The sequence below is a fragment of the Hyla sarda genome, chromosome 4, assembly GCF_029499605.1.
Source record: "Hyla sarda isolate aHylSar1 chromosome 4, aHylSar1.hap1, whole genome shotgun sequence".
Lineage (NCBI taxonomy): Eukaryota > Metazoa > Chordata > Amphibia > Anura > Hylidae > Hyla > Hyla sarda.
In genome coordinates, this window is record NC_079192.1 from 395,033,808 (window position 1) to 395,322,165 (window position 288,358).

Sequence of the window (288,358 nt, forward strand, 5' to 3'; positions counted from 1 at the left end):
TCGATTGCTCAAGTCTGAATCTCAGGCTTGGAGCAATCAGTCGCCGAGGGGACACGCCGGAGGAAGGTAAGAGGACCTCCGCTCGTGTCCCAGCTGATCGGAACACCGCATTCTCACTGCAGTGGTCCCGATCAGCCCCGCTGAGCAGCCGGGAAGGTTTTACTTTCGGTTTAGACGGGCGTTCAACTTTCAACGCCGCGTCTAAAGGGTTAATAGTGCGCGGCACCGCGATCGCTGCCGCGCGCTATTAGCCCCGGGTCCCGGCATCAGATACAAGCCGGGACTGACCCGATATGACGCGGGGTCACCGCGTGACCCCGCGTTATATCGCGGGAGCCGACCAAGGACGTAAATATACGTCCTTGGTCGTTAAGGGGTACTCCGGAGGAAAACTTTATTTTTTAATGAACTGGTGCCAGAAAGTTTTACAAACGGATTTGTAAATTACTTCTATTAAAAAATCTTAATCCTTCCTGTACTTATTAGTAGTGTTGAGCACGAATATTCGTAATGCAAATTTTTATCTCGAATATCGTCACTTTGCGATTTCGTGAATATGTAGAATATATTCCTATATATATTCCTAATGCCAAGTATTTTTTTTGTTTGTTTTTCACATGCCTTCTTTTATGCGAATTTGTATGCAAATTTTATTTGTATTTGCATGGAAAAAAAGTGAATGAACATAGCGAATATGCGAATTTCGCGAACATAGGATGAATAATCACCAATATATTCGCATAATATCGCAAATTTGAATATGGCCCTTGCTGCTCATCACTATTTAAAAGGGTATTCCAGGAAAAAACTTTTTTTTATATATCAACTGGCTCCAGAAAGTTAAACAGATTTGTAAATTACTTCTATTCAAAAATCTTGATCCTTTCAGTACTTATGAGCTTCTGAAGTTAAGGTTGTTCTTTTCTGTCTAAGTCCTCTCTGATGACACCAGGTCTCAGGAAACACCCAGTTTAGAAGCAAATCCCCATAGCAAACCTCTTCTAAACTGGGCGATTCCCGAGACAGGTGTCATCAGAGAGGATTTAGACAGAAAAGAACAACCTTAACTTCAGAAGCTCATAAGTACTGAAAGGATTAAGATTTTTTAATAGAAGTAATTTACAAATCTGTTTAACTTTCTGGAGCCAGTTGATATATAAAAAAGTTTTTTCCTGGAATACCCCCTTTAATAGCAGCTGTATGCTACAGAGGAAATTCTTTTCTTTTTGAATTTCTTTTTTGTCTTGTCCACAGTGCTCTCTGCTGACACCTCTGCCCGTGTCCGGAGCAGCATATGTTTGCAATGGGGATGTTCTCCTGCTCTGGACAGTTCCTGACACGGACAGAGGTGTCAGCAGAGAGCATTGTGGACAAGACAAAAAAAAAGAAATTCAAAAAGAAAAGAATTTCCTCTGTAGCATACAGCTGCTAAAAAGTACTGGAAGGGTAAAGATTTTTTTTAATAGAAGTAATTTACAAATCTGTTTTACTTTCTGGCACAGGTTCATTTAAAAAAAATAAAAAGTTTTCCACCGGAGTACCCCTTTAAAGCTTGTTAGTGAAACCGAAAAAACTATTTTCAATGGGCTTTCAGCCTCTACTTCCCCCCGTTCACCGTGCCTCACCCCATAGGCGATCGTTTCAGAGACGCTTTTAACACAGTGTGTAGTCTCTGAGCAGTATCTCTGTGTCCTGTCACATGAATAATTCAACAAAACAGAATACCTGCAGTGGCACAAGGCCGGATACTTTTGCCCTTTCCAATTAGGCTTCCCACTGACACGCGTTTCGAGTTAATCTTTTATAATCCTCCGGTTCGTCCTTTGTGTTCCCAGTGTTCAGCTTCGGTTTGGTTGGGTTTTTTATACATTTTTTTATTTTTTCTTTGGTTGTGTGTTTTCTGATGACTGTTGTCAAAAATGGAGGTGAAGAAAGGATCCGACCCCCTCGTAAGGTGCAGATGGTCGCACGGTTCTGTCACTCTCTTCTTCTTGTCGGCTTATTTTATTCCAGAAATTTGATCGTAAACAATGGAGTAGGGATTTCCTGTGTCCCGGTGCTGTCCTCATAGTGAACTTACGATATTGCAATGCAGTATTTATAATAAGATGCTGGTGATGGCAAGTTTATCCAGTGCATTGCATTACAATTGAAATTACTTTGCTGTACTCTTGCTGTATCAGTGACCTAAAAGGGGTACTCCGGAGAAAAAAAAAATTCAAATTAAAGGGGTACTCCAGTAGAAAACATTTTTTTTTTTTATCAACTGGTGCCAGAAAGTTAAACAGATTTGTAAATGACTTCTATTTAAAAATCTTAATCCTTCCAGTACTTTTTAGGGGCTGTATACTAAAGAGAAATCCAAAAAAAGAAATGCATTTCCTCTGATGTCATGACCACAGTGCTCTCTGCTGACCTCTGCTGTCCATTTTAGGAACTGTCCAGAGCTGGAGAAAATCCCCATAGCAAACATATGCTTAATCCTTCCAGTACTTATCAGCTGCTGTATGCTCCCCAGGAAGTTATTTTCTTTTTACATTTCTTTTGTGTCTTACCATAGTGCTCTCTGCTGACACCTCTGTCCATGTCAGGAACTGTCCAGAGCGGGAGAGGTTTGCTATGGGGATTTTCTCTTGCTCTGGAGAGTTCCTGGCATGGACAGAGGTGTCAGCAGAGAGCACTGTGGTCAGACAGAAAAGAAATTTAAAAAGAAAAGAACTTCCCGTGGAACATACAGAAGCTGATAAGTACTGGAAGGATAAATATTTTTACATAGAAGTCATTTACAAACCTGTTTAACTTTCTTGCACCAGTTGGTTAAAAAAAAATAGTTTTCCACCAGAGTACCCCTTTAACTGGTGCTGATTTGTAGTATGTGGTCATGTTGGGATGGTATTATTTGGCCATATTGTTGGTGTCAGTACAGCAGGTTTTGTAACAGTATGATGGTAATATACATGGGGGTATTTGCTCCTTGTGTAGCGGTATAATTTGGGAACTGTATGACTAGATTTTCTGCACACCATGATTTCTTATGAGCAAGGGGCTGGAGGGGGGCACCATTAAAATTGTCACCAGAAATTGGCCCTAACTTGACCATAAACTCAGGTAAAATTAATACCTGTACCTGTTTTTTTCAGAACACTTACATTATTTGGTAAAATTAACCCTTGAGAGGGGTGACCAGGTGATTTAGTGCTCTCACTGCTGTTATTTAGTTCCCTAGAGTCCCCTCAACCATGCACATTTCAGGGAGGGGGACCAAAGATGAACTGTTATCCAATAGTACTCCTATAATTCCCTTTCCTTACTTCTCTGGCCAATCACAGCATAGCACTTACTATTCTCTGCTTGCAATGACATAGGGGGAGATTTATCAAAACCTGTCCAGAGGAAAAGTTGCCCATAGCAACCAATCAGATTGCTTCTTTCATATTTAACAGGGCCTCTGCAAAATGAAAGAAGCGACCTGATTGGTTGCTATGGGCAACTGGGCGACTTTTCCTTTGCACAGGTTTTTATAAATCTCCCCCATAGTGCTGGTGAAAATGCACCAAACTGAACAGGCTTGAAGGGGTTACATCATGCACTTAATTGCTGCTGCTGTTAAGAATCTGGGGGGGTCACACTGTAGCACTGTGCACTGGTATTTACACATCATGCAGACTGGCTAGGCTTGCAGGTGCACAGCCCAGGCTCTTTCTTTCTTCCATATGACACTTTACATGCCTTGACTCAGCTTCCTTGTTCTGTCCTGATCTAGCTGTTATTAGAGACAGAATTCCCCTAACAACAGGTAGTGGACTGCAGATTGCAGGAAAGATTGACAGTTGGTGCCCAAGATTTTAGGGCTGGTTTTCTGGGGAAAGGACTCTTTTTTTATTTTTGGCATACTAAATTATATCCAAATATGATAGGAGTCACATAAGCCATTACATGGAGGGACGCTTTTTGAATTGCCCATTTAAAGGAACCTACCTAGAGACAGATTCTCTTTAAGGAGGCATTTATGTTTTTTAGGCGTATTGACCAATTTTGTCCCTGTAACAAGTGCAGTGATAAAAAAAAACTATGGTACTGTATGTGATTATTCAGATTCCCTTTTCCCTAATATTTGAGAAACCATTAAATATGAAATATGTAGGGATGTTGAATACTTTTGCAGTGCATGAAAGCTGCCTATTTGCTTTTTTTGTCTATCATTCTCCTACATTTCAACATTTGCTAATAAATGATAATTTGCCTTCCCCGTAGGTCACTTACAACACAATCTGCATTACAAACACAGAGCAGTGAGAGGCAAGATACTCCGTCACATAATGTAAAGGTGCCAAATCACCAACCGGCACCATCTGTCCAGGCCTTCACATGCCTGGTTGGTCATTTCTACTCAAAAATAGAGAATTTTCTAGACTAAACGACCCCTCCATGCTTCCCCCCCACAGTTTCCTTATCTACCTATCTCTTAAATGTACCTACCTATGTACCCCCTTCTTGCAGCCAAAACAGAGAAAATCCCATGGAACCATCTGTTCTTGGCCTAAGAACAGGCATCTGAGTACTCAAACCGATTCCTGATAATGTAGGTAATTGGTCCCAACCCAGTCCTTAAAGGGGTACTCCGCCCCTAGACATCTTATCCCCTATCCAAAGGATAAGGGTTAAAGGGGTACTCCGGTGGAAAACTTTTTTATTTTTTAAATCAACTGGTGCCAGAAAGCTAAACAGATTTGTAAATTACTTCTATTAAAAAATCTTAATCCTTCCAGTACTTATTAGCGGCTGTAGACTACAGAGGAAATGCTTTTCTTTTTGGATTTCTCTTCTGTCATGCCCACAGTGCTCTCTGCTGACCTCTGCTGTCCATTTTAGGAACTGTCCAGAGCAGCATATGTTTGCTATGGGGATTTTCTCCTGCTCTGGACAGTTCCTAAAATGGACAGCAGAGGTCAGCAGAGAGCACTGTGGTCGTGACATCAGAGAAATCCAAAAAGAAAAGCATTTCCTCTGTAGTATACAGCCGCTAATAAGTACTGGAGGGATTTAGATTTTTTTTAATAGAAGTGATTTACAAATCTGTTTAGCTTTCTTGCACCAGTTGATTTAAAAATAAAAAAAATAAAAAAAATAAAGTTTTCCACCAGAGTACCCCTTTAACCTCTTAAGGACCAAGGTGTTTTCTGTTTTTGCACTTTCGTTTTTTTCCTCCTTACCTTTAAAAAATCATAACCCTTTAAATTTTGCACCTAAAAATCCATATGATGGCTTATTTTTTGCGCCACCAATTCTGCTTTGTAATGACATCAGTTTTTAGCGGTACCATTTTTGCATTGATAGGACTTATTGATATTCATATATAAAGAATATTTTGGACTTTGGGATTTTTTTGCACGTACGCCATTGACTGTGCGGTTTAATTAACGATATATTTTTATAATTCGGACATTTCTGCACGCGGCGATACCACATATGTTTATTTTTATTTACAGTTTTTTTTAAATGGGAAAAGGGGGGTGATACATACTTTTAATAGGGGAGGTGTTAAATGATCTTTATTCACTTTTTTTTTCCACTTTTTTTTGCAGTGTTATAGGTCCCATAGGGACCTATAACACTGCACACACTGATCATTGTTATCCCATAGGGACCTATAACACTGCACACACTGATTTTTTACATTGATCAGTGGTTTCTCATAGGAAACCAGTGATCAATGATTCTGCCGCTTGACTGCTCATGCCTGGATCTCAGGCACTGAGCAGTCATTCGTCGATCGGACACCAGGAGGCAGGTAGGAGACCCTCCTCGTGTCCCACAGCTGTTCGGGATGCCGCGATTTAGCCGCGGACATACCGAACAGCCCCCTGAGCTAACCGGCAATGTTTTACTTTCACTTTAAAAGTTGAACGCCACGTCTAAAGGGTTAATAGCGCGCGGCACCGTGATCATTGCCGCGCGCTATTAGCCACGGGTCCCGGCCATTGTTAGAGGCTGGGCCCGACCCACGTGGCCCCGCGTTATAGAAAGGGAAAGGACTCAGGACGTACTTGGTCCTTAACAGGTTAACCCCTCTCCTTTGGATAGGGGATAAGATGTTTAGTGCATAAAATGTCTGATTGCAGGGGTGCCGCGACTTGGGACCCCCGTGATGTTGTCTGCAGCACCCAAGACATCCGGTGACTGGTGATGCCGGATGACTGGCCATGCCGGATGACTGGCGATGCGGGACGGAGGCTCATGACGTCACGGTTACGTCCCCGCTCTTGACATCATGGTCACGCCCCTCAATGCAAGTCAATGGGAGGGGGCGTGACTGCCGTCACGCCCCCTCCCATAGACTTGCATTGAGGGAGCGTGGCGGTGAAGTCACAAGCCTCCGCCGCTGCACCCAACGCTCTAAACGACCGCTGGGTGCAGCAGGGAGATCACGATCCTTTGGATAGGGGATAAGATGTCTAGGGGCGGAGTACCCCTTTAAGGCCCACCAACATTCTGGGTTTTTTCAGTTACTCCATTGGAATAGAAAAGGGAACAACAGTTCAATTCCTGGACTGTTGGTGGCCTGGAGGACTGAGTTGGGGACCTCTGCTATAGGAGATCTGCCAAAACAAGATATAAATATAACAATATAGATGTTGAGAAGTAAATAATAACATGGCACAGAACAGGCATTATTGGGATTTCTCTATGTACTTAGTGCAGTAATGGGCACCTAATATTACCAGTGCTTACTTCTCAGTGTCTGGACAGATTAGAGGAATTCCATTCAAGTGAATCCAATTGAAGTGGGATCCTCTTTGCCTGTTAAAACTCCCGTTTTGCTCTGTTACAATAATGGACGTTAATGGCAACCAAGGTAGGAAAAAAAAAAAAAAAGAGCCATTAAAGGGGTACTCTGGTGATAACCTTTTTTTTTTATTTATTTTTTTTTAAATCAACTGGTGCCAGAAAGTTAAACAGTTTTGTAAATTACTTCTATTAAAAAATTTTTTTATCCTTCCAGTACTTATTAGCTACTGAATACTAAGAAATTATTTTCTTTTTTGAACACGAAGCTCTCTGCTGACATCATGAGCACAGTGCTCTCTGCTGACATCTCTGTCCATTTTAGGAACTGTCAGAAGCAGCATATGTTTGCTAAGGGGATTTTCTCCTACTCGGGACAGTTCTTAAAATGGATTTTTTTAATAGAAGTAATTTACAAATCTGTTTAACTTTCTGGCACCAGTTGATTTAAAAAAAAAAAAAAAAGTTTTCCACCGGAGTACCCCTTTAAGTCCATTTGTAACAGAGCAACAGTGTAGTGTGAAAGGAGCCTAAGCTGATTTATGACCAGATCTATGTTGCCCCTTGCTCTGGATACCATTCAGGAAAGGGGAGATAAAAGCTGCAGACTAAGGCTCCCAATGATTTCACTGTGAATGGAACCCAACAGACTGCACTATAAGGAACAGAAGGAGGCTGTAGAAAAGAAACTAAACTAATTTTATATAAAGGGTCCATTGGGAAGAAATTGTGCCATACTAAGCACAAAAAATAAATTTGAAGGTATTCATAGCCTTTAAAGGGAATATGTCAGCTCTATGTGCTGCTAAGAGCTACAGACACCATTGGATAGCTGTTAGGAAATAAATGCAAACTGTATATTTCCTTGAGCAGATGGAGGTTGCCAAACTTCCAAAATCTTCTTTTAATTTCTCAGACAAGTGTCAAGGAGGCCGAGCCCCAATGTACACAGCCAATGTATGCCAATCAAGGAAAGGCTGGGAGTTGAGGGTAAGCCTTAAAGGGGTACTACAGTGGAAAACTTATTTTTTAAATCAACTGGTGCCAGAAAGTTAAACAGATTTGCAAATTACTTTTATTAAAAATTTTTTACCCTTCCAGTACTTTTTAGCAGCTGTATGCTACAGAGGAAATTCTTTTCTTTTTGAATTTCTTTTTTGTCTTGTCCACAGTGCTCTCTGCTGACACCTCTGTCCGTGTCAGGAACTGTCCAGAGCAGCATAGGTTTGCTATGGGGATTTTCTCCTGCTCTGGACAGTTCCTGATACGGGCATCTGGTGTCAGCAGAGAGCACTGTGGTCAAGACAAAAAAGAAATTTAAAAAGAAAAGAATTTCCTCTGTAGCATACAGCTGGTAAAAAGTACTGGAAGGGTAAAGATTTTTTAATAGAAGTAATTTACAAATCTGTTTAAGGCTGGGTTCACACTACGTTTTCTCCCATACGGGAGCGCATACGGCAGGGGGGAGCTAAAACCTCGCGCTCCCGTATGCGCTCCCGTATGTCATTCATTTCAATGAGCCGGCCGGAGTGAAACGGTCGGTCCGGTCGGCTCATTTTTGCGCCGTATGCGCTTTTCCCCCAGACCTAAAACTGTGGTCAAACACGGTTTGAGGTCCGGTCGTAAAAGCGCATACGGCGCAAAAATGAGCCGACCGGACCGAACGTTTCACTCCGGCCGGCTCATTGAAATGAATTACATACGGGAGCGCATATGAAGGCATACGGGAGCGCGAGGTTTTAGCTCCCCCCTGCCGTATGCGCTCCCGTATGGGAGAAAACGTAGTGTGAACCCACCCTAACTTTCTGGCACCAGTTGACTTAAAAAAATATGTTTTTGACCGGAGTACCCCTTTAACCCCTTAAGGACTCATGACGTACTGGAACGTCATGAGTCCGCTCCCGATCTATAACCCCCGTCATAGCGGGTCGGGCCCGGCCTCTAACAACGGCCGGGACCCGTGGCTAATAGCGTGCGGCATGATCGCAGTGCCGTGCACTACTAACTCTTTAGACGCGGCGTTCAAAGTTGAACGCTGCATCTAAAGTGAAAGTGAAAGTATGCCGGTTAGCTCAGGGAGCTGTTCGGGATAGCCACGGTGAAATCGCGACATCCCGAACAGCTTACAGGACAGCAGGAGGGTCCCTACCTGCCTCCTCGCTGTCCGATCGCCGAATGACTGCTCAGTGCCTGAGATCCAGGCATGAGCAGTCAAGCGGCAGAATCATTGATCACTGGTTTCCTATGAGAAACCACTGATCAATGTGAAAGATCAGTGTGTGCAGTGTTATAGGTCCCTATGGGATAACAATGATCAGTGTGTGCAGTGTTATATGTCCCTATAGGATAACAATGATCAGTGTGTGCAGTGTTATAGGTCCCTATGGGGTCTATAACACTGCAAAAAAAAAGTGGAAAAAAAAGTGAATAAAGATCATTTAACCCCTTCCCTATTAAAAGTTTGAATCACCCCCCTTTTCCCATAAAAAAAACAACTGTGTAAATAAACATAAAAATAAACATATGTGGTATTGCCGCGTGCGGAAATGTCTGAATTATAAAAATATATAATTAATTAAACGGCACAATCAATGGCGTGCGCGCAAAAAAAATTCTAAAGTCCAAAATAGTGCATTTCTGGTCACTCTTTATATCAAGAAAAAATGAATTAAAAGCGATTAATAAGTCCTATCAATGCAAAAATGGTACCGCTAAAAATTTTAGATCACGGCGCAATAATTGAGCCCTCATACCGCCCCATACACGGAAAAATAAAAAAAGTTATAGGGGTCAGAAGATGACAATTTTAAACGTATACATTTTCCTGCATGTAGTTATGATTTTTTCCAGAAGCACAACAAAATCAAACCTATAAAAGAAGGGTATCATTTTAATCGTATGGACCTACAGAATAAAGATAAGGTGTCATTTTTACCGAAAAATGTACTGTGTAGAAACGTAAGCCCCCAAAAGTTACAAAATGGCTTTATTTTTTTCAATTTTGTCTCACAATGATTTTTTTTTCGTTTCGCCGTACATTTTTGGATAAAATGACTGATGTAATTACAAACTGGAATTGGTGGCGCAAAAAATAAGCAATCATATGGATTTTTAGGTGCAAAATTGAAAGAGTTATGATTTTTTAAAGGTAAGGAGGAAAAAACGAAAACGCAAAAACGGAAAAATGCTGAGTCCTTAAGGGGTTAACGGGACCAGGCTTTGTAACTTGAACTTCCCTTTAATGTGTCCTGACTCTTGGACAACCCATTTTAATGGTACTCTGTTGTGGACCATACCTTTTTGTTAGAAAGGTATCCCAAAAATAAGCAGTTCTCAAAGTGTTCTCTAGCTGGGACCCAGTGTAATCTGTAGAGAAGCCTAGAGGTAATTGTTGAATTCCCCTGCAGTGCCACCAGAGGGGAAACTAAGCATTACAGTGCATCCATTTAAAGGGGTTCTCCACTGGTCAGCATTTGGAACTAAATGTCCAAATGCTGTTTTCGTGCTGTGGGGGTCAGCCACACCCCTCGGCATGTCACTGCCACGCCCCCTCAATGCAAGTCTATGGGAGAGGGCGTGACGACTGTCACGCCCCCTCCCATTGACTTGCATTGTGGGGGCGTGGCAGTGACATGCCGAGGGGCGTGGCTGACCCCCGCAGCGCAAAAACAGCGTTTGGAACATTTAGTTAGTGGAGTACCCCTTTAAATCAGTGGGTTGTCTTTGGAACGCAAGACGGTGCAGGTCCTCCAAAGCAAGAGACGGTTCTTATAACCACTTTTCATTCTGGCCAGAATATGAGGCCCTATCTATTAACTCTGAATTTCTTAATAGGGTATAAGAAACAGGTTTCCTAAATTGGACAATTCCTTTAATAAGGCACTCTAACTCTGTTCCTACGTTACCGTATATTTGGTGAGTAAAAATATAAATAGTTCGTCATAAATTAGGATTGTTGGTGCAGGTACTAGGCCCAAAAAGAAGGGTCCATTGTCAGGTCTCCATGATGGCTGTATATTCTCCTTCTGCATGCATCTTCTTGTTGGCCCATGCCTTTCTGCATCAGTCCTAAATTTGGTGACTAGGGCAGTACCATATTACTAATGTTTTTGGCCTTCATGGTATGGTGCTGGGGTGGAAGGATGCAATGGGGGTGTTGCGGAGTGTGCTACTGAATTTAGGATAATTGAGTTGCAGTAGTCACACAGGATTTTAGTAGTTTTGAGCTGGATAACTCACGGTTTAGCGGCTGCGGTAGATAAGGCTTCAGGCCTAGCTTGAATTGATGCTTAGATATGAGATGTGCTTTCTTGCATGTACAGGTCTCAAGAGAGAGAATTTAGTGGCAGCAGCCCCTTATATATTAAAGGGAACCAATCATCAGATTTTACCCTATATAATGCTTGGCAAAGCGTTATATAGGGTAAAAATGTTGTCCTCACCATTCCCGGGGATGCTCCTGCCCCCAGGGATGGTGAAGATATGAAGTTATAAACTAGTCACCGCCGCCGCCGTAAGTAGTCACCTGGGCGGGGAGCTTTTCTCATCTGCTCCCGTTCTTCGGCTGGGAGCAATGCCCCCTCCACTTGATTGATGGGCCGCGTCATCGCTCTGCTCCGTCTGTTCAGTGAGCGGAACAATGACGCTGCCCATCAAGCGGAGGGGGCGTCGCTCCCGTCCGAAGAACGGGAGTAGGTGAGTGGAGCTCCCCGCCCAGGTGACTACTTACGGCGGCGGCGGTGACTAGTTTATAACTTCATATCTTCACCATCCCTGGGGGCAGGATCGTCCCCCGGGGATGGTGAGGACAACAATTTTACCCTATATAACGCTTTGCCAAGCAATATATAGGGTCAAATCTAATGACTGGTTCCCTTTAAAGGGGTGGGACAAAGCTCATCGGATAGCCAAACCTGTCAGTCCTGACCCATGGAACTCTGGGTATATCACATGACCCAAAGGTCCTTAAACCATAGCAGAACATAAATTAAAATCACATGACTTTTAAGGTCCTATACAGAGGTATCCTAGATTAATTAAATATATAAATATATACATTAAATATTACCATATTAAGAGGCGACTAGGGGTCAGCCCTTCAGGAGAGCCCATTAGCATGGAGGGACTCTGGCTGAGGGGGCTCCAGACAAAGGGACAGGACCAAGTCCTGTACCGGGATACCACAATGGTGACTGTCAACAACATATGGATGTATAACGTATCTCATTGTAAGATGTTCTTCCATTAGACTTAAAGGGGTACTTCACTGGAAAAAAAATTTTTTTTATCAACTGGTGCCAGAAAGTTAAACTGTAAATTACTTCTATTAAAAAAATAAATGAATCCTTCCAGTACTTACCAGCTGCTATATGCTCAACAGGAAGTTCTTTTCTTTTTAAATTTCCTTTCTGTCTGACCACAGTGCTCTCTGCTGACACCTCTGTCCATTTTAGGAACTGTCCAGAGCAGGATAGGTTTGCTATAGGGATTTGCTCCTACTCTGGACTTTTCCTGTGGTCAGACAGAAAAGAAATCCAAAAAGAAAAGAACTTCCTCTAGAACATACAGCAGCTGATAAGTACTGGAAGGGTTAAGATTTTTAAATAGAAGTCATTTACAAATCTGTTTAACTTTCTGGCACCAGTTGATTAAAAAAAAAAAAGTTTTCCAGTGGAGTACCCCTTTAATGCTTATGCAGAAATATAATCACATCCCTTCCCCTTCATCCCACTTTCCCTTCAACTCCTTGGTTGGACTTGATGGGCGTTTGTCTTTTTTCGACCATACTATGTAACTATGTAACCCAGTCTTAAGTGTTCCTTTAAACGCTATAAAAAGTTCCCTATGACATGAGGCTATTGTCAGGCGTAAGTAAAGGAATGGAGTGGCGCCCTCTTGGAAACATGATCCTCGGCAGTGTTGGTGAGGGATGTAAACCCTTTACATTCATTCCTGGTCTGATTCAGCTCCTTAGGTTACCCACATGTAGTCAATGACAGGTTGAGGCACCTTGGCAGATCTAGTTACAGAACATGGCATGCTTGAATATTCATTTATGGAGGCTTTAACAATGGTGCACTTAACAGAAGTAATGATGTAACATTGTCCATGACGCCCACATACGAAGTAGCATTCATGGGTTGCATTGTGTTCTCCCACCATTTAGAGAGCAGCTTCCATTCATATGGGATCCATTATGTTGGCCATTATGGATCTTTGGTTCATTTCATTTAATGTAATGCAATAGATAACGTGTCTTACGTTTCGTTCCTTATCTTTCTTCAGCTTCAGGCCTAACACTATTGCAAAGTAAATCCTGCTTGTCCAACTCTACACAGAAACCTTCGTTATCTATACAGGTGCCTTACTACCAGCCACCCAGAAAAACAGTCATCAACAATGTGTTACTTACACTAGGAATGCATCCTCTTTAAAGCTGCACACTTCAGGACTCCAACTCTTATCAGAGGTTACTCACAGCCTCACTTGCAGACTGGCTCTCCCCAAACTGTTCCGAACACATAGCCCCGCCCCTTCATGACATCACTCCCCGCCCACTCAATGCCAGTCTATGGGAGGAGGCGTGATGGCAGTCACGCCCCCTCCCAAAGACTTGGATTGAGGGGGCGGGGCTATTACTTCACAAGCTCCCGGCGTAGGCTCCAGCATTCAGAACAGTTTGTTCCAAATGCTGAGCAGCGGAGTACCTCTTTAAAGCCCAGTGACAAGTTGTCTTCAGCACCTGTGCTGATCTGGATTAGTCTGAAATTCTGGCGTGGTCTAGCAAAGGGATGAAAGACCCCACAACCAAACTTGCCTTTCATTCCATAAAAATCCAGGCCTGATAACAGGACTTACCAATGTCCCCAGCAAGCTAAGGCTCTCCAAGGATTTGTAACTTTTTTTTATTGGACTTCCCATATTTCAACTTTCTTTTTATGTAACCTGAGATTTAGAAACAAGGGAGGAGAGATTAGTCTTCTCAGAGTTGAATGGGGTTGATTGGGGGGGGGGAGAAGTAGCAGAAACTGCCCCCAGTCAACCCTACGAAGATAGACCGCTCACATCACAGAGACATCACACTAGACAGAGCCACACAGCACTCGGAGCCATTCAGACACACAGATTATGGCTGCACTTGCAACACTTCTAAGGCTAAAATACGTCTATAGTTGCCAACTGTCTCGTTTTTGTCAGGATAGTCCCAGAATTTGGGACCCTGTCCTGGGCAATTCAAATGTTCTGGCAAAAACAGAACAGTTGTGCAACGGCACTTATGTGGTAGCCACGGGGGTGCTAGGAAATACCTTATGCTGTTTGCGACGCCAAAAGTTGTAATAGCCACGGGGGGTGATAGGAAATACCTTATCCTGTTTGTGATGCCAAAAGTTGTAATAGCCACGGGGGAGCTAGGAAATACCTTATCCTGTTTGTGATGCCAAAAGTTGTAATAGCCACGGGGGAGCTAGGAAATACCTTATCCTGTTTGTGACGCCAAAAGTTGTAATAGCCACGGGGGAGCTAGGAAATACCTTATCCTGTTTGTGATGCCAAAAGTTGTAATAGCCACGGGGGGTGATAGGAAATACCTTATCCTGTTTGTGATGCCAAAAGTTGTAATAGCCACGGGGGTGCTAGGAAATACCTTATCCTGTTTGTGATGCCAGGGCAATGTTAGCCTATACACGGTCCGAGGTTGGAGACAGCTTCTCCTGGGCGAGTAAAGGGAGTAAAGAAACACACCGACATCGGGTTACGGATAACTGTCTTTACTGAGCAGGGTGCAGATGGTATTACACTGCCAGTATGGTGCAGAGTGGAGAGGATGCAGTGTAACCCCTTGGGAGCCCTGTTCCCTTGCTTGGACTTATGGTGCTTTTCACCCAATAGAATTAATACTGACTTGAAAGGAGACTGAAGATTGTTCCAGGTAGCTAGGGTTCTGTCAAGGTCCTGTAGCTTTCTTCGCCAGGCTTGAATTTACTATGTGCAGGGGATCCTTGCATAATGACTGGATAAGACTCGAGAGGATAGATTTGATCTGGGCCTTCCGATAAAGCTTCTCCACACACCTCACACCCTTACCAGACTTGTGCTCTTCTTTCAACAGTGGCTAGCACTAAACTGGACAATTCCTCCCCCCCACTACTCTATATGGCCAAGAATTTAGGGGTTCCCATTGGGCATACAGGGTCACATGGGCCTGCACTGCTCCTCAGTCTTAAAGGTACAAAACATATATAAATAACATATATAGAAATAACATATAACAGGATATTTATAAAAATATATTAAAGCTCTGGTAAAGTGCTTGAACATATTAGGAACAATAACCAGTCTCTCAGTGGGACACCACACTTACACTACACTCTGCCTGTCTGCGGCTCCGTTCTTCCATGCACTGACTGGATGGCTCCATTGTCTGTAACATTGTGTCTTATGAAGAAGCATGTGACAATACACCTCACTCCTCATTCCTCCATAGCGTTGCACTGTGTTCAAGCAAGAGGCTCGGGTGCAGTGGGTGGAGGACACCATGCTACAGGCGGGGGAGCCATCCAGTCAGCACATGAAATGAAATGACTGAAGGTCCACAAGGAAGTCGAACTTGAACTTGTATAACTTTACTTAAATGCTTGCGGTAAATCCAATGCACACTGACAGTCTTATATAAACAGTCTCTATATTGCTCAGTGACTGACAGTTGTTGCGGACCTTGAGTATTATTACAAGTCTCTGAATTTAGGATAAGTATTGCAGATCTGTCCGGATTTAGGGGATAGATAAGGTCCGGTGATCTTGCAGAGTGCTTGGGATTGATACACTCACGATTCTGAATAGGTTCAACCGTTGCCGCAAGGCTCAGGCCTAACTCACTGCGATAATAGCTGCGCAGATCCTTCTCGTTTGCCAGCCCAGGAACAAGAGAGAGAACAATGGCCGCCGCTCCCCTATATGGGCAGGGGGCGGGATGAATCCGATTGGTCCGAATACCCGTCATTCACTGTTACACGGTATGATGGGATTGCATACGTCACAAGGACCTCCAAAGGTCCCAAAGCAGAAACACCACAGAGTTCACCCAGTCACGTGACCCGCAGGTCCTTGCACGCTACGTGCAGGTAATTAATCATTTATTTACATGTATATCACTATATTTACATAAACCTTGAGTAAACTACTGATTTAGTATCTGGAATAGAGGTGACAAGGGCAGGCTATACAACGTGGACCCCTACGTCCTAGGGACTCTGGCCATGGGGACCCACAGACATATAGGTACCGTATAGGATGCGGTACCGGGACACCACACACATACAGGGGGCAAATTATCTACAGGGGGTCCTATTTAAAGGGGGCAATCTACCTACACGGTGGTCCTAGCTACAGGGGGCAAGCTATCTACAAGGGTATCCTATCTACAGGGGGCAAGCTATCTACAAGGGGATCCTACCTACAGAGGGCAAGCTATCTACAAGGGGATCCTACCTACAGGGGGTAAGCTATCTACAAGGGAATCCTACCTACAGGGTTGCAGGAGAACAAGTCAGCTGCCGTCAAGTCAGGCTGGGTTCCCACTACGTTTTCTCCCATACGGGAGCGCATACAGCAGGGGGGGAGCTAAAACCTTGCGCTCCCACATACCTTCGTAAGCGCTCCCGTATGTCAATCATTTTAATGAGCCGACCACAGTGAAACGTTTGGTCCGGACGGCTCATTTTTGCGCTGTATGCGCTTTTACAACCGGACCTAAAACTGTGGTTGACCACAGTTTTAGGTCCGGGCTCATTGAAATGAACGACATACAGGAGCGCTTATGAAGGCATATGAGAGTGCAAGGTTTTAGCTCCTCCCTGCCGTATGTGCTCCCGTAGGGCTGGGCGATATACCGGTTCATACCGAATACCAGTTTTTATCCCCTCACGATATGAATTTTGCCCATACCGCAATACCGGTTGGGCCCCTCCCCCCCTCGAATGAGTGAATTATCCGCCGCAGCGCGCTGTCCCCACTAATCATATTTGACCCGCGAGCGCTATTCTGCTTACCCGCCCTCCCCCTCAATTATCAGCGCAGATAATCTGTTCCCACATCATGTCACCCGCGTGTACTCCTCTGCTCATCCTCATACGATTTGTGGGCCGTTGGCGCAAGAAATCTGTACTAAAAATAACGCTGCAAAGATAAACAAAACAAACTTTAACTTACCTTCCGACGTGGTCCCTCCTCATGGTCCCTCCGCTGCGGTCCTGAGGATGGGAACGTCACAGAGCCTTTAGCCTATCACCGGCCGCAGCGATGTCCCGCCTCGGCCGCTGATAGGCTGAGCGCACTGTCATGTAAGGAGCATACATGACAGCGCGCTCAGCCTATCACCGGCCGCAGCGATGTCCCGCCCCGGCCGATGATAGGCTGGCTCTGTGACTTTCCCGTCCCAAGGTAACTGCAAGAGGACCACAGGCCAGGACAGTGAAGACGGTAGCAGAGCAACGGGGGAAAGTAGGCAGGTTAGTTATAGTTTATTTTGTTTATTTTTGCAGCCCGGGAAACGTTATTTGTAGTACAGTTTTCTAGCGCTGGTGGCCCGCAACTCATAGAAGGATGAGCAGAGGAGCGCACGCGGGTGACATGATGTGGGGACAGATGTGGGGACAGCGCAGCTGATAATTAATTGTGATGAGCCACACCCCTAAAATCCCAAACTCACAATACACCACACCCATAATAAGCCACACCCTTTGTTGTCAAAGCCAAAGAGTCCCAGACAACTTTCTTTAAATGTTGGTGATATTGTTTTAAGGAATGGCTACTTCTGTAAATGTGTGTAGGATGCCTGTATATGAGTCCTGCTCTGAACCTGTTCAGTGATATCAAGAGTCAGAATATAGAGAAAACATTGCTAGTAAATTGGATGTCACAGGTAAAGGATATAAATAGATTTGTGATTAATGACACTATATTAAAAGTCTACGTTAGACATTTATGTGCTGAGCGTTGCCCTTTGCTTTTCCCGTTTTTTGCCTAGTATACAGAAACCGTCCGGAGCATGTTTCACTCTACCGAGACAATTTATTATAACCGCTGAGACGCGAACAGATAAAAAAATATATATTCATACCCTTACACAATAAAGGGTTAACTGAAAAACAAACAAAAAAAACAACAACAACAACAACAATTTTAACCCCTTAACGACCAAGCCTTAAGTCTTAAAGGGAATGTATCACAAACATATGTTTTAGAGCTCCTTTCACTGTAATCCCGCCTGTGATGATAAGGAGGAGAGGCTGCTGAACCATTTTCCCTATCGAGTATTTCCCGCTGCGCAAAATCTTCTGGGAAGTGGGACAGTGAAATTGGAGGCGGAGCCGCGCGCCGGCGTGACTGTGATGTGCGGCTCTCCCTCCAAACATCACTGAACACACAGGGCTGCCGCGTATTACCATCTCTGGAGACGATTTTGCGCAGTGTGAAATATGTTGCGTAAGCCGTAGGGGGGAATGTTACCCTAGAACAGGAAGCGTCAGCTTGTTGTTAGGCTTAGTGGCCAATATGATAACTGACTGTTTATAGGTATATTATAAAATATAGATAGGAAAATGGTAAATTAAAAACAACATCACCAAAAAATCTTAATAAATACATACAACTTGGTTTAAACAATGGGTCATTTTCTGGGGCCACATTCCCTTTATTTATTTATAAAAAAAATTTTTTTATCCTTGCATTCAGGGTGCTCTAACACGCAGCTGTGAAAATTGCAGATGGGACCTGGATTTGCCATCTTAAACAGGCCACCTGCAATTCAGAATTGTAAACTCTAGCTGCTGGGGTTAGCCCTGCACTCCTAAACAGGTATTCTGGCACTGTATTAAAAAATAATAGAGTGCCGGGGCTCTATTATTATAATAAAAAAAAAATACTTACTTTCTCCTGGCCCCCTGCCGGTCCTGCAGCAGCTTCGGTTCTTCTTCTTCCGATCCCCTGCCGCTCGTCTCCATAATCTACTTCCAAGATGAGCGCTCAGAGCAGGACATTCCTGCTCAGCTAATCACTCGCTGCAGTGGTGTCTGAATTGGCAAGTGATTGGTGGAGTGTGAAGCAGGTTGAAGAGACAGGGGATTGGAAGAAAAAGAACCGGAACTGCAGCAGGATCGATGGGAAACCAGGGGTGGGTAAGTATCTATTATTCTTATGTATAGGACCAGAATTCCCCTTTAAAGACCCATAACCTTTATGTTGTTTTATTGCCCTCTACGTAGTTATTTGAGGGCTTTTTTTTGGGGGGGGGGGGGGGGGTAAAAGAATAGTATTTTTTAGTTTTATTGTTTTGGGATATATATAAAAAAAAAAAATATATATATATATATATATATATATATATATATACCGGTATATATATATATATATATATATTTATATATATATATATATATATATATATATATATATATATATATATAGTATTATTGTAAAAAAAAATCTTTCAGTACTTTTGCATAATACAAACATGTTCTAAGAAGTTTTATGTTTTTTTTTTGCATGTTTTCTCTTACATTTTTGTTTGCTTCTGTAGATGTTGTGCATAAGGGCTTGTAGTTGTACTTTTTACCAAAAACGCAATTTATTGACTAATTTTATACATTTTTAGGGGGGGGGACACAACAAATCTACCTTGTTTTTTCCAACAAGGATCCAAGAATTGATCGGCTATTTTGGGAGCTATGAACTATTTTGGGAACTTGAAGGATCTTTTGATATTTGATAGTACGGAAATGGTTCGATCATAACCCCCCCCCCCCCCACCCCCCACACACACACACATATTAACCAGCGCTTAGGTTTGGTGGAGAGGATTAAAAGTTGTGAAAGATTTAGAATAGGGAAATCAAAGAAGAAACAAAGGGAATTTGAAAAGGGGGTTGTTTGGGGATGAAGGCAATTAATTTGTGCTGTAATTTCACTGTATGTATAGAATTTTTTTTTTTTCTTAAATAAAACAATAAAAAAAAAAAAAACCTTGTTTGTTCCATATGCAATGTACTGTGCAGAATAAATAATAAATTATATAATATGACTGTTATTATGAATAAAAATAATAACAACAATAATAATAACATGCTTATTAATATTAATAATAATAACTATTATTATTATTATAAAAATTATAACAACAATAATAATAACATTCTTATTATTAATAATAATAATTATAAAAATAACAACAATAATAATAACATGCTTATTATTAATAATAATTATTATTACTATTATAAAAAATAATAACAACAATAATAATAACATGCTTATTAATAAGAATAAGAATAATTATTATTATTGTAAAAATAATAACAACAATAATAATAACATGCTTATTAATAAGAATAAGAATTATTATTGTAAAAATAATAACAACAATAATAATAACATGCTTATTAATATTAATAATAATAAATATTATTATTATAAAAATTATAACAACAATAATAATAAAATTCTTCTTATTATTAATAATAATAATTATAAAAATAACAACAATAATAATAACATGCTTATTAATAATAATAATTATTATTATTATAAAAATAATAACAACAATAATAATAACATGCTTATTAATAATAATAAGAATAATAATTATTATTGTAAAAATAATAACAACAATAATAATAACATGCTTATTAATAATAATAAGAATAATTATTATTATTGTAAAAATAATAACAACAATAATAATAGCATGATTATTAATAATAATTATTAATATTATTATATTTGTTATTGTTATAATTTTTAGGCCTTCACAATTGTGGCAGTTTCAAATATGTGTAATTTTTTAAAGATAAAGGAGACTTTTTTTTTTTAAATTAATTAATTAATTTTTTAATTGGAGGAGGGGGTTGGGAGGGCGAGATCGGGGTAATCATAGGTGAGGCTATAGTTTCACAAAGTGTTGACCGGTCTGAACAACCACTAAGCCACCCATAGCCACCTGCATTGAGTTATGTCATAGATATCTGACAGGTGGGGGCAGTGCCTCGTGAACCGCCATCTTTTTGGGAAAAGATTTTACAAAGTGTGCCAGTGGCAACCGAATTTAGGCTGAGACTTGATTGAAAGATGGCCCTGCATCGAACACTGTGGGGGACATTTATCAAAACCTGTCTAGAGGAAAAGTTGCCCAGTTGCCCATAGCAACCAATCAGATCGCTTCTTTCACTTTGCAGAGGCCTTGTTAAAAATGAAAGAAGCGATCTGATTGGTTGCTATGGGCAACTCAGCAGCTTTTCCTCTGGACAAGTTCTGATAAATCTCCCCCTGTACCTATTGGAGTCTACCAAGTGAGGTAAACATGGATAAATGTCACATACTCATTGCCCCGTCATACCTTGTGCCAGAACTGATGCTCCCCGCTATCCATCTTCTACTAAGTAGTAGTGTTGAGCGGCATAGGCCATATTCGAATTTGCGATATTTCACGAATATATGGACGAATATTCATTATATATTCGCTAAATTTGCATATTCGTAATATTTCCGTTTTATTTTCGCATCTGTGGAAAATTCGCGGGTGCGAAAATTATCATATGCGAAAATTAGCATATACAAAAATTAGCATAAGCGAACATTAGCATATGTAAATTTTCGCATATGCGAAACTTCGCACGCCACACAGTAGTATTAGAGCCTTCTTTACACCACACAAGCTGGAAGCAGAGAGGGATGATCACTGTGATGTGTACTGTCAAGAAAATACAAAAAAAAGAATTTGTAATTACGAATATATAGTGCTATATTCGCGAATATTCGCGAATATGCGATATTCGCGAATAAAATTCGCATTGCGAATATTCTCGAGCAACACTACTAAGTAGGTCAGTGTTTCCCAACCAGGGTGCCTCCAGCTGTTGCAAAACTACAACTCCCAGCAGGCCAGGACAGCCTTCGGCTGTCCTGGCCTGCTGGGAGTTGTAGTTTTGCAACAGCTGGAGGCACCCTGGTTGGGAAACACCGACGTAGGTCTTCAGTTTGAGATCAGGAGCCGTGATGGTCAGCCATTGGATTACATTGATCAACTACTCTCTACCAAAGGGCCAAAAACCCCCAAAAATCGTTTCCCTGCCAAACGTAGACTTCGGCTTGTTTGAGCTCAGTGTCAGGAATTGTAGACTATCAGATTCCTGGTTAATGGCTCCTTCCATTTCTCTTCCTGTTAGATGTCTCTGCTGTGGGGTAAGTTGCATGCATTAGCAGAGCGGGCTGTTGTTTCGCTATATACTGATCACTTTTTCATAATTTCCTTTTAAAAACCTCAACATCAATACCTGTACGTTCTGATTTTGCTATAAGTCAATGACAAGACACTTGAGCCATCAATGGCAGAACAGGAAATGAAACCTCTAAAGAGCAACTCCAGGAAGATATGTCAATTCACGTTTAGGTCCAGATTTTTATCCATAGGGGCAACAATAGATTAAAGATAATAATAACTCAGTTTTTGTCGATCTAGCCCTCATATCTATCTATCTCACATCTATCTTTGAAAGAGTTGGGTGTAGGGAGTGTAGATGTGCGGTTACTAAAGGGTGTCTGGTTAACCCTTTCTACTCGTGATGCCAGGGTGAGGGCTCCTCTGTAATGCTTGTCCTACCGCCACCCTTCCCAAGAGCGATAGGGAGGTGTAGAATAATTTAATGTCCACAACCGGAGAGTTTGCTGAAAACAGTTGGAACTTTTACTGAAGATTTTATGCAAGCTTCATAACAGGAACAGTCTCTATACATGCAAATTCTCTTGGAGATTGACAAAGGTTGGGACCTTAAGCAATTTTGAGTCCTTAGACTGATATGCGCTGTTCCACTGGATTTAGGGGATTTAGTTGCGGTCCAGTAGTCGCGCTAGCTTTTGCGGGGATTAGTTTAGAACTCACGGTTTGGTTTAGGCTGAGGCCGGTAGGTTATCAGGCCTAGCTTGTCTTTGAAAGTTGCGCAGATCCGTCCTGCTAGTCCCCGAGAGCAGCAACCCAAGAGAGCGGTAATTGGACACAGCTCCCTTATATGGGCAGGGGCTGCACTAGAGCTAATTGGTCCAATACTTCTGTCAATCACCTTTACATAGGATTATGGGTAGCATGTGACCCAAGGACCTCCAAAGGTCCTCTAACATACCATAGAGGAATTAACATAGTCACATGACCGAAGGTCCTGCGACGCTAACAAGGTAAGTATACTATACATTATATTAAATATACACATTATTATTAAATATGTACATGTAAACATCACAGAATTAGAGTAGAGGAGAGGCGACTAGGGGTTGTCCAACCTGGGGGACCCTACCTGAGCGTAGTTACTCTGAATATGGGGACCACCATACAAGGTACGGTATGCAATACGGTACCGGGACACCACATATCTATCTATCTATCTATCTATCTCATATCTATCTATCCATCTTATATCTATCTATCTATCTATCTATCTATCTCATATCTATCTATCTCATATCTATCTATCTATCTATCTCATATCTATCTATCTATCTCATATCTATCTATCTATCTCATATCTATCTATCTATCTATCTCATATCTATCTATCTATCTATCTATCTCATGTCTATCTATCTATCTATCTATCTATCTATCATCTATCTCATTATCTATCTATCTATCTGTCTTCTATCCATCTATCTATCTGTCTTCTATCTATCTATCTCCAACACTCCGGGCTTCACTAAAGAGACTAGAACAGTGGTCTCAAACTGTGGCCCTCCAGAGGTTGCAAAACTTTAAGGCTAGGTTCAGACTGCGGAATTTCCGCCTGCAATTTCAAAGCGGAAATTCCGCTTGCTAAAATGTATAGTGTAGTGAATGGGTTTCCGTTCATAAATTCACACTTCGGAATTTGTGAAGCGGAATTTGTGAACTAAAAATCCGCTTGGAAATTTCCGCCTGAAGAATGGCGTTGCTCATTCTTCAGGCGGAAATATTCGCGGAACACATTGCAGTCTATTGGCCACACTCGGAATCTCCAGGCGGAAATTTTCTGCCCGGAGATTCCGTAGTGTGAACCTAGCCTAACTCCCAGCATACTGGGAGTTAAAGTTTTGCAACCTCTGGAGGGCCACAGTTTGAGACCACTGCACTAGAGGTTATGGTCCCCCCCAAGTCCCAGGGCACAACCTGTATAACATGGAGACAATGGTGTTAGGGGTGCCTGCGGTGGTGTAGTAAAGAAAGAAGGCCAGATACTTGGATAATGGGAAGAAGCCATAACTTTTATTATAGGCAACATTCTTTCACGAGTGAAGGGACAATCTCTTTCCCAGTTCTATGGGTTCTAGGATTTGGCTGGAACTAGAGTTACCTATAAACTGAAGTGTGATGGGGTGTCTGGAACTTAGACAGTGTTGTGTTACTAGTCTCTTGTCTCCTGTTTCCTGAGGTGAATGCGAATTGGTTGGCTCTGATCTTTTCCCAAAAGTCTCTACTGTAGCTGCAATTCCCAACCCCAAGATGCAGGTCTCTGAAGTTTTATAACTTAGGAGTCACTTGGTCCTAGGCCCAGCCTGAAGCCCAGTAAGGTCCTATCGAGAAGCTATGGGGCTCTTGTACACCTTCTGTGCACAGGGGATGTAACTTTTTCCTCCTTTTTCTTAAATTTTTTAAATTACTTCTATTAAAAAATATTTACCCTTCCAGTATTTTTTTATTCCTTCCTCTTAATCCTTCCCGTAATTTTTTTTTCTGTCTGACCACATTGCTCTCTGCTGACACCTCTGTCCATTTTAGGAACTGTCCAGAGTAGGAGAAAATCCCCATAGAAAACCTATCCTGCTCTGGACAGTTCCTGACATGGACAGAGGTGTCAGCAAAGAGCACTGTGGTAAGACAGAAAAGAACTTCCTGTGGAGCAAACAGCAGCTGATAAGTACTGGAAGGATTAAGATTTTTAAATAGAAGTTAAATATCTCTTTAATTTTCTGGCACCAGTTGATTAAAAAAAAAAATTCTACCGGAGTACCCCTGTAAGACTAACTCTGCGCACCTTTTCCTGGGGAAAGGCTGCACGCCACATCCTTTTACATCGAGAGGTTGAAGTCCGCTAATTTTGTTTTCCTTCTCTGTAGAGAGGCTAGGCCTAGAGCACACTTCTCCCCTCTCTAGAAGGTTCTCTAACTAGTGTGCATCTAGGCATGTAAGTGCTCGCAACCAGTGGAAGGGACAACCGGACAATGCTGCAATACCGTACGCTAAGTATATAGCAATGGACTCCAAACGGGGATCCCGCCAGTTGTTGCTAAACTACAACTCCCAGTATGCCCGGACATGCAGCTGGAGAGCCACAGTTTGGCGACCACTGCCTGTGTGAGTTGAGATATCCCAGACTGAGTTTTTTTGTCCAAAAAACACTAAAACCAATGTTCTAAGATAACAATCCATCAGACGTATGGCACCTGATGGAGCAGGCACAACATAAACGTTGTCTTCATATTCTATCGCCACGTATACATATTTATACTTCTATCTTCATTGTCTCTTACGAAACGGATCCCAAACACAGTGCACAAGTAGTACCACTTCCGGCCAGCAGATGAGGGTAGGGAGTCCTAGCAAAAATCATCTAGCTGAAAAAGTGATGATTTAAGCAGAATAACTAAACTCTTCCACAATTCTGTTTAAATCCACCATGATGATAGACAGATTGTATATTCAGGTGAATAAAGGGGTTAAATTCTCAACTGTAAAGCATGCATACACACATATACACACATATGGCATCTGTAAATGCATTTTTTTATTATCTCCATGTTACAAACCATGATGCGTTTCAGTAAAGTTTCTGCTTACTGCAAGGGCCATACCAACTCGATTCCCCTATTCTCGATCTTTTAAAGTATTTTAAGAAGCAACCACTACATTAAGATTAAAATGGCATCTACGGTCAGTTCTTTTTAAACTCCCCCCAAACCTCTTAAAATACATTGTGGTTAGTAACTGCATTCACCTGCATTGTGCATGCAGATAAAATAGTAATGAAACAGAAACCTAGCTGATTTAAAACATTATAACCACCTCAACATGTTTCACCACGCTACAGGTGGCATCCTCAGTGGTCATTACCCTTGAAAACACCACTTGTATCGTGGAGAAACATGTTGGGGGGATCCTTGTACTATGTTTTAGGTTAGTATGTGGTACAAGTGGGTAATTATGCTGTTTATAAGATAATTGTTATACCGCCACTGCGCTGTAAGCAATGAGGAGGAGTTTAAAGAGTGAATGAGGACGGGAGGAGTTTAAAGCTATTGAAAGAGTGACCATATTAATAGTCCTGAGAAGGTGACTGCTCTCTATGATATCAATACGCTCTAACAGGATACATGGTCCTAATAAGACAAGCCCTGTATTGTTGTTGATTTTAACATCGGGTCCAGGACTCTGATATTTCAGCATCTCTATGTTTGGAGCTTTGTGTCCGAGATTCGGCCATTTCCAAACATTTTTGAAGGTTTTGGGTGCTTTATAGAGTACTGCGGTCACCTGAATGTAGTGGTCTATGGGGGTCTCAGCTTGCAGGAGATGTACGTAGAGTGTCATGCAAGTCTATGGGACTTCCAGTACATCTCCTGATCACGTAATTCTGAACTGCAGAGATTGCCCGGGAGTTTTAAACATCCTGACCATCATGGTAAAGTATGATTTAACTGTCTGGCAGGCAGGTGCAGAAAATCGTTTATTTGGAGGCAGGGAGAGGGGACAGGACATTCGGGGGAGAGAAGATTTATTGTAGTCTGAGAGAAGAGTGAGGGGGAGAGAAGATATCAGTGTAAGGGCAGGGAGAGGGTATGGCAGTGCTGATGCAGTGAGGAGTGAAGGGAGAACCAGCAGCCTATCACTGCTGGGGCTTCAGGAGACTATGGAAGCTGGGTGGCATGCAGTATTCATACCACCCAGCTTCCCCAGTCTCCTAAAAAGCTTTAATATGACTTCTTTACCAGACAGATTTTCTCTTCAGCAGACTGGAAAAGCTGAGTGGCAGGCAGTACACAGTACAAGGTTCACTGTACTCCCCCAGCTTTCCCAGTCTACTGAAGAATCAAATAAAAGATATTTGTTTTTGATTTTTTTCCCCAAAAAATGTTTGTTTTATTTATATATTATTGTTGCTTTTGCAATGCCAGGTACACAGCTACTACATGATAAACAATGTTATCTTTGGTCTAAAATTTGACAGGATCGCTAGCAAGATGTAAGACCTCTGGCAGCCTATGGGTTAACCGAGTACTGCAATCTTTCAGCGAGCTCGTGACTTGCAGCCACAACAAATATTCTAATGTGCAGGTTACGTTCTTGCGGCAAACGGGAGGTCGTACCATTGCTGAGATTGCAGCAAGGGGGGATGGGATATCCTGGTACTATATACTGTATATATGAACCATACCCAATGGGTAAATTTGATGTTTAAATGCCATGGTATTGGGAAAAGAAGCAAAAAAGATCACATCTAGAGGTGGCAACAAAAGCAGGGAAATCCTCATTGTTCTCTATGTGCCATCCCCCCTTTGTCGCGTATGATTTGTCGTAGTCTGACCCTCCGTAAGGTCTTTTTAAAAATAGCTCATGGAGACCCAAGGGAGAAGACGCAGCCTATAAATAGCAGCAAGGTTGTGGGATCATTTGCTCTCAGTAATGACATCATTCATTTTCTCTGAAGAGCTGTGGGGTTTCCTTGTCAGATCGGATGCCCTTTCAAATCGCATCTTATTCTGCAATGCTGCATTTAACCCTTGACACCTGCTCTCAGCATTTCCGAAAAGCCTAGTAATACAAATAACACATCAATGTCAATAGTATATACTAGTGTTTCCCAACAAGGGTACCTTCGGCAGTCCGGGCATACTGGGAGTTGTAGATTTGCAACAACTGGAGGAGCCCTGGTTGGAAAGCATTGGTTAAGAGGTTAAAAAATGATCAAATTACCCCTCCCCCACTGCGATGGCCGATGGCACAAGGATAGAGGCATTTGACTTTCATCGCTTGTTTGGATTTGGTGCATTATTCATGCAGAGTCCTATACTATGTTTTATCCCTAAATAGGTGCTTCATCATGGGTGTGAGAGTGGAGACAGTATTTACGCAATTTGGGTGGCCTTGTTTGTCCTTACGCTCTGCACCTGCTCTACTGGGATTATAAGATGCATTCATTATGTATACAAATAGTCTGTTCCTTTACAGGAATTATTTAAAGGGAACCCATAACTTTGAAACTGCATCACGTTGAAACTGATTTGTGGGCGCCAAGTTATAGAGCATGAGGAGCTGAGCAGATTGATATATAGCTCTGTAGACATGTTATAGAGCATGAGGAGCTGAGCAGATCGATATATAGTTCTGCAGACATGTTATAAAGCAGGAGGAGCTGAGCAGATCGATATATAGTTCTGTAGACATGTTATAGAGCAGGAGGAGCTGAACAGATTGATATATAGTTCTGTAGACATGTTAGAGAGCAGGAGGAGCTGAACATATTGATCTATAGTTCTGTAGACTTGTTATAGAGCAAGGGGAGCTGAACAGATTGATATATAGTTCTGTAGACATGTTATAGAGCAGGAGGAGCTGAACAGATTGAAATATAGTTCTGTAGACATGTTATAGAGCAGGAGGAGCTGAACAGACTGATATATAGTTCTGTAGACTTGTTATAGAGCAGGAGGAGATGAACAAATTGATATATAGTTCTGTAGACATGTTATAGAGCAGGAGGAGCTGAACAGATTGATATATAGTTCTGTAGACATGTTATAGAGTAGGAGGAGCTGAACAGATTGATATATAGTTCTGCAGACATGTTATAGAGCAGGAGGAGCTGAACAGATTGATATATAGTTCTGTAGACATGTTATAGAGTAGGAGGAGCTGAACAGATTGATATATAGTTCTGCAGACATGTTACAGAGCAGGAGGAGATGAACATATTGATATATAGTTCTGTAGACTTGTTATAGAGCAGGGGAAGCTGAACAGATTGAAATGTAGTTCTGTAGACATGTTATAGAGCAGGAGGAGCTGAACAGACTGATATATAGTTCTGTAGACATGTTATAGAGCAGGAAGAGCTGAGCAGATTGATATATAGTTCTGTAGACATATTATAGAGCAGGAGGAGATGAACATATTGATATATAGTTCTGTAGACTTGTTATAGAGCAGGGAGAGCTGAACAGATTGAAATGTAGTTCTGCAGACATGTTTTAGAGCAGGAGGAGCTGAACAGATTGATATATAGTTCTGTAGACATGTTATAGAGCAGGAAGAGTTGAGCAGATTGATGTATAGTTCTGTAGACATGTTATAGAGAAGGAAGAGCTATACAGATAAATATATAGTTTTGTAGACATGTTATAGAGTAGGAGGATCTGAACAGATCGATATATAGTTCTGTAGACATGTTAAAAAGCAGGAGGAGCTGAACAGATCGATTTATAGTTCAGTAGACATGTTATAGAGCAGGAGGATTTGAACAGATTGAAATACAGCTCTGTAGACATGTTATAGAGCAGGAGGAGCTGAGCAGATTGATATATAGTTCTGTAGACATGTTATAGAGCAGGAGGAGATGAACATATTGATATATATAGTTCTGTAGACTTGTTATAGAGCAGGGGGAGCTGAACAGATTGAAATGTAGATCTGTAGATATGTTATAGAGCAGGAGGAGCTGAGCAGATTGATATATAGTTTTGTAGACATGTTTTAGAGCAGGAGGAGCTGAACAGATTGATATATAGTTCTGTAGACATGTTATAGAGCAGGAGGAGCTGAACAGATTGATATATAGTTCAGTAGACATGTTATAGAGCAGGAGGAGCTGAACAGATTGATATATAGTTCTGTAGACATGTTATAGAGTAGGAGGAGCTGAACAGATTGATATATAGTTCTGCAGACATGTTATAGAGTAGGAGGAGCTGAACAGATTCATATATAGTTCTGCAGACATGTTATAGAGCAGGAGGAGCTGAACAGATTGATATATAGTTCTGTAGACATGTTATAGAGCAGGAGGAGCTGAACAGATTGATATATAGTTCTGTAAACATGTTATAGGGCAGAAGGAGCTGAACAGATTGATATATAGTTCTGTAGACATGTTATGGAGCAGGAGGAGCTGAACAGATTGATATATAGTTCTGCAGACATGTTATAGAGCAGGAGGAGATGAACATATTGATATATAGTTCAGATATGAATGCATTTTCTATGTTTTAGCTATATATGGTTATTTATTTGTTTGTTTTTTTCAAAATCTAATGGGACCCAAGAAATAATAATGATAAGTGGCCTGTGACCCACCTGGATTGGGGTAAAAATGCTTCACAGTAGAGCACTAACAAGGCTTATCCTGTGTTAGGTTTTGGCCTTAATGGTGTACTCCGCCCCTAGACATCTTATCCTCTATCCAAAGGATAGGGGATAAGATGTCAGATCGCCGCAGTCCTGCTGCTGGGGACGCCTGGGATCCCCGCTACGGCACCCCGCTATCATTACAGCACAGAGCGAGTTCGCTCTGCACGTAATAACGAGCAATACAGGGGCCGGAGCATCGTTACGTCACGGCTCCGCCCCCTCAATACGAGTCTATGAGAGGGGGCGTGGCAGTGGTCACGCCCATGCCATAGACTTGCATTAAGTGGGCGGGTCGTGATGTCACGAGGGGCGGAGCAATGATGTCACACAGCTCCATCCCATGTATCGCCCATCAGTACGTACAGAGTGAACTCGCTCTGTGCAGTAATGACAGCGGGGTGCCGCAGCGGCGATCCCGGGCGTCCCCAGCAGTGGGCCCGCGTGATCTGACATCTTATCCCCTATCCTTTGGATAGGGGATAAGATGCTAGGAGCGGAGTACCCCTTTAAAGGGATACGCCGCTGCTAAACATCTTCTCACATATCCAAAGGAGAGGGGATAGGATGTCTGATCACGTGGATAGGGGATAAGATGGCTTTCTAAACAAATGCAGTGGTCTTGACATCACGGCTATGCCCCTCGTGACGTCACGTCCCCTCCATTCATGTCTATGGGAGGGGGCGTGATGGTGGACATGCCCCCTCCCATAGACATGAATGGAGAGGCATGGTGTGAGGGCATGGCGGCGTGACCGTGACGCCACAATCATGGCTGCCGGCTCCAAGCATTGGAGCACGTGAGTACCCCTTTAAGGGCTTGTCTCATATGGATAACCTCACTTCGTCACTGTGGGCTCAGACGCTTTTCAATCATCAGTAGTGTATAAGGTTGGTGGAGGAGATTTATCAAAACCTGTCCAGATGAAAATTTGCCCAGTTGCCCATAGCAACCAATAAGCTTCAATTTCTTTGATCTATAAAGCCAGAAACGTTCAAGGTTGGTCATTTCTACGTTCAGTAAGATCTCAGGTTGGTGGCAGTGGCGTATGTACATAGAAGAAAGGAGGCACCAAAGAAAAGATCGAAATGGGCCTCCAATTATGGAGTCTGATTTGGGTGTTTATTTCCCTTTGCTTTCCATCACCCATTGGTCAATACTCTCCTCCAATAATTTGCTGACAATGTAGTTCTCTATAGAAGACACAGTAAAACAAAATGGGACCAATCAGGAGAGGAGGCTTCCTGTCTCCAAGGGACCTATAGCACCCGCACGATCTGCCACTATATCCTTGGTTGGTGACCTCCTAGGTCAATGATCTCCTCAGTCAATGGCCTCCAAGGTCATTGTCCTCAGTGACCTCAGTGACACCAATAGCCTAAATATATACCGAGAGTGAGCAATGTGCACCTTCAGACAAGACAAATCCTCAGCACGTAAACACTACTAAATAATTCTCTCAGTAATGTTGCTGGTCCCCGTCATGCTGTGATATCACAGTATCTATGGTAACAGGAGATATAACTAGTTTAGCAGCCAGATGTGTTTGGGAACATTTATGCACATTTATTTAAGTAGCACCTAAATTCACTGAATGAGTTGACTGTCTACTTGTAGTCTGTAGTAGGTTCATTTGTGGAACATTTATTTCCCTTACAATCTGTTCTTAATTCATTTTGGGAAAAAATCACTTTTTATAGTTTACACCAAAATATACAAAATATGTTGATTTCTTATGCTGAGATATATATATATGTATATCTGCACTGACTCCAGCCAAAGGGCCATTAAGAGTTCAATGGAAGTAGAAAAGTACTTGTTCAGCCTTCTCTCTTCTGTCCAAAATAAATCTCCCTCTCAAAGTGGAAAAAGTTTTTTTAGTAGATACCCTTGGGAAGTATAGATTTTTTTTGTTTTAATTATATTTGCTACTGGGAGGGATTACTTTTTTACTATTCCAAATGTGGGTGAACTCTGCTACCTATTCCTAATGTGGGGGAACTCTGTTGCCTATTCCTAATGTGGGGGAACTATACTGCCTATACCCAATGTGGGGAAACTCTGCTTCCTATACCCAATGTTGAGGACTCTGCTGCCTACGCCCAATGTGGGGGGGACTCTGCTGCCTATACCCAATGTGGTGGGATGCTGCTGCCTATAACCAATGTGGGGGACTCTGCTCCCTATACCCAATGTGGGGGGGACTCTGCTGCCTACACTTAATGTGGCGGGACTCTGCTGCCTACACCTAATGTGGGGCAACTCTGCTGCCTACATCTGATTTGGGGGGGGACTCTGCTCCATACACCTGCTGTAGGGGGACTCTGCTGCCTACACCTAATGTGGGGGAACTCTGCTGCCTACACAAAATGTGGATGGACTCTGCTGCCTACACCTAATGTGGGAGGACTCTACTTCCTACATCTGATGTGAAGGGACTCTGCTGCCTACACCTAATGTGGGGAGACTCTGCTGCCTACAACTAATGTAGGGGACTTCTGCTGCCTAGCTAATGTGAGGGACTATTTACTATGCTCCTGCCTAGCTAATATGGGGACAAACTACCAAACTAATAGGAGGTATGCCTACTACCTACATTTGGAGGTTTTCATAGAGGGGCAGCTATCTGGGGAATTTACCTACAGGGGGCATGACTACCAACCTGGGGGACACTACCTACCTGGGGGAATACCTACCTGTAACTTCCATAAGCAACACCTTATTTTCTGTCTGCTAACACAAAATACTTTGATAGTGCCCTCCCGAGAATAGACTCTGGATCCGTCACTGGGTGGAGGGGGGTGCTGGCTACCTACTTGACTAGTTACCTGGCTACCTAACTTTATACCTGGATGCTTAACTACTTACCTACATACCTGGATACCTAACTACCTAACTATGTACATATCCAGCCTTCATACATGGCTGCCTAACTACCTAGCTAGCCACCTACCTACATGCCTGGCTACCTACCCTCCTGGCTAGTCACCTACCTACATATCTAGCTTCCTGATCTACCTACCTAGTTACATATTTATCTGGCTACTACCTACCCTTTTACAATGCAGAACACCAAGGAGGGATTTTTTACAGTTTGTGGGCCTATAGATGGGTAGATTGTGTAGAGGAAGGGAGGGCACTGGAAACATGCAGAGTCTAACATGTCTTGTCCTGCAGATGGTAAAAGATCAACATGGCGGTCTGATCCGGAGGGAGAATAAAGGGAAAGAGGATGCCACCGATCAGAAAAAGACATAATTGTGAGTCCCTAGATGTAACTGTAATCAGTTACATGATATATAGATCCTGTGTACATCTGATATCTACCGCCATATGGTCCCGTATATAATCACTTATACTGTATACAGATCTCTATACAGCTGGTATCTACCGCTATATGGGCACTGTATACAATCACTTATATAGTATATAGATCCCGTGTAGTATACTGGTCTGTGTATAGTGGTTTTATTCAGTATGGTATGTCGGTATTATCCAGTTATTGTGTGGTGGTATATATTTACTCCATGTATACTGGTATTATTGGTCATGGAAAATAATTTTACTTATGTTAAAATGTTTCTTAAATATTTATATAGATCAGTAAAAAATGTTATTTATTTTAAGTGTAGGAGTGTTGGAGGGATTTGAGTGGAATAGGGGTGTGGCAGAAGTGTGACCAGCGGCGGAGCCTTGCTGGGGGCCATTTCTTTTTTTGGTTGGGGGGGCCTGAGTGTTGTCAGTCTGTCTCTGCAACCAAGACCCCCATATCATAACATTCTATTGTAAAATCCCATCTGATTTCCCCTTAAAGGGGAACAAACTCTGAACGCTGGAGCCAGCATCGGGAGCTTGTGATGTCATAGCCCCGCCCCCTCACAATGTCCCACCATGCCCCCTCAATGCAAGTCTATGGGAGGGGGCGAGGCAGCCATTACGCCTCCTCCCATAGACTTGCATTGAGGGGGCAGGCATGATGTCGTGAGGGGGCGGGGCTATGACATCACAAGCTCCCGCTGCCGGCTCCAGCTTTCGGAACAGTTTGTTCCAAACGCTGAGCAGCAGAGTACCCCTTTAAATCCTGGTAAGACCATATTCCTAACTATGATTTCTTTACCATGACAGTAAACCCTAATCCAAAGAAATTAAAAGAACTATGACTTGGGAATTCCATTGGCATCAATGTACATGCCTCCTTACCTGAATGCTGTGACAGGAGCACCTCATTCACTTTGGCCTATCGGTGGCAGTCCTGAGGATGACCGCACAACACCATTTATGATCTATGCAAAAAGTTAGTCTATCACTTTAAAATCCAGAAAAACTACTTTAACCCCTTAACGACCACGGACATAAATGTACGTCCTGGCTTGGCAGCACTTTGCACACCAGGACGTACATTTACATCCTGTGTATGACCACAAGCGGGGCTTATGTCATACACGGCAAGTTCCGGCTGCTATCAGCAGCTGGGGCCCCGCGGTTAATGGCCGACATCCGCGATTGCACGGATGTCCGCCATTAACCCCCAAGATGCCGTGATCAGTACAGATCACAGCATCTGCGGCAATGTGCACGTTAAAATTGATGATCGGACCGCCCACAGGGCTGCCGCGGCAATCCGATCATCTGTAATGGCGGACGGAGGTCCACTCACCTGCCTCCATCTGTCTCCCGGCGTCTCCTGCTCTGGTCTGAGATCGAGCAGACCAGAGCAGAAGATCACCGATAATACTGATCAGTGCTATGTCCTATACATAGCAATGAACAGTATTAGCAATCAATCAATTGATAGATAGTCCCCTATGGGGACATAAAAAATTGTAAAAAATTTAAAAAAAGTTGTAAAATGTAACAATAAAAAGTTTAAAAAAGTTAAAATCCCCTCCCCCAATAAAAATGAAAATTGTCAGTTTTTCCCATTTTACTCCCAAAAAGCTAATTTTTTTAAATAAACATATTTGGTATCGCCGCATGCATAAATGTCCGATCTATCAAAATATAATTATATAGTTAATGATCCCATATAGTTAATGATCCCATACGGTGAACGGCGTAAACCTAAAATATGACAAAAAATTTAGCTTTTTTGTCATATTTTATTCCAAAAATAAATTTATAAAAAATGATCTAAAAGTTTTATATATGCAAATGTGGTATCAATAAAAATGAAAGATGACGGCGCAAAAAATGAGCCCTCATACCGCCCTATATACAGAAAAATGAAAAAGTTATAGGTGGTCAAAATAGGGCTATTTTAGATTACTGATTTTGTTTTTAAGCGGTGCAAAAATATAAAAGTATCTAGCCATGGGTATCATTTTAATCGTATCGACCCACAGAATAAAGAACACATGTCACATTTCTACCATAAAGTGTACAGTGTGAAAAAGAAACCCTCCAAAATGTGCAAAATTGTGGTTTTCTTTTAAATTTCCTTCCTAAAAAAATATTTTTTCGGTTCGCCTAACATTTTATGGTAAAATGAAAGGTTTCCTTACAAAGTAAAATTGGTCACGCAAAAAACAAGCCCTTATATGGGTCTGTAGATGGAAATATAACAGAGTTATGGATTTTAGAAGGCGAGGAGGAAAAAACGAAAACGCTAAAATAAAGTTGGCCTGGTCCTTAAGGTGAAAATGGGCTTGGTCCTTAAGGGGTTAAATACATAATGATGAGAAGACACAAAAATAAGGATGAATGAATGATAAATTCCTGGACAAGGCAGCACAACACGCTATAGTCATAAAACATTAAAAATTCTCTGACTTAATCGTTTGTAAAATGGCGTACATCAAACAAAGTAATAAATAAAGCTGTAAAGACATAAACTAGTGTTATATTCATGTACCGTAGATCCCGCTCACTTTTGTCACACTGACATTTCCCAGATCGTGTTTAATGTTTCCTTGGTGATAGACTCTCTGCACAACAGACCTCTACGACAGACGTTCCCAAGATGGGAGACATCAAGAGCGGTCTGGAAAAACAGTTTCCCAGAGATCCCTGACTAAACAGAAGTAGGAATCAGGGGCTAAATTTACGCAATACCCAAAAAAAATAGGTCAACATCATCATGGTAGAATGTGAGCACTGACATGCTACTTGTAGACAGATGCGGGAGGGTGTGTAGACATGTGAAAGTTGGAGGATATTTTTATCTCATGACGTAATGAACCATCGACAGATTGGGTATAAAAAGCTGATCTTGGGGTTCTGACTGATGTGACCTCCAACATTCGTGTGATCCGTGGGGGTCTGACTGGTGGATAGGGGAAAACTTCACGAGATGGGAATACCAATATAAATTAAAAACCACATTAAGAAATCGTTGTCTGTCATGGAAATCTAGAAGACAACCAGTGTTGTCCAGTTTACACTCTTTGGTTGTCATCAAGTTATACAAGAAAGCTATGTAAGAGTCTTGAGGAGCATTCCTCTATTGTGGAGCAATACGTCCACGTCATGTCTTGCTATGCGAAAGTCTAGAGAAGTAGGGAGGTCATTTGTTTGAAAGACCTCCCTATATCGATACTCACCCAACTGATGTGCCAGCCATAGTTACATCAATAGACTTTTTAGCAGGACACAGAAAAAATTTGGGATCCAGGGTACTGGTTGATTTTTTGGATGCAGGTGAAAAGCTATTTAAAAGCGTTGGCTCTATTACTACCAAATTTCCTCCTCTATCTAATATTCTTACTCTTTCACCTACACCTTCTCATACTTATTTTTCTTACAAAATATGTTCTGTGTTCAGCTGTGCCAGTGGCATCTCTTTGGCCAGCCAAGGGATTGTATTGTTCTGTACTGACAAGCAAGAACCCCCAAACACCTGTATAATGGGGGATACCTGGCTAATGAGGGGGGGTTATCTTATTTCAGGGACTGTTTGCCTACTGGGAGGAGGGGCTACTTGGCTAATGGGAGAATGCCTACCTACTGGGAGGACTACCTGCCTACTGAGGCTACCTACCTACTGAAGGGACTGTATACTGGGGGACTTACTGCCTACTGGGGATACTACCTGCCTACTGGGGATAGCTAACTGCCTCTTGAGGAGAATACATGCCTACTAGGGGGACTATCTACCTATTAAGGGGACTGCCTACTATGGGGCTACCTGCCTACTGGCGGAACTACCTACCTACTGGGGTAGCTACCTGCCTTTTGAGGTGAATACCTGCCAACTAGGAGGACTACTGGAACTACCTTCCTATGGACATACCTTTCGAATGAGGGAACTACCTTACTGCCATGGGAGACATCCTTAAAGGGGTACTCTGCTGCTCAGTGTTTGGAACAAACTGTTCTGAACGTTGGTGCCGGGAGCTCGGGACGTCACGTCCCCGCGCCCTCAATGCAAGTCTATGGGAGGGGGTGTGACGGCTGCCACGCCCCCTCCCATAGACTTGCATTGAGGGTGGTGGGGCAATGACATTGTGAGCTCCCAGTGCCGGCTCCAGCGTTCAGAACAGTTTGTTCCAAAAGTTGAGCAGCGGAATACCCCTTTAATGGGGAACCTGTCTACCTAATCTACCTTCTTACTTACCCACTTTTACTGCGGGGGGGGGGGGGGGGGGCACCAAGTGGGGCATAATTACCATTTGGAAGACTCTAGATGGGGAGATTATATAGAGATGAGATAGAATCTGTGTTTATCTGGCACATTCTGCAGAAAAGAGTCATGGCTTGAAGAAAAAGGAAAGAGAACAACTCCAAGAAGACGTCCCCTGTGAGTCACTGCTGGAATTTACTGCTATATGGTCACTTTATGGGGAATATTAGTTTGTGTATAATGTATTTTATTCAGTTACTGGAGGGCAGTGTTATTCAGGGGGGGAAGAGGTGTCAGGTCCAAAATTTGCTTCAGATTAAGAAAGGTAAGAGAAGACTCAAGAAGTAGCAGCCTATGATTTGGTAGAGCTCTGTGTTGTGGTAACATCTCCGGCCCCTGGTAATGCGCTTTGTATTTGTGATGAAATTACTTCTGGATCTAATGCAGTTACAATCAATAAAAGACTCTTTGAAAATATGTGGAGAAATTACTCATCAAACAAATCATGCTCAGCCAGCACCTTCTTCCATTTTCCTAAAAGGTCTTGAGCAGGATGACAGACCGGGGGGATTACATCACCTCCTCCTTGCTTGCGCATGATGGTAATCTTCCTCAGAACGAGGGACTCTTTAAGACCTCCGTAGTAAATGTTTACATCCATGGCCAAGCATGAATTAAGAGATATGGTATCTGTAGAAATGAATAAAATGGATTGGTAGAGGGCTCATAAATCCAGTTCTGGACAAACCCATATTACTTGTATAAGTTGTTTAAAGTTTTAAAAAAAATCTAATTTTCAGTAAAAACTGATATATACATCTCTCTAGCACACCCTCAGAAGCAGGATACTAGCCTATTTGAAAATCTCCTACTCTGCACTGCACGCACAGGAGGGATGCTGCTCTGCTATATCTCTATAGCACAACTACAGAAGCAGCAGCATGGAGGACATTATAGAGCAACACTGAGCAATATAAGCTGTGGATGAAAGACTTGGAGTGAGGTATAAAATGCATATTAGATGATCTCCTTGTATTTCTGTCTTCTTCCATCTTACTACAGCCACTCCTCCTCCTTGCATCCCCTCTCCATTTACTTCTATGGGCAGCTGTAACCTGATCCTTCAGTGACCAGATGTTTTTTCAAGATGGTCTTGAACAGCTCTGGAGGGAGAGAGGCACAATGTATGTGTGTATATGTATGTCCCAGCATAACTTCCAAACAGCTAGATATATTTTGATTATATTTAGTACACATCTTTCCTATATGTCAAATAAAAAGTAAAACAGCAGAGCCCAGACAGTTAAATCATACTTTACCATGATGTTGGTCCAGTGGCTGGATGATTAAAACTCCTGGGTAATCTCCACATCCAGAGAGAAACAAGATCAGGAGATGCACCGGAAGTTCTATGCAAGTCTAAGGGACTTCAGGTATATTTCCTGATCTCGGGAATCTCAGGCTGCAGAGATTGGCCAGGAATTTTAAACATCCTACTGCTGGACCAACATGATGGTATATTATGATTAACCTGTTTAGGTGAATAGAATAGTTAGTGCAGGGGCAGGGAGAGGGTGGGGGAAAGAAAATGTATTGTGGTCTGAGAGAAGAGTAAGAGGGAAGAGAAAATGTATTGCAGGCTTAAAGAATGAGTGAATGAGGGAGAGAACAGATCAGTGCAGGGGCAAAGAGAGGGCATTGCAGTTCTGCTGCAGTGGTGAGTGCAGGGCAGATGCCAATCTCTGCTGGGCTTCAGGAGACTTGAAAATCTGGGTGGCATTATATATACCGTATATATATTATAAGGGAATGTATTAGAAAAAAACTATGTTTCACATCTAGGTGACACATTCCTTTCAAGATGGGACTTACGGGATGTGGACATGGGTCATCAGGCAATGCCCCGATCACCACCCTGAAGCAATTGCCAATGGCAGTATAGGCAGACTGAATGGCACTGCTGTATGAAAGCAAAATAAAGCCCCCCCCCCCCCGCCATATATAAAAAATAAAAAAATAAAATTATATATATATATATATATATATATATATATATATATAGATGCAAAATTGTAGCGGAGCAGCACTCCTGAAATAATGAAAAAGCCAGAGGGTGCAGGCAGACAAAACCCGGTCCCAAATACTGTATACAATAATGATTCTGCAGCACTCCAAAGCATGCGGTGGAAAAATTGTGGTTTATTCCATCAGGCAAGTGCAACGTTTCGGTCGCCAGTTGCGGCCATTTTCAAATGGCTGCAACTGGCGACCGAAACGTTGCACTTGCCTGATGGGATAAACCACATTTTTTCCACCGCATGCTTTGGAGTGCTGCAGAGTCATTCTCCATAATATATATATATATATATATATATATATATATATATATATATATATATATAAAAGCAAGGATAAGTTGGCCAGCACATACTGATACCAAACTACTGCATGGACCGGCATACAGGTGCACGCTGCTGGGCTGAATATACATAAACAGGAGAATACAGCAGCACACTGCTAGCACAAAGATACAGATAAAACATGAAATGCTATTCTCCTGTATATATATATATATATATATATATATATATATATATATATATCCTTTTTTTTTTTTTTGCTGTAGACCTTTTGTCGAGTGTTAATAGAGGCTTAATGCATTTAGCGTTTCTTGACATGATTGTATTTACTGAATAACGATTATTATCTTAAGAGTTCTCCCCTCGGAGACTGATTGTAATAGGGTCCTAATGGTCACTGGCCTTTTGTCCTAAATGAGTGGTTGTAGAGCTTGTCCTTAATAAGTGCTCGGCTCTGGTACATTTACTGTTTCGCTCATCCTTCTCCCCCTGGACTCCGACATTGATTCCACAATGAGACTAATAATTCATCCAAAACTTGCACTTGTGCATAAATTAACTATTTAATAAGCATCCCTTACCTCAGAATCCATTACTCCTGCATTAAAATGATGAGAGTTGCATAATTTCTGCTTGGTTGTAGTTGACATGCATATTGTTACTGTAATGGTGCAGGCAAGTTGCTTCTAAAGTTTTAAAGGGGAAGCCCACAGGATAATTGGCAATGGGGAGATTATGTAGGGACAACTAAATGGGCCAGCATTTATATGGCTCTCCTTTCTAGTCTATGGGACTTCATTTATGTTGTGGAAGTCGACGTTTTTCCTGAGACATATGTTGTAAATGTTGTTTTAATTGTAACCCAGGACTTGCTCCCTTACAGATCATTCGTTGAGCTGTGGAAATGGGCCACGGGCTTCCATCAGGGCAGTACATGGGATACTACTATTAGTGGGCCGGGCCTATACAGGTGCCAAACCCAGGTGGTGGTTTGTCATTTGCCCCTAAGATTTTACTATTAGAGGAAATGGCCCTATTTGAGGAGCAAACCTACTTTCCAATAAGGTGCCGTTCACTGTAATTCTATAAAATACATATAGACTATAGGCATAAAGAGTGCAGGAGCCATATAGGGCCAAGATATTTATGATGGGGAGCCCTTAATTGCCATACACATTACAGGACTTGTCGATCATATAATGTGCATGGAAATCTTCTGACTCTCCCCGAGGCAGATATTAAAGGGGTACTCTTCTGCCCAGCGTTTGGAATAAACTGTTCCAAATGCTGGAGCCAGCGCCGGGAGCTTGTGACGTCATAGCCCTGCCCCCTCAATGCAAGTCTATGGGAGGGGGCGTGACAGCCGTCACGCCCCCTCCCATAGACTTGCATTGAGGGGGCGGGGCTATGACATCAAGAGCTCCCGGCGCCAGCTCCAGCGTTCGGAACAGTTTGTTCCAAACGCAGAGCAGCGGAGTACCCCTTTAAACCATTCTTGAGGTGGTGCAGGAGATAGAGATAGCTATCGGCCAACAGCGGAAAGGCCTTAATTTACATTTAAAGGAGTAGTCCAGTCCTGAAAAACTAAGGATAGGGTATAAGTTTCAGATTGCGGGGGATCCGACCACTGGGGCCCCCCTGCGATCTCCTGTATGGGGCCCCAGCAGCCCATGGGAAGGAGGCGCGTTGACCACCGCACAAAGCAGAGGCTGACATACCCCGCTATGGCAGAGTAGGAGATTGCCGAAGGCAGCGCTCCGGCTCTGCCATAGAGTTGTATTGAGGGGGCAAGACAGCCGCCGCTTCGTGCGGTGGTCAACACGCCCCCTTCCCGCAGCTGTTGGGGCCACGTACAGGAGATCGCAGGGGGCCCCAGTGGTCGGATCCCCCGCGATCTGAAAATTATCCACTATCCTTAGGATAGGGGATACGTTTTTCAGGACTGGACTGCTCCTTTAAGAAGCACTTCACATTTAGTTTTTTGCCCATATCATGCACACTCGCCGTCACTAGTTGTACAGCACCATCTGTTTTACTTCAGTACAGCTGCATCCATACATGTTCTTATAGTAACTGTGTCATGTGATCACCAGTCTGACCCACAGAAAATCAAAGTGTTTAATGTGTCAGAAGAGGCGGTCAATCCTGGGTCAGCTGACTTCCTGTGAACTACAGGATTACATCATCACCTTTCAGATCCCTCCTGCTAGCTCCTGGACCCCTCCACTCCCAGAACTATCTGTATACTGCTGTATCTATCTCTATGGTATCAGTATGTTTGGTAGTTATACACCTCCTCTCCCAGCTCTATCTGTATACTATTGCTTCTGTCTATATGGGATCAGAATATATATTAGTTATACCCCTCCCTTCCCAGCTTCATCTGTATACTGCTGTAATCTCTATGGGATCAGGACATATAGGCCCTGATTTACTAAGAGTGTTGTGTAGGTTTCTTTGTGAGTTTTAATTCCCTACAATTTTTTTCACAGTATTTACTGAGATTTCCCTACATTTTCCACTTTTTCCTACATTTTGCTTTTTTTTACACACGCTCTGATCTGTGGGGTTTTTCTCAGCTGAAATCCACCACATTTTCTGTGGAAACCTTAGTAAATATGTTGGGTTTTTGTGAAAATGTTGGGAACACGCCCCTTTTTGGTGACCATGCCCCCGTTTCCAGATGGCCACGCCCATTTTTAGGCTTTTCTCGAGTTAGTCGGGTTTTTTCAATTCTGGAGCAGACAGAATTTCTGAAGCAATGCTCCAGAATCTGGCACACAACCCAACAAAACATGTCAGGTTTGCAATAGTAAATGAAGGCCATAGTAGTTATAAATCTCTCCTTTAGCTCTATTTGTATACTGCTGCCATCTTTATAGGATCAGTATATATAGCATTTATACACCTCCCCACTCAGCTCTATCTGTATACTGCTGCTATCTCTATGTCATCAGGATATATAGCAGTTATATACCTCGACTCCAGCTCTATCTGTATACTGCAGCTACTATCTCTATGGGATCGGGATATATAGTAGTTATACACCTTCCATTCTAAGTGAATCTGTATACTGCTGCTATCTCTAAGGGATCAGGCTATATGGTATTTATATATCTCCCCTCCAGCTCTATCTTTATACTACTGCTGCTATCTCTATGGAATCAGGATACTTAGTAGTTATACACCTCCCCTCTACCTCTATCTGTATAATGATGCTACTATCGCTATGGCAGTGTTTCCCAACCAGTGTGCCTCCAACTGTTGCAAAACTACAACTCCCAGCATGCCCGGACAGCCAAAGGCTGTCCGGGCATGTTGGGAGTTGCAGTTTTGCAACAGCTGGAGGCACACTGGTTGGGAAACACTGCTCTATGGGATCAGGATATTAATTAGTTATACACATCCCATTCCAGGTCTATCTGTATACTGCACTGAATCAGTTCGGCTGAAAACAAATGCCTGCCACATCAGCTAAAACAGGTAAGCACAAGGCCTCTACATTATTCTCTAATTATAGCCTATGCTGCACTATATAAGCAAAAAAAGTAATAAAATTATAATTCCCGGAGTGCTTTTTTTTTTTAAAGATTTGTTGGCCAAACCCACCAATGTCAGAAGAACCAGCAAACCACCCAATGTGTACAAGGGCCTCCTGACACTCTCCCATAGCAGATGTTGTGGGAGAATAGGTTCAGGCCTGATTTTTTTATATAGCTAGAAGAGTCAGGGAGCAGCTTACTCCTTCCTGGACATTCTGAATTCATAAAAGCTTGGGAAACATTAATATGTTTAATATGTATTGCCAGCTTAAGATGGCATGTACCCAACACCATCACAGTGGTCTACACAGTTGTCTATGTGATGCACTGTAGGCCACTACCTTAACCCAACGACCCTGACCGGCGAACAATAAAAGGTTTAAAGGCCATAAGGGAATGTTATTGTATACGATAAGCACAGGGTTAAAATATTTAGCAGGAAAGCCAGGAACAGATTTTAAAATGCATGCATTATATAGCCGGAAACATACTGTCTTACGCAGGCATCTTAATTATCCCATGTGAGTTCCTTAGCGAACAGGACAGGTGCATTAGGTTTACCATGCTCAGCAGTAAAAGCTCTTTAGCATGCACTGAGGCATTTGGGTGTCAGACTTTTCAGCTGATTTTTAGATCTTAGGAAATAGATGAGAGGCTGGCAAATATCTAACAAGTCTTCATATTTTTATTTTTAACCTTGAAGTCTTAATAAGAAAAATAAGAAGTCAAGAAACTAATTAAACTAAAAAAAAAAAAACAAGCATAAGAAAAACATTGAAGCAAAAGCCAAATTAACAGCAAGAAGAAGATAAATGGGAGGCTGTCATGACCGACTGATGGACAGGGAAAGTGAGCCCTAAGCTGTCCCTAGTAACACTCTCCCTGCCTACTTGCCCATACACCCTAAGCGGTGTATCGACAACTTGGAGCCGGTCCCTCCCTGCACTAAAGTACAGTGGCATAAAAGCAAATAATATGTAATGTCCCAGTATGGGATGTTGCCGTACTGTACTTCTGCCCTGTCAGGCAGAGTCCCTGCATGTCCTTGGGGCTCTCCTGCAGCAAACCCCATAGTATTTACAGGTTATATGTAGTTATGTTTTATAAGTGTAATGTGCCTTTAAATCCATACCACATGATTGTATTGTTACCCAAAGAACCCCAGTGACCAGGTGACCTCCCAAGTGACCTATGGGCTCCTTGCACAGCCCCTCTATATAACAAGGGGAGGGGCTGCAATCTCTCTCTTAGCTCATTGTTAGTTCCTGCTGAGGTCCAGTGCAGGCAAGTGTTCCAGTGCCGGTGTCCAGCCATTGGAGGCCTCAAGTCTGAATTACTTAAGCCACCAGTCGGTCCTGAGTAAAGCTATAGCGGAGCTAAAACAAAACAAATCTCCGGGATTACAAAATACATAAATCACTTCTAAGCCCATACTTAACAAGGCCGTACAATGAGGTACTGAGGCATGGCACATTTCCACGTGAAATGCTGGAAGCCCTGATGGTTACACTACCCAAGCAAGGGAAATGGCTTGACGAGCCAGTGCACTATAGACCGATAGCACTACCATACTTGATAAATAAGTGTTGTGCCCGGCTCCTAGCCGATATACTCTAAAAGTGAACTTTGTAGTGTATCTGGACTATTGATCGATACATGGACACCTGAGTACATATTGTCAGAGTAATATATTTTTGCTCACTGGTTTGAACAAGTGAATTTGTGCTCATGTACTATAATTGTTATAGTATAACAAAGTGTATATAATTTGTTGTACACGACATTCAAAGTGTACAGTGTTTTTTTGGTGTCTGACAATTTCTCTAGGAGGTATCCTGATCTATTCAGGAGAGACAAGACACTACATCACCGCCAGCATAACATACGGTCAAAATACTAATTAAAGTTAGTACCACAAATAGACCTTAAGTACAGATAGTCATGTACACGTATCAATCATGTCATTAGTACTGTAACATTACCACACACCAGTCCATATAAATGTCTTTAAATTGTCAAATGTCTAATGTGATTTTCTTGTGTCCACGTGCTCAGGATACTTTGCTAGCCAGAAGGTATTCCTGTACCCGCAACGCACGTAACTAGCAGAGGTAACAAGTGTCAATTGTTGTCTAGAATCTATATATCTAGTGTTCTGGGGAGAAGTGTGTCATGCCAAGGGACCCCAGTAGCCAAGGCATTGGGCAGAAAGCCTCAGGCAACCCAATCCTCAATCATTCCGTCTCTAAAGTAAATATTCAGTTGTAGTCATATGTTTAGTTGTCACATATGCATACTCATAGTCTCATAAATCATGTTTATAACATAGTCATAAATATGTTGTTGGTGATATATGGTCCTTATTCTCCGATAGTCCTGGAAGTTTATCAGTTGTCAGAGCATGTATGGACATTTGTACAGAGACTCTTAATCATCATCCATTCTCTTCAAGCACAGCCTGGGTATGGACGTTAAGTGCAATGACCCAGGACTGCATGCAGCCCCGTGGCCACTTCACTCTTCCGTCCTCCAGGACTGGCGTCGAGGGCGACTAAGTAAGGGGGTTTGTAAAGTCCCAGTACGGGTTGTTGCCATACTGTACCTCTGGGCTGTTAGGCAGAATTCCTGCTTGTCCTTGGGGCTCTCCTGCAGCAAACCCTATAGTATTTACAGGTTATGTGTAGTTATGTTTTATAAGTGTAATATACCTTTAAGTCTTTGTACCACATGATTGTATTGTTACCCAGAGAACCCCAGTGACCAGATGACCTCCCAAGTGACCTATGGGCTCCTTGCACAGCCCCCCTATATAATATGGGGAGGGGCTGTAATTTATCTTTTTTCCATGCTCTTTCCTGCCGAGGTGAAGTCCAGTCAAGTGTTCCAGTGCTTGTGTCCGGCCATTGAAGGCCTCAAGTCTAAATTACTGCAGCCACCAGTCGGTCCTGAGTAAGTCAAGTCATCTCAATTGTCTGTCACCATCTCAAGTCATCTATAGTCACCATGGCCTGCAGTATAGTCTGTCAAGTCACTGCAAGTCCCAGCAAGCCTGCCAGGTCTCCCTGTGTCACTGGCCACCTCTCTGGGATATTGGCTGAACTGTATAGACTTTACCATCTGTCTTACCTCAGTAAAGCTACCGTTACCCTTAACCTGACCTTGGACTCTTTATTGAGCCTGCCTAACCTTGGATTAGCGGTACTACCTTCCAGTGGTTATAAGGCTAAACCACACCCTGGCGTCATGACAAGAAGAGGTTAATACAGGGGTCCTCAAACTATGGCCCGTGGGCCACATGTGGCCCGCTGAGGACATTTATCTGGCCCGCCGCTGCCTGGGCCGTTCTCGGAGACCCCGCGTTTACTTTAAAAATGCAGGGGCCGCCGGAAAGGTGGCGCACGCAGGGACGTCACTGACGTCGTGCGTGTGCCCATAGCAACAGAGCGCGGAGGAGCGGGGCAGCGTTGAGGACGTGCGCTGGCCAGCTAGGTAAGTGTTACCAGCGGCACGTCAGCTTCAGTGCTCCGACCACCGCTCCTTCGGTCCCGGGACTTACTGCTATGTCCGGACCGGAGGAGCGGTGGTCGGAGCATTGAAGTGGGGCAGAACACAGGCATACAGCCTCCAGCCATACACTGTATGGCTGGAGGCTGTATGTCTGTGGGGGAACATACTGCACCTTATGTGGGGAAGTATACTGCACCTAATGTGGGGAACTATACTTCACCTAATGTGGGGAACTATACTGCACCTAATGTGGGGAACTGTACTGCACCTAATGTGGGGAACTATACTGCACCTAATGTGGGGAGCTATACTGCACCTAATTTGGGGGACCTATACTGCACCTAATGTGGGGGAACATGCTGCACCTAATATGGGGAGCTATACTGCACCTAATGTGGGGGAACATGCTGCACCTAATGTGGGGGAACATTATGCTGCTCCTAATTTGGGGGAACATTATACTGCACCTAATGTGGGGGGAACATTATACTGCACCTAATGTGGGGAAACATTATACTGCACCTAATGTGGGGAAACATTATACTGCACCTAATGTGGGGGAACATTATACTGCACCTAATGTGGGGGAACATTATACTGCACCTAATGTGGGGGAACATTATACTGCACCTAATGTGGGGGAACATTATACTGCACCTAATGTGGGGGAACTGTGCTGCACCTAATGTGGGGGAACTGTACTGCACCTAATGTGGGGGAACTGTACTGCATCTAATGTGGGGGAACTGTTCTGCACCTAATGTGGGGGAACTGTACCGCACCTAATGTGGGGGAACTGTACTGCACTTAATGTGGGGGAACTGTACTGCACCTAATGTGGGGGAACTGTACTTCACCTAATGTGGGGGAACTGTACTGCACCTAATGTGGGGGAACTGTACTGCATCTAATGTGGGGGAACTGTACTGCACCTAATGTGGGGGAACTGTACCGCACCTAATGTGGGGGAACTGTACTGCACCTAATGTGGGGGAACTGTACTGCACCTACTATGGGGGAACTGTACTGCACCTAATGTGGGGGAATTGTACTGCACCTAATGTGGGGGAATTGTACTGCACACCCTAATGTGGGGGAACTGTACTGCCAACCCTAATGTGTGGGAACTACAACCTAATGTGGGGGATCTATACTGCCAACCTAATGTGGGGGGGAACTGTGCTGCTTACTTAAAGTGGTAGTCCACTAATAAGATATATCTGGTGGTCTGAAGAAACGCCTTACAGGCGTGAAATGGCTATAACCTCCTGCTGGCTGACGGGCTTTTAACCTGCACGTTGTGACACTTTGCTCCGAATAAAGGATTATCGTTTCACCGCCACCTGCTGTGTGCCGTCCTCTTCTTCCCGGTCATAAGACATATAAGTGTTCATAGGAATTTGTTCCTGTTTTGTTATCTATAGTCCGGCCCTCCAACGGTCTGAGGGACCGTGAACTGGCCCCCCGTTTAACAAGTTTGAGGACCCCTGGATTAATACCATCTACCCCTGGGGCCATAACATATGCCCCCCTTACTTCTCACATCGCACCCCAGCTACAGGTGTAGTTACAGCCATTTCCCTTCACTCTGGATGCTTCTTCTGACTGCATAACAATTCACAAGCAGTGGATGCTGGACATGCAGCTACAGGTGTAGTTACAGCCGTTTCACATCAGAAGAAGTGTCCAGAGACCACCGTTTGTGAATTGTTTATGCAACAGAAATAAAAGAAATATCCATGAATTGGTCTACAGAACAGTTAGTGCTTCCCATTTATCTTTTTCTTATTGCTGTTGAAAAGTGCTGCATTTTCCGGGATAAGAGCACCACTGGGATCCACGTGGTTGATCCACGTCTGAATAGCAAATGTTGAAACCCGAGTTGCTATAAAACGATCCCTTAGGTTAGATTAGGGTCAGTGCTGACCTCTTGCTCTCTAAGACTGTGTAAAATTCAGATTAACCAAGGACCTCATAGACTCTCCCAATCGGAATGATCACAAACATCTCATTGATGGGAGTCCGCTCATTGGACAACAAATATGTGCAGAACAAGCCAACCAATGACTTCTCTTCTAGTGGTTTGGTGTTCATGCTTGTGTGGTCATCTCAGTAGAGAAAGGAAGAGTGTGTGTACTCTGATGATATAGACATTAATTCTGTCTACTTCGTAAACCAGAAATCAATACAATGTTTGGTTATTTCCAAGGCTGTACGCACCATAGTGGCAGACCATGCGGCTGATTTTAGGCCCTTGGAGAGAAAAGGCCTCCTATTGGTCGGTCCCATTCCTTTTTCTATTGGTAAGAAACTGTGAAGAACTCTTCTCTCCAGGGAACTGCTGTCATGGATATGTGTCATGTAGGACAGGGAAGAGTGAGCCCTAAGCTGACCCTGAACCTCTTTCCCTTCCTACTTGCATAGCCACCCTAAAATGGTGGGTCTACAACTGGGCGACAGTCCACACACTAACTAAAGTGCAGGGGCGTCGTGGTCAAAACAATAAACAGGAGCAGTAAAAAGTCTGGGGGGGGGGACACAAGTCAGGAATCCAAAACACTGACTATGTCCAAGGGCATACATAACAAAGTGGGGACCATACGGCTGCAATGATGCTCTTGGAGAAAGGAGGCCCCGTACTGGTCGGTCCAATTCCTTTCTCTATTGGAAAAGAAAATTGCGCAGACCTTCTCTCTCTAGAGAACTGCATTGTCAGCAAATTAATGGAGGGTGGTATTATCCAATGGGTCATGGGAGGTAAAGCTAAAATAACACCAGTCTGTACACTAACTCTATTTACTGACTTGAATGTTGCTTTGGATGTGACTAGAGAAGACTGAACATAAATGCCAATGTTCTTCTATACCTCGTATTATTTCCATCACATGTGTAAATCAGTTAATTATAGTACATCCCCGCGAATTAGCCAGGATGGTCGCGGAGATGCGCTCATATTTGCAGATATTTTCAGAAATACAGAAAACATTGAGGCATCAGCGGATAATCATGAAATTAGACACCTGCTGTTCCCTTGTCTGATGAACAACAACATAACCACAGATGAAATGATGACAAAGCCGTGGAGGATCCGCCATCTCTGGGGAGACGAGAGTCATAGTATGTATGATAGATAGGAGTCCATGCATGCAAATCAGTGGGGCATCTATAGTTTACAGGGCTTACAAGTTCGAAATTTTCTATTTCCGGATTTTAATGCCAAATATTTTGTCATCTCTCTTTATATCAGTCAGAACTCAATTTTTTGCTTACAGCTTTCCTTTGTCTTCTCCATCAAGCCAAGACCACCATGACAATTTCTTCGAGCCATAACTTATCTCTGCAGAATCTGCCAGAGAAATATCTTAGTCTACAAACTTTTCCAGCACCCTCCATTCCTTTCCCCCCACCTGTACTGTCTCAAACAGTAGCAATTCCGTCATTTGATGTAATGTACAGTAAAGTGGGTAGATAAGTGGGTTGGTGGGGAGGGCTAGGTTGGTTGGGGAGAAGTAGGTAGCTAGGTGTTCCCTTGTATGCTGAACAAGTATGTTTTTTTCCCTTAGTAACATGGAACCCCCAGTAGGTAGTTTTTCCCAGTATGTTGAAGTCTCTTGTAGGTAGGTTCCCCAACATGTAGTTTCCTCCAGTATGTGGTTTGCCCTTTTTAGGTAGGACTTCTTGTAGGTAATTTGCCTATCTTGCAGGTAGTGTTTCCACTGTAGGTAGTTTGCCCCTCTTGTAGGTAGGTTGCCCCCTGAAGATAGTTTGCCTCCCATGTAGGTAAGACCCAAGGAAAAATAAATAACAATAATAACAAATACTCCACTTCTAGGCTCCCCTGCAGTCACTGCCGTCTTCTCCTCCTGATTCTAGGCTGCAGGCAGCTAATGATGACATCACTCATTGTGCAGATGCCTGAGGAAGAGACAATACTGCCTTCTAGTGGCCACAGGCAGTGTCATGGCCTAGAGGAGGCCAAAGCTTAGTTGCTAAGCCACAGTTGTTCAAGCGTGTAGAGTCGCCATTCTGCCTACTGGACTGCCACGGCACCCCTGGCGTGTGCATTGTACAGCAAGCTCCCCCTAGTGGTACTAATAAAGAGTTGTCATGTAGGTGTATGAGGCTGATCCTGCTTAGGTGCTGGCTGTGTATTATGGCTGTCACCTGCCAGCTGGGATCAGAAGGTCTAGACCAGTGTTTCCCAACCAGATTGCCTCTAGAAATTTCAAAACTGCAACTCCCAGACAGCTTTAGATCTTCTAGATACTGTTGTCAATGGGCAGTGGGGGTGGTTCATAATCCTAATTGTTTAGGATTAAGACGGTCGACAGTCCATATGGTGGTGCATAAACTAAGGTAGGCATATACAAATATACAACAGCCTCCACACAATTCTTTTGTAATAGCTTAGGCTGCATTCTATAGCCAAGTGTTATTTTGTTTATTTTTTTTATTTTTTTGGAGTGCTTCTTTCATTCTCTCCATTCCCGGGGATTGGACCAGAGCTGAGCTGATTGCTAGTAGTATACACACACAGGTATTTACTCTCTTAGTCACCTAACCAATCACAGCACAGCAAAACAGTCAGTCCTTACTTCTATGCAATGACATAGTACTGGGGAAATTGCACTTAACAAGCTAACTCTGTGCTGGGGATGATTTACACAGTAAAGTACTATAGATGGCATGTGGAGGGAGAAAGGGTTACTCATGTGTTGGGTTACAAGGAGCAGAAATTCTCAAAACAGCAGCAACAATGTAGGGGTTACACTATCTGCTGCTGCTAAAATGCAAACGGAGAAGAAAGGGCAAGTTACACTACAGCACTGTGGACATACAGCTGAAGATACACTGGTATATACACAAGGGACAGAGGCCCTGATCTAAATATGGGCAGTCAGAGAGGAAAGGGAAGCCTTGATTCACCTTTTTGTATAATTTTCATCAGTCACACTGACTAAGCTTGCAGGTACACAGCCCAGACTTTGGTCTCTCTGTTACTAGAGACAAAAATCCCCTGACAACAAGCAGTCGACAGCAGATTGCAAAAAAATAAAAAATAAATAAAAGAAAAAAGACACACATCTAGTGGCTTAAACTTTAGAGATGTTTTTCTGGGGTAAAGAGTCTTTTTTGGTACATAAAGTGATTGACTAATATGTTGCAGCTTATTTCCTTTTGAAGTTAATGGAGCTGTGTTGTAATACCACAACCTGAGGACAAGTGTGACACTGCTTGCTTTCTTCCAGAAACAGTGCCACTTTTGGCCTCAGGTTGTATGGGGTATTGCAGCTCAGTTAATTTTGAAGATAATCGAGCTGCGTTGTAATACCATATACAACCTGAAGATAAGTGTGGCACTGCTTGCTTTCTTCCAGAAACAGCACCACTCTTGGCCACAGGTTGTATGTGGAATTGCAGCTCATTTCCTTTTAAAGTTAATAGAGTTGTGTTGTAATACCGTATTTAACCTGAGGACAAGTGTGGTACTGCTTGCTTTCTTCCAGAAACAGCGCCACGCTTGGCCTCAGGTTGTATGTGGTATTGCAGCTAAGTTCCTTTTGAAGTTAATATACAATCTGAGGACAAGTGTGGCGCTGTTTTGTGGAAATAAAATAATCAACTATGTTTTTCTCATCTTGTATAACCCTTTTAATTACAATTATTTAATGGTAGACATTGCATTTCGGCCTCCCTGTGTCCAATAAAAGGGCTGCAATGAGATGAAATCTGCAAATTTGGTGCCAAAACTTGGATTGGTTTTCATCAGACAGAAGTGAGAACATAGCCTTAGCCATAATGTATGTGCATTGAGCCTGTAGGGAAGAGACATAAGTAAAGGAGTTTCCAGGATGGCAGGTTGATGGCCTGTGTCTGTACCTGTGTTTCATTGTGGTCTTGCAATTCTTCTGTGATTTTTTCCCCACTTTTATTTTTGTCCCTACATTGATAACAGCATACAAAATGAGTGTCGTCTCAGGTTTTCCCAGGTTGCAGTGCAGCGTGAGACATAACATCACTAGTCAGGTGTTCAGAGGGAGCCTGTCCTGCTTCAATGGGTGGAGCGAACCGCTGGGTGGGAGATCATTCTGCAATTTGCAACACCCTGGTCAGAAAATACTGGTCTATTGCATTGAAGGCAGCACAGGTGTGATTTGATGGGTGGGGTGTCTGATGTGTGGGAGAAAAAAAATGACCTCACACTTACAAACAAGGAACTATGGGACTTGTAGTTTGAAAGAACAAACTCCAACAGGAAACACCCAGTTCACAAAAAGCCAGCCACAGCGTTATGGTAATCTTACAACATAGCCATTTAGCCCGAAAACAAGCGCATATCCTTCCTAACCATGTCCATTACTGTCTGGCAGGTACATATTAAACTCACGCTAGAAATGTTGACCCCAAGGTTTTTTTTGCTATCACCCAACACATCGGTATTGGGAGGGAGTCCCAGCAATCTAACATGCTGTATATCTCCTATCCCGCAGTTTGTACAGTGTTTCTCAACCAGTGTGCCTCCAGCTGTTGTACAACTTGGCACCAGGTGATCGCGTCGCCGGGCTGTTGATGGTAAAGAAAGCCCAACTGTGTGGTGGCCTAGCCAAAAGCCTCTTGGGTTAACTGCATTGTAGGTATGCTTTACAGCAAGCTCCATGGACATAGGCAACAATAGATAGGACCTGTCCCATTGACATGAATAGGAAAAGTGTCTGGGTGTGCTCTGTGACCTTTAAAGAGATCACTCCACAAGGAGGGGGAGGGTGATATGTGAGCTTCACCTGTCATCTTCTCTATCTACTGCTGTCACTGTTCGCTGTAAGGCCACTTTCGCATGACAGAATTTCCGTGTGGAATTCTGCAGAAGAATTCCACACGGAAATTTTGCAGCAGCAGAGTCCATTGTTTTCAATGGGATTCAGCTGCACTGTGCAGACGGCAGAATTTTCGCGCCTGATTTCTGGCACTGAAATCCTGATTCTGGCATCCGCAAAAACATTGAACTTGTTCAATGGTTCTGCAGAGTCCGCAGGGAAATGCATTGCCCTCTATGAGGCGGCGCATTTCCGAATGGTCCTAGCGCCACCATATCATGTTGGTGCCCGCAGTCTGCAGAATGCCTACATTCTGCTGTGTGAACATGGTCTTATGTTGTACAGATCACTTTCCAGAAGCCTTCTCCTTATCATCACCTACAGCCCCCTTGTGCTGCTCACTTCCCCTACATTCCTCTCTCTAGTAGGGGGCGTGTCCCTAAGCAAGAAGTTTCAGCTTTCAATTCCTGACTCTGTGTCTCCCAGCTGACCAGCAGTGAGAACCTAGATGACTCAGCCAGAAACAGAATATCAAATAATCCTGTATGGGGACATCTAGTGGCTGAAATTATAACTGCCAAATATGAGGTCAAAACCACAATATTTTTAATAGACATATATTCATTTTTTTGCCTTATCATTGGGCATGTTTATGTGCATACTCCCATCCTTTGGTATTGCATTTTTGGGAGGTCACAGACTTAAGGGTCTATTCACATGGTGGAATTTCCTGATCAGAGCTTTATGGGTAGTGATAAATGAGTGGGAGGCATTGATTTACCTGTAGGTGATGCTGTAGATCATCTTCAGCAGGCAGACGGGCTCAGACTTTACACAGCCCAGGCTTTCTCAGACTCTCTCCCATTCTCTCCTGCACACAGCACAGGGTGAGCCCCTACTTCCATATACTTGTCTTACTTACTAGAGACAAAGAGGGGAATTCATCAATAATTGTCTACTTTTTTTTTTACTATTTTAGTCATGAAAAGTCGCCTTGTTTTTTAACTCCCTGCGCCAAATTCATGAAAAGTTACACGCCCCTTGATGAATTTGGCGCTTGGGGACATTACTGAGAAATGACCTCACAGATCTCCTACATTTCCCACCTGTTCAGGCACGGTGAGAAATTCTATAATCATCTGTCCCTGTCTGGGGGGGGGGGTTGAACCCCAAACCTTATGGGATCAGTTAGCCAAAAATACTGTAAAACTTAGAAGCAGTGGCTCAGAACAAGTGAATTGTCTTTTGTGAAGCGGATCCCATAAGGTTCTGGGTTCAATCCTCAGATAATTACAGAATTAGATATTTTGTTTTTTAGGGGTTGGGCGGCATGCGGGGAGAGGCCGGTGGCGTTGCGCTGGGGTCCCCGGCTGGCCTAATGCGCTAATTCAATATTTTTCACACATAGTGCAGCGGGGGCATTTATATTTATAAGTACTGTGGGGGCCATATAAATATATATATATATATATATATATATATATATATATATATATATATATATGTCTTATAGTAGAGAAAGTCCGGTAATCCGACACTGTAACCCGAATCTCTTAGACAGTGGTAAATCCCTATGAAGGAGCTAGTGGGGTGCTAAATCCATGAATGCACATGATGCAAATCCAATACATACAGGTAGAAGAAAGGATAGCACTCACCACCTCAGGTTACTGTGGATGTATTTTCTTTATTGCATATGAATCCAAAAGTGGCAGCGTGCAGTGAAAGGCGAAGATGCAGCGGGCGCGGACGCCGGGACGCTCCCGGTAATGATGACAGCCGTTTCATGGGATACTCCCACTTCTTCAGATCATGTCTCCTGTCGACGTCAGTACCGGTTTTAAAGGGGTATTCCAGGAAAAAAAACATATTTTTTTTAGATCAACAGGCTCCAGATTTGTAAATTACTTCTATTAAAAAATCTTAATCCTTCCAAAAATTATTAGCTGCTAAATACTACAGAGGAAATTCTTTTCTTTTTGGAACACAGAGCTCTCTGCTGACACCACTTTCACAGTGCTCTCTGCTGACATCTCTGTCCATTTTAAGAACTGTCCAGAATAGGAGAAAATCCCCATAGCAAACATATGCTGCTCTGGACAGTTCCTAAAATGGACGAGATGTCAGCAGAGAGCACTCTGTTCCAAAAAGAAAAGAACAGAAACCTCCCAAAAATGGCTCTTAAAGGGGTACTCTGCTGCTCAACATTTGGAACAAACTGTTCTGAGCACTGGAGCCGGCGCCGAGAGCTCGTGACATCATAGCCCCGCCTCCTCATGACATCACACCCCGTCCCCCTATATGCAAGACTATGGGAGGGGGTGTGATGGCTGTCACGCCCCCTCCCATAGACTTGCATTGAGGGGGCGGGGCGTGACATCATGAGGGGGCAGGGATATGACGTCATGAGCTCCCGGCGCCGGCTCCAGCATTCAGAACAGTTGGAGTACCCCTAGCGTACCTGTCATATCACAGAAATAAATAATCTGTTCTGCTGCTCCCTTAATCTGACAGCCACTGCTCAGGAAGGGGTGTGTCTGAGGCAAGCACAGAGCCCCGCCCTCACTCACAATGCATTCACTTCCTCCCTGAGTCTGCTGTGCTGTGTTGGGCCTCTTCACCCAATCACTGCAGACTACTCTGTAACCCCCTCCTCTCTGTTTTCATGCTGCAGTCTGATAGACAGAACAGGAGTGAGCACAGAGGAGTGCTAATCTCACCCTCCCTCACCATACATTCACTTCCTCCCTGAGTCTGCTGTGCTGGGTCTCTTCATCCAATCACTGCATGCTGCTCTGTAACGCCCCCCTTTTTGTTTTCATGCTGCAGTCTGATAGGACAGGAGTGAGCACAGAGTAGTGCTAGTCCACCCTCACTTACCGCACTTTCTTCCTGCCTGTACTTCAGCTGGGACAAAGATAATGCTGCAGCCGGACATGATTATGTTCTGAATAGTATGGGGACCCCTAGTGGTCTTTTTTTTATAAAAAGGAGATACATTTATTTTTTTTATAAAGTATATTAGAAAGGTTAATGTTTTGCCAAGATGTACAACATAAAAAAATGTCACATTAAAAAACAATTTCTATTTTTTTTTTTTTTTTAGCATTGAACTTATACGAAGAACAACACAATGGGCACATAGAAGTTTATTAACAAGTAACGGTACACTATAGAAACACACACATTGTGGACACTCAATATCCCTCCCCCCATTTTCGTGTCTTTCCATCGCTGCAGCTGTCCAAGCTTTATCCAGGGACAAATTTTTTCGGAAGGAGAACGTCTTCACCCTAAGGATGAAAAAAAAAATGTCATAAATAGCTATCTCCTTCTATAGGACCCAAATGCTGCATTTAACTGCATAGTGTAGAACTCCACCCCCTAAATATCCCAACAGCCTGTAACCAAATCCCATCCGAGATCCTGACACAGCACACTGCATCGCTATAGAGCAGCTCAGCGTCCAACGTACCAAGGGGCTCGCCTGGTAGGTGCCATCATAACCATAGCAGGGTGTCCTCTAATAATGCATGTATACGGCTGCAGCCCGAGGGGTATATACACTGGCGCTGGGACGGGAGCACACGGGGGTGTGTGTGTGTTTTATAGCTGGACGACCTGGCAACTTTGAATAAAAGGCTCTTCATTGGTCACATGACCCTCTGCTGCAGAAGGCATGTGCTGTTATATAATATCATATCATATATATGTATATATATATATTTTTTTTTTCATTCATTTATTTATATATATATTTGTTTTTTTATATTATATTTAAATATATATATATATATATAGAGAGAGAGAGAGAGAGAGAGAAATAAATAAGTGAATATATATATATATATATATATATATATATATATATGATATCAAATTATATAACAGCACATGCCTTTACATGCCTATATTTGTATATATTTAAATATAATATTTTAAAATATATATATATATATAAATATATGTAAACATATATACATATATTTAAACATATATATATATATATATATATATATATAAAATATTATATTTAAATATATATATAAATATATATGTTTAAATATATGTATATATTTTTACATATATTTATTTTTATATATATATATATATATATATGTATATAGATATATGTATTTTTAAATATTATATTTAAATATATATATAAATATATATATATATGTTCAAATATATGTATATATTTTTACATATATTTATATCTATATATTTAAATATATTTATATATATTTATGTATATATATATATTTTTTTAAATATTATATTTAAATATATATATATATATATATATATATATATGTTTAAATATATGCATATATTTTTACATATATTTATATATATATATTTAAATATATTTATATATTTATTTTATTTATATATATATATATATATATATATATATAAATATATATGTGTAAGTTATCAGTCATCTATTGCAAAACCACAACTCCCAGCATGCCCGGACAGCCAACGGCTGTCCGGGCATGCTGGGAGTTGTAGTTTTACAACATCTGGAGGTCTACACTATGAAGAACTATGATAGAACTGGATATTAGGTATGTATGTAACTATAGCATTATATGGTCCTTTTCCTGCTACAAATGTAAAGTTTAGCTGCTGCAGAACTTTCTAAGGAACAAGAAGCAAATTCCTATGCAGCAGCTGAAGTGTGTGTTATGATGTTCTACTGCAGCTGAGGTGTGCATTGATGTTCTGCAGCAGCTGAGTGTATTATGGTGTTCTGCAGCAGCTGAAGGCTGTGCTATGATGTTCTGCAGCAGTTGAGTGTATTATGGTGTTCTGCAGAAGCTGAGGTGTGCATTGTGATATTCTGAAGCAGCTGAGGTATGTATTATGAGGTTCTGCAGCAGTGGAGATGTCTATTGTGATGTTCAATAGCTGAGGTGTGCATAATGATGTTCTGAATCAGCTGGTCTGTATGGTGATGTTCTACAGCAGTTCAGGTGCGAATTATGATATTCTGAAGCAGCTAGGTCTGTATTGTGACGTTCTGCAGCAGAGGAGATCCACCTTGGATTGATAAGAGGAATAGAATCGTTGTCTATTATGTCTATTATGATATCCAATAGCTGAGGTGTGTATATAATGATGTTCTGCAGCAGCTGAGATGTCTAGTATGATGTTCAATAGCTGAGGTGTGTGTAAGGATGTGCTGCATCAGCTGGCATGTATTATGATGTTATGCAGCAGCTGAGGTGTGTATTACGATTTTCTGCAACAACTGAAGGGTTTTATGATGTCTTCTTGAGTTGAGTTGTGCAGCAGCTGAGGTGTGCATTATGAGGTTCTGCAGCAGCGGAGGTGTATATTATGATGTTCTCCAGCAGCTAAAGTGTATATTATGAGGTTCTGCAGCAGCGGAGGTATATATTATGAGGTTCTGCAGCAGCTGATGTGTATATTATGAGGTTCTGCAGCAGCGTAGGTGTATATTATGATGTCCTCCAGCAGCAGAAGTGTATATGATGAGGTTCTGCAGCAGCTGAGGTGTATATTATGAGGTTCTGCAGCAGCTGAGGTGGATATTATGAGGTTCTGCAGCAGTTGAGAGGTTAATTATAATGTTGATTAGCTGAGATGTATATGAAGATGTTCTGCAGCAGCTGAGGTGTATATTATGAGGTTCCACAGCAGCATAGGTGTATATTATGATGTTCTCCAGCAGCTGAAGTGTATATTATGAGGTTTTGCAGCAGCTGAGGTGTATATTATGAGGTTCTGCAGCAGCTGCGGTGGATATTATGAGGTTCTGCAGCAGTTGAGAGGTTAATTATAATGTTGATTAGCTGAGATGTATATGAAGATGTTCTGCAGCAGCTGAGATGTGTATTTTGATGCTCTTCAGCACCCACCTTGTGCATTAGAAGGTTCTGCAGCAGCTGGGGCACAGTACATTATATACCATACACACTTCAGATACTAATCAGTAGTTGTCACTGGAAAAGGATCAAACTGCAAATCTGGGAGAGATGTCTGCAGGAGGAGATAAGTGGCGCCTGTTTAGTGCTGCTCATCTCTGTATAGTGATCAGATTGTGATGTGTAAGCAGATATTATCAGCAGGTCAGGGGGGAATCGCCTTTGATAAGTATCAGATCATCTTCTAATTCCTTTTCTTTCACTTAATACATCTTATATAGGGGACCTCAGCCTTAGCTGTAGTGTAGGATTTTGGATAGGACTGTATTATTTTTAGTAGTAATAGTAGAAATAGAAGAAGTACTAATAGAATAGTAATAAAAGTAGTAATAGAAGAAGTACTAATAGAATAGTAATAAAAGTAGTAATAGAAGAAGTACTAATAGAATAGTAATAAAAGTAGTAATAGAAGAAGTACTAATAGAATAGTAATAAAAGTAGTAATAGAAGAAGTACTAGTAGTATTGTAATTGTAATAGTAGAAGCAGAAATAAAAGTAGTGCTAATAGAATAGCAGTAGTGATAGAAGTAGTAATAGTATTAGTGGTCGTAGTAGTAGTAGCACTAGCAGTTGTAGTGGTAGTAGTAGCACTAGCAGTTGTTGTAGTAGTAGTAGCACTAGCAGTTGTAGTAGTAGTAGCACTAGCAGTTGTAGTAGTAGTAGCACTAGCAGTTGTAGTAGTAGTAGCACTAGCAGTTGTAGTAGTAGAAGTAGTGATAATGGTGGAAGCAGTAGTAACAGAAGTAGTACTACTTGAATAGTAGTGTTGCTTGCGAATATTCGCAATGCGAATTTTCGTAAATATAGCACTATATATTCGCAATTACGAATATTCTTTTTTTTTCACAGTACACATCACAGTGATCATCCCTCTCTGCTTCCAGCTTGTGTGGTCTAAAGAAGGCTCTAATACTACTGTGTGAGGCTGGCGTACGAATTTTCGCATATGCGAATTTTCGTTTAAGCAAATTTTCGCATATGCAAATTTTCGCATGTGCAAATTTTCATTTGTTTTTTTTTTTGCATATATTGTCGCATTTGCGAAAATATAGCGTGAATATTACGAATAGGCAAATTTAGCAAATATATGATGAATATTCGTCCATATATTCGCAAAATATGGCGAATTCGAATATGGCCTATGCTGCTCAACACTATTGAATAGTAATAGTAGTGATAGTGGTGGTAGTAGTAGTAATAGAATTAGTACTAGTAGAATAGTAATAGTAGAAGTAGAAACAGAAGTAGTACTAATATAATAGTTATAGTGGTCGTAGTAGTAGAAGCAGTATAACTAGTAGAATAGTAATAGTAGTACTCATAATTGTGGACGTAGTAGCAATAGAAGTAGTGCTAGTTAAATAGTAATAGTAGCAATAATGGTAGTAGTAGTAGTAATAGAAGTTGTACTAGTTAAATTGTAATAGTAGCAATAATGATAGTAGTAGTAGTAGTAGTAATAGAAGTAGTACTAGTTAAATAGTAATAGTAGCAATAATGATAGTAGTAGTAATAGAAGTTGTACTAGTTAAATAGTAATAGTAGCAATAATGGTAGTAGTAGTAGTAGTAATAGAAGTAGTACTAGTTAAATAGTAAAAGTAGCAATAATGATAGTAGTAGTAGTAGTAATAGAAGTTGTACTAGTTAAATAGTAATAGTAGCAATAATGGTAGTAGTAGTAGTAGTAATAGAAGTAGTACTAGTTAAATAGTAAAAGTAGCAATAATGATAGTAGTAGTAGTAGTAATAGAAGTTGTATTAGTAGAATAGTAATAGTAGCAGCAAAACTAGAAGTAGTACTAGTAAAATAGTAATAGTGGTTGTAGTAGTAGTAACAGTTGTAGAAGTAAAAGAGTATAACTAGTAGAATATAAGTAGTAATATTGATAGTAGTAGTAATAGAAATAGTACTAGTTGAATAGTGGTAGTAACATTGATAGCAGTAGTAGAAATACCATTATGGCAGTATGAGTATTATTAGTACATTTATTATGTGCGGTCATGTTGGTTGGTTGGGGGGGGGGTTAATGTGTCATTTGCAGCTTTGTTACCCCTTTCCTACTGCACAATAGTTATGATATTGTTCTGCAATATATGATGATTAATGAATTTGCGCATTTATTTTCAGGCACTTTTTTTGTTGTGAATTTTTTTTTGGGGGGGGGGGGGTGTTGATAGGCGTGTCTAAAAAGTCAAAGACAGAAAGACACAAGAAGAAAATTCTCCCCAACAGCTGATCTAATCTGGGTGGAGATTGTTATATTTTAGTCTCTTATATATACAGTCACCTGCTCATAATATTTACAATTAAATGATCAATTAAAATATGTTTCCAGATAAACTAATAAATAAGATTTTTTATTGAACATGCAGCAGAATCCAGCCATAAGGGGCGTGACAAAATTAAAAGGGTGTGGCTTCAATAAAAGAGGTGTGGCTTAATGTGACACTGCACTCCGAAATAGATGCTGAGGCTGAGGCACATAGTTGGTCCAAACAGAGACTGTTCTGTGATGTTTACACTTCATTTGATGCTGAACCTCGTAATACACACCTCAGCTGCTGCAAAACATCATAACACACATCTCAGCTGCTGCAAAACATCATAACACACCTCAGCTGCTTCGGAACATCATAACACACACCTCAGCTGCTTCAGAACCTCATAATACACACCTCAGCTGCCGCAAAACATCATAACACACACCTCAGCTGCTGCAAAACATCATTACACACATCTCAGCTGCTGCAAAACATCATAACACACCTCAGCTGCTTCGGAACATCATAACACACACCTCAGCTGCTTCAGAACCTCATAATACACACCTCAGCTGCCGCAAAACATCATAACACACACCTCAGCTGCTTCAGAACATCATAACACACACCTCAGCTGCTTCAGAACATCATAACACACACCTCAGCTGCTTCAGAACCTCATAACACACACCTCAGCTGCTTCAGAACCTCGTAACACACACCTCAGCTGCTTCAGAACCTCATAACACACACCTCAGCTGCTGCAAAACATCATAACACACCTCAGCTGTTTCAGAACCTCATAACACACACCTCAGCTGCTTCAGAACCTCATAATACACACCTCAGCTGCTGCATAACATCATAACACACACCTCAGCTGCTTCAGAACATCATAACACACACCTCAGCTGCTTCAGAACCTCATAACACACACCTCAGCTGCTTCAGAACCTCATAATACACACCTCAGCTGCTGCAAAACATCATAACACACCTCAGCTGCTTCAGAACATAATAACACATACCTCAGCTGCTTCAGAACCTCATAATACACACCTCAGCTGCTGCAAAACATCATAACACACACCTCAGCTGCTTCAGAACCTCATAATACACACCTCTGCTGCTGAAAAACATCATAATACACACCTCGGCTGCTTCAGAACATCCTGTTACACACCTCAGCTGCTTCAGTACATCATAATACACACCTCAACTGCTGCAAAACATCATAACACAAACCTCAGCTGCTTCAGAACATCCTTTTACACACCTCAGCTGCTTCAGAACATCATGACACACCTCATCTGCTGCAGTAATCATAATATACACCACAGTTGCTACAGAACATGATAATACACACCCATCTGCTGTAGAACATCATAATACACTGCTCAGCTGCTGCAGAACATCATAATATAAACCCTTGTTGCAGCACACCTTGATAATACACATCCCTTCTGCTGCAGAGCATCGTATAACACACCTCAGCTGCTTTAGCATCTCATAATATAGACCCCAGTTGCTGCAGAACATCATAATGCACACCTCAGCTGCCGCAGAACCTCATAATACACACCTCAGCTCCTGCTGAAGTTCAAAATACATACCACGGCTGCTGTCTGATTGCGGGGGTCCTGCCGCACCCCCTCCATTCATGTCTGTCAGGCCCAAGGCCTGATTATGGAAACATACATGTGTTTTTATTGTATCTGTGTATAACCTAAGACCTGGGGGGTGAGAGGCCATTCAGACTGTGGGTTTGTGTATTGCATTTTATTGGGGGTCTGGCTGTTTGTTTGTATCTCCTTTGAAGTCAGAGGCTCTTTTGAAGCGGCAAGATGTAAGGGCACTCTGGTCCCATCATATAATCAACCAGATAAGAGGGCCAGGAACAGAGATGCCCCCCCCCCCCCCCCCCTGGTGGGATCAGAGGGGAGGGGGGAATGGAGTGTCCCTCCAAAAAGGCAGATATATAATATTTTAACAATGCTAGACTCAGGGTGTTCGATGCTGGGCAACAAGCTGACAAGACCATCCTAAGAACAGCTGGAACTCACTCTCATGGACTGCTATACCATCATGCTGTAAGAACTTCATCTTTTGTTTTCTGAACTTGCCTTGCTAAACTCTTTCATATTTTTGTAACTGTATGTCATTTGTTTATTTTTATATAGTCAGCACTGTGATACCTTTTATCAGATGAAATGTTTAATTAATCAGCTCTGGTCTTTGATCTCTAAATATAGGAGCTCACCTTTCTGAAGGCAGCTCTAGTGGAAACACGTTTATCGAAGGGTTAATTTGGTGACTTGCTGGGACTGGTAGTGGATACCCAGAGGTCTGGCGGCCTTAACCCTTACACCATCACACTCTCTCTAGCGTCTTGGCTGGACCGATAGGTTGTGATCGTGACAATGTCTATGGGAGGGGGCGTGACGGCCGTGAATGGAGGGGGCATGATGTCACGTCATGAACATCGAAGCCTTAAGGTGCGTTCACACGGCCGTTTGTCTCCGTTTTTTATCCCCGTTTCGGTTCCGTTCTTGCAGGCTGTAAACGGAATAAAAAAGTTTCTTTAAAAATCCCATTCGTGTTAATGGGATTTTTTTTACAATCCGTTTACATCCGTTTGTACCCGTCTGAGCTCATCTCCATTTTTTGGACGGCAGAAAAAACGGCACATGCAGTATTTTTTCTTCCGTCAAAAAAAAAAAAAAAAAAAAAAAAAACAGAAGAAAAAACGGATACAGTAAATTTAACATTGAAGTCTATGGGAAACGGATGAGCCTTTAATGTCATCCGTTTGCATCCGTTTTTTTCAATACATTTTTTGATCTGTTTTTACTTCTGAGCATGCTCAGAACAAAAAAATATATATTTTTCAGTTTATTAACTAAACAATAACATCCGTTTGCATCTTATATTGTCCGTTTTTTTCTAAAGTCCGTTTTTATTTTTGACGGGAGACGAACGGGACGGGTCTAAACGGCCATGTGAATGCAACCTTAATCCGGCATTCTGAACATAAATGTTGCCGACTCGGAGATCGCGGGGGGCCCAGTGGCCAGACCCCCCCCCCCCCACGTCGATAAGGAAAAAGATGTCTAGGGGCGGAGTACCCCTTTAAGTGAGTGGTGGCCCTTTGTTTTTGTTTGAATTTAGAGAGATCCAAGTTCTGGATTGCTCAATTTCTTAATGCATCCTTATGAGGATTGGAAATCCATTAACCAGATTTGGCCCACAGCCATCGCTAATGGAAGCTGAATGCATCCTATGTATACTACACTATATTAAGATCAATAAGAAATCAGTATGCTGTAAGCCTCATTGGCTCCCTCTAGTGGTGGCTGTTGGCAGCCTAAATTTTATGGCATCTCATTAGCCAATACTTGTATTACCCCTGAAATAGCAATTCTGGGACATCTTTTCTTATATCTATGTGTTGTGTGCTTCCTCTTTAATTCTTACATGAAATTTATGTTATTCTTACATGAAATGGGCGTTACCAGTTGGGAGGCGTGTCCCTACATTGTCTGTCCAATCAAAGCAAGGACACACCCCTCAACTGGTAATGCTACATTCACACTACAGAATTTCTAAGCGGAATTCCGTTCAACATGGAGATGGTGCATGTCGGGGTTTTTTTTTTTTATCCAGAAAGAGCGCCACCCTTGAGGATGGGTTTGGTATTGCAGCTCAGTGAAATGGAAGTGAATTGGACAGAGATGCAATACCCAGGCATAGCTAATAGAGGCGAAATTTTAGTTAAAAAAAAAAAAACCCTCTTTCATAATCTCAAATAAATCCTTTGCATGCTCTACTGCAGTGTTTCCCAGCCAGGGTGCCCCCAGCTGTTGCAAAACTACAACTCCCAGCATGCCCGGACAGCCATCGGCTGTTCAGGCATGCTGGGAGTTGTAGTTTTGTAAAAGCTGGAGGCACCCTGGTTGGAAAACAGTAATACAGGTAATAAAATTTTTTTTTTTTTTTTTTTTAAAGTGGGAAAAGGGGTGATTTGATTTTTCAAAAACATTTTTATTTTATTTTTTCACTTTTTAAGTCCCTTTAGGGGACTTTTATAAGCAATAATTAGATTGCTTATACTGATCAATGCTATGCTGTTGCATAGCATTGATCAGTTAGATCAGTACTCCATTAATAGAGCCTACCTGAGGCCCACTCTATAAGCAGATCGCTGAGTGGCAGGCATGCTGGCAGTTGTAGTTCTTCCACAGCTTAAGGTTGGGAAACACTGTCTTAAATGCTGGGATCACTGTAGATCATGGCACTTAAAGGGGTACTCCCCTGGAAAACATTATTATTTTTTTTTTTTAAATCAACTGGTGCCAGAAAATTAAACAGATTTGTAAATGACTTCTATTTTAACCCTTAAAATCTTAACCCTTCCAGTACTTATCAGCTGCTGTATACTCCACAGGACATTCTTTTCTTTTTGAATTTCATTTCTGTCTGATAGTGTTGCTCGCGAATATTCAGAATTCAAATTTTAATCGTGAATATCGCATATTCGCGAATTCACGAATATTCGCGAATATAGCACTATATATTCGAAATTACGAATATTCACTTTTTTTTTTCACAGTACACATCACAGTGATCATCCCTCTCTGCTTCCAGCTTGTGTGGTGTAAAGAAGGCTCTAATACTACTGTGTGAGACCTCCGGGCGAATATTCGCATATGCGAATATTCGCGAATAATGATCCCTCCCTTCTTTTAGCTTGTGGGCCAATGAGAATGATGCAAATACAATTGTCGGAGATTAGCAACATATATATAAAGTTCATACATTTTCACATATGCGAATTTTCGCCTATGTGAAAAAACGCAAATATTACGAATATGCGAATATATGACGAATATTCGTCCATATATTCGCGAAATATCGCGAATTTCAATATGGCCTATGCCGCTCAACACTACTGTCTGACCACAGTGCTCTCTGCTGACACCTCTGTCCATTTTAGGAACTGGAGCAGGATAGGTTTGCTATGGGGATTCGCTCCTACTTTGGACGGTTCCTAAAATGGACAGAGGTGTCAGCAGAGAGCACTGTGGTCAGACAGAAAGGAAATTAAAAAAAGAAAAGAACTTCCTGTAGAGCATACAGCAGCTGATAAGTTATAGAAGTGTTAAGATTTTTAAATTAAAGTAATTTACAAATCTGTTAAACTTTCTGGCACCAGTTGATTTAAAACATTTTTTTCCAGTGGAGTACCCCTTTAAGAGGTTATATGACTGACATCAGTTTGGTCGGTCATTGATGCTGATAGCACAGCGTGCTGTGGCGGCCATGCTTTACATGTACATCGTGTGTCATACAGCTCTAGGGGGTAGTGGTTTGCATTGAAGAGATACAGATATACAATAGAAATGCATTGTAAATGTGCCACAACACCACCTAGTGGTCATAAGAAGTATGGCACATTGCTTCTATATTTAACTGTTACATCACAGATAAACCAATTTAGATGGGAAGAAGATGGTTTTATTGGTTCTTTGATGTCTATATATATATATATATATATATATATATATATATATATATATATATATATATAGGCCAGTGTTTCCCAACCAGTGTGCCTCAGGCTGTTGCAAAACTACAACTCCCAGCATGCCTGGAGATCCTGATCCCTCTACCTCTATAGCTTTCCTTTGGAATTAACAGAATGGAGAACATTATAGGGCAGTGCTGGTCAGTGTAAGCCAATGTTTGCCCACCAGTGTGCCTCCAGCTGTGCCAAAGGCTGTCCGGGCATGCTAGGAGTTACAGTTTTGCCTCCGCTGGAGGCACCCTGGTTGGGGAACACCGACCTAGGCTTCTAACGCTTACACCCAGGCAGAGGAAAAGAACCATCACATTGCACTCACTGCCAGATAAAGCCATAAGAAAACAATCCATTTTCCTAGTTAAGACACCGGGATTGCGCAGTGTTAATAATTCATGGCGACTATTCATCCTTTATTTAAGGATTTTTTTATTTTTTTTGCTGCGTCGTCAAGAAGATCGGAGTGCTTACTAAATTAATAATGTTGATATTGATTCTGCTCAAGGAAATGTTACTGTATCTCACTCTGCTCCTTGCTGCATAAGTGGGAACCCTGCCCGGTACTGAGGATGATGGGGATGATGATTTATTGGAAGGCCATGACTAAAGATGTCGAGGAGAAGATATAGGGGGAGATTTATCATAACCTGTGCCGGGGAAGAGTGGTGCAGTTGCCCATAGCAACCAATCAGATTGCTTCTTTCATTTTTCACAGGCCTCTTTGAAAATGAAAGTAGTCATCTGGTTGCTATGGGCAACTGCACCACTATTCCCATGAGATTTATCAAAAACCTGTCCAGAGGAAACGTTGCCGAGTTGCCCATAGCAACCAATCAGATCGCTTCTTTCATTTTTCAGAGGCCTTTTCAAAAATGAAAGCAAAGATCTGATTGGTTGCTATGGGCAACTGCTTCACAAAAAGGTTTTTAGATGTAGGTTTTTTTCAGGGTAAAAAGATGGGACCCTATGCCAAAAACCATGGTATCAAAAACTGTATAGAGGAAAAGTTGCTGAGTTGCCCATAGCAACCAATCAGATCGCTTCTTTCATTTTTCAGAGGCTTTTTTAAAATGAAAGAAGCGATCTGATTGGTTGCTATGGGCAACACAGCAACTTTTCCTCTGGACAGGTTTTTGATAAATCTCCGCCATTGACTTTTGCTTGTAGAGACCTCAACCGCAACCAGACTTTATTGCTTACAAGTGACTGTGACTGGGCTGTGATCAAACGGTGACACTTCCAAAGATTTATACAGGTGCTATTAGGATTACAGGGGTACTCCTACTCCTAATTTCTGGTGCCAGAAATTTAAATAGATTTGTTAATTACTTCTATTTAAAGATCTTAATCCTTCCAGTACTTATCAGCAGCTGCATGCTCCAGAGGAAGCTGTGTAGTTCTTTCCAGTCTGACCACAGTGCTCTCTGCTGCCACCTCTGTCTGCGTCAGGAACTGTCAAATCCCCATAACAAACCTCTCCTTCTGTGCACAGTTCCTGATGCAGACAGAGGTGGCAGCAGAGAGAACTGTGATCAAACTGGATATAATTACACAACTTCCTCTGGAGCATACTGCAGCTGATAAGTAATGGAAGGATTAAGATTTTTTTAAATAGAAGTAATTTAAAAATCATATAGAAAAAAGGGGGGAACACTTTCCTCAAATCTGGTCTGTTATAAGCCCCCTCCCATAGACTTGCATTGAGGGGGCAGGGTGTGACATCATGAGGGGGGGGCTATGGCGTCAGAAACTCCCGGTGACGGCTCCAGCATTCGGACCTATATCACTGCAAAAAAAGTTACAAAAAAAAAAGTTAATAAAGATCATTTAACCCCTTCCCTAATAATAGTTTGAATCACCCCCCTTTTCCCATAAAAAAAAAAAAACCTGTGTAAATAAAAATAAAGATAAACATATGTGGTATCGCTGCGTGCGTAAATGTCCAAACTATAAAAATATATTGTTAATTAAACTGCACGGTCAATGGCGTACACGCAAAAAAATCCAAAATCCAAAATAGCGTATTTTTGGCCACTTTTTATACCATAAAGAATGAATAAAAAGCGATCAAAAAGTCAGATCAAAACAAAAATGATACCGATAAAAACTTCAGATCACGGCGCAAAAAATGAGTCCTCATACTGGCCCTTACGCAAAAAAATAAAAAAAAGTTATAGGGGTCAGAAGATAACAATTTTAAACGTATAAATTTTCCTGCATGTAGTTATGATTTTTTTCAGAAGTGCGACAAAATCAAACCTATATAAGTAGGGTATCATTTTAACCGTATGGACCTAAAGAATAAAAATCAGGTTTCATTTTTACCCAAATATGCACTGCGTAGAAACGGAAACCCCCAAAATTTACAAAATTGCATTTTTTTTCTTCCATTTTGTTGCACAATGATTTTTTTTCCGGTTCACCGTAGATTTTGGGGTAAAAAGACTGATGTCATTGCAAAGTAGAATTGGCGGCGCAAAAAATAAGCCATCATATGAATTTTTAGGTGCAAAATTGAAAGCGTTATTATTTTTAGAAGGTGATGAGGAAAAAACGAAAATTCAAAAACTGAACAACCCTGCGTCCTTAAAGGGTTAATAGAGTAAGTGGGGTAAATTGAAGTTTACCTCTTATCCCATAGTCCGCAGTGATGCTGCAGGGATTTCCTTCTATATACAGCTACAAGTGGTGAGCGATAGTACTTAGCTCTTACTACCCGTTACATATTGACCCTCTCTACGTTAAAGAGTCGGCTTAAAGTCTAGTGTTAGGGATAAGGAACTCCAAAGCTAAAAGCTGGGACAGGTTCCAAGGCTTCTGCTTCATTCTCGGCCACTTCTTTCTAATGGAGCAGTATGGAAGTAGTAGCAGTAAGTCTCAGTTTTTATTGGTACCATTTTATCATTTTAATAGGACTTTTTGATCGCTTTAAATTATTTTTTTCTTTCTGCTATATGAAGTGACCATAAATCAGCAATTCTGGACTTAGTTTTTTTAGTTTTTTAACGTTTACACCATTGACCGCGTGGTTTCACTCATGTTATATTTTAATAATTCGGACATTGATGCACACGGCTATAGCACATGTGTTTATGTTTATCTTTGTATACATTATTTTATTTAACCCTTTAGGGACTTAGGGTTTTCAATTTTTGCACTTTCGTTTATTCCTCCTCACCTTCTGAAAAATCATAACGCTTTGAGTTTTCCACCTACGGGGCTATTTGAGGGCTAATTTTTTTACTGTGATCTGCAGTTTTTATGGTACCATTTTTATTTTGATTGGACTTTTGATCACTTTTTATAATTTTTTTTAGTGTATACAAAATGACCAAAAATGCGCAATTTGGGGCTTGGAATTTTGTTTACGTAAACACCATTGATCGTGCAGTTTAATTAACTTTATGTTTTTATAGTTCGGACACCTATGTTTATTTTTGTTATGTTTACATATATTTTTTATATGGAATTTGGGAAAAGGGGGTGATTTTAACTTTAAGTATGGAAGGGGTTAGTTCACATTGACTAACTTTTTTTTTTTTTTTATTAGTTTTTTTTTAACACAATTTTTTTAGTCCCCATAGGACTAAATGCAATCTTCTGATTGCACACACTGTTCAATGCTATGCCATAGCATCGCATTGATCAGTGTTATCTACGCTCGATTGCTCCAGCCTGTTGAGCCTGGCTGGAGCATCGCAGAAGAGATCAGACAGTGGGGAGGCAGGTAAGGGTCCTCCCGCCATCCTCTAAGCTGATCGGGACGCCGCGGTTTCACGGCGGTGATCCCGATTCGCCCAAATAAGCTGCCAGGAATGCTTTTTTTTTTCTTCAATTTAGACTAAGTGGTCAATGCCGAGCATTAGACATGGGTCCCGTCTGTTGATAGCCGCCGGGACCACCTTACTATGATGCGGGGTCAGCTCGTGACCCCTGCATCATAGCAGGGGAGCCGGCGTAGGGCGTACAGGAACGCCCTGTGTCCTTATGAGGTTAACAAATGGAAAAAGAGGGGTGATTCAAACTCTTATTAGGGAAGGGGTTTCTTCACATTACTTAACTTTTTTTTTTAACATTTTATACCTTATTTTTTGTCTCCATAGGAGACTATTACATGGAATCTTTTGTTTGCATACACTGAACAATCCTATGTTATAGAACAGCATTGATCAGTGTTATCTGTCCTCCATTACTACAGGCTGCTAAGGCATCCTGCACTGACAGAGCACCAATCGGGCAAGTCGGAGGCAGGTAGGGGCCCTCTATGCGTCATCTTAGCTTATCGGGACCCCAGGATTTAATTGCAGGAATGCCGATCAGCTCCCCTGGACTAACCGACAACTTTTTTTTTTACACATTTAGATGCCATAGTCAACTTTTACCTGATAGCAGTTGGGACCAACCAGCTGTGAAGCACACTCAGCTCCTGAGCGCACTTCATACACCGGGAGTGGGCGCAGTGCGTACATTTGCACCCTGGAAATTTTTTTATTTATTATTACATCAACTGGTGCCAGAAAGTTAAACAGATTTGTAAATTACTTTTATTAAAAAATCTTAATCCTTCCAGTACTTTTTAGGGGCTGTATACTACAGAGGAAATTCTTTTCTTTTTGGATTTCTCTTCTGTCACGACCACAGTGCTCTCTACTGACCTCTGCTGTCCATTTTATGAACTGTCTAGGGCAGGAGAAAATCCCCATAGCAAACATATGCTGCTCTGGACAATTCCTAAAATGGACAGCAGAGGTCAACAGAGAGCACTGTGGACGTGACAGAAGAGAAATCCAAAAAGAAAAGCATTTCCTCTGTAGTATACAGCCTCTAAAAAGTACTGGAAGGATTAAGATTTTTTTTAATAGAAGTAAGTTACAAATCTGTTTAACTTTCTGCCACCAGTGGATTTAAAAAAAATGTTTTCCACGGGAGTACCCCTTTAAGGAGTTAAGGGCTTAATCGTTTTTTTATTCATCAGTTTATTATGTAATCGTAGGGGATCATGTTCTGTTCGGTTGTTTATCTCAAGTTAAGTTTTGTAAGATTCCAATTATTTTACTAGAAACATTTCTGGACTAGCGGATGCGGGATTGAAGGATTTTTTCCTGTACTGATTTATTTATTTATTTTGCCATCCCATGCACAAGGGTAAAATTTTAACAGGTAACAATAAAATTTCTGAATGATGAAATGTTGGAATATGAGACTAATGTGCCTCCTGGTGGTCACCGGTGGTTTTACATGTTATTCCTCGCATTTTATAGATAAATATGCCTTTATAATTGTCTTAGCCAATATTAGAAAAACTCTATTCAATAGCTATCAATGGGTTTTTACTAAGGAGGGGGAATAAGCACCTGAGGGTGACTCAAGAATTTGATACTCTTAATCAGTGTTTTCCAAACAGGGTGCCTCCAGCTGTTACAAAACTATAACTCCCAGCATGCCCGGACAGCCTTCCGGGCATGCTGGGAGTTGTAGTTTTGCAACAGCTGGAGACACCCTGTTTGGAAAACACTGGCTTAGAACAACAGATGCCCTTCCAATGCTGCAAGATGCTTGCTTGTGAATGCCATCTAGTGGCTTCTAGGGGAATTACTGTTACAGTATTGATTTGATACATTGTTACTGTAATATCATAACATCAGCATTAAAAGGGACCGAAACCCCTGTTTTATGTGACACTGCTAAGGTTTTGCTATGGACCTGGCGAGCGCCCCTTTACTTTCTACCTTCATTATACGCAGTATATGTACCTGCTGCAGAACCCCGTAATACACTCTTGTAATCGATTCTCTCATAATCTACTCTCCAGCTACTGCAGAACCTCTTTAGCAAAAAGATTTCCTGTCCTTTTTTTGTTTTTTGTTTTTTTTTCTTAACAAAAGAGGCTCTGCAGCAGCTGAGGGTTATATAAATTATAATAGATAAAGTATACCTATTATATACACTATACACTCTTATTATATTAATAAATATTATTTGTTTATAATATATACTGCCTAGCTGCCACAGAACCTCTTAATTAAAGGGGTACTCCGGTGGAAAAATAAATTTCAAGTCAACTGGTGTCGGAAAGTTATACAGTTTTGTAAATGACTTCGATTTAATCATCTTTATCCTTCCAGTACTTATCAGCTGCTGTATACTACAGAGGAAGTTGTGAAGTTCTTATCGGTCTGACCACAGTGCTCTTTGCTGCCACCTCTGTCCATGTCAGGAACTGTCCAGAGAAGGAGACAATCCCCATAGCAAACCTATCCTGCTCTGGACAGTTCCTGACATGGACAGAGGTGGCAGCAGAGAGGTCAGACCGGAAAGAACTACACAACTACCTCTGGACCTCTGGTCTTGCTTTCTCTTAAATAATAAAAAAAAAAGAGGTGCTGCAACAGCTGTACCTATTAGTCCAAAAGAGAAGTCAGCGCAAAACCACCTGCTCTTGCACGTGACCTGCCAGCATATATATATATATATATATATATATATATATATATATATAATTTTTCTATTATTATTATTATTATAATACTAATGTGTATAATAGGTACAGCAAGTGTATCTGGTCCCAGCAATGTTTATTCTTCTTCATACTTGAGAATGGCATTTTGCCAAAACGTTGCATATGTACCCTTTGTGGTGCAAATAAATGTTAAAGCCTTATTTTCAAGAGCTTTTTTGCTGTCACCATATACACTAGTATTATAATAATAATTGGAAAAAAATGTATAAATAATATATATATATATATATATATATATATATATATATATATATATATATTACATTGACCCACTGAACCTCTTAAAGGGGTTATCCAGGAAAAAAAACTTTTTTATATATATATATATCAACTGGCTCCAGAAAGTTAAACAGATTTGTAAATTACTTCTATTAAAAAATCTTAATCCATTCAGTACTTATGAGCTTCTGAAGTTGAGTTGTTCTTTTCTGTCTAAGTGCTCTCTGATGACATGTGTCTCGGGAACCGCCCAGTTTAGAAGAGGTTTGTTATGGGGATTTGCTTCTAGACTGGAAGGTTCCCGAGACACGTGTCTTCAGAGAGCACTTAGACAAAAAAGAACAACCTCAACTTCAGAAGCTCATAAGTACTGAAAGGATTAAGATTTTTTAATAGTAATTTAAAAGTAATTTACAAATCTGTTTAACTTTCTGGAGCCAGTTGATATATATAAAAAAAAAGTTTTTTCCTGGCTAACCCCTTTAATTAGCTGCTCCTGTACCTGCAGAGATTGATATGTGACCCCGCTATCTCTTCCTGATAAAAAGAGGTGCTGCAGCAGCTGTAATGTTTATACAGTCCATATAAATATGTTCCCGATTTACTATTCTATCCTGGGGCCCATGACTAAGCATCTGGCTCTGCCAAGGTGTCTGCTCGCTCCTATGTCGATAAATCTAGTTGTTCCAAGGAAAAAAAAAATGTTACTTTACAGGTTCCTGAAGGGTCACAAATCAGAAAGCTGCGCCGGTTCTGTTGTCATGGCGATTGGTTTCCGAAAAGACGAGGCATGTGGTTGTGATTTAGCGAATAGAAATATCAGTGGACGGTATTCCGTAAAATTAAGATGCAGCAGAGCCGGATGGGTGTATGTAGCTGACTATAGAAATCTTCACTGCACTGACAGGCATCTCCTGGGATGATACTACTTCTATGCCAGTGTTTCCCAAACAAGGTGCCTCCAGATGTTGCAAAACTACAACTCCCAGCATGCACGGACATTCTGATCCCCCATACCTCTATAGCATTCCTTAGAGCAGTGCTGGTCAGTGTAAGCCAATGTTTGTCCACGAGTATGCCTCCAGCTGTTGCAAAACTACAACTCCCAGCCAAAGGCTGTCCGGGCATGCTGGGAGTTGTAGTTTTGCAACAGCTGGAGGCACCCTGGATGGGAAGCACCGACCTAGGCATCTAACAGTTACACCCAGGCAGAGGAGCACACAAGCAAGCTTGTGCTTAGTGTTATATCTTACCCAGTGATAGCCTTCCCTCAGAATCAACAGAATGGAGAACATTATGGAGCAGTGCAGGTCAGTGTAAGCCAGTGTTTTTCCACCAGTATGCCTCCAGCTGTTGCAAAACTACAACTCCCAGCATGCACAGACATTCTGATCCCCCATACCTCTATAGCATTCCTTAGAGCAGTGCTAGTCTTCCCTCAGAATCAACAGAATGGAGAACATTATAGAGTAGCGCTCGTCAGCTAACATCAGTGTTTCCCAACCAGCTGTTGCAAAACTACAACTCCCAGCATATATAAGTCATAATATATATTTGCAATATGGCGTCATATGATGATATCATCAGTGCTGGACTTTGGGTGAATAAAACTACATTTTTCAATATTTTAAATGATTGGAGTACTATTTCTTCCTGTGGGATATGATGATTTGCAGGTTGAAGAGAGCTGTTACTATTGTTTACTATATATCAGTACTGTTACCATGGTTTACAGAACAGGGTACTGTTACTATTGTTTACAGCATATAGTACTGTTACCATGGTTTACAGTAAGTACTGTCACTAATGTTTACAGCATATAGTACTGTTACTATTGTTTACAGCATATAGTACTGTTACCATGGTTTACAGTAAGTACTGTCACTAATGTTTACAGCATATAGTACTGTTACTATTGTTTACAGCATATAGTACTGTTACCATGGTTTTCATAAGTTAGTACTGTTACTATTGTTTACAGCATATAGTACTGTTACCATGGTTTACAGTAAGTACTGTCACTAATGTTTACAGCATATAGTACTGTTACTATTGTTTACAGCATATAGTACTGTTACCATGGTTTTCATAAGTTAGTACTGTTACTATTGTTTACAGCATATGGTACTGTTAGACTTCTTTTAGACTTCTGTCACACTGCCATTAGCACACAGCAGTGTGACGGCCAACGGGAGAGCCCAGAGGAATAGCGGGAGAAAAATGACTGCAAGCATCCTCTTTTCCTCCCACTATTCCCGTCAAAAAACAACAGCGCCCGGTGGCCCCATAATAGTAAATGGGAGCCGCCGGGACCCGTTGTTGCCCGTTGCTCCCCATCACAAAAAACGGCCATTAAAGTCACACACAAAAAAAGAGAGAGAGACTTTAATGGTCGTTCTCGACGGGGAGCAACGGCAGTGTGAAAGGGGCCTTACGATGGTTTACATCAGTTAGTACTGTTACTATTGTTTACAGTAGAGAGTACTGTTACTTACAGCGGATGTTACTGTTATATTATTTTTTTTACTGAAGAGAGTACTGTAACTATTGCTTACAAAAAATATTACAACTATTGTTAACAGCAGATCGTGCTGTAACTATTGTTTACATCAGATAGTACTAGTACTATAGCTTACAGCACATTGTTACTATTGTTTACTTTACAAAAATATTACAACTATTGCTTACAGCAGTACTTTTACTATTGTTTATAGAAGAGAGTAGTTACTGTTGTTTACAGCAGATAGTACTAGTACTATAGTTTACAGCAGATACTATTACTATTGTTTACAGAAAATAATACTATTACTATTGTTTACAGCAAATAATGCTATTACTACTGTACAGATAGTACTGTTACTATTGTTTACAGCAGATAGTACTGTAACTATATTTTATAGCAGATATTACTAGTACAGTAGAATCTCCCAATAGCGGACACTCACAGCGAAAAAAAAAAAGTGTCCGCTATGGAGAGATGTCCCCTATTGGGAAAAAAGGCTCAAAAATCCTCCTAAATGATGGAACACTGTAATGTACTCACTTCAGAGCATAATCACCTATAAAACACAATAAAAAGGATTATTACAGTAGAATCTCCCAGTGCTGTTCACCCCATTATCCCCCCCCCCTTTATACCCTGTGCCACCTTATTCCCCTGTGCCTTGAGCCAAATTAACCCCCCCCCCCCCCCTTACCACTACAAGGTAGGGCCGGCACATAAGCCTGGTTGTCCCTTATTGGGAGTGTTGGGAGTGTTTTGTCCCCTAATGGGAGTGTTTTGTTCCCTATTGTCCCCTATTAGGAGTGTTTTGTTCCCTATTGGGAGTGTTTTGTTCCCTATTGTCCCCTATTAGGAGTGTTTTGTTCCCTATTGGGAGTGTTTTGTCCCCCTTTGGGTATGTCCTCGACCGATATTGCGAGTGTCCCCTATTTGTGGGTGCAAATACATTAAGTCTTATGGGACTCTGCCGGGGAATTAAAAACTGTTCGCTATTGGGAGGTGTCCGCTAAGGGAGATTTTACTGTACCATAGTTCACAGCTGATTGTACTGTTACTATTGTTTACAGCAAATAATACTATTACTATTGTTTACAGTAAATAATGCAATTACTATTGTACAGATAGTACTGTTACTATTGTTTACAGCAGAAAGTACTGTTACTATATTTTTATAGCAGATATTACTAGTACTATAATTTACAGTACTGTTACTATTATTTACTACAGATAGTACTATTACTATTGTTTACAGCAGATAGTACTGGTACTATTGCTTACAGAATAGAGTACTGGTACTATTGTGTGCAGAATAGAGTATGGGTACTATTGTTTTCGGAAGAGAGTACGGGTACTATTGTTTAAAGCAGATAGCACTATAGTTTACAGCAGTTTACAGTACTGTTAATATTGTTTACAGAAGAGAGTACTGTTACTATTGTTTACAGCAGATAGTACTGTAACTATTGTTTACAGAAGAGAGTACTGTTACTATTGTTTACAGCAAATAGTACTGTTACTATTGTTTATAGAAGAGAGTAATCTTACTATTGCGTACAAAAGAGAGTACGGGTACTACTTTTTACAGAAGATAGTACTAGTACTATAGTTTAAAGCAGTTTACAATACTGTCACTATTATTTACAGGAGATGGTACTATTACTATTGTTAACAACAGATAGTACTGTTACTATTGTTTACAACAGTTAGTAGTTAATCTTGTTTACAGCAGATAGTATTGTGGTGGCCCAGTACAGAAGTTGCACCCAGCAAGCCCTAAGGTCTCTGAAGTCATTGGTCACCTCCGTGGGCCTAGCCAAGCTGTATAGACTGTTACACCTGTCTGACTTAGTAAAGCTGCCATTGTTCCGTAACTTGGCGTCGGAATCATTATTTGCCTCCGTGCCTAGCCCAGGATCCAGCGGTATACCTTCAGGTGGTGTAGAGGATAAACCACGCCCTGGCGTCACAAACACAAAGGGTTAATGCCATCTGCCCCTAGGGTAATTTCATCTGCCCTCATCATACCCTCACCACAGTGCTCTTACCATTGTTTACAGGAGACAGTACTATTGTTTACAGAAGATAGTACTGTTACTAATGTTTACAGCAGATAGTTACTATAGTTTACAGCAGATAGTACTTTTACTATTGTTTACACAAGATAGTACTTTTACTATTGTTTACATAAGATAGTACTGTTACTATTTTTACAGCAGATGGTAGTTACTATTATTTACAGCAGATAGGAATTTTACTTTTGCTTACACAAGATAGTACTTTTACTATTGTTTACAGCAGATAGTAGTTACTTTTGTTTACAACAGATAGGAATTTTACTATTGTTTACACAAGATAGTACTTTTACTATTGTTTACATAAGATAGTACTGTTGCTATTGTTTTCAGCAGATAGGACTATTACTATTGTTTACAGCAGATAGTAGTTACTATTGTTTACAGCAGATAGTACTATTGTTTACAGCACATAGTACTGTTACTATTGTTTACAGCAGATAGTAGTTACTATTGTTTACAGCACATAGTACTATTGTTCACAGCACATAGTACTGTTACTATTGTTTACAGCAGATAGTAGTTACTATTGTTTACATAATATAGTACTGTTACTATTGTTTACAGCAGATAGTAGTTACTATTGTTTACATAATATAGTACTGTTACTATTACTTTACAGCAGATAGTAGTTACTATTGTTTACAGCAGATAGTAGTTACTATTGTTTACAGCACATAGTACTGTTACTATTGTTTAAAGCAGATAGTACTATTGTTTACAGCAGATAGTACTGATACTACTTTACATCACAGAATCTCTGTGTGTTTATATCGGTTTTTAGAAATATACTGCAGCTCATGAAAATGATGAAATGCTCTTCAAACAGTGGCATAAACTACATGAACTCTCTTCATACGGTACAAATTAATTCCAGTCTTTGGCCGTTTTTATCGGCTGCGGGGACATAACAAACCCTCAGCCAAATTCCTAAACTTATTGGAGACCTGAAGAAAACGCATGAATAATATCGTACATTTTAACTAGGCCCTACTGGAGATGTGATGTCATCCTGAGATCTCTTATTGTGCTTCTGCTTGGGGAAAGGAAATTATTCAAGGGTTTGTCCACTGTTCAAAACTCATTTTCATATACCCTGCTAGGGATTTCTAAATTAAAGGGATATTCCAGCCACTAAAAATGTATGTTATTGAGGCATATAAGTAAAACAGGAGCGTAGTCGCCTACGCGTTTCAGGCTGGAGTGCCCTTAGTCATGGCTTTGCCATGACTAAGGGCACTCCAGCCCGAAACGCGTAGGCGACTATGCTACTTTGTACCTGTTTTACTTATATGCCTCAATAAACTGGACGTTTTACCTGCTATGCATGTGCTGGACATTCCTTATTGTTCGTTTATGTTTAGTATGTATTATATATTTAAGGAGAACAATGTATGATCATTGGTGTGCAGTATGTAATATAATTAATTTTAGAAGTACAGTTTTTATTATGTTTTATTTTAGGGGGGCACAGTGTGTATTATACATAAATACAGGGTGTACAGCATGTATTATAATTAATGTTGGGGGTACAGTGTGTATTATAATGATTTTCAGGGTATGCAGTATACATTATAATTAATATTAGGGGCTACAGTGTATAATGTATTATAATTAGCATTAGGGCATAATTTGTGCATTATAATGAATTGTGTATATTATAATCAATTCCAGAGTGTACAGTGCGTATTATAATTCATGTAAAGGGGTACAATGTGTATGATAACACATTTAATGGAATGCAGTATGTATCATAATTATTTTAGGGTGTATGGTATATAAATAATGTCAGTGTGTACTGGATATATTATATTCTCAGGGGGGCAGGACGTGTATTCTAATTCATATTAGGAGGTACAGTGTGTATTATAGTAAGGCTGCGTTCACACTATGAATTTCTCCGTTTATGAACTTCCGTCAGAAGTTCCGTCACTACAGCTGCGAAGCCCGGCCGTTACAAAACCCCTGACGGCCGTGACTAAATTGCATTGCAGCCTATGGGACCCGTTTGCACCCGTATATGCCCATAATTCATTACGGGCGTTATACAGTGACGGGACATCGTGGCGGAAAAATTACTGCATGCACAAATATTCCACAATGTGATTTACAATTACTTTTAGAGGACAATGTTACAGTGTTATATTCTGTGTACAGTGTGTTCAGCTGTTGTTAGATCACAGCAGTATTACATCCAGGGTCACAGTGTATGGCGCTATGGAGTGTATGGCGCTTATTTTAAGGTCCCCCATACACATTAGGGAAAATTCGGCCTAGAACAGCCGGCCAACCCCCCCCCCCAGGGCCGGCCTTAGGGGTGGGCGAGCTGTGCGGCCACACAGGGCGCCATAGCAACAGGGGCGCCGGGCAGCAGACACAGCTCGCACCAAGTATATATAATTTGTATTGCCCGACGCCCGGGATTTATCCCTGCTTCGGGCAAGCAGCGCTAAATGCCGGTGTAATGAAGAAAACTGTGCCCTGTAGCAGAATGTGACCCTCCGCTCAGGGACACACTTTTCTGCTTTTCAGGCCACTCCCTCTCATTACATTCCCATTACCCTCCCTCAATTGTGTCCCTATGCGGAGGGTCACATTCCGCTTCAGGGCACAGTTTTCTTCATTATACAGGGAGGTTTCACTTACCCCGCCCTCCTCCGCGTCTCCGATTGGCTGGCCGGCCCGAGTCTGAAGAGGGACATCGCACATGTGACGTACCTCCGCAGACCCGCACAGGACATCAGTGACGTCACTCGTCAGGCCGCCGGAGAGAAGAGAAGCGCAGGTCAGGTAAGGTTGTCTATGTGTGTGTGTGCATGTGTGGTTGTCTGTGTGTGTGTGTGTGTGCATGTGTGGTTGTCTGTCTGTGTGTGTGTGTGAGGGGGGGGGGATGGGGGAACGACAATGCTACCGAATTTGGGGAAGGGAACCTGCTTCCTCCTAATGTGGGGAGCTATACTGCACCTAATGTGGGGAGCTATACTGCACCTAATGTGGGGGATCTATACTACACCTAATGTGGGGGAACTGTACTGCACCTAATGTGGGGGAACTATACGGCACCTAAAGTGGAGAGTTATACTGCACCTAATGTGGGGGAACTATACTGCACCTAATGTGGGGGAACTATACTGCACCTAATGTGAGGGAACTGTACTGCACCTAATGTGGGGGAACTATACTGCACCTAATGTGAGGAACTATACTGCACCTAATGGGGGGAAACTATACTGCACTAATGTGGGGGAACTATACTGTACCTAATGTGGGGGAACTGTACTGCACCTAATGTGGGGGAACTATACTGCACCTAATGTGGGGAACTATATGGCACCTAATGTGGGGGAACTGTACTGCACCTAATGTGGAGAACTATACTGCACCTAATGTGGGGGAACTATACTGCACCTAATGTGGGGGAGCTATACTGCACCTAATGTGGGAACTATACTGCACCTAATGTGGGGGGCTATACTGGACCTAATGTGGGGAGCTATACTGCACCTAATGTGGGGGAGCTATACTGCACCTAATGTGGGGGAGCTATACTGTATCTGATTAAGGGGGGCAGGGGACTGGTGAAGGGGGACATGGGACTGATTAAGGGGGTAGGGGAATGATTAAATATAAAAAAAAATATTTGTTACAAAGATTTTTTTCCTCTTTGTGTACGTTTATGGGGGGGGGGGCGCCACAAGGTTTGCTTGCACAGGTTGCCTGAACACCTAAGGCAGGCCCTCCCCCCCCCCCCCCCCAACTTTTTTCAGACTGGCAATTTGTTTAACGTGTATTGGGGCCTCCCAGCTCGCTAGATGGTGTTAGGAGATAGAAGGATCGGGCATGCTGGATTTAAATTGCCAGACCTTTTTGTTCTCAGGGATAGGCCGTGGGAGTTCATGTGTTTATGGGGAATGGGAGAGAGAGTTTTTGGCTTAAGACGAAAAGAAAAAATCTAAATCTGGAAATTAAGCCCCACCCCGGGACACACCCCTGAGGTGCATCGGAACACTCCAGAAATACCCACTTTAGGGCAGGTTTAAAGGGGTATTCCAGTGAAAAACAATTTGTTTTCATATCAACTGGCTCCAGAAAGTTAAACAGATTTGTAAATTAATTCTATAAAAAAAAAATCTTAATCCTTCCAGTACTTATCAGCTGCTGAAGTTAAGTTGCACTTTTCTGTCTGACAACAGTGCTCTCTGCTGACACCTCTGTCTGTCTCAGGAACTGTCCAATGTAGGAGCAAACTCCCATAGCAAACAGTTCCTGAGACAGACAGAGGTGTCAGCAGAGAGCACTGTTGTCAGCCAGAAAAGTACAACTCAACTTCAGCAGCTGATAAGTACTGGAAGGACTAAGATTTTTTTTTATAGAAGTAATTTACAAATCTGTTTAACTTTCTTTCATGGCTAGTTCACTGGATTGTCTCTCAAAAGTCTGGACTGATGGCAAGCTTGTCATTGAATACATTGCTATACCAGTGCAATTACAATACTGTACTGCCCCCTAGGCACAAATAAACATGAATCTGAAAAAATTTGACTAAAATTCTAGATTTTCTTGCCCCTTCATGACAAGCCAAAGTATCTACAGTCAAATAGAACCTCTTTAAAAAAAATGACTACATTACAAAAGTGTGAAGCGGAAAAATAAAATAAATGGCCTGAACAGCTGGAACGCCAGACACCATCAGGTCTGCCTCGTACCATCTGTCCGAGAAGGTTTTGATGATGTACAAACCTTTTTTTTTTTTTTTAACAGGGTGAAGTCATTACGGCTGATGTTAAGCAGCCTTGAGACATAAAGAAAAAAAAAAAAGAGAATGGTTTATATCCAAGTTTCGGGAAATGATTTTCAGGGAATGCTAAAACCAGATGTCTTCATACACAGAGCACTTACCCTACAGTGATAGGAATGAGTAATCTCACTCCCTTTCACCTTATTTCTCTTCACCCAACCTCCCCTCCAACTCCTGGTCCTGCTACTGCTTCCCAGCTATAAACCCCTCCAAGACAGTTATTGCCATTTTCCATGTGATGAAGCCAGAGCAGTGTTTCCCAACCAGGGTGCCTCCAGCTGTAGCAAAACTCCCAGCATGCCTGGGCAGTCATTGGCTGTACTCACGATACCAATTACCAATGCTTTTTTTGTCATGTGACTCACGCGAAAGTCAAACATAAGGCCCTCACTGACACTTAGAATTAACCTATGCCTTAAGTTGTTAAATAGGGAATCCCCCTTATTAGGTAGGAGCCCCCAGTAGGTATGTGATCCTTCCCTATTAGGTAGGCGACTCTTCCCTACTAAGTTGTCAGGTAGGTAAATCCCTCCTCCCCCCATTAGGTAGTAGGGGAATACTCTTCCCCCCCCCCCCCCCCCCCATTATATAGAAGGCCCCCTATTAGGTGGAAGCCCCAGTAGGGAGATGCCGTATCAGGAACTGTCCAGAGCAGGAGAAAATTCCCATAGCAAACCTATGCTGCTCTGGACAGTTCCTGATACGAGCATCAGGTGTCAGCAGAGAGCACTGTGGACAAGACAAAAAAGAAATTCAAAAAGAAAGAATTTCCTCTGTATCTTACAGCTGCTTTAAAGTACTGGAAGGGTAAAGATTTTTTAATCGAAGTAATTTACAAACCTGTTTAACTTTTGGGCACCAGTTGATTTAAAAAAAAAAATTTCCACCGGAGTACCCCTTTAAGTAATATTCCCTAAAATTAAACTTTTATTGTTAATATATATATATATAAACATCTAAATCAAGTGACACTAAAAACAAACTGTCACTACTCCATTCATTTGTTCAACGTTAGATGGATTTACCATCTTTATAATGTCAAGGAACACCGGATTCTGCAGTACTCCATACACTGTACTGTAGTGGCAGGGTTTAATAACACTAAATTTGCCCCCAAGTCATGCATGGTGCTCGTGGAGGAGGGGAAACTTGAAGTCCGAACATGCTGGGAGGCACCCTGGTTGGGAAACAATGGTGTATTGTGTAAAGAGGTACTGCCACGCCTTATCTAGGCCTCCAGCAGAACACTTGAGTTCTCTTTAACTCATTGCCATCTACTGATAACGAGATGACTCTGCTAAACTTGTCCTAATCCACACAGCAAAGCTGAAACCTAGAAATGTCAGTCCTTCCTGTAAGCTTAATTTCCCAACCTTTGCATTTGTAACTTTTAGCCACTTAGACTTAAATTCACCCTTATTACTATCGCTCTCTAGTTGTAAGTCCTGGAATCTTCTTTTTAATCTTTTTCCTTTTTCCAACCTTATCAACTGTAATCTCTTTCCCAGAGACCAAGGAATCTGAGTAGCTGTAAACAGAGCCTTACATATGTGTTACTGTCAAGCCTTATCTAGGCCTTCAGCAGAGCACTTGAGCTCCTATTAACTTACCTGCCTGCTAATAATAATGAGATGACTCGGCTAAACCTGTCCTTATCTACACAGCAAAGCTGAAATCTGGAAATATTTAGTTTCCCAACCTTTGCATTCTTATTTTTCCCATATATCTGCAATTTCTCCCCTTTTCAACCATTAGGACTCTTAAATACCCCATTACTTAGCCATGTGTAAGTCAAGTTGCAAAATGTTCTAGTTCGGAACTACACAGACGTTAAAGGGGTACTCCACTCCCCAGATTACAGAACATTTAGTTCCGAACGCTGGGTGCGGACTTTGATCCGCCCCCTTGTGACGTAATGTCCCGCTCCCTGAATGTAAGTCTATGGGAGGGGGCATGGTGGCCTTCACACCCCCTCCCATAGACTTGCATTGAGGGGGCATAATGTGATGTCACGAGGGGGCTTGGCGACCCCCGAAGCCCGCACCCTTCATTCGGAACTAAATGTGCCAAACGCCAGGGAGTGCAGAACCCCTTTAAGGGTTCTTGGCTTTTTCCAAGCAATTGAACTCTTTATAACGTACTTACTTTCTAATAACAATGAGATGACTTTGCTAAACTTGTCCTAATCTACACAGCAAAGCTGAAACCTAGCCATGTCAGGCTTACCTGCATACTAAATTTTTCAACCTTTGCATTTCTGAGGAGGGAAACGCTGAAGTCCAGACATGCTGAAAGTTATTGTTTTGTAATAGCTGGAGGCGCCCTGGTTGGGAAAAAATTATGTAAAGCGATTAGTGCTACTGTCACACCTTACCTAGGCCTCCAACAGAACACTTGAGCTCTTATTAACTCACCTGCCCTCTTTATGATAATGAGACGACTCTGCTAAACTTGTCCCAATCTACACAGAAAAGCTAAAACCTGGAAAACATCATTCTTTGATTTCCTAAACTTTGAATTCCTGAATTTTTCAATATATCTGCAACTTACACACTTTCTGACCACTAGAACTCTTAAATACCCCCTAATTTAACCATGTGTAAGTCAGGTTGCAAAAGGTACTGGTTTAGAGATATAGAGAAGTTAAGGGTCTTGGATTCTCCTGATTACACATGATCCCTCTCCGGATGGATGTGTTTAAGTCACTGGGCACATCCGCCAAGGACAGTTCATCCTGCACTGTTATCTCTGTCCGCCTGCCAGTGTTTGTCACAGTCCTGGCTGACGACCGCGTGGCGTATTCTTTAGTGCTGCTGGCTTAAAGTCCTCTGTTCCCTGGGCCATAGACATAATCCGCTCGTAGTGTGGTATCCACAACAAAACTCCAATCTGTTGTCTTTCCCACTGATTATTAAATCTTTGCTGTTCATTTGCATTGGAGCAGCTGTGTTACTAACAATATTTTCCTTACCAGTTACGTGACAGCGATAGTCTCTTCTCTATGTGGGTGTTTGCCAGTTGCCTCTCAAACTGTATATACACTGATAAGTATTAAAGGGGTACTCCGGTGTAAAACTTTTTTTTTAAATCAACTGGTGCCAGAAAGTTAAACACATTTGTAAATTACTTCTATTAAAAAATCTTAATCCTTCCTGTACTTATTAGCTGCTGAATACTACAGTGGAAATTATTTTCCGTTTGAAACACAGAGCTTTCTGCTGACATCATGACCACAGTGCTCTCTGCTGACATCTCTGTCCATTTTAGGAACTGTCCAGAGTAAAAGGAAATCCCCATAGCAAACATATTCTGTTCTGGACAGTTCCTAAAATGGACAGAGATGTCAGCAGAGAGCACTGTGCTCATGATGTCAGCAGACAGCTCTGTGTTTCAAAAAGAAAAGCATTTCCGCTGTAGTATTCAGCAGCTATAAGTACAGGAAGGATTAAGATTTTTTAATAGAAGTAATTTACAATCTGCGGCGATTCCGGGTCAATCGGGTCTCCAGTGACCCGGTGACCCGGAATTACTGGCTGTTCGGGGCCGTCAGAGACTGCAGGGGTGAGGTGGCACTGGTGCCACCTCACGATCGCCCTGATTCGTCGTCCGGATTACCGGCCGACCAATCAGGGCGCCTGCTGCGGGCGGCACTCCCGCACCCGCTCCGCCCCTCTTCCGGAGGACGTGAGCGGGTGCGGGAAGACGACCCCGGGTGCTGGGGACCCCGATCCCCGGCGTCAATGTTGGGATCGGGGCCCCAGGAGCGACGGCGGCGGCGAGGGACAGTCCTGTGATGAAGCAGCAGCAGGATGTGAGTTACAGCCTCCTGCTGTTGATTAGCAACAGCTCCCAGCATGCAAAAAGGGCATGCTGGGAGCTGTAGTTATGCAACAGCAGGAGGCAGACCACCACAACTCCCAGCATTCCCTTATGGGCATGCTGGGACTTATGGTTTTGCAACAGCTGGAGGCACATTTTTTCTATGGAAAAGTGTACCTTCAGCTGTTGTATAACTACAACTCCCAGCTTGCACAAACAGCTAAAGTGCATGCTGGGAGTTGTAGTGGTGCATCTGCTGGTTGCATAACTACAACTCCCAGCATGCCCGTTGGCTGTCGGTGACTGCTGATAGTTGTAGTTTTGCAACAGCTGAAGGCACACTGGTTGTGAAACTTAGAGTTTTTTTTTTATCTAACTCAGTGTTTCACGACCGGTGTGCCTCCAGCTGTTGCAAACTACAACTCCCAGCAGTCACCTTACACCATGCACCGTACATGCTGGCAGTTGTAGTTTTGCAACAGCTGGAGGCACACTGGTTTTGAAACACTGAGTAAGGTCACAAATTCCGTGATACATAACCAGTGTGCCTACAGCTGTTGCAAAACTAAAACTCTCAGCATGTACAGTCTGTCAGCTCATGCTGGGAGTTGTAGTTTTGCAACAGCTGGATGTCCCCCCCAATGTGAATGTACAGGGTACACTCACATGGGCGGAGGCTTACAGTAAGTATCGGGCTGCAAGTTTGAGCTGCAGCTAATTTTCTGCAACAGCTCAAACTGCCAGCGAGAAACTACTGTGAACCCCCGCCCGTGCGACTGTACCCTAAAAACACTACACTACACTACCACAAAAAATAAAATAAAAAGTAAAAAAACACTACATATACACATACCCCTACACAGCCCCCCTCCCCAATAAAAATGAAAAACGTCTGGTACGCCACAGTTTCCAAAACGGAGCCTCCAGCTGTTGCAAAACAACAACTCCCAGTATTGTCGGACAGCCGTTGACTGTCCAGGCATGCTGGGAGTTTTGCAACAGCTGGAGGCACCCTGTTTGGGAATCACTGGCGTAGAATACCCCTATGTCCACCCCTATGCAATCCCTAATTTAGGCCTCAAATGCGCATGGCGCTCTCACTTTGGAGCCCTGTCGTCTTTCAAGGCAACAGTTAAGGGTCACATATGGGGTATCGCCGTACTCGGGAGAAATTGGGCTTCAAATTTTGGGGGGTATTTTCTGCTTTTACCCTTTTTAAAAATGTAAAGTTTTTGGGAAAAGAAGCATTTTAGGTAAAATTTTTTTTTTTTTTTTTTACATATGCAATAGTCGTGAAACGCCTGTGGGGTATAAAGGTTCACTTAACCCCTTGTTACATTCCCCGAGGGCTCTAGTTTCCAAAATGGTATGCCATGTGGGGTTATTTTGCGGTCCTGGCACCATAGGGGCTTCCTAAAGGTGACATGCCCCCCAAAAACCATTTGACGCTCCTTCCCTTCTGAGCCCTCTACTGCGCCCGCCGAACACTTTACATAGACATATGAGGTATGTGCTTACTCGAGAGAAATTGGGTTTCAAACACAAGTAAAAATTTTCTCCTTTTTGCCCCTTGCAAAAATTCAAAAATTGGGTCTACAAGAACATGCGAGTGTAAAAAATGAAGATTGTGAATTTTCTCCTTCACTTTGCTGCTATTCCTGTGAAACCCGTAAAGGGTTAAAACGCTTACTGAATGTCATTTTGAATACTTTCGGGGGTGCAGTTTTTATAATGGGGTCATTTATGGGGTATTTCTAATATGAAGACCCTTCAAATCCACTTCAAACCTGAACTGGTCCCTGAAAAAAAGCGAGTTTCAAAATTTTGTGAAAAATTGGAAAATTGCTGCGGAACTTTGAAGCCCTCTGGTGTCTTCCATAAGTAAAAACTCATCAATTTTATGATGCAAATATAAAGTAGACATATTGTATATGTGAATAAAAAAAAATTATTTGGAATATCCATTTTCCTTACAAGCAGAGAGCTTCAAAGTTAGAAAAATGCAAAATTTTCAAATTTTTCATAAAATTTTGGGATTTTTCACCAAGAAAGGATGCAAGTTACCAAAAAATTTTACCACTACGTTAAAGTAGAATATGTCACGAAAAAACAATCTCGGAATCAGAATGATAACTAAAAGCATTCCAGAGTTATTAATGTTTAAAGTCACAGTGGTCAGATTTGCAAAAAATGGCCGAGTCCTTAAGGTGAAAAAGGGCTCAGTCCTTAAGGGGTTAAGGTATCAATACAACACTCGGGGAAATTATTTAGGACATTTTTTTTATTTTTATTTAAAGTCAAACTTCTTACAGCGGAGGGTTTGGTACAATTTCACCCAGCCAAAATGTGTTGGAGACTTCAGTCTGATTCGCTTAGAGCAGTGTTTTCCAAGCAGGGTGCATCCAGCTGTTGCATAACTACAACTCCCAGCATGGCTGTCCTCCTGGTAACATACAAACAAACTTTGACATGAGAATGAAGATGTTTAAGCAGTTTAGCCTTTGACTTGTGCCTTCTCCTAGTGCACAGGAATTATGCACATAGTGATATAACAGCCAGAAGACAATGCACATAGTGATGTCACAGAAGGAGGTTAATTACACTCTCCAAAGATAATACACACAGTGATGTCACAGTACAGGGATAAAACACACAGTGATGTCAAAGTACAGGGATAATACACACAGTGATGTCATAGTACAGAAATAATGCACACAGTGATGTCACAGTAAAATAATAAGCACACAATGATGTTACAGTACAGGAAAAAGGCACACAGTGATGTTACAATACAAGAAGAAAGCACACAGGGATGTCACAGTACAGGGATAATACACACAGTGATGTCACAGTACAGGGATAATACACACAGTGATGTCACAGTACAGGGATAATACACACAGTGATGTCATAGTACAGAAATAATGCACACAGTGATGTCATAGTACAATAATAAGCGCACAATGATGTTACAGTAAAGGAAAAGGCACACAGTGATGTCACAATACAAGAAGAAAGCACACAGTGATGTCACAGTACAGGGATAATACACACAGGTGTGTCACAGTACAAGAATAAGGCACACAATGATGTTACAGTACAGGAAAAAGGCACACAGTGATGTCACAATACAAGAAGAAAGCACACAGGGATGTCACAGTACAAGGATAATATACACACAGTGATGTCACAGTACAGGGATAATACACACAGTGATATCCCAGTACAGGCATAATACACACAATGATGTCACAGTAAAAGAATAAGGCACACAGTGATGTTATGGTACAGGAAAAATGCACACAGTGATGTCCTATTCAGAAAGAATATGCACAATAAATGGACATTACACAAAAATCATGCAAACAATGATGTCACAGAACTAGGGTTATGTACATAGTGATCATATTTTATTAGCGGGATAATGTTAACAGTAAAGTCACAGTACAGCTGGTATGCACAAAGTGATGTCACAGAACAGGGCTATCTGGGACCCCATGATCTCCAGAGTAGGGCCCCCCCCCCCCCCCCCCCCCATAGAGCTCTGATGGATTGTACCAAAATGATTACCTGGGATAATCCAGATGTCAGCATCACATTCCATTTTGCAACTATTGGGGGTTTTCATTTCTACGCAATGCACTTTATAGTTAAATGACAGGTTATCTTTATTCTGTAGGTTCATAAGATACCCAATGATATCCGATTGATATAGGTTTTGTTTTATTTTACTACTTTTGAAAAATTTGTTTACCTTTATCGGCAATATTTTATTCATTTTTTTTCTTGTATATGAAGGGACCAAAAATCAGCAATTCTGGGGTTTGGTATTTTTTTACGTTTACACTATTGTCTGCGCGGTTTCATAAACGTTATAGTTTGGACATTTCACATACGTTTATTTTTATTTTTGTTTGCATTATTATTTGAATATTGGGAAAAGGGGAAGGGGTGATTTAAACTTTTATCAGGGAGGGGGTTAATTCACAAATACATTTTTTTTTTTTTTGTTTGTTCTACATATTAAAAAAATGTTTTGTCTCCATAGGAGACTATTACATGTTATCTTTCGATTGCATGCACTGAACAATGCTGTGCTACAGCACAGCATTGATCAGTCTTATCGGCGCTCCATTACTACAGGCTGCTGAGGCTGCCTGCGCTGATAAAGAGCAAGTTACACAGACAAAAGCCAGGTAAGAGACCTCTCCGTCTGTGCTCTCAGCTGATGGGTACCCCGGAATTTCATTGAGGTGGTCCAGATCAGCTCCCTGAGCTAACTGGCACGTATGTTTTTTTTAGCACTTTTAGATGCCACAATCAACTTTGATTGAGGCATCTAAATGATTAATGCTGGACATCCGCCCGATCAGCAACGTTGGGCTTTAGTCCCACCGGGTATGAAGCACGCTCAGCTAACTACTGTAATACCAACAAGATGGAGCAAGACACAACCAAACTGACCATAAAAATTTTCCCTGCAGCGCCCCTAGAGGCAGAAATGCATATTGCTCTACTTTGAAAATTGCAAGTATTTTAATTGTATTGCGGGATTTGCTTCTCATCAAACTGGGGAAATTGCAAAGATTAAAGGGGTACTCTGCTGCTCAGTGTTTGGAACAAACTGTTCCGAACGCTGGAGCCGTCGCCGGGAGCTCGTGACATCAAAGCCTCAATGCTAGTCTATGGGAGGGGGCCTGACAGCTGTCACGCCCCCTCCCATAGACTTGCATTGAGGGGGCGTGGTGTGATGTCATGAGGGGGCGGGGCTATGACATCACGAGCTCCCGGCTCCAGTGTTCGGAACAGTTTGTTCCAATCGCTGAGCAGCTGAGTACCCCTTTAAGGTCTAAATGTTATATAGTTTGAATGTTATAAGCAGATTATTTATTCCATAAAAAACATTCCATATTTTTTTTTCGGAAAACCTAAAACATTTTCTTAATTTTTCTGTTTCTTTTTTTCAGGCCTTCCCATCTCTACACAGTACAGGGATAATGTAGACGTTACATAGCGCAAATATTTTTTTTCTCCCCTTCCGTCCAGCCCCAGGCAGACTTCACGATCAGAGATACAGTTCTTCCGTATTATACTTTGGCTCTGTTGGATTCTCGAAATTTATTGCACCAAAAATAGGAATAATGAATATAATGAGTTCATTACCTTGTCGTCTTCTCTGATTCACTAATAACCTTTTAGAGAAAAAAATGCATAATACATTTTTAATGAAATTTTCTGTTTTTGCCTGTGATTTGTTATCATTGTGTTTGGTGCTGTTACTGCGCTAATTCTATTTATTTATCTATTATTATATTCTGCATTATTCCTCTGACATTTGGCACACACTTAAAGCTCGCTGCTTCCTCTGGGAGTTGCACGGCAATTATGTGCGCCGAGGATCGGGCTAGACGACTGCGAGGAGAAAACACTGCGAATCGTCTTGGCGCGCGTTCTGCTGGGAATACAACGAATTTTCACATCCTTACATTCCCATCACATTATACAATTCTACAGTATGCTATAGCGATGGAACAGCTGGAAGAGGGCAGCCGCCTTATATAGTCTAGTTTGCCTAGATTCAGATGACTTTTCCATCGCTAGAATACATTTTGTGATTGTTTTCGATACTTTTAACAGCTTAACCCTTTGAAGTGTACCTGTCATAAACAAAAACATTTTATATGATGTAGAAAATAACATTTGTCCAAGCAGCTATTGTCTGTATGTCTCTGTGAGGAGACCAAATACAGGAAGTGTGGGTAGACATGCGGGGCTCTGTACACTTAGGACAAGCAGGGTTCTGTACACTGAGGACACGCAGAGCTCTGTACACTGAGGACAAGCAGGGCTCTGTACACTGAGGACAAGCAGGGCTCTGTGCACCGAGGACAAGCAGGGCTCTGTGCACCGAGGACAAGCAGGGCTCTGTGCACCGAGGACAAGCAGGGCTCTGTGCACCGAGGTCAAGCAGGGCTCTGTGCACCGAGGTCAAGCAGGGCTCTGTGCACCGAGGTCAAGCAGGGCTCTGTGCACCGAGGACAAGCAGGGCTCTGTGCACCGAGGACAAGCAGGGCTCTGTGCACCGAGGACAAGCAGGGCTCTGTGCACCGAGGACAAGCAGGGCTCTGTACACCGAGGACAAGCAGGGCTCTGTACACCGAGGACAAGCAGGACAGTGTGCACTGAGGCTCTATAACATGCTCCTGGCTCACACAGCAGGATGATTGACAAGCCAGGAACCTGCACAGAGCCCTGCTTTTCCCGACCTCACTTCCTGTATTTGGTCTCCACAAAGAGACACACAAGAAATAGCTGCAAGGACAACTTTTTTCACCCATAAATATACAATTTTTTTAATCAATGCCGCATTAATCAATGCCATGAGTGCCATCTTCTTCTTTGATACAAATATTACAAATATACATATAATGGTATTATCTACATTATATCAAAAGTTTTTGTTAATAATATGTACACTTTAAGGACACAGCCCATTTTCAATTTTTTCATTCTTGTTTTTTCGTCCTAATCTTTTGAGAGCCATAACTCTTATTTTTCCACCTACAGACACACTGTCGGTCAATACGATTAAAACGAAACCCAACTTATATAGTTTTTCTATTACTGTACTTTTTTAACAAAATATGCTTATAATTCTGACCCCTATAACTATAATTTTTTTGTATACGGGGCCGTATGAGAGTCATTTTTTTGTGATCTGGCATTTGGTACTTTTTTACATTTATGCTGCTCACTTGTGATTGTTAAAATTATATTTTAATAGTTCAGACAATTCCACATGCGGTGATACCCAATATGTGTTTTTTGTTGTTTTTTTTATAAAAATGTTTTTCAATGGAAAAAGAGTTTTTTTTTTATTAGGGGAGTTTTTTTTATATAATTAAAAAAAATTGTATTTTTAATTTTATGATAGGGGACTATTATATGCAATAATTAGATTGCGTTCACTGTACAATGCTCTGCCTATTGCATACCATTGTACAGGAGGTTGGTGCACTACTGATATACCCTGGCTCTGGAGCAATGATCCAGCAGCAGGAGGGTAGGTAGGTAGACCTCCGCCACCATTAAGGTGACACCAAGTCATCGGTCCCATCTGAATGTATTGCGAAAATTTAAAGCAATAAAAAGTAAGATTTAGTATAACTGTAGTAATCCCATCCTAGAAATAACATCACTGAAGAGTAAAATATTACTAGTGAAGGTGCCTGGACTGCAAGATGGGACTTTCAAGTCAAGTAGTATTTATTTTTTATATTAAAGGGGTATTCCAGCCTCTTTTGAAAAAAATATACTTATCTAGCCTGATCCCCCACAACTCCCACTTTCCTCAGTCTGGTACCCTGATCTTCTCTCTTCTTTCTGCTTCTGATATGAGCGCTCGGGGAGCAGGACATGCCAGCTCAGCCAATCACTGGCAGCAGCAGTGTCCCACCTTGGCCAGCAATTGGCTAAGCGAAAAACAGAGGCAAACAAGAACTGAGGAAAACCACGGGGAACGTGGCTAGGTAAGTAAGGTTTTTTTGTAAACTGGATTTCTCAAGCTTTGATCTCCCAGTCTCCTTCTTAGTCTAAAAGCATGTGTGATTACATCAGCATGCTCCCTGGCCTCTACTTCATCATACTCCAATCATGTCTCTTTCGGATAGTGTGAGTGCCCTCCCATTGCTACGGAGCTTCTGTCCCTATAGAGGCTCCATAATGTGGGGGGAATGGTGCAGCCCTGAACACCACCCACACCACTGTCCCTACCTACTTGGACTCTCTGCCCTTTGCTACTATTGGACAGCGAATCACATTTTTAAATCTTGCTCCACCAGGCAATGTGGGGTGCTGGTGCTGAGCCTCATTGGCCTGGCATACCCGTTTTTTTAATAGGCTAACCACTAGGTCAGCGGTGGGGTAAGTACATTACAAGCTCATTGACCGAATGAATACTCCCGCCAATCAGAAAGCAGCTTTCATATGCCGTTTCCAGTTTTTGGTCTTACAAGGAGGACCCAGTGTTTTCAAGAGACTGAAGTGAGAAAAGTGCAACCTCATTATGAAGACTTCACTGAGCCCAACAAAGATGATATGATCAAAGCCCTAAAATAGGTGCTTTGGGGAGGGTCTCTGGGTGTTCCCAAGAATAAAAGGGATTGTTTAGTAACTAATTTGTCAGGTTGTGCTAAAAAATTAAGAAATATATAGTCATCTGCCCTGATCCCATGCTGACAGGGCCGGCTCTGCCTATAGGTAAAATAGGCAGCTGCCTAGAGCGCCCTCTTGATGGGGCGCCGCTCTGCCTGCCACAAGAAAGTTAGACAACGCTTTTTAAATGTTCCTTAAAATTAAGATTTCCCATTGAGCAATAAGAAATATGTGCACAAACTCTGCTGGACCTCATGGGCCCTTTTGTAGCTTGAACCCATCATCATCTGAGGATCCTCCTATCTTTTGGTGGGCCAGTCTGACCACACCCCTTTGTCATTTTTTTCTTTACTCTCTTTGGTGGGAAGGGCTAACTATCTAAAGCAGTGGTCTCCAACTCTGGCCCATCAGACCTTGAAAAACTTCAACTCCCAGCATGCCCGGATAGCCAACGGCTGCTGGGAGTTGAAGTTTTGCAACATCTGAAGGGGCCACAGTTGGAGACCACTGACATAAAGTATGTATGGAGGCACCCCAACCCTCCTCAACATTAGAATGTCAATAAGAATATCAAAAAATAAGACTCTACTGCTAGCATTGGCCGATTCCCAGGGGTCAAGTCCTGGGGGAAAAAAGTGTGCAAACTCACCCAAGATTTCTGGTCCTGCAGGACCCCTGCCAGTGAGAACGGTGTTCCTGCTTTGGAAAAAGTGCAGGAACTCCGTTCCCACATGTTCCTGCATGACTTGATCCCTGGTTGATTCCCTTCTCTTCTTTGAAAAGATGGCTGAGCATGCATATTTATGGAGGGGTCAGGAGTAGAGATGAGCGGCATATGCCATATTCCAATTCGCGAATATATGGATGAATATTTGTCTTATATTCGCGAAATTTGCATATTCGATATATTCGCTGTTATTTTCGGTTTGCGTAAATTAGCATGTGCGTATGCGGATAACTATCTGTACTATCTATCTCATATCTATCTATCTCATACGTATCTATATCTCATATCTATCTATCTATCTCATATCTATCCATCTATCTCATATCTATCCATCTATCTCATATCTATCTATCTATCTCTCATATCTATCTATCTCATATCTATCTCATATCTACGGCTGACGGTGGAGTGAATAAAAGACATCACTTTGCACTGAATCAACGGGAGTGCCCCTGCTTCTTTTCTGGATATCTCATATCTATCTATCTATCTCATATCTATCTATCTCATATTTATTTATTTTTTATTTATTTATATAGCGCCTACAGATTCTGCAGCGCTTACAATTATGGGGTACAAACAAAGACAAGTATCAGACATAATATTACACAATAACTATTCAAACAAGAGGTGTGGGGATATGTTGAGGATATGTTGGGGATATGTTGGGGATATGTTGGGGATATGTTGAGGATATGTTGGGGATATGTTGAGGATATGTTGAGGATATGTTGGGGATATGTTGGGGATATGTTGAGGATATGTTGAGGATATGTTGGGGATATGTTGGGGATATGTTGAGGATATGTTGAGGATATGTTGGGGATATGTTGGGGATATGTTGGGGATATGTTGGGGATATGTTGGGGATATGTTGGGGATATGTTGAGGATATGTTGGGGATATGTTGGGGATATGTTGGAGATATGTTGGGGATATGTTGGGGATATGTTGGAGATATGTTGGGGATATGTTGAGACCAATTAGAGACTGTTGTAGGCCTGTCTGAAGAGATGTGTTTTTAGGCCACGTTTGAAACTATGGATGTTGTTGTTGAGTCTGAGGGATTGAGGGATAGCATTCCAGAGAAGCGGTGCAGCACGAGTGAAGTCTTGGAGACGGGAGTGAGAAGTTTGGATTATAGAAGATGTTAGTGTGCGGTCATTAGCAGATCGGAGAGAGCGTGTAGGATGGTAGACAGAGATGAGAGAGGAGATGGAGGGAGGTGCAGCATTGTGGAGAGCTTTGTGTGTGAGACTGAGGATTTTGTACTGTATTCTGGACTGAATTGGTAACCAGTGTAGTGACTGGCACAGGGAGGAGGCGTAGGTGTAGCGGCTGGAGAGGAAGATGAGTCTGGCTGCGGCATTAAGGATGGACTGGAGATGAGAGAGTTTGGAGAAAGTAAGGCCTATTAGTAAAGAGTTACAGTAGTCAAGGCAGGAGTGAATCAAAGCAATAATGAGAGTTTTAGTAGTGTCAGTAGTGAGAAACGGGCGGATTCTGGAAATGTTTTTGAGATGCAGGTGACAAGAACGTGAAAGAGACTGAATATGGGGAGTGAAAGACAGATCAGAGTCAAGTATAACTCCAAGACTCCCGGGAGTTATGGTAGTACCACATACCGAGATGGAAATGTCAGGGTTAGGTACAGTATCAGTTGATGGAGAAAAAACAAGAAGTTCTGTTTTAGAAAGATTTAGTTTCAGATATAAAGAGGACATGATGTCTGAGACAGCAGAGAGACAGTCACTGGTATTCTGTAGGAGTGCAGGGGTGATGTTGGAGGAAGAGGTATAGAGTTGGGTGTCATCAGCGTAGAGGTGGTACTGGAAACCAAATCTATTGATTGTTTTTCCAATGGGGGATGTGTAGAGTGAAAAGACTAGAGGACCCAGGACTGATTCCTGGGGAACCCCGACAGCAAGGGGAAGAGGAGAAGAAGTAGAGCCAGAAAACGAGACGCTAAAGAAGTGGCCAGAGAGATAGGAGGAAAACCAGGCGAGAGCAGAGTCCTTGAGACCGATGGAGCGGAGACTACTGAGGAGGAGTTGGTGATCCACAGTGTCAAAAGCCGCAGACAGGTCCAAGAGAATCAGTAAAGAGAAATTGACATTTGATTTGGCCGTCAGAAGATCGTCAGTGACTTTGGTTAGAGCCGTTTCTGTGGAGTGAAGGGAGCGGAAACCAGACTGTAAGGGGTCAAGGAGAGAGTTCTCGGAGAGATAGCAGATAAGGGGGGAGTAGACCAAGCGTTCCAGGAGTTTGGAGATAAAGGGGAGATTTGAGACAGGTCGATAGTTGGCTGCACAGGACGGGTCCAGAGAAGGTTTTTTCAATTGTGGGGTTATGATAGAGTGTTTGAAGGAGGAGGGAAAGACCCCAGAAGAGAGGGTGAGGTTAAAGATTTTAGTTAGGTGACAGCTGATAGCAGGAGAGAGAGACTGGATGAGGTGTGAAGGCATGGGGTCACTAGAGCAGGTAGTGGGGCGGGGGGAGGAGAGGAGCCTGGGAACCTCATCCTCCGTTACAGGCTCAAATACTGAGAGTGATGAAGAGGAGACGTGGCTGGGAATTGGATCAGAACTTTTAGGGGACTGGGAGAGGATTTCATCACAAATGTCATCGATTTTAGTTTTGAAGTATTTGGCCAGGTCTTCAGCACAGAGATCAGTGATTGGGGTCTGTACTTTAGGCTCATATCTATCTCTCATATCTATCTATCTATCTATCTATCTATCTCATATCTATCTATCTATCTATCTATCTCTCATATCTATCTATCTATATCTATTTAGCTCATATCTATCTATCTATCTTTCTCATTTTTATCTAATATCTATCTATCTCATGTCTATCTATCTCATATCTATCTATCACATATCTATTTATCTATCTCATTTCTATCTCATATCTATCTATCTAATATCTATCTATCTCATATCTATCACATATCTATTTATCTATCTCATTTCTATCTCATATCTATCTCACATCTATCTATCTCATATCTATCTATCTCCTAATATTCTTGGTCTATACAGAAGTGATAATGGGTCTCTGACATTTTTCATTTTGAATACTGTCATGTCATATTCGCGGATATCGTCACTATCTATCTACCTATCTAATTTTAGTAGCGATATTTGCGAATATTTGCATTCTCATATTTGCGAAAATTCGCTCTCCAATCTAATACAGCAAATAATATTGGAGCCTTCATTAGACCACAAGCTTGAAGCAGGGAGGGATGAGATCACTGTGATGTGTTCTGTGGGGGGGAAAAAAATTACGAATATTCGTAAATGCATATATAGCGCTATATTCCCCATATTCGCGAATATGCGAAATTCACGGTAAATATTCGGATTGCAAATATTCACGCTTAACACTAGTCAGGAGGGCTACCTCCCAACCAAACATTAGTCTACGGTATATGTGCACTTTTTGGATACAAGTCCGACCCCCTGCCCATGGATGGTAAATTAATGACGTACCTGTGACCGGTTTCTCGGCCTTTCCTCCAGCGCCTTTCGACCTTTCCTGGTGGGAACCCAGTCGCGATGCTTCCTCGATAAGCAATCTCTGCTGCCTCTTTCAAGTCCTTCACTGGGAACTATTAAGGACATCTCATTTCCTTCCTCTCCCATCGCACCAGCTGGTTTTTTTTCCATAGATGTTTCAATGCGACTTTAATGAGGCATGATAATCCACAGCTGTAACATTCTTGGTGGAATAAATCGAGCAGTCTCCGAGCAGAGTGTGTTCTTTTGTTTTGTAGGTCACGCTCGGCGTTGGACCTCATTCAGTTGAAATTATGTGGAAACATTCTTTAGCGATCCGCTATTGCGCTAAAGCTACATCTTTTCCACCCGAGCACTGGGTTAACCTGTGAACTTTTCCTGATGGATCGGAGCTGCCGAGGCACCGATGCTACTTAACGCAGTCCTGAAAGGATCTTCTCCACTACAGTACCTATTATAAGGTCCAATGGGAAAACAAGTGGAAAGGACCAGGAATGGGACCACATTTCTTCCTCCAACATCTCAATTTTTTTTTACACATTTTTTTTCGGCATAGAAACCGTAGACAACATACCGGAAGAAAAACAGGTGATATTCCCTTTTGCTAGAGAAAAAAAAAATTTCCTGAGAACCTACTCGCACTTTGTTGTAGCTCGGCAGAACATTCACATCCCTTTTTTTGGTGGCAGCCATATTGTTGTTTCTCGAAGAGATGACGGAGCAGAAAGTGGAGTGTAACAAGTTTTTACCATTTATATCTTTATTTTCGCAAAAAAAACTATTTCGAAAAACAATTGGACTCAGATTTCCTGCGGGACATGGCTTTCCTTCAGGTTCCTTCAAGATGAAATGAAACAATTTCTAATACTTTTTCTGAAAATATTTTTGGAAATTCTTGACTAGAATGAGGGAGGGCTCAGGCCCGAGAGCCATAGGGAGAGCTTAGGATTCTAAGGATGGCAGGCAGGATTAAGGGATAGTGAAAGAGGCAAATATGACAATGGGGAATGAAGAATGGATCAAGAGGCGGAGACAATTTTTTTGGATTTTTTTTTTTGGGGGGGGGGTTTAGGGTTGTTACTAGGGGTTAGTTTGTGCAACCAATATGACTGTCATTACACTATCATCGGTAAATGACACCCATTTGAATGATATGAACGTGTTGTAGGATCTTTATAACCACCACAAGATGTTGGCTTCCCCTATAGCTCTACTCAGTCCAATTTCGGTCTCCTTAGAACGACACAGTGATCATATATGGCTCTGAATTATGTGGTGGTTATTATGTTAATTTTTTCTACTTTATTTTTTCCTTTTGAAGACCACTTGAAAATCACATGTAGATCTTCATGTAGGCCCGGCCTTATGAAGGACCTGAAACGACTTGGTCTAATTTAGGTCTTCATAGAACCTCCCAGTGATCTAATATGGCTCTGAATCATGGGGGGTTGGTTATTATGCTCCTTGTTCTACTCTATGTTTCCCTTTTGAAGTCCACATGGAAATTGTGTGTAGATCTTTATGTAGGCCCGGCCTTGTGAAGGACCGCAAAGGACTCTTGGAAAATTGAATGACAACTCAATGGAGCACATGACTACTTGTAGGACAATAGGAGCAGGATCAAGAATTTTTCTACTTGGGGATTTTTGATTTTGTTTTTCAATGAGAAAAACCAAGGCCATGTGGGCATTTAGAAGAAGTGACAGTAAACAATATAAATACTAAACTTTCCATGATTCCCTACCACTATATAGGTGGGAACTAATGTATTTTTTGCCGTATAAGACGCACTTTTTCTTCCCCAAAACTGGGGGGGGAAAGTTGGTGCGTCTTATACAGCGAATACACCCCTATCGCGGCGGTCCCTGCGGCTAATACAAGACATCACCGATCGCGGTGATGCCCTGTATTAACCCTTCAGACGCGGTAATCAAAGCTGACCGCCGCATCTGAAGCGAAAGTGACACTAACCCGGCTGCACCGGGAGGGACCTTACCTGCCTCCTCAGTGTCTGCTCCGTGCCGGGATTCCCTGCATGGCCGGCGCTCTCCTGCATAGCGACGTGATGGCGGCGACGGAGAGCGAGGATACTGGGCAGCAGAGATGTTCCGGAGCGACGGGGACACCCTGGGGATGCGGCGACAGCGATGGAGGGAGACATCCAAGGCAGCGGTGACGAGCTGTGATGGGTCCGGAGCGGCGGGGACACGTGAGTATTACCTCCTATGCAGTGGTCTTTAACCTACTGACCTCTAGATGTTGCAAAACTACAACTCCCGGCATGCCCGGACAGCCAACGGGCATGCTGTGAGTTGTAGTTTTGCAACATCTGGAGGTCCGCTGGTAGAAGATCACTGTGACCTATACTTTACATTGTATTCTAGATTTTCCTAATTTAAAATTGGGTGCGTCTTATATGCCGGAGCATCCTATAGGGCGAAAAATACGGTAGGTAGCTACTCTTAGTTTGTGCACCTTGGCCAGAGATGACCCTCATGGGCTGAAAACACAGTGTAAACATACTCCTAGTTTATTATTGTAGATGTCTCCTAAACTTCGCTCTGTCATCTGCTTTAAGTTTTTAAGATTCCATATTATTTTACAGCAACTTGAAGGAGACAATTGTAAAGACAGGATAGTTTTCTGGATTATCAGATGCTAAATGAAAAGATTTCCTTCCGTACAATGCTCTAGGACACAAGGGGGGGGGGGGGGGCAGTCAAGGACCATCATAAACAGCATAAACTTACTAGACCGTGTAAAGATGAGCCATATTTTCAAATAACATTGTTCAAAATTTCTAAAGTTTTCACTTTCTATTAGTAAGTACAAAAGTAGTTGTGTTGAGTGACAGAGAGACCATAAACCAGCAAAAAAAAACAAGTGATAAACTATCAAAGACTAAACATGTTTCGGAGGTCTTGTCCTACTTCATCAGTCTCCAGGCTGCTATTTATGGTACTTCTGTATAGAGGCATAGTAAACTAGAATTTATTTATAAATACAAATAGATCAGTTACATAAAAGAAAGAAGTGTTAAAATAAAATAAAATAATGGCCTCAGTTCATATATTAGGTTTTCCATCAGTTTTATCCTCTATGAATAACCATAAATTTCCACAGAGATATCAAGTGATCACTTCCTGTCAGGATCCTGGATGTGTCAAGAATTTGATGCTTTCAGAATCCTCTTAAAGAAGAGTAGTTTCCAAATGGATGGTCATAATTTCTTCCAAAACAGCATCACACCTGTCCTCAGGTTCTATGAGGTATTACAAAGTCTCGTCATTCACTTCAATGGAACTGAGCTGCAATACCACACACAACCTGAGAACAGGAGTGATGCTGTTTTGGGGAAAAAATCAGCTTTGTTTTTTTATTTCTGGATAACCCCTTAAATAGTGTTTAATGAGCCTTTTTAATAAACAGTCCCTCTCACTAAACGTGTTTCGGAGGTCTTCTCCCTCATCAGTAGTAGGAGAAGCACTGACGAAGGAGGGGAAGATCTCTGAAACACGTTTAGTGAGAAGGACTGTTCATTTAAAAAAAGATAATTTAATTAACTAATTTATTGTTGAAGCACTTTGAAAAATACTGGAGACCACTTCTACATAGTCTGTCGGTATACGATCAGGTTTGGGGATTTTGCGAAAGTCATGAATATTTATGCGCGTCTCCGCATTCGGGAAATTTAGCGGCACTTACGTTAAAAGCTCTAGCAATAAGGAGGCAGCAGCCGGGGATATTCTGCATTAGTCTGTATTTTTTAATTTTTAATTTAAATTTTTTATTTTTTTATACTTCTAGCCAATGTCAGGAGGCAAAGATAGCTGTCTGGATTGGTTGCCATGGAAACAGTGGTCCCCAGAGAGGCCTCCATCGGATGCGTCCGAAAGATGCGCACTGACTTGAAATGGAAAATCCACTTTACTGAAACCCTTCTACGAATCAATTATTCGGCGTAGCATTCTGGCATTTACATTACAAGGCGTCTGTGGTTTTCGGGTCATTTGCATGCGGAGCAATTACAAATGAGACGGATGGCGGAGACGCCTAGCGGTAGGCCGCGGGCCAGGGGCTGAGAGAGATATCGGGGATTTAGGGGAGCGAGAAGGTTTTTACAAAAAGTTACGGTCACGTACATGGCAGAAATTCTGCAGAAATAATGTTACAAAAGAAACAGGCGCCGCTTATCTCTGCCTGCAGAACCAGCCCATCACAGATCCCCTTCAAAGGAAGTCCGTGTTGTGCATATCTCAGCTGCTGCGGAACATCATAATACACACTTCAGCTGCTGCAGAACATCATAATACACACCAGCTGCTTCAGAACATCATAATATACACCTCAATTGTGGCAGAGCATCAATGTACACCCCTAAGCTGCTTCAGAAAACCATAATAAACACCTCAGCTGCTGCAGAATTTCATAATACACTTTAGCTGCTGCAGTACATCGTTATAATATACACATCAGCTGCCTCGGAGCATTAAAGTACACATGTCAGTTTCTGCATAAGATCATATTACACACATCAGCTGCTGCAGAACATCATAACACAGACCTCAGCTGCTGCAGTACATCATAATACAAACCTCAGCTGTTGCAGTACATCATAATACAAACCTCAGCTGCTGCAGTACAGCATAATACAGACCTCAGCTGCTACAGTACATCATAATACAGACCTCAGCTGCTGCAGTACATCATAATACAGACCTCAGCTGCTGCAGTACATCATAATACAGACCTCAGCTGCTGCAGTACATCATAATACAGACCTCAGCTGCTGCAGTACATCATAATACAGACCTCAGCTGCTGCAGTAACTCATAATACATACATCAGCTGCTGCAGTACATCATAATTCAGACCTCAGCTGCTACAGTACATCATAATACATACATCAGCTGCTGCAGGACATCATAATACAGACCTCAGCTGCTGCAGTACATCATAATACAGACCTCAGCTGCTGCAGTACATCATAATACAGACCTCAGCTGCTGCAGTACATCATAATACAGACCTCAGATGCTACAGTACATCATAATACAGACCTCAGCTGTTGCAGTACATCATAATACAGACCTCAGCTGCTGCAGTACATCATAATACATACCTCAGCTGCTGCAGTACATCATAATACATACATCAGCTGCTGCAGTACATCATAATACAGACCTCAGCTGCTACAGCACATCATAATACAGACATCAGCTGTTGCAGTACATCATAATACAGACCTCAGCTGCTGCAGTACATCATAATACAGACCTCAACTGCTGCAGTACATCATAATACAGACCTCAGCTGCTGTAGAACATCATAATGCATATACCAGCTCCTGTAGATCATCATAATATACACTTTAGTTTCTGCAAAACATCATAATACACACTTGAGCTGCTGCGAAACCTCCAAATACACACTCAGCTGCTGCAGAACATCATAACACACACTTCAACTGCTGCAGTGTATCATAAATACAGACCTTAGCTGCTGTAGAACATCATGATGCGCACCTCAACTTCTGCAGAAAACCATAATACACACCTCAGCCTCTGCAGAACGTCATTATACACACCCCAGCTGCTGCAGAACATCAAGCAGTAAATATAATAGAAAGAGGTGAAACATGGAAGAATTAAAAACTTTTAACACAGGTGACAGATTTTATGGACCATTTATCCAATGTTAGGGTGGTTTCACACCACGTTTTGTACTTACGGTTCCCGTATACGGCTGGGAGGAGGGGGCGGGGCTTAATCGCGGCGCCCGCAATCAGCCGTATAGGGGAACCGTATTTAATGCATGTCTATGAGCCGACCGGAGTGAACCGCAGCCTCCGGTCGACTGCATGCGGTTTCCCGACCGCAGGCAAAAACACGGTCGACCACGTTTTTGCCTGCGGTCGGGAAACCGCATACGGCCGAAAACGCAGCCGACGGTTCACTCCGGTCGGCTCATAGACATGCATTAAATACGGTTCCCCTATACGGCTGAGTGCGGGCGCCGCGATTAAGCCCCGCCCCCTCCTCCCAGCCGTATACGGGAACCGTAAGTACAAAACGTGGTGTGAAACCACCCTTTGTAGGAGCTTCCCTGGGGCAACATCATAGTATACCTCTCAGCTGCTGCAGAACATCATAATGCACCCTTTAGATGCCTCAGTCCTCTGGGACTCATTGTTAGGGAAAGGCATCATATTATGTAACAACCGTCTGTCAGACCGGATCTACACAAAGTAAAGGATGGGGTCTGGTTAGTTGTCCTGCAATGGCCGCTACAATATGGCCACTACAATATGGCCGCTACAATATGGCCGCTACAATATGGCCGCTCGTTCCTTTCCTGGTAGAAGAAGACATAACCGGTGAAGTCATCACTGGGGATCATTTTACTGTAGTTGATGGGAAAGAGACAGAGGTGAAACTGAATCAATGGCCGTCAATTTATAGTGTTAGGAATGTCTGGAGCCAAGTATATTGAAATGAAGAATATTGAACTAGACCGCCCTCCTGGGACCCTCATCGGCTACTGGTTTAATGGTGAGAGCACAGAAAATGTCATGGTAGACCATAAACTCTTCCAGATGAAGGAGCTGAAAGGATGTCGGCTTTTAAGTCCTTCATCTGGAAAGACCCTGGGGACAAGTACCCTTAAGAACAGTGGTCTCAAACTGTGGTCCTCCAGATGTTGCAAAACTTCAACTCCCAGCATGCCCGGACAGCCTTCGGCTGTCCGGGCATGCTGGGAGTTGGAGTTTTGCAACATCTGAAGGGCCACAATTTAAAGGGGTACTTTTTTTTAATCAACTGGTGCCAGAAAGTTAAACAGATTTGTAAATTACTTAAATTAAAAATCTTAACCCATCCAGTACTTAGTAGCTGCTGTATGCATCCACAGGAAGTATTTTTTTTCTTTTTAAAGGGGTACTCCCGTGGAAAACTTTTTTTATTATTTTTTTTTTTTTTTTTAAATCATCTGGTGCTTGAAAGTTAAACAGATTTGTAAATTACTTCTATTTAAAAATCTTAACCCATCCAGTATTTTTAAGGGGCTGTATACTAAATCGGAAATGCTTTTCTTTTTGGATTTAATCTCTGTCACAAGCACAGTGCTCTCTGCTGTCCATTTTAGGAACTGTCCAGAGCAGCATATGTTTGCTATGGGGATTTTCTCCTGCTCTGGACAGTTCCTAAAATGGACAGCAGAGAGCACTGTGGTCGTGACAGAAGGGAAATGCAAAAAGAAAAGCCTTTCCTCTGTAGTATACAGCCCCTAAAAAGTACTGGAAGGATTAAGATTTTTTTAATAGAAGTAATTTACAAATCTGCTTAACTTTCTGGAACCAGTTGATTTAAAAAAAAAAAAAAAAAAAAAATTCCATGGGAGTACCCCTTAAAATTTATTTTCTGCCTGACCACAGTGCTCTCTGCTGACACCTCTGTCTGTCTTTGGAACTGTCCAGAGCAGGAGAGGTTAGCTTCTGCTCTGGACAGTCCCTGACATGGACAGAGGTGTCAGCAGAGAGCACAGTGGTCAGACGGAAAAGAACTCCAAAAAGAAATACAACTTCCTATGTAGCATACAGCAGCTGATAAGTACTGGAAGGATTAGGATTTTTTTAATAGAATTAATTTACAAATATGTATAACTTTCTGGCACCAGTTAATTTGAAGAAAAAAAAATCCACTGGAGTACCCCTTTAAGTTCACTTTTCTTGAAGGTCATCTATGCAGAAGGTTCTATACCACCAAGGAACATGTAGGTACATTACAGTGGTGCCCTCTAAATCTTGGGTCTGATTCATCAGGGGTCTGACTTTAGTCAGGGGCTGTCATAATCTGGAGTCTGATCTAGTTTAGGTTCCTGGGTTCTGAATTAAAGGGGTACTCCGGTGGAAAACATTAAATGAAAGCTATTCATTACACATGTATGTGGTTTCAATGTTACGGCTGAAGTTCTTAAAGGGGTACTCCGGTGGAAAACATTTTTTTTTTTTTTCTAAATCAACTAGTGCTAGAAAGTTAAACAGATTTGTAAATTACTTCTATTAAAAAATCTTAATCCTTCCAGTACTTTTTAGCAGCTGTATGTTACAGAGGAAATTCTTTTCTTTTTGAATTTCTTTTTTGCCTTGTCCACAGTGCTCTCTGCTGACACCTGATGCCCGTATAAGGAACTGTCGGGAGCAGGAGAAAATCCCCATAGCAAACCTATGCTGCTCTGGACAGTTCCTGACATGGACAGAGGTGTCAGCAGAGAGCACTGTGGACAAGGCAAAAAAGAAATTCAAAAAGAAAAGGTCTTGTGGCATGTTACTGGTACGCTGTCGTTAGTAGTTACTAGAGATGAGCGAACTTACAGTAAATTCGATTCGTCACGAACTTCTCGGCTCAGCAGTTGATGACTTATCCTGCATAAATTAGTTCAGCCTGGATACATTCCTAGGAAAGAGTCTCCTAGGACTGTATCCACCTTTTCCAGCCCACCGGCGCACCTGAAAGCTGAACTAATTTATGCAGGAAAAGTCATCAACTGCCGAGCTGAGAAGTTTGTGACGAATCGAATTTACTGTAAGTTCGCTCATCTCTAGTAGTTACCAAAGAAGGGCAACTGCTGACCAGCGGGCAAAGGGTTATGGGCGTCCAAGACGCATTGTGAAGGCTAATCCCACAGAAGAGATGCGGTGGAGCAAACTGCTGGTTATTATAGAAAGATCACGTCAGATCACGCCGGACATCGCAGATTGCTGCTTATGGTGGTTAGCTGTACACTGGTCAGAGCGTCCATGCTGATCCTTATCCACCACTGAAATTGCCTACACTGAACAGGTGAGCATTAGTGTTGGGCGCGAATATTCGCATTTCAAATTTTTATCGCAAATATCGCATATACGCGTATTCGCGAATATATTAGCTATATATTCGAAATTACGAATATTTGCTATTTTTCCGAATATTCCTTCTTTTCACTTGTGGGCCAATTAGAATGATGCAAATACACTTGTCAGAGGTTATCAACAACATCCCTAGCAACCAATAGTAAAGTTGCCCACCCCCTCACTGTTTTCTTCCTCAAATACGCGAATATAAGGAATACGCGAAATTCGCGAATGTAGGACGAATATACGTCTATATAAAATATCACGAATTTGAATTTGGCCAATGCCGCTCATCACTAGTGAGCATCAGAACTGGACCACGGAGCAATGGATCACATTCTCTTTTACACCATATGGATGTCCGGGTTCTGTCTACTTGGAGAAGAGATGGCAACAGGATGCACTGTGGGAAGAAGACAAGATGGCGGAGGTAATGTGGTGGGCAATGTTCTGCCGGAAACCTTGGGTCATCATGTGGATGTTACTGTGAAAGGCCCCGCCTACTTAAAGGGGTATTTTCATATCAACTGGCTCCAGAAAGTAAAACAGATTTGTAAATGACTTCTATTAAAAAAAAAAATCTTAATCCTTCCAGTACTTATCAGCTGCTGAAACTGAGTTGTTCTTTTCTGTCTGACCAGCAGAGAGAGAGAGTGGTCTCTGCTCTCTGCTGACACCTCTGTCTGTCTCGGGAACTGTCCAGATTTGGAGCAAATCCCTATAGCAAACTTATCCTGCTCTGGACAGTTCCTGAGACAGACAGAGGTGTCAGCAGGGAGCACTCTGGTCAGACGGAAAAGAACAACTCAACTTCAGCAGCTGATAAGTACTGGAAGGATAAAAAATATTTAATAGAAGTGATTTACAAATCTGTTTAACTTTCTGGAGCCAGTTGATATGAATAAAAGATGTTTTTTTACTGGACATTGTACAGACCAAGTCCCAACCTTCATGGTAGCGGGATCCTCTAAGGGCAGTGGCCTCTTTTAGCAGGGTAACGGCCTCGGCCACACTGCGATGGTTGGAGGAAGATGACAAAAAGTTCAATGATGTTGACTTGGCCTCCAGATTTTTGTGATCTTAATCAGATCAAGTGTCTGAGGGATATGCTGGAGAAACACGTCGGAGAAGGGCACACCTCACAACTCACTTCGAGGATCTAAGATACCACAAGACACCTTTAGAGTCATGTGAGGCCCGAGGAGGACCTCCATAACATGGGGGTCTGAAGGTTTTGGCTGGGGTACGTAAAGGGGTAACGAAGAAGCTAGGAGGTGCAGAAAATTTTGTTCAAGGTAGAAGGTTCAGAGCCTAAATTTATGCCACTTATTATAGATCTATACCAGTGGTCTCCGAACTATGGCCCTCCAGATCTTGCAAAAACTTCAACTCCCAGCATGCCCGGACAGCCAACGGCTGTCCGGGCATGCTGGGAGTTGAAGTTTTGCAACATCTGAGGGGCCACAGTTTGAGACCACTGATCTATACGCAAACGATAAATCAATGCATACTGAGGAAACATAAGGCGAAACACGTAGGACCCATCAGCAGGCAGCGCTGCGGAACGCCAGTGATATTTCACCTTGTTACAGTCAACACTTCACAAGCCATCTCATGAGAATTTAACCTTCACACGCATTTAAGCACAGCCGTCGCTTTACAACATGGAGGTTGCCACGGTAACCGGTAAGCTGGAATAAAAAAAAAAAAATAAATAAATAAATGGGGATGCACGGTATAATGCATCAAGCATGTTCCGCGATGTGGTTAGCACGATCCTGACGCCCTGTACGCAGCGATAAATCAATTATATGAATCCATAAATCTGGACCACAATTAATTCTCAAGGTGACATTTGACGCCCCCCCCCCCCCCCCCCCCCCCCCCCCCCGGGGAGGTGCGCCTGTCGCCTTAGAGAAATACCGACAACATGTAAATTGTTTTACCTAAAGTGGGATTCCAATTCAAACATATCCATAAACTGAGATCCTCATCGATGCCAGACACCAAGAGGATATTGTTCTTTGTGCGCCAAACCTTCCATACTCATAGATCTCTATAGCCCCGACATGGTGTCGGACCAGGGAAGGGATTTAGTACAATGCGGCTCTTCTGCATAGATGAGATAAGGCGCTAGTAAAATCTATGACTTCCAAATCCTTTGTCCCTGGAGTAAAGGGGATTGACAGACCCGCGACAATGTTATCTCAGAACATAAGTCAATGTCAAGAGGGCTGGACTAACCATCCAGAGGAGACTACGGTTTGGGAGATATAATGGGTCTCGGTCTTTAAAGGGTTACTTTTAAATCAACCGGTGCCAGAAAGTTAAACAGATGTGTAAATGACATCTATTTAAAAATCATAATCCTTCCAGTACTTATTAGCTACTGTGTTCTTTTCTTTTTGAATTTCATTTCTATTTGACCACAGTGCTCTCTGCTGACACCTCTGTCCATGTCAGGAACTGTCCAGAGCAGGATAGGTTTGCTATGGGGATTTGCTCCTACTCTGGACAGTTCCTAAAATTCAAAAAGAAAAGAACTTCCTGTGGAGCATATACAGTAGCAGCTGATAAGTACTGGAAGGATTAAGATTTTTAAATAGAAGTCATTTACAAATCTGTTTAACTTTCTGGCAACAGTTGATTTAAAAAAAAAAAAAAGTTTTCCAGCTGAGTACCCCTTTAAATAGGCATCCACTATCCACTGAATAGGGAATAGGTGTTAAAGGGGTACTCCACTGTAAAACCTTTATTTTAAATATTTTTTTTTCTTTTATTTTTTAATTAACTGGTGCCAAAAAGTTAAACAGATTTGTAAATTATAAAGTAAAGTAAAATATCTTAATCCTTACAGTACTTATCAGCTGCTGTTATGATCCACAGGAAGTTCTTTTCTTTTACAATTTATTTTCTGTATGGCCACGGTGCTCTCTGCTGACACCTCTGTTCATGTCAGGAACTGTCCAGAGTAGGAGCAAATCCCCATAGAAAACCTCTCCTGCTCTGGACAGTTCCTAAAATGATCAGAGGTGTCAGCAGAGAGCACTGTGGTCAGACAGAAAGGAAATTCAAAAAGAAAAGGAGTTCCTGTGGATCATACCAGCAGCTGATAAGTACTGGAAGGATTAAGATATATTTAATAGAAGTAATTTACTAATCTGTTTAACTTTCTGTCACCAATTGATTTAAAAAAAAAAAATTCCAGTGGAGTACCCCTTTAAGTGCTGTAAATCTGACCACTTGGACCCCAAAACATTTTGGCCATAATTAGGATGCCCATGAATACATTCTTCTTGTGGGGCCCAAAACATCTCAGTTTGTCACTGACTGAGTTAAACTGTCCCACTAGAAGATGTTAAGGTTCTGACAATGTGACTTAAAGGGGTACTCCGGTGAAAACCTTTTTTCTTTTAAATCAACTGGTGGCAGAAAGTTAAACATATTTGTATATTACTTCTATTAAAAAATCTTAATCCTTCCAGTACTTATTAGCTGCTGAATGCTACAGAGAAAATTCCTTTCTTTTTGGAACACTGATGACATCACGAGCACAGTGCTCTCTTCTGACATCTCTGTCCATTTTAGCAACCGTGCATAGCAGATGTATGCTAAGGGCAGCATGGTGGCTCAGTGGTTAGCAATGCTGCTTTGCAGTGCTGGGGACCTGGGTTCAAATTCCACTAAGGACAACAATAAATAAAGCGTGATTATTATAATAACGTCAGCAGAGAGAAATGTGCTCGTAATGTCATCAAAGAGCATTCCAAAAAGAAAAATATTTCCTCTGTAGTATTCAGCAGCTAATAAGTACTGGAAGGATTAAGATTTTTTTAAAAGAAGTAATTTACAAATATGTTTAACTTTCTGCCACCAGTTGATTTAAAAGAAAAAAGGTTTTCACCGGAGTACCCCTTTAAAGGACATTCGCAGTAAAATAAACATATCCCCTATGCACAGGATAGAGGATAAGTGTCTGATCGAGGGGGGTCCAAACACTAGGGCCCCTGCGATCTCCTGTATGGGGCCCCAGCTCTGCCACGGAGGCATTCGTGCATCCCCACTTCTCCCATAGAGCTGTATGGGGTGGCGTGTTCGTCTAGCTCAGTGAGCTTGACGACGCGCATTAGCTGGTGCACACCGCGGCAATGCTGGGGCCCTGTTTGGTAGATCGCAGGGGGTCCCAGTGGTCGGACCCCCCGCGATCAGACACTTATCCCCTATCCTGCAGCTCTCCTTTAACCACAAAATGGACCGAATAAGTCCATTAAAAATAGTTCTCCAACCCAGGCCCACCAATAGTCCAGCATTTTAATTGTCTCCGTTCTATTGCAGACAAGGCACAGAACGTCAGGCAGAAGAATGGTCAGGGGCAGCAGAAGTCAGAAGAACCAAACAAGCGCTGGTCAGGGAGGAGAAACTGTAATTACAAGTAGGGTTGGGACACACTGCAGAGTTTTAAAGGGCTACTCCGGTGGAAAACTTTTTATTTTTTTTTTATTTTTTTTTTAGTCAACTGGTGCCACCAGAAAGTCAAAAAGATTTGTAAATTACTTCTATAAAAACATCTTCATCCTTCCAGTACTTATCAGCTTCTGAATAATACAGAGGAAATTATTTTCTTTTTGGAACTCTTCTGACATCATGACCACAGTGCTCTCTGCTGACACCTAAACAGGCCGAACACTATGGAGTAATAGAGAGCACTGTGGTCATGATGTCAGCAGAGAGCTCTGTGTTCCAAAAAGAAAATAATTTTCTCTGTATTATTCAGCAGCTAATAAGTACTGGAAGGATTAAGATTTTTTATTTTATTTTATAGAAGTGAGTTACAAATCTGTTTAACTTTCTGGCACCAGTTGATTAAAAAAAATAAAAATAAAAATGTTTTCCACCGGAGTACCCCTTTAAGGCTATGAGGTTGCACAGGAACTAGTTTTTGCTTCCCAGGTAATCTTTTTATCTATGGAGTGGGCTGTTATATGTCATAAAACTCACATTCACATGCAATTGTCACATGACTTTCATGCGAAAATATTTGTAAAATATATATATATATATATACACTCAGTATATATATATATATATATATATATATATATATATATATATATATATACACACACACACACATTTTCTCAATTGTTTTTCTTATGTTATTGCACTAAAGGTAACAATATGAAGCTTTTCAAATAGTCTGGATTAAAAATATCCGAGCGTTTTGTGTATACAGCTCCTATGCAGATTCATGTGCTTTGGTGGTTACAGACTACAAGCCTTTTATAGTCCGATCCTACCGGTATGTGTTAATCTGGCCATTCATTTTACATAACTGTCCTTCAGCTGTCCGGTATCTTTCCCGATCCCTGTATACACATGTATGTTTGTCTTGGCTGAGCGTGCATGTATTCTGAATGGGCAGATGGGAGAAAGCTGCTGCCAGACTTCTCCAGCAGCGACTTATGTCAATGAGAACAAAAGGATTTGGCATTTTGAAATCCAACAGGTCTGACCCTTCTTTTCCCCAATCCGGGGGTAAGACAAGGGGGTAGACAGGGTAGGCCCTCACCTAGGTCGCTATCCCCATACCTACCTACTTGGGGACACCTATCTACCTACTGGGGCTAATCGCCTACTGGGAGCACATACCTACCTAATGGGCCACCTATTTACCTTCTAGGGGTAACTGCCTACTTGGAGCACATTCCTGCCTACTGGGAACACATGCCTACCTTATATGGGCACTTAATTACCTACTGGGGGCACCTATCTAGCATGAGGGGCATTATTACTAGTGTTGCTCGTGAATATTCGAGATGCGAATTTTATTCGCGAATATAGCATATTCCATATGCTAATTTTCACATATGCGATTTTTTGTATATGTACATTTTCGCATTCGCGCAAATTAGACACATGCGAAAGTTTTGCACATGCGAATTTTAGTGTATGCTAATTTTATATGTAGTTTTTCGCATATGCGATTTTTTTTTTTTTTTTTTTTTATACACGATAATTTGCGCATGGGTAAAAAAAAATAAGCATGTGCGAAATTTTCTTAGATGCGAATTTTCGTGTATGCTGATTTATATCTATGCTAAGTTTCGCATATGCGAATTTTTGTATATGCAAATTTTCATATAGGCACTTATTTATGTTAATTTTCGTAAATGCGCATTTGTGCATATGCTAATTTTCGCATACGCAAATTTTTGCGTGTGCGACTCTAGTGGATACATGACGAATATTCGTCCATATATTCGCGAATATTCGCGAATTCGAATATGGCCTAGGCCGCTCAACACTAATTATTACCATTATTACTCATTACTTATAAAAAATATTGGAACTATAACACATTATATCAGTGTATCCCAACCAGTGTGAAAACTACAACCCCCAGCGTGCCCGGACAGCCAAAGGCTGTCCGGGCACGCTGGGGGTTGTAGTTTTGGAACAGCTGGAGGCACACTGGTTGGGAAACACTGTACTAAACCCATAGAAGCAGAGCAGGGGAAGAGCAGGCTGCATCAGAGGGGAGCGCAGGTGAGATAAGTAAAAATAAAAACTTTTTTTTTTTCCGTTTTTGTCTTTCACTGATGGGGGCACTTATCTACCTTGAGGGGGCACCAATCTAAAAAGGGGGGGGGTTATTTATAATAGTTCGCACCTGGGGGGCAATTATTTATCTCCTAGGAATCACCTATCTGTACTGGGGTCAACTATCTTTTATACTGGAGGGGAACTGTCTACTGGAAGCAGAGGGGCACCTATCTACCCACTGGGAGTCAACTATTACCTACTGCCTACTGGGAGTACATACCTACCTACTTGGGGACACCTATCTACCTACTGGGGCTAATCGCCTACTGGGAGCACATACCTACCTAATGGGCCACCTATTTACCTTCTAGGGGTGACTGCCAACTGGGAGCACATTCCTACCTACTGGGGGGCACCTATGTACCTACTGGGGTAACTGCCTACTGGGAACACATGCCTACCTTATAGGGGCACTTAATTACCTACTGGAGGCACCTATCTAGCATGAGGGGCATTATTACCATTATTACTCAGATACTAATAAAAAAATATTGCAACTATTATACATTATATCAGTGTTTCCTAACCAGTGTCCGGGCACGCTGGGGGTTGTAGTTTTGGAACAGCTGGAGGCACACTGGTTGGGAAACACTGTACTAAACCCATAGAAGCAGAGCAGGGAAAGAGCAGGCTGCATCAGAGGGGAGCGCAGGTGCTATAGTCCACAAACCTATTCCATACAGCACTATAACCAACAAAACATTTATAGTTGCCAAAGCAACAATGTATCATATAGTTGCAACAAAAGTAACACAACAAACCCTGATAGTTGCCGACCAATCATAACAAAAGAAGACTAAGGCAAAATTGCATATGTAGCAAAATAGTTTCAACAAGTTATAATGGAAAAAACTCAAAAACTAATAAAAAATATTGCAACTATAATACATTATATCAGTGTTTCCCAACCAGTGTGCCTCCAGCTGTTGCAAAACTACAACCCCCAGCGTGCCCGGACAGCCTTCGGCTGTCCGAGCACCCTGGGGGTTGTAGTTTTGCAACAGCTGGAGGCACACTGGTTGGGAAACACTGTACTAAACCCATAGAATCCCTATAAAATTGTCTTAAATGAGCAATTTTACAGCCTGTAGGTGGCACTGTTTTCACTTAAAAAATAAAAATCTGCGCTCCTCTCTGTCGGGTTTCTTTCGCTTCGCAGAATATTGTACTTTAAAACCCGACGGACCCATTATGGGTCAATGGAATCCATTAGGATCCATTACGAAACAAATCCGTTACAACGGTCATGTATCCTATAGAACTTTTCAACTATGAACTACTATCAAAAAGTAGCCAAAATGATGTTTACAAACATAGACAGTGAAATTTCAATAACATCCGATAATCCAGAAAGTCTAATAAACCGGCGGCGGCGCCAAAAAGCAATGCAAGAATTTTTTTACAGAAGACTGAGCGAAAAATTGGGAGTTCTATGTAATTTCTAGGTCTATCTGATAATCCAGAATATTTCATAATCCGGATTCCATTTGATCGCATTGGTACCAGATTTAGGAAATTTTACTGTAACCTGGTCTCTCTATTTTTTTTTATTTTTATATTTTTCTACGCCCTAGTTCAGGGGGTTATCCCAATATAAAAAAAATAAAAAATAAAAAAAAAACGATTTTTTTCTCCATAAATAGCGCCACTTTTGTCCGCAGGACGTGTGTGGAATTACAACATAGCTGCATCCACTTCAATGGAACTGAGCTGCAATACCGCACACAAACTCTTTCTCTGCCAAAAACAGCACCACATTTGGTCTTCAGTTTGTGCGTGTTATTGCAGCTCTGTTCCATATAGCCGAGGTATAATACCACACACAACCAGAGGACAAAAGTGGCCCTGTTTTTGGAAGAAATCAGCTCTGTTTTTCTATTTCTGGATAGAATAGATAGAAGCAGCCATTTTTATAAACAGACCTACTCACTAAACGGGTTTTGAGATGCTCTTCTACTTAATCAGTAGAAGAAGTACTGATGAAGGAGGAAAAGACTTCTGAAACACGTTTAGTGAAAAGGACAGTATTTCATTGGTAAAGCATTTGGGAAGTTTTTCTAATTCTGAATCGGCTCTGTTTTTCTATTTCTGGATAACCCCTTTATTAATGTTGAATGAGCCATTTTTACAAACAGTCCTACTTACTTAACGCGTTCTGGAGATCTTCTTTTCCTTCATCAGTAGGAGAAGTACTGATGAAGGAGGAAAAGACCTCTGAAACATGTTTAGTGAAAAGGACTGTATTTCTTTGGTAAAGAATTTGGGAAGTTTTTCTAATTCTGAATCCTTGTTGCCCCCCCCCCCCCAAGACATATATGAAAACTTTCTTTCACAAACAGCACCACTCCTGTCTACAGGCCATATGTATGTATTGCAGCTCAACTCCATTGAAGTGAATGGGTGCTAAGCTGCAATACCGTACTCAACCTGTGGATGCGTGTGGCGCTGTTTAAAAAAAAAAATACAGGAATCAACTCCAGCTAAATATAAAAGAAGAATATTAAAGAAAAAATCAGCAACAATAGATCCTGTTTAGCTGATTCTTAATTTTATCTGTGCTTGGAAAAGCTGGGTGACAAGCAATCTGGTTGTCATTATAGTGCCCGCAGAGGTTGCCACCCAGCTTTCCTATAGTCCTGAATGTCAATGTAGGAATATATCTCCCCTTTCTCTATTGCTGCATAATAAGGGGTTATTCAGGAGTACAAAAACAAAATAGCTTTCTTCCAAAAAACAGCGCCAACCCTGTCCTCAGATTGTATGTGGGATTGCAACTGGGCTCCATTCACTTCAATGGAACTGAGCTGTGATACCACACACAACCTGAGCACAACGGTGGCGCTGTTTCCGGTAGAAATTAGCTGCTTCTTTTTCCAAATTTTTGCGGATAATCCCTTTTAATTTGGCAGATTTACCATTCAGTAGAAAAGCTGTCGGGGCGGCCATATTGGTTGTCACTTTAGGGACTCCAATGCAACATCTGTACTATTGTTCCACCCAGTTTGTTACCCAGCTTTCTGAGTGAGGATCACTCAAGAATTCGATACTCTAAATCAGTGGTCTCCAAACTGTGCCTCCCTAGATGTTACCAAGTTGTAGTTTGGAAACAGCTGGAGGCACCCTAATTGGAAAACACGCTTTATATCATTATCATTAATCACCAGACTGTGGCCCTCCAGCTGTTGCAAAACTACAACTCTCATGCTGTCAGAGCACGATTGGAGTAGTAGTTTAGCACACCTGGAGAGCCATAAATTGGGGGAACCCTGCTCCCAATATACTGGATAATCTCCTGCAAAACGATTTTTTTTTATTATAAATTTTGTCAATATTTTGTATTTTTGAAATAATATTTATATGTATATATAATATGCACTTTGTTGAAATATTACATATATTTAGTATTTATACTGTACATATATGTATATATATGAATATAATAATATAATGTATTTTATATATAAAATAAAGTAATCTCCCGATGGCTTTAGAAGAAGGGGGGGGGGGGTCATCACAGTGACAGCTTCCGGCAAAATGATCAATGATGGACGATGGGTCGAGAAAATGGAGACAATGAAGACGTCTTAGCAAAAAATAATATATATTTTTTAGTGCATATTTGGCTACTTTAAAATTCATGCAATATATCAATTCCCCCCTGGTAGCACAATATGCCTTGACTCTGATCCCCTCCCTCCCCAATGGCCCCTCAATAAAAGTTTCTCCGGTCTAATGTATGTAAAAATAAAATATGCACAGAACTCAATAATAATATTAATAATAATTATATATATATATATATATATATATATATATATATATATAATATTTAGTTTTTGTTTTTTACCTTACACATGAAGGCACTTTACAGATAAGTAGATATTTGGTTAGCAAAAAATTAAAAATAAAAAAATAAAAATAAGCAAAAAACAGCAAAAAAACATAAAAACCCTTTCCTAATCAGAGAGTCGTGCAGGAATCCCTGGCAGCAGAAGGGTTAAACGAAATGCCAAAATGATGTAAACAAATGAAGATCTGTGCAAAAAACTGCAGATGTTTCGACACCAAATGTCGTACCCCCCACACCCCCCCAGAATTGGCTTTCGGATGGTCTCAAAGTGCGTCACCGTCATCCTCTTTTGCAATATTTTCCACTTTTGTGCAAAATTTGAAAGGATAAAAAAGTGACTTTGAAGCAGGGTTAGGCCAAAAAAAAAAAAAAATTTCTTATTTAAGAAAAAAAAAATATAAGGGAAATTTGATGTTTTTTGTCACCTCCCGAAACAGCTGTTCTTCGAACCCTAGTGGCTCCTGAAAGTCTTTCCCCATAGAACACTGTGTTGTGTCGTTGGGAGTTCAAGACAATGGCACAGATACAAGAATCTATCCATAGCAGCTTGTGCCATATAAATGATGTGCTTGTGTGTGATTCCTGTAGGACGGCATCATATTAATAATCCTTGGGAAACACTATAAAAAAAAAAAGAGGCAAAAAGTGTCCTTGGTTGCATCGACCATGAGGATGATGAGAGTGATGACCCGAGGACGACTGGGTAACTGTTTGATTGATACAATGTGACAATTCCTTCAAGGTTCATGGCGGACTACGCGTGTTTCGTATGCAACCACAAGATCCAGATTTCTAAACACACCATAAAAATGGCAGGACAACCTCACGGCTATGAACTCTCAAACATCTACAGTACAGTCTTTCAGACTCTTCTAGACCTCCCAAGCTAGTGATGAGGTTCAACCATGGGACCAGGATTTATTTATTTTTTTAGCAGAACTTACCAAGAGGTCATACCTCTGTTAACTTTTTGGGTTCTCCATAGTGTTGGTTGGTGGGGAAGTGAGTATATTTGGCGTCATCCAGGTCTTCTGATTCCATATAATCCGACTTGTTGAATGACTGTTTGCTCTCGCTCTTTTTCAGGTCTCCGTATGGCTGCTGTCCACAGGTGACATGCGTGTACTGGGATTGCTCTTCGTGGTCGGTCTCCCTGTGGTAGAAGTAGTTGAAATTGGAGACGATTACAGGAACTGGGAGTGCAATGGTTAACACGCCGGCTATGGCACAGAGAGAACCTACTATTTTGCCCCCAATGGTTAATGGGTACATGTCACCATAACCGACAGTTGTCATGGACACTACTGCCCACCAGAAAGCATCCGGAATGCTGGTAAATAAAGACTCGGGATCATCAGTCTCTGCAAAATACACTGCACTGGAAAACAGGATGACGCCGATGAAGAGGAAGAAGATGAGAAGTCCTAATTCCCTCATACTGGCTTGCAATGTCTTCCCTAAGATCTGAAGACCTTTAGAGTGTCTTGAGAGCTTGAATATCCTGAAGACTCTCACCAGGCGGATGACCCTCAAAATAGCCAAGGACATGGCCTGCTGCCCATTGCTACCTTGTTGCTCGGCCAGCTCGGTCCCTAAGGTGATGAAATAAGGGATGATGGCCACAATATCAATGACATTCATCATGTTCTTGAAGAAAGCTGGCTTGCTAGGGCAGGCAAAGAACCTGACCAAGAGTTCAAAGGAGAACCAGATAATGCATAGGGTCTCGATGAGGAAGAAAGGGTCAGTAAAGGGACTGTCTTTGGCGGGACGGGTCCCATTGACCAAAAGATGCTCACCTGACATCCTTACTTCTTCCCTGAACTCTGGAAGTGTCTCCAAGCAGAAGATGACGATAGAGATAAGAATGATGAGGACTGAGACAATGGCAATGCCCCTAGCAGGTCCCGAACTCTCCGGATACTCAAAGAGTAGCCAGACCTGTCTTTGGAAGTCATTGTCGGGCAATGGTCGCTCTTCTTCCTTGATGAAGCCCTCGTCGTCCCGAAAGATCTCGATGACCTCTTCCCCCAGCTCGTAAAACTTAATCTCCTCCAAGAAGATGTCAACGGGGACGTTGATGGGTCTGCGAAGCCTTCCGCCAGATTGGTAGTAATACAAGATGGCATCGAAGCAGGGTCGGTTTCGATCAAAAAAGTACTCATTCCTCAGAGGGTCAAAGAAACGCATTCTCTTTCTGGGGTCCCCTAGTAAGGTTTGGGGAAACTGGGCAAGAGTTCTCAATTGGGTTTCAAAGCGGAGTCCGGAGATATTGATGACCACCCTCTCACAACAGTCCTGGGTCGTCCTTTCAGGGTCATAACCCTCTTGCCCCAGGGCACTAAGGGACACTAGAGTCTCATCCACATTCTCCCCAGATACCACAGTCATATCTCCAGTTTAGGGGGGTCCTCCTCAGCACAGCCGCACCCCAGTAGCTTTCTCCTCAGTCTATGCACCTATAATTCCGAGATGATTGGCAGCTCCTTGGCTGTAGTGCATCCTGTCCTCGGTGACAATCCCACCATGAAGCTGGCATCACATCTGGCTGTGATAGACATGGCTGCAATGAGTGTCACCCTGTTGCAACCATCTCCTCAATGGACAGCGGCATGTCTTCTTGCAATCTGTTGATCGTGAGTCCCCGGTGGTGACTGGGTCCCCTCCTTGTGGCAGATCCTTGGCGGTGACTCTAGACTGGCTGTCACTGAGGTAGAGGAGCAGCTCCAGTCTCTCGCCCTCCCCAGGAGCACACTGACGTCCAGGGGGGAGTGTCACAGAAGAAGCTACCACCTCTCATTCAGCTCCCCGCCAGCCCTCCACTGCCTCCTCCCTATTTGTTCAGTCCATACAACAGTGTTTCCCAACCAGGGTGCCTCCAGCTGTTGCAAAACTACAACTCCCAGCATGCCTGGACAGCCTTCGGCTGTCCAGGCATGCTGGGAGTTGTAGTTTTGCAACAGCTGGAGGCACCCTGGTTGGGAAACACTGCCATACACAATGCCCTCAATTCATGGTCTGGTCCATAGGAATGAATGGGCTGACTGGACATTCCCTACATGGACCGTGCAAGACACAGAAGCACCAGGAACAGGAGACAACAGCAGGTTACAGGCAGAAGCTGCAGAACCTCTTGGAAAATAACATCTGTCTAGTCACAGATCCTGAAGCTGCTGCTGGTGTTGTTTAATTAAATGTACCATAAATATAAAGAAAAAGAAGTAGATAGATATAACATATAAGATAGATAGATAGATATAAGATAGATGAGATAGATAGATAGATATAACATATAAGATAGATAGATATGAGATAGATATAAGATAGATAGATGCGATAGATAGATAGATAGATAGATATAACATATAAGATAGATAGATGGATATGAGATAGATATGATATGAGATAGATAGATATAAGATAGATAGATGCGATAGATATGAGATAGACAGATAGATAGATATGAGATAGATAGATATGAGAGATAGATAGATATGAGAGATAGATAGATATGAGATAGATAGATAGATAGATATGAGATAGATAGATATGAGATAGATATATATAGATATGAGATAGATAGATATAAGATAGATAGATAGATAGATAGATATGATATATATATATATATATATATATATATATATATATATGAGATAGATAGATATGGATAGATATGAGATAGATAGATAGATAGATAGATAGATATGGATAGATATGAGATAGATAGATAGATAGATAGATAGATAGATAGATAGATAGATATGGATAGATATGAGATAGATAGATAGATAGATAGATAGATAGATAGATATGGATAGATAGATAGATATGAGATAGATAGATAGATAGATAGATATGAGATAGATATGAGATAGATAGATAGATATGAAATAGATAGATATATATGAGATAGATAGATATGGATAGATATGAGATAGATAGATAGATAGATAGATAGATATGGATAGATATGAGATAGATATGAGATAGATAGATAGATAGATATGAGTTAGATAGATAATGAGATAGATAGAAAGATATGAGATAGATAGATAGATAGATAGATATGAGATAGATAGATAGATATATATGAGATAGATAGATATGGATAGATATGAGATAGATATGAGATAGATATATATGAGATAGATAGATATATATGAGATCTGTCAGGCAGCCCCCCTACAGTGTCCCCTGGCCCCTTTCATCTGTCCCCCATGTAAATATGTTTCTAATGTATTTATTATACCGTGTAATGTTTTAAGAAAGCCACTTGTCACTTTAAGACTGTTTACCATGTGACTTGTCATGTGATTGTTACCCAGGTGGTACCAGTGACCAGGTGATCCCAGGGGTGACCTATGGGCTCCCTAATAGTCTCCCCCATATAAGCCCTGGGTGGAGCTTCTCTCTCTTTCCTTACAAGTCTTTGCTGAGGTCAAGTCGAGTCCTAGAGAGTCCAGAGTCATAGGAGCCTCAAGTCCAATCTGCAGCCACAACAGCTACAAGTAACCACAGTCTCAGGATTGTCAGTCATCAGTCAAGTCAGTCCCTGTCAGCAACTGTCATGTCAACGTGGTCTGCATTACATTGTCTAGTCCTACTACAAGTCCCAGCAAGCCCTTAAGGTCTCTCTGGTCACCTTCTTGGGCCCTGGCTGAACTGTATAGACGTTACCATCTGTCTACCCTCAGTAAAGATACCGTTATCCGTAACTTGGCGTCTGAGTCATTATTGCCCCCGTGCCCAGCCCAGGATCTAGCGGTATATCTTCGGGTGGTATCAAGGATCAACCATGCCCTGGCATCACCAATACAAAGGGTTAATTCCATCTGCCCCTAGGGTAACAGTATCTGCCCTGCATCAAACCCCGCTACCACAGATAGATAGATATGAAATAGATAGATATGAGATAGATAGATAGATAGATAGATAGACTGATATGAGATAGATAGATAGATATGAGATAGATAGATATGAGATAGATAGATATGAGATAGATAGATAGATAGATAGATATGAGATAGATAGATAGATAGACTGATATGAGATAGATAGATAGATATGAGATAGATAGATATGAGATAGATAGATATGAGATAGATAGATAGATAGGAGATAGATAGATATAAGATAGATAGATAGATATGAGATGGATAGATAGATAGATATATATGCGATAGATAGATAGATATGAGATAGATAGATAGATAGATAGATAGATATTAGATAGATAGATATGAGATAGATGATTGATTGATAGATAGATATAGAAAGATAGATATGAGATAGATAAATAGATAGATATGAGATAGATAGATAGATTTGAGATAGATGATAGATAGATAATGAGATAGATAGATAGATAGATAGATAGATATGAGATAGAAAGATAGATATGAGATAGATAGATAGATATGAGATAGATAGATAGATATGAGATAGATAGATAGATAGATAGATAGATAGATAGATATGAGATAGATAGATATGAGATAGATGTGAGATAGATAGATAGATAGATAGATAGATAGATATGAGATAGATAGATATGAGATAGATAGATATGAGATAGATAGATAGATAGATATGAGATAGAAAGATAGAGGTAGATAGATATGAGATAGATAGATAGATATGAGATAGAAAGATAGATATGAGATAGATATATATGAGATAGATAGATATGAGATAGATGATTGATAGATAGATAGATATGAGATAGATAGATAGATAGATAGACAGAACAGTACCCAATACACAACACTGCCAGCAGAATTCTCCCTGATGAACACCCAGCACTTTGCTTTCCCCCATATAACTCAATGATAAAATTTAAGAGGAATACATCCATAGATAGATGAATAGATAAATATAGGGTATGAATAGTTATAGATGGAGAAGCAGATTTCTATCCCCTCATCTAATGCTCTGCCTGTGTAAATGTAAGGCTATCATCCTGCCCATGAACCAGAAGGATTAGGATGAACAGTCCCATAAATTGCTCTCATCCAGCAGACCGTGTGACTTTGTCCTGCAGCCCCCGGAGGACACATATATATGCCGCCATTGTCTCCTAGGACCAATGGGACCTTTCAGATGAGCTTAAGCCAACACCCCGGCCCCACCTAGGGTGAACTTGTATTTGTATTTGTAGGGTTTTTATATTTGTGGGACATTTATAGGGAAGCACTGGGAATTCTCTAGAAGTGTCCAGGAGTCTCCAGAGACCGGAACAACCCGACAGATAATGTATCTTTAAGGACAAGTGATGAATTGCTCTTGGCGTGTTAGGTGAACTCCTTGTAACGTGACATTGAAGGAGTAACACTGCCCGAGGGAAATTACGCCAAGGTTACAAAACGCGAGCAGCCGTCTTGTTCGCGGGCGGTTTTCGCCTTGTCTGGGTGTCACAAAGTAGCAACAACCTAAACACTGAAGCGACGGCTCTTTTATAACTTAAATTGGGAGCAGGGTTCCCCAACCGGTGTGTAAAACTACCACTCCCATCATGCATCGACAGCCGGAGAGTTGTACCTTTGCAAGAGCTGGAGAGCCATAGGCTGGGGAACATTGATTTAAAGGGGTACTCCAGTGGAAAATCATTTTTTTTTTTATCAACTGGTGCCAGAAAGTTAAACAGATTTGTAAATTACTTCTATTTAAAAATCTTAATCCTTCCAGTATTTATCAGCTGATGTATGTTCTTTTCTTTTTGAATTTCTTTTCTGTCTGACCACAGTGCTCTCTGCTGACACCTCTGTCCATGTCAGGAACTGTCCAGAGCAGGGGTGATTTGCTATGGGGATTTTCTCCTGCTCTTGACAGTTCCTGAAACCTGTGTTCCTCTGGTCAGACAGAAAAGAAATTCAAAAAGAGAAGAACATACAGCAGCTGATAAGTACTGGAAGGATTAAGATTTTTTTAATAGAAGTAATTTACAAATCTGTTTAACTTTCTGACACTAGCTGATTTAAAAAACAAAATAGTTTTCCACTGAAGTACCCCTTTAAAGCAGTGTTTTCCAACCAGGGTGCCTCCAGCTTTTGCAAAACTACAACTTCCAGCATGCCCGGACAGCCAGCGGCTGTCCGGGCATGCTGGGAGTTGTAGTTTTGTAACAACTGAAGGGCCACAGTTTGAAGGTGTGCAGATCTGATCAAAACAAATATATTTACCCGCTCACTGACCGCCGATACCCCTTTTCACGGCAGTCATTGAAGGGTCCTCATTCTAGATTAAGGCGCTTGTTAGGATTCGTCAGGCTGGATGTGGATCCTCTGTGTCAGCGAGGGATTGGCGTGGACCGTACCGGTGGACCGGTTCTAGGTTGCTACTGGTATTCACCAGAGCCAGCCGCAAAGCGGGATGGTCTTGCTGCGGCGGTAGCAACCAGGTCGTATCCACCGGCAACGGCTCAACCTCGCTGACTGCTGAGAAGGCGTGGGACAGAAGGACTAGACAGAGGCGAGGTCAGACGTAGCAGAAGGTCAGGGCAGGCGGCAAGGTTCGTAGTCAATGGAGATAGCAGGAGGTCTGGAACACTGGTATGGCAAACACAGAAATAGCTTTCTCTAGGCACAAGGACAACAAGATCCGGCAAAGCAGGGAAGGGGAAGTGAGGTTATATGGACGTGGGGCAGGTGAAAGCTAATTAGACTGATTGGGCCAGGCACCAATCATTGGTACACTGGCCCTTTAAATCTTAGAGAGCTGGCGCGCGCGTGCGCGCCCTAAGGAGCGGAGCCGCGCGTGCCAGGATGTGATAGCTTGGGACCGGGACAAGTAAGTGGATTGGGATGCGATCCGCGAGCAGGCGCGTCCCGCTTTGCGAATCGCATCCCCGTCGGCAGTGTCAGTGCAGCGCTCCCGGTCAGCGGGTCTGACCGGGGCGCTAACGCCTCGAGCACTCCGGGGAGGAGCAGGGACCCGGAGCGATCGGCGTAATAGTACCCCCCCCCTTAGGTCTCCCCCTCTTTTTGTCTTCTTGTCGCTTCACATGAGACGAGGCCATTGGGAGCGACTCTTGAGTTTCTTTCTGGAAGACAGAGAAGTCCTGGGTAAATTCATCAATGGCAGGCAGTCCAGAAGAAGTGGGAATGGGGAGGGGGGGCAGAGGGTGAAGCTTGCCACGGGGCATAGTGTTACCAGGAAGGGGGCTATGAGGAGGCAAAAACTCTGCTTGTTTTTTGCAAAAAACATCGGCATAGTCCTGATAGGCCTTGGGGAGACCTGGTATAGGAGGAGACACTGAGGTTTGACTGACGGGACTGGGAGCAGACGTGAGGCATTTTTTGTGGCAAGAAGCACCCCAGCTCTTGATCTCCCCGGTGGTCCAGTCAAGGGTAGGAGAATGGCGTTGGAGCCATGGCAGACCGAGAAGGACTTCAGAGGTGCAGTTGGGCAGAACAAAAAATTCTATTTTTTCTTGATGCAGTCCAATGCTCATGAGCAAGGGTTCTGTGCGGAAACACACAGTGCAGTCCAATTTTACTCCGTTGACCGAGGAAATGTAGAGCGGCTTGACGAGTCGGATCACAGGGATGTTGAACCTATTAACTAAAGAGGCCAAAATAAAATTTCCTGCAGAACCAGAGTCCAAGAAGGCCACAGTTGAGAAGGAGGAGTTGGCAGAAGGAGAAATCCGCACGGGCACAGTGAGACGTGGAGAAGCAGACTTCATACCAAGAGACGCGACTCCCACGTGAGCTGGGTGCGTGCATTTCCCAGACGCGGAGGACGAATAGGGCAATGCACCAAGAAGTGTTCGGTACTAGCGCAGTACAGGCATAAATTTTTATCTCTGCGGCGAGTCCTCTCTTCATGGGTCAGGCGAGACCGATCCACTTGCATAGCCTCCTCGGCGGGAGGCACTGGGGTAGATTGCAAAGGATACTGTGAGAGAGGTGCCCAGAGATCAAGGTCCTTTTCCTGGCGGAGCTCTTGGTGTCTTTCAGAAAAACGCATGTCAATACGGGTGGCCAAATGGATAAGTTCTTGCAGGTTGGCAGGAATTTCTCGTGCGGCCAGCACATCCTTGATGTTACTGGATAGGCCTTTTTTAAAGGTCGCGCAGAGAGCCTCGTTGTTCCAATATAATTCAGAGGCGAGAGTACGAAATTGGATGGCGTATTCGCCTACAGAAGAATTTCCTTGGACCAGGTTCAGCAAGGCTGTTTCGGCAGAAGAGGCTCGGGCTGGTTCCTCGAAGACACTACGAACCTCAGCGAAGAAGGACTGAACAGTGGCAGTGACAGGATCGTTGCAGTCCCAAAGCGGTGTGGCCCATGACAAGGCCTTCCCAGACAGGAGACTAACCACGAAAGCCATCTTTGACCAATCTGTGGGAAATTGTTCCGACAACATCTCCAAATGTAGGGAACATTGAGACAGGAAACCACGGCAGAGTTTAGAGTCCCCATCATATTTGTCCGGCAGGGACAAGCGGAGGTTAGGAGCGGCCACTTGCTGCGGAGGAGGTGCAGGAGCTGGCGGAGGAGATGGTTGCTGCTGTAGCTGTGGCTCTACTGTTAGGATTCGGGAGGCTGGATGTGGATCCTCTGTGTCAGCGAGGGATTGGCGTGGACCGTACCGGTGGACCGGTTCTAGGTTGCTACTGGTATTCACCAGAGCCCGCCGCAAAGCAGGATGGTCTTGCTGTGGCGGTAGCAGCCAGGTCGTATCCACCGGCAATGGCTCAACCTCGCTGACTGCTGAGAAGGCGTGGGACAGAAAGACTAGACAGAGGCAAGGTCAGACGTAGCAGAAGGTCAGGGCAGGCGGCAAGGTTCGTAGTCAACGGTGATAGCAAAAGGTCTGGAAAAACTGGTAAGGTAAACACAGGAAACACTTTCTCTAGGCACAAGGGCAACAAGATTCGGCAAAGCAGGGAAGGGGAAGTGAGGTTATATGGACGTGGAGCAGGTGGAAGCTAATTAGACTGATTGGGCCAGGCACCAATCAATGGTGCACTGGCCCTGTAAATCTTAGAGAGCTGGCGCGCGCGCCCTAAGGAGCGGAGCCGCGCGCGCCAGGACGTGACAGCCGGGGACCGGGACAAGTAAGTGGATTGGGATGCGATCCGCGAGCGGGCGCGTCCCGCTATGCGAATCGCATCCCCGTCGGCAGTGTCAGTGCAGCGCTCCCGGTCAGCGGGTCTGACCGGGGCGCTGCAGAGAGGGGAACGCCGCGAGCGCTCCGGGGAGGAGCAGGGACCCGGAGCACTCGGCGTAACATCCATTAGGTAACTTTCCCGGATGAAGAAGGAGTATCCATTAGGTAACTTTCCCGAATGAAGAAGGAGTATCCATTAGGTAACTTTCCCGGACGAAGGAAGCCGAGACCGCCTCTGAAACGCGTCGGAACACTTCTTGGACCAACCGCTGCCCAGTAGTGACGTCACTCACGGCAAAATTATTCACCGGGCGTGTAGCAAAGCGAGACTGGGAATGGTAGAGATACCACCGGCCGGGGCAGTCTCCCGCCCAATCTAAGCTTTGGAAGCTACACGAGGAACATCCCCGAACGAATCCGCATAGATCTTGGACAAAAAAAAACTCGCCAGGAGCACACAATGTCTCCACAGATACAGGTACCCTAAATATCATTGTGAAACAGTACAAACAGTACTGAACATCCCTTGGATTTATATCTTTACCTTTTCAGTGCATAACAGCCGCATATATACTGTACCCACGTACATATAGAAAGGAGCAAGTGATCTGTAACCAACAGCACCTTACATCCAGGAGAATCAAGCAACTAACAAACAGGGTGAGACACTGCACAAAACGCCCAATTACACCCTTCTTCAGCAATCGCCACTAGTAACCACTTCTCTCTCGTTTTTATCCAGATGTATTTTACCTGATACACACTCAGACGAGATCCCGCCGCTGGGGGCCCCCGCGATCAGACATCTTATCCCTTATCCTTTGGATTGAGTACCCCTTTAACCTCTGATCTTGTGATTGGTGGGGATCCCCCACGATGCGCTAGTTGTTTTAATCTTGGGATATCCCCTTTAATGGTGACTCTATGGTGTTGATGTCATTGGTGCAATATAAGGGTAGTGGGGTTAAGTAGATTCCAGTATATTTCGGGATCCCAGTACTCCCAGGATTTTTTTCTAGCTCGTGCTTGTTTTCAAGGGATCCGTCACAAAATCAAAATGGAACACGGGGAGGGGAGCGAAGATGGAATAACATTGATTAAATGGTTGACACAACCGGCTCATCAATGACCTTTAACCCTTGACCCTGGCCCTTGCCTCAGCTGCTCAACCAATCTCACTAAGGCCATTAGACAAGTGCACTCTAAAAAAATGTTTGTGTGAATATCTATTGTTCTATACACAGGAATATCTGGTCTACAATTGATTTGCTTTGGTTGTGAACATTCGCTGCAGGGACACCTGTTATGTAGCAGAAGAATGTGCCTGGAGGTGTCTGACGCTGAGGAGCCGTGTGACGGGTTCTAAACTCTTCATCGCACTGCATGAATCTGCACGGATGGGACATTCAAGAACATTCCGAAATTAGGATAGATAGATGTCACCAGGTCTCCAGCCTATCAAGAAATGGCCTCCCTAGACCTCTAAAGGTGTCAGCAGATCCTGTAAGTTGTGAGGTGCGGCCTCCATGGATCAGACTTGTTTTCCACATCTTACAGGTGATCGATCGGATTGAGATCTGGAGAATTTGGAGGACAAGTCACCACCTTGATCTCTGTCATGTTCCTCATTCCTGATGTCTGCAGTGTAGCTGGGACAATGACCACAAGGGACCCTTACATGAACCTCTTCACTGCCCTAGACCACCAGGGATCGTTACATTAAAGGGTTGTCCATGAAAAAACTTTTATTTTATATATATATATATATATATATATATATATATATATATATATATATTAGGGATCGACCGATATCGGTTTTTTAGGGCCGATACCGATAATCGGTGCAGGTTAGGGCCGATAGCCGATAACTTATACCGATATTCCGGTATAAGTTATCAGCTATTTATCCCCCCGCGACACCGCTGCAGATCATTGATTTAAAGCAGGCGCTTTAAATCAATGCACTGCAGTGGCTTTTGCGGTGCCATAGGCCGCCGCCGCCGCCGCCGCCACCCGCTTCTCTCCCCCTACCTGTCAGGGCGGTCCGGGCCATCCTTCCTTCCTGTAGTGTCCAGCGGCATTCCGGGTGGAGGGTGAACCGGTCCGGGCTGTCCTTCTTCTCCGGGGGTCCTCTTCTCCACTCCGGGCAGGCTCCGGCCTAGTACGCTGCATAGACGCCGCTGCGCAGTGACGCCAGTGCGCAGCAACGCACCCGACGTCACGGCGTAGCAGCGTCTATGCAGCGTACTAGGCCGGAGCCTGCCCGGAGTGGAGAAGATGATCCCCGGAGAAGAAGGACAGCCCGGACCAGTTCACCCTCCACCGGAATGCCGCCGGACACTACAGGAAGGATGGATGGCCCGGACCACCCCCATTACCGGTAAGTTTAATTTTTTTTATTGACTCGGAGGGTGGGGGAGGGGCCCGACCGGTATAGCGGTATGGTCAAAAATCCATACCGGTATACCGCCCAGCACTACGGTGGGGGGTGGTCGCGGTGCGGTGCAGCAGGTCGGGGGGGTGGTCGCGGTGCGGTGGGGGCGGTGCGGGGGGCGGGGCATTATCGGCTTATCGGCAAGGTAATTGCCAATACCTATAATGCCCAAAATCGTGATTATGGGCCGATAATATCGGCCATACTGATAATCGGTCGATCCCTAATATATATATATATATATATATATATATATATATATATATATATATCAACTGGCTCCAGAAAGTTAAACAGATTTGTAAATGACTTCTATAAAAAAATCTTAATCCTTTCAGTACTTCTGAGCTGCTGAAGTTGAGTTGTTCTTTTCTGTCTATGCGCTCTCTGATGACACCTGTCTCGGGAACTGTCCCCATAGCAAACCTCTTCTACTCTGTGCAGTTCCCGAGACAAGCAGAGATGTCAGCAGAGAGTACTATTGCCAGACAGAAAAGAACAACTCAACTTCAGCAGCTGATAATTATTGGAAGGATTAAGATTTTTTAATAGAAGTAATTTACAAATCTGTTTAACCTCTTCATTGCCCTAGACCACCAGGGATCCTTACATTAAAGGGGTACTCCACCCCTAGACATCTTATCCCCTAGCCAAAGGATAAGTGATTAGATGTCTGATCGCTGGGGTCCCGCCGCTGGGGACCTCCGCGATCTCGGCTGCGGCTCCCCAGACATTCGATGCACGGAGCGAACTTTGCTCCGTGCCAGATGACTGGCGATCCGAGGCAAAGGCTTGTGATGTCACGGCCACGCCCGTTTGTGACATTATGGCCACGTTCACGCCCCCTCAATGCAAGTCTATGGAAGGGGGCGTGACGACCATCACGCCCCCTCCCATAGACTTGCATTGAGGGGGCATGGCCGTGATGTCACAAGCCTCCCGCACTGCACCTGACGCTTCTAAACAAACGCTGGGTGCAGCAGAGGGATTCTTTGGATAGGGGATAAGATATCAGAGTACCCCTTTAACCTCTTTACTGCCCTAGACCAAGAGAGACCATTATATTAACATTTTTACTCGCCTAGACCACCAGGGACTCTTACATTAACCCCTCCACAGCCCTATGTTCCTCACTCCTGAATAATGTCTGCAGTGTGTCCGGGACATAGACCATCAGGGGGATTATTCCGTTCAGCTCCTTAACAACATACACTACAGGGGGCACGTGTTATGGAGCAGCAGAATGTGCCTTGAGGTGTCTGACGTTGATGTGGTTTCTCGGTACCGTATTGCATACCGTGCCTTGTATGGTGGTCCCCAAAGTCAGAGTTACTACATTCAGGTGGGGTCCCCCAGGTGGAACAGCCCCTAGTCGCCTCCTTCTTTTCTAATTTTGTAATGTTTAAATGTATATATTTAATATAATGTATAGTATGTTTCCTTGGTAGCGTCGCAGGACTGTGTTAATTCCTCTATGGTATGTTGGAGGACCTTTGGAGGTCCTTGGGTCACATGATTACCCAAAACTCTAACTCTTTGTACAGAAGATTGACAGTTGTATGGACCAGTGAGCTTTAGTCCAGCCCCTGCCCACATAAGGGAGCTGTAGCCAATGATCGCTCTCTTGGGTTGCTGCTCTCGTGGATGCTGGACTAGCAGGACGGATCTGCGCAACTTTCAAAGACAAGCTAGGCCAGAAACCTGCCAGCCTCAGCCTAAACTAAACCGCAAGTTAAAATCTCAATCCCCGCTAAAGCTAGTGTGATTATTGGACCAAATCTAAACCCCTAAATCCAGTGGATCACCGCAACAATTATCTTCCTAAGCTCAATAGACTCACGAGGTCCCAACCACATTTCAAGCTCTAATAGACTCTGTTATATGGACTGTTCCTGTTCATTATTGCATAAAATCTTCAGTAAAAGTTCCTACAAGTTTATGCAAATCTCCGGTCATTCAATTATTTTATACCTTCCTATAGCTCTTGGGAAGGGTGGCGGTAGGACAAGCATACAGAGAATAGCCCTCACCCTGGCATCATGAATAGAAAGAGTTAAGCAAGCACCTTTAAGTAACCGCACAGCTACACCCCAATATACCCTACACCCCCAAGCTACCGCATTGACAAGTAGTGTGACTTTGATGGGTTCTGAACTCTTCATCGCACTGCTGAATCTGCACAGATGGGACATTAGGATAGATAGTCTCCAAAGACGTCTGAAGGTGTCCTGTGGTGCACCACGACATATGTAGCAGCTCCTGTGAATTGTGAGGTGCGGCCTCCATGGATCTGACTTGTCAGATCTCTTTATCATGTTCCTCATTCCTGAACAATGTCTGCAGTGTGGCCGGGGGCATTATTCTGATGACAGAGGCCTCTGCCATTAGGGGGTCCAGCTGACATTAAGGGAGGGGACTTGGTCTGTCCCATGTTTAGGTAGGTGATCCGTGTCACAGTAACATCCACAGGGTCCCAAGGCCCAGCAGAACATTGCACATGACACTCTACCGCAGTGGTTCCCAACCTTTTTGGCGACTGTACCCCCAAAGGCTAAAAGTATGTCCGCGGGTACCCCTCGAGAGTAGATTAGTGCAGAATTTACGTGCGAGGGGTACCCGCGGACAAAAGGTGTGTGCTAACCTTTATATTAATGCGATACTTAATCCCCTGTACCATTACTCCCCCCTCCATCTTAATCCCCCTGTACCATTACTCCCCCCTCCATCTTAATCCCCTAGTGCCATTATTATCCGATATGGCAAAAGGGGATCAGAGGGAGGGGGGAATATGGCACAAGGGGATAAAGATAGAGGGGGGGGGTAGTGATAATGGCAAAAGGGGATCAGAGGGAGGAGGAATTATGGCAGAAAGGGATAAAGATGGAGGGGGGGGGGATAATCATTACCCCCCCCCATCTTAATCCCCCTGTGCTATAATTCCCCCCTCCCTCTGATCCCCTTTTGCCATTATACCTCTCTCCCCCTCCATCTTAAGGCCGTTGTGCCATTATTTCTCTCCCCCCACCGATCCCCCTGGGCTAATATATATATAACATCCCTCCCTCCCACATACACTTAGGTTTTACTTTTTATTTTTTTACATTACCCGGCTTGTCCGGGAGCCGCTCCCAGAGTCCCGTTCCCGGAGTCCTGTTTGGCGCCGAACAGAAGGGGACATCACGTCTCCCCAGCAACCACGCAGCTCCTGTAAAGTTGCCGCAGCCATTCCCCGCAATGTACTGACAAATACTGGCCAATGCCTGGCCGGTATTTGTCAGCGCATTGCGTACCCCCGCACAACCCATGGTGTACCTCTAGGAGTACACATACCAACGGTTGAGAACCCCTGCTCTACCGGCTTGTCTTCTTCTCATGCTTAATTTTCTCCCGGTAGGTATCACACATGCACCTGGCCATCCCCATGATGCAGAAAATGATTAATCAGACCAGGTCGCCTTCTTCCATTGCTCCAAGGACGGGAGGTCAACACCATCACTGGGACCAATTTTCAGCCTCATATACAACAAGTTGTGATACCCTGTGTGATCTGACACCTTCTTTCATAGTCAGCAGGAACTTTTTCAGTAGTTTGCTCTATAGTAGCTCTTCTTTGGGATGGGACCAGAGTGTAATATGTTGTTGTCTTTTCAACTTTGATTCTCCAAAAACAAGTGATGGAGTGGAGTGTTAGCATAGCATGTGGTATAGTGTATAGCTTAGGGAACCTGTGCTGTATATTGTACTGTCATGTTTTGTGTATGATTTGTTATGATGACTAAATGATCAATAAAGCTATTTCAATAGGACCAGACGGGCTAGTCTTCACTGCTGACATATCAATGAGTCCTAGGTGGCCCCCATGATTCACTGGTTCACCAGATATCCTTCCTTGGAGACGTTTGGTAGGCACTAACCACTGCATACTGGGAACACCCAACAAGAATTGCCATTCTGGAGATGTTTTGACCCAGTCACCTATACATCACAATTTTTGCACTTGTAACAGTCGCTCCAATCCTTACACTTGTCTATTTTTTTCTGCCTTAAACACAATGGTGTCATTCTCACGGGATAGTCAATGGTATTCACTGATTTAGGATAGATAGATAGATATGAAATAGATGATAGATAGATAGGAGATAGATAGATATGAGATAGATATGAGATAGATAGATATGAGATAGATAGATATGAGATAGATAGATAGATAGATATGAGATAGATAGATAGATAGATAGATAGGAGATAGATAGATATGAGATAGATATGAGATAGATAGATATGAGATAGATAGATATGAGATAGATAGATAGGAGATAGATAGATATGAGATAGATATGAGATAGATAGATAGATAGATAGATAGATAGATAGATAGATAGATATGGGATAGATAGATAGATAGATAGATAGATAGATATGGGATAGATAGATAGATATGAGATAGATAGATAGATATGAGATAGATAGATAGATATGGGATAGATAGATAGATATGAGATAGATAGATAGATATGAGATAGATAGATAGATAGATAGATATGAGATAGATAGATAGATATGGGATAGATAGATAGATAGATAGATAGATAGATAAATAAATATCCCAGGAGAGCAGCACAACCAGATAGTACTTCAGGTAGCTGGTGCACGCTGTGTAGGAGCCTTGGTTCGGGATCCCAATAAATAAATCCAAAGAAGCAGCAGCACACAAGGTATACGGTGCAAAAAAAGTATGTGGTTTTATTGCATCAGTGCATACAGAGCAACGTTTCTGCGACCTCCTCGTCGCCTTTCTCAAGCTCCAGGAGCTTGAGAAAGGCGACGAGGAGGTCGCAGAAACGTTGCTCTGTATGCACTGATGCAATAAAACCACATACTTTTTTTGCACCGTATACCTTGTGTGCTGCTGCTTCTTTGGATTTAGATAGATAGATAGATATGAGATAGATAGATAGATATGAGATAGAAAGATAGATAAATAGATATGGGATAGATAGATAGATATGAGATAGATAGATATGAGATAGATAGACAGACAGATAGATAGATGTCACGATGCCGGCTGGCAGGTAGTGGATCCTCTGTGCCAGAGAGGGATTGGCGTGGACCGTGCTAGAGGATCGGTTCTAAGTCACTACTGGTTTTCACCAGAGCCCGCCGCAAAGCGGGATGGTCTTGCTGCGGCGGTAGTGACCAGGTCGTATCCCCTAGCAACGGCTCAACCTCTCTGGCTGCTGAAGATAGGCGCGGTACAAGGGAGTAGACAGAAGCAAGGTCGGACGTAGCAGAAGGTCGGGGCAGGCAGCAAGGATCGTAGTCAGGGGCAACGGCAGGAGGTCTGGAACACAGGCTAGGAACACACAAGGAAACGCTTTCACTGGCACTAAGGCAACAAGATCCGGCGAGGGAGTGAAGGGGAAGTGAGGAGATATAGGGAAGTGCACAGGTGTAAACACTAATTGGAACCACTGCGCCAATCAGCGGCGCAGTGGCCCTTTAAATCGCAAAGACCCGGCGCGCGCGCGCCCTAGGGAGCGGGGCCGCGCGCGCCGGGACAGAACTGACGGAGAGCGAGTCAGGTACGGGAGCCGGGGTGCGCATCGCGAGCGGGCGCTACCCGCATCGCGAATCGCATCCCGGCCAGAGGCGGTATCGCAGCGCCCCGGGTCCGTGGAACCGACCGGAGCGCTGCAGTGAGAGGAGTGTAGCGAGCGCTCCGGGGAGGAGCGGGGACCCGGAGCGCTCGGCGTAACAGTACCCCCCCCCTTGGGTCTCCCCCTCTTCTTGGAGCCTGAGAACCTGAGGACCAGACTTTTGTCCAGGATATTGTCCTCAGGTTCCCAGGACCTCTCTTCAGGACCACAACCCTCCCAATCCACTAAAAAGAAGGTTCTCCCTCTGACCTTTTTAGATGCTAAAATTTCTTTGACGGAGAAGATGTCCGAGGAGCCGGAGACAGGAGTGGGGGGAACAGATTTGGGAGAGAAACGGTTAATGATAAGTGGTTTAAGAAGAGAAACATGAAAGGCATTAGGAATACGAAGAGAAGGAGGAAGAAGAAGTTTGTAAGAGACAGGATTAATCTGGCGCAAAATCTTGAAAGGACCAAGATAGCGTGGTCCCAACTTATAGCTAGGGACACGGAAGCGGACATATTTGGCGGAGAGCCATACCTTGTCTCCAGGGGAAAAAATGGGAGGAGCTCTTCTTTTCTTATCCGCGAATCTCTTCATGCGTGAAGAAGCCTGTAAGAGAGAATTTTGGGTCTCTCTCCATATGATGGAAAGATCACGAGAAATTTCATCCACAGCGGGCAGACCAGAGGGCAAGGGGGTAGGGAGGGGGGGAAGAGGGTGACGGCCGTACACCACGAAAAACGGGGATTTGGAGGAAGATTCAGAGATTCTGAAATTATACGAGAATTCGGCCCAAGGTAGAAGATCTGCCCAGTCATCCTGGCGGGAGGAAACAAAATGTCGTAAATAGTCACCCAAGATCTGGTTAATTCTTTCTACTTGTCCATTGGATTGAGGATGGTATGCAGAAGAAAAATTTAATTTAATCTTGAGTTGTTTACAGAGTGCCCTCCAGAATTTAGACACAAATTGGACGCCTCTATCCGAGACGATCTGCGTAGGCAACCCGTGAAGACGAAAAATGTGTACAAAAAATTGTTTAGCCAACTGAGGCGCTGAAGGAAGACCAGGAAGAGGGATGAAATGTGCCATTTTGGAGAATCGATCAACGACCACCCAAATAACAGTGTTGCCATGGGATGGGGGTAAGTCAGTAATAAAATCCATACCAATCAGAGACCAAGGTTGTTCGGGAACAGGCAGAGGAAGAAGAAAACCAGCGGGCTTCTGGCGAGGAGTCTTATCCCGGGCACAGATAGTGCAGGCTCGCACAAAGTCCACCACATCAGTCTCTAGAGTCGGCCACCAATAGAAGCGAGAGATGAGTTGCACAGATTTCTTGATGCCCGCATGACCTGCGAGATGGGAGGAGTGACCCCATTTGAGGATTCCGAGGCGTTGGCGTGGAGAAACAAAGGTCTTTCCTGGAGGAGTTTGCCTGATGGAGGCTGGAGAAGTGGAAATCAGGCAGTCAGGAGGAATGATGTGTTGAGGAGAGAGTTCAATTTCAGAAGCATCTGAGGAACGAGAGAGAGCATCGGCCCTAATGTTCTTATCAGCAGGCCGAAAGTGAATTTCAAAATTAAATCGGGCAAAGAACAGAGACCACCTGGCCTGACGAGGATTCAGCCGTTGGGCAGACTCGAGGTATGAGAGGTTCTTGTGATCGGTGTAAATAATAACTGGAAATCTTGATCCCTCCAGCAGATGCCTCCATTCCTCAAGTGCTAATTTAATGGCTAGAAGCTCTCGATCCCCGATGGAGTAGTTCCTCTCCGCCGGAGAGAAGGTCCTAGAAAAAAAACCACAAGTAACAGCATGCCCGGAAGAGTTTTTTTGTAGAAGGACAGCTCCAGCTCCCACTGAGGAGGCATCAACCTCCAATAGGAAGGGTTTAGATGGGTCAGGTCTGGAGAGCACGGGAGCCGAAGAGAAGGCAGACTTGAGTCGTTTAAAGGCGTCTTCCGCTTGAGGAGGCCAAGACTTGGGATCGGCATTTTTTTTGGTTAAAGCCACAATAGGAGCCACAATGGTAGAAAAATGTGGAATAAATTGCCTGTAATAATTGGCGAACCCCAAAAAACGTTGGATGGCACGGAGTCCGGAGGGGCGTGGCCAATCTAAGACGGCAGAGAGTTTATCTGGATCCATTTGTAGTCCCTGGCCAGAGACCAAGTATCCTAGAAAAGGAAGAGATTGGCATTCAAACAGACATTTCTCAATTTTAGCATAGAGTTGATTGTCACGAAGTCTCTGAAGAACCATACGGACATGCTGGCGGTGTTCTTCTAGATTGGCCGAAAAAATTAGGATATCATCAAGATATACAACAACACAGGAGTATAACAGATCACGAAAAATTTCATTAACAAAGTCTTGGAAGACAGCAGGGGCGTTGCACAGGCCAAAGGGCATGACCAGATACTCAAAGTGTCCATCTCTGGTGTTAAATGCTGTTTTCCACTCATCCCCCTCTCTGATGCGGATGAGGTTATAGGCGCCTCTTAAGTCCAATTTAGTAAAGATGTGGGCACCTTGGAGGCGATCAAAGAGTTCAGAGATGAGGGGTAAGGGGTAGCGGTTCTTAACCGTGATCTTATTAAGTCCGCGGTAGTCAATGCAAGGACGTAGAGAGCCATCTTTTTTGGACACAAAGAAAAATCCGGCTCCGGCAGGAGAGGAGGATTTACGGATAAAGCCCTTTTTTAGATTCTCCTGGACGTATTCAGACATGGCAAGAGTCTCTGGGGCAGAGAGAGGATAAATTCTGCCCCGGGGTGGAGTAGTACCCGGGAGGAGGTCGATAGGACAATCATAAGGCCTGTGAGGAGGTAGAGTCTCCGCTTGTTTTTTGCAGAAAACATCCGCGAAGTCCATATAGGCCTTAGGGAGACCGGTTACTGGAGGAAGCAGAGAGTTACGGCAAGGGTTACTGGGAACCGGTTTTAGACAGTCCTTGGAACAAGAGGGCCCCCAACTCTTGATCTCCCCAGTGGACCAATCCAGGGTTGGGGAATGAAGTTGAAGCCAGGGAAGTCCAAGGAGAATTTCCGAGGTGCAATTGGGGAGGACCAAAAGTTCAATCCTCTCGTGATGAGATCCGATGCTCATTAGAAGGGGCTCCGTGCGGAAACGTATGGAACAGTCCAATCTTTCATTGTTTATACAATTGATGTAAAGGGGTCTGGTGAGACTGGTCACTGGGATGTTGAACCTGTTGACGAGAGAGGCCAAAATAAAATTTCCTGCAGATCCAGAGTCCAAGAAGGCCACAGAAGAGAAGGAGAAGGCAGAGGCAGACATCCGCACAGGCACAGTAAGACGTGGAGAAGCAGAGTGGACATCAAGGATTGTCTCACCTTTGTGCGGAGTCAGGGTACGTCTTTCCAGGCGGGGAGGGCGGATAGGACAATCCCTCAGGAAGTGTTCGGTACTAGCACAGTACAGGCAGAGGTTCTCCATGCGGCGTCGTGTCCTCTCTTGAGATGTCAGGCGAGACCGGTCGACCTGCATAGCCTCCACGGCGGGAGGCACAGGAACAGATTGCAGGGAACCAGAGGAGAGAGGAGCCGAGGAGAAGAAACGCCTCGTGCGAACAGAGTCCATATCTTGGCGGAGCTCCTGACGCCTTTCGGAAAAACGCATGTCAATGCGAGTGGCTAGGTGAATAAGTTCATGAAGATTAGCAGGCATTTCTCGTGCGGCCAGAACATCTTTAATGTTGCTGGATAGGCCTTTTTTAAAGGTCGCGCAGAGGGCCTCATTGTTCCAGGATACTTCAGAAGCAAGAGTACGGAATTGTACGGCATACTCGCCAACGGAAGAATTACCCTGGACCAGGTTCAACAGGGCAGTCTCAGCAGAAGAGGCTCGGGCAGGTTCCTCAAAGACACTTCGAATTTCCGAGAAGAAGGAGTGTACAGAGGCAGTGACGGGGTCATTGCGGTCCCAGAGCGGTGTGGCCCAAGCCAGGGCTTTTCCAGACAGCAGGCTGACTACGAAAGCCACCTTAGACCTTTCAGTGGGGAACTGGTCCGACATCATCTCCAAGTGTAATGAACATTGGGAAAGGAAGCCACGGCAAAACTTAGAGTCCCCATCAAATTTATCCGGCAAGGATAGTCGTAGTCCAGAAGCGGCCACTCGCTGCGGGGGAGGTACAGGAGCTGGCGGAGGAGATGGTTGCTGGAGCTGTGGTAGTAACTGTTGTAGCATAACAGTCAGTTGAGACAGCTGTTGGCCTTGTTGCGCAATCTGTTGTGACTGCTGGGCGACCACCGTGGTGAGGTCAGCGACAACTGGCAGAGGAACTTCAGCGGGATCCATGGCCGGATCTACTGTCACGATGCCGGCTGGCAGGTAGTGGATCCTCTGTGCCAGAGAGGGATTGGCGTGGACCGTGCTAGAGGATCGGTTCTAAGTCACTACTGGTTTTCACCAGAGCCCGCCGCAAAGCGGGATGGTCTTGCTGCGGCGGTAGTGACCAGGTCGTATCCCCTAGCAACGGCTCAACCTCTCTGGCTGCTGAAGATAGGCGCGGTACAAGGGAGTAGACAGAAGCAAGGTCGGACGTAGCAGAAGGTCGGGGCAGGCAGCAAGGATCGTAGTCAGGGGCAACGGCAGGAGGTCTGGAACACAGGCTAGGAACACACAAGGAAACGCTTTCACTGGCACTAAGGCAACAAGATCCGGCGAGGGAGTGAAGGGGAAGTGAGGAGATATAGGGAAGTGCACAGGTGTAAACACTAATTGGAACCACTGCGCCAATCAGCGGCGCAGTGGCCCTTTAAATCGCAAAGACCCGGCGCGCGCGCGCCCTAGGGAGCGGGGCCGCGCGCGCCGGGACAGAACTGACGGAGAGCGAGTCAGGTACGGGAGCCGGGGTGCGCATCGCGAGCGGGCGCTACCCGCATCGCGAATCGCATCCCGGCCAGAGGCGGTATCGCAGCGCCCCGGGTCCGTGGAACCGACCGGAGCGCTGCAGTGAGAGGAGTGTAGCGAGCGCTCCGGGGAGGAGCGGGGACCCGGAGCGCTCGGCGTAACAATAGATATGAGATAGATAGATAGATAGATATGAGATAGATAGATAGATAGTTGATAGATAGATAGATAGATAGATAGATATGAGATAGATAGATAGTTGATAGATAGATAGATATGAGATAGATAGATAGTTGATAGATAGATAGATAGATAGATAGATAGATAGATAAAAAAGAAAAATCACAACAGCACTAAAAAGTGAAAAAGGCAAATTTATTCCATCAAAAAATGTGTAAGAGCAGCAACGTTTCAATCCTCTCCAGGATCTTTCTCAAGACCCAAAGGATAAATATGAGATAGATAGATAGATAGATAGATATGAGATAGATAGATAGATATGAGATAGATAGATAGATATGGGATAGATAGACAGATAGATAGATAGATATGAGATAGATAGATATGAGATAGATAGATATGAGATAGATAGATAGATAGATAGACAGACAGATAGATAGATAGATAGATAGACAGATAGATAGATAGATATGAGATAGATAGATAGATAGATAGATAGATAGATAGATATGAGACAGATAGGAGATAGATAGACATGATTTAAATAGACGGATATATATAGATATGAGATAGATAGATAGATAGATATGAGATAGATATGAGATAGATAGATAGATATGAGATAGATAGATAGATAGATAGATATGAGATAGATAGAGATAGATAGATATAAGATAGATAGGAGATATATAGATAGATAGATAGATAGATAGATAGATAGATATGAGTTAATTAGACGGATATAGATAGATATGAGGTAAATAGATATTAGCCTTCAGCATCTTTGAAGAAAACCTGTTTATTAAGGAGAGTGCCGGTGTTGTATTTGCCTCATCACGGTACATCTGTTACCCATAGTGATGGTGTGGACCCCCTGCAGTTTGGTTATTTTCGCTGTATAAATCCCAGCAGAACATCACTTGATCGCTCAGCACAGGAGCCTTCAGCCACAGACGTCCTTGGAATGACTGCGCCACAGACTCGGGGTTGTGCGGCTCGCGCTGTTATCGTTCCCTGCAGAATTGATGAGGTCATTTATTAGGAGAATATAATAACTCACACGACCTTAATCACCGCAGGTTATACATGATGTATGTAAATCACAATACGCAGCCTAGGTAAGGCACTTTACTGTATACAGAGCTGGATCTATTGTCTGATGTTGTGTATATAGATTGCTATATGTTCCTTGGAATCTCTTGAAATGTATTTTGTATCTCCAAAAAACAATATGGTAATAACAGATGTTTATTCACTTTAGGCTCCATTTTTAGGATCCACAACACTCCTTAACTATGTGTGGTGTCCCAGCACCAATAGCTGGTTACGCTAGACTCTCACCCCCACAACCAACTGTCCGTGAAATACCATCTGCACCCAGCTCAGTAAAGACAGTTATCCGTAACATGACGTCAGAGGGGGGGGGGGGCTCCTTTGCTCCCCGTATCTGGCCCAGGAGAAGCTGTCACCAACCTCCGACCGTGTATAGGATAACGGTGCCCTGGCATCACAAAGTGATCAGTTATTTCTACAAATCCCACCCCCGTGGCATCACATATGTTTCACCTAACTCTTCATCCCCAGGGCATAGGAAATACCAATACCCATTCCCAATGTGCAATGACCGAGCCAGGAGGATCTTGAGTTGGTTGTAATAGCTAAGAAACTTGCCCCTGCAGCAGTTTAGGCCTTGTGGTGCTCCTCAGTCTTGTCACGGTAATGGATGGCATAAGATCACGGCAGGAAAACCCCATGGGTGCTGCTGGAGTCCTCCAAGGGCACATCCTGCTACGGTGTCCTGATGAAGGCGATTCTGGGTGCCCTTGATGTTGGTAAAGTGTGGATGAATTCAATACACCAAGAGTTGAGGCGTGCAATGCAAACAGGTAACATAACTGAACAATTCAACTTCTTCCGAAGCATGAGATACACAAACATACACGGTTCTTATAGTTCTTAAGGCAGTTGCAGATAGCAAGTAAAGGGTTAACCCATGCAGTGTGAGCATTGAACCTAGTCTAGTGCTACGTCCTGGGCTCCCTTTGCTCTCAAAGATAATATTCACACCAGTTGGCTCCCAGTAGCCAACTTGTTTAGAGTTGTAGGACTCACTCCGGTTGAGCTGCAGTTTCCTATCACAGGATGCAGGTCTGAATACCAAGAGAAGCTAAAGGGTGCAAATTTAGAATTTTTGTTGCATGATAATAATACAGGTTGTCCTATGCCAAACCAATCATAAAAAGCAAAGTAGCGGGATACTGAATATACAGTGGGAGAAGGAATCACTATTTGAACTCAGACTTGTTAAAATTTGTTCTAGGAACTATTTCTATGTTTTCAGTGGGTGGTAATTGCATTAGCTTTGGCCAGGCTATGTAGAAGAAGCATGTTTATGTGGTGTCCCGGTACAAGACATGTCCTGTCCCTTTTGTCTGGAGTCCCCTCAGGCAGAGTCCCTCCATGATAATGGGCTCTCCTGCAGGGCTAACCCCTAGTCGCCTCTTAATATGTTTATTTATTTATTTTATTTATATAGCGCCTACAGATTCCGCAGCGCTTACAATTATGGGGTACAAACAAAGACAAGTATCAGACATAAAATTACACAATAACTATTCAAACAAGAGGTGTGGGGATATGTTGGGGATATGTTGGGGATATGTTGGGGATATGTTGAGGATATGTTGGGGATATGTTGAGGATATGTTGGGGATATGTTGGGGATATGTTGGGGATATGTTGGGGATATGTTGGGGATATGTTGGGGATATGTTGGAGATATGTTGGGGATATGTTGGAGATATGTTGGGGATATGTTGGGGATATGTTGGGGATATGTTGGGGATATGTTGGGGATATGTTGGGGATATGTTGGGGATATGTTGGGGATATGTTGGGGATATGTTGAGGATATGTTGAGGCCAATTAGAGACGGTTGTAGGCCTGTCTGAAGAGATGTGTTTTTAGGCCACGTTTGAAACTATGGATGTTGTTGTTGAGTCTGAGGGATTGAGGGATAGCATTCCAGAGAACTGGTGCACCACGAGTGAAGTCTTGGAGATGGGAGTGAGAAGTTCGGATTATAGAAGATGTTGATATTTAATGTTGATATTCATATATTTAATTAATATAGGATACCTATGTATAGGACCTTAGAGGTCACGTGCCTTTAATTTATGTTATGCTATGGTTTAAGGACCTTTGAGTCATGTGATTTACGCAAGAGTTCATAACTGACAGGTTCTGCTGACCAATGAGGTTTGATCCGCCCTTATGATATATAAGGGGCTGCTGCCACTAGATTGCTCTCTTAGTTCTGGATTATCAAAGAAAGCACATCTCAGCACAAATCATCAATTCAAGCTAGGCCTGAAGCCTTATCTTCCGCAGCCACTAAACCGTGAGTTATCCAGCTCAAAACTACTAAAATCCTGCGTGACTACTGCAACTCAATTGTCTTCAAACCAGTAGCACAGTGGCTAGCAAACCAAAACTCATTGTATTCAGAAGTCCAAGCAAACCTGTGAGGAACCAGAACTACGGTCCTCTACACAAAGACTGTTCTGTTACCTGCAGTTGCATAAAATATGCAGTAAAGTTTATTCCGGTTTTCATCAAATATCTGCTGTGGACATTCAATTATTTCTCCCTACCGTTTCTGGGACGGTGCGCGATAGGACCATTACCCTAAGGAAACCGCACCCTGGCGTCACGACAGTTAAGGGTTAAATACCAACATACCCTACACTATCACCAGCACCACCCAGTCACCACATTTACTCTCTGGCTTCTACTCTAGTGCACTCTTAGTCAGTACAGACAGAGAAAACATGTAAGATAGCAAAAAAAAAAATCCCATTATAAAGCTCTGTGGACGAGGGCGTAACTATAGAGAGTAATTATGGTTGCACCCAGACCCTGAGGGAGGTGGAGTCCCTCTGAACCATATGTACTATATGCAACGACTAAAAAAAAAAAACAATTATTTGTACTCGTTGCTTCAGCCTTAAGAGAAAATATCATCGTTCATATTTTAGCCCAATAAATTATGTCCAGGGACTAAACTACCGTATTTTCGTCCTATAGGACGCACCGGCGTATAAGACGCACCCAATTTATAGGTGCAAAATCTAAAAAAATAAAGATTTTGAACCCAATAGTGGTCTTCAACCTGCGGACCTCCAGATGTTGCAAAACTACAACTCCCAGCATGCCTGGACAGCCGTTGGCTGTCCGGGCATGCTGGGAGTTGTAGTTTTGCAACATCTGGAGGTCCGCAGATTGAAGACCACTGCATAGGAGGTAATACTCACGTGTCCCCGCCGCTCCGGACCCATCACCGCTGCCCTGGATGTCGCCCTCCATCGCTGTCGCCGTCGCTCCGGAACGTCTCTGCTGCCGGCCGGGTATCCTCGCTCTCCGTCACCGCCATCACGTCGTTACGCACGCCGACGCACGTACGCGACGACGAGGAAGGAGAGCGACGGCCATAGAGGGGATCCCTGAACGGAGAAGACACCGAGGAGGCAGGTAAGGTCCCTCCCGATGTCCTGTAAGCACTAACCCGGCTATTCAGTCGGGCTGTTCGGGACTGCCGCGGTGAATTCGCGGCGGTCCCGAACAGCCCGACTGAACAGCCGGGTTAGTGTCACTTTCCCTTCAGACGCGGCGGTCAGCTTTGATCGCCGCGTCTGAAGGGTTAATACAGGGCATCACCGCGATCGGTGATGTCCTGTATTAGCCGCGGGTCCCGGCCGCTGATGACCGCAGGGACCAACCCGATAGGTGTGTATTCACCGTATAAGACGCACCGACTTTTTCTCCCCAGTTTTGGGGAAGAAAGAGTGCGTCTTATACGGCGAAAAATACGGTATATTACGGTACTAAATCTACAAAAGGATTGACCTAAACTGGATCTAATGGATCGGCCATTGATTCGTTTAGTCTTGTATAAGGTTGTTCTTTTTTCCAAGGGTTCCGATTCCCCAGAGAAGTCCGGAATGAGACAGCCTAGAGTCTTATTCCAGACTGTGCCGAGGAATTATAACTCTCGGGGAGCAGAAAGACTTTCTCAAGACTAAATTAATCGCATGCCAATGTGTTAGATTTGGGATTGGCAACTTGCCTATGAAGAGGCAGCAATGAAATAACATAGGAAAGTGAAACTCTTATTTGAAAGCCGTGTGTTTAGGGGCATAACAGAGAAAAGAGGTCAAACCTAGAGCCTCATATCAGAGAACCAGTGCTATTAAAGGGGTACTCCCGTGGGAAAACTATTTTTTTTAAATCAACTGATGCCAGAAAGTTAAACAGATTTGTAAATTACTTCTATTAAAAAAATCTTAATCCTTCCAGTACTTTTTAGGGGCTATATACTACAGAAGAAATGCTTATCTTTTTTGATTTCTTTGATGTCATGACCACAGTGCTCTCTACTGACCTCTGCTGTCCATTTTAAGAACTGTCCAGAGTAGGAGAAAATCCTCATAGCAAACATATGCTGCTCTGGACAGTTTCTAAAATGGACAGCAGAGGTCAGCAGAGAGCACTGTGGTCATGACAGCAGAGAAATCTAAAAAGAAAAGCATTTCCTCTGTAGTATACAGCCGCTAATAAGTACTGGAAGGATTTACATTTTTAAATAGACGTAATTTACAAATCTGTTTAACTTTCTGGCACCGGTTGATTTAAAAAAAAAAGTTTTCCACGGGAGTACCCCTTTAAGGACACGATAATTGGAGGGCTGACTTGATATGGTGAGACAACCCCTTTTTGCAGTTACCCTGCCCAGGACACCTTCCAGTGCTAAAAGTGTCAGACTATATTATCACTGGCCCTCCAAAAGACCCGTCATAAATGTACATAATAGTAGTAGAACTAAAGGGGTAATGTTTCTCCTTAAAGGGGTACTCCGCCCCTAGACATTTTATCCCCTATCCACCGCTGGGGACTGCGCGATCTCGGCTGCAGCACCCCCAGACATCTGGTGCACGGAGCGAACTTCGCTACATGCCAGATGACTGGCAATGCGGGGCGGAGGCTCGTGGCGTCCCGGTCACGCCACGCTCGTGACGTCACGGCCATGCTCTCTCAATGCAAGTCTATGGGAGGGGGCGTCACACCCCTCCCATAGACTTGCATTGAGGGGGCATGGCCGTGACTTCAAGAGCCTCCGGAGCTGCCCCGACGCTCTAAACAAACGCCGGGTGCAGCAGGAAGATAGCAGCAGTAGGACCCCCGCTATCAGACATCTTATGCCCTCTCCTTTGGATAGGGGATAAGATGTCTAGAGGCGGAGTTCCCCTTTAAGGAGAGCATCATAAAAGCGTGTGGAGACTTATAGGCCATTGATGCTCCACCACCTTTTCAGGAGGATTTCCCTTATTAGTATTTCACTCCAACTAAAAGGCTTGAAAACTAATTGGGAATATATGCAAAGTCAGATATCTCTTCAAAAGAAAAGGAAACCCACCTGCAGACAACTGTTTCACTTTACCGATGAGGGGCAAATCCCCCGAAACTGTGGTCTGCAGATAGGTTTTCTTTTTTCCCAGAAAAGATCTCTGGCTTGGCATACATTCCCAGTTAGTTTCCAAGACTCCTAGTTGTAGTGAAACACCAAATTGAAGGGAAATCCTTTCTGCCCTACCATTATTAGTAGGCATGCATATCTTCAGTATAGATTTAAAATAATACACTGAAACTGCCCACGTGCCAAAATTTTACCAGCTAGTCATAATAACGGCCAAAATTTCTATGATTCCGATGAAACCCACTTTCAGTTTCATCAGTGAAATGGTTTTATGTAGGCTTCATGTATGGACGGTTCTTGCTCATTTTATGGGCAGACGCCACAGTCCATTACCCGTATCTGCCTGCATTATTCATTTTATATAATAAAGGCCATTATTGTAGCTTTTCCGGTAAAATGCCTTTTATCACCACAAATAATGGATCATACAAGTCATTCTCTAAAATGAGACATCCCTCCAGCCCTCCATCGGTAACATACGAGACAGGCAATCTTCCCCCGGTTGGTGAGGAGGGCACTCATGTATGTGACAGGAATAAATAGAAGCTCTTAGAACACTAATGAAGAGTGAGGCGGCCATTACTGAGATGTGAGGAGACGATACACTTGGGATATTTTCCCTGGCAGATTATCATCTGTGAGAGTAAACACTTGACGTAGATCTCGGAAAAGCCAGAAGATATGATAGGAGTAGAAATAACAGAGGGATAAGGGCAACATGGCGGCTAAGTGGTTGAGACTGGTGCGCTAAGCATCCTCCTCACTTTCTGTTACGGAGCTGGATGTGGATCCATTAACCTGTGTGGGAGATGACTCGGACCGTATCGGGGAGCAGAGTCTAAGGTGCCGCTGGTCTTCACCAGAGCCCGCAGCAAGGCAGGATGGGCTTGCTGCAGTAGGCGACACCTAGATCGCTACCCTCGACTTGGCTCAACCACACAGGTAGCTGGGCAGGCGAGGTACCAAAGGAAGAGGCAGTAGCAAAGTCAAACTTAGCAGAAGGTCAAGGCAGGCGGCAAAGGCGCGTAGTCAAATAACGTAGTGGGAAGGTCTGGATACACGGGTAAGACAAACAGGCAATAGGGAACGCTTAAAGGGGTTATCCAGGAAAAGTTTTTTTTATATATCAACTGGCTCCAGAAAGTTAAACAGATTTGTAAATTACTTCTCTTAAAAAATCTTAATCCTTTTAGTACTTATGAGCTGTTGAAGTTGAGCTGTTCTTTTCTGTCTAAGTGCTCTCTGATGACCCCTGTCTCGGGAACTGTCCAGAGTAGAAGCGAATCCCCATAGCAAACCTCTTCTACTTTGTGCAGTTCCCGAGACAAGCAGAGATGTCAGCAGAGAGCACTGTTGCCAGACAGAAAACAACAACTCAACTACTGCAGCTGATAATTATTGAAAGGATTAAGATTTTTTAATAGAAGTAATTTACAAATCCGTTTAACTTTCTGGAGCCAGTTGATATAAAAAAAAAAAATGTTTTTTCCTGGAAAACCCCTTTAATCAGTGCCCCTAGTGTATCTGTGACAGACGGCGGCAGCACAGATACACGCAGGACTTCTACAACCAGCAACCCAGAACTGAGAACAATCAACCTCTGGGAACTATAAGTGGACCTGAGGAAGGCATTAGGGTATGCCGAAACGCGTTGTCCCCAATTATACCAATAAAAGTTTTATTTTCCTGTGCTGCTTGAGTCTTCTCTTTCGGACTACAATTGTGCAGCGCCTCCGCTAACCGATTTCTTTACCTTATTCGCCTTTCGCTATTCTCTATCGGTCACCATTATTGGGGTCCGATACCGGCAAGAGTGCAGCAGCCAACAACCGCGATCACCTTCACTTACGCCATTTGCTGCAAATTCCAGTGCAGCTTCATAAAAGGTCGGTATATCACCTGGGTGTGGTGGAGGATACACGCCAGCGTATACACCTCATCAGGGAGCGCCCCCTGTGTTTTTTATCTCTTCCTTCAAGCATTTTGATGTTGGGATGACCCCTTAAAACTAACTGAACAGGGGGAGGTCCGATCGATAAGAACCCCATTGATCCTGAGAATGAATATCAAATGAATGGAGCAGCAGTTCATATGCATGGCTAGCAGTCTAATCATTTTCTATGGGGCTTCCAAGCAATACCACTGATGTCGATAGGGGATACATTTAATGTTGGGATAACCCCTGTAAAATTACTGCTATGGGGAAGGTCCTACCGCAAGGAACCCCATTAATTCTAAAAACGCAGGTCAAGTGTCTGTGTAATGAAGAAACCAATGGCCCAGCACTAACAGAACTAGGGTATACGGAGTACAATACAAGGGAAAGACTAGGGCATCCTAAGATATAGCTGGTCCCGGAGGTGCAACGTCCACAATAAGACTAGAACAGTAATGACTGCGAGAGAGAAATGAGACTGCACTCACCATCCAACGCCGGTTAATTCGGTATTCTGTGAGTGCTGGGCGGAGACAGGGGCAGACCGAAACAGACTGTTTCACACTGAGGTGCGCTTCTTCAAGCCGGTGTGAGACTTCCGTCCTCAAAGAGAAAATAATTTCCTCTGTAGCATACAGCTGCTAAAAAGTACTGGAAGAGTAAAGATTTTTTTAATAGAAGTCACTTACAAATCTGTTTAACTTTCTGACACCAGTTGATTTAAATTGTAACTCTCATAAAAAATCTTTCTTGCTATTACACTCATTATGGTAAAAAAAATAATATTTCTAATATACTTTGTTTAAAAAAAAAAGAAGTTTTCTATGTTTTATTTGAGCGCCCATTTAAAAAAAAAAAAAATCACCGGAGTACCCCTTTAAAGGGGTACTCCACCCCTAGACATCTTATGGCCCTATCCAAAGGATTGGGGATAAGATGTCAGATCGCCAGGGTCCCGCCATTGGGGAACCCCCGCAATATAGCAAGCAGCACTCACCTGTAACTGCTTCCGGAAGCGCTGGAGGTTCTCTGGCTAATTCCTCCCGACCATGGCGACTCCGCCCCCGTCACGACCCCGGAATGTCACGTGATGTCACGACTCCGCCCCCGTCACGACCTCGGAAGATCGTGACGTCATGACTCCGCCCCCGTGTGATGTCATGCCCCGCCCCCTTAACGACGCAGGACGTATATTTACGTCCTGCGCCGGCTCCCGCGATATGAAGCATCACATCGCGTCGGTCCCGGTGCTCATCAACGGCTGGGACCCGTGGCTAATACCACACATCGCCGATCGATGTGAAAGTATCCCGGCTAGTCAGTTGGGCTGTTCGGGACCGCCGCGGTGAAATCGCGGCGTCCCGAACAGCTTACAGGACACCGGGAGGGCCCTTACCTGCCTCCTCGGTGTCCGATCGACGAATGACTGCTCCGTGCCTGAGATCCAGGCAGGAGCAGTCAAGCGCCAATAACACTGATCACAGGCGTGTTAATACACGTCAGTGATCAGCATTAGAGATCAGTGTGTGCAGTGTTATAGGTCCCTATGGGACCTATAACACTGCAAAAAAAAAGGGGGGAAAAAAGTGTTAATAAAGGTCATTTAACCCCCTTCCCTAATAAAAGTTTGAATCACCCCCCTTTTTCCCATAAAAAAAATAAAACAGTGTAAATAAAAATAAACATGTGGTATCGCCGCGTGCGTAAATGTCTGAACTATAAAAATATATTGTTAATTAAACCGCACGGTCAATGGCGTACACGTAAAAAAAATTCCAAAGTCCAAAAAAGCGTATTTTGGTCACTTTTTATACCATTAAAAAATGAATAAAAAGTGATCAAAAAGTTCGATCAAAACAAAAATCATACCAATAAAAACTTCAGATCACGGCGCAAAAAATGAGTCCTCATACCACCCTCTACGTGGAAAAATAAAAAAGTTATAGGGGTCAGATGACATTTTTAAACATATAAATTTTCCTGCATGTAGTTATGATTTTTTCCAGAAGTGCGACAAAATCAAACCTATATAAGTAGGATATCATTTTAATCGTATGGACCTACAGAATAATGATAAGGTGTAATTTTTACCGAAATATGCACTGCGTAGAAACGGAAGCCCCCAAAAGTTACAAAATGGCGTTTTTTCTTCGATTTTGTCGCACGGTGATTTTTTTTCCGTTTCGCCATGAATTTTTGGGTAAAATGACTAATGTCACTGCAAAGTAGAATTGGCGACACAAAAAATAAGCCATAATATGGATTTTTAGGTGGAAAATTGATTTTTAAAAGGTAAGGAGGAAAAAACGAAAGTGGAAAAACGGAAAAACCCTGAGTCCTTAAGGGGTTAATGCAATTCTATGGGAGGGGGCGTGACGGCCGTCATGCCCCCTCCCATAGACTTGCATTGAGGGGGCGGGGCATGACGTCACACTGGGGCGGAGTCGTGACGTCACGATCTTCCATCCCCGTGGTCGGGGGGGATTAGCCAGTGAACGTCCAGCGCTTCCGGAAGCAGTTACAGGTGGGTGCCGCATGCTATATTGCGGGGGTCCTCAGTGGCGGGACCCCGGCGATCTGACATCTTATCCCCTATCCTTTGGATAGGGGATAAGATGTCTAGGGGCGGAGTACCCCTTTAAGTCCCCGGAATCATGTGAACATCAGCTACTTTGTGCTTTATAAAGTACCATATCTGCTCATGCCAAGATAAGAGAGCTGTGGAGGCAACAGTTGGTGGCCCCATTGTGATTTTTGTTGTAGGGCCGAGGCACAACATAAAGCTCTAGGACCCCTATGTAAAATTGAGATACTCGTAGATCAGAGCCTAGGTGTCATTGCTCCTTTTGCACCCTTTATATCTAATCCTTTGCTATGCGGCTTCCTCTGCTAAAATGTTTTTCAAAAACACTTACGAAGCCTTGAGAAGTGTCACTCACCGTCTCATCACATGTAGGTGTTCAATGGACGTAGAGAGAGATGACAACAATTGTGAATATAAGCCGTGGGTTTATGAGGTCGGAAGAATTTCTGCATTTTTCCTCGGAATGATCGGCTTATGACATGTCAGAGAATACCTGACATAGCAGATCCGAAACCAGAATAACCGGTTAAAAAACCAGCCTCAATATTGCTGAAGAACCTGACTGGGGACAATGGTGGACATGACCTCGGTGCACAGGATGTTGTCCAGGATCTAATTCTTTTTCTCATCTATCAAATATGGCAACTCAGGTTAAGAAAGGGCCATAAGGTGTGGAAGAATAACCCAGCAAGAGGTGGAAGCCCCATTTTTGCAATGTGGTTTTCTTTCCTCTAGTTAGACTCTTAAAGGGGTTCTCCACTGCCCTGCCCTACGGAGCTCCGCTCGCAGCGTCCGAAAGTATATTACTCCGAACGCTGTGTACGGGCTTCCTTGTTCGAGATCGCCCCCTCGTGACGTCACACCCGTCCCCTCAACGAAAGTCTATGGGAAGGGGGCACGACTGCTGTCACGCCCCCTTCCTATAGACATTCGTTGAGGGGGCGGGCGTGACGTCACGAGGGGGCAGGCATGACGTCACAAGGGGGCGGCCTCGAACACGGAAGCCCGCACACAGCGTTCGGAGTAATATACTTCCGGACGCTGCGAGCGGAGCTCCAGAAGGCAGGGAAGTGGAGAACCCCTTTAAACACAACATACCTACCTATAAATGCCATATTCAACAAAGGCTAAGACAAGGGGCAACCCATTTGGGCGGGAGCAATTGAAAAAAGGAAATTTCCCTCCATCTGATTTCCAAGGATGCTGTTCTTTATGGCATCAGGATGGGTCATGGGCCAGAACAGTATTGGTCAAGAGCAGTGGAGTTAATAGAAGAGAGGGTGCCCCTTGGAGAAGAGGGAGATGGGCGTTCATTCATAGTACACGCTTTTGCCACCCAGGATAGGAAGGTCAGGAGTCCCCTCTATACCCACAGCCCATTCACTCCCTGCAAGGCATTGCCGGGAGAGTCTCATAATCTCTATGATGTCCAGCTCTGCTCGGTGCAGAGCTGTATGTCATACTATTGACAGCCCTGCCAACCAATCGGGAGATTGAGGTGCTGGGCCAATCAGCTGCAGCACAGGCACTTACACCTCCTTGATGGGATGGGATATTTAAAGTGGGCAGCTGCTGCTGTCTGACAGCTGTGATTTATCCCTTCACCAGTGTCCCTTGCCTGTGCTATTCTGTGACCTGACCTAACCTGACTTTGCCTTTTTCTTGCTGACTTTGTACTGCATCACTCCCTAGGTTAAAACCCATTGCTTGTCCTGACTTTGTTTTGTCTCTGATTTAGTACTTTGCTTCGCTCTTGGTTTTGGCTCGTTCTGGCTTGTTCTTGTTTATTATTTGGCTGATGATTTGCTACCATATTTGCCTGTGTGGTTTTAACCTGGACTGTCTTCTTGATGCCCTGGCACTTAGTCCAGTGTAGGGACTGTCACCCAGTTGGGGGCCCCTGTTTAGAGTGAACCATCCAATTAGGTAGGGACAGAGATTGGGGCGAGATCCAGGTCTGCACTGATTTCTACCACAGATGTGACTTCAATATATTTAAGCCATGCCCGAAGACCACCCTTGAATTCCCACCAAATAGCTGGGAACACCAACAATTGCCCACTTTTCCTCGACAGTGCATGGTTTGACCCTAGGGTGAAAACAGAAACAGACGTGTACCGTATTTTTCGTCCTATAGGACGCACCGGCGTATAAGACGCACCCAATTTTTAGGGGCAAAATCGAAAAAAATTAAGATTTTGAACCCAATAGTGGTCTTCAACCTGCGGACCTCCAGATGTTGCAAAACTACAATTCCCAGCATGCCCGGACAGCCGTTGGCTGTCCGGGCATGCTGGGAGTTGTAGTTTTGCAACATCTGGAGGTCCGCAGGTTGAAGACCACTGGTATAGGAGGCAATACTCACGTGTCCCCGCCGCTCCGGACCCGTCACCGCTGCCCTGGATGTCGCTCCATCGCTGTCGCCGTGTCCCCGTCGCTCCGGAACGTCTCTGCTGCCGGCCGGGTATCCTCGCTCTCCGTCGCCGCCATCACGTCGTTACGCACGCCGATGCACGTATGCGACAACGTGATGACGAGGAAGGAGAGCGCCGGCCATACAGGGGATCCCTGAACGGAGAAGACACCAAAGAGGAAGGTAAGGTCCCCCCCGGTGTCCTGTAAGCACTAACCCGGCTATTCAGTCAGGCTGTTCGGGACCTCTGTGGTGAAATCACGGCGGTCCTGAACAGCCCAACTGAACAGCCGGGTTAGTGTCACTTTCCCTTCAGACGCGGCGGTCAGCTTTGATCGCCGCGTCTGAAGGGTTAATATAGGGCATCACCGCGATCGGTGATGTCCTGTATTAGCCGCGGGTCCCGGCCGTTGATGGCCGCAGGGACCGCCGCGATAGGGGTGTATTCGCCATATAAGACGCACCAACTTTTTCCCCCCAGTTTTGGGGAAGAAAAAGTGCGTCTTATACGGCGAAAAATACGGTAACTGGATGTTCCTGGGGTCCAATATAATGCCTGTTACAGGGTCCCCACTGCCAAGTGCTATTTTTTCTACTGGGGTGTTCTTATGCTATGAAAAGGTCCAAAGGCCTTGTTGCAGCTTTTACCTCATATAGCTATGACCTTGCATATAACATCCTCTCAAAGTGCAGCAGAATTTGAAAAAAAAAATCATGTTATCAAGTCATTCCATGCAAGACACCAATGAGGATGATAGGGATAAAAAATTAAGAAAATTAAAACAATATTCAAATAAAATGTATTGTTTTATAGTCATTGTGCCCCTGGATGCATCATTTCCAGCTGTTGGTTTCCTTAGCAGTCACATGACTGTATGCGTGCCAACAGGTACCTGTTAGGATCACGGCAGGTGGTGGATTATGACGTGAGCTGTGCCAGGGAGCGGAGTCGGAGTCTAAGCCGCTGGTTTTCACCAGAGCCTGCCACAAAGCAGGCAGCACCCAGGTCACTTACCCTGGCACGACTCATCCACACAGGTTGCTGAGATGAAGCGTAGTAAGGAAGGATTCAGACATGGTCAGGATAGCTGATGGTCAGTCAGGCGGCACAGTAGCAGGGTACAGTCACAGAACACAGGAACAAGTACACGGATAAACAGTAGAGATGAGCGAACTTACAGTAAATTCGATTCGTCACGAACTTCTCGGCTCTGCAGTTGATGACTTATCCTGCATAAATTAGTTCAGCTTTCAGGTGTTCCCGTGGGCTGGAAAAGGTGGATACAGTCCTAGGAGACTCTTTCCTAGGACTGTATCCACCTTTTCCAGCCCACCGGAGCACCGGAAAGCTGAACTAATTTATGCAGGAAAAGTCAGCAACCGCCGAGCCGAGAAGTTCGTGACGAATCGAATTTACTGTAAGTTCGCTCATCTCTAATAAACAGGTACAATGGAACACAGTAGCTTTCTCTCAGGCACAAGGGTAACAAAGATCCGGCAGGGGTGTGTGGGAGGTGCAGGAATTTATAAGAGAAGGTCCAGGTGAATTATCTAATAAAGGGCGCACTGGCCCTTTAAATGTAAGAGCTCCGGTGTGCGTGCACCCTAGGAGGCGGGGGCACGTGCAACGGGACTGAGAACACGGAAGACCAGGGAGGTGAGTGACGGGCTGGAACTCGCATGCGGGCGTGTCCCGCTATACGAAACCCAGCCCCGCCAGCAGCAGGGACATGAAAGGAGAGCGCGCTGAAGTTACAGTACCCTTTAAGAAAACAGGTAACAACATAAGTGGGTGGAGTCTATTATTGATTGGAGTGGGAAAAATGTGTCATGATAGAAAAACAAGCTATACTGGAATTCTTTTTTATTTATTTTTTTACTTAGGTTTTAAACTTTCTTAACTTTTTTCTATATTTAATTAATTTAACTGATCAGTTTGATGCATTCCATGCCCAGATCCGCTGCGCCGTTCGCCCGTTATCTTCTTTCTTTTTGATATGCAAATAAGCTGTTAACTGTCATGGGCGGGGTTACTGCCTTCATCTGGCACTGTGACGTAACCGCCGCGAATATGAATATTCATAAGCCGGGCATTGCTGTGGGCCGGGTAGTGGTTACGTCACAGTGCCAGATGAAGGCAGTAACCCCGCCTCTGCCAGTTAGCTGCTAATTTGCATATCAAGAAGAAAGAAGATAACAGGCAAACAGCGCGGTGGATCCGGGCACAGTAAGCATCAAACTGATCAGCGTCCCTGCACTACAAGCCAGTACCGCTGGTTGGTGCGGGGGAGCAAGCTGTGTAGAAACCATACTGTAGTTCTATTTTATATTTACTCAAATTAAATAACTACCGTATTTATCGCCGTATAAGACGCACTTTTTCTTCCCCAAAACTGGGGGGGGGGGGGGAAGAGTTGGTGCGTCTTATACGGCGAATACCTGCAGCCAGGGACCCGAGGCTAATACAGGACATCACCGATCGCGGTTATGCCCTGTATTAACCCTTCAGACACCGCGATCAAAGCTGACCGCCGCGTCGGAAGCGAAAATAACACTAACCCAGCTGTTCAGTCGGGCTGTTCGGGACCACCGCGGTTTCACCACCGCGGCGTCCCGAACAGCTTACAGGACACCGGGAGGGACCTTACCTGCCTCCTCAGTGTCTGCTCCGTGCCAGGATCCCCTGCATGGCCGGCGCTCTCCTTCGACGTCATCACGTCGTCGCGGACGCCGTCCCGCCATCCAATAGGAGCGGCGTGCGTACCGACGTGATGACGGCGACGGAGAGCGTGGATCCCGGTGGAAGAAAACGTCCGGAGCGTCGGGGACACCCCGGGGACGCGGCGACAGCGATGGAGCAACATCCAGGGCAGCGGTGACGGGTCCGGAGCTGCGGGGACAGGGGAGTACTACCTCCTATCCAGTGGTCTTCAACCTGCGGACCTCCAGATGTTGCAAAACTACAACTCCCAGCATGCCCGGACAGCCAACGGCTGTCCGGGCATGCTGGGAGTTGTAGTTTTGCAATATCTGGAAGTCCGCAGGTTGAAGATCACTGTTGGGTGTAGAATCTTTTTTTTTCTAGATTTTGCACCTTTAAAATAGGGTGCGTCTTATATGCCGGTGCGTCCTATAGGGCGAAAAATACGGTACATTGTAGAAATCATATTGTAGTTTTTTTTAGTTTTTTTTTTTTTCCTTTGGTTTTCTACTTTATTTATCTGTAATAGAAAGTGTAATGTAGTGTGACAAAGTTACCAGAGGGCACATTATCCAATTGTTCTTTATGTACTTACAGTAAATAACTAAAATGAAGAAACCATATTGTAGTTCGGTTTTTTTTTTTGTTTGTTTTTTTTTTTTTTTACTTGTGTTTTGTGTTTTTTTTTTAACTATACAAAAAAAAAAAAAAAAAAAAAAAAAAAAAAAAGTGTAATGTAATGGGACAAAGTTGCCAGAGGGGTTTTCTATAGTTACAGTAAATAGCTACAATGTGGAAATCGTACTTTTTTTTTATTTCACTACTTTGTTTACCTATAATAGAAGGTGTAATATAGTGGAACAAAGTTGTCAGAGGACACGTATTTCTATATTTACTTAAATGAAATTACTACTAGAGATGAGCGAACTTACAGTAAATTCGATTCGTCACGAACTTCTCAGCTCGGCAGTTGATGACTTTTCCTGCATACATTTGTTCAGCTTTCCGGTGCTCCGGTGGGCTGGAAAAGGTGGATACAGTCCTAGGAGACTCTTTCCTAGGATTGTATCCACCTTTTCCAGCCCACCGGAGCACCAGAAAGCTGAACTAATTTATGCAGGAAAAGTCATCAACTGCCGAGCCGAGAAGTTCGTGACGAATCGAATTTACTGTAAGTTCGCTCATCTCTAGTGTTGAGCGGCATAGGCCATATTCGAATTCGCGAATATTCGTGAATATATGGACGAATATTCGTCATACATTCTCGAATATTCGCATATCCGTAATATGCGAGCCTTATTTTCGCATATGCGAACATTACCCCCCCCCACGTGAAAATTCGCATATTCAAAAATTAGCATATGCGAAAAATAGCATATGTGAACATTAATAAGAGAACATTCGCATATGCAAAAATTTACATATGCGGACATTAGTGTATGCGAAAATTTACATATGCGAACATTAACACAACGAAACATTTCGCATATGCGAAAAGCCTACATATGCGAAAAGTAGCATATGCGAACATCTATATAAGCAAAAATTCACATATGCGAAAAATCCACATATGCGAAATATCACAAGAAATACTTCGCATATGCGAACATTTACATATGCGAACATTGAGAAGCAAAAGTTTGCATATGCGAAAATTTGCATATGGGAACATTAACATAACTGCAAATTCGCGTATACGTAAATTTGCATATGCAAACTAACATAAGAAAAGAATTCACATATGCGAAAAATCTACATATACAAAAATTTGCACATGCGAACATTTACATAGGCGAACATTCGCACGCCAGTCTCACACAGTAGTATTAGAGCCTTCTTACACCACACAAGCTGGAAGCAGAAAGGGATGATCACTGTGATGTGAACTGTGAAAAAAAAAAAAAAGAATATTCGTAATTACGAATATATAGTGCTATATTCGCGAATATGCAATATTCGCAAATAAAATTTGCATTGCGAATATTCGCGAGCAACACTACTCATCTCTAATAACTACATTGTAGAAACCGTATTGTAATTAATTTTTTTTTTTTTTTTTTATGTGTTTATTATTTTTTAACATTAGTTTCTTTAGCTTTAGTTGCAATGTCGTGAGACAAAGTTGTCAGAGGGCGCATTTGCCAATTTTTCTTTATGCGGTCACCGTAAATAACTAAAATATTCTTTTACCGTGTTGTTCTTTTTTCACTTGGACTTTGTGCTTTCTTTACCTATAAAAGAAGTTGCCAGAGGGTTGTTTTTCTATATCTACTTACAGTAAATAACTACAATGTAGAAGCCAAAATTTTACTTATTTTACTTCGGTTTTCTACTTTCTTTACCTATAATAGGTGTAATGTAGTGTGACAAAGTTGCCAGAGGACACACTTTTCTATTGTGGTAGCTTAGGGGTGTAGGGTAGGTGGTGTAGCATTAACCCTTATCTGTCGTGACTAGTGTTGCTCGCGAATATTCGCAATTCGAATATTATTCGCGAATATCGCATATTCGCGAATTTCGCGAATATAGCGCTATATATTCGTAATTACGAATATTCGGTTTTTTTTTTCTTCACAGTACACATCACAGTGATCACCCCTCTCTGCTTCCAGCTTGTGTGGTGTAAAGAAGGCTGTAATACTACTGTGTGAGACTGTCGTGCACAAATTCGCATACACGAAAATTAGCATATGCGCATTTTCGCATATGCGAATTTTCGCGTATGTTAACTTTGTATATGCTCATTTTCACATATGTTAATTTTAGTACACGCGAAGTTTCGCATATGCGAAAATAAAACGAGAATATAACGAATATCCGCGAATATATGACGAATATTCGTCCATATATTCGCGAATATTCACGAATTCGAATATGGCCTATGCCGCTCAACACTAGTCGTGACGCCAGGGTGCGGGTTCTATATATATATATAATATATATATAATATATATATAATATATATATAATATATATATATATATATATATATATATATATATCCTACCGCCACCCGTCCCAGGAACGATAGGGAGGAATAAAGGGATTGTCCACAACCAGGATTGTAGTAAACTGGAATTAGCTTTACTGCAGATTTTAGGCTCCTCACCGGTTGGTTGGGACCTTTGTAGGGAATCAGCTTTGAGGCTTGTTTTACGCTGTTCCACTGAATTTAGGGGTTTGATTTAGGTTCAGTAGTCACGTAGGATTTTAGGAGAGTGTTGGATAAACTTACGGTTAGCAAGATGCTGAAGCCATAGGCTTCAGGCCTAATTAGTCTTGTAGGTTTGCACAGAGCTCCGCTCGCTGTCATATCCCGGGGGAAAGAGAGCGATCATTGGGTAACAGCGCCCTTATATCTAAAGGGGCAGGCTCAAAGCTTATTGGTTCCCCAAACCTGTCAGTCCTATCACAAAGGATTGTGGTACATCACATGACTAAATCACAGGACCTGAAAGGACCTTAACATTAGCATAACACATTTACTACAGATCACATGACCTAAGGTCCTGGAAGTAACCTTTATATTATAAAATATATACAATTTACACATTTAAATAAAGAAGGAAGAGGCGATGGGGTTATCCTATTAAGAGACTCCTATCAGGATGTAGGAACTCTGACTTTGGGGACTTACAACACAAGGTACAGTACCAAGTTCGGTACCGGGACACCACACTATATTTACTAAAATTAAATAACTACATTTCTTTTATACTAAAATGTCTTTTTTTTTATTTATTTATTTTTTTACTTTTTTAACATTTGTTTCTTTCGTTACCTATAGTATAAGTTGTACTGTAGAGAGGCAAAGTTGCCAGAGGGGGCATTTGCCAGTTTTTCTGTATGAACTCAAAGCAAATAATTATGGAGGGTATTTCTTTACTTAATATTCTAACCATTGTGATGATTTTGTCAGATTTATGGCTCGTGATTCGTCGTCTTCCGTTCCAGGGAGTCATGCGTCTTCAGGTGACTTTAGCAACTTGTTCTCCTATCTGAGATCATACAGACTTCCCCACATGATACTCGGGTGCTGTACATGTGCCGACGGCCGTCTTTTACCGTATATACTCGAGTATAAGCCGACCCGAATATAAGCCGAGGCCCCTAATTTCACCCCAAAAACCCTGTAAAAGGTATTGACTCGACTATAAGCCTAGGGTGGGAAATACATCATCCCCCCCTGTCATCATCCAGACCCCCGTCATCATCCCCCCCTGTCAATCCAGTGGTCTTCAACCTGCGGCCCTCCAGATGTTTCAAAACTACAGCTCCCAGCATGCCCGGACAGCCATCGGCTGGGAGTTGTAGTTTTTCAACATCTGGAGGTCTGCAGGTTGAAGACCACTGAGAAGGGATTGACAGGCAGAGAGTTCACTCGAGTATAAGCCGAGGGGGGCGTTTTCAGTACGAAAAATCGTGCTGAAAAACTCGGCTTATACTCGAGTATATACGGTACTAAAAACTTTCTTGATTCACCCTCATAGGTGTAAGTAAGGCAGTGTCTCCCGGAAACAAATCCACACACAAGCAGATGGTGCGAAAGGCACTATAAATGGGCACTTACATAGGCAGATGCTGTATCAATGGTTGACAATAACAGGGTCCAGTATCCCTCTCCCAGTACTCAGGTCACATGCTATTTATACACCACGAGGCACACGGGGCTTTGGAACAGATAAGGGATCTTTAGTAAAAGAGAAAGCAGTCATAATCCGCAGGCGCTCTTATGTCCACTTCGAGATTAGACGTAAAGTCATAAAGGTACAGCCACACGTAGCGGAAATTCTGCAGATTGATTGCAATTTCTACAAATTACGCAATTAGGCAAATCTGCACCATATTGTGCAGATTATGGATTTTCAGACTTTTATACTGATCCCCCAAATTTTGTCCGACATGTGCAATAATCCCCAACCCAACAAACTAAGAACGAGTTAGAAACATGAAAAAAAAAAAAAAAAGCAGGTGTTTTATAAATACACAGCGAGGGCGTCCATTTTTTCCATCCCCATTTCAATGCCAGAAATGAACCCCCATTATATTTCTGGATTATTTAACTCCTTAGAGACACAGGGCGTAAATGTACGCCCTGCGCCCGCTTCCATTCTATAAAACGCGCTCAGGGGCTGAGCACGCTTCATACCGAGTCAGATCCGGGGCTAATGCCAGACAGCGGCAATCGGACAATCAGAGTTGATTGTAGCATCTAAAAGTCCTGAATTTTGCTTGCCAGTAGCTCAGGTTTGCAGATCGGGACCACTAAACCGAAATCACAGGGTCCGGATCAGCTCAATGTCCGGGTCGTCCGGTCCAATGGGCGCTCCAACACTGCAGGCAGCATCAGCAGCCTCTACTAACGGATAGTGTTGCTCGCGAATATTCGCAATTCGAATATTATTCGCGAATATCGCATATTCGCGAATTCGCGAATTTCGCGAATATAGCGCTATATATTCGTAATTACGAATATTCATTTTTTTTTTGTTTTTTTCTTCACAATACACATCACAGTGATCATCCCTCTCTGCTTCCAGCTTGTGTGGTGTAAAGAAGGTTCTAATACTACTGTGTGAGACTGGCGCGCGAAAATTCGCATATGCTAATTTTCACATATGTTAATTTTCGCATACGCGAATTTTCGCGTATGCGAAAATAAAGCGAGAATATAACGAATATGAGAATATTCGCGAATATATGACGAATATTCGTCCATATATTCGCGAATTCGAATATGGCCTATGCCGCTCAACACTACTAACGGAGCGCCGATAACACTGATCAATACTGTTCTAAGGAGCAGCATTGTTCACTGTACACAATTGAGAGATTGTATGCAATAGTCTCCTATGGGGACTAAAAAATAGTGAAGAAAATGTTTTTAAAAAATTGTTAATAAATGTGAATACTGATCTATACACACACTAGCAATGTCTGCAAGTCTGATCAATTAGATCCAGTAGTCCCACATGGGAGCTCCGCCTCCACACCTCCCTTAAGACCAAATTACCATGTACACAGTGGGCAAGACGGTATTAAATTACACTGCCCAAGGTTAACAGACCCAACAGGGTAGAGACTCACAGTTCAGTAGATCGTTTCCAAAATTTCAGGTATTTATTTTTCATAGACATAGGTATTATTTTACAAAGTGGAGCAAAGCTTAATGCCAGATACAGAGCTCAGATCTTCCATCTGCTCAACACCCCGGACACGACAGCGTTTCGGGGGCGGGCCCCCTTAGTCATGGGGGACTAAGGGGGCCCGCCCCCGAAACGCTGTCACGTCCGAGGTGCTGAGCAGATGGAAGATCTGAGCTCTGTATCTGGCATTAAGCTTTGCTCCACTTTGTAAAATAATACCTATGTCTATGAAAAATAAATACCTGAGTGACGTGAGCGAATACCTGGCCCTATGACATCTTACCCCATATCCAAAGGAAAGGGGATAAGATGTATGATCGCGGGGGTCCCGTCGCTGGGGATCCCCGCAATCCTTCATTCTGCACCCACCTTTGTGAGCTCTCTGCAGCCCGAAATTTAACGGCTTACTCCGGCCCTAAGACATCTTATCCCTGATCCCAAGGATAGGGGATAAGAGTTCTGATCACGGGGGCCCACCTTTGTGAGCTCTCTGAAGTGTTACGACCATCAGGCCGGAGTATCGTGAAATCACAACTCCGCCCCCGTGTGACATCATGTCCCGCCCCCTCAATGCAACTCTATGGGAGGGTGCATGGCGGCATTGAGGCGGAGGGGCGGGACATCACACGATACTCCGGCCCGTAGTCGTAACGATTCACACTCGGAGCCTCCAGTGCTGCAGAGAGCTCACATAGGTGGGGGCAGAATGAAAGATCGCGGGGGTCCCCAGTGGCGGGACACCCAGCGATCAGACATCTTATCCCCTATCCTTTGGATAGAGGTTAAGATGTCTTAGGGCCGGAGTACCCCTTTCAGTCTATGCTCTGATACAGAGGTGGGAGAGAAGGGGCGTCTGCTCGCTTCTCCACCCACTCGTTCTCTTCATCGGTCGGGGTCTGAATACTTAGCCCATAACAGATAAAAAAAAATTCAAGTGTCCCAAGAACAGGTACGTTTAAAAAAAAGTTATCCCCCATTAGAAAAACATAGCTGGTTTCTTCCAAAATCAGCACCACCCCTCTCCTCAGGTTGTGTGTGGTATTGCAGCCCAGTTCCATTGAAGTGAATAGAGCCAAGTTGTAATACCACACACAACCTGAGAAAGGGGTGGTGCTGTTTTAGGAAGAAATTAGCTCTGTTTTTCTTCTCCAGTTTTTCACGACAACTGTAAAACAGCACAGAAAACTGCCAAAAATAGTGTGTGTGACCATAGCCCGAGTCTCCTGATTATATTGAATTAAACGGAAAAAACTCTTGACTGTTCACATGTAGGGTATGGGACTCATTTACACGTAATATGGCGGAAGCTCCAATCGGATTCCGGCAGAAAAAGTCCTATTGTTTTCAATGGGATCCTGCTGTAGCATGTACACGGTGGTTGTAGTTTTTTTCAGCATCTGGAGGTCTACACATAGTGGTCTTCAACCTGCAGACCTCCAGATGTTGCAAAACTACAACTCCCAGCATGCCCGGACAGCCGTTGGCTGTCCGGGCATGCTGGGAGTTGTAGTTTTGCAACATCTGGAGGTCTGCAGGTTGAAGACCGCTACTCACTCTACAGTTTAGAGACCACTGCAAAGACTGCAATGGAGATAGCAGCACCAATTATTTAGCTCTCTTTCTAGCCCGCTGGCAGCCATTTTGAGGAGTGAAGAACCAAGAGGTGTGACACCCCCAATAACAATACAGCAGGAAAGCACCAGCGTGAACAGTGAATGCAGTGAAGGCCGCATTCCAAAGCAACCAATGCAGTGATTCCATATTAACCAATGCTGTCATTCCATGGCAACCAATGAAGTGATTCCATAGACACCAATGCTGTCATTCCTTAGCAACCAATGCAGTGATTTCATAGCAACCAATGCAGTCATTCCATAGCAACCAATGCAGTCATTCCATGGCAACCAATGCAGTGATTTCATAGCAACCAATGCAGTCATTCCATAGCAACCAATGCTGTCATTCCATGGCAACCAATGCAGTGATTCCATAGCAACCAATGCAGTGATTCCATAGCAACCAATGCTGTCATTCCATGGCAACCAATGCAGTGATTCCATAGCAACCAATGCAGTAATTCCATGGCAACCAATGCAGTGATTCCATAGCAACCAATGCAGTCATTCCATAGCAACCAATGCAGTCATTCCATAGCAACCAATGCAGTCATTCCATAGCAACCAATAAAATGATTCCATAGCAATCAATGCAGTGATTCCATATTAACTAATGCAGTCATTACATAGCAACCAATGAAGGGCTTCCCTAGCAACTAATGAAGGGCTTCCATAGTAACCAATGAAGGGCTTCCATAGTAACCAATGAAGGGCTTCCATAGTAACCAATGAAGGGCTTCCATAGCAACCAATGAAGGGCTTCCATAGCAACCAATGAAGGGCTCCCATAGCAAACAATGCTGTCATCCCATAGCAAACAATGCTGTCATCCCATAGCAACCAATTAAATTATTTCATAGCAATGAATAAAAGGATTCCATAGCAACCAATAAAGGGATTCCATAGCAACCAATGGAGTCATTTCATAGCAACCAATAAAATGTTTCCATAGAAATCAATGAAGGGACTCCATAGCAACCAATGCAGTCATTCTTTAGCAACCAATGCAGTCATTCCATAGCAACCAATACAATGATTCCAAAGCAATCAATAAAGGGATTCCATAGCAACCAATGCAGTCATTCCATAGCAACCAATGAAGGGCTTCCATAGCATCCAATGAAGGGCTTCCATAGCAACTAATGAAGTGCTTCCATAGCAAGTAATGCAGTTATTCCGTAGCAACCAATGAAGGGATTCCGTAGCAACCAATGCAGTCATTCCATAACAACCAATGAAGTGATTCCACAGCAATCAATAAAAGGATTCCATAGCAATCAATGAAGGGATTCCATAGCAACCAATGAGTCATTCTATAGCAACCAAAGGAGTAATTCCATAGCAACCAATAAAATGATTCCATGGCAATCATTGAAGGGATTCCATAGCAACCAATAAAGTCATTTCATAGCAACCAATGAAGGGATTCTAGAGCCAGCCCGGTCACTACGCAAACTCCAGCTCTGACTCCATATAACCCGATATTTTGTGAGGTGACGGAATCCATATTGAAGAACATCTCATCCCGCTCTGTTCCTCTTCCCTAAATAAACGTTACCACCTCACGTAGTCTATTCCCACGGCTCACATTCACTGAATTCCATCCTCCCTGTTGATTTTTTTTTTGTTTCCTTTGACGTCATTCCATGAAAATCAAGACTTTGCCAAGGGTCTTAAAACAACATGAACCAGTATGATACAATCCGACAGACAGGATCTTCTCCGGAGTAATAATCTCTTTCTCAATTTACCAATAGAATAAATTTTCGGTGTCTGGCAAAAGTAGTCAAACCCCTAAACATAAGTTACGACACCTATTGTTCCCACGGTATTTTTATAGTAATGCTATCCCAGAAAGTCAATTTACAACCTAAGGCTATGTTCACACATGGAGGAATATTTGCAGAATGTCTTCCTGGAAAACATGAACGGTTATTCTGCAAATCGAGGGCACCTGCAGAACATGGTGGCATTAGGATCGCTCGGAAATGCACCATCCCTATAGGCATCTCTATAATGCATTTCCAAGCGGATTTTACAGAAATAATTGACATGTCAATTCTTTTTGCGAAGGCCAGAATTGGAATTTCCACTGAGATTCGGCCATGTACACAGTCAGCAGAAGCCCAATGAAAACAATGGGACTCTGCTGTAATGGAATTTCCACCAGATTTATCCCGGAAATTCTCCTATGTGAGCAAAGCCCTAGGCTGGGTACAAAATCACCTAATATGGATGTTTTTTTACGTCTGTATTGCGACCGCAAGTCCCTCCCTGACCGTGAGTCTGACGAATTGACCTGGCGTGGGGACCCGCCACACCAAGTGATTCTAATCTCAAACAATGTTAATTTTTATGAGGAAAGACGCCATGATTTTATCAGTCAGACAGTTAATCGGAATGAATACTTTTGCAAGACATCTTATACAGAATACAACAACCCTTTTATTCCTGAAATTACATTATTTTCCAGAAGTAATTACGCTGTCCACGAAAAGTTTTCTTGTGTAAATTGTCCAGTGCTCATGTATCTAGTAAAAATATTTGGGCCTCCTTTGTGCATTGTAAAATAAAAACATGAATTTCAAGTGTTTTTATAAAAAATTTTGAGGCTTTTAAAGCTTTTTTTATTTTACATTTTTTTAGCATATTGTTTAACCCCCTAAGAGTTTTTCCGTTTTTGCACTTTCGTTTTTTCCTCCTTACCTTTAAAAAATCATATTTTTTTTTTTATTTTGCACCTAAAAATCCATATGATGGCCACCAATTCTACTTTGTAATGGCATCAGTCATTTTACCCAATAATCTACGGTGAAACGTAAAAAAAAAATCATTGTGCGACAAAATTGAAGAAAAAACGCCATTTTGTAAATTTGGGGGCATCCATTTCTATGCAGAACATTTATAGGTTTAAAATTGTCATCTTCTGACCCCTATAATTTTTTTCTTTTTCCGCGTACGGGACTGTATGAAGGCTTGTTTTTGGCGCCGTGATCCAAAATTTCTAGTAGTACAATTTTTTGTATTGATCGGACTTTTTGATCGTTTTTTTTTTTTTCATGATATAAAAAGTGACCAAAATACACTATATTGGACTTTGGAATTTTTTTGCGCATAGGCAATTGACTGTGCGGTTTAATTAAATTATATATTTTTATAATTCGGACATTTCCGCACACGGCGATACCACATATGTTTATTTTTATTTACACTTTTTTTATGGGAAATAGGGGGTGATTCAAATTTTTATTAGGGAAGGGGTTAAAAGAGCTTTATTAACTTTTTTTTTTTCACTTATAACACTGCACACACTGATCTTTTACATTAATCATTGTTATCCCATAGGATAACAATGATCAATGATTCTGCCGCTTGACTGCTCATTGCCTGGATCTCAGGCACTGAGCAGTCATTCGGCGACTGGACACACAGGAGGAAGGTAAGGGCCCTCCTTGTGTGTTCCAGCTGTTCGGGATGCCGTGAGCAAGCCGGGGGTAGTTTACTTTTCACTTTAGTGTTAATAGCCCGTGCTGCACCGCAATCAGTGCCACACGCTATTAGCCACGGGTCCCGGCCTCTAATTAGACCGACCCACTATGCATTATAGAAAGGGAGCGGACTCAGGGCGTACATGTACAGTATTCTGTGCAGATTTGATGCACAGATTTGATGTGCAAGTTTTAGAGTTGTGTTCAGTCATTTTAGTTTACATCGAAATACAGTGACCCCCCGACCTACAATGGCCCCGACATATGATCAAACCGACATACGATGGCCTCTCAGAGGCCATCGCATGTCGATGTCAGCATCGACATACGATGCTTTTTTATGTCGGGGCCATCGCATTAAGTGCTATCCGGCAGCGCCAAATGCTTAAGCTGCTGTCGGATAGCAGCTTAATGTTCCCCGTGTGGTGCGGTAAGTATTACTTACCCCTCCACGATGCTCCGGGGTGCCCTCCGGGTCCAGCGCTGGTCTTCTGGTGTCTTCTCGGCCCTCTCCAATGACGTCAATACGCTGCTGCGCACGCCATCCAATAGGAATGGCGTACGCAGCGGCGTAATGATGTCGCTACGCAGGCCCAGTAAGGCCTTACTGAAGACAGAAGAGGACCGGAGAAGACAGAAGAGGACCGGAGAAGACAGCGGAGGACCGGAGAAGACAGCGGAGAGCCCAGCGGAGGCCGGGATCACCATCGGGAGTGGCGGGGACACCATCTCGAGCGGGGACAGGTGAGTACAGCTTCCTATACTTTACATTGCACGAATCCCTCAACATACGATGGATTCGACAAACGATGGCTCGTTTAGAACGAATTACCATCGTATGTTGAGGGACCACTGTATGCAGGAGAAAATACTTGCATCAAATCTGCGCAGAATACTGTACATGTGAATAGACCCTAAAGGGGTATTCCATGAGGACAGAGACCCTTGAGGGGTATTCTGGCCTGTAAAAACTTGCTCTGGTCTCTGTGTATAAAGCATGCTCATAGTCTGAGCTCACTTCATACCCGGTAAGTCCCAACAGCTATCAGCAACCGGGACAGACCTCTAATGCTGGGTATTGGGGAACTCACCAATGTCCGGCAATAACCCTTCAGGTGCAGGGAAAATGGGTAAAATTGAGCTGCCTGTGGTTATGGGAAGAGGGGAAGATGATCTGGAGTTCTGTGGTGCATTTACGGGGTCCTGATCAGCCTGTATGAGGACCAGAGTGTCCATACCTGCCTCTGTGCTTATGCAGGCTAGTGAAGCAGAGCGCCAATAACATTGATCAATACTGTTCTGTGGCAAAGAATAATTCAGTGTTTACACTGGTAATAGTCTCTATTGGGGGACAAAAAAAAAAAAAAAGAAGTAAAAAAGATAAATGTGAATAAACACCTTCCCTAATAAAAGTATAAATCAACTCCTTTTTTCCCTTTGTATAAAAAATTATAATATTGTAAACAAAAATTAACATGAACATATGTGGTTTAACAACACACATTAATGTCCGTAATATTAAAATAGAAAGTTAGTGAAATCAGTAAATGGTGTACATATAAAAAAATACTCCAGAATTGCTGATTTTCAGTCACTTCATATACCCCAAAAAATTATAAAAGCGATTAAAAAAACTCATCGAAACAAAAATGTTACCGATAAAGAATGCAGGTCAAAAAATGTTAATGTTACAAAAAATGTTTTTTTTTTTTTTAAATAGTAAAATAAAACAAAATCTATATAATTGGGTATCGTTGTAATTGTATGGACCTACAGGATAAAGATCATGGCCCAGATTTATCAAACTGTGTGGGAGAAAAAAATGTAGTTCTTTTTCCACAACAACCAATCACAGTTCAGCTTTCACTTTACCAGAGCGCGTTAGCTGAGCCGTGATTGGTTGCAGTTAAAGAATTGCTCTATTTTTTCTCTCACACAGTTTGATAAATCTGGGCCAATGTGTCCTTTTCATCATAAAGTGCACTGCGTAGAAACACACAAATATTTTTTTTCCACCGTAGATTTGTGGTAAAATGAGAGACGTCCTTATAAAGTACAATTGGTGGCGCAAAAAACAAGTCCTCATATGGGTTTGTGGGTAGAAAATTGAAAGGAGAGGAGGAAAAAGTGAAAACGCAAAAATGAAAAGTTCTCAAGAGATAAAAACCTGAACGTGTGAACACAGCCTTACACATTGGAATTATCAGGAGCAAGTATTTCCCAGGAATGATCATTTTTACGGAAAAAGGGGCAGCAGTAAGTCACTATTTTATGTAAAAATAAAAATGGCCGAGCCATGTACAGAACCGGCACTTTTTGCGTCACCCTTATTTATTTCCTTATAGATTGTAAGCTCTTGAGAGCAGGGCCTTCAGTCCTATTGTATGAATTGTTCATTTATTACTATGTAATGTCTGATTTCATCTGTACATGTGACTATAAAGATTACATTACATAAGACTATAGCTGCCGTCTCTGATATAAATTTATGACCCTTTGTGCTTGTAGTGAAGTGCGACCTGAGCCGCACGGAGGATGGAGGTTAAACACATCTCCGCTTATCTCTCACTAACACAATGTTCTGCAGAATAGAGAAGGTATATGAGCAGCAGCCAAAACTCCAATAAAACACTGAATAGAGGGAAATCTCCTCTGACCATCCTCCATACTGCGGATGGTGGACATGAGCCCTTTTCCTTGGCCGCCATTAAAGTGATGCTGCAAGGTTGATGACGGCTTCTACAGTAGATGAGCGTAATGCGCCCTGTGCCATTGCATAGGTTGCACACCCCTAAAGCCAGTCCTAGGATGGGGGGAGTGCACTATTGATGGACCCCCTTCTATCACCTAAAACAACATCTGGACCCCCCTCTATTATCTAATCCAACATCTCAAATAGTTTATCTGAAATAGATAAAGCCTACAAAGCAATACTACATGCTGGTGTGGTGGCCCGGTACAGGAATTGTACCCATGTACCCTAGATGCCCTGTCAGGCAGCCTCCCTGCAGTGTCCCCTGGGCACTTGTTCCCCTTGTATAGTTATCTTTATGCTGTGTATTGTATATAAAAGTGTTATGTCTTTAAGAACTGTTGATATGTGATTAACCAGTGTCATGTAATTGTAACCCAGTGAGGTATCAGTGACCATGTGACCTTAGGGTGACCTATGGGACCCCTCCTAGTCTCCCCCATATAAGCCCTGGGAGGAGCTAGCTCGCTCTCTTGATTTCCAGTTAAGTCTCTGCTGAGGTCCAGTGCAGTTATGTCCTAGGTGTCTGGAGTCCAGAGGAGGCCTCAAGTCAACCACGCAGCCACAAGTCTACAAGTCCATTACCCCCAGGTCTAAGTCAGAGCCTGGTAAGCAACAAACAGGGTATAGTCAGTCTCAGTCAAGTCAGTCAAAGTCAACCTGTCTTCAGTTAGCATGGCCTGCATCAAAATTGTCCCAGTCCACTGCAAGTCCCAGCTAGCCCTAAGGTCTCTGAAGTCACTGGTCACCTCCGTTGGCCTAGCCAAGCTGTATAGACTATTCCACCTGTCTAACTCAGTAAAGCTACCGTTGTACCGTAACTTGGCGTCGGAGTCATTATTGCCCCTGTGCCTAGCCCAGGATACAGCGGTATTCCTTCGGGTGTTATTGAGGATAAACCACGCCTTGGCATCACGAACACAAGTGGTTAATGCCATCTGCCCTTAGGGTAATTTCATCTGCCCTCATCACACCCTCTACTTTTGGCTAAAAGTACCCCCCACCCCCAATCTGAACTGTGACCAGTGTTACAGAGTAAACACATGCGCGTGCGACAAAAATTGCACCAGAAAGTGTACAGGACTTTGTCTGTGAAAAGTTTATGTCAAGAGGCGCTTGTGAAATAGAAGGGGAGGTGAAGAAAAGACTGGTGTTTGCCATTGTGAACTGTAGAGAGCCTGTACCTGAAAGGGTTAACTTGGCTCGGTGTCTCCCGTGCACGTGAGCGGTCGCAGCTCCGCCCCATCAGTCCCCAGCGGTGATGCCTCTTCAGTACAGTGAGGAGGAACCAAAGAGCCGCCCTGTTGCACAGGGGAAAATTTTGCCGACTGGACCAAAACCGGAAGTTCCCTGGGCGCAGCCATATTGGAGGCTCCAGCTGCTGCGCTCGTCTTCACGGTCATCTGTCAAACATCCGCTGAAGCGCAAACTCTGCAAACACCAATGATTGTCATTATCAAGTCTCCGGTGCCCGTAGCCGTCAGTATTACCACGTTACTGCCTGCAAGTCTGGTCGCAAGACTATCCATAACCAGGTGCCTGCAAAATAGACGGGGAGTATCCATTACAGTACCCCCATTAGTCAAGTCAAAGCCGCCGCAGTGCTTTAGCAAAAATCTTGAAGGGGAATGCACCTTATTTCTCTTAAAGCGACAGCGCACTCAAAAATCAACAGAATGTATGAACCCAGCACCACAGATCAACCGGGCGCCAGTGCCCCTTCATCTCCAGCAGCAAGGTCATCACCTACTCCAGTAGCCAGTGCCTTGTCCCCCTGCCTGCAGTCAACATCAACAGTCCTGGTGTTCAAGCGTCTGCACCAGTATTCATGGGGAACCCTATCCTCTCTACCTACAATGGAGACCCCTTAACCTTGAGGGATTTCAAAGAGAGGATCCAGAGTTTATTTGTCTTTTACTCTTTCCCTCCTAACCAACAAATGCAATTGCTCACAGAACAACTCCAGCGACCAGAGCTAGAGGAAGTCCGCACCTGGCCAGCCTCTGAGAAGGTGACTGTAGAGCAGATCTTTGAAGGACTGTACCAGGTATTTGAGTCACATTCTCCATCAGAGGTACATCTCCGGCTATATGAAAGGCAACAAAAGCCAGGTGAGACCTTGAGAGCATATGCCTTAAGCCCAACAGAATGCCCTAGACACTGTTCAGAAATTAGATGGTATATCTCCCGAGCAGGGCAACAAGGTGTTTATGGACAGATTTTTTGATGGGGCTCATAATAAGTAGGACAAAGCCCAGCTGAGAATGTTAGCAGTCCAAAACCCCAACTAGTTATTCCCCGCTTTCAAAAGGCTGGCTATCCAAGTGATTGAGTCCGGGACTGAGTTAGAGGAAGTTTGTACACCCCTTACACCCGTTCAAGAACCACTAGGGGCGGTAGCTAGACCTATACCACAGGCAGAGCAGAAGTTTGCCAACAAGCAAGGTAAAATCTGCAAAGTACGAATTTAAGACATCAGGTCGGTGACTTTATAACCCAATACGGAGACCATCATCTGGTGTCGTGCACGTCCTGGAGTCAAGAATATGGACTATCAGGCCCTGCTGGATCCTATGCAATTAGAAGATCATCCTCTTGTCTGAGCTGTAAGAAGCCTTGTCACTGTCATCAATGGGAGAGTCCCGGTGCGTTTAGTGAATCTGTCTTATTCTGCTACTGTCTTACCAAAGTATATTCCAGTAGCCGAGTTATACCTCCTACAGTCAGAGGACATTGTGACAGAACGTCTGGTGGCCTGACAGCGTGCAGCCCAAGTGGCCGAAGGATCCACTGCGAGCCCTTCAGAGCCCTGGTGGGTCAACTCCATTTGGAGACGACACTACCCCATGGGACTAAGTCAATGGAGTCATCAATGTCGCAAAAAAGGTACCATGAGGCTTTCAGCAAACACTCCACAATCTTCAGGCATACTTCCATGATCCATCACCGAATCCTTACAGGCAGCAGTCTGCCTATCAAGGAAAGACACCGCCCAGTCGTGCCAGGCATGTACCAGACTGTCAAGAAGATGCTGGCCAACATGAAAGAGGCGGACGTGATCCAAGAAAGTCAGAGTCCTTGGGTGGCACCACTTGTCCTGGTCAAGAAGAAAAACGGAACCGTCCGCTTCCTTGTCGACTACAGGAAACTGAACAATGTCACACAGATGCTTACCCTTTGCCAAGGATCGAGGAGTCACTCACGGCCCTCGGGACAGCCGCTTACTCCTCCACCCTGGACTTAACAAGTGGGTATTGGCAAGTGGAGGATCGGGAGAAGACCACCTTCGTGACACCCATGGGGTTGTTAGAGTTTAAAAGTATGCCGTTTGGGCTATGTAATGTCCCTGCTATGTTCCAGAGTCTGATGTAAAGGTGCCTGGGCCATCTGAATTTTCAAAGTGTTATATTGTACCTGGACAATGTCATTGTGTATTCCAAGTCCTACCAGGAACACCTCAGTCATTTGTGAGACGTCTTTCAAGTCTTAATCAAGCATGGACTTGTGTCATTTGCTCAAACCTCAAGTTCATTACTTGGGTCATATTGTCAGAGCAGAGGGAGTCCAGCCCAATCCTGAAAATGTGGAAGCTGTCAAGGACTGGCCGTACCCTGAGCATGGTAAAAGATGTCAGGAGCTTCCTGGGATTTGCCAACTACTACCGTCGCTTTATTCCACACTTTGTCCAGATTGCATAACCCCTTACAGCTCTCTTAGAGGGTATGGCGAAGGAGAATTATAATGGAAGACTACAAATTGAATGGGCCAAAGAGCAAGAGACAGCATACCGAGCTCTTAAACGTCTGCTGACAGGACCACACATCTTGGCGTATCCAGACTACAGTCAGCCATTCTGGCTATATACTGATGCCAGTTTTGAAGGTCTGGGAGCTGTCCTGTCCCAAGTCCAGGAAGGAAAGAACGATTAATTGCCTATGCCAGTCGTAACCTGCGAGGAGCAGAGAAGAATGATGCCAATTACAGCTCATTCAAGTTGGAACTTCTCACCCTGGTATGGGCGTGACCAAAAAAGTTCAAAGACTATTTGGCTGCCACACCTTTTACTGTCTACACGGATAATAACCCATTGGCCCACCTGAACACTGCCAAGTTTGGTGCTATCGAACAGCATTGGGCTTCGAGATTAGCCAATTACAGTTTCACCATCAAGTACAGAAGCGGCAAGTCAAACATCAATGCCGATGTACTATCTCGAATGACCCCAGGCGAAGAACCACCTGTCAAAGACGTGTGGGAAGACATGGAGATGCGCCCATTTTACTAACGGTTCGTGAACCAGAACATTGTGACAGCCCTCATGGATAGTGAACCCAGGTCCAAAAAGGTTAAAAAAGACCTATACACTTGGAAGACCCTTCAGGATGAAAGCCGAGTCATGGGCGATCTGTTGGACTACCTTCTAGAGAAAAAGGTACCAACCTGTCTACGTCGGGCCCAGTGTGACTATGAGCTGAAACGTCTGTGGCGACAGAGGAAGCGACTGTGCACAAAGGACTGTTGTACCGAAATTCTTTGGATCCAGTCTCTGGTGATCCACTTCATCAGATTCTGGTTTCCCAAAGAGATGCAGCGAAGGTCCTCAACGTATACCATGACCAGTCGAGACACTTTGAAGTCCACAAGACCGTAGCCACTGTCAGGCGAAGATTCTATTGGATCGGAATGCGGAGTGACATAGAGAAATGGTGCAGTGAGTGTTCCGTCTGCAACGTCACCAAGAATGTGCGCAAGGATGCAAGAGCACCCCTCCATTCCATCCAGAGTGAAAGACCCAACCAGTTGGTCATGCTAGACCATGTCAAACTGTCTCCTACCTGGTCCGGGTATACTTATGCTCTCACCATGGTGGAGCATAAAGATCTCACAGACAAGACAGCGGCCCAGATGTTCTACTCCAAATGGGTGCAAACACTTTGTGTCCGGAGTCTGTCCTAACTGACCGGAGAACGGCCTTCGAAGCCCAACTATTCCAAGAGCTATGCCAATTCCATGCCTGCAAGAAACTCCGCACCACCGCCTACCACCCTCAGGGGAATGGGCTCTGTGAACGCATTAATCAAGTCTTTATTCATATGCTGTGAGCAGCCTCTGTGTCAAGACAAGAAGAGTGGCCCTGACTACTGCCCGAGTTTCTGGAGATCTATACTAACACAGTCCATTGTTCTACGGGGTATACCCCTTCTACTTGATGATGGGGCGACATGGCCAGTTGCCTACAGATCACCCGTTTGGGCTACATGCCCCAATCATTAACTTTCCGCAAGCCTCTCTTGAGTGGGTCTCTGACCATCAGAGAAGGATCCAAAAAGTCAAAGAAATTGTCAGTAAGAAAATTGGTGAGGCCCAACAGAGGCAACAAGAGGATTATAACCGTCACGCCTCCGCCAAACCACTTCAATTGGGTGATAAAGTCTGGCTACGAAAGTTCCCAAGAACTCACAAGTTGGACTCCATCTGGGAGACAGAACCCTATACAGTGACGGCTATAACTTACCCAGAGTCTGATGTATATAAAGTACAGAAAACTGGTTATGAGCCACAGGTCTTCCATTGGAATTGTATCAAGCTTTGTCTCAAAGAAGATCTACCTGTGCTCCCAGCACCACCTCCTCCAGATGTTAGACCTGTGAGGGAATATGTTCCTGGCAAGGGGATCCACCCATCTATGGATTTCCCCAGGTTTTCTTCAAACCAGCCGGCAATCTTCTGTGTGTCTCCAACCTCAAGACTAGTTCAACCCACGTTAGTCACCACACCAGTCCCAGTCCTGTCACCGTTGGCTCCGGCCTATCTATCTGCCTCACAAGTGCCGACCATGTCTCCAGCATCTCCAGCACAAATGCCAGCTATTCTGAGTTCAGCAAGTCCTGAATTGATCCCAGCTCCTGAGTTCAATGAAGAAGAGCCGGCTGAAGCTCCAGAAGTCCCAAGAGCTCCAGATCCTCCAGAGGTGGTGCTGCGCAGATCCCAAAGGTCAACACAGGGACAGTTACCAGCCAGGTACAGAGAATAGTGCTAGTACCTTATATCATATTTAGTCAGTCTAGCATAGTTAAAGGAGTAGTCCAGTCCTGAAAAACTTATCCCCTAGGATAGGGGATAAGTTTCAAATCGCGGGGGTCCGACCGCTGGGGCCCCCTGCGATCTTGTGTACGGGGCCCCGGGTCACTGGCCAGATAGCGGGTGTCGACCACCTCATGAAGCGGCGGCTGACATGCCCCCTCAATACATCGCTATGGCAGAGCCAGAGATCGCCGAAGGCAGCAGTGGTCAACTTGCCCCCTTCCCGCGGGCTGCCGGGGCCCCGTACAGAAGATCACAGGATACGTTTTTCAGCACTGGATATCTCCTTTAATGATATTATATAACTTATTCAGTGATGTACATAGAGTTTTGTGTATAAACTAGTCAAATGTAATATCTAGTTACCGGGACTAGGGTGTGCAAAATTACCCCTGATGCTCCCTAACAGGAAGATGGACTGTGGACTACCCCTACTCCCACGGGGAACTGTCAGGGCACTCACCCTAAAAATGGCGAACTCTGCCCCGAACTACCCCTTGGACTCATCCTAGAAAATCCCTGAAGTGCATGCACACCGGTACACTGGTACAACCATACATATGGGTATATGGTTGTACCAGTGTACAAGTGTGTATACACTTTAGGGATTTTCTAGGGTAAGTCCAAGTGGTAGTTCGGAGCTGGGGTCACCCTTTTTAGGGCGAGTGCCCCCGACGGTTCCCTGTGGGAGTAGGGGTAGTCCACAGTCCATTTTCCCGTTAGGGTGCATCAGATATAAATTTGCACACCCTAGGATACACCATATGCCTCACCCCTATATACTATCCCCAGGTCAATTTGGTGGATATGCAATTTGAAATACTAGCATCCATTGTATTGCTGATCTAACTTGTGTTTAAGTAGAGGTTCCTATTTTTGACTAGGGCCCTACTCTGTTGTCCTGGCTTTTTTCTTTGATGTACATTTGCGTGATTTTGTTGGTATTTTAAGTGTCTTAATTAAAAGCTAAGTTTTAATGAAGTACCCTACTGTGAATTATCTTTTCCCTTGGTACCTTGTTCCCTCTGTGGAATTTTGTTCTGTGAATCACGTTCTATATAGTGTCTACTGGTACCTTCTACAAGACATTTAAGTTAGCTAAATTGTTTGTAGAGTAGACTCTAGGTCAGTAGTCTACCGCTTTTCTAACATCTAGTATGGGGGGGGCTCAATGACTAACTGTGCTGCAGGAGCTGTAAAGCTAGTGTAGTTCATAATAGAGTGCCTGTACCGGTGTTTAACCCCTTCCCGCAGAATGTCATATATAAACGCCGGGTTGTGCAGTGCGTTCGCGCATCCCGGCGTTTATAAATGACATTCAGTTAACCCGGCGATGCGCAGCATCGCACGGGTTAACTGGCAGAAGTCCCGCTGTTTCCAGCAGGGGACAACTTCTGCTTCACCCCCAGGACCATCCATTGATGGTCCTGGTCAGCGATCACTGTGATTGGTCCCTGTGGACCAATCACAGTGATCTGGGGTGAAAGTTCAGATCCCCCGCACTGCCCGCCCCTGGAAGTCGGGCAGAACGGGGGGCGAAGGCTGCGGGGGCTCGCAGGGACCTGCGGCATAGGAGGGGAACATCAGGGGACCGGCGGACTTACCTGGCGGGACCGAGGAGCAGCGCGGGACCGGCCACGTGGAGGAGCAGCGACGGGACCGGCAGGTAAGTACATGGTTCTCAGAAGCAGCAGTGAAGATCTGTCTGGGCATGCTGGGAGTTGTAGTTTTGCAACATCTGGAGGGCCCCAGTTTGGAGACCATTGTATAATGGTCTCCAATCTGTGCTCTTCCAGCTGTTGCAAAACTACAACTCCCAGCATGCACTGACTGTCCAGGCATGCTGGGAGTTTTAGTTCAGCAACATCTGGCCCTTCAGATGTTGCCGAACTACAACTCCCAGCATGTCCTTCAGCTGTCTGGGCATGCTGGGAGTTGTAGTTTTGCAACAACTGGAGACACACTGGTTGGGAAACATTGTCTGTTTCTAACTCAGTGTTTCCTAACCTGTGTGCCTCCAGCTGTTGCAAAACTATAACTCCCAGTATGCACTAACAGACCATGCATGCTGGGAGTTGTGGTTTTGCAACAGCTGGTGCACCCCCCCCCCCTCTGTGAATGTACAGGGTACATTCACATGGGCGAGGCTTTTACAGTGGGTTTCTCGCATCTTGAGATGCAGCAAATTTTGCGCTGGGAAACTCGCTGTAATCCCCCGCCCATGTGACTGTACCCTAAAAACACTACACTACACTAACACAAAATAAAATAAAAAGTTAAAAACACTACATATACACATACCCCTACACAGCCCCCCTCCCCCAATAAGAACGTCCGGTACGCCACTGTTTCCAAAGCAGAGCCTCCAGCTGTTGAAAAACAACAACTCCCAGTATTGCCGGACAGCCGTTGACTGTCCACGCATGCTGGGAGTTTTGCAACAGCTGAAGGCACCCTGTTTGGGAATCACTGGCGTAGAATACCCCTATGTCCACCTCTATGCAAATCCCTAATTTAGGCCTCAAATGCACATGGCGCTCTCACTTTGGAGCCCTGTCGTATTTCAAGGCAACAGTTTAGGGCGACATATGGGGTATCACCGTACTCGGGAGAAATTACGTTATAAGGTTTGGGGGGCTTTTTCTTCTTTAACCCTTCATGAAAAGGAAATGTTGGGGTCTACACCAGAATGTTAGTGTAAAAAAATTTAATTTTTTACACTAACATGCTGATGTTGCCCTATACTTTACATTTTCACAAGAGGTAAGAGGGAAAAAAGCCCCCCAAAATTTGTAACGCAATTTCTCCCGACTACAGAGATACCCCATATGTGAGCGCAAAGTGCTCTGGGGGCGCACAACAAGGCCCAGAAGGGAGAGCACACCATGTACATTTGAGGTGATTTGCACAGGGGTGGCTGATTGTTACAGCGGTTTTGACAAACGCAAAAAAAACAAAATCCCACATGTGACCCCATTTCGGAAACTACACGCCTCACGGAATGTAATGAGGGGTGCAGTGAGAATTTACCCCCCACAGGTGTCTGACGGATCTTTGGAACAGTGGTCCGTGAAAATGAAAACTTGTACAGCCCACTGTTCCAAAGATCTATCAGACACCAGTGGGGGGCAAATGCTCACTGTACCCCTTGTTACGTTCCTCAAGGGGTCTCGTTTCCAAAATGGTATGCCATGTGGTTTTTTTTTGCTGTTCTGGCACCAGAGGGGCTTCCTAAATGCGATATGCCCCCCGAGCAAAATTTGCTCTCAAAAAGCCAAATATGACTCCTTCTCTTCTGAGCATTGTAGTTCGCCCATAGTGCACTTCAGGTCAACTTATGGGGTACCTCCATACTCAGAAGAGAAGGGGTTACAAATATTGGGGGGTATTTCCTGTTATTAACCCTTGCAAAAATGTGAAATTTGGGGGGAAACACACATTTTAGTGGAAATTTTTTTTTTTTTTTTACATATGCAAAAGTCGTGAAACACCTGTGGGGTAATAAGGCTCACTTTATTCCTTATTACATTGCTCAAGGGGTCTAGTTTCCAAAATGGTATGCCATGTGTTTTTTTTTGTTGCTGTTCTGGCACCATAGGGGCTTCCTAAATGCAACATGCCCCCCAAAAACCATTTCAGAAAAACTTACTCTCCAAAATCCCCTTGTCGCTCTTTCCCTTCTGAGCCCTCTACTGCGCCCGCCGAACACTTTACATAGACATATGAGGTATGTGCTTACTCAAGAGAAATTGGGCTACAAATATAAGTATACATTTTCTCCTTTTACCCCTTGTAAAAATTCAAAAATTGGGTCTACAAGAACATGCGAGTGTAAAAAATGAAGATTGTGAATTTTCTCCTTCACTTTGCTTCTATTCCTGTGAAACACCTAAAGGGTTAAAATGATGACTGAATGTCATTTTGAATACTTTGGGGGGTGCAGTTTTTATAATGGGGTCTTTTGTGGGGTATTTCTAATATGAAGACCCTTCAAATCCACTTCAAACCTGAACTGGTCCCTGAAAAATAGTGAGTTTGAAAATTTTGTGAAAAATTGGAAAATTGCTGGTGAACTTTGAAGCCCTCTGGTGTCTTCCAAAAGTAAAAACTCGTCACTTTTATGATGCAGACATAAAGTAGACATATTGTATATGTGAATAAAAAAATTTTTTATTTGTAATATACATTTTCCTTACAAGCAGAGAGCTTCAAAGTTAGAAAAATGCAAAATTTTCAAATTTTTCATCAAATTTTAGGATTTTTCACAAGGAAAGGATGCAAGTTACCATAAAATTTTACCACTAAGTTAAAGTAGAATATGTCACGAAAAAACTATCTCGGAATCAGAATGATAACTAAAAGCATTCCAGAGTTATTAATGTTTAAAGTGACAGTGGTCAGATGTGCAAAAAACGCTCTGGTCCTTAAGGCCAAAATGGGCTTGGTCCTGAAGGGGTTAATTGTGGTCTCGCAATTTCTATGTGAGCTTTGCCCCGATGTTCATTTTTAGCAGCATTCAAAATAGATGTCGTCTTGGGCTTTCCTTAGGTTGTAGTGTGGCCTGAGACATTACATCCCTAGTCAGGTGTTGAAAGGGAGCTTGTCTGTGCTTCAATGGGTGAAGGGACTGCTGGGTTGGGGGGGGGGATCATTCTCCATGGGGCTGCAGGGAATTGTAGTTTCAAGCATAGCACGCATGGAAGGGAGCCGAGCTGTACTGCAAAGAGGTAGCTGATGCGTGGGAGGGAGAAAAGTGACCTCACACTTACAAACAAGGGATCCTAGGAATTATAGTTAGAGGAAGGGAACTACAACAGGAAATAGCCAGTTCACAAAAAAAAGTAGCAGCACATTGTGGTGGATTCACAAAATAGTCATTTAGCCCCAAGACAAACAGAAATCATTCCTAAGCATGTCGATTATTGTCTGGCCGGTAGGTACTAAAGTCCCCTTATGGTGGCTGACTCCTTTAACCCCAACTCCTCACTTTACCAGACTATAGGAACACCTATATTAGGACACCCCATAGTCCGAAACACCTGATAGTTCAGCATTCATTGCCAGACTGTCGGAATCTTTGAGACGTTCGTATCAGTCCATTTGTTACCTATAGTTCTGCTAAGTTCCAGATGACTAGGAGGCTGTGGCCAAAATAGCTGATTTCTAGATTAAAGGAGTCTTCCTGTGAGTACTCACTTAGGGATAACAAGTTCTTTCATAGCTTCCGATTCTCATATAAACAACCCACTGCTTCTTAAAAAAAACACTTTTTTTTTCCGGTAGCGAGATAACTTCTAATGAGTCAGACTTGCACTATGAATCATAGCCACAGTCTGCGTTGCCTTTCATTGTTCTGCTTCTAATGAGTGTATTACAACCCCCCGGTCTGGTCCTTCTCTATGTTCTTCATCAATATAGTCTTATATAATCTGTAGTATAGCATCAACAGGCTCGTTATTATTGTGCATAAGGTTTATGTGGTGTCCCGGTACTGGACTTGGTCCCGTACCTTTGTTGTAAGTCCCCACATTCAGAGTTCCTCCATGCTGGTAGGGCCTTCCTGGTGGGTTCCCCCCTAGTCGCCTCCTAATTCCATTCAGAAATGTATATATTTTATAATGTAATTTATGTACAGGACCTTTGGTCACGTGATATATATATAGATAATTGTGTTATGCTATGTTTAAGGACCTTTTGAGTCATGTGATGGGGTCATGTGATGTACCATAGTGCTTTGTACTAGGACTGACAGGTTTGGGGACCAATAAGCTTTGATCCTGCCCATTCTGTATGTAAGGGTGCTGTATCCAATAATCTCTCTCTCTCTTTTTCCCTTGGAATCTCCAAGTAAGCAGATCTGTTATCGCAGTGACAAGACAATCTAGGCCTGAAGCCTTCCACTTCAGCCGCATTCTAAACCGTGAGTTAATCCAACTCCATACTGCAAATCCTACGTGACTACTGAACCTAAACATAACCCTAAATTCAGTGGAACAGCGTACAGCAAACATCAAAGCTTATTAGCGACAAAGTCCCAGCCAACCTGTGAGGAGCCTAAGTCCCGGTCCTCTGTAAAGACTGTTTGTTATTCATCCTGCATAAAATCTACAGTAAAGTATTTCAAGTTTATTACAATTCCGGCTGTGGACAATCCTTTATTCCTCCCTATTGTTCTTGGGACGGGAGGCAATAGGACATATATAACTAGAGGAAGCCCACACCCTGGCGTCACTACAATCAAGAGTTAATCCTATACCCAGCAACACTACATTGAAACACCCCTGTTCTCCCTTCATCCCCGAGTACCACATATATACCTAGAGCAGACACCCATATGAGGTGGTGGTTGTCCATCCGGGGACTGAAGGGCCAAGTGGTTCTTGAACCTGACCCCTTTCCCTTTCCAAACATTTTGCTGTGGTCCTGTGCAGGTTCATATTGTACAGTGGAAAAAGGGCATATGGGTCAGCAAGCTAGGCTCTATTTCATGGGTTCCAAAGTAGCCACATGGGCAAAGTCTATTTTAGAATAGAAAGGGAGAAACAGCCATGGCTCATATGACTTTTAGGATGTACTAAGGTGGGGTTCATATTGCACACTGGAAAAAGGGCATATGGGCCAGCATGTTGGGCTTTATTTCATAGGTTCCCAAGTAGCTACATAGGCGAAGTCTATGGCACTTCTCAGAATAGGAAGGGAGAAACAGCCCAAGGCTCATATGACTTTTAGGAGGTACTAAGGTGGGTCAGCACTGGAGCTCTATTTTGTTATATATGTACATATTTCGAAAAAAAAAAATTGTGTGATATTCATTTAAATTCAATCATTTGCAAGAACAAGGTACATGACTTGGTCATAGTTTAAAATTAAAAGGTATCCCCTTTCCACAAGTAGATGACCCATTGATCATAAGAGGTGAATTGCACTCCTAAAAAAGTGGAGCAGAAGCACTTATGCTTGACCACCACTCCAGTCACTTTCTATGGGCTGGGCAATGTTCATAAGCCCCATTGAAAGTGAATGGAGGTGTGCCCGGCTTGCTCAATGCTTCTCCATTCACTCAAGGGCCAATTGACCTTCTTTCTTATGGTCGGTAGAGGTTCCATCAGTCAGATGCCCACCCATCTGCTAGTTAATCCTTATACTGTAGACAGGGGATGGCATTTAATCTTGAGATGACCATAATTAGAAGATTAAAGAAGGCCAAAGCCACCCATTTCAGCAGGATGGGCTGAACACAGAAGGATTGAAAATGTTATTTTAAAGGGGTATTCCAGCCCAAAACTTTTTTTTTTATATATCAACTGGCTCTGGAAAGTTAAACAGATTTGTAAATTACTTCTATTAAAACATCTTAATCCTTCCAATAGTTATTAGCTTCTGAAGTTTTCTGTCTAACTGCTCAATGATGATGTCACGTCCCGGGAGCTGTGCATGATGGGAGAATATCCCCATAGGAGCTGGACAGTTCCCGGGACGTGAGTCATCAGAAAGCAGTTAGACAGAAAACAGCAACTCAACTTCAGAAGCTAATAACTATTGGAAGGCTTAAGATTTTTTTAATAGAAGTAATTTACAAATCTGTTTAACTTTCTGGAGCCTGTTGATAAATAAAAAAAAGTTTTGGCCTGGAATACCCCTTTAATATGCCCAATCCCTTTGTTCTCAGGAAATTAAAATTATATTCCTGGTTTTTACTACTTTTAAGTAATGTGCCCCTGATGCCAAGTTATGTATGTTTTAAATGAACTTGTATCACCTGGGGCGGATTTTTTTTGTATTTTCATGCCCCCTAGAATTTCTGCATTTTTCAGCACTAATAATTAATGTTGTCTTGAGCCATTCCCGGCTTCCTGTGCAGATCGAGAGAACAAGTTGCTGATCACAGGGGGCTAGGCTACTTCTCGTCTTTCCTGACAAGCCAGATGACATGTGCAGCGTATATGTATATCCCGCTGTGCCAGCGCTGCGTACGTCCCCTGCTGTCACGTGATCTCAGCACAGTCTGCAGATAGAAAGGACATGTACAACGCTGGCACAGGGGGGCAAACAGACATGCCACGTGCGTCATCAGGGGACTTGATTACTTGCGACGCATTGTCTCGAACTGCACAGGACACTTATTCATGATGATGAAAAAAAAAAAAAAATGAACTTCCCAGGGGCACGAAAAATACAAAAAAGTGGACCATCCACCCCTGACAGGTAACACAAATAAATTTTAAACATATTGGCATCAGGGGCACATAACTTTTAAAGTAGTAAAAACCTGAAATACCCCTATAAGCTGCAACTAGAATTGTCTAGCAGGGGTTTTCTTATCCACTATACACAGTATAAGGAATAACTAGCTGATCGGTGGACATCCGACTGCTGGGACCTCTGCCAACCAGAAGAATGGAGGTCAATTGGCCCCTGAGTGAATAAAGCAGCAGTGAGCATGCTCGGCCACATCTCCATTCACTTTCTATGGGGCTTACGAACATTGCCAAGCTTGGAGGCCCCAATAAAGTTAATGGAGTAGTGGTCAAGCATAGGCGCTTCTGCTCCATCTCTTTTCTCATAATCAGTGGAGGGTCCCAGCAACCAGACTACCACTGATCCCCAATCCTGTGAATAGAGAATATCTTGTTTGGGGGAATCAGGAGAGATAGCGGTTGTTAAAATGAACATTCACCTGACGACTATCTAAAATGTTTGTCCAGCTTTAGACTAGGTTGACTCTAAGGTCAGTCTGGTTTGTGTAAAGCCAGTGCAATATTGTGCGGTTGTTAATTCTTGCCATTCTACTTCTTTTTCCTTCTCCCTCTAGAACAAAAACCATAATTTTCTACATTCATATTTGTTCCGTCATTGAATTGTGTGACTCAAAGACAAAACAATGCGGATTGTTTCACCTCCTGACACTCTCAGCTAGAGAATTATTCCTTTCAAGGACGCAGTGAATGGCAGATGATCCTACCGAGCGATAAAAACGACGCATTCACCTTCAGCAAATGAAAGTGTTCTTCAGAGACACGTCAAGGGCATCCGGATTATTGAATTACTTACGGAGTGCTGTTTGTATCTTTGAAGTGACAATAGATAACATAATTATCTTTGTTCGCAAAACTCCGGAAAAATACAACATTGGCGCATTGGGAATCTGGTTTTGTGCACCAACGGGGATACATATCGATTTGGTACAGACTTAACTACACCCCTACACACAGCCATAGACATAGGATAAAATTCTGATTGTTATTGGTAACTACTAGGGAAAGATAGTCAATGGTGTAGTAACACTGGACGGGCACTAGACGGCAGAACTGGTCTTCAACTATAGCAGCCTATGTCCTAACTGTGACTCCCAGTACTCAGATACCCCCAGGACTTACAGTAGAGCTATATAGTATAACTTGCAGGCAGAAAACATACAAGCATGTATGGTGATCACTAGGGAGTATAATGAGGGTAATGCTGGATGCAGTTGTCCCTAATGTTTGTGTCACGTAGCTGAGTGGTGCTAACTCCTCTGTGACCCACAATTTTTTTTTTTTTTTTTTCGAAGACGCTAGGATTATGTGAAACAATTTGCAAACTTAACTTCTTCGGAAATATCCAGAGAAATATACTTTCTTAAATACAGTTAAAAAAAAGTAGATTTGGTCACTGTCCCTTGAAATAGCACATTAATAGTGCAGCTTTAGCTGAATTATAGCAGGATAGAAACAAGGATTACACTCACCACCATACTTCTGTGGAGATCAACTTTATTTCATGCTTCCCATGGAGGAAACCGACGTGGATATCAGCCTCCTCTACACGGCAGGTGCCGGAGCGTTCAGTGAAATGGTATGACAGCTGTTTCGTACGGCGGCGCCTACTTCATCAGATGACACAGACTTGACGAAGATCCTCACAGGTTGGTTGACCGTGGTGTAAGGTGCAATATAGGACTCCACTTTATTTGGTGGCAATCTGTAACAGGACACTCAGAAAGAGAAGTCCCCCTGACTTGGCTGACAGGCTGGCATTGACCCAACTGTAAGCCTGATATAGATCAGTGAAAGGTAGAAAGGTCCTTGCACAACTTATCCTTTCTTGAAAATACTCTCCTCTTTAAAAGGGGTACTCCGCTGCTCAGCATTTGGAACAAACTGTTCCGAACACTGGAGCCGGGAGCTCGTGACGCCATAGCCTCGCCCCCTCATGACATCATCACACCCCGCCCCTCAAAGCAAGTCTATGGGACTTGCATTGAGGGGGCAGGGGGTGTGATGTAATGAAGGAGCGGGGCTATGACGTCACAAGCTCCCGGCACCATCTCCAGCATTCGGAACAGGTTGTTCCAAATGCTGAGCAGCGGAGTGCCCCTTTAAGGTTAGGACAATGTAGAAATGTATCCTTGCAGCCTGGACTCGCAACAGTAACTGAGGGTATATACTGCCTGTATGGATGGATACCCAGCAATGACTGGAGCTAGCTGAAGCATGTGTGACCCTGACTTACTCTACAACTAGTTCAGGTTCTTCTGCAATTACTGGCTAGGAGATGACATGTGGCCAAACCAACATTAAAGGGGTACTCCGGTCAAAAGCATATTTATTATTATTATTTAAATCAACTAATGTTAAACAGATTTGTAAATTACTTCTATTAAAAAATCTTAATCCTTCCAGTACTTATTAGCGGCTGTATACTACAGAGGAAATTCTTTTCTTTTTGGAAAGACAGTGCTCTCTGCTGATACCTCTGTCAATTTTAGGAACTGTCCAGAGCAGGAGAAAATCCCCATAGCAAACATACTCTGTTCTGGACAGTCCCTGACATGGACAGAGGTGGCAGCAGAGAGCACTGTGGTCAGACACAAAAGAAATCCCAAAAGAAAAGAATTTCCTCTGTAGTATACGGCCGCTAATAAGTACTAGAAGGATTAAGCTGTACTATGAAATACAAGACATGTGAGAAACGTTAACCCTCTGCACTCTGGTTTGCAAGAAATTGGGGGTGAAATACAGACAATAAATTTGCAATACTATCCAGTACCTGATTTACACATGGAGCATGCAGCAAACCTTTAGCAACTTAGCCAACTGAACTGGAACTGCTGTACTGGGACACGGTACATGTATAGATATTGGAAGGTAACAATAATGGCATTGGCAACGACCAGAACTGTAGATGAAGGATTGAAGGATAATGTCCCTAACTTTCCCTAATTTATCCCTATATCTTTCCCTAAACTCTAAACTAACACCAGACATGCTAAACCTCACTGCCCCTGCAATATCCCAGTGATCGCCGGAAATCAATATTTCCCAACCAGGGTGTCTCCTGCTGTTGCAAATCGACAACTTGCGGCATGCCTGGACGGCCAATCCCACTACTACCATAGACCAGTGGTCTCTAAACTGCGGCCCTCCAGCTGTTGCAAAACAACAACTCCCAGCATGCCCGGACAGCCGTTGGCTGTCCGGCCATGCTGGGCGTTGTAGTTTTGCAACACCTGGAGGGCTACAGTTTGAAGATCGCTGCATAGACTGTGAAGGAGATAGCGGCACAAATTACTGAGCCGCTCTTTTCCGATTTTTCTCTTTTTCTAGCCCGCTGGCAGGATTTGGGGGCCTAAGGGACCAAAAGGTAACATAGTTCATAAAGTTGAAAAAAAGACCAGAGTCCATCAAGTTCAACCTATACCCCTAATTAGTGTTGCTCGCGAATATTCGCAATGCGAATTTTATTCACGAATATCGTATATTCGCGAATATAGCACATTCGCGAATATAGCACAATATATTCACAATTACGAATATTCGTTTGTTTTTGTTTTTTTTTCACAGTACACATCACAGTGATCATCCCTCTCTGCTTCCAGCTTGTGTGGTGTAAAGAAGGCTCTAATACTACTGTGCGAGACTGGTGTGCGAATTTTCGCATATGCGAAAATTTACATATGCGAATTTTTGCATATGTGAGTTTTCGCTTATGCTAATTTTTGCATATGCTAATTTGCGCGTATGTGAATTTTCGTTTATGTTAATTTTTACATATGCAAATTTTCGCAAATATTACGGATATGCAAATTTAGCGAATATATGACGAATATTCGTCCATATATTCGCAAAATATCGCGAATTCGAATATGGCCTATGCTGCTCAACACTACCCCTAACAAGTCCCTACTGAGTTGTGACACTCCCAATAATGATTCAGCAGCAAAGTACCGGCATGAACGGTGCATTAGAATGTCGCATTCCATAGCAACCAATGCAATGAGTCCATAGCAACCAATGCAATGAGTCCATAGCAACCAATGCAGTGATTTCTTAGCAACAAATGCAGTCAATTCAATAGCAACCAATGCTGTCAACCCATAGCAACCAATGTAGTGAATACATAGCAACCAGTCATTCCATAGCATAGCAGTCTTGGATAGATTTAAACATAGCGTAGGCTATAATCCTCAGAGACTGCACAGGCCATGAACCATGAAGCGAAAGTGAAACTGCAGCCATAACATTCAGGCCAGAGCAGTATGCCTGATCCATTGCTCTGGATCAGACAATGAGACAATTACATAGAAACTACTTAAAACCAAGGAGAAATTAGGAGGAACATTCCTGCGGGTCATACCAAATGGCCGTGGAGGTGACCCGCCATTAATTGGCTAAGTAGGCATTGTGTTCATATAGGAGGGGATTGGAAAGATACCCCTTATTTTTAGGCCAGCCTGGTCCCTTTTTTTGTACTGGACAACTCTTTTAAGTGGAAGAACATCCATCAGTTAGTAACCAATAAGACCAAAGGTCAATCGAAGCGACAGAGTAGTTGTTAAGTGGGCGGGAATTAAACATCATGTAGCCAATCAGAACACAGAAAGGCTATGGAATGTCCTTGTGCAGAATTCTGATGGAATATTCCGCACGGATATTCCGCCACAGCAGAGTCCCATTGATTTCTGTTGCACAAAGCGGAAACTTCTGCGGCAGAAACATCTGTCGCGGAAATCTTGATTCCGGCGTCCATAGAAAGAATAGACTCATCTATTCTTTCTGTGGATTCTGCTCAGAAATGCATTGCCATCTACGAGACAGCGCATTTTGAGTGGTCCGCACATTTGAATAACGCCGGATAATTCAAAATGTGCGGAATGTCCTACCCTTGTAGAAGGCAGTGACCATACATCACAGATCATATTCATTAGATCCATGCATTCATAGCGCTACCCTTTAAATGGCAATATATCTCTCCCTTCCAAATCCCCGTCATCTGCCGCTATATAAGAGCGTCTCAGCAGGCGACTTAGTGCAGCAGGCCTTAGTGACTTCTGGCATTACATCATGTCTTGATATATGATGCAGAACGCTGCACTCCTGGGGCTGGAAGGAGACGCATCCTGCAATGTACCAGGCGGCCAAGAAGCAAATGGAATATAAAATTGATCATAACACAAATTGTAGAGAGCAGGAGGATGAGTAATGGATTTCTTTTTCATCTAGATGACCTAAGAATTGTTCTTCATATATGATTAGAAAATTATTGCTTAAATGCAAGGAAATAGGAAAGATGCGCTCAGCCTTCCCATCTACTTTCAAGGAATGTGTCACTCAAAGGGGAAAATGTGATTCCTGCCGCGTCATCTATCTACTACCCCATATGTATCTCATATCTATCTATCTCATATCCATCTCTCATTTCTATCTATCTACTACCCCATATGTATCTCATATATATCTATCTCATATCTATCTATCTCATATCTGTCTATCTCATATCCATCTCTCATTTCTATCTATCTACTACCCCATATGTATCTCATATATATCTATCTATCTTAATCTCATATCTATCTCAATCTCATATCTATCTCATATCTATCTATCTTATATGTATCTATCTATCTATCTATCTCATATCTATCTATCTCATATCTATCTATCTCATATCTATCTATCTTATATGTATCTATCTATCTACTTCCCCATATGTATCTCATATAGATCTATCTATCTCATATCTATCTATCTATCTACTACCCCATATGTATCTCATATATATCTATCTCATATCTATCTATCTATCTATTTCAAATCTATCTATCTATATATATCTAGCTCATATCTATCTCTCATATCTATCTATCTACTACCCCATATGTATCTCATATCTATCTATCTATCTATCTATCTATCTCTCATATCTATCTCATATCTATCTATCTATCTCAATTCTATCTATCTATCTATCTATCTATATATATATATATATATATATATCTCATATCTACTTCCCCATATGTATCTCATATATATCTATCTATCTCATATCTATCTATCTACTTCCCCATATGTATCTCATATATATCTATCTATCTCATATCTATCTATCTCAAATCTATCTATCTATATATATCTAGCTCATATCTATCTCTCATATCTATCTATCTACTACCCCATATGTATCTCATATATATCTATCTCATATCTATCTATCTCAAATCTATCTATATATATCTAGCTCATATCTATCTCTCATATCTATCTATCTATTACCCCATATGTATCTCATATCTATCTATCTATCTCTCATATCTATCTCATATCTATCTATCTATCTATCTAAATTCTATCTATCTATCTATCTATCTATCTCATATCTACTACCCCATATGTATCTCATATCTATCTATCTCATATCTATCTATATCTATCTCATATCTATCTATGTATCTCTCATATCTATCTATCTCATATCTATCTATCTCATATCTATCTATCTATCTATCTATCTCATATCTATCTATCTCATATCTATCTATATCTATCTCATATCTATCTATGTATCTCTCATATCTATCTATTTCATATCTATCTATCCATCTCATATCTATCTCATATCTATCTCATATCTATCTATCTAAAAGAAAATATTTGCAGCACTCGAAATAAGGTTATGGTGAAAAAAAGTGTAGCTTTATTCCATCCAAAGAAAGCGACGTTTCAGCTGAGCCATTTTCAAGCTGAGTGAGTCAGCTGAAACGTCGCTTTCTTTGGATGGAATAAAGCTACACTTTTTTTCACAATAACCTTACTTTGAGTGCTGCAAATATTTTCTTTTTGTATTTCAAGAGTCCTGGACCAAGACTGTTCTGTTTGCTGGCACCTCCTCCTATGCATTTCTGGTAGTGCTGTTTCTCAACTTTGGATATCTATCTATCTATCTATCTCCTATCTCTCTCCTATCTATCTATCTATCTCCTATCTATCTATTTATCTATCTATCTCATATCTATCTATCTAGTATCTATCTATCTATCTATCTCATATCTATCTATCTCATATCTATCTTCTATCTATCTCATATCTATCTATCTAGTATCTATCTATCTATCTCGTATCTATCTATCTATCTATCTCATATCTATCTCTGTCATATCTATCTCTGTCATATCTATCTATCTCTGTCATATCTATCTCATATCTATCTCTGTCATATCTATCTCATATCTATCTATCTATCTCATATCTATCTATCTCATATCTATCTATCTATCTCATATATATATATATCTCTGTCATATCTATCTCATATCTATCTCATATCTTTCTATCTATCTATCTATCTATCTCATATCTCATATCTATCTCATATCTATCTATCTATCTCTCTCATATCTCATATCTATCTATCTATCTATCTATCTATCTCATATCTATCTATCTCATATCTATCTATCTATCCATCTCTCATATCTATCTATCTCATATCTATCTCATATCTATCTATCTCATATCTATCTATCTATCTCATATCTATCTCGTATCTATCTATCTATCTCATATCTATCTTGTATCTATCTCATATCTATCTATCTCATATCTATCTCATATCTATCTATCTCATATCTATCTATCTCATATCTATCTCGTATCTATCTCATATCTATCTATCTAATATCTATTTCATATCTATCTATCTCATATTTATCTATTACATAATATTTTTCCGATCCTTTCTAGGGATTTCTCCGCACACCCCTCTTGTTGACTGTTATAAGTGATATATCACCCCTGGCATTGGGTTTGGAGGGTTTTCCTGTTGTCTCTCTGGCTCGGCATCAACGACAAATGCTTCAGCTTTACTCGGCAGAGCTGGCCCGGTGAGACATCCAGTAGGGAAGAGCAGCTTCTTCTCCTTAGGGAGACACAGGGGAAATGAGGTAAAGGTTAAATTCACTGGCCCGTGTTGGAGAGCTGAGGAAGTGTCACAATACCCTGCGCTCACTCTATACAGCGCCAGTTATGACTGTAATGCTAATAACAGCACCAATAGGTAGAGGTGTAAAGAGGGTGCAGGAGGGATCACATGTAGCAGCTGCACCCAGGTCCTGCTGGTAATATAAGTGGGGGGGGGGGCCTGTTATAGATATTGCTTGGGGCCCTGAAGTGATCGTTACACCTGACAATTATCAATCAGAGCTTTAATTGTGTGGATTTTGTTACTATTGCTATAGTCTTACATGGGTCATAACTTCCATTCAAGTCAGCAGAAAGCTTGTAGAATAGGGTTTTAGCCACATCAAAGGTTTTGATCGGTCGGGTCTCAGGAGTGAGATATCGATTGATCAATGGGAAGGAATGGGGATAAGCAGCGGTAGTTTGTTTTACTGCCCTTTGGAGGGAGAGATCTCCAGGTTGCTAGGGGGGGGGGGGGGGTTCTTCTCCGTGGCTTCGGGAGTCCATATTATTTTTGGCTCCCTTATTTTAAATGTTTTTAAATGTGTGTAACAAAATAAAATTATTTTCTTGCTATTCTAGCTATTGGTGTGCGCCTATTTGTGCCTTGCCCCTTTTTTTCTTGCGAATACAATTTGCTTTACTTCCCTTCGTCTTGCTGCCCCCATAGACTTATAATGGGGGGGGGGGGACCATTTGATGAATGCCTGTCTGCTCTGCTGTATATATGTGTGTATATATATATATATTTATATTATTGAGGATACAGGCATTCATAAAATGCTGACGAGCCACTAAAATATAGAACTTATCCCAGTACTCTTTCCTTTAAAGGGGTACTCTGCCGCTAGACATCTTATCCCCTATCCAAGTGAATAAAGTGTCTGATCGCGGGGGTCCCGCCAATGGGACCCCCGTGATCCTAGTGCAGCACCTGGCCTTCTGAAAGTTATTTTCAGAACGCTGGTTTTGGGCGGCCGTGGTTGTGACGTCACGCCATGCCCCCTTCCATTTATGTCTATGGGAGGGGGCATGGCGGTCACAAAGCCCCCTCCCATAGACATGAATGGAGGGGACAGCCATACCCAGCATTCTTAACGCCGGGTGCTGCACTGAGATCATGGGGGTCCCAGCGGTGAGACCCCTGAAATCAGACATCGTATCTCCTAAGATGTCTAGGGGTGGAGTACTGTACTCCTTTAAGGGAAAGAGTAGTGGGGTAAGTGTTATATTATTAGTGGCTTGTCAGCTAAAAGAAAGACTTTTAAAGGGGCAGAGTACCCCTTTAATGTCCTAAGCATTTTGCAGCCACTTGTGTCTCGTCACCCCAGTACACAGAAATAGGTGACTGATAGCAGAGAGAGGAGATCATAAGTCCTATGGCTGATCACATAGGAAGGAGAGCAGAAATCCTATGGCTGATCACAGAGGAAGGAGAGCAGAAATCCTATGGCTGATCACAGAGGAAGGAGAGCAGAAATCCTATGGCTGATCACATAGGAAGGAGAGCAGAAATCCTATGGCTGATCACATAGGAAGGAGAGCAGAAATCCTATGGCTGATCACAGAGGAAGGAGAGCAGAAATCCTATGGCTGATCACAGAGGAAGGAGAGCAGAAATCCTATGGCTGATCACATAGGAAGGAGAGCAGAAATCCTATGGCTGATCACATCGGAAGGAGAGCAGAAATGCCATTCTGGTCACAGAGGAAGGAGAGCAGAAATCCTATGGCTGATCAAATATGAAGGAGAGCAGAAATCCTATGGCTGATCACATCGGAAGGAGAGCAGAAATCCTATGGCTGATCACATTGGAAGGAGAGCAGAAATCCTATGGCTGATCACATCGGAAGGAGAGCAGAAATGCCATTCTGGTCACAGATGAAGGAGAGCAGAAATGCCATTCTGGTCACAGAGGAAGGAGAGCAGAAATCCTGGCTTATAGCAGAGAAGAAAGAGCAGTAATCCTGGGGCTGACAGCAGAGACCGAAAAGCAGCAATCATATGGCTGATAGCAGGGGCAAGAAAGCAGCAATCCTGTGGCTTATAGCAAAGGCAGCAAACCAGCAATTCTATTGCCGATGACAGAGGCAGGAGAGCAGCAAACCTATGGCTGATAGCAGATTCAGGAGAGCAGCAAACCTATGGCTTATAGCAGAGGGAGGAGAGCAGAAATTCTATGAATGATAGCAAAGGCAGGATATCAGCAATCCTATGCTTTATAGCAAAGAAAGGAGAGCAGCAATCATATGACTGGTAGCAGAACCAGAAGGGTTAAGCCCTGTGACTCATTGCAAAGGCATAGGAGCAGCAATCATATGGCTTTTAGCAAAGGCAGGAGAGTAGCAATCCTATGGTAGGTAGCAGATATAAAAGAGCATCAGTCTCAGGGCAGGTAGCAGAGGCAGGAGAGCATTAGTCCTATGGCTGATCACAGAGGGAAGAGTGCAGCAATCATATGACTGATAGTGAGAGAGGAGAGCTGAACTTCTATGGCTAAAGGAAGGGAATGAGTCAGTGTTTCCAAACCAGGGTGCCTCCAGGCATTGCAAAACTACAACTCCCAGAATGCCTGGACAGCCAAAGGCTGTGCAGGCATGCTGGGAGTTGTAGTTTTGCAACATCTGGAGGCACCCTGGTTGGGAAACACTGGAATAAGGGTATAGAGAGAAGAGCAGGGTAAGGTAAGGGGTTAAATACTGAACTGGTGGAACAAGTATTGCACCTATAACCTGTTGACCGCTAGCACTCCCTTAAAGGGGTACTCTCGTGGAAAACTTTTTTTTTTAATCCACTTGTGCCAGAAAGTTAAATCAGATTTGTAAATCACTTCTATTAAAAAATCTCAATCCTTCCAGTACTTTTTAGGGGCTGTATACTAAAGAGAAATAAAAAAAAGAAATGCATTTCCTCTGATGTCATGACCACAGTGCTCTCTGCTGACCTCTGCTGTCCATTTTAGGAACTGTCCAGGGCAGCATATGTTCGCTATGGGGATTTTCTCCTGCTCTGGACAGTTCCTAAAATGGACAGCAGAGGTCAGCAGAGAGCATTGTGGTCATGACATCACAGGAAATGCATTTCTTTTTAGTATACAGCCCCTAAAAAGTACTGGAAGGATTAAGATTTTTTAATAGAACTGATTTACAAATCTGTTTAACTTTCTGGCACCAGTTGATTTAGAAAAAATAAAAATAAAAAAATAAAAGTTTCCACGAGAAAGAAGGGTACAAATCGACCATAGGTAAGAGGGGTACAAATGATTGCCTTGCCCCGACATTCACGCCACATCACTGGTTTTATCGATGAAAGAAAGACACCAAAAATAGTTGTGATGGAAATAAATACAGATGTTACTGCACATATCTTGGCAATTCCTCTCCTACTAGGGAAAATTTAATAAAATTTTGGATGATGCAGAAACCTCCTAAAGTTAAAGTAAAAATGAATGGAAAATGGGCGTTCAGCAAGCCAAAGAGTAAAGCCAAAATATATATATCAGGGCCGAAATGAGGGTCTACGTGACGGCCCTGGATATACAGCATTTATGTCTCACAGACGTGCAGAATGTAGATCACTGCTGGACGAGTGTCTAATACATTAAATGTATCCAAAATCGACAATGTACATTTACTTTTATTGTTATTTAAAGGGAAACTGTATCCAATTTATTTGTAATATAGAGTAGTAGGAACGATGTCTGCAGGCAGCCAACCTGCCCTTCCTCCCAGGGGGATTATGATTTGCAGAACTTCTATGTCTATACAGGATATGACAAAAACAGACAGTTCACTGCTATAAAGGTATATTATAAAATGTACCACCACAGAATTCTGGATCCATTTCTGATAAATTGTCTGAATGGTCCCGTTAAAGGGGTACTCCAGTGAAAACCTTTTTTCTTTTAAATCAACTGGGGGCAGAAAGTTAAACATATTTGTAAGTTACTTCTATTAGAAAATCTTAATCCTTCCTGTACTTATTAGCTGCTGAATACTACAGAGGAAATTCTTTTCTTTTTGGAATGCTCTCTGATGACATCACAAGCACAGTTCTCTCTGCTGACGTTATTATAATAATAATTATAATGCTTTATTTATTGTTGTCCTTAGTGGGATTTGAACCTAAGTACCCAGCAGTGCAAGGCAGCAGTGCTAACCACTGAGCCACCATGCTGCCCTTAGCATACATCCGCTATGCATGGTTGTTAAAATGGACAGAGATGTCAGCAGAGAGAACTGTGCTCGTGATGTCATCAGTGTTCCAAAAAGAAAGGAATTTCCTCTGTAGCTTTCCTCAGCTAATAAGTACTGGAAGGATTAAGATTTTTTAATAGAAGTAATTTACAAATATGTTTAACTTTCTGCCACCAGTTGATTTAAAAGAAAAAAGGTTTTCACCGGAGTACCCCTTTAAGAATATTAAATGCCCAAATTCTCATTTACATGGTGTACCCCGGACATAACGCTTCCTAGGGCCCCTCCATCACAGAGAATAGACCCCCATAACACTTATACTGTAACATGGGACAAGAGCCGCCATGATGGGGGAGCCCAGTGGTACCAACATTCTGTAAATTTATAGGGGATATAGGGGAAATTTATAGGGTACCAAGGTCTCCCAATATGTCAATTCATGGGTGATTCAGTGGTGCCAGGATGTCCCACTCTGTCAATTTAAGGAGGGATCCCGTGTAACAAACGTCCTGGATTCTGTCAATTCATGGGGGATCCAGTGGTACCAGGGTGTCCCATTCTGTCAATTCATGGAGGGATCCAGTGGTACCAAGGTTTCACATTCTGTCAATTCATTGGGGGATCGGGGGCATCCAGTGGTACCAACAGTCCCTCGTTCTGTCAATTCATGGGTAATCCAGTGGTACCAGAATGTCCCATTCTGTCATTTTAAGGAGGGATCCTGTGGTAACAAACCTCCTGGATTCTGTCAATTCATGGGTGATCCAGTGGTACCAGGGTGTCCCATTCTGTCAATTCATGGGGGGATCCAATGGTACCAAGTCCTATATTCTGTCAATTCATGGGGAATGTAGTGGTACCAACAGTCCCATATTTTGTTAATTCATGTAGATCCAGTTGTACAAAGGTCTCCCCTTCTGTTAATCTCGGGGGGGGGGGGGGGGGGGGGATCCAGTGGTACCAACAGTCCCTTGTTATGTAAATTCATGGGTGATCCAGTGGTACCAAGATGTCCCATTCTGTCAATTTAAGGAGGGATCCCGTGGTAACAAACATCCCATATTCTGGGTGATCCAGTGGTATCAGGGTGTCCCAGTCTGTAAGTATATGGAGGAACCAGTGGTACCAAGGTGTCCCATTATATCAATTCATGGGGGATCCAGTGGATCCAAGGTGTCCCATTCTGTCAATGGATGGGTAATTCAGTGGTACCAGTGTGTCCTGTCAATTCATGGGGTGATCCAGTGGTACCAAGGTCTCACAGTCTGTCAATTTATGGGGTGATCCCGTGGTACCAACAGTCCTATATTCTGTCAATTCATGGGGAATCGAGTGGTATCAACAGTCCCATATTTTAATTCATGGGGCATCCAATGGTACCAAGCTCTCCCATTCTGTCAGTATATGGGGGATCCAGTGGTACCAAGGTGCCCCATTCTGTCAATTGGTGGGCGATAAGGGCTTTCACTAAGTTCTTTACTATTTTCCGAATCACTGGCATAGCTACATAGCACAGCAGAGGAGTCGTTCACCTGTGTCAGCCGGACGTCATTAGAACTCGTTTTCAGTCCCTTGATGTAGATAGGAACGTTCTAAGTCGCAGCGAGCATCAAATGTTACCACGGAGAGTAATATATGGGGCTTTCGACTAATTTCTGGCAAGGACCACCCCTTCTCTGCAGAATTATCTGAGGAAAGACGTACAAACAAACAGATACGGAAACTGGATTTGTAGGCTCTAGACTGCCACCTATGGGCTGATAATGAGCCAGCAGTTAGATTAACGCAGAAGAGATAAAAGCTTTTTATAACAGTTCAACCAGCCTGCGGGCAAAATACTTTCCCTATTAGGCTCAATGGCCTGCTCGGGAAAAGTCTTCAGCAGTGTTTCCCAACCAGGGTGCCTCCAGCTGTTGCAAAACTACAACTCCCAGCATGCCCGGACAGCTTGAGGCACCCTGGTTGGGAAACAACGAACTAGAGCCACCCATAGCCTCGCACGTGTAACCTCCAAATAACGTCTGGAGATTCCATGGTCTGAATACGGCCTTAGGCCCAGGGGCAGTTTGTGAAAATCCCAGCATGGTGTTTTTTAAGAAATTGTGGCGTTTTTCTCCCATAAACTTCTATGGGTGGGTGGGGGGAAATGCCTTGTGTATAGATATTGGGGTTTTGCCCCCCCCCCCCCCCCCCCCCCCCCCCAATTCTTCAAAAGAAACCCTTGAGTCTCACATTAATGAGAGACAGAATATAAAACACCAGATAAAAACCACCTATACTAACACACACTATTTGGGGGGGAAAACCCCCAAAAAACGCATCCCCATCCCAGAAGTAAAAAATTAAGAGGGGGGGAGGATAGCTTTGTTTTCTGTGGCTTTTTTTGGGGGGGGGCCAAAAACAAAGGTTGTGTCTTTTCCCAGCCATAGGGGAACATATATCAAATCTTCAAATCATTAAAAAATTGCAATGCTTTTTTACTTTTTGCCAATAGATGGGGCTTACTGTAGAGTGGACATGTCGCCTTACACACCATATTTACTGCAGTTTACACCTCTTATTAAATCCAGTGCAATTCAACACTGGCTGAGGTAATGCTGGTCTTAGTAAATCCCCTCAATAGTGTACATTCGCACTGCCTTATTTCCTGCGGATTTTCCGCATCGTATTTGCTGCAGAAAGTCGGCAGCTACCATTGGCTTCGATGGGTCAGTGGAAAATTTGTAAATCTGCCACTATTGTGGATTTTCCGCTGACCCGTTGACATTAAACGGGTTATTCACCATAAGGTGACTTTAGTACTTAACTGCCAGTAATGGACATGCTTAGGAAGGATTTGTGCTTGTCTTAGGGCTAATGGCTGCATTGTGAGATTATAAACAAGGGATTCTGGGACTTGTAGTTGGAGGGAGGGATCTCCAACAGGAAATAAAAAAATAAAAAAAGAGAAAGCAGCAGTGTGCTGCTTTCTCTTTTTTTTTTTAAATGGCTATTTCCTGTTGGAGATCCCTCCCTCCAACTACAAGTCCCAGAATCCCTTGTTTATAAGTGTCAGGTCACTTTTCTCCCTCCCACACATCAGCCACCCCACCCAATGAAGCACATCTGATCTCCCTTGTATGTGTTCTGGTAATGAAACTACAATTCCCTGCTACCCTGTGGAGAATGATTCCCCCCCACCCCTCCTCCACCCCCCCCTTCTACAGGAATTATACAGCAAAATCTGCTACATTTTTACTTCCACACTTAACTAGATATATCCACAACAAATTTGTGTTTTTTTAAATTTATTATTGAAATTTATCATTTTTGCGTGTGGATGACATTTGCTAAAATGTAATCCCACTGCCTGTTACTAGGATTAACTAAAAGGTTTTATCTGGGAGAACATGCATAGTATTTTATTTTTTCTTGCTACATGTGCATTTGCCTTTAGGCCATGTTCACAAGACGGAATTTCCAAGCGAAATCTGTTGGAAAAATTCCGCTCTGAGATTTCGTTATAGCAGAATCTCATTGTTTTCATTGGAATTCTGCTGCACCAGAATTTCCACAGCAAAAACATCTGATGCTGGAATTCCGATTCCAGACTCTGCCGAAAGTATTGACACGTCAATTCCTTTAGCGGAATCCACTCGGAATTGCATGGCCATCTATGGAGACGGCGCATTTCTGAGTGGCCCTAGTGCCTGCAAAACAGGCAGACTGTCCACCCGTGTTTTAGACGCGGACATTGCGCAAATTTTCTGCCGTGTGAACATGGCCTTAGGGGTAAAAGGAGTAGTCTAGTACAGACTACTCCTGCTCAGTCCTGCCTGGGCTGCAAAAAATAAAAATAAACTATCACTCACCTTCCTTGTTCCTGCAAAGCGCCGCTACAGCTGATCGGTCCTCCGGTCTGGTCTTCTTCCATGTGCACGGATGGTCACACGGTGCTCAGCCTATCACCGGCAGAGGAGGAACATCGCCGCGGAATAGATCATTTAAATTTTGATAATTTAAAAAACATCTTATCCCCTATTGAAAGGATAGGGGATAAGATCTCTGATCGTGGGGGGCACTATTTTTTTTAGGGAAGGGGTTAAACCACATTTATGAACACTATTTTCTCCCATAGGGGACTATAACATTGCACACACTAATTTCCTACACTGATCACTGTCATGCAATACCATGGCATTGATCAGTGTTATCTCCGCTCTAATGCTCCTGCCTGGATCTCGGGCACGGAGCAGTCATTCAGCAATCGGACAGTGAGGAAGCAAGTATGCAACCTCCTCGCGTCCTGCAAGCTATTCGGGACGCCGTGGTGGTCCCGAACAGCACCACTGAGCTAACCAGCAATGTTTACTTTCGTTTTAGATCAAACTTGATCATCGTGTCTAAAGGGTTAATGCCCGACATCAGCCCGATCGGTGACGTCTGGCATTAGCCGTGGGTCCTTGTTGCCTATAGCAACTCACCTGCTGAACGCGCGTCATACCTCGGGAGCCACAGAAGGACGTTAATAAACGTCCATTTGCGGCAAGGGGTTAACATTAGAGATGAGCGAACTTACAGTAAATTCGATTTGTCACGAACTTCTCGGCTCGGCAGTTGATGACTTTTCCTGCATAAATTAGTTCAGCTTTCAGGTGCTCCGGTGGGCTGGAAAAGGTGGATACAGTCCTAGGAGACTCTTTCCTAGGACTGTATCCACCTTTTCCAGCCCACCGGAGCACCTGAAAGCTGAACTCATTTATGCAGGAAAAGTCAGCGACCGCCGAGCCGAGAAGTTTGTGACGAATCGAATTTACTGTAAGTTCGCTCATCTCTAGTTAACATAAATTGTCATGCTGTGGATTTTAAAAGTAAATTTTCTGCAGAAAATGTTCACATCCCGTGGGCCTCATTTTTGCAAAAGGACCAAATTGGTAAAAGCAACAAAACCCCACAGATACCCAGTCAGACAGTAATAGTTTATTATGTACACAGGAGGTGTAAGCACAATTGTCAATCCTCATAAAGAACAAACTTGTGCCCTTAGAAGTTCACAGGGGTGGCCGGCTTCACCACGTCCAGCTCGGCATCCAACCAGCGGTATCTACGGTGACGGCGAAGGACCTCGATGGCTCTCTGCTCCAGAGTAGTTGGGACGATGCCGAGGTCCTCCAGGCCGGGGAGATCAGGGTATTTCTTGTCTGTAATGTGGAACTGAGGGGAAAAAAAAACACAAAAACAACAAGACCTGCGTTATCCAAGGGTGTAATGTCATCTATGGACATGCACAATCCTACAGTCATATCTTAAAGCTAAACTTTTAATATATTGTTCTTTATGTAAATATAAGACCCTTTGCTATTTACTTGCTGTTAAAGGGGTACTGCGGTGGAAAACTTTTTTTTTTTTTTTTTTTTAAATCAACTGGTGCCAGAAAGTTATACAGATTTGTAAATCACTTCTATTAAAAAATCTTAATCCTTCCAGTACTTTTTAGGGGCTGTATACTAAAGAGAAATCCAAAAAAGAAATGCATTTCCTCTGATGTCATGACCACAGTGCTCTCTGCTGACCTCTGCTGTCCATAGCAGGAGAAAATCTCCCCATAGCAAACATATGCTGCTCTGGACAGTTCCTAAAATGGACAGCAGAGGTCAGCAGAGAGCACTGTGGTCATGACATCAGAGGAAATGCATTTCTTTTTTGGATTTCTCTTTAGTATACAGCCCCTAAAAAGTACTGGAAGGATTAAGATTTTTTTAATAGAAGTGATATACAAATCTGTTTAACTTTCGGGCACCAGTTGATTAAAAAAAAAAAAAAAAGTTTCCCACAAGAGTACCCCTTTAAAATTCTAATGTTACTAAAAATAATGTTACTAAAAAAATGGCCACTAGGTGGCTCTGTTCTGATCCCTGTGCAAGTCAAACCGTTAGTTTGGTCTCCTCCCAGCCTGGCAGGAGACCAAACTCAGGAAGTGCGTGCGGGGCATGGCGAGGCACAGCTCTCGCAAGCTTCAGTGATGTCGTGCCTGCTGGGGAACGCCCACTTTCTCTTGCCGGGATCTCACACAATGTGAGCAAGGGGAAAGGTATGATACAGAGCTTTTTGAAACTTGGAAATTTTTCTTTTTTAAAGGGGTACTCCACTGGTAATAAAAGAAAAAGTAAAAAAATAAACTGGTGCCAGAAAGTTAAACAGATTTGTAAATGACTTAAAAAAAATCTTAATCCTTCCAATACTTATCAGCTGCTTTATGATCCTTAGGAAGTTCTTTTCAGAACTTCAGGAACTGTCAAGAGCAGGATAGGTTTGCTATGAAGATTTGCTTCTACACTGGACAGCTCCTAAAATGGACAGAGGTGTCAGCAGAGAGCACTGTGGTCAGACCGAAAGGAAATTCAAAGAGAAAAGAACTTCCTGTGGAGCATATAACAGCTGATAAGTACTGGAAGGATTAAAAATGTTAAATAGAAGTAATTTGCTAATCTGTTTAACTTTCTGGCACCAGTTGATTTAGAATTTTTTTTTCCAGTGGAGTACCCCTTTAAGGCAGGAGGAGTAGTTAGGGAATATAATCTGAATTAGTTTAGAAAATATGGTTTGATGACAGGTAGTCTTTAAATATTGGTCCCTGTATATAGAGCAATCCTGAAGAACAACAAGACGTGAAGGTCTAAAGCTGATCATGTATATAAAGACAGGTGTTGGCCAAAAGCATTCTCTCACCACCATTTCATACACATGCACGCTCAGCTTGGCCGAGTGTGCATGTGTTCTCAATAGGGGAAGGAGAGAAAGCTGCTGGCAGACACCTGACTGCAGCTTATCCTCTAGAGCAGTGTTTCCCCACCAGTGTGGCTCCAGCTGTTGCAAAACTACAACTCCCAGCATGCCCAGACAGCCTTCGGCTGTCTAGGCATGCTGGGAGTTGTAGTTTTGCAACAGCTGGAAGCACCCTGGTTGGGAAACACTGCTCTAGAAAACAAAGGTTAACAGCAACAAGTCACAGCTCAGCTTTAATATCTTAACCCCTTAAGGACCGGGGTTTTTTCCGTTTTTGCAATTTCGTTTTTTGCTCCTTGCCTTTAAAAAATCATAACTCTCAATTTTGCACCTAAAAATCCATATGATTGCTTATTTTTTGCGCCATCAATTCTACTTTGTAATGACATCAGTAATTTTGCCCAAAAAATCTACGGTGAAACGGAAAAAAAAAATCATTGTGCGACAAAATTGAAAAAAAAACGCCGTTTTGTAACTTTTGGGGGCTTCCGTTTCTACGTAGTACATTTTTCGGTAAAAATGACACCTGATATTTATTCTGTAGGTCCATACGCTTAAAATGATACCCTACTTATATAGGTTTGATTTTGTCGGACTTCTGGAAAAAATCATAACTACATGCAGGAAACTTAATACGTTTAAAATTGTCATCTTCTGACCCCTATAACTTTTTATTTTTCCGTGTATGGGGCGGTATGAGGGCTCATTTTTTGCGCCGTGATCTGAAGTTTTTAACGGTACCATTTTTGCATTGATAGGACTTATTGATTTAAATTATATAAAAAGTGACCAAAAATGCACTATTTTGGACCTTGGAATTTTTTTGCGCGCACGCCATTGACCGAGCGGTTTAATTAACGATATATTTTTATAATTCGGACATTTCCGCACGCGGTGATACCATATATGTTTATTTTTATTTACACTGTGTTTTTTTTGTTTTTGTTTTTATGGGAAAAGGGGGGTGATTCAAACTTTTATTGGGAAGGGGTTAAATGATCTTTATTCACTTTTTTTTGCAGTGTTATAGCTCCCATAGGGACCTATAACACTGCACACACTGATCTTTTACATTGATCACTGTTTTCTCATAGGAAACCAGTGATCGATGATTCTGCCGCTTGACTGCTCATGACTGGATCTCAGGCACTGAGCAGTCATTCGGCGATTGGACAGCGAGGAGGCAGGTAGGGGTCCTCCCGCTGTCCTGTCAGCTGTTCGGGATGCGGCAGCCCACTGAGTTAACCGGCATGGTTTCACTTTCGCTTTTAGCTGCGCGGCTCAGCTCTGAGCGTGCGGCTAAAGGGTTAATAGCGCGCGGCGCCGCGATCGGTGCTGCACGCTATTAGCGGCGGGTCCCGGCTTCACTATGACGCCGGGCCCGCCGTGATATGATGCGGGGTTACCGTGTAACCCCGCGTTATATCACGGGAGCAGGACCAAGGACGTACAGGTATGTCCTTGGTCCTTAAGGGGTTAAACTCTGGTGAAATGAAAGCTGAGCTGTGATTGGTTGTTATGGCCAAAACCAGACAGTTTTAGTTTCAGGCAGATTATAAAATCTTGGCCAATATGTCCACAATGATAACAATAACAATAATAATAAATAATAATAAGAGGTGCAGATTGTACTCACTCGATCCACTTTGTCACGGGACGTCCACTTGTCAAATGGATTCAACTCAAAGAACCTTCCAATCAGACTGCAAAGAGGAGAACAACCAAAAAGCATTCCATAGAGTTATGATTCTATATATACGCTTCCAGGAGGAATAACAGAGGAACAGCATAAAGTTCAAATGAAATGATGCAGTGGAATGATTTCTGGTGGAAGCTACAGCGAAAATTAACTCCTGTGGATAGGGGATAAGTAACTGATCGCGGGGGGTCCAACTGCTGGGACCCTCGCGATCTCCAGGTGGGGACCCCGGCGCTTTCAGCAAGGAACACCTGTCGTCTACCAGTAGACGGCATGTGCTCCGTTTATTTATATGGGAGCGCCGATGATGCACAAGTGCTGTACTCGGGTCTTTAAGGCGCTACCATAGAACTGAGCGCTGGGTCCCATCGCAGCGGTCGGGCCCGCTGCAATCAGTAGTGTTGAGCGCGAATATTCGAAATGCCAATTTTTTTAATGCGAACATCAGCACTTTGCAATTTCACGAATATTTAGAATATAGCACTATATACAGTCATGGCCGTAAATGTTGGCACCCGACATTTTTCAAGAAAATGAAGTATTTCTCCCAGAAAAGGATTGCAGTAACACATGTTTTGCTATACACATGTTTATTCCCTTTGTGTGTATTGGAACTAAACCAAAAAAGGGAGGAAAAAAGCAAATTGGACATAATGTCACCAAACTCAAAAAATGGGCTGGACAAAATTATTGGCACCCTTAACTTAATATTTGGGTGCACACCCTTTGGAAAAAATAACTGAAATCAGTCGCTTCCTATAACCATCAATAAGCTTCTTACACCTCTCAGCCGGAATGTTGGACCACTCTTCCTTTACAAACTGCTCCAGGTCTCTCTTATTGGAAGGCGCCTTTTCCCAACAGTAATTATAAGATCTCTCCACAGGTGATCAATGGGATTTAGATCTGGACTTATTGCTGCCACTTCAGAACTCTCCAGCGCTTTGTTGCCATCCATTTCTGGGGGCTTTTTGACGTATGTTTGGGGTCATTGTCCTGCTGGAAGACCCAAGATCTCCGATGCAAACCCAGCTTTCTGACACTGGGCTGTACAGGGGGACCCAAAATCCATTGGTAATCCTCAGATTTCATGATGTCTTGTACACATTCAAGGCCCCCAGTGCCAAAGGCTGCAAAACAACCCCAAAACATAATTGACCCTCCCCCATATTTCACTGTATGTACTGTGTTCTTTTCTTTTAGGCCTCTTTCCGTTTTCGGTAAACAGTAGAATTATGTGCTTTACCAAAAAGCTCTCTCTTGGTCTCATCTGTCCACAAGATGTTTTCCCAGAAGGATTTTGGCTTAGTGAAGTTCATTTTGGCAAAATGTAGTCTTGCTTTTTATGTCTCTGTGTCAGCAGTGAGGTCCTCCTGGGTCTCCTGCCATTTCATTTAATTTAAATGTTGACAGATAGTTCGCTCTGACACTGATGCTCCCTGAGCCTGCAGGACAGCTTGAATAACTTTGGAACTTGTTTGGGGCTGCTTATCCACCATCCGGACTATCCTGCGTTGACACCTTTCATCATTTTTTCTCTTCCATCAACACACCCAGGGAGATTAGCTACAGTGTCATGGGTTGCAAACGTCTTGATAATGTTGCGCACTGTGGACAAAGGCAAATCTAGATCTCTGGAGATGGACTTGTAACCTTGAGATTGTTGATATTCTTCCACAATTTTGGTTCTCAAGTCCTCAGACAGTTCTCTTCTCCTCTTTCTGATGTCCATGCATCTTAGTGTGGCGCACACACAGACACACAATGCAAAGACTAAGTGAACTTCTCTCCTTTTTATCTACTTTCAGGTGTGATTTTTCTATTGCCCACACCTGTTACTTGCCCCAGGTGAGTGTAAAGAAGCATCATATGCTTGAAACAATCTTATTTTTCCACAATTTTGAAAGGGTGCCAATAATTTTGTCCAGCCCATTTTTGGAGTTTGGTGACATTATGTCCAATTTGCTTTTTTTCCTCCCTTTTTTGGTTTAGTTCCAATACACAGAAAGGGAATAAACATGTGTATAGCAGAACGTGTGTTACTGCAATCCTTTTCTGTGTGAAAAAAGTGATCATCCCTCCCTGCTTCCAGCTTATGGTCCAAAGAAGGCTCCAATATTATTTACTGTGCGAGTTTGTTTGGAGCGTGAATATTTCATATATGTGAATATGCAAATATTCACGAATATCGGCACTTCCAGAGGACACTGATCCCCCCCCCTTCTTTTAGCTTTAGATAGGGTAGGTTAGTTTAGCAGATAGGTTCTAGTGTAGGGTAGAGTGTTAGTTGAAAGATATAATCTCGCATGCGCACTATACGAATTTCATTATTGATTTTCGCATGGGAAAAAAAGGGAACAAACACTGCGAATATGCAAATTTCGTCCATATATTCGCAAAATATCACGAATTCGAATATGGCCCCTGCGACTCATCACTAGCGATCAGCTACTTATTCCCTATCCTGTGGATTAATGTTCGCCGGAGATATCCTTTAAAAGGGGTACTCCACTGGATTTTCTTTTAAATCAACTGGTGTCAGAAAGTTAAACAGATTTGTAAATTACTTCTATTTAAAAAATCTTAATCCTTCCAGTACTTATCAGCTGCTGTTATGGTTCACAGGAAGTTCTTTTCTTTTTGAATTTCCTTTCTGTCTGACCACAGTGCTCTCTGCTGACACCTCTGTCCATTTTAGGAACTGTCCAGGGCAGGAGCAAATCCCCATAGAAAACCTCTCCTGCTCTGGACAGTTCCTGACATGGACAGAGTTATCAGCAGAGAGCACTGTGGTCAGACAGAAAGGAAATTCAAAAAGTAAAGAACTTCATGTGGATCATAACAGCAGCTGAGAAGTACTGGAAGGATTAAGATTTTTCAATAGAAGTAATTTACAAATTTGTTTAACTTTCTGACAACAGTTGATTTAAAAAAAAAAAAATAATTACTTTTCCAGTGGAGTACCCCTTTCAGGGGTGTGGAAATTAAAAAAAAAACTACTTGTCCAAGGGACTAAAGCTGAACACAATCTACTTGTCCCTCAAGAAATCCACTTGTCCTGGTAGATAAAATAATTTCCACCAAAATAGTACGATCCCCCCCACTAGACCACCAGGGATGGATATAAGATCCTTTAGACACTGCTGACAGCGCTGATCTAATGGTTTAATAGGTGATCGCAGTATGCCAGGATATTAGCGGGGGGAGAGCTGTAGATCCTCTTACCCCCCAGACAAGACCAGAAAAGTCTAGATGAAACTTTTTGATCACCTTATAAAAAATTTCTCATATGAAGAGACCAAAAATGAACAATTCTGGACTATTCTTTACATTTACACCGTTCACCGTACGGTTTAATTAACATTATATTTTAATAGTCTGGACATTTCCACATGCAGCGATATCACTTATGTTTATTTTTGTACATTATTTTTATTTAAAGAAAATTGGAAACTTTTATTAGGAAAGGGGCTTATTCACATATATACGCACTTTTTACAATATTTTAATCACTATTTTTCAGTCTCAATAGGGACTTATGTGTTACTGGGGGGGGGGGGGGTGTTCTGCTTCTCCAGTTTATATGGTGCATTTTGTGTCAGAAAATGCTGGAAGTTGCATTTAGTTACTAGATAACTACAACTCCAAGCATGCCCTGATGCAGCCTATGGTTGTGTGGGTGTTGCAGCATGTTGCACTGTATAGTAGTACAGTTAAGGTTATTGTGTAACATGCTGGGAGTTGTAGTTTTGGTTCATGTCAGCTGCAGAGCCATAGGCTGTGTCAAGGAATACTGGGAATTACAGTTAGTAACTACAACTCCCAGCATGCCCTGATGCAGCCTATAGCTCTGCAGCTGACCCGAACCAAAACTACAACTCCCAGCATGTTGCATTTTATAGTTCTACAGTTTAGGATATGGTGTAACATGCTGGAAGTTGTAGTTTTGGTTCGGGCGTGTTTGTGTGCATCCGTGGGGCTCTTGGTTGGCGGGTGAGTATGAAAGGGGGGGGGGATTCTGGGGGTGCAATTTAGTGCGGGTGCCACTAAAAATAAATAAAATTAGATGGCACAACTGCCCTAATGCCCGACGTGACAGTCCGCTCCTATACAAAACATTCATGCATACACATATCATACATGCACCAGCCACTGCCCCCATATCATACATACACACACCCCCCGCCACTGCCCCCCCCCCCCCACATCATATATTACATACACACATACACTCACACCATACATATACACCATACATACACCTGCCGCTGCCCACCCCACATCATACATCACATACATACACATCACACATAGACATTATACACACATCATACATTACATACACACATACACTCACACCATACATACACCATTGTTTCCCAACCTGGGTGCCTCCAGCTGTTGCAAAACTACAACTCCCAGCATGCCCAGGGCATGCTGAAAGTTGTAGTTTTGCAACAGCTGGAGGCACCCTGGTTGGGACCACTGATATACACCATACATATGCACACATCATACATACACCTGCCGCTGCCCACCCCACATCATACATCACATACATACACACATTACACATAGACAGACATTATACACACATCATACATTACATACACATCACACATAGACATCATACACACATTATACATTACATACACATCACACATAGACATCATACACACATACACTCACACCATACATATACACCAGTGTTTCCCAACCAGGGTGCCTCCAGCTGTTGCAAAACTACAACTCCCAGCATGCCCAGGGCATGGTGGGAGTTGTAGTTTTGCAACAGCTGGAGGCACCCTGGTTGGGAAACACTGATATACACCATACATATGCACACATCATACATACACCTGCCGCTGCCCCCCCATCATACATTACATACACACATCACACATACACTCACACCATACATATACAACCACCCTTCCTGCCGCCTGCATTCTTGGTCTCCTCACCTGAGCGGCCATGAGTGGACATCAGAGCTGTAGTCCCGGCCGGTGTGAGGTGAGATTTTCGCCCTCCCCCCCACCTGCTCTGTGCTTTCCCCGTGCAAACTAGCAACCTCCCCATGGTGGATTAGGTCCTATGGAGACAGATCAGGGGGAGGGATAGAGCTGTGTGCGGGGGAGGGGAGGAGCTGTGCACGGAGCTGTCTACGTCCTTTCTCTCACCCTGCTGTGTCTTCTGAGCTCCGTCCATCCTCCGGGAGGGGAGATAAGGGGGCTCTGCAGTCAGCTGGAGGCCCCCGCTGCCCCCTCCATACACTCAGAGCCGGTGTGAGGTGAAGACTTCCATCCGCTCCTGCGCCTCACACCGACATTAAAGAAAAATAAGGGGGACGTCTGTCTGTCCCTGCTCGCCCGATACAGGGCTAAATCTATAAACAATTCACCTGCCCGGCGCCAAAAACTACTTGTCCCGGGCATCGGGCGATAGAATTTCCACATCCCTGCCTTTATACCAATGGGCATACGCGTTATTTCTAGCACCTCATTGACTAATGTACTTGTCTCTTTATGTCAATCAAGGATGTGTCGGGAGGTTCGGCCCAACCTCCTTGACACTTGGGAATAGGCGATTTAAAAGTTTGCAGCCCACCTTCAGCTTTAGGAAAGATACCGTATATACAAGAGTATAAGCCGACCTGAATATAAGCCGAGGCCCCTAATTTCACCCCAAAAACCTAGGAAAAGTTATTGACTCGACTATAAGCCTAGGGTGGGAAATACATCATCCCCCCTGACATCATCCAGACCCCCGTCGTCATCATCCCCCCCTTCATCATCCCCCGTCATCATCCCCCCCCCCGTCATCATCCCCCCCCGTCATCATTCCCCCCCCCAGGTCATCACCGCCTGTCATCATCCCCCCCTGTCATCATCCCCCCCCTGTTATCAGCCAGACCACTGTCATCATCCCCCCCTTCATCATGCTGGGAGTTGTAGTTTTGCAACATCTGGAGGTCCGCAGGTTGAAGACCACTGAGAAGGGATTGACAGGCAGAGGGTTCCCTCGAGTATAAGCCGAGGGGGGTGTTTTCAGCACGAAAAATCGTGCTGAAAAACTCGACTTATACTCGAGTATATGGTACATTTTCTTTTAATACCCTAAAAGCTATCCAATGGTGTCTGCAGCGAATAAGCACTATATTGGGCCATAGTGCGTAGATCGCTACAAGCCAGGGAGTGAAGAGTTTCCCATGTCTAAGGCTGGGCTCACACCAAATTTTTTCTATACAGTTCCCGTATCAGGTTTTTGATTAAAAAAAAAAACTGATTCCTCAAAACCGGACTAAACTGTATCAAAACGTGTGTACAAATTTTAATCCGTATACGGTTTGAAAAATGATGTCGGGTTGCATCCGTTTTTTAAGGAAAAAATGTATACGTTTTTAACTTTTCCCTCCATTATGAATAAAGTTTCACTTGTTTGACTGAAATTCCAAGAAAAAAAAACTGTGCAAAGTCAAAAACCGTATGGTGAAAACCGGATGGAACCGTATGCACATACAGTTCCCATTGACTCCCATGTTAAAGAAAAACTTATACGTTTCAATACGGTTTTTCACCCGGACCAAAAACCGTTGTAGGCTTCGGTTTTGGGTACAGGAAAAAAAAAACGGACAAAACCGTACAAGACGCAAAACGGACACAACCGGATGCATCTTTTGGCATACGGTTTTCAATGGAGAGTCAATGCATACGGTTTTCAATACGGTTCTGTGCGGTTTTCAAATTGAAAACGTATACGGGAACTGTATTGCAAAAACGTGGTGTGAACCCAGCCTAACTTCTATTCCTGTGTTTCCCAACCAGGGTGCCTCCAGCTGTTGCAAAACTACAACTCCCAGCATGCCCGGACAGCCGAAGGCTGTCCGGGCATGCTGGGAGTTGTAGTTTTGCAACAGCTGGAGGCACCCTGGTTGGGAAACACTGTTCTACTCCATTCAACCAGTGAGGAGACAGGACTCCAATTCTTGTGATCAATAGTTTGATCCCAACAATCAGACATCCTTATCCACAGCATTAGGGAGCGGGAGACTTTTCTGGGGCAAACCCCTTTAAACCATTTTGTTTCAGGCATCACGTAATTTCGTCATTTCGGTCTTCCCCAAGCAAGTATTCCACTCTAAGGGGGAGATTTATCAAAACCCATCCAGAGGAAAAGTTGCCCAGTTGCCCATAGCAACCAATCAGATCGCTTCTTTCATTTTGCAGAGGCCTTGTTAAAAATGAAAGTAGTGATGTGATTGGTTGCTATGGGCAACTGGGCAGCTTTCCCTCTGCAAAAGTTTTGATAAATCTCGCCCTAAGGTCCTACAAAGATGCCGTGTACTTACTGATAAATAGGGCGAGGCAGCGGGTAATGCAGCAAAGGTCTATGAGCAACGGCAAAGATGTACTTGACCAGGTCCTGGAGAAGATACCGATGGGGTCTAAAAGGTAAAACATGGAGCAAAAGTTAAAAGGTGCAAACACAATACTACAATGCATCAAATGGCATCATGGTGACCATACATTAAAGGGGTACTCCACTGGAAAACATTTTATTTATAAATCAACTATTAAAAAATCTTAATCCTTCCAGTACTTATTAGCTGCAGTATGCATCCAGAGGAAGTTCAGTTGTTCTTTTCTGTCTGACCACAGTGCTCTCTGCTGACACCTCTGTCCATGTCAGGAACTGTCCAGAGTACAAGCAAATCCCCATAGCAAACCTCTCCTGCTCTGGACAGTTCCTAAAATGATTCATATATACAAAGATCCCCCATGGGGTACCCGGGGTATTTAATTCATAAATTCCAATTCCCTTCAGGGTTAACAACCCCTCCGGGACTAAGACCCCCAACTAGGGTCACCCTTTTAAAACTTCACTTTTATTTATTAAGAACAAAATGAGGTGCAAAAAATAATACAAACGAAAGTGTTTAAAAACACAATATATAGGAATTGGATTGGTCCATTACTGGTTCCACTAATTCTGATTCACTAGGGGTTATATGTTAGGGACTTTTTATCATTGATCTGGATCCTAAGATTCCAATCTACATAGTCCACCTAACATGCACCTCCTCTATCTAATTTGCCAATTCCTATTATTGCTGTTTAAAAAGTGTTCCCTAGCATCCCCCCGACGTTTCGCTGGAAAGACCCAGCTTTATCAAGGTATAGGACACTAATGTTGGGAGTGGGTAATCACTGTGATATATATGTCCTCTGTTTGTAGGTGTGGTCACTTACCAATTCGTTTTGACCAATCAGGGACTGCCACATCACTATTTTGTCTCTTAGTTATAATTCTATATCCTGTTAACTTCTATCTTATTACCGGATCACTTCCGGGTTATCTAGGTCATGTGATATCCATTTCCATCCGAACCTATCAACAATCACGTTCCATCCTTATTTCTTACTTGTTTATAATTCATGGTCCAATCCAGATAGGTCTTGTAAGCTTTCCTCTTCTTACGTCACTGAACCAAACATTGGTTCAGTGACGTAAGAAGAGGAAAGCTTACAAGACCTATCTGGATTGGACCATGAATTATAAACAAGTAAGAAATAAGGATGGAACGTGATTGTTGATAGGTTCGGATGGAAATGGATATCACATGACCTAGATAACCCGGAAGTGATCCGGTAATAAGATAGAAGTTAACAGGATATAGAATTATAACTAAGAGACAAAATAGTGATGTGGCAGTCCCTGATTGGTCAAAACGAATTGGTAAGTGACCACACCTACAAACAGAGGACATATATATCACAGTGATTACCCACTCCCAACATTAGTGTCCTATACCTTGATAAAGCTGGGTCTTTCCAGCGAAACGTCGGGGGGATGCTAGGGAACACTTTTTAAACAGCAATAATAGGAATTGGCAAATTAGATAGAGGAGGTGCATGTTAGGTGGACTATGTAGATTGGAATCTTAGGATCCAGATCAATGATAAAAAGTCCCTAACATATAACCCCTAGTGAATCAGAATTAGTGGAACCAGTAATGGACCAATCCAATTCCTATATATTGTGTTTTTAAACACTTTCGTTTGTATTATTTTTTGCACCTCATTTTGTTCTTAACAAATAATAAATAAAAGTGAAGTTTTAAAAGGGGTGACCCTAGTTGGGGGTCTTAGTCCCGGAGGGGTTGTTAACCCTGAAGGGAATTGGAATTTATGAGTTCCTAAAATGGACAGAGGGCACTGTGGTCAGACTGAAAGGAAAATAATTTAAAACGAAAAGAACTTCCTGTGGAGCATACTTCGGCTGATAAGTACTGGAAGGGTTAAGATATTTTAAATAGAAGGGACTTACAAATCTGTTTAACTTTCTGGCACCAGATGATTTTAAAAAATAAAAATAAATGTTTTACAGCAGAGTACCCCCTTTAACAATTTCTGAAAAGAGCAAGGAGGGGTAGGCCGTTGCCAGACTCCTCCGGTAGCGGTGTATCTCTCCGAGAACAATAGGATCAGGAAGTTGAAATCAAACATGTTTGATCTCATTGGTAAGGGAGAGTGGGAAGGTCTCCATAGACTTTAGACCAGTGTATCCCAGTGTTGCAAAACTACAAATCCCAGCATGCCCGGACAGCCTTTGGCTGTCCGGGCATGCTGGGATTTGTACTTTTGCATAAGCTGAAGGCACCCTAGCTGGGATACACTGGTCTGAAGTCTATGGAGACCTTCCCACTCTGCATTAGACAGTCAGCTGGTAATGCCGAGGGTTCCAGCCGACTTCCCACTAATGTGTATGAGGTCTTCCAAAAAAGCCTGGGAAATGTTCTATCCTATTAACCCCTTAACGACGCAGGACGTATATTTACGTCCTGCGCCGGCTCCCGTGATATGAAGCGGGATCGCGCCGCAATCCCGCATCATATCGCGTGGGTCCCGGCGCTAATCAACGGCCGGGACCCGCGGCTAATACCACACATCGCCGATCACGGCGATGTGTGATATTAACCCTTTAGAAGTGGCGGTCAAAGCTGACCGCCGCTTCTAAAGTGAAACTGAAAGTATCCCGGCTGCTCAGTCGGGCTGTTCGGGACCGCAGCGGTGAAATCGCGGCGTCCCGAACAGCTGATCGGACACCGGGAGGGCTCTTACCTGCCTCCTCGGTGTCCGATCGACGAATGACTGCTCCGTGCCTGAGATCCAGGCAGGAGCAGTCAAGCGCCGATAATGCTGATCACAGGCGTGTTAATACACGCCTGTGATCAGCATAGGAGATCAGTGTGTGCAGTGTTATAGGTCCCTATGGGACCTATAACACTGCAAAAAAAAAGTTAAAAAAAAAGTGTTAATAAAGGTCATTTAACCCCTTCCCTAATAAAAGTTTGAATCACCCCCCTTTTCCCATAAGAAAAATAAAACAGTGTAAAAAAAAATAAAAATAAACATATGTGGTATCGCCGCGTGCGTAAATGTCCGAACTATAAAAATATATCATTAATTAAGCCGTACGGTCAATGGCGTACGCGCAAAAAAATTCCAAAGTCCAAAAAAGCGTATTTTGGTAACTTTTTATAACATTAAAAAATGAATAAAAAGTGATCAAAAAGTCAGATCAAAACAAAAATCATACCAATAAAAACTTCAGATCACGGCGCAAAAAATGAGTCCTCATACCGCCCTGTACGTGGAAAAATAAAAAAGTTATAGGGGTCAGAAGATGACATTTTTAAACGTATAAATTTTCCTGCATGTAGTTATGATTTTTTCCAGAAGTGCGACAAAATCAAACCTATATAAGTAGGGTATCATTTTAACCGTATGGACCTACAGAATAAAGATAAGGTGTCATTTTTACCGAAATATGCACTGCGTAGAAACGGAAGCCCCCAAAAGTTACAAAATGGCGTTTTTTTTTCGATTTTGTCGCACAATTATTTTTTTTTCCGTTTCGCCGTGCATTTTTGGGTAAAATGACTAATGTCACTGCAAAGTAGAATTGGCGACGCAAAAAATAAGCCATAATATGGATTTTTAGGTGGAAAATTGAAAGGGTTATGATTTTTAAAAGGTAAGGAGGAAAAAACGAAAGTACAAAAACGGAAAAACCCTGAGTCCTTAAGGGGTTAAAGGGGTACTCCACTGGAAGACTTTTTTTTTTTTTTTTTTTTTTTTTTTAAATCAACTGGGGCCAGAACGTTAAACAGATTTGTAAATTACTTCTATTAAAAAATCTTAATCCTTCCAGTATTTATCAGCTGGTTATGATCCACAGAAAGTTCTTTTCTTTTTGAATTTCCTTTCTGCCTGACCACAGTGCTCTCTGCTGACAACTCTGTCCATTTTAGGAACTGTCCAGGGCAGGAGCGAATCCCCATAGTAAACCTGTCCTGCTCTGGACAGTTCCTGAGATAGACAGAGGTGTCAGCAGAGAGCACGGTGGTCAGGCAGATAGGAAATTCAAAAAGAAAAGCACTTCCTGTGGATCATCACAAGCTAATAAGTACTGGAAGGATTAAGATTTTTTAATAAAAGTAATTTACAAATCTGTTTAACTTTCTGGCACCAATTGATATATATATATATATATATATATATATATATATATATATATATATATATATATATAAAAGTTATCCAGCGGAGTACCCCTTTAAAGAGGGCCCCCGATTTCGCCTTATATGGGCAGGTTAGTAAATACAAACAGTTCAGAAGCATTTTTTTCTACTAACTATGTAAAGTTCCTCTGCTACTCCTCCTGGAAATTAATAAACTGACAAGTGGTCTTTACTATTCCCTTGGTCAATGACAAGTTGTCCCTACAAATCTGACACTCTCTGTAGTGTATAGACAGTGTCAGAGTGTGTAGCAACCTATAGTATAAAGTATGGTAATTGCCAAGATGTCAATTTAGCTTTACATTACCAGGAGGGATAAAAGAGGGTCCGCATAATGCAGAGTTCTAAGTCAATATGCTTCAGAATTTTTAGTTTATAGGGAACAGAATCTTTAACCCCTTTAACTTTTTTTTTTTTTTTTATGAACTGGTGCCAGAAAGTTAAACAGATTTGTAAATTACTTCTATTAAAAAATCTTTATCCTTCCAGTACTTATAAGCAGCTGTATGCTACAGAGGAAATTCTTTTATTTTTGAATTTCTTTTTTGTCTTGTCCACAGTGCTCTCTGCTGACACCTGATGTTTGTATCAGGAGCTGTCCAGAACAGGAGAAAATCCCCATAGCAAACCTATGCTGCTCTGGACAGTTCCTGACACGGACAGAGGTGTCAGCAGAGAGCACTGTGGAGAAGACAAAAAAGAAATACAAAAATAAAAGAATTTCCTCTGTAGCATACAGCTGCTTATAAGTACTGGAAGGATAAACATTTTTTAATAGAAGTAATTTACAAATCTGTTTAACTTTCTGGTACCAGTTCATTTAAAAAAAAAAAAAGTTTTCCACCGGAGTACCCCGAGTATTTTAGGCCAATTTTATTTTAGCATTTTCGTTTTTTCCTCCTCGCCTTCTAAAAATCATAACTCTTTTATAATTTTCATCCACAGACCTTGTTTTTTGCGTCACCAATTTTACTTTGTAATGACATCACTCATTTTAACAAAATGTACGGCGCAAGAAAGTCATGAGCGCACTGTCATGTAATGGGCCCGGGCAGCAGGGAGAGGGTGGGGTCCAGTGTTACATTACAGTGCGCTCAGTCTATCATCCAGGATGCAGAAGCAGACAGGGCCTAGAAGACAGAAGAGCGATATCAGTGCACCGGGGGAGCAGCGGAAGGGAGGGAAAGTTTTTTATTTTACTTTTTACAGCCCCTGTATAATGAAAAGATAACATATTTTACTGGAGTACTCCTTTAACCCCTTCCCGCTATAGGACTTATGCATACGTCCCAGCACCCGACACATTCGTGCACTGGGATATATGCATACGTCCTAGTGATCTCCTGCACTGTCGCGAGCAGCGCAGGAGATAGGCGGCAGGACCCAGATGTCAATCACAGCCGAAGTCCCGCCGCAGCTGCCGGGGCCGCAATCACGCCGGTCCCGTCAGCATTAACCCAATAGATACCGAGATCAATCCTGATCACGGCATCTATGGTGTTGACAGGGGGAGCGTACACCCTATTAAAAAAATGGGTCCGTCCTTAAGAGTTTAATGTTAGTGGAACAGGACAACCCATTCTTAGACAAGAATCTCTAAAGTAATGACAGAATTAATGTGAGGTTCCCTATAGTCTTCAGCTGTCCCATGGTGGAGGGAAGTGGGAGAGATAATATGGCATACTTGGGGTTCATTGGTTGCCATGACTAGGGGTCTTGCGTGATCAGAAACACGCCAGCAATATTTCTGTGGTTGATGCAGTCCTTTTAACGATCCAATTTTCTGTTCATTGTACTCCTGGTACTGGACATCTTTCTTTCCTGGGACTCTTTATGGGGCCGTGAGACGCTGCCGGCTAGTCCGGGGACAGCAGTGCAGGATTCTGATGGTAAGAGCCGTGGTCTGCACGCTTAGCTAGAACAGAGGCTGTTTCCTCCTTGTGCTAATTATAGTAATGAGAGGGCTGTACAATTGTTACCATATGAACGGGCAGAGCCATCCAGGAGAGCTCTGCCTGATCATCAGTGCATCACTGAATATTGGACACAGTCCTGACCTTTGTATCTGAGGAAAGGTACCGTATTTATCGGCGTATAACACGCACTTTTTAGGCTAAAATTTTTAGCCTAAAGTCTATGTGCGTGTTATACTCCGATACACCCCCAGGAAAGGCAGGGGGAGAGAGGCCGTCGCTGCCCGCTTCTCTCCCCCTGCCTTTCCTGTGGTTTAGAGCCCTGCTGCCGGCCCTTCTCTCCCCCTGGCTATCGGCGCCGCTGCCCGTTCTGTCCCCCTGACTATCGGTGCCGGCGCCGACAGCCAGGGGGAGAGAAGGGGCAGCGGCACCCATTGCCGGCACCGCTGCCCCGTTGCCTCCTCCCATCCCCGGTGGCATAATTACCTGTTGCCGGGGTCGGTCCGTGCTGCTGCAGGCCTCCGGCGATCGTCCCCTGTGTCGTTGCTATACGCATGACGTCAGTGCGCCGCGCCGTGCATAGCAACAACGCAGGGGACACACGCCGGAGGCCTGCAGCAGCGCAGACCCGACCCCAGCAACAGGTAATTATGCCACCGGGGATGGGGGGGGAGGCAACGGGCAGCGGCGCCGGCAATGGGTGCCGCTGCCCCTTCTCTCTCCCTGGCTGTCGGCGCCACTTCTCTCCCCCTGGCTATTGGCGCCGGCACCGATAGTCGGGGGGACAGAACGGGCAGCTGCGCCGATAGCCAGGGGGAGAGAAGGGCCGGCAGCAGCGCTCTAGACCCCAGGAAAGGCAGGGGGAGAGAAGCGGGCAGCGACGGCCTCTCTCCCCCTGCCTTTCCTGGGGGTATATCGGGGTATACACGCGCACACACGCACCCTCATTTTACCATGGATATTTGGGTAAAAAACTTTTTTTACCCAAATATCCTTGGTAAAATGAGGGTGCGTGTTATAGGCCGGTGCGTGGTATACCCCGATAAATACGGTATTTAGGAGATTTCAGAAGACTTAAAGGTAGCAAGAAAATGTAATAGAGCAGCAGGAAACGCTAGCAGAATGCTTGGATGTATAGGGAGAGGTATAAGCAGTAGAAAGAGAGAAGTGTTCATGGGTGTATAGTGAGAGGTATAAGCAGTAGAAAGATAGAAGTGCTCATGGGTGTATAGTGAGAGGTATAAGCAGAAGAAAGAGAAGTGCTCATGGGTGTATAGGGAGAGGTATAAGCAGTAGAAAGAGAGAAGTGCTCATGGGTGTATAGGGAGAGGTATAAGCAGTAGAAAGAGAGAAGTGCTCATGGGTGTATAGGGAGAGGTATAAGCAGAAGAGAGAGAGAAGTGCTCATGGGTGTATAGGGAGAGGTATAAGCAGTAGAAAGAGAGAAGTGCTCATGCCGCTGTACAGAACACTGGTGAGACCTCACTTGGAGTATTGGGCACATTACTGGAGACCATATCCCCAGAAGGATATAGATACTCTAGAGAGAGTTCGGAGAATATAATAAACTAGTACATGGATTGCAGGATAAAACTTACCAGGAAAGATTAAAGGACCTTAACATGTATAGAAGAAAGAAGAGACAGAGGGGATATGATAGAGACTTTTAAATACATAAAGGGAATCAACACGGTAAAGGAGGAGAGGAGATTTATATAGAAGAAAAACTACCACAAGAGGACATGGTTTTAAATTAGTGGGGCAAAGGTTTAAAAGTCATTTCAGGAAGTATTAATTTACTGAGAGAGTAGTGGATACATGGAATAGCCTTCCTGCAGAGATGGTCGTTGCAAATACAGTGAAGGAGTTTAAAGATGTACTCCGCTACTCAGCGTTTGGCGCATACTGTTCCGAACGCTGGAGCTCCTTACGTCATAGCCCGGCAAAGTACCCCTTTAAGCATGCATGGGATAAGCATAAGGCTATCCTTCATATAAGATAGGGCCAGGGACTATTGATAGGATTCAGATTATTGGGCAGACTGGATGGGCCAAATGGTTCTTATCTGCCGACACATTCTAGGTTTCACTCAGTATGTCTGACTGGCAGCACACTTTCCATGAGCAGATGCACAGAATTACTTTCTGAGCCACAAGTCTACACCGCTTAGAGGAAACCGTACTGAAACCCCCTTTATTACCGGCTTTAATATAGACCTGATAAAACCTTGTCTGCCCCTGCAACTTACCCAGCTAAAGCATAAGTCTTTCCTGCAGAGTCTGGGTCTTTGATAACATTGACGATAGCCTTGGCGACGTCCACTACCTGCAAATAGAAAATCTGCGTTATTATGCAGCTGTATGACAAGTAATAATTCGTGAGCCAAACTCATCTACCAGCGATCTAGAGAATCCAAAAGTGACATTGGTCCCAGGGTCTACATGTCAGAATGCTCGTGCTGACTTATGGCTACTCACATAAATGGGTTGCTTCACCGTCTTCTGACCAAGAGATATCAGCGGCACGCCTCCAAACCACCGCATGTCTGCACAGAAGGAAAACAATTCACAAAATAATGTAAATGACCATAGTTAGATGGAATTTTAGCAAAATAAAGCAGAGCCACAACCCCTCCTGCTCAGATCCTGCAGGGTGCGGTACATAAACCATTCTGCTCGATCACAGAGAAAATTGCGCAGTCCTCTCTTGTTACGCCCGGCGCTCATTTGTTTGATCAGTGTAGGCCCAGAGGAGATGCCCAACGTGGACAACTATTAGTACCTCATAAATGGAATCTGCAAAAAGTCACCCACACTGACCTGTAGGTGTGGGCCAATAGGTGATGGTGACACTGCTTATACCCATCTTTACCTTTTTTTTTTTTTTTTTTTTTTTTTATTCAGTGCCTTTTGGCCATGAGATATCCCAGGATATTTAACCCCTTAACGACCACGAGCGTATATTTACACTCGTGGCCGGCTCCGGTTATGTGAAGCGCGCTCAGCTCCTGAGCGCGCTTCACATAACGGGAGCCGGCCACAAACGTAAAAAATACGCTCGTGGTCGTTAAGGGGTTAAATATCCTTCACACCCGGCAGGTCCCGGTTGCTATCAGCAGCCAGGACACGCGGCTAATACCAGACATCGCCGATCGGGCTGATGTCTGGTATTAACCCTTTAGACGCAGCGATCAAAGTTGACCGCAGTGTCTAAAACGGGAGAGCAGGGTTGCCTGTTAGCTCGGTGGGCTGTTCGGGACCGCCGACGTGAAATCTCGGCATCTCGAAAAGCTGAGAGGACAGTCCCGCCGTCCGATCGTCGTTCTGCTGCTCCATGCCTGAGATCCAGGCTGGAGCAGCAGAGCGCCGATAACACTGATCAATGCAATGCTATGGCATAGCATTGATCAGAGTCTGCAATCAAGGTACTGCATGTTATAGTACTCTATTGGGGCTATAACATTGCCCAACAAAAAAAAAAAAGTGTAAAAAAAATTGTTAATGTTATTTAACCCCTTCCCTAATAAAAGTTTGAATCACCCCCCCCCCCCCCTTATCCTATTTAAAAAAAAAAAAAAATGTATTTAATAATAAAAATAAACATATGTGGTATCGCCGCGTGAGTAAGTGTCCGAACTATAAAAATATAATGTTATAGCAGCTACACTGCGATATCTGAGTGCACTCGGCGACTCGCAGACCCCCAGTGTGGAAACTTGTAGCTGCGGATTGCTGATGCGAGCAGGCCAGGGGGCGGTGCTGCGGGGTGGGTGGTTTGGTTAACAGCAGGAGGCACAACATGGGTTGGGTCACCGGCGGATCCTCAGCGTTAAAAACCGCGCTGCGGATCCGTTAGGTGTGATCCTACCCTTACCCTAAATGATTCTGCACAGTAATTACAAAACTGCAAAAAATTTACATACTTGCATAATAATTGAGGAACTTGTCCTCCCGACCGAAAATCTCAGCAGGCTTCAGGATGACAGCGTCAGGAAAAGCCTCTCTCACCGCTTCCTCTCCCACTGCCTAATATCAAAGCAACAACAAGTAAGTTAACAGAAAGGATGATTCTATAACACATAACCCAGTGTTTCCCAACCAGGGTGCCTCCAGCTGTTCCAAAACTACAACTTCCAGCATGCCCAGACAGCCAAAGGCTGGGAGTTGTAGTTTTGCAACAGCTGGAGGCACCCCGGTTGGGAAACACTGATATAACCAATAGAACAAAACTCATTGCTCTCTTTATTCTAAATGGATTGGTGCTATTAAAAAAATTAAATTGTTGCTTAAAAGGAGATGCGTCATACCAAAAATAATAATAATAAAAAATAAATAAATAAATAAAAAAAGATTTAAAAAAAAAAAAAATTTGCTCCTATTCACAGGATAGGGGATATGTTCTAGATTGGGGGCTGTCTGAGTACTGCCCCCCTCCCCAGTCTCCTGCACTGAGGAACTCCCCGGAGCGGAGCATTACAACCCCCCGCGCAGAGAGGGGGCAGCCGCACCCCCTACAAATATCTCTATGGGAGAGCTGTTTGGCTATCTTCGGCTCTCCGATAGAGATATATGAAAGGGGCGTGATGGCTCTAGCTTCGATCGGGGGTCAAGACGCGCCGCTCCCATACGTTTCAATACGGTTTTCCACCCGGACCAAAAACCGTGGTAGGCTTCGGTTTTGGGTACGGGGAAAAAAAACGTGCAAAAGCGTTCAAGACACAAAACGGACACAACCAGATGCATCTTCTGGCATCCGGTTTTCAATGGAGAGTCAATGCGTACGGTTTTCAATACGGTTCCGTACGGTTTTCAAACTGAAAATGTAAACGGGAACTGTATAGCAAAAACGTGGCATGAACCCAGCCTTCCTGATAACTGGCACACCAGTCCACCCTTCAATACAACTATTATTAGGTATAGATAACTCCAGATTGTCAAATGGTACAATATGAAGTTATTCACAGTATTTTTATAGCACAATTTATAACAAAAAAACATTCTTAACACTTAGCAGGCATTTAAGGGGTACCCCACTGGCCAGAATTCGGAACTAAATGTTCCGAGCACTGTTTTCGCACTGTGGGGGTCGGCCACGCCCCTCGTGATGTCACAACCACATCCCCATAATGCATATCTAAGGGAGGGGGTGTGACTGTCGTATGCATTAAGGGGACGTGGCCGTGGCATCACGAGGGGCGTGGCCACCCCCCACAGTGCGAAAACAGCGCTCGGTACATTTAGGGGTACTACGCTGGAAAAAAAAAAATTTCAATCAACTGGTGCCAGAAAGTAAACAGATTTGTAAATGACTTCTATATAAAAATTGTTATCCTTCCAGTACTTATCAGCTGCTCTTTGCTTCACAGGAAGTTCTTTTCTTTTTGAATGTCCTTTCTGTCTGACCACAGTGCTCTCTGCCGACACCTCTGTCCATTTTAGGAACTGTCCAGAGCAGGAGAGGTTTGCTATGGGGATTTGCTCCTACTCTGGACAGTTCCTAAAATGGACAGAGGTGTCAGCAGAGAGCACTGTGGTCAGACTGAAAGGAAATTCAAAAAGAAAAGAACTTCCTGTGGAGCAAATAGCAGCTGATAAGTCCTGGAAGGATTAAGATTTTTATATAGAAGTAATAAAAAAAATTTTAAAAAAATCAGCGGAGTACCCCTTTAAAAGCTTTATTTACCTTGTTCCTCAATAACTTCGAGGGGCTTCTCATGTCAGCATTAAGATGAGAGACGTGGATAAACTTCTCTACGCTGGCCTCTCGAGCCAACGATGCAATGTCTTTTGGGATGTTGACAAACACGTCCTCGAAGCTGAAATTCCTAAAGGAAGGGGGGAAAAAAAATTTAAAACCAGAAATCTTCAGCAGTTCAGCCCCAGAGAGCAGATCTTGGGGGACTTAAGTTGTATTTGCAGTCTATGGGGGGGAATTTATTAAAACCTGTCCAGAGGAAAAGTTGCTGAGTTGCCCATAGCAACCAATCAGATCGCGTCTTTCATTTTTAACAAGGCCTCTGCAAAATGAGTACTAAAATGATAGGCAACGCTCCGTAGTGCGATACCGTAGATTCAAGGTAAGGGCTAAATGTAAAGAAGCGCTTACCGTATCTAGTTACACTCGGCCAAGTGTAACAATGCTAACAAAGGGACAACCTCAGCCCCAAACGCACGTTTTCGCCCTGTTGCTTCGTCAGGGGGCGTGTCACGCCCCCTGACGAAGCAACAGGGCGAAAACGTGCATTCGGGGCTAAGGGTGTCCCTTGAAGGGTTAACCTGAAACGTCTATATTAGAGATGAGCGAACTCACGGTAAATTCGATTCGTCACGGACATCTCGGCTTGGCAGTTGATGTCTTTTCCTGCATAAATTAGTTCAGTTTTCAGGTGCTCCGGTGGGCTGGAAAAGGTGGATACAGTCCTAGGAAAGAGTCTCCACCTTTTCCAGGCCACCGGAGCACCGGAAAGCTGAACTAATTTATGCAGGAAAAGTCATCAACTGCCGAGCCGAGAAGTTCGTGACGAATCGAATTTACTGTAAATTCGCTCATCTCTAGACTATATATTGTGTGTCCGTACTCACCCGAGTATGGCTGATGAAGCAGTCTATCTGTGAAACGCGTTGCATCATGGGTGAATAAACCTCACTTCCTATTACGTGGGTGTCCTGCGATCTCAATCCCGTCACCACATTGGAGGACCTGTTTTTTTTTTTTTGGTGTCTACAAAATGAGGGATCTGATTGGTTGCTATGGGCAACTGGGCAACTTTTCCTCTGCACAGGTTTTGATGAATCTCCCCCTGCGTGTTTTAGGTCTATAGAGGAGGCTGCACAATGACAAGTGGAGGAGATGGCGGCTTCTAGCATGGAAGTGACCAAGATCCATAATCTCTTACCTCGTCTCCCATTCCTTCCCCACCAGGTTGATCACCACATGGGAATGCTGCAGGGCCCGTCTGGTGGACTCTCTGTTTCTTGGATCCCATTCCTGAAAAAATAATTTATCATTGTGTAAATTAAGTTCTTTTTTACCCCCATTAGTTTGGGTGTACGTCATGTGTACGTTTAACAAACAGGTGCACATTCTTCATGAATCTCCGGTGGAAAAGCTTTTTTTTTTTTTTTTCTTTTAAATCAACTGGTGCCAGAAAGTTAAACAGATTTGTAAATTACTTCTATTAAAAAAAAAAAAAAAAAAAAAAAAAAAATCTTAATCCTTCCAATACTTATTAGCGGAAGTTCTTTTCTTTTTGGATTTCTTTTCTGTCACAAGTGCTCTCTGCTGACACCTCTGCCCATGTCAGGAACTGTCCAGAGCAGGAGAAAATCCCCATAGCAAACATATGCTGCTCTGGACGGTACCTAAAATGAACAGAGGTGTCAGCAGAGAGCACTGTGCTTGTGACAGAAAATACATTTTTTAATTTTGTTATTTAGAAATTTTATAATTTTTTTAGTTTTCTACCTTGATATTGCTCTGTATTTTCTGCTCAGTCTCAGTCAGATTCACAGACCGGCAAGGGGCGTTTCCCAGCAGGCGTGACATCATCTGAAGCCATACAGGGGAAAACTTCCTCCCCCACTCTGCTACACACAGCCCAGAGCAGTTCAGTGTGAGATGAGCTATGATTGGCTAAGGCTGCACACACACCCTCTCAGCACTCCAGACTGCATTTCCTGATTTTGGACTTCTGCCAGGCCAGCAGGAGTCCAAAGTCTGTGCAAGAGATGGGGGGGGGGGGGACGTGCTCTGAACAAGTAGGGAGACACCTAGTGGCAGCTTTTTAAAACACAACTAAAACAGAAAACTTAAAAATGTTGCCAAAATTTTTAAAAGTCGCAGTAAAAAAATAAAACATTGACCACTGCTTAAAGCTAACCGTGCTACGTTACCTTTAAGTTGTTTTCTTGAATAAGTCTAAATGAGTTTCAATAAAATTCTGGCACTTTTTTTTTTTACCCATTGGGTAAAATCAATGATAAGTTGCCCCCAATATGTTCCAGAACATGTACACCCAAAAAGAAAAACTATGGAGGCCATACTGTCTACACGGACAAAACACAGAAGACTGGAAGGGGCAGATCTCTAAAATCTGCAAATAAAATGTAAAGGTGTTGTTTAGGATTAGAAAAACACGGCTGCTTGCTTCCTAAAACAGCACCACCACTGTCCACAGGTTGTGTGAGGTACTGCAGCTTAAAGGGGTTATCCAGGAAAAAAACTTTTTTTTATATATCAACTGGTTCCAGAAAGTTAAACAGATTTGTAAATTACTTCTTTTAAAAAATCTTAATCCTTTCAGTACTTATGAGCTTCTGAAGTTAAGGTTGTTCTTTTCTGTCTAAGTGCTCTCTGATGACGCATGTCTCGGGAACCACCCAGTTTAGAAGCAAATCCCCATAGCAAACCTCTTCTAAACTGGGCGTTTCCCGAGACACGTGTCAGAGAGAGCACTTAGACAGAAAAGAATAACCTTAACTTCAGAAGCTCAAAAGTACTGTATGGATTAAGATTTTTTAATAGAAGAAATTTACAAAACTGTTTAACTTTCTGGAGCCAGTTGATATATATAAAAAAGTTTTTTCCTGGAAAACCCCTTTCAAGCATACCTGTGATTTATAAAAACTTTTAACATCACAGAGGCATGTCAAAAGTTTTGATCGGTCGGGGTCCCACTGATCATTAGAACAATCGTGTTCACAGTGATTTCTGTCCGGCTTTACAGGACGGCCCTCTAGACTTAAAAGGGGTCTGCAGGGCGGAGATCGCTAAGTGTTAGGGCAACGTTTCCCAAACAGGGTGCCTGCAGCTGTTGCAAAACTACATCTTCCAGCATGCCCAGACAGCCTTCGGCTATATGGGCATGCTGGGAGTTGTAGCATTACTGCAGTGTTTGCCAACCAGGGTGCCTCCAGCTGTTGCAAAACTACATCTCCCAGCATGTTCAGACAGGGCATGCTGGGAGTTGTAGATTTGCAACAGCTGTAGGCACCCTGGTGGGGAAACACTGCCTTAATAAGACATTACTGTAGTGTTTCCCAACCAGGGTGCCTCCAGTTCAGCTGTCTGGGCATACTGGGAGTTGTAGTTTTGCAACAGCTGGAGGCACCCTGGTTGGGAAAGACTGCCTTAGTAAGACATTACTGCTGTGTTTGCCAACCAGGGTGCCTCCAGCTGTTGCAAAACTACATCTCCCAGCATGCCCAGACAGCCTTTGGCTATATGGGCATGCTGGGAGTTGTAGTTTTGCAACAGCTGGAGGCACCCTGGTTGGCAAAGACTGCCTTAGTAAGACATTACTGCAGTGTTTCCCAACCAGGGTGCCTCCAGCTGTTGCAAAACTACATCTCCCAGCATGTTCAGACAGGGCATGCTGGGAGTTGTAGATTTGCAACAGCTGGAGGCACCCTGGTGGGGAAACACTGCCTTAATAAGACATTACTGTAGTGTTTCCCAACCAGGGTGCCTCCAGTTCAGCTGTCTGGGCATACTGGGAGTTGTAGTTTTGCAACAGCTGGAGGCACCCTGGTTGGGAAAGACTGCCTTAGTAAGACATTACTGCTGTGTTTGCCAACCAGGGTGCCTCCAGCTGTTGCAAAACTACATCTCCCAGCATGCCCAGACAGCCTTTGGCTATATGGGCATGCTGGGAGTTGTAGTTTTGCAACAGCTGGAGGCACCCTGGTTGGGAAAGACTGCCTTAGTAAGACATTACTGCTGTGTTTGCCAACCAGGGTGCCTCCAGCTGTTGCAAAACTACATCTCCCAGCATGCTCAGACAGCCTTCGGCTGTCTGGGCATGCTGGGAGTTGTAGTTTTGCAACAGCTGGAGGCTCCTGGTTGGGAAACGCTGTGTTAGGGAGTGTAGCATGCTACTGCAAGTCTCTGAGACTTGTCAAAAGTTCATATGAATGACAGGTATTCTTCAACCAAGCAATACCAGACACAACCCATAGACAGGCGCAGCGCTATTTTTGGAAGAAAGCAGCCATGTCTTACTAATCCTGGACAACCTTTCTATAATTTATTGTAGTTCGTCTTTAGGAAAAGTGACTATAGACACTTACCATGAACTGTAACTGGCCCAGGTCTCCCATAGGTCGGAGATACATGACGTCATATGGGTCACATCTGTGGGGTACGACAACCTGGGAGCCAATACGTCCTGAAATCACAATTAAAAGTGCTGTCAACTACATGGAAGATGGGGTGTGAAAAGGAATCAGCAGTAAAAATAGATGGCTAATTCTGTAGGATAGGCCACCAATTTCTGATCAGTGGGGGAGGCCGCTACATGGCACCTTTTTGATCAGCGGTTTAAGGGGGTACTCCAGCGGAAATTATTATTTTTTTTTTTCAATCAACCGGTGCTAGAAAGTTAAACAGATTTGTAAATTACTTCTATTTAAAAATCTTAAAGCGTACCTGTCAGATCACCCAAAAAAAATTAAAAAAAATAATAAACTGTTATATGTTGCTCAGTATCTCATCCTATGTGTCTATGACCTATATTTCTCTCAGAATTACCATAATGTTGTCAACCAGCAGCAGGGGGGCGGGTCTCTTTCTTCTCCTCAGGTGATAACCACTCCCCCTCCCTCACTCTCCTCAGTCACTGGTCTGGGGAGCGAGCATCTGTAACCCTTTCCTTTCTGGTTTTATTCTCTACCCACTGTGTGCTTACAGCTTTTGCAAAACTACAGCTCCCAGCATGCCCACACATCCTTTGAGTTGTAGTTTTGCAACAGCTGGAGGCATCTGATTGGTTGCTATGGGCAACTTATTTTCTGATAAATCTCCCCTAAAGTGTGTGTCTAATACAGGAGGACTACAATCATATGCCTCCTACTGTTGTAAAACTAGAACTCCCAGCATGCCCACACATCATTTGGCTGTGTAGGCATGCTGGAAGTTGTAGTTTTGCAACAGCTGGAGGCATATGATTGTAGTCCCCCGGTATTAGACACACACACACTTTAGGGGAGATTTATCAGAAAATAAGTTGCCCATAGCAACCAATCAGATCGCTTCTTTCATTTTTGAAAAGGCCTCTGAAAAATGAAAGAAGCGATCTGATTGGTTGCTATGGGCAACTCAGCAACTTTTCCTCTGGACAGGTTTTCATAAATCTCCCCCATTGACTTTCATTTAATCATACACATGCACATTCCCTAGACAACACAGATTTACACACATACATATATATCCCCACACACATACATGCAGGGACACTTACTTTTTAACCCCTTAAGGACCAGGCCAATTTTATTTTAGCATTTTCGTTTTTTCCTCCTCATCTTCTAAAAATCGTAACTCTTTTATATTTTCATGCACAGACTAGTATGAGGGCTTGTTTTTTGCGCAACCAGTTCTCAATTGTAATGCCATCACTCACTTTACCGTAAAATGTATGGCGCAACCCAAAAAAAAATACTATTTGTGTGGGGAAATTAAAATGAAAACCGCAATTTTGTAGATTTTGGAAGGTTTCATTTTCACGCCGTACAATTTACGGTAAAAATGACATGTGTTCTTTATTCTGTGGGTCACTACGATTAAAATGATACCCATTATTACATACTTTTCTATTATTGTTGTGCTTAAAAAAAAAAAAAAAACGCACACTTTTTAACCAAATACGTTTAAAGTCCCTCTATTTTGACGGCCTCATTTTTCCATATACCGTAAGAGGCGGTATGAGGGCTCATTTTTTGCGCCATGATCTGTACTTTTTATCGATACCACATTTGTGTATATAAAACTTTGATACATTATTTTTTTATTTTTTATAAAATATGACAAAAAAGCAGCAATTTTGCACTTTTTTTGTAATGTTCACGCCATTCACTGTACGGGATCAATAACATTACATTTTAATAGTTCAGACATTTACGTATGCGTTGATACCAAATATGTGTATTAATTAATTTTATTTTTTTACACTTAATGGGGATAAAATGGGAAAAAAGGACATTTTACATTTTTATTGGGGGAGGGGATTTTTCACATTTTTTAAATATTTTTTTAAACTTTTTTTTTACATTTATTTTTACACTTTAATAGGCTCCACAGGGGACAATTTATAGCAATCCTTTGATTGCTAATACTGTTCACTGCTATGCATAGGACATAGCACTGATCAGTGTTATCAGTGATGATCTGCTCTGGTTTCCTCGATCTCAGACCAGAGCAGAAGACTCGTTGAAGGCGTCGGAGGCAGGTGAGGGGACCTCCGTGCGCCGTTCTGGATGATCTGATCACTGCGGCAGCGCTGCGGGCGATCCGATCATCCATATTTCTTGATGCATTCCTGCAGATGCAGTGATCTGTATTGATCACAACATCTGAGGGGTTAATGGCAGACATCCAGGCGATCTCGGATGTTTGCCATTACCGGTGGGTCCCTGGCTGCTATCAGCAGCCGGGACCAGCCGCACATGATCCGAGCATCGCTAAATACCGCAACACCAGGACGTACATTTACGTCCTCGGTCGTTAAGGGGTTAAACAAAAAATCCTCCATTCAGTCCCCATCTTCCGCCACCAGCTTATTTCATCATCTGCTCACAGGCAGCAGTGTACTCCCGCCCCGCCCCCCTTCTCCTCACACAGGAGACTGTGAAGTAAACACAGACAGTGAGGAGCCGATCACAGCAGCTTTAGATCTGCAGACCTGTCAATCATGAAGTGTGTCCATGACGTAGGTGATGACGAGTGGACACAGCCAGACTGGTATGTATGACAGGAGGCAGTTTTTTTACTGGATTTTCCAGTATGAAATACTGGATTTTTTAATGAAAGAAATTGCAAAACATATTGGTTTTGCATGCTTTACAACATATCAAAAGTTTTTATATCTGACAGTGCCCATTTAATCCTTCCAGTACTTATCAGCTGCTGTATGTTCCAGAGGAAGTTTTTTTCTTTTTGAATTTCCTTTCTGTCTGACCCCAGTGCTCTCTGCAGACACCTCTGTCCATTTTAGCGACTGTCCAGAGTACAAGCAAATCTCCATAGCAAACCTATCCTGCTCTGCACAGTTCCTGACACGGACAGAGGTGTCAGCAGAGAACACTGTGGTCAGACAGAAAGGAAATGAAAAAACAAAAGAACTTCCTGTGGACCATACAGCAGCAGATAAGTACTGGAAGGATTAAGATTTTTAAACAGAAGTAATTTACAAATCTGTTTAACTTTCTGGCACCAGTTGATTTAAAATAAAAATGTATTCCAGTGGAGTATCCCTTTAAAGGGGGCTGCATGCGCTTGGACAAGAACTGCTGCTCTTTTAGTCAGCTGATAGTCGGGAATGCCAAATCAGCCCCCAACCGATCTGATATGTAACAATTTAGACCAGTTGACAACCAATATGGCTTCAGTTAAGGGTCAATTCACTTGTACAGTATCCTGAGCATATTAGATTTGATGCTGCAGATTTCAATGTAAACTATATGATTGAGCACAGCTTCAAATCCTGTACTGTACGTGTGAATAGGCCCTTAATAGGAAAATTGGATAACAATCAATATGGCTGCCTCAGAATCCCGAATCAAGCAAAGGTGGGTACAAACCTCTGAGAGAACGGTCACGGTGGCTGTATTGGCTGTCAATAAGCTTTCCTGGAGATAACTAGAAATAGGTTGTGTGTGGTTGTTAATGTGCAATACCAGACGCAGCCCATGGACAGATGTAGTCCTACCCCCGGAAGCTGCCATGTTATTTTTAATCCTAGAAAACCCCTTTAAATTTCTCACAACTTAGGGGTATTCTGGCTTTATAAATCTTATCCCCTATCCAAAGGAAAGGGGACAAGATGTATGATCGCAGGGGTCCCGCTGCTGGGGACCCCCAAGATCTCGGTGCAGCCTCCAGCATTCTGTTCCAGGCGCTGCCTCCAAGACTGAGACGTGGCATCACGGCCACGCCCCCTCCATTCATGTCTATGGGAGGGGGCGTGTCCGGGACGTAATGTCTCGGAGTCAGCGCTCGGCACAGAATGGAGAGGGCGGCACTGAGATCACGGGGGTCCCCAGCAGCGGGACCCTGCGATCATACATCTTGTCCCCTGTCTTTTGGATAGGTGATAAGATGTATAAAGCCGGAATACCCCTTTATGGTCTATTCACACGTACAGTATTCTGCGCAGATTTGACGTGCAGGATTTCAAGCTGTGTTCAGTGATTCCGTTTACATTGAAATCGGCGCAGAATACTGTACGTGTGAATAGACCATTAAAGGAAAACTGTCACATGATCACTCCCGCACTAACCACAGGTACTGACGGGTAGTGCGGGGGGCGCTGATTCCTATGATCCCTACCTTGCCCGGATCCGTGCGGCCTTTGGCACGCAATCTTAGTTTTTCTATATATGCAAATGTGTCTGTAACTGGCACGGGCGGGGTTTTAGGAGCCTAGTGGCACTGTGATGTCAGTGCCACCCGCTTATGAATATTCATCCCCCCCTCCCTCCAGCTCTTCCCACCGCATGCGCAGTGAAGACCAGTTAGGAGTGGCGGGGAGAGAGCGAGCCGGAGGGAGGGGGATGAATATTCATAAGCGGGTGGCGCTGATGTCACATTGCCACTAGGCTCCTAAAACCCCCGCCCGTGCCAGTTACAGACACATTTGCATATATAGAAAAACTAAGATTGGGGGCGAAAGGCCGCACGGATCCGGGCAAGGTAGGGATCATAGGAATCAGCGCCCCCCGCACTACCCGTCAGTACCTGTGGTTAGTGCGGGAGTGATCATGTGACAGTTTTCCTTTAATATGTTTGCAATTAGTAATAAGAAAACTAAATCAGGCCATTAGATTCTGCTATAAGAAAGGCAAACAGTGCCCCCTTGTGGATACATGAGGGTAGTGACACACAGAGGACTGTACCTAGCCTGTTGACAACATATCGCCCCAGGAATCCGGAAGCGCCAAACACTGTGGCCACCACCCCGCTGACAGCGGAGCGCCCAGGCTTCCCATGGGAGATGACAGCATGATGTGTGCTCCTCTGCTGCAACGCCACGGGAACGGAGGCGGCCAGCGACGGGATCTGTGACCCTAAGACAAAGGGAAAAAAGACAGAAGAGATATAAAAAGGGACATAATCATAATATATGTAAGGACAGAGTTCCAGACATGACAGGGACGGCAACAAACTGGATAACTGTAAATGGGAATCTTCGGAAAAATTTAAAGGGGACCTTTCATCCAAAAAACTTTTGATATATTATAGATTAATGTATGCAGAATAACTTTACAATTGCATGTTATTAAAAAAATATGCTTCTTTCTATTTAATTTTCCACTTTGAAAAAATGACCACTAGAGGTCTCCCTACCAGTCCTTTTTATTTATTTATTTTTTATAGATTTCAGACTCATTCTGGAGTCCTATATCTCAGACTGCAGCCGGGACAGAGACAAACTCCCTGCCAGGGAGCAGTGCTGAGTTTGTCTGTGTCCCAAACAAAATGGAGTAGGTTTATAAATCTAAAGTTGTATTCTTCCACCTATCAAAGGGGAATGCCCATTGCGCCACGTCAAAATGACAGCCGTCAAACTTAAAAGGGGAATTTTAAGAAAAAAATTATATATATATATATATATATATATATATATATATATATATATATATATCTCAACTGGCACCAGAAAGTTAAACAGATTTGTAAATTATTTCTATAAAAAAAAAAAATAATCTTAATCCTTCCAATAATTATCAGCTGCTGAAGTTAAGTTGTTCTTTTCTGTCCGACAACAGTGCTCTCTGCTGACATCTCTGTCTGTCTCGGGAACTGCACAGAGTAGAAGAGGTTTGCTATGGGGATTTGCTTCTACTCTGGATAGTTCCCGAGACACGTGTCATCAGAGAGCACTTAGAAAGAAAAGAACAACTCAACTTCAGCAGCTCATAAGTACTGAAAGGATTAAGATTTTTTTTTATAGAAGTAATTTACAAATCTGCTTAATTTTCTGGAGCCAGTTGACACATATATACTGTATATACAAAAGTTTTTTCCTGGATAACCCCTTTAAAGAAACAAAAAAATAAATAAATAAAGTTTGACGGGCGCAGGGTCTGAGGCCGGGGTGTCATTGAAATTCAAATGCAATATAATATTTGCCGGATTTTGAGGGCACATTATCTCAGTAATCGCAAGTTGCATATCTACCACAATCCGATTATTTTTGCAATAAATCATGCAGCCCAATACCCCCCCCCACAGGGCATCAACAGGAGAAACCCTTTAGGGCAGGGATGGCTCCTTTGGCTGTTGCAAAACTACAATTCCCAGCATGCCTGGACAGCCGTTGGCTGTCAAGGCATGCTGGGAGTTGTAGTTTTGCAACAGCTGGAGGTCCACAGTTGGGAAGCCACCGATGTACACAATCCATTTCCCAATATGTAAATAATCAGTGCAGGGAATTCTGGGAGATTTCAGCTCTGAAGTCTTTAAAGGGGTTATCCAGGAAAAAACTTTTTTTTTTTATATAATCAACTGGCTCCAGAAAGTTAAACAGATTTGTAAATTACTTCTATTAAAAAATCTTAATCCTTTCAGTACTTATGAGCTTCTGAAGTTAAGGTTGTTCTTTTCTGTCTAAGTGCTCTCTGATGACACCTGTCTCGGGAAACGCCCAGTTTAGAAGAGGTTTGCTATGGGGATTTGCTTCTAAACTGGGCGTTTCCCGAGACACGTGTCATCAGAGAGGACTTAGACAGAAAAGAACAACTCAACTTCAGAAGCTCATAAGTACTGTAAGGATTAAGATTTTTAATAGAAGTAATTTACAAATCTGTTTCACTTTCTGGAGCCAGTTATATATATATATATATATATATATATATATATATATATATATATATATATATATATATATATATATTAGGGGGTGTGAATCGCCAAGAATTTGGCGATTCGATTCGAATCGCGATACCAGTGTGGCGATTCGATATATCCCGATATATCGCGATACCGTCTAGGTGACGATACATCGCGATATATCGCCCACCTGGGAGCATTCATAGATCCCAATAGATGCCGCTGTCAGCTTTGACAGTGGCGATCTAGTACTCCGGTGCTCACTTTTCTCATGTTATCCCGTCCGGGCTGCAAAATAAAATAAAACGCACTTTATCTTACCTGCCAACGAGCCCCCGGAGCTCCGGTACAGGCGTTCGGTCCCCGGGCTGTATTCTTCTTACTTCCTGTTAGCCCGGCACGTCACATGGAGCTTCAGCCTATCACCAGCGGAGGCGGGACATCGCTGCGGCCAGTGATAGGCTGAAGCTCCGTGTGACGTGCCGGACTAACAGGAAGTAAGAAGAATACAGCCCGGGGACCGAACACCTGTACCGGAGCTCCGGGGGCTCGTTGGCAGGTAAGATAAAGTGCGTTTTATTAAAAATTCCACATCCCTAAAAGAATCGATTCAAAAATATTTTGAATCGATTCTGTATCGGCAAATGAAAAATCGCGATTATCGCGAGAATCGATTTTTTCTTACATCCCTAATATATATATATATATATATATATATATATATATATATATATATATATAAAGTTTTTTCCTGGAATACCCCTCTAAATGCGGCTCTGGAATATAATACAGGCTGTAAAATGATAAAGTAATGTACAATGTGACTCGGCTACGTGTGTAAGTCAACTATATGTAAGTGACCGTACTCTTTAACCCCTTCCTCACTAGAACAAACGTCAGGTCAAGTTATACATATATGTATATATTTAAAACATTTTTTGTTTCACAATACAGCAGTATCAAAAACGACAACTCCCATCATCATGTCGAAGGCTGTCAGGACACAATGGCTGTAGTAGTTTGCAGGCAGGGGAGCACTGCATTAAAGGGGTACTCCACTGGAAAACATTTTCTTTTAAATCAACTGGTGTCAGAAAGTTAAACAGATTTGTAAATTACTTCTATTAAAAAAATCCCAATCCTTCCAGTACTTATTAGCTGCTGAATACTACAGAGGAAGTTCTTTTCTTTTTGAATTTCCTTTCTGTCTGACCACAGTGCTCTCTGCTGACACCTCAGTCCATTTTAGGAACTGTTCAGAGCAGGAGAGGTTTGCTATGGGGATTTGCTCCTTCTCTGGACAGTTCCTAAAATGGACAGAGGTGTCAGCAGAGAGCACTGTGGTCAGGCAGAAAGGAAATTCAAAAAGAAAAGAACTTCCTGTGTAGCATACAGCAGCTGATAAGTACTGGAAGGATTAAGATTTTTAAATAGAAGTAATTTACAAATCTGTTTAACTTTCTGGAACCAGTCGATTAAAATAAAAAAATGTTTTCCAGGGGAGTACCCCTTTAAATGGTAAATTTTAAAGGGGGACACTAAAAAGTACAACTCATACCGAAAAGACAAGAAAAGAAAAAAAAGCATTCGGCTTAGTCAATGACAAAGTAAAAAAGTTACATCTGCTGGAAAAAAACATACGAAAAAAAGGGGGCGCAAATTCCCTAATGCAGAACCTTCCAGCAACTTGAGTGCAAACCTGATCACGTGACATACTATGGGGTTATCAGGAAGTGAACCTGGAACGGTCAGCTGGGTTAGAACTAGAAGTCCCAGCAATGCACTTTAACCAGGACAAACAGTCGTGACCTGTCACAAGCTCTAGCGGACACCTGGAAACCTGCTGGGACTTGTAGTCCTACAGAAAGGAGCGTTTACGCTGCGGAATGTACATGAGGACGGCCGTGTGTCTCTTCCACCCGTATGACTTACGTGACATTGCCCGGGCACCGGCCGCCCTGCAGAGGATAATGACCGCCATCTTTGCCCGAGATCCCACGAGCCTGCGCAAAGTACGGAAGCCGCGACGGACGCGTTTTGGAGGAGTTACAACTTTGACACGGCGCAAAGGCTCCACCTAGTGGTGGAAATGTGCAGTCACCACAGCTACGGTACTGCTGCGGCACCTCCTATATTGTAGATATATTTAGATAGTGTATAAATATCATGTCTATCTGTCATATCTATATATCTCATATCTATCATGTCTATCTGTAATATCTATATATCTCATATCTATCATGTCTATCTGTAATATCTATATATCTCATGTCTATCATGTCTATCTGTAATATCTATATATCTCATATCTATCATGTCTATCTGTAATATCTATATATCTCATATCTATCATGTCTATCTGTCATATCTATATATCTCATATCTATCATGTCTATCTGTAATATCTATATATCTCATGTCTATCATGTCTATCTGTAATATCTATATATCTCATATCTATCATGTCTATCTGTAATATCTATATATCTCATATCTATCATGTCTATCTGTAATATCTATATATCTCATATCTATCATGTCTATCTGTCATATCTATATATCTCATATCTATCATGTCTATCATGTCTATCTGTAATATTTATATATCTCATTTCTATCATGTCTATCTGTCATATCTATATATCTCATATCTATCATGTCTATCTGTCATATCTATATATCTCATATCTATCATGTCTATCTGTCATATCTATATATCTCATATCTATCATGTCTATCTGTCATATCTATATATCTCATATCTATCATGTCTATCTGTAATATCTATATATCTCATATCTATCATGTCTATCTGTAATATCTATATATCTCATTTCTATCATGTCTATCTGTAATATCTATATATCTCATTTCTATCATGTCTATCTGTCATATCTATATATCTCATATCTATCATGTCTATCTGTCATATCTACATATCTCATATCTATCATGTCTATCTGCCATATCTATCTATCTATCTCATATCTATCTATCTCATATCTATCTATCTCATATCTACCTATTTATCTCATATCTATCTATCTCTCTCATATCTATCTATCTATCTATCTATCTATCTATCTCATATATATCTATCTATCTCATATCTATCTATCTATATCTGTATGCATTTTTACCACTAGCTGTCTAGCTCCAATATATATATATATATATATATATATATATATATATATATATATATATATATATATATATACACATTCAGATACTTTAAGGTAGTGTTCATCAACCTGTGGCTCACCAGTCGTTGCACAACTACAACTCCCATCATGCCCTGAACTAAAGTTTTGCAACAGCTGGAACCCTGCTTGAGGCCATGTTCATATGCAACAGTGTTTCCCAACCAGGGTGCCTCCGGCTGTTGCAAAACTACAACTCCCAGAATGCCTGGACAGCCGAAGGGCTGTTTTTTTTTTTTGGCGCCATGATCTACATATTTTATAGGCACCATTTTAGGGGTAGATTGGAGTCTTTGGTCGCTTTATGTTCTCTGGGTTGTAAAGTCATTAAAAAACACAATTCTCACATTGAGGGGAATTTATCAATTTTATACTTTTTTTTTCTCTCTAAATTTGTCCCAGGAAAAGTCGCAGACAGGTCCCATGTGACTTTTCCTGCACCATTTCATTTACACTGTTTAATTTTCATGACCACGTAGTGATCTGATTTATTAGATCACTTTGTGCAGTGGTCAGTCATTTATCATGTGCGACTTTTCTGCAGAAAAGTCACAGAAAAGTCGCACGGACCAGAGGAAATCACAGGGCAATTCAACCCTGCCCTATATCACTCCACGCGGCAATTGTATTAAAGGGGTACTCCGGTGAAAAACTTTTTTTTTTTAAATCAACTGGTGCCAGAAAGTTAAACAGATTTGTAAATTACTTCTATTAAAAAAATCTTAATCCTTCCTGTGCTTATTAGCTGCTGAATACTACAGTGGAAATTCTTTTCCGTTTGAAACACAGAGCTCTCTGCTGACATCACGAGCACAGTGCTCTCTGCTGACATCTCTGTCCATTTTAGGAACTGCCAGCGTAAAAGGAAATCCCCATAGCAAGCATATGCTGTTCTGGACAGTTCCTAAAATGGACAGAGATGTCAGCAGAGAGCACTGTGCTCATGATGTCAGCAGACAACTCTGTGTTTCAAAAAGAAAAGGAAGGATTAAGATTTTTTAATAGAAGTAATTTACAAATCTGTTTAACGTTCTGGCACCAGTTGATTTAAAAAAAAAAAGTTTTTCCCCGGAGTACCCCTTTAAGGTCCGTACGTCTTTTAATACAATTGTCATAGGGCCTGCCTCTGCGATATTTAAACAAAGCAGTTCAGCAGCATTCATCAACGTCCGTGCACCATTTGATAAATTTGGCGCACGGACGTCACTTTGCCCGCAACTTTTTTTTTTATCTAAACTGATTTAAAAGCAAGTTCAGTTTTGATAAATGCCCCTCAAAGGGTATATTTTTTCTTTACTGCATTTACTGTGTGGCATAAACAGTAAGGGGGACATTCACTAGTGTGTGTTTGCATCGTGTTGCATGCATCTTTTTTTTTTTTTTGCGCCTTTTTATTTTATGCTTGTTCTCAAAAGGCTGTGAAATCCAGTGGTGCGCCATTTAAGATGCAGTGGACGATATTTATTATGTGCGCCTTTTATCAAAAGGGCGCAAAAAAGTGGCATCAGGCCCCAAAAAAATGACGCAAAGTCATTCCATTTCAGACCAACCTTTCCATTGTGGCAGGAGGCAACGAAATCTGGGCTAAAATTCAAAAGGAGCAATATTTATTAAAGGGTGACTCCGCTCCCCAGCGTCCGGAACATTGAGTTTCAAACACTGGGTGCGAGCTTCCGTGTTCACACCCGCCCCCTTGTGACATCACGTCACGCCCCGCCCCCTCAATGAAAGTCTGTGGGAAGGGGACGCGACGGCCCCCTTCCCATAGACTTTCACTGAGGGGGCAGAGCGTGACGTCCAGAGGGGGCAGGCGTGAACACGGAAGCTCGCACCCAGTGTTCGAAACTCAATGTTCCAGATGCTGGGGAGTGGAGTAACCCATTAAGGCTGTGCGCTTTAATAGTAAATTTGGCGCAATTTAGCCAAAAAAAAAAAAATCACCCAAAAATTCTGCCAGCAGAAACGGCTGTCGTGCCCCCTCGGAAATTCCAGACCCCAGACTCCACCGAAAGAATGAAAATGGTCGTTCTTTTGGCAGAATCCGCTCTGCAGGGCATTGCCGTCAATTGAGACGGCGCATTTCCAAGGGGTCCAAGCCCCGACCAGTTTTGCTGGTGCTTATTCCAGAAAGAATCTCCATCCGGAGATATTAATAGTGTGAATGAGGCCTAACACAGGGGAGGTTTGTGGCGCTTTATTGTTTATAGTAAGATTCTCTTTGTTGCCCATAGCAACCAATAACAGCTCTGCTTTCTGTTTACCAGAGCTCATTCATATATGAAATCTGAGCTCTGACCGGTTGCTACGGGCAACAAACAGCAGAAAAATCTGCGCAAAATCTGCAGCAGCCGGAAATACGCTGCGTATCCCTCGCTCACCATATACACACAAGGCTTTCCGGCGGCAGCCCTATGTGTGCAGTGAGTTTTGGAGGCGGAGCCACGCGTCACATGGGAGGAGAGATTTCCGAACCCATGCAAAAACCGAACCGCTCCTCCCCTCAGCTCTTTCGCTCCTGCCCTTCACTCTCCGAAGTTTTCCGAAGCTATAGCGAGGGAGGAGCGAGGGCAGAGGCCGAGATCGCACGTCTGCAGGAGATGATTAAGCCACGCCCCTTAGGTTCAGAAATCTCATTTCACACCCCCCCTCTCTACAAGAAGACACAGCAGGGGGGATTAAGCCACGCCCCCTAAGGACATCTCAGAGGGGAGAGAGGACGTGCACAGCTCCTCACCTCCATAATGATGTGTGAGGAGGACAGACTGCACTGCACGGGGCTGAGGATTTCTATGTGTGAGGGGGGGCTCCTGAATGACACATGCTGGGAGTTGTAGTCTCTGTTATGTGTGTATGCCAGGGTTTCCCAACCAGGGAATGCTGGGAGTAGTAGTTTTGCAACATCTGGAGGCACCCTGGTTGGGAAACACTTGTGTATGAACTACAACCCCCAGGAGACTACAGAGATACAACAGAGGTGTTGGTGAACTACAACCCCCAGGAGACTACTGAGATACAATAGAGGTGTTGGTGAACTACAACTCCCAGGAGACTACTGAGATACAATAGAGGTATTGGTGAACTACAACTCCCAGGAGACTACAGAGATACAATAGAGTCGTGGTGAACTACAACCCCCAGGAGACTACTGAGATACAATAGAGGTGTTGGTGAACTACAACTCCCAGGAGAATACTGATACAATAGAGGTGTTGGTGAACTACAACCCCCAGGAGACTACTGAGATACAATATAGGTGTTGGTGAACTACAACTCCCAGGAGAATACTGATACAATAGAGGTGTTGATGAACTACAACCCCCAGGAGACTACTAAGGTACAATAGAGGTCTTGGTGAACTACAACCCCCAGGAGACTACTAAGATACAATAGAGGTGTTGGTGAACTACAACTCCCAGGAGACAACTAAGATACAATGTAGGTGTTGGTGAACTACAACTCCCAGGAGACTACAGAGATACAATAGAGGTGTGGTGAACTACAACCCCCAGGAGACTACTGAGATACAATAGAGGTGTTGGTGAACTACAACTCCCAGGAGACTACTAAGACAATAGAGGTGTTGGTGAACTACAACCCCCAGGAGACTACTAAGATACAATAGAGGTGTGGTGAACTACAACTCCCAGGAGACTAAGATACAATAGAGGTGTTGGTGAACTACAACTCCCAGGAGACTACAGAGATACAATAGAGGTGTTGGTGGACTACAACTCCCAGGAGACTACTAAGACAATAGAGGTGTTGGTGAACTACAACCCCCAGGAGACTATTAAGATACAATATAGGTGTTGGTGAACTACAACTCCTAGGAGACTACAGAGGCAGCATGCTGGTGTTATACCACTGACTGAACACTCCTGAATGACACATGCTGGGAGTTGTAGTCCCTTTTGTGTGTGTATGCCAGTGTATCCCAAACAGGGCTGATTATATTAGTGTGCTTTGTATAACATATATATATATATATATATATATATATATATAAGTGTGCTGTGTCTAATGCTGTGTATATATATATATATATATATATATATATATATGTGGTGTCCCAGTACCGCATTTCATACGGTACTTATTTATCTATGGGTCCCTGTAGCCAGAGTCCCTAGGACTTAGTAATCTCTGTTAGTCAGTCCGCCCCTAGTCGGCTCTATTATAGTATATAGATTTCTAATTTGTCCATAGAATAATGTATATAGTATTATTTCTGTATATAAATGGTTAATTACCTGTTTCAATTAGCGTTGCAGGACCTGCGGGTCATGTTACAAGGTGAACTCTATGGTTTTAGCTTAAGGACCTTTGGAGGCCCTCTTACGTCAGTAATCCCATCACACCATGTACTGGTGAATGGCAGACGTTCGGACCAATCAGAATCGCCACACCCCCTGCCCATATAAGGGAGCGGCGGCCGACTTATCGCTCTCTTTCTCCTGGCTCTTGATGAGAGAAAACCTATATCGCAATAATCACAGTGATTTAAGCCTGAGCCTTGCGGCAACGGCTGAATGATCTAAATTATAGAGTGTGTCATCCCCTAAGCACACTGCAGCATCACCGGACCCAATATTTTCCCTAAATCCGGACGGATCTGCACATCACTCCTTAAATTCAGAGACTACAAGTTTAATGCAAGGTCCGCAACTTCTAAATGAGCCATCGTTTGTCAAATCCATCGTATGTTGAGGGATTCGTGCAATGTAAAGTATAGGAAGCTGTACTCACCTGTCCCCGCCGCTCGAGATGGTGTCCCCACTGCTCCCGATGGTGATCCCGGGCCTCCGCTGGGCTCTCCTGGTCTTCTCTGGTCCTCTTCTGTCTTCTCCGGTCCTCTGCTGTCTTCTCCGGTCCTCTGCTGTCTTCCGCAAGGTCTTACTGGGCCTGCGTAGCGACATCATTACGCCGCTGCGTACGCCATTCCTATTGTATGACACACGCAGCAGCGTATTGACGTCATCGGAGAGGGCCAAGAAGTCACCGGAAGACCAGCGCTGGACCCGGAGGGCACCCCGGAGCATCGTGGAGGTGTAAGTAATACTCACCGCACCACACGGGGAACATTAAGCTGCTATCCGGCAGCAGCTTAAGCATTTAGTGCTGCCGGATAGCACTTAATGCGATGGCCCGGACATAAAAAGCATCGTATGTCGATGCTGACATCAACATGCAATGGCCTCTGAGAGGCCATCGTATGTCGGTTTGATCATATGTCGGGGCTATCGTAGGTCGGGGGGGTCACTGTATATTAGTGTGCTGTGTATAACGCTGTATATATATATATTAGTGTGTTGTGTATAACGCTATATGTGTATATATATATATATATATATATATATATATTAGTGTGCTGTGTATATATATATGTTCGCTGTGTATGACGCTGTGTATAACGCTGTATATATATGTATTAGTGTGCTGTGTATAATGCAGGTTTTCTCGGGCTGCAAGGGGGTGGACGAACTGCACGGGCTGGTTTCTGCTTTTTCATGGAGTGTTCATTAGCCACATAAAGAGGACATAGAAATGAATGGGGTTTGTACAGGACATGAACATCACTGTATGAACCCTGTGCATTTATATGTCAGCGTTCATAGAGGGACGTAGAAATGCACGGGGTTCATACAGGGAAGCAGAGATGCACGGGGTTCATACAGGGAAGCAGAGATGCACGGGGTTCATACAGGGAAGCAGAGATGCACGGGGTCCATACAGGGAAGCAGAGATGCACGGGGTTCATACAGGGAAGCAGAGATGCACGGGGTTCATACAGGGAAGCAGAGATGCACGGGGTCCATACAGGGAAGCAGAGATGCACGGGGTCCATACAGGGAAGCAGAGATGCACGGGGTTCATACAGGGAAGCAGAGATGCACGGGGTTCATACAGGGAAGCAGAGATGCACGGGGTTCATACAGGGAAGCAGAGATGCACGGGGTCCATACAGGGAAGCAGAGATGCACGGGGTCCATACAGGGAAGCAGAGATGCACGGGGTTCATACAGGGAAGCAGAGATGCACGGGGTTCATACAGGGAAGCAGAGATGCACGGGGTTCATACAGGGAAGCAGAGATGCACGGGGTCCATACAGGGAAGCAGAGATGCACGGGGTTCATACAGGGAAGCAGAGATGCACGGGGTTCATACAGGGAAGCAGAGATTCACAGAGTTTGTACAGAGGTCTTCATGTCAGCGTTCATTGCACAGCAGCTTCAAGAGAAAATCATGTCAGGAGGGATGTACAGGAGAAATAACACAGTAACCTGTACATCTTCATCCAGGAGAAATAAAGAAGGAGAAAACGGATTTTGGCAGCAGCCGCCACTTTAAAGCTTCACTTGCAGAATTCTGGGAGTGGTGTTTGATTAAAACATTAACCTGTCTAGGACCAAGGGCGTACCTGTACGCCATCAGCGTTTCTGTTCACCACTGGTAACCGGGCGGTGAAGGGAACGGGATGCCTGATGAAATCGTTCAGAAAGCATTCCGTGCCAATGCCTGGGGGGGCTCCTGAGCTCCCCCCCCACCCCCCTTTGTCAATTCATACAGGAGATTTGCGGCAATTCCACCCTGAAGTGATAGGAGTGAGATGGCGGGGGAGCCACCCCACCTATCTCTGCTATTGGTCGGTCAGAAGTTTAAAAAAGACAGAGCGCAAAAAAAGTTTCACTTTTTTCGCTTTCTTCTACGGAAGAACAAACTAGATAAATGAGACAACGTGCACACGGATTGATCAAAAATATATATATATATTTTCAGCATGATATGAAGACTTTATTACATCTCAACAGTGGATTACACGGACCGTCGGGCATAAGTGACCAGTAAGGCTGCGTTCACACCACGATTTAGCCATACAGTTCCCGTATACGTTTTCAATTTGAAAACCGTACGGAACCGTATTGGAAAACCGTATGCATTGACTCTCCATTGAAAACCGTATGCCAAATGATGCATCAGGTTGTGTCCGTTTTGCATCCTGTACGGTTTTGTCAGTTTTTTTTCCCCGTACCCAAAACCGTAGCATACCACCACGGTTTTTTGGTGCGGGTGAAAAACCGTATGGAAACCATATACGTTTTTTTTGTTTTTTTTTAAATGGTAGTCAATGGGAACCGTATGTGCGTACGGTTCCATCCGGTTTGCACCATACGGTTTTTGACTTTGCACAGTTTTTTTCCTTAAAAATGTAAATCAAACAAGTGAAACTTTATTCATAATGGAGTGAAAAGTTAAAAACGTATATGTTTTTTTTCTTTCTTAAAAGAACGGATGCAACCGGACATCATTTTACAAACGGGTTAAAATTTGTACACACGTTTTGATACAGTTTAGTCCAGTTTTGAGGAATCAGTTTTTCATCCAAAAACCTGATACGGGAACTGTATTGCAAAATGTGGTGTGAATGCAGCCTAAGGGTACGTTCAGACGAGCGGATTTACAGCGCGTATTTCACTGCGGATCCGCCGCTGAAGGACCTCTGTATGCTGCCTTTACATGTGCCTGCTCGGAGCGGCAATACGCTGCTACGTGCAGGCACACTGACGAGATGGGCGAGTCGCCGCGCATGCGCGGTGTACTCGCACACAACGTGGCTGCTCCCCCTGCTCTGTGAGCTAGGGGAGAGCTACCGCGATGTGAGAGTATACTGCGCATGCGCGCAGCGACTCGCACATCCCACTGTGTCTGCCTGCCGCTCCGAGCAAGCACATGTACAGGCAGCATACAGAGGTCCTTCAGCGGCGGATGCGCAGAAAATACGAGCTGTAAATCCGCCAGTCTGAACGTACCCTGAAACTGGAAGTGTAGGCCTGGATCATGCATGCCAGGATATGCTATAACGGACTGAGCATAGTAGACCAGGGTTTCCCAGCCAGGGCGCCTCCAGCTGTTGCAAAACTACAACTCCCAGGATGCCCGGACAGCCGATGGCTGTCCGGGCATCCTGGGAGTTGTAGCTTTGCAACAGCTGGAGGCACCCTGGTTGGGAAACACTGTGCTTGACAGTGAACATTCCAGTGTAATGGTCATAGACAAGTCAGCCTGTCAGACAAACCAAACAATATAACGGGTTAAAGGGGTACTCCGGCGAAAAACATTTTATTTAATTTTTTTTTTTTTTAATCAACAGGTGCCAGAAAGTCAAACAGATTTGTTAATTACTTCTATTAAAAAATCTTTACCCTTCCAGTACTTTTTAGCAGCTGTATGGCACAGAGTTAATTCTTTTCTTTTTGAATTTCTTTTTTTGTCTTGTCCGCAGTGCTGACACCTGATGCCCGTATCAGGAACTGTCCAGAGCAGGAGAAAATCCCCATAGCAAACCTATACTGCTCTGGAAAGTTCCTGACACGGACAGAGGTGTCAGCAGAGAACACTGTGGACAAGACAAAAAAGAAAGTCAAAAAGAAAATAATTTCCCCTGTAGCATACAGCTGCTAATAAGTACTGGAAGGGTAAAGATTTTTTTTAATAGAAGTAAATTACAAATCTGTTTAACTTTCTGGCACCAGTTCATTTAAAAAAAAAAAAAAAAAAAAAAAATAATAATTTTCCACCAAAGTACCCCGTTAAAAGAGGTATTCTGATTCGAAAAGGGGGCATCACATCGGCCCAGCATTACATTCACATTATATTTCAAAGCATCTTCTAGTTCAGGTCATAAGACCGGGATAGGTGTCTGTAATATGGATGAAAAAATGCTAGTGTAAACCTTGCCAGCGTTTCAACCTGTATGTGCTGTTAATAAAAGAATAAAACCGACAAGTGGGTGTGGTCTCTTTCACTGAGTGTCAAAGGGGCGTTAACCTAAGCTGCTCTGCCACTATACAATCAATGCAGACAGAGTCCGGGATTTTTTCACATGATCACGACACCTTTGCCAGATCTGCCACCCTCTCTGTACTACAGTCTGACAGCAGCGCGGAGAGGATCATGACGTTCACAGGTTGTGTGCGCTATTGCCGCTCCGTTCCATTGAAGTGAATGGAGCAGAGTTGTAATACCACATACAACCTGAGGACTGGGTGGCGCAGTGTTTGGAAAAAATAGCAGTTTTTTCCTAATTCTCTCTGTGCTCCTGCTAGAAAGTAGGGGATTTTGGGGGGATTTTTACTTTTAAAAGGGGTATTCCGGTGACTTTTTTTTATATCAACTAGCTCTAAAAAAAAATCATAATCCTTCCTGGACTTATCAGCTGCTGACATTTAGTTGTTTTATTTCTGCACTCTGCTGACACCTGTCTGTCTGTCTCAGGAACGCCCCCTCCCATAGACTTGCATTGAGGGGACGTGGCATGATGTCACAAGGGAGCGTGGCGACCCTCGAAGCCTGCACCCAACGCTGGCGCACTGGAGTACCCCTTTAATAGCTTAAAAGTGGTACTCCGGTGGAAATTTTTTTTTTTTTTAAATCAACTGGTGACAGAAAGTTAAAGAGATTTGTAAATGACTTCTATTAAAAAAAATAAATCTTTACCCTTCCAGTACTTTTTAGCAGCTGTTTGCTACAGAGGAAATTCTTTTCTTTTTGAATTTCTTTTTTGCCTTGTCCACAGTGCTCTCCGCTGACACCTCTGTCCATGTCAGGAACTGTCCAGAGCAGCATAGGTTTGCAATGGGGATTTTCTCCTGCTCTGGACAGTTCCTGATACGGGCACTGTGGACAAGACAAAAAAGAAATTAAAAAAGAAAATAATTTCCTCTGTAGCATACAGCTGCTAAAAAGTACTGGAAGGGTAAAGATTTTTTAATAGAAGTCATTTACAAATCTGTTTAACTTTCTGGCACCAGCTGATTTAAATATAATGTTTTCCACCGGAGTACTCCTTTAAGTAAAGAACCCCAAATTGTAAAAAACTCATGCAACTTTCTAATGGGCTTTTCAAAGATCTCTGCTTGCAGTCAGTAAACGCAAACATTCCAGTTCACATCTAGCAAGCCTTTAGAATGGCTCTTTCTTCTAACTTTCAGATCCCTTGCAGGATACAGTCTCACAAACACAAGAAAGTAGTGCTGGGCGGTATGACCAAAAATGTATATCACGGTATTTTTCTCAATGATGGCGGTTTTACGGTATTTTACAGAATTTTTTTTTAAATGGGAATTTTTAATTTAATTTAAATTTCATTTTTTTAAATGGGAAAAGGGGGTCAATTCTGACTTTTATTAGGGGAAGGGTTAAATGATCTTTATTCACTTTTTTTTTTTTTTTGCAATGTTATAGCTCCCATAGGGGGCTATAACACTACACACACTGATCTTTTACATTGATCATTGTTATCCCATAGGAAACCATTGATCAATGCTTCTGCCGCTTGACTGCTCATGCCTGGATCTCAGGCACGGAGCAGTCATTTGGCGATTGGACACGCAGGAGGAAGGTAGGGGACCCTCCTCGTGTCCTCCAGCTGTTCGGGACGCCGCGGCTAGCTAGGTGTCGGCCCGACCTGCTATGTTGCGGGGCCCTGCGTTATAGGAAGGGAAAGGGCGGAGGTCCCTCCGTCCCCAACAGGGTATATACTTACTGGTATTGCGGTAAATGAAAAATTATCATAAAAAAAAAAAAAAAACACACACGTATTTGGTATGAACCGGTATACCGCCCAGCACTACAAGAAAGTAAAACTCGAGCTGAACCCCCGCCCCCCTTTTCTACAAAGAACCAGGGAAGGAAATCCAGGCTGCTGGAAGGTGATGTCACTTCCCCCTAATAAGACTGCATGTATAACAAAGCTGCATATATCGATTAAAGCAAAGTGTATATATTAGAACAATCGCCCAAAGCTTAAAGGGGTTCTCCGGTGCTTAGACATCTTATCCACTATCCAAAGGATAGGGGATAAGATGCCTGATCGCGGGAGTCCCGCCGCTGGGGACCCCCGGGATCTTGCACGCAGCACCCCGTCTGTAATCAGTCCCCGGAGCGTGTTCGCGTGTTAGCTATCACACCCCCTCCCGTAGGCTTGCATTGAGGGGCGGAGAGTGACGTCACACGGGGGCGGAGGCGTGACGTCACACGCCGCCGGCCGTGTGGTCGAACACGCTCCGGGGACTGATTACAAACGGGGTGCCGCGTGCAAGATCACGGGGGTCCCCAGCGGCGGGACTCTTGCAATCAGGCATCTTATCCCCTATCCTTTGGATAGGGGATAAGATGTCTAAGCACTGGAGAACCCCTTTAACCCCTTGATCAAACTTCTGCTTTCAATTTCCGAGAATAACCGCAGAAACAGATGCTGGCAGTCACCGCTCGCCGTAAACAGCTCAACATCGGTCGCCGAAGCTCCGTTACTAAAGCTATTTGAAGCAAATATGGCACTAGAAGGAGGTATCCAATGCCTGCCTCAAACTACAGGACTGAATTGGATGACGCCATATTTGCCGGTTGTCAGCCAGTCTGTCTCTGTTGCCGCGAGCTGCTCTCCGACCCCCGCCGGCAACCCCACCTGAACGTCGGCCTTCAGGGTTCTGATGCTGCACAGTGGAGCCGGGTGAAAGGACCTAAGCGCCTGGGAGAAGGGCACGGTGAAGTCCCATTTCCGGTCTCCAGTAAGTTTCCTGTAGTTCAAGTCTCCTTTAAATAAAACTAAATCGGATTTCTGCAGCTCAGTGTATAAATCGGGGGCCACCTCGGCCATGGTGCAGAACTCGTGGGGCAGGGTCCAGAAGAGATGTTCATGATAGACCCAGCGGCCCTTCTTCAGGTTCTCCTTCCAAGTTTGCCCGCACTTGGACATCCACTTGTTGTTGGCGGCTAAACACTGGCGCACGGTCCAGTCGAAGTCGTGCTTCGTGGTGTCGGAGACGTACCACGGCTTCACCTTTCCATGGAAATGGACTTCTGTGGCCAGGTTGAGAGACAACATGGCGTCTGCCAAGACCAGATCGGTGATTAACTCGAAGCCGGCGTTATCTAGAACAAAGTCGACTCTTGTCCCCGTGTTCCCGTCTGTTTTCATCGACAGGATGTTCCAGACAGAAGTTGTGTCGTCCACCAAGATAAAGGCTTTGAAGTCCTCGAGTGAAGCCAGGACGCTGGTGGTCTGGGAGTTGTCCTGACCCCCGGATACGGAAAGGTCGCACTTGTTTCCCCATAGGGACACCTGCAAGTGAAGGGCACAGTGTTATATGTGTGCGTGTATCAGAGTCAATCCTTAAAGGGGTACTCCGGCCCCAAGACATCTTATCCCCTATCCAAAGCATAGGGGATAAGATGTCTGATCGCAGGGGTCCCGCCGCTGGGGACCCCCACAATGTAGTATGCAGCACCCACCTGTAAGCACTACAGGAAGCGCTGGAGGCTCTGTGTTATGCCTCCCGACCACGGGGAAGGAGTATCGCGACGTCACGATTCCGACCCCGTGTGACGTCATGCCCCACCCCCTCAATGCAAGTCTATGGGAGGGGGCGTCCCGCCCCCTCCCATAGACTTGCATTGAGGGGGCGGGGCGTGAAGTCTCACACAGGGAGGGGGGGGGGGGGTCGAAGTCGTCACGATACTCCGTCCCCGTGTTTGGGAGGCATAACACAGAGCCTCCAGCGCTTCCAGGTGGGTGCTGCATGCTAGATTGCGGGGGTCCCCAGTGGCGGAGAGGGGATAAGATGTCTTGGGGCTGGAGTACCCCTTTAAAGCAGCCAGTTCACCCACACTAAACCCAATACACTGAGTTATAGTGTGGGTGATCAGTAGTCCATACAGAGGTCACTTACTTTTCTTCCTCCAAATGCCGCTGAGTTATGCCCCGCTGTTTATCACCCTTATCGCTCTTTCAAGGCGGTGCCCCCCGCCGGCCGTCTTCCTCTGCCGCGTCCTAAGCCCGCCCCCCCCCCTACTTAGCATAATCATTATCTTCAACTCCACGACCTAGTGACGCGGAGTCACACGCCCCCTGAGCGCAGGCGCTGAAGTTTTTACTTAGCGCTCACATCCTGATGACGTGAGAGCCGTGCGTCGGGAGAGCCGCTTTGTGCAGCGTAACTGCGCATGAGCCGGTCTCCCCCACTACACCCGGCTTCCAAGTAGCGAGGGATCGGCGCATGCACAGTTACGCTGCGCACAGCGGCTCTCCCGACGCACGGCTCTCACGTCATCAGGACGGGAGACTTAAGTAAAAACTTCAGCGCATGCGCAATGCAGACAGAGCTGTGCTCTGGGGCATGTGACTCCACGTCACTAGGATGTGGAGCTGAAGATAATGATTATGCTAATTAAGGGGGCGGGCTTAGGAAGACGGACAGCGGGGGCACCGCCTTTAAATAGCGATGCTGGGGACAAACAGCGGAACTTTACCGGGGCATAACACAGCGGCCAGTGGCGGCAGACAAGTAAGTGACCCCTGTATGGTCTCCTGTTCACCCACACTATAACCCAGTGTATTGGGTTTAGTGTGGGTGAACTGGCTGACCGTTTTCCTTTAAAGCGTTACTGTCGTTAGAAACAACTTTTTTTTTCCATTTTAATACGTTAAAAACAAAGCATTTTCCTAATAAAATAAAAAAAAATAAAAAAAAATTGTTGCTAAAGATGCGAAATAAATGTTTCAAAACATGGCCACATTCCCATGCACACTGACCAGCAATACAAGGTGCTAAACCAGTGGTCTCCAACCTGTGGACCTCCAGATGTTGCAAAACTACAATTCCCAGCATGCCCGGACAGCCGTTGGCTGTCCGGGCATACTGGGAGTTGTAGTTTTGCAACATCTGGAGGTCCGCAGGTTGAAGACCACTGTGCTAAACTATTATTTATATGCAAAATGCTTTCTGTTTGGTCATTTAATGAACTTGTTTCTTGTGTATTTGCACCATATAGGTTCACATGGCTGCTTTAGGGTTATGAAAAGCATGCACTTTGGTCGCAAAGCTGTGAAAATTGTTAAATTTAAATTTTTTGGCACAAAATGCAGGTTTTTCTTCTGTCCTTGCACCATATAGTTTCACATGGCTGCATTAGAATTATGAAACATAGAATGTGTCGGCAGATAAGAACCATTTGGCCCATCTATTCTGCCCAGTAATCTGAATCCTATGAATAAAGTGCATGCATGGCTGCATTAAAGTGATATAGAGCATGTATTTAGGCAATAGGCTTTGCAAATGTTAAAGGGGTACTCCGGTGAAAAACCTTTTTTCTTTTAAATCAACTGGTGGCAGAAAGTTAAACATATTTGTAAATTACTTCTATTAAAAAATCTTAATCCTTCCAGTACTTATTAGCTGCTGAATGCTACAGGGGAAATTCCTTTCTTTTTGGAACACTGATGACATCACGAGCACAGTGCTCTCTGCTGACATCTCTGTCCATTTTAGCAACCATGCATAGCAGATGTATGCTAATGGCAGCATGGTGGCTCAGTGGTTGGCACTGCTGCCTTGCAGTGCTGGGGACTTGGGTTCAAATCCCACTAAGGACAACAATAAATAAAGCGTTATTATTATTATTATTATTATAACGTCAGCAGAGAGAACTGTGCTGGTGATGTCATCAGAGAGCATTCCAAAAAGAAAATAATTTCCTCTGTAGTATTCAGCAGCTAATAAGTACAGGAAGGATTAAGATTTTTTAAAAGAAGTAATTTACAAATATGTTTAACTTTCTGCCACCAGTGGATTTAAAAGAAAAAAGGTTTTCACCGGAGTACCCCTTTAATAGGTTTGTGCAGACCTCATGAAAAGGGAGAGGGGAAGGAGAGGAGCTCATCATACTCCAGGGGAAACACCCCCAGCCTCTGAGAGGAATTCAGGAGACTGATAACAGATATACATAGATCAAAAGGTATTTTACATATTAACACATGCATATTATTATGCATACAGGTCTTAGGACACTGATTTAACGCATTTTCTTAAATGTTCTTCCTAATGACAGTAACGCTTTAAAGGGGTACTCCGCTGGAAAACATTTTTTTTTACATCAACTTTCTGGCACCAGTTGAACAGATTTGTAAATTACTTCTATTTAAAAATCTTAATCCTTCCAGTACTTATCAGCTGCTGTATGCTCCACAGGAAGTTTTTTTCTTTTTGAATTTCCTTTTTGTCTGACCACAGTGCTCTCTGCTGACACCTCTGTCCATGTCAGGAACTGTCCAGAGCAGGAGAGGTTTTCTATGGGGATTTGCTCCAACTCTGGACAGTTCCTAAAATGGACAGAGGTGTCAGAAGAGAGCCCTGTGGTCAGACTGAAAAGAACTACACAACTTGTTCTGTAGCACACAGCAGCTGATAAGTACTGAAAGGATTCATTTTTTTTTATAGAAGTAATTTAACTTTCTGGCACCAGTTGATTTAAGAAAAAAAAAAAAAAATGTTGTCCAGTGGAGTACCCCTTTAAGGCACTTTAAGATGTACTTTCCGTGGCACACTATGCCAGTGTTTCCCAACCAGGGAGCCTCCAGCTGTTGCAAAACTACAACCCCCAGCATGCCTGGACAGCCAAAGGCTGTGGATTTGCTGCTACTCTGGATAGTTCCTGAGACAGACAGAGGTGTCAACAGAGAGCACTGTGGTCAGACAGAACAACTCAACTTCAGCAGCCGATAAGTACTGGAAGGATAAAAAAAAAATGTAATAGAAGTAATTTACAAATCTGTTTAACTTTCGGGAGCCAGTTGATATGAAAAAAAAAATTGTTTTTCACCGGAGTACCCCTTTAACCCCTTAACGACGCAGGACGTATATTTACGTCCTGCGCCGGCTCCCGCGATATGAAGCGGGATCGCGCCGCGATCCTGCATCATATCGCGTCGGTCCCGGCACTCATCAACGGCCGGGACCCGCGGCTAATACCACACATCGCTGATCGCGGCGATGTGCGGTATTAACCCTTTAGAAGCGGCGGTCAAAGCTGACCGCCGCTTCTAAAGTGAAACTGAAAGTGACCCGGCTGCTCAGTCGGGCTGTTCGGGACCGCCGCGGTGAAATCGCGGCGTCCGGAACAGCTGATCGGACACCGGGAGGGACCTTACCTGCCTCCTCGGTGTCCGATCGACGAATGACTGCTCCGTGCCTGAGATCCAGGCAGGAGCAGTGAAGCGCCGATAATGCTGATCACAGGCGTGTTAATACACGCCAGTGATCAGCATAGGAGATCAGTTTGTGCAGTGTTATAGGTCCCTATGGGACCTATAACACTGCAAAAAAAATGTAAAAAAAAAGTGTTAATAAAGGTCATTTAACCCCTTCTCTAATAAAAGTTTGAATCACCCCCCTTTTCCCATAAAAAAAATAAAACAGTGTAAAAAAAAAAAAAATAAACATATGTAGTATCGCCGCGTGCGTAAATGTCCGAACTATAAAAATATATCATTAATTAAAACGCACGGTCAATGGTGTACGCGGAAAAAAAATTCCCAAGTCCAAAAAAGCGTATTTTGGTCACTTTTTATACCATTAAAAAAAATGAATAAAAAGTGATCAAAAAGTCGGATCAAAACAAAAATCACACTTTTATGGTAGGTAAAGGGACCTTTGGAGGTTCTGGGTCATGTGATACCCACAGGGAGGGGTTGTAAAGTAACATGGATGAGGACAGAGGGGGGGGGGGGGGGGTTGTAAAGTAACATGGAGGAGGACAGAGGGGGGGGGGTTGTAAAGTAACATGGAGGAGGACAGAGGGGGGGGGGTTGTAAAGTAACATGGAGGAGGACAGAGGGGGGGGTTGGAAAAGGAGCATGGAGGAGGATAGGGGGTTTGAAAACTAAAGGGTCTGGAGGACGACTAAGGAGTCTGGGGGACTTAGCGCTTGTCCACACTGCGAACATTCTGCTGTGGAAATCCACTTGCAGCAGAGTCCTATTGTTTTTAATGGGATTCTGCTGCTCTGTGAATACTGTGGAGTCACTGCAGCGGAACTTTGCAGATGGAAATGTTTATTCTGCCAGATTGCGTTGCTAAGAGACGGTGCACATCCTGTGGTCCTAATGCTGATACCTTGGATAGGAAAGATGGGTCTAGGGGGACTTAGAGGGTCATTTTCAGGGTTATGAAGTCTGGCGAGGTATATTTAGGGGGCACATTTTGTGGTGGCAGGATTATATTTAGGGGGTGCAGTGTGAGGCAGGATTATATTTAGGAGGCGCAGTGTGAGGCAGGATTATATTTAGGGGGTGCAGTGTGAGGCAGGATTATATTTAGGGGGTGCAGTGTGAGGCAGGATTATATTTCGGGGATGCAGTGTGAGGCAGGATTATATTTAGGAGGCGCAGTGTGAGGCAGGATTATATTTCGGGGGTGCAGTGTGTGACAGGGTTATAATAATTATTGTTGTCATACAGAGAAAGAGGATCTGCTGACAAAGTGAGGACCGACTAATTTCCTGACATCAGACTCGGCAGAGGAAGATGTAGCAGGAAGAAGACCTGGCTTCTGGGACAGAAGAAGAAGAAAAGGAAAGACAACAGAGAAGACGTCTCCTGTGAGTCAAGTCATTGTTTAGTCTGTTTCCCATCATTGTTGTAGTCACTAAGATTTGCAGGGGTGCAGGGGTTATTGGTCAAACTATACCCCAATCTGCAGCTGTCCAGCTGTTACAAAACTACAACTCCCATTAATGTCTGAAGCTCTCCAGGGATGATGGGAGTTGTAGCTTTGCAACAGCTGAAAAGCCACTTGAACCAAGGTGATTTTAGACTATGCAGCCCATTTTATTTTGGTGGGGGTCCCCCACCCAAAAGACATGGGCTGCATAGTCTAATATGCCCGAGCCTATTTTTGGTCCCAGTCCGGCCCTGCTTGCCACATTAAATGAGTGGAGAGGAGGAGGAGCAGGGCACACACGAGCCCCATCCAGGAACCCCTGCCCTTCCTCCTCTAGTGTCTTGTGTGACCTGCACTTGAGAAGACAACTGACATGACTCTTCGTCCAAACCACTATCCTGGCCAGCCCGCCGCAGCCGGTATGGCCACTTTATACCTTAAAGGGAACCAATCAGCACATTTTAATATATAATATATATTACGCTTGGCAATGCGTTACATATGCTAAAATCATTATCCTCACAATCCCGGGGGATGTTTGTGCCCCCAGGGATGGTAAAGATATTAAGTTGTAAAGTCCCCTGGGCGGGGACTTTCTCTTAACAGCTCCGTTGGCTGCGGCCGTGGCCCCGCCCCAGCGGCTTGAATGACGTCTTGCGTCACCGCTCTGCTCCGTCTGCTTTACAACTTAATAACTTTACCAATCACTGGGGGCACAAATGTCACACGGGGATGGTGTGGATAATGATTTCAGCATATATAACACATTGCCAAGCGTTATATATGCAAAAATATGCTGATTGGTTCCCTTTAAGAACACGGCATGCTGTAAAGCAGGCCACTTCGCTCTCAGTGTCGGGCATTTAAGGCTCGGCTATAAAGGGAGCGCAGGAGCTTTAGGGTTAGTAGGGGGCCCAGGGCAATTTTTTGCATCAGGGCCCTGGGGTTTCTAGCTCTGCCCCTGTCAGCCGCAGCACACTGTCCCCAACTAATCATATGTCACCCGCGGTCCCTGTTCTACTTCTCCCCCCCCCCCCCTGGTTTATCAGCCCAGCGCTGCGCTGTCCCCCACATCGGGGAACTAATCATATGTCACCCACGAGCACTGCTTCTCTCCCCCCCCCACCAAAAATAATTATCAGCCGCTGCGCTGTATTGTACTATCCTGTGCCCGGGAGAAGCAGCGCCCATGGGTCACATGATGGGGGGGGGATACTGTTAAATACCGTGGAACCGCCATGATTTACAAAAATACCGTGATACACATTTTTGGTCATACCGCCCAGCTCTAGTTTTGCAACAGCTAGAAGCACCCTGGTTGGGAAACACTGGCATAGTGTGCCATGGAAAGTATGTACAGCAGTAAGCAGTGATGCATATACTGTGTGCATCACAGCTGAATTCCCATTTGCTACCCCTTAGGATATTGCATCCATTGGTCCAAACCCACCTGCAGAAGTTTGTAGATCTCATCCCGGACCTCATCTTTGCTGAGACTATTTATTCTCCCTTTCATCTCCTGAAGATGGGTGCACAGAGCCAACATTGCTTGCTGAGACTGAAAGAAACCGTCATTCTTGGAATCTCTGAAGACGTCGTAGTCCGATATCGGAGGGCTGCACAGGAACAAGAAAGTGCCACAAAGGCTTATTAGCTGCAGTCTAGACTGTTCTTATGACTTTGCTTAGACCCATGGATTAAGAATGGCTGTGACATGTGTGAGGAAGCCTGAAACACGTCTCGTCCCCATGCTTTACACTGCTACGTCTAGCACATTTCAGAGGCATCTCAAACTATTTTAACAAAATTAGTATGTTTGAAATAGCCCTATTTTGACCACCTATAACTTTCTCATTTTTCCGTATATGGGGCGGTATGAGGGCTCATTTTTTGCGCCATGATCTGTAGTTTTTAGAGGTACCACTTTTGCTTAGGTTTTACTTTTTATTACATTTTTTATTAATTTTTTTTTAGAATAAAATGTGACAAAAAAGCAGCAATTTTGGACTTTTTACATTTTTTTTACATTTACACCGTTCACAGTTACGGGATAATTAGCAATATATTTTGATAGTTCAGACTTTTATGCAGCCGTCAATAGCAAATATGTGTATTAATTTTTTTTTTTTTTTACGCTTATTTGGGGGTAAAATTTGAAAAACAGATGTTTTACATTTTTATTGGGGGAGGGGATTTTTCAAATTTTTTACACTTTAATAGTCCCCATAGGGGACTATTTATAGCAATGATTTGATTGCTAATATAGTTCAGGGCTATGCATAGGACATAGCACTGATCACTGTTATCGGTGATCTTCTGCTCTGGTCTGCCCGATCTCAGACCAGAGCAGAAGACCCTGGGAGACGGACGGAGGCAGGTGAGGGGACCTCCGGCCACCATGCTGGATGATCGGATACCCGCGGCAGAAATATCAGCTGCTGTATAATAGGGATCGACCGATTATCGGTATGGCCGATATTATCGGCCGATAATCACGATTTTGGGCATTATCGGTATCGGCAATTACCTTGCCGATAAGCCGATAATGCCCCGCCCCCCGCACCGCTACCCCCCGAACCGCACCCCCGACCCACCGCACCGCGTCGCACCCCCCACCGTGATGCTTGGCGGTATAACGGTATGGATTTTTGCCCATACCGCTATACCGATCGGGCCCCTCCCCCACCCTCCGAGTCAATAAAAAAATTAAACTTACCCGTAATGGGGGTGGTCCGGGCCATCCATCCTTCCTTCCTGTAGTGTCCGGGGGCGTTCCGGGTGAAGAGTGAACCGGTCCGGGCTGTCCTTCTTCTCTGGCGGTCATCTTCTCCACTCAGGGCAGGCTCCAGCCTAGTACACTGCATAGACGCCGCTATGCCGTGACGTCAGGTGCGTCGCTGCGCACGGGAGTCACTGCGTAGCGGCGTCTATGCAGCGTACTAGGCCGGAGCCTGCCCGGAGTGGAGAAGATGACCGCCGGAGAAGAAGGACAGCCCGGACCGGTTCACTCTTCACCCGGAACGCCCCCGGACACTACAGGAAGGAAGGATGGATGGCCCGGACCACCCTGACAGGTAGGAGAGAGAAGCGGGTGGTGGCGGCGGCGGCCTATGGCCCCGCAAAAGCCACTGCAGATCATTGATTTAAAGCGCCCGCTTTAAATCAATGATCTGCAGCGGTGTCGCAGGGGATTAAATAGCCGATAACTTCTACCGATATTCCGGTATAAGTTATCGGCTATCGGCCCTAACCTCCACCGATTATCGGTATCGGCCCAAAAAAACGATATCGGTCGATCCCCACTGTATACTACAGAGGAAGTTATTTTCTTTTTGAATTTCTTTTCTGTCTGACCACAGTGCTCTCTGCTGACACCTCTGTCCATGTCAGGAACTGTCCAGGGCAGGAACAAATTCCCATAGCAAACCTATCCTGCTCTGGACAGTTCCTGACATGGACAGAGGGGTCAGCAGAGAGCACTGTGGACAAGACAGAAAGGAAATTCAAAAAGAAAAAAAACTTCTTCTGTAGTATACAGCAGCTGATAAGTACTGAAAGGATTAAGATTTTTAAATAGAAGTCGTTTACTAATCTTTTTAACTTTCTGGCACCAGTTGATTAAAATAAAAAAAATAAAATGTTTTCCATCGGAGTACCCCTTTAATACACCTCAATTTATACACTAAAAGAAAGTGAACCAATAGTGAGAGAAAAAAAGGAAGATAAACATACAGTAAGTGTCAATAAGAGGACACATTAGTCAATAAGCTGTTGAATACAGAGGATTTGAAGCTCTTTATAAGAAAAGTGGAAATCCAAAAATTCCAGTTTGAGTATACGTTTACAGGGGCGGAGTTTGAGCCATGGCGGGTTTCCCACAGCAGATTTTCAGAAGTTTCAAGTCAATGTAATCTGCTGTGGAAAATGAAACTCGCTACAGACTCGCAATTAAAGGGGTATGTCAACTGGCTCCAGTAAGTTAAACAGATTTGTAAATTACTTCTATTAAAAAAAATCTTAATCCTTTCAATAATTATCAGCTGCTGAAGTTGTGTTGTTGTTTTCTGTCTGGCAACAGTGCTCTCTGCTGACATCTCTGCTTGTCTCGGGAACTGCACAGAGTAGAAGAGGTTTGCTATGGGGATTTGCTTCTAAACTGGGCAGTTCCCGAGACACGTGTCATCAGAGAGCACTTAGACAGAAAAGAACAACTCAACTTCAGCAGCTCATAAGTACTGAAAGGATTAAGATGTTTTAATAGAAGTAATGTACAAATCTGTTTAACTTTCTGGAGCCAGTTGATATATAAAAAAAAAAGTTTTTTCCTGGATAACCCCTTTAAATCTGCCTTAGTGAATGTAACCACCCCACGCGAAGCTAGAATATTAAACACATGACAGATACGTTTAAGGGATTAAAAAAACATAAACTTTATTGATACAATGAATAAAATCATTTAAAATACATGCCCACGCTCCAATATCTTCTGTCCACTTAGTAGAATACATATAAAAAAAACAAAGTAAATTACCAAGTGGACAGAAAGTATTGGAGCGTGGGCACTCACCACCCGACGTTTTACCAAAGACTGGCTTCTTCCGGGGCGAGGCCCCGGAAGAAGCCAGTCTTTGGCGAAACGTCGGGTGGTGAGGGCCCACGTTCCAATACTTTCTGTCACCTTGGTGATTTACTTTGCTTTTTTAATATGTATTCTACTATGTAACGTGCTGCTATGCTATGTGCACTTACACTGCTGATACAAAGCAGCTGCTATTATTTAACTATGTTATGCAAGCCCTTACTCTTGTTCCAGTGTCATACTGGCTATATCTTCATGTCCCTGGCTTTTCAGGGTACATGCTTATATGTATTTTAAATGATTTTATTCATTGTATCAATAAAGTTAATATTTTTTGAATCCCTTAAACTTATCTTTCGTGTGTTAATGTGTTACTGATGCGGCAGCACGTGAGCTGCACGCAGCACTGGAGGCTCCAAGTCTGAAGCCTCACGACTAGGGGGCCATAGTATCGTGCCATCACGCCCCGCCCCCTCAAAGTAAGTTTTTGGGAGGGGGCGTGACGTCACATGGGGGTGGAGTTGTGATGTCACGCCCACCCCGTGTGACATCACAGGGGCGGAGTCGTGACATCATGATCCTCCAGCCCCGTAGTCGTGAGGCTTCAGACTCGGAGCCTCCAGCGCTGCGTGCAGCTCACACAGGTGGGTGCTGCATGAGAGATTGCAGGGGTCCCTTTGGATAGGGGATAAGATGTCTTAGGGTCGGAGTACCCCTTTAATTCTGTACAGCCATTAGTTATATATTCTCTGGGTGACAATCTACATGGCCATCATTACAGACCCTTTAGGCCAATGGTGTCGAAACTGTGTACCTCCAGCTGTTGCAAGACTAAAACTTCCACCATGCCCAGACAGCCATTGGCTGCTGGGAGTTGTAGTTTTGCAACAGATGGAGGCACCCTGGTTGATACGATCAGTTCTCACCTGAGGGCCATCCCTTCCTGGATCCTGCGATACATGTAACACTCCACATACAGCCACGGGGACTTGAACCAGCTGGGCTCTTCACCATTGCTCAGCAGCGTTCTCTGGTAGTCCAGGTACTGGTTCCAGATCTGCACGTCCGGCAGCTCGTCGCTCAGCGGCAGCATGGGCTTATCGGTCTGCATTTCATTCCTAAGCTTGGAAAAGAAAGACAAAGCCTTCTTCTCTGCCTCAATGCCTTCCTGAAACAAACCGGACAGTTATCAAAAGGGACACAAAACCTAGCTATGAATGAACAGATTGTTATTATTTTTTTTTATAATAAAATGAAAAAAAAATAATAATTATATATATATATAATTATTTTTTTTTTTTACATATTTCAATTTTAAAGGGTACCTCTCATCAAATAAACTTTTGATATATTTTAGATTAATGAATGTTGAATAACTTTCCAATAGCATGTTAATGAAAAATATGCTTCTTTCTATTGTATTTTTCCCGATCAGTCCTGTCAGCAAGCATTTCTGACTCATGCTGGAGTCCTAAACACTCAGAGCTGCCAGCCTGCTTTGTTCACAGCCAAACAGGCTGTGAACAAAGCAGGCAGGCAGCTCTGAGTGTTCTCCTTTGTGAACAAAGCAGACTGGCAGCTCGTAGTGTTTAGGACTCCAGCATGAGTCTGAAATGCTTGCTGCCAGGACTGGTAGGGAGACCCCTAGTGGTCATTTCTTCAAAGTGGAAAATTAAATAGAAAGAAGCATATTTTTTAATAACATGCAATTGTGAAGTTATTCTGCATACATTAATCTATAATGTACAAACAAGAAAGTTGCAACAGCACTCTAGGTCAAAAAATGGAGGCTCTCAGCGCACTTTTTGATCAAAATGTGTCCCCCCCGCGTGGTGGATGGGGGGACACATTTTGATCAAAAAGTGCGCTGAGAGCCTCCATTTTTTGACCTAGAGTGCTGTTGCAACTTTCTTGTTTGTACATTTTGTATTTGCCACAGCAGCGGGCACCTGTGTATTAGGTTGTTGTGCTGGCTATTTTTCCTTTTGTTTTTACTTTGTAAATTGGGGGGTGTGGCACCCTCTTTAGCCGTGCACCCCACCCCTCTCAGACTGGAGGTGGTTTAGTCAATGGCTGATCCAACATGTCACACAGTCAGAGGCTATATGCACAGCAGAGGTGAGTTATCATGTTAGGGTCCCATCCGATATGAGGCCACCTCCGCGTGGTGGATGGGGGGACACATTTTGATCAAAAAGTGCGCTGAGAGCCTCCATTTTTTGACCTAGAGTGCTGTTGCAACTTTCTTGTTTGTACATTTTGTATTTGCCACAGCAGCGGGCACCTGTGTATTAGGTTGTTGTGCTGGCTATTTTTCCTTTTGTTTTTACTTTATTAATCTATAATATATCAAAAGTTTTTTTGATGAGAGGTACCCTTTAATAGTAATATGAGGAAAAGAAGGAAGAAATATTAGTTGTATTCTTTTTGTAGTTTTCTTGTTAAGTAATCACTTAAAGAAGCAATCCAGTTTTTTTTTTTTTTTTTTTGCCCACATCATGCACACTCACTATCACTAGTCCTATGGCACCATTCGATTCATACCAGCCTCACGGCATCTATACATTTAGTTACTGCAACTGGGTCATGTGATCCCCAGTCTGACCCACAGAAAATCAGTGTTTAAAGGAGTAGTCCAGTGGTGACTCAGTGGTGAGCAACTTATCCCCTATCCTAAGGATAGGGGATAAGTTGCAGATCGCGGGGGGGTCCGACCGCTGGGGCCCCCTGCGATCTCCTGTACGGAGCCCCGACAGCCCGCGGGAAGGGGGCGTGTCGACCTCCGCACGAGGCGGCGGCCGACACGCCCCCTCAATACAACTCTATGGCAGAGCCGAAGCGCTGCCTTCGGCAATCTCCGGCTCTGCCATAGCGATGTATTGAGGGGGCGTGTCGGCCGCCGCCTCGTGCAGGGGTCGACACCCGCTATCTCGGCGGAGAGCCGGGGCCCCGTACAGAGAGATCGCAGGGGGCCCCAGCGGTCGGACCCCCCGCGATCTCAAACTTATCCCCTATCCTTAGGATAGGGGATAAGTTTTTCACCACTGGACTACCCCTTTAACGTGTCAGAGGAAGTGCTCAGTCCTGGGTCAGATGAATTCCTGTGAACTACAGGACGACATCATCGCCTATTAGACCCCTCCCCTCCCAGCTCTATCTGTATACTGCTGCTATCTCTATGGGATCAGGATATATAGTAGTTATACACCTCCCCTCCAGCTCTGTCTCTATGGGATCAGGATATATAGTAGTTATACACCTCCCCTCCAGCTCTACCTGTATACTGCTGCTGCTATCTCTATGGGATCAGGATATATAGTAGTTATATACCTGCCCTCCAGCTTTCTCTCTCAGAGATCCGGATATATAACAGCTATACACTTCCCCGGAAGTTGTGCTCACATGTTGCATTTTTTGATATAAGAAAATCATAGTTAAAACAAAAAATGCAACAGATGAACTCTGCTTCTGAGGAGGTGTACAGCCGCTATATATCCTGCTCTGAACCAGGAACCAAGATGGCTGAAAACCAATGACCTGCCTTATTAGCTAAAACAGGTAAGCACAAGACATACACAAGTGCCTCTATGACAGTGGTTCTCAACCTTTTTGGTGACCCTACCCCCAAAGGCTGAAAGTATGCCCCCCCCCCCTCCATCTTAATGCCTTGTGCTATTATTTCTCCCCCCGATCCCCCTGGGCTAAACAAACAAAAACCCTCCCTCCGTCCCATACCCATATATTTCACATTGGGCCGCACTTACGTGTGACGTCCTCCTGCGCTGTGCAGTACCTCCGCACATCATCAGATCAGGTCACACGTCTCCCTGGCAACCACGCAGCTCCCTTACAGTAGCCGCAGCTCCTGTACAGTGATCTGCTGCGGCTATGCGCTGACAAGTGCTGGCCAATGCATGGCCGGTATTTGTCAGCGCATTTGCGTACCACCGGTTGAGAACCCAGGCTCTATGGTATTCTCCAATAATAGTCTGTGCTGCACTATTTAAAGGGGTACTCCGGTGAAAACCTTTTTTCTTTTAAATCAACTGGCTCCGGAAAGTTAAACAGATTTTTACATTATTTCTATTAAAAAATCTTAATCCTTCCTGTACTTCTAAGCTGCTGAATACTACAGAGGAAATTCTTTTCTTTTTGGAATGCTCTCTGATGACATCACGAGCACAGTGCTCTCTGCTGACGTTATTTTAATAATAATAATAATAAGACTTTATTTATTTATTTATTGTTGTCCTTAGTGGGATTTGAACCCAAGGCCCCAGCACTGCAAGGCAGCTGTGCTAACCACTGAGCCACCATGCTGCCTTTAGCATACATCTGCTATGCACGGTTGCTAAAATGGACAGAGATGTCAGCAGAGAGCACTGTGCTCGTGATGTCATCAGTGTTCCAAAAAGAAAGGAATTTCCTCTGTAGCATTCAGTAGCTAATAAGTACTGGAAGGATTAAGATTTTTTAAATAAAAGTAATTTACAAATATGTTTAACTTTCTGGCACCAGTTGATTTAAAATAAAAAAGGTTTTCACCGGAGTACCCCTTTAAGCAAAAAAAAAAAAAACAATTTTTTCCAAAATTCCCAGAGTGTTTCCTTAAGTTTTAGTATCTATCAGGAAAGAGAGATGTAAAGGGCAGCGCTGTGAGACAATCACTCACCTCCCCATGAGCTTCCAAAAACTTATTCTTATTTCGATGTATGTTGTCTATGACTTTTGTCAGAATCTGAGGCAGACGGTCTTTCACTGTGTAGTAAGCAAAGGAGCTGCAAAATAATAATAATACAACAATACATCACATGCACTGAATATAGGCTCTATAGGTCTACAGTGTTACAGCAATGTTTTCCAACCAGCGTGCCTCCAGCTGTTGCAAAACTACAACCCCCAGCATGCCCGGACAGCCTTCGGCTGTCCGGGCATGCTGAGGGTTGTAGTTTTGCAACAGCTGGAGTCACACTGGTTGGAAAACCGTGTTACCATCACTTTAAAAAAAACTTTTATCATCACACAGACAAGTTTTGATGGTCAGGCCAATCATTCGATAAGGAGAAGCGCACAGCTGGGCGCTTCACTCCCCTGCTCGCCCTGTCTTGTTGCAGCAGCCACGCTCCATAGATTTACTATAGAACCTGACTGCAATGAGACAGGGAGAGCAAAGTGAAGCGCTCTAGTGATCAATTGGGATGTGAACACCCAGACCCCGACCAAAACTTGTGAGGTGCAAAAGTTTCTTTTTTTTTTAAGTGACAGTAACCCTTTTGTCACATGAGTGATATAGATTAGTGTTTTTTTGTTTATTTTTTTTTTTTTTTTTTAGTAACAGCAGTAATAATCCAAGTATTATGGTTATTAAGGACGAGTCACATGAATCTCTGAGTTTTGTAATTTCCTGATCTACTTCCTGCCAGCTTGTGACAAGGAAATACATGCTCGGATATTAGAGGGATTACTGTAGCGGGCACACACCCTTCATACTTGGCAGAGAGCGGGTCGGGAGTCTCCATCATGTTGATTCTTCTGGGCGTGATGGTCTGTGCAAGAAAGGACATGAAGTTACCGCAACTTACAATTTACTTCTACACAGTAACACATACATAAATTTGCCCCCAATAAACAACGGTAGCCTAGAGGGTGGCCCCCTACACCGCACCAGAAAACAGAGGGGCCCCATACACGTCACCAGCCTACAGAGGGGCCCCATACACGTCACCAGCCTACAGAGGGGCCCCATACACGTCACCTGCCTACAGAGTGCCCCCCCCATACACGTCACCTGCCTACAGAGTGCCCCCCATACACGTCACCAGCCTACAGAGGGGCCCCATACACGTCACCAGCCTACAGAGGGGCCCCATACACGTCACCAGCCTACAGAGGGGCCCCATACACGTCACCAGCCTACAGAGTGCCCCATACACGTCACCTGCCTACAGAGTGCCCCCCATACACGTCACCTGCCTACAGAGTGCCCCCCATACACGTCACCTGCCTACAGAGTGCCCCCATACACGTCACCTGCCTACAGAGTGCCCCCATACACGTCACCTGCCTACAGAGTGCCCCCATACACGTCACCTACCTACAGAGTGCCCCCATACACGTCACCTGCCTACAGAGTGCCCCCATACACGTCACCTGCCTACAGAGTGCCCCCATACACGTCACCTGCCTACAGAGTGCCCCCATACATGTCACCTGCCTACAGAGTGCCCCCATACACGTCACCTGCCTACAGAGTGCCCCCATACACGTCACCTGCCTACAGAGTGCCCCCCATACACGTCACCTGCCTACAGAGTGCCCCCCATACACGTCACCTGCCTACAGAGTGCCCCCCATACACGTCACCTGCCTACAGAGTGCCCCCCATACACGTCACCTGCCTACAGAGTGCCCCCCATACACGTCACCTGCCTACAGAGTGCCCCCCATACACGTCACCTGCCTACAGAGTGCCCCCCATACACGTCACCTGCCTACAGAGTGCCCCCCATACACGTCACCTGCCTACAGTGCCCCCCATACACGTCACCTGCCTACAGAGTGCCCCCATACACGTCACCAGCCTACAGAGTGCCCCCCCATACACGTCACCAGCCTACAGAGTGCCCCCCCATACACGTCACCAGCCTACAGAGTGCCCCCCCATACACGTCACCAGCCTACAGAGTGCCCCCCCATACACGTCACCTGCCTACAGAGTGCCCCCATACACGTCACCTGCCTACAGAGTGCCCCCATACACGTCACCTGCCTACAGAGTGCCCCCATACACGTCACCTGCCTACAGAGTGCCCCCATACACGTCACCTGCCTACAGAGTGCCCCCATACACGTCACCTGCCTACAGAGTGCCCCCATACACGTCACCTGCCTACAGAGTGCCCCCATACACGTCACCTGCCTACAGAGTGCCCCCATACACGTCACCTGCCTACAGAGTGCCCCCCATACACGTCACCTGCCTACAGAGTGCCCCCATACACGTCACCTGCCTACAGAGTGCCCCCCATACACGTCACCTGCCTACAGAGTGCCCCCCATACACGTCACCTGCCTACAGAGTGCCCCCCATACACGTCACCTGCCTACAGAGTGCCCCCCATACACGTCACCTGCCTACAGAGTGCCCCCCATACACGTCACCTGCCTACAGAGTGCCCCCCATACACGTCACCTGCCTACAGAGTGCCCCCCATACACGTCACCTGCCTACAGAGTGCCCCCATACACGTCACCTGCCTACAGAGTGCCCCCATACACATCAGCTGCCTACAGAGTGCCCCCATACACATCAGCTGTCTACAGAGTGCCCCCATACACATCAGCTGTCTACAGAGTCCCCCAGCCTAATCTGCAGATAGCTGTGTCAGCAGACATTGTGCCCAGACTGTGCCAGCCAGTATGTCTCACACGGGTGCACAGACAACACGTATACATATATACACATACATACATACATACATACATACATACATACACGTACAGCAGACACAGTTCTAGACAGGCTCCTCTCCCGGCTCAGCACTTACCCCGCAGCAGCAGCAGCAGCAGGATGCAGGAGCTCAGACCTATCCCTCTCCTCTCCCCAGCACTTTCGCGGCTTTCACTCCTCTAACTAATTAACCAAACCTGTCCCTCCTAAAAAATAAAATAAAGTAAAACATTCAAAATTTTACGCAAATATTTGTAATACTTTTCCTTTGAAGCTGAAGATAAACTGCTCGGCCGTCAGCGAATCTGCTCCGGCTAATAACAGAACAAAGCCGCCGGAGTGAAGTGTTCACAGCCAACGAGGAGTGGAGAGGGGCGGGGCTAACGAGATCCAGGGTGTGGGCGTGGTTTCCCCTCATGCAGGTAAGCGCTGTGCTGCGTCTTGTGGGGGTGAAGGTCGCGGGTTCGAGTCCCTAGGGTACCGTATAGGGTGATGAATGTATTTTATCTTGTCCTGTATGGATTGTAGGTGGAGAATTTACTGTGGAATCTCATTGAGGTTTAGCACAGGAGAGCACAAGGTCGTTCAGTAGTGACATGTTGACATGCCTTTTAAGTATTCAAAATAGGTTCACTGTCCCCCTCCCCCAGCTGACTGCCTAATCTTTCTGTAATACTGTTTTCTGGTAGCCTAAAACCAGAAAAACTCCTATAACATTGTATGCCAGCCTTATATACCCATATACCCATAGTCTCCCTGGCATATAAGACTGTCAACAACCACTATCATAAGCACAATGTAAGTGATTACAGTGCAATTCTTCTCCATCCGGCTCAAACCGTCATAATGATTTTTTTCCAGCTAAAACTCGTCTTTGCAGAAGATAAAAACATTTGAAGCTCCGTCCTTTTACAAGACCTACAATGGCCCAAGAAATGCCCCCCTTAGTGCCCCACACAGTTGAGTGGGTAGATAAGTGGGTTGGGGAAGGAGTAGCTAGGTCCCCTCTGCCCATTAGATAGTTGGGTCGCTCTGTTGGGTAGACAAATCCCTTCCTATAGTTTCCCCCATTACACAGGTGCCCAAGTAAGTAGGCTACCTAGATAGCTTCCCCCTGTAGGTAGAGCCTTTCCCTTCAGAGATAGTTGCCCCCTGTAGGTAGGCCCCCTGTAAAATAGTTGTCCCCTATAGGGAAAACTCCCTATATAGTTGCCTATAGTTGCCCCCCTATAGGTAGCAGCCCCTGTAGATAGTTGCCCCTATAGGTGGCAGCCCCCTGTATATAGTTGCCCCATTGTGGTAGCCCTTGGGGGGTGTATGGTAGTGGTGGTATGGTATAGGTATAGAAGGGGTTAATGTTAACCCTAGAGTCCGTGACGCCAGGCTGAGGGCTGGTATGCTGAATCAATGTTCCGGCCTATCGCCGCCCTTCCCAGTAACGATAGGTGCATAAAATAACTGAAGGTCCACAAAGAGATTGAACTTGAACAACTTTTTACTGAAGTGCTGGCAATATCCACGGCACAGTAACAGTCTCATACAAACAGTCTTTAGGTTGCTTAGTGACTGGCAGTAGTTGCGGACCTTGAGCTAGATATACAGTCTCTGAATTTAGGGAGAGATTTGCAGATCCGTCCGGATTTAGGGGAGTTATTAGGTCCGGTGATGCTGCAGAGTGTTTGGGAAGTGATACACTCTATAATTAGATTGTTCAGCCGTCGCCGCAAGGCTCAGGCCTAACTCACTGCGATAATTGCTGCGCAGTTCTTGCTTGCTTGCTTGCTTGCCAGGAACAAGAGAGCGAGAAGATGGCCGCCGCTCCCTTATATGGGCAGGGGGCGGGGCGAATCTGATTGGTCCGAACATCTGCCATTCACCATTACATGGTGTAATGGGATTGCTTACGTCACAGGGTCTCCAAAGGTCCTTAAGCTTAATACCATAGAGTTCACCTAGTCACATCACCCGCAGGTCCTGCAACGCTATGGAAACAAGTAATTAACCATTTATTTACATATGTTATTCTATTTACATTAACCTTTGAATAACTTAGTGATTTATACACTAGAATAGAGGCGACTAGGGGTAGACTGGATGACAGGGATCCCTAACGTCCTAGGGACTCTGGCTATGGGGACCCATACATAAATAGGTACCGTATAGAATGCGGTACTGGGACACCTCACCATAGGTAGCAGCCCCCTGTAGATAGTTTCCCCCTATAGGTACCAGCCCCCCTGTAGATAGTTGCCCCCTATGGGGAGAAGCCCACTGTAGAAAGTTGCCCCCCCTGTAGATAGTTGCTCCCCTATAGGTAGCAGCCCCCCTGTAGACAGTTGCTCCCCTCTAGGTAGCTGCCCCCTCAAGATAAATAAATAAAAAAATCATACTTACCACCCCTGCCAACACCTGCATACTCCCCAGCATGAGTATAAAGGCTGGTGGGGTAAGGAGAAGCCGGTGGGGACTATCCCAATGACTTGTGATCTGGGCAGCATGAAAATGATACCAGGTTCCCTTTAAACATTAAACAAAATTGTGCAACTTTTAGTGCCTCGTCATTTTCACTATATTCTGTTGAAATATTCTGGTTTACATTCCAAGACTAAACCTGTACAGTCCTAATATTTCTCACAGTTGAACGTTTGTTACAGTTGCATCCTGTCTAGATATCACTCTGTGAGGAAGAAAAAGGGAACTTTGGACTGATAGATTGTAGCTGATTTTCAAGCATGTTCGATGAATCCGTGGGGGTTGGACTTCTGGGACCCCTACCAATCCTTGGGGTCATGACGTCATGCCCCGCCCCCTCAATACAAGTCTATCGGAGGGGTGTGACGGTAGTCACGCCCCCTCCCATAGACTTGCATTTAGGGGGTGGGGCATGACGTCACGAGCTCCCGGCGCTGGCTCTAAGCATTCGGAACATTTTGTTCCAAACACTGAGCAGCGGAGTACCCCTTTAACTTTAACCCAATATTGTGATATGTGTCTTTTCTTCCATCTACCAGATCTACCATGAGCGGGCTACTACGTAAGACATCAACTCTTGTAACGCAAATGTGTCGGACTACAAAGCCGCAAAACATAGACTTTCAGCGCAGACTCTTCGCGGGGACCAGCATTTTACCTCCTGTAAATACACTCTCTATAAAGCACCTACATCGGGGTGGCACACCTACCTCTCCATTTAGGAACATTTTCTCCTTCTTGAAATGCTGGCGCCACCGTCATGTCCCAATGAAGACATCATCCATAAGTAGATTCTATTCAGACTCGGCATCCAAACAGACTGTCCAGGGACCGGTCACCAAGAGGCCGCTAAAGTCATCCCGGACCAAGCAGCCGTCCAGATCCAATCTGCCTTTGACAAAGACTGTGGTAACTGGCATATTGTATATTATATTATCACTGGAAACCATTAACAAATTTGTTGGGTCGGGATCCTTAGTGGTTTTACAGAGGGACGGCCCTGGTATCAAAGAAAGACGCTCCCTCTAGAAGCCATGTTACAATGGGCCGATGGGTAGCTATGTTCCAGATTTTTGGCCCAATGTCCTAAGTCTCCAGATGACCGCCACTCTCAACTGCTTCCTCCACATGCATATACACCTGAATACTATGGCAGAACGGGGAGCTGACAGCTCCCTGCTTTATCACTCGCTCTCATATGCCACAGACCACTTTAGGCCTGCACCCTATGAGATGCTGGGTTGGGATCTCAGTGCTGGCCGGTGGGGATGCTATGATGTTATTAAAGGACATCTGCAGTGATATAACACTTATCCCCTGTCCACAGGATAGGGGATAAGTGTTTGATCGCAGAAGTTCCGAATGTGATCTCCTGCACGGGGCACCGGCCCTGCCGTGGCTCTCCCGTGCAGGAGGTGGCCGACACGCCTCCTTCATGTAGTTCTATGGGAGAGGCAGGGATGCAGCGTTCGTGCCTCCCTGCCTCTCCCATAGAGCTGTTTGGGGAGGGGGCGTACCGATCGACCTCAGTGAGGTCGACGCTACGCGCATTAGCCGGTGCACAGCGCGGCAATGCCTGGGCCCCGTTTGGAAGATAGCGGAAGGTCCTATCGGTCGGACCCCCGCCATCAAACACTTATCCCCTATCCTGTGTATAGGAGATAAGTGTTCTATCACTGGAGATGTCCTTTAAAGGGGTATTCCAAAGGAAAAAGAATGATTTCAAATCAACTGGCACCAGAAAATTTTACATAGTGGTCCCTCAAGTTACAATATTAATTGGTTCCAGGACGACTATTGTATGTTGAAACCATAACTATAGAAAACTGCCAATTGGTTCTGAAGCCACCAAAATGTCATCCAAAAGTAGGAAAAAGTGAGGATTAAACAAAAATAAGTAGATAACTAATATAGATAAAGCAAATCCTTACATATAAAAGTAATAAAGATCTGCTGGGAGCTGTAATCACTGTCTATGTAGAGGACAGGAGCTTATTCAGGGTCCTGTACAGTACACACAGTGTCCTAAAAAAGTAACATGGAGCCTCCCTCACCTGGTGTCCAAAGGAGCAGCTAACCCTGGCACAGGTAAAGAGTACAGAACATGTTATACCTCCCTGTACTGTAGGGGACGCTACCAGACAGCCAGTCAGTGCATACACTTCAGTAATACAGTAGTTTACCAGTGAATGCCCATTCTGATTGGTCGGTTCTTCCGGCCATTGACACATTTTGCAGATCTGGACTGTCTGTACATTGTATGTTGAGTCTGGTTTCAAGTTACAATGGCCAGAAAACACCATTGTATGTTGAAACCATTGTATGTTGAGGTCATTGTAAGTTGAGGGATCACTGTAAATTTGAAAATGACTTCTATTTAAAAATCTTAAGCTTTCAGTACTTATCAGGTGATATAAGCCATGGAGGAAATTGTGTACTGTTTCCAGTCTGACCACAATGCTCTCTGCTGCCACCTCTGTTCATGTCAGGAACTGTCCACAACAGTAGGGGTTTGCTATGAAGATTTGGCAGTTCCTGACATGGACAGAGGTGTCAGCAGAGAGCACTGTGGTCAAACTGGAAAAAAAAACTACAAAACTTTCTCTGTAGCATACATAAGCTGATAAGTACTGGAAGGATTAAGATTTTTTATCTAGAAGTAATTTAAAAACCTGTATAGCTTTTTTGGCACCAGTTGATTTGAAAACATTTTATTCCTCCGGAGTACCCCTTTAACCCCACTTGACTCAGGACTTATACAGTCATGGCCGTAAATGTTGGCACCCCTGAAATTTTTCAAGAAAATGAAGTATTTCTCACAGAAAAGGATTGCAGTTATACACATGTTTTGCTATATACATGTTTATTCCCTTTGTGTGTATTGGAACTAAACCAAAAAAGGAGGAAAAACAGCAAATTGGACGTAATGTCACCAAACTCCAAAAATGGTCTGGACAAAATTATTGGCACCCTTAACTTAATATTTGGTTGCACACCCTTTGAAAAGAATAACTGAAATCAGTGGCTTCCTATAACCATCAATAAGCTTCTTACACCTCTCAGCCGGAATGTTGGACCACTCTTCCTTTACAAACTGCTCCAGGTCTCTCTTATTGGAAGGCGCCTTTTCCCAACAGTAATTTTAAGATCTCTCCACAGGTGTTCAATGGGATTTAGATCTGGACTCATTGCTGCCACTTCAGAACTCTCCAGCGCTTTGTTGCCATCCATTTCTGGGGGCTTTTTGGCGTATGTTTGGGGTCATTGGGGGAGATTTATCAAAATCTGTCCAGAGAAAAAATTGCTGAGTTGCCCATAGCAACCAATCAGATTGCTTCTTTCAATTTTCAGAGGCCTTTTCAGAATTGAAAGAAGCGATCTGATTGGTTGCTATGGGCAACTCAGCAACTTCTCCTCTGGACAAGTTTTGATAAATCTCCCCCATTGTCCTGCTGGAAGACCCAAGATCTCGGACGCAAACCCAGCTTTCTGACACTGGGCTGTACACATTCAAGGCCCCCAGTGCCAGAGGCAGCAAAACAACCCTAAAACATAATTGACCCTCCACCATATTTCACTGTAGGTACTGTGTTCTTTTCTTTGTAGGTCTCATTCCATTTTCGGTAAACAGTAGAATGATGTGCTATACCAAAAAGCTCTATCTTGGTCTCATCTGTCCACAAGACGTTTTCCCAGAAGGATTTTGGCAAAATGTAGTCTTGCTTTTTTTATGTCTCTGTGTCAGCAGTGGGGTCCTCCTGGGTCTCCTGCCATAGCGTTTCATTTCATTTAAATGTCGACGGATAGTTCGCGCTGACACTGATGCTCTCTGAGCCTGCAGGACAGCTTGAATATCTTTGGAACTTGTTTGGGGCTGCTTATCCACCATCCGGACTATCCTGTGTTGACACCTTTCATCAATTTTTCTCTTCCGTGCACACCCAGGGAGATTATCTACAGTGCCATGGGTTGCAAACTTCTTGATAATGTTGCGCACTGTGGACAAAGGCAAATCTAGATCTCTGGAGATCGACTTGTAACCTTGAGATTGTTGATATTTTTCCACAATTTTGGTTCTCAAGTCCTCAGACAGGTCTCTTCTCCTCTTTCTGTTGTCCATGCTTAGTGTGGCACACACAGACACACAATGCAAAGACTAAGTGAACTTCTCTCCTTTTTATCTGCTTTCAGGTGTGATTTTTATATTGCCCACACCTGTTACTCACCCCAGGTGAGTTTATAGGAGCATCACATGCTTGAAACAATTTTATTTTTCCACAATTTTTAAAGGGTGCCAATAATTATGTCCATCCCATTTTTGGAGTTTGGTGACATTATGTTCCAATACACACAAAGGGGAAAAACATGTGTAGAGCCAACCATGTGTTACTGCAATCCTTTTCTGTGAGAAATACTTAATTTTCTTGAAAAATTTCAGGGGTGCCAACATTTACAGCCATGACTGTATAATATGAAAATATTACATTTTGTATTATTTATTTGGCTACAATACTAATTTAGGGAACACTAAGTGTCAGTTCACGCAGGATATTTCTCCTGAGGGAAAAAAACCTGCAATACATAGCAGAGATCCAAGGGAAGCCTCGAATTTCTGCCACGTATTTTTGCACTTTATACCACATATTTAATACATTTTAAATCACAGTTGAATATGGATCAAAATATGTGCTAAAAAACTGTGTGAACATAGCCTAAGGGGGAGCCATTACTAAGTCAGGGGGACTAGATCAAATACTAAGGGGGTTCAGATACTAAGAAGAGGTGGCATCAATAATAAGTGAAGATACTAAGGGGCACCATAACTGAGTGTAGGCACTATAAGGCATTATTGCTGAGAGGAGGCAGTGCGAGCACTAAGAGGCAATATTATTAAAAGAGGGCACTAAGGGAGTGTGGTAACAGGGTGTGAGATGCAGGGCAGATGTTGTTACCCTAGGGGCAGATGGCATTAACCCCTTGTATTCGTGACACCAGGGCATGGTTTATCTTCAATACCACCTGAAGGTATACCGCTGGATCCTGGTCTAGGCACGGGGGGCAATAATGACTCTGACGTCAAGTTACGGATAACGGTAGCTTTACTGAGAGATAGATAGTACAGTCTATACAGTGTAGCGGGGCCCACGGAGGAGACCAGTGACTTCAGAGACCTTAAGGGCTTGCTGGGACTTGCAGTGGTTTTGGACAATTTAGTGCAGGCCATGTTGACTTGATAATAGATGACAGTGACTGACTTGACTGGAGACAGACTGAGCTGTGACTGTAGTTACTTGTAGACTTGTAGTTGTGGCTGTAGACTTGACTTGAGGCTCCTATGACTCCAGACTCTTAGGCTCCACTGCTCCTCAGCAAAGACTCAAGAACTAAGAGCGAGAAGAGACTCCTCCCAGGGCTTTTATGGGGGAGACTCTGGTGGGGTCCCATTGGTCACCCTTAAGTCACCTGGTCACTGATACCTCCTGGGTAACAATCACATGACAACTGGTGATCACATGTTAACCTTTCTTAAAGATACAACATTCTTATGTACATAACATAGGGGATAATATACAATTACAGTAGAACAGATGCCAGGGGAGCCCAGGGGACACTGCAGGGAGGCTGCCTGACAGGACAGCAAGGGTACAGGGTAACTACTCCCGTACTGGGCCACCACAGTAGCACCATTACTAAGTGGGGGGGGGGGGGGCTAAGAGCATTATAACTGAGTGGGGCACTGAAACTGTTTGAGGGCCCAAAAGGGGGACCTGTGCTTTGTAGGACCCAGGGGACATTACTATAGGGACACTAGGGAGGGCAGTAGTACTACGGGACACTAAGAAGCATGCTACTGCCATATCGTACACTAATGGGGGCAGCAAACTGTACAGAGACGAATTGGAAGTAGTCATCATAGCAATCTGTGATGAATAAATAAGAAAAGAGATCAACTCTGATCAGAGAAGAGGCCCTTTTTGTGTCACCGGATGTAACTGCACTGTAATCACTTATATCAGATCAACAGTGAGATGACGCCCTTCAGAGCACCAGTGTGGCGCTGGTATGTGACCGCTAAATGGGCACTGAATAGTGGCATTATTGGTTAAATTGGTCTTGTTCAATACAAACATTAAAAGGCATATGACAGGGCGAACGGTACGGGTGTGCGACCTGCTGAAGAGAGTGTCACCGACGGCCCGGTACCTGAGGCTTGTGTCCACCAAAAAACCTCATGTACGCTAGGCAGAGAGTATTGGGGAGGTCAGAAGGAATAGCTGTTGAAGGTGTATGGACGCCTGTCATTGGGGGGCCCTAAACCCTGAGACCACCACCAGTGGTAAATGCCAATGCCACCATGTCTAGCTAGGTGACAGGCAATATGGCCGCCATACAGCTCCCATAATCATACATCTGCCCAGTTATGTAGCCATGCACTTACAGGGGAGCTATAGACAGCCATATAGCGTATGCTCTGTATGCGGTATTTTAACTTTGTCTTATTCCTCTTTTTGTAGGATCTGATGCAGTGCACTGCTTTTGCAACGGCGGACGAGTTTCACCTGGGCACGTTGTGTCATGATCTGGCATCACATGGGTACAATGAACTGCCAAGCTTACCACGGGGTAAGTCATTGGACTAGTTTTGTGTATTTACATAGACACACATGGTAAAAGTTTGGCAGTGTCAGCACTGATAGGGCAATGCGAGACACCAAGGGATCAGGCAAGCTGGTCAGGATCAGGGTCAAGCACAGTGTTTCCCAACCAGTGTGCCTCCAGCTGTTGTAAAACTACAACTCCCAGCATGCCCGGACAGCCAAAGGCTGTCCGGGCATGCTGAGAGTTGTAGTTTTACAACAGCTGGAGGTACACTGGTTGGGAAACACTAGCCTATAGGATAAAGGAGGATCAAGCAGAGGTGGAGTCAAGGGGTTAAATACAGGAATTCGGATCAGACTTAGGCTATGTTCACACAGTGGAAAACATGGGCAGACATTCTGCAAGTAGCCGACCGGAAATGTGGTACCTCCATAGATGCCACCGGAATCAGAATTTCCGCGGCAGAAACATGTGCAAGGTGCAGCAGAATCCCATTAAAAACAATGGAACTTGTGCCGGATTTCGCTTGGAAATTCAGTTGTGTGAACATGGCCTTAAAGGGGTTATCCAGGAAAAAAACTTTTTTTTATCTATCAACTGGCTCCAGAAAGTTAAACAGATTTGTAAATTACTTCTATTAAAAATTCTTAATCCTTTCAGTACTTATGAGTTGCTGAAGTTGGGTTGTTCTTTTCTGTCTAAGTGATCTCTGATGACACCTGTCTCGGAACCGCCCAGTTTAGCAGCAAATCCCCATAGCAAACCTCTTCTACACTGTGCAGTTCCCGAGACAAGCAGAGATGTCAGCAGAGAGCACTGTTGTCAGACAGAAAAGAACAACTCAACTTCAGCATCTGATTATTATTGAAAGGATTAAGATTTTTTAATAGAAGTCATTTACAAATCTGTTTAACTTTCTGAAGCCAGTTGATATAAGAAAAAAAGTTTTTTCCTGGAATACCCCATTAAAGGCGTATTCCGGTGCTAAAAAAAAAAACAATTTCCTGTCCATAGTAAAGGGGATAAGTGTCTGATCCCGGGTGGGTGGGGGGTCTCATAGGTTTGGATATTTAGAACGGACTGCCGACTCTCCCCAAAGATTAGAATGGCGTTCCGGCATACATTCCATTCATTGTCTATGGGAGTGTCGGAGATACCCGAGAACATGGCTATTTTTCGTGCTCCCATAAACAATGAATGGAACACGTGCCAACAAACCGCTCCATTCAGCGGCCCTCAATTTATCCCCTATCCTGTGGAAAAGTCATATATATATTTTTAGGGATTGAATACCCCTTTAAGGGTCTATTCACACGTACAGTATTCTGCGCAGATTTGATGCACAGGATTTCAAGCTGTGTTCAGTCATTCAGTTTACATTTAAATCTGCAGCAGAAAATCCTGCACATCAAATCTGTGCAGAATACTGTTCGTGTGAATAGACCATAAAGGGGTATTCCGGTGGAATACATTTTTTTTTTTTTTTAAATCAACTGGTACCAAAAAGTTATGCAGATTTGTAAATTACTTCTATTAAAAAATCTTAATCCTTCCAGTAATAATCAGCTGCTGAAGTTGAGTTGTTCTTTTCTGTCTGACTACAGTGCTCTCTGCTGACACCTCTGTCTGCCTCAGGAACTGTCTAGAGTTGGAGCAAATCCCCATAGCAAATAAATGCTACTCTGCTAGCTGCTGAATACTACAAAGGAAATTATTTTCTTTTAGGATTTCTTTTCTTTCTGTCCACACTGCACTCTGCTGACCTCTGCTGTCCATTTTAGGAACTGTCCAGAGCAGTATATGTTTGCTATGGGGATTTTCTCCTGCACTGGACAGTTCCTGACATGGACAGAGGTCTCACCAGAGAGCACTGTGGTCAAACAGAAAAGAAAATAAAAAAGAAAAGAACTTCCTCTGTAGTATACAGTTGGTAATAAGTACTGGAAGGATGATTAGAAGTAATTTACAAATCTGTTTAACTTTCTGGCACCAGTTGATTTAAAAAAAAAAAAAAATGTTTTCCACCGGAGTACCCCTTTAAGTAGGTGGTGCTAGGCAGAGATAAATGGAGGACAAATTGGCTGTGCGCATGCTGGCCCTTTAAGAAACTGTACTGTACTGTAATAATTGTATTATGGTTTATCTCTTACAGATGCCTCCAATGTGCTGCTAGTTGGAGGAGAGAATGTCTTCAAGGAACACGATTCTGGAATGATATTTTTCTTCAGGTAATTCATATATTAAAAAGCCATTTTGCTAAGATTTTTTGTCAGATTTTCTTAAAGGGGTACTCCGGTGAAAAACTTTTTTATTTTTTTTTATTTTTATTTTTTAATCAATAATTGGTAAATTACTTCTATTAAAAAATCTTAATTCTTCCAGTACTTATTAGCTGCTGAATACTACAGAGGAAATTATTTTCTCTTTGGAACACAGAGCTCTCTGCTGACATCATGACCACAGTGCCCTCTGCTGACATCTCGGCCCATTTTAGGAACTATCCAGAGCAGCATATGTTTGCTATGGGGATTTTCTCCTTCTCTGGACAGTTCCTAAAATGGACAGAGATGTCAGCAGAGAGCACTGTGCTCGTGATGTCAGCAGAGAGCTCTGTGTTCCTAAGAGAAAATAATTTCTTCTGTGGTATTCAGCAGCTAATAAGTACTGGAAGGATTGAGATTTTTATATAGAAGTAATTTACAAATCTGTTTAACTTTGATTAAAAAAAAAAAAAAGTTTTCCACCGGAGTACCCCTTTAAAATTTTCATACGTCCTATTAGATAATTGTGGGTTAACGGGGGGGGGGGGGGGGGGGGTTATCTGTTCAGGATTCTCTCTCTAGGCCGTAGTAGAGTGCATCTACCAAGGGTATCTCACGCTCTGGATGACCTGTCCTCATTTTACCTGTGGGGGCACTGCTTGGAAACTAAACACTTCCTGCCAGGGGCCTCTGAGGTGATTTGTCATGGTGGAACAGCTGCTGGAGTCGGATGGCTCATACATCTGTATACCCTTATAAAGTATTTCCCAACCAGTGTACCCCCAGCCCTTACAAAACTGCCCAGGCATGCTAGGAGTTGTAGTTTGGCAACAGCTGGAGGTACACTGGTTGGGTAACACTGCCCTAATTGGATCCATGAAAAGGGTTTTGTAAAGCAGGCAGCAGATTACCAGCAGGTTACAACATCATCCAAATAGCAGCCGATCAAAGTCCTGTCTGTGAATGTTAGAGCTCAGCGCAGCAAGTGTATGGCCAGGATAGGGACAGAAACCTTTTTTTGTGCATCTAAATCATAAAATGTAGTAACATTGGAAATAGTTTTAATTTGAAGTCTCCTACTGTTCCTGCCTATAACTCCTATACAGGCCTATGTGTCTCCATGGTAACAGACTACAAGCAATCCCTGTGTAGTCTGGTTCTCCAATGACAATGCCATCATTCTTTTCCTGACTTCTTGCTCAAATGAATGTTATTAAAGGGGTACTCTGCTGTTCAACCCTTGGAACAAACTGTTCCGAGCGCTGGAGACTGCGTCGGAAGCTCATGACATCATAGCCCCGCCCCCTCATGATGTCACGCCCCGCCCCCACAATGCAAGTCTATGGGAGGGGGCGTGACAGCAAGTCTATGGGAGCTCATGACGTTATAGCCTCGTCCCCTCATGACGTCACGCTCCGCCCCCTCAATGCAGGTCTATGGGCTATGACGTCACAAGCTCCCGGCGCCGGCTCCAACTTTCGGAACAGTTTGTTCCAAACGTTGAGCAGTGGAGTACCCCTTTAAGACATAGGAGACAAATGAAAGGGAGAATGACTGCAGGATCTGTCAACACAGGGTTTGTTTGTAGTCTGTTACCATTCAGATGTATAGAAGTGGCATATGAGATAGATGGATATAAAAAAGATAAATATTAGATAGATATGAGATAGATAGATAGATAGATATGAGATAGATATGAGATAGATATGAGATAGATAGATAGATAGATAGATAGATAGATATGAGATAGATAGATATGAGATAGATAGATAGATAGATAGATAGATATGAGATAGATATGAGATAGATAGATATGAGATAGATAGATAGATAGATAGATATGAGATAGATAGATATGAGATAGATATGAGATAGATAGATATGAGATAGATATGAGATAGATAGATATGAGATAGATATAAAAAAGATAAATATTAGATAGATATGAGAGATAGATAGATAGATAGATATGAGATAGATAGATAGATAGATAGATATGAGATAGATAGATAGATATGAGATAGATAGATAGATAGATATGAGATAGATAGATATGAGATAGATAGATAGATAGATAGATATGAGATAGATAGATAGATATGAGATAGATAGATATGAGATAGATAGATAGATAGATATGAGATAGATAGATAGATATGAGATAGATAGATAGATAGATAGAAAGATATGAGATAGATAGATATGAGATAGATAGATAGATAGATAGATATGAGATAGATAGATAGATATGAGATATAGATTATAAATATATATATGAAATAGATAGAGTAGATACATAGGTCTTTATGGAGGAATATTACTATCTCACCTATTGTGAGAATGAAGGGGATGCAGAGCTATTGTAGTGCCATCAGTTTATGAGATAGGATTATCCCTTTAACTAAATCAAGCCCTCATGTATGGAAATATTGTGTGGTGTCTTGTACACCTTTGTATTGTTCATTGTAACCCTGTTCTTTTTACAGGGAAGGGGCGGTTGTGTTTTGGAACATAGAAGAAAAAACTGTAAGTACATTCATTTTTTTTCTATCTTTGAGTTTTTCCTCAGAATAGTTTCTATCCATATGCTGTACTAGATTAGCTACCACTGTAACAAACTCTCAGCTGTGAGGAGTATTAGGGTCTATGCAGCTTTAAGCTTCTGGTTGTAAACAAGGCATGTCATGATTCCCTGTAAAAGGGGTACTCCAGGGGAAAAACACAGTTTTTAAATCAACTGGCTCCAGAAAGTTAAACAGATTTGTAAATTACTTCTATATAAAAATCTTAATCCTTTCAGTACTTATGAGCTGCTGTATGCTCCAGAGGAAGTTGTGTAGTTCTTTCCAGTCTGACCACATTGCTCTCTGCTGACACCTCTGTCCATGTCAGGAACTGTCCAGAGCAGGAGAGGTTTGCTATGGGGATTCGCTCCTGCTCTGGAAAGTTGGAGAGGTGGCAGCAGAGAGCACTGTAGACAGAAAAGAACTACACAACTCCCTCTGGTGTATTCAGCAGATGATAAGTACTGCAAGGATTAAGATTTTTAAATTGAAGAAATTTACAAATCTGTATAACTTTCTGGCACCAGTTCATTTCCTCCTAAGTACCCCTTTAATGGCCAAAGATAATGGTGCAAGCTTAAAGGGGTTATCCAGGAAAAAACTGGATAGTAGCCCCCCGGTGGGCATGAAAAGAGCAGCATGGACGCCTCCAGGTAATCTTGTATAGTTTTGTATTTTCAATAAAGAGATTTTTCCCTCAAATGACATCTATCACCTCTACACCTATTGTTGATACATTTCTGACCTCTGGCACCCCCAAGATTGCTAATCCCGATCCTCATTAGTTCTTAAAGGGGTACTCCTGTGGAAGTTAAACAGATTTGTAAGTTACTTCTATTAAAAAATCTTAATCCTTTCAGTACCTATGAGCTGCTGAAGTTGAGTTGTTCTTTTCTGTCTAAGTGCTCTCTGATGACACCTGTCTCGGGAACTGTACAGAGTAGAAGCAAATCCCCATAGCAAACCTCTTCTACTCAGTGCAGTTCCCGAGACAAGCAGAGATGTCAGCAGAGAGCACTGTTGTCAGCCAGAAAAGAACAACTCAACTTCAGCAGCTGATAATTATTGGAAGGATTAAGATTTTTTTTATACAAGTAATTGACTAATCTGTTTAACTTTCTGGAGCCAGTTGATAGATAAAAAAAAGTTTTTTCCTGGAATACCCCTTTAATTCCATAAATCTCCTGTCGTGTCCTTTAAATACCTTCTGTGAATTTGCCGTTTCCAGATGAAACATGTGATGCAAATACTGGAGCGTCATGAAATCCAGCCGTACGAGGTGGCGCTGGTCCACTGGGAGAATGAAGAGATAAACTATAGCTTTGGAGAGTAAGCTTTATTTTTGCAAGACTTTATATACCCGGCTTGTCCTACTCATAATACACAAAGGAACATACACATATGGTATAGTAATAAAATATCATTTCTCTTTTTCTTTTCTCAGGGGCCACACGAGACTTGTGAAAGGAGAAATTGTGCTGGATTCCCAGCTGGAGGCGGATGAGCTCATTCTACAGAAGTTTGCCTTCTCCAATGCACTTTGTCTGTCTGGTGAGTCCCATCTTAAGATATCTGATCGTGGGGGGTCCCGCTGCATGGGACCCCTGCGATCTCAGCTGCGGCACCCCAGACATCCGGTGCACGGAGCGAACTTCGCTCCGTGTCAGATGACTGGCAATGCGGGGCGGAGGCTCGTGACGCCGCCTCCCAGAGACTTGCTTTGAGGGGGGCGTGGCCGTGACATCACGAGCGGGCATTGCCAGTCATCTGACATGGAGCGAAGTTCGCTCCGTGCACCCGTTGTCTGGGGTGCCGCAGGGAGATCATGGGGGTCCCCAGTGGCAGGTTTGGATAGGGGATAAGATGTCTAGGGGCGGAGTACCCCTTTAATCCTATTGACCTTAGGGCGCTAATATTTTGGTTTTCTTTGGTCTGCTACTTAGCCATGGGCAACTTCTGTGCTACTTTAAAGGGGTTATTCAGGAAAAAACTTTTTTTTATACATCAACTGGCTCCAGAAAGTTAAACAGATTTGTAAATTACTTCTATGAAAAAATCTTTTCAAAATAAAAAATTATTTTCTGTCTGGCAACAGTGCTCTCTGCTGACATCTCTGCTTGTCTCGGGAACTGCACAGAGTAGAATAGGTTTGCTATGGGGATTTGCTTCTACTCTGGACAGTTCCCGAGACACGTGTCATCAGAGAGCACTTAGAAAAGAAAAACTCAACTTCAGCAGCTCATAAGTACTGAAAGGGTAAGATTTTTTTAATAGAAGTAATTTACAAATCTGTTGATATATAAAAAAAATGTTTTTTCCTGGATAACCCCTTTAACAACCTGGCCCATGGACGTGTTGTGTTATTGAGCATTGACTGACTGATGTGTCTTGCAGTGAAGCTGGCGATGTGGGAGTCGACTCTGGATACCTTTGTTGAGTCTATCCAGTCCATTCCAGAGGTAAGTCATTGATGCACTTACAATACTCACCAAGTTTGCAGCATGACTCCTGGTGGTCACATGATCGATCGCCCCCACAACCCCCAAGCAATGCGTCATGTAATTTGCTTGATAATTTGATAATCGTTTGTGGGACTATTATTGTTGCACACTGAATTTGCTACAGGAATTTACAGCAGCAAATACGCAGGAACCCGCAGACAAATTGGCACCAAGTTGTGTTGATTTTGGTGCAGATTTTACTGCAGAACCTGCTGGTAAAAAAAACAAACAAAAAAAAAAAACACTTACTAATCTTCTGCCGCTTCCCTGGCATTGCTGCCCTGGTCCCTAAGGCTATGTTCACACTTCGGAATGTCCGCTCAGAAAATCTCTCTGCGGACATTCCGGAGAATGGGACCACACGGGAATGCGCTGTCTCATAGACAGCTATGCATTCTGTGCACAGAATTCAGAGTTTTCACACCAGATATATCTGGCGCAGAAATTCCGCCTTGTGCACAGTGCAGGAGAATCCCGTTGAATTCAACGGGACTCTGCTGTAGCGGAATCTCCGTGCAGAATTCCAATGCGGAATTCCGCTTGGAAATTCCGAGGTGTGAACATAGATTAATTGGTCTCTGCTTGTCGGCCACCAGTGATGACATATCCACCCAATGTTACTGCTGCAGCAGTCATGTGACTATAGCATCGCTGGATGCCGGAGTACAGAGACTTGCAGAGGACCTGGGGAGCAGAAAATCAATAGGTGAGAGTATTTTGGGTACTCTGGTGGAAAAATAATTTTTTTTCTTTTAAATCAACTTGTTCCAGAAAGTGAAACAGATTTGTAAATCACTTCTTTTAACAGATCTTAATCCTTCCAGTACTTATCAGCCACTGTATGATCCACAGGAAGTTGTGTAGTTCTTTTCAGTCTGATTACACCTCTGATCTCTGCTGACACCTCTGTTCATGTCAGGAACTGTCCAGTCCAGAGCAGGAGAGGTTTGCTATGGGGATTTGTTCCTGCTCTGGACAGTTCCTGACATGAACAGAGGTGTCAGCAGAGAGCACTGTAATCAGACTGAAAAGAACTACACAACTTTCTCTGGAGCATATAGCAGCTGATAA

At 43.4% G+C, this 288,358-nt stretch overlaps 4 protein-coding genes and 1 long non-coding RNA gene across 13 annotated transcripts in view; 2 read left to right on the forward strand and 3 right to left on the reverse strand.

Moving 5' to 3' along the window:
• Positions 1-21,069: 21,069 nt before the first annotated feature.
• LOC130267425 (uncharacterized) lies at positions 21,070-92,921 on the forward strand. Of its 2 annotated transcripts, none has more exons than XR_008843186.1 (4): positions 21,070-21,133; positions 38,586-38,761; positions 43,535-43,601; positions 92,681-92,921. It is a non-coding gene; the product is annotated as an uncharacterized LOC130267425 (long non-coding RNA). The 2 variants fall into 2 exon arrangements; XR_008843187.1 differs by lacking the exon at positions 21,070-21,133 and adding an exon at positions 33,379-33,460.
• On the reverse strand, positions 57,122-192,367 carry LOC130267424 (potassium voltage-gated channel subfamily A member 2-like). Of its 5 annotated transcripts, none has more exons than XM_056517227.1 (2): positions 120,419-122,320; positions 57,122-57,275 (listed from the first exon to the last, which is right to left on the reverse strand). In XM_056517227.1, exons 1-2 carry the CDS (start codon positions 121,850-121,852, stop codon positions 57,234-57,236), a joined length of 1,476 nt encoding a protein of 491 aa, XP_056373202.1. In that variant the 5' UTR covers positions 121,853-122,320; the 3' UTR covers positions 57,122-57,233. The 5 variants fall into 5 exon arrangements, 2 of the variants coding, with proteins under 2 accessions (XP_056373202.1, XP_056373203.1); XR_008843183.1 differs by lacking the exon at positions 120,419-122,320 and adding an exon at positions 100,092-105,813 and having other exon boundaries at positions 57,136-57,275; XR_008843185.1 differs by lacking the exon at positions 120,419-122,320 and adding an exon at positions 68,254-68,472 and having other exon boundaries at positions 57,139-57,275.
• An 11,951-nt stretch (positions 192,368-204,318) lies between these two features.
• Positions 204,319-240,250, reverse strand: NDUFA9 (NADH:ubiquinone oxidoreductase subunit A9). The gene is made up of 11 exons (XM_056517230.1): positions 240,094-240,250; positions 236,226-236,396; positions 231,408-231,505; positions 228,236-228,327; positions 227,023-227,164; positions 225,263-225,365; positions 223,818-223,885; positions 223,589-223,665; positions 215,192-215,287; positions 207,781-207,847; positions 204,319-204,572 (listed from the first exon to the last, which is right to left on the reverse strand). The coding sequence occupies exons 1-11, from the start codon at positions 240,140-240,142 to the stop codon at positions 204,402-204,404; spliced, it is 1,134 nt and encodes a 377-aa protein (XP_056373205.1). The 5' UTR covers positions 240,143-240,250; the 3' UTR covers positions 204,319-204,401.
• A 12,306-nt stretch (positions 240,251-252,556) lies between these two features.
• ARMT1 (acidic residue methyltransferase 1) lies at positions 252,557-271,237 on the reverse strand. 4 transcript variants are annotated; one of them, XM_056517234.1, is made up of 6 exons: positions 271,151-271,237; positions 268,921-268,985; positions 268,112-268,217; positions 264,366-264,607; positions 260,311-260,476; positions 252,557-253,486 (listed from the first exon to the last, which is right to left on the reverse strand). In XM_056517234.1, exons 2-6 carry the CDS (start codon positions 268,959-268,961, stop codon positions 252,728-252,730), a joined length of 1,314 nt encoding a protein of 437 aa, XP_056373209.1. In that variant the 5' UTR covers positions 268,962-268,985; positions 271,151-271,237; the 3' UTR covers positions 252,557-252,727. The 4 variants fall into 4 exon arrangements, with proteins under 4 accessions (XP_056373209.1, XP_056373206.1, XP_056373207.1 ...); XM_056517231.1 differs by lacking the exon at positions 271,151-271,237 and adding an exon at positions 270,987-271,047; XM_056517232.1 differs by lacking the exon at positions 271,151-271,237 and adding an exon at positions 270,941-270,953.
• Positions 271,238-271,260: 23 nt separating this feature from the next.
• The window catches only part of RMND1 (required for meiotic nuclear division 1 homolog), a 25,250-nt gene continuing 8,152 nt past the window's right edge, over positions 271,261-288,358 (forward strand). The window contains exons 1-8 of the mRNA XM_056517235.1: positions 271,261-271,311; positions 273,901-274,270; positions 279,877-279,985; positions 282,114-282,189; positions 284,709-284,748; positions 286,015-286,115; positions 286,231-286,337; positions 287,181-287,245. Of these exons, the coding sequence (XP_056373210.1) occupies positions 273,908-274,270; positions 279,877-279,985; positions 282,114-282,189; positions 284,709-284,748; positions 286,015-286,115; positions 286,231-286,337; positions 287,181-287,245 (861 nt within the window). The 5' untranslated portion in view covers positions 271,261-271,311; positions 273,901-273,907. The remainder of the gene's footprint in view (positions 271,312-273,900; positions 274,271-279,876; positions 279,986-282,113; positions 282,190-284,708; positions 284,749-286,014; positions 286,116-286,230; positions 286,338-287,180; positions 287,246-288,358) is intronic.

Coding starts and splice junctions, on each gene's coding strand:
- LOC130267424 (XM_056517227.1), bottom strand. CDS start 121,852: ATGACTGTGGTATCTGGGGAGAATGTGGATGAGACTCTAGTGTCCCTT. Junction 57,276..120,418: donor AACCCAAAAAGTTAACAGAG/GTATGACCTCTT, acceptor TTTCATCCTTAG/GGTGAAGACGTTCTCCTTCC.
- NDUFA9 (XM_056517230.1), bottom strand. CDS start 240,142: ATGGCGGTCATTATCCTCTGCAGGGCGGCCGGTGCCCGGGCAATGTCA. Junction 225,366..227,022: donor CGAAGTTATTGAGGAACAAG/GTAAATAAAGCT, acceptor CTTTGATATTAG/GCAGTGGGAGAGGAAGCGGT. Junction 207,848..215,191: donor CTGCCTCGCCCTATTTATCA/GTAAGTACACGG, acceptor TCCTCTTTGCAG/TCTGATTGGAAGGTTCTTTG.
- ARMT1 (XM_056517234.1), bottom strand. CDS start 268,961: ATGATGGAGACTCCCGACCCGCTCTCTGCCAAGTATGAAGG. Junction 268,218..268,920: donor CTCTCTGCCAAGTATGAAGG/GTGTGTGCCCGC, acceptor ATTATTTTGCAG/CTCCTTTGCTTACTACACAG. Junction 253,487..260,310: donor AGATCTACAAACTTCTGCAG/GTGGGTTTGGAC, acceptor CTTCACTTGCAG/GTGTCCCTATGGGGAAACAA.